General features: G+C 46.2%; 8 protein-coding genes and 1 pseudogene across 11 annotated transcripts; 6 read left to right on the top strand and 3 right to left on the bottom strand.

The window, feature by feature from the left end:
* The first annotated feature begins 6,346 nt into the window (after positions 1 to 6,346).
* Positions 6,347 to 33,441, top strand: ankrd29 (ankyrin repeat domain 29). Of its 3 annotated transcripts, none has more exons than XM_055634266.1 (10): positions 6,348 to 6,504; positions 10,429 to 10,539; positions 11,421 to 11,519; positions 14,072 to 14,170; positions 15,670 to 15,768; positions 24,425 to 24,523; positions 26,861 to 26,959; positions 29,145 to 29,240; positions 31,784 to 31,882; positions 32,646 to 33,441. In XM_055634266.1, the coding sequence occupies exons 1-10, from the start codon at positions 6,493 to 6,495 to the stop codon at positions 32,724 to 32,726; spliced, it is 894 nt and encodes a 297-aa protein (XP_055490241.1). In that variant the 5' UTR covers positions 6,348 to 6,492; the 3' UTR covers positions 32,727 to 33,441. The 3 variants fall into 3 exon arrangements, with proteins under 3 accessions (XP_055490243.1, XP_055490241.1, XP_055490242.1); XM_055634267.1 differs by lacking the exon at positions 6,348 to 6,504 and adding an exon at positions 6,610 to 6,714; XM_055634268.1 differs by lacking the exon at positions 31,784 to 31,882 and having other exon boundaries at positions 6,347 to 6,504.
* A 30,200-nt stretch (positions 33,442 to 63,641) lies between these two features.
* Positions 63,642 to 105,358, top strand: npc1 (Niemann-Pick disease, type C1). The gene is made up of 25 exons (XM_055634256.1): positions 63,642 to 63,840; positions 68,604 to 68,735; positions 70,534 to 70,640; positions 72,179 to 72,339; positions 73,307 to 73,474; positions 79,708 to 79,957; positions 81,349 to 81,428; positions 82,311 to 82,681; positions 83,462 to 83,688; positions 84,889 to 84,989; positions 87,341 to 87,443; positions 87,548 to 87,737; positions 88,470 to 88,652; positions 89,745 to 89,859; positions 91,209 to 91,336; positions 91,893 to 92,027; positions 93,116 to 93,205; positions 93,291 to 93,481; positions 96,269 to 96,384; positions 97,227 to 97,356; positions 98,751 to 98,951; positions 101,030 to 101,261; positions 101,691 to 101,804; positions 102,533 to 102,695; positions 104,932 to 105,358. The coding sequence occupies exons 1-25, from the start codon at positions 63,775 to 63,777 to the stop codon at positions 105,009 to 105,011; spliced, it is 3,834 nt and encodes a 1,277-aa protein (XP_055490231.1). The 5' UTR covers positions 63,642 to 63,774; the 3' UTR covers positions 105,012 to 105,358.
* On the bottom strand, positions 105,310 to 147,103 carry rmc1 (regulator of MON1-CCZ1). Its single transcript, XM_055633456.1, has 20 exons — positions 146,951 to 147,103; positions 138,432 to 138,508; positions 133,233 to 133,317; positions 133,083 to 133,139; positions 131,895 to 131,981; positions 130,116 to 130,256; positions 128,662 to 128,765; positions 127,245 to 127,334; positions 126,595 to 126,700; positions 125,540 to 125,651; positions 124,127 to 124,171; positions 122,584 to 122,637; positions 120,752 to 120,880; positions 119,618 to 119,757; positions 115,465 to 115,662; positions 114,967 to 115,047; positions 114,778 to 114,882; positions 112,301 to 112,369; positions 109,086 to 109,311; positions 105,310 to 105,454 (listed from the first exon to the last, which is right to left on the bottom strand). The coding sequence occupies exons 1-20, from the start codon at positions 147,047 to 147,049 to the stop codon at positions 105,375 to 105,377; spliced, it is 2,085 nt and encodes a 694-aa protein (XP_055489431.1). The 5' UTR covers positions 147,050 to 147,103; the 3' UTR covers positions 105,310 to 105,374.
* A 4,393-nt stretch (positions 147,104 to 151,496) lies between these two features.
* riok3 (RIO kinase 3 (yeast)) lies at positions 151,497 to 175,236 on the bottom strand. 2 transcript variants are annotated; one of them, XM_055634257.1, is made up of 13 exons: positions 174,978 to 175,236; positions 172,029 to 172,150; positions 170,213 to 170,355; positions 169,479 to 169,586; positions 167,556 to 167,665; positions 164,179 to 164,322; positions 162,704 to 162,831; positions 162,284 to 162,466; positions 160,895 to 161,054; positions 159,184 to 159,264; positions 154,693 to 154,782; positions 153,002 to 153,109; positions 151,497 to 151,725 (listed from the first exon to the last, which is right to left on the bottom strand). In XM_055634257.1, exons 1-13 carry the CDS (start codon positions 175,020 to 175,022, stop codon positions 151,633 to 151,635), a joined length of 1,515 nt encoding a protein of 504 aa, XP_055490232.1. In that variant the 5' UTR covers positions 175,023 to 175,236; the 3' UTR covers positions 151,497 to 151,632. The 2 variants fall into 2 exon arrangements, with proteins under 2 accessions (XP_055490232.1, XP_055490233.1); XM_055634258.1 differs by lacking the exon at positions 154,693 to 154,782.
* Positions 175,237 to 180,554: 5,318 nt separating this feature from the next.
* On the top strand, positions 180,555 to 184,057 carry LOC129696397 (insulin-like growth factor-binding protein complex acid labile subunit). Its single transcript, XM_055634259.1, has 2 exons — positions 180,555 to 180,679; positions 182,203 to 184,057. The coding sequence occupies exon 2, from the start codon at positions 182,203 to 182,205 to the stop codon at positions 183,451 to 183,453; it is 1,251 nt and encodes a 416-aa protein (XP_055490234.1). The 5' UTR covers positions 180,555 to 180,679; the 3' UTR covers positions 183,454 to 184,057.
* Positions 184,058 to 186,819: 2,762 nt separating this feature from the next.
* Positions 186,820 to 204,072, bottom strand: ttc19 (tetratricopeptide repeat domain 19). The gene is made up of 10 exons (XM_055634263.1): positions 203,857 to 204,072; positions 201,705 to 201,793; positions 199,323 to 199,433; positions 198,471 to 198,509; positions 197,588 to 197,644; positions 196,308 to 196,369; positions 194,440 to 194,534; positions 193,321 to 193,475; positions 189,687 to 189,849; positions 186,820 to 187,146 (listed from the first exon to the last, which is right to left on the bottom strand). The coding sequence occupies exons 1-10, from the start codon at positions 204,050 to 204,052 to the stop codon at positions 186,992 to 186,994; spliced, it is 1,122 nt and encodes a 373-aa protein (XP_055490238.1). The 5' UTR covers positions 204,053 to 204,072; the 3' UTR covers positions 186,820 to 186,991.
* Positions 203,804 to 221,386, top strand: LOC129696404 (actin, cytoskeletal 3-like). The gene is given in 4 exon segments (XM_055634264.1): positions 203,804 to 203,915; positions 220,233 to 220,487; positions 220,489 to 220,897; positions 220,900 to 221,386. Coding segments are annotated over 3 exon segments (957 nt in total). The 5' UTR covers positions 203,804 to 203,915; positions 220,233 to 220,238; the 3' UTR covers positions 221,199 to 221,386.
* Positions 221,387 to 229,723: 8,337 nt separating this feature from the next.
* LOC129696399 (actin, non-muscle 6.2-like) lies at positions 229,724 to 238,853 on the top strand (annotated as a pseudogene).
* Positions 238,854 to 250,020: 11,167 nt separating this feature from the next.
* On the top strand, positions 250,021 to 260,284 carry LOC129696402 (actin, non-muscle 6.2-like). Its single transcript, XM_055634262.1, has 2 exons — positions 250,021 to 250,169; positions 258,989 to 260,284. The coding sequence occupies exons 1-2, from the start codon at positions 250,044 to 250,046 to the stop codon at positions 259,991 to 259,993; spliced, it is 1,131 nt and encodes a 376-aa protein (XP_055490237.1). The 5' UTR covers positions 250,021 to 250,043; the 3' UTR covers positions 259,994 to 260,284.
* The last annotated feature ends 28,074 nt before the right edge of the window (positions 260,285 to 288,358 follow it).

Raw genomic sequence — 288,358 nt, 5'->3', positions numbered from 1 at the left:
CTATTCTGCCATTCAATCACTCTCAACCCCATTCTCCTGTCTTCTCCCCATAATCCCTGACACCTTTACTAATCAAGAACCTGTTAATCTCTTTAAAATACTCAATAATTTGGCCTCTCATTTACCTTGGTTTAAATCTTGGTTTAAGCTTTCAAGAAATTGTGGCTCTCTTTTACTTAAGAGAGCCACAATTTGATTTTGATCTAGATTTCCTGCAGGTTCCCTTCCCTGAATTGAGACTCTCTGGGATGTGGTTAATAGGATTACCAGATGATTGGAAGATTGTGGTCTAATCACTTTCTACCCACTGGAACATGTGTTGCAATTATTTGCTCCCATACATCTCCCGGCTGCTAACCATTTTAGCTCCCCTTCCCATTCCCACATTGACCTTTCTGGGAGGGGGGGGTTAAATATGTACAGCATTGGAAAAACATCCAATAAACATACACTAAACAAGACATACAATAATCGGGAAAGGACGCAAGATGCATAATACTCTAAACATTGTACATAAATAAAATAAAGGTAATTTCAGTTACCTTTTGTAATGATAAATGAGCTTGTTGTTTGATCCAAACCGAGCTTGATTCAGATTCAGATTCAAACCGACGCCTCGTTTTACGACAGATTTTGCCCGCTATAACCAAAATCCATTATAATGGGATCTGTAATAATGAGGGTAGATTGTGCCTCATATTCCACTTGGGTAGCTTACAACCCAACTATGAACATTGAATTCTCCAATTTCAATTAATAGACCCCCATCTCCCCTCTCTCTCCCCTGCCACCCCATCCTGGTGCGCACACATTTCTTCCACCAGCTCCCACCAGTCACCCTGCTCCATATGGGCCCCTCACATCCCTCAGTCCGCCATTTCCTTCGCAGGCTTCAGGATTTAGAGATACAGCGTGGAAACAGGCCCTTAGGCTCACTGAGTCTGTGCCGACCAGCGATCACCACGCACACTAGCACTATCCTACACACTAGGGACAATTAAGCAACAAACCTGTACATCCGGGAGGAAACCGGAGCACCCTGAGAAAACCCACGCGGTCACAGGGAGAACGTGCAAACTCCGTACAGACAGCACCCATAGTCAGGAATGAACCCAGGTCTCTGGTGCTGTGAGGCAGCAACTCTACTGCTGAGCCGCCATGCTGCTTTTTTTATCCCCCCTCTTCCACCCCCCGGTCTCCTTCCACCCTTATTCCTTCCTCCAGCTTTACATTTCACTTCTCCTCATCTCTCCTTATCTGACACCCTTTTGTCTCTTTTTCAACACCAGCCTTTGTCACTTACTCCACCCATCGGTCAATTATCCCCACCCCCTCATCTGTATCCTCGTATCACTCGCCAGGGTTTGTCCCGCATCCACCTCTCCTTTCCACCTTTTATTCCCCCCTACTCCTGACCCAAAACATCATCTGTCCATTCCCTCCATAGACGCTGCCTGACCCACTGAGTTCCTCCAGCACTTTGTGTTTAGCTCCAGATTTCAGCGTTTGTAGTTTTTTGTTTCTCATTTCAAAGGCAAGCTTCCATTTCAAGCAAAAAGCAGATTACAATGCCCTTGAAGCAACAAAAAAATCCTGCTGGAGGAACTCAGTAGGTTGAGCACCATCTGTAGGGGGGAGGGAATTGTTGATGATTTGGGTCAGGAGTAAGGAGGGTGAAAGGTCAGGAGTGAGAGTGGAGAGGGGACAGAGCCACTATAAAGTGGAGGGGAGGGCTGAGACAGTGTTGGAAGATGTATGCTCTGACTGTTTATAAGGATGTTGCCAGGACTCGAGGGCCTGAGCTATAGGGATAGGTCGTACAGGCTATGAATTTATTCGCTGGAGTGCAGGAGGCTGAGAGGTGATCTCATGGAGGTGTATAACTTAATGAGGGGAAGAGATAGGGTAAATGCACAGGGTCTATTATCCAGCATTGGGGGTTTCAAGAATCAGTGTACATAGCTTTGCAGTGAGAGAGGAAAAGCCTAATATGAACCTGAGGGGCAACGTTTGCTCCCACTACAGAGTGGGTATGTAGAATGTGTTGCCAGAAGAAGTAGTTGAAGCAGGTATAACAATAACTTTTAAAATAAACTTGGACAGGTACATAGATAGGAAAGGTTTAGAGAGATATGGGCCAAACTCGGGCAGGTGGGACTAGGTTAGATGGGACATATTGGTCGGCATGGACGAGTTGGGCCGAAATTCCTGTTTCCGCGCTGTGTGACTTCCATGACCTTATGTTCACAATCGTATTCTGATCTCTGTGATTCCTGTTTCTCTCACGCTGTCTGACCATGTTCTGACCCAGGTTTGCTACCAGTCTGAAGAAGGGTCCCGACCAGAAATGTCATCAGTCCATTCTCTCACAAATGCTGCCTGCCCACCCCTTGCAGGAACTATACATCAGGAGGTGCAACTCCAGAGCCAACAATATCATGGGAGACCCCTTCCACCCTTGCAACGGACTGTTCCAGCTGCTACGGTCAGGCAAACGCCTCCGTTGCCATGCTGTGAGAACAGAGATGTTGAGAAGGAGTTTCTTCCCAGAGGCCATTTGGACTGTAAATGCCTATCTCACCAGGGACTAACTCTACTGAACGTTTTTCCTTCCATTATTTATTATGTAAAGGTATATGTGTGTTATGATTGTGTTTATAGTTTGTTTGGTTGTTTGTCTTTTTGCACAAAGGTCCGCGAGCATTGCCACTTTCATTTCACTGCACATCTCGTATGTATATGTGACAAATAAACTTGACTTGACTTGACTTGACTTGACCTGCTGAGTTCCTCCAATACTTTGTGTTTAGGAAGAGGTCTAACTTGGACTTGATGCTTGACACAAGTGTGCCGTAATTTGAGCCCTTAATATGTCATGCTCAAAAGAAAAGAAACAGCGTGGAAACAGACCCTTTAGCCCAACGAGCCGGTGCCAACCATCGATCACCTGTTCACATTAGTTCTATGTTATCCCACTATCTCATCCACTCCCTATACACTTGGGCCAATTTACAGAAGTCAATTAACCTGCAAACCCGCACATCTTTGAGATGTGGGAGGAAACCGAAGCACCCGGATAAAACCTATGTGGTCAGAGAGAAAATGTGCAAACTCCACACAGACAGCACTCGAGGTCAGGATCAAACCTGGGTCACTGGTGCTGTGAGGCAGCAGCTCTATCAGCTGTGCCACTGTGCCGCCCCTAAATTGGCAAATATAAAAGTGCAGTCACAAATTAAAATATGATGCAAAGCAGATAATCAAACATTTGAAATTAGACAGGAAAATTTCTAATTTTTACCACATTTTGCCTTTTCAATTAAAAATAACTTGGCTAGATCTTTGTTAAAAATATCAGCCAACCACAGCGGATAAACAATATTCATTGTAGATGTGTAGTAGCCACTGTTGATATTTATCACAGGATTTACAGGATACACAAAGGACAAAATATTTCCAGCTAATTAGCGCAGGGACAACATCAGGGGAAAGGCAACAGAGCGAATGCAGACAACTTGGACCAAACATTTCCGCTGGCTTTCTCGCATTGCAAGCAACCTGCATGCACTCAGCAAAAACATCCTTTTGTTTACTGTACTTAAAACAGTCTGTCAGCAGCAGTAATACACACCCATACCAAAAACCTTTCCCTACCGTACCTCCCTCTCTTTTCCCCTGACCTACGCACCTCAGTGTGCACTCATCTCCCCGCAACCCCAGTCACCCAGCTCATTTCACCTACTCTATAAACTCTTCTCCCATCCCTGTCCCATATTTCCCTTTTATCTCCCTCTGTCCCTTTCCACCCATATCCACACAGCCTTATATTTCTCTTCTTCCTTTAACTGTCTCCTTTTCACCTATCGTCTTTGTCACTTATTCCACCCATCTGCAAATCACCCCTGTCACCTGTATATACCTATCACTTGAGATAGACACAAAATGCTGGAGTAACTCAGCGGGTCAGGCAGCACCTCTGGAGAAAAAGAATAGGTGACATTTCTGAAATAATCCAAAAGGAATAGGTGACCTTTTCTCCAGAGACGCTGTCTGACCCGCTGTGTTACTCCAGCATTTTGTGTCTATCTTTGGTATAAACCAGCAGCTGCAGTAACTTCCTCCACCTCTCACACGCCAAGCATTGCCCAACACCTAGAAAAGACACAAAATGCTGGAGTAACTCAGCGGGTCAGGCAACATCCCTGGAGAACATGAATAGGCAACATTTCGAGTCAGGACCCTTGTTTGCCCCACCCCTATCTCACTCTTCCAGCTTTCTCCTCACTACAACAATCAGTCTGAAGAAGGGCCCGACCTGAAATATCACCTGTACATTTTCTCCCACAGATGCTGAGTTCCTCCAGCACTTTATTTCACAGAAATAATTGGTTAGGTCTGTGAGATGTACGTTGGTGGGGTAGTGGTCATAATTGACCTTTCTGCAGAGGGAGGGAGGCAAAGATTGTATCTGGGATGCTCTGCCTGAGGGAATGGTTGAGATGGGGTTGTGGACAGCATTTAAGCAGTATCTAGACAAGCACTTGAATTGCTTAGGGGTGGAGGGCTATGGGAGCAAGTGCTGGAGATGGCAATATGTAGAAGGGTGCTCTTTGGTTGGCATGGATGAGTTGGGCTGAATGGCCTGTTTCCATGCTGTGCGATTCTATGGTCCACCGGACTGATTTCTGACTGGTTGCATCGTAGCCTGGGCCGGCAACTCAAATGCCCACAATTGAAGGAAGCTGCAGAGAGTGGTGCCTCAAAAAGGTCACCAGTATCATCACACCACCCTGGCCAAGTTCTCATCTCGCTGCTACCATCCGGAAGAAGGTAGAGGAGCCTGAGAACCGTGGCCTCCAGGTTCAAGAACAGCTTCTTCCCTGCAACCACCATACTCTTGAACTACATTAAACTCAGCAAAAGGAACACAAAGTGCTGGAGTAACTTAGCGAGTCAGGCAGCATCTTGGGAGAACATGGATAGGTGATGTTTTGGGTCAGGATCCATCTTCTACTAACCTCCGCAGCTATGATTTTCACTGGACGTTGTATAGTTTGCACTACTGACTTCAATTTGCACTATTATGATCTGGTTACTTGGTATAACATAATCAAGGACGAGTCTCACACCGGATCCTACCTCTTCTCTCTCCCATCAGGCAAGAGGTACAGAAATGAGAAAACGCACACCTCCAGATTCAGAGACAGCTTATTCCCAGCTGTTATTAGGCAACTGAACCATCCTATCAACAACTAGAGAGCAGTCCTGAACTACGATCGACCTCATTGGAGACCCTCACACTATTTTTAATAGGATTTTACTGGAGTTTATATCAAAGATACTAGAGGAGCTAGGTCTTTGGTTTATATTGCAATAAACATTATTCTCATTATCCTATATCTGTACACGTGTGAACAGCTCGATTGTCATCATTCATAGTCTTTCTGCGGACTGGATAGCACTTAACAAATGAGCTTTTCACTGTACCAATAAACTAAATTAAACACAAGGGCCACAAAATGCTAGAGTAATTCAGTGAGTCAGGCAGCATCTCTGGAGAATATAGAGAGCAACTGCAGATGCTGGTATATGCAAAAGATAGGCACAAACTGCTGAAGCAACTCAGTGGGCAGGCAGGGTCAAAGGATGGGTGACGTTTTAGGTTGGGACCCTTCTTTAGACTCTTCAGACGGGTTCAAGAGTCTGAAGAAGGGTGTGAGAGAAGCGTCACCCATCCTTTTTCTCCAGAGATGCTGCCTGACCAGTTAAATTACTCCAGCACTTTGTATCTATCTTCAGCCTCTCTGGAATAGAGCTAAAAGGACTTGATGTTTCAATCCCTGTAGTAAATCGGCACTCTTGATATTGGCAGTGGGACTGGACCGGCGAAAGGTACGTCATCATGCATAGGAAACATTTCAGGTCAAGACTTCTTCTACTAACTTCAGCAACAGTTATCTTCTCTGAACTTTGTATAGTACACAATTTGCACAATTATGATCTTGTTTCTTGGTATAACTGATAATTATACAATGTATGAGTTGTATAATTGTTTATCAATGTATAATTGTAGAATTATACATTTTATTGCGTTAATCATTAATGGCCTTGTTAGGCCGAGGCAAGTAAGAATTTCATGACAATTACACACCCTGACTTAATCCCGACGTGTACGAGCTTCAGCAGTACAGGGGCGTGCAGACCAGTCCATCGCGAGTGATATTTGCGCGTAACCCGGTCCTGGGTGGGCATCGTGCACGCGCGGCTCCGTGGAGGACGCGCCCGCCCGCGAGCTGGAGCAATTGTCGGGAACGCGCCCCGGGCAGCAGTGCACGGGCACGCGCACTGCTGATCTCCAGTGGGTGCCTGAATCTGCTCGGTGTGGTCCAGGGGCGCGCACCACCGGGCGGCTGTAGGAGACTCAGCGGGAGCCGGGCCGCCCCGACCCTGCCCCGCCTGTGTCCCCGGCTCCACCCGCCGAACTGCGGCACCATGTCCTTCAAGGTAAGGCTGCGCCAGACCGGACTCGACCGACCGCTGTCTGCGGGGAATCTCCGCAGGCTCATCTCTAGCAGGATTTCCGCTTTCAGCATTATTCCCGACTGCGGGCCCCCCGGTGTATACAATGGGAACTGCGGGTCCGCGAGAGATGTTGCGGGTCACCGGGAGTCGTTGCGGCTTCCCTGCTGCCGACTGCGGGTCCCCGGGATGACGGTAGGTGATGCGGAACCGCAGAAGGCGCGTCGCTGGACTTGCGCGGTGCAGGGTAGGAGGAACGGAACAGCGGTGTGGGCAGAATGGCCGTGTTCGCTGCAGCTCTGGGATAGTATGGTGTCCCGTGGGTAGGAAAGGTTTAGAGGGATATGGGTCAAACACGGGACAGGTGGGACTAGTGTACATGGGGTATCTTGGTTGGCATGGGCAAATTGGGCTGAAAGACTTGTTTTCATGCTGTATGACTTGCAACGGCCAACATCAATCTGTTGGGCTAAAGGGCCTGTTTCCATACCATACAACTGACTATAGTCAAAGTAATGGTTATATAGCATGGAAACCGACCCTTCGGCTCAACTATACAAGGCTGTCCAACTTGCCTGCTTGCAGACAGAAGGATTTAGTTTAATTTGCATGATGGTATTGTCATGCAGGGTGGAAACAGGTCCTTTGGCCCAACTTTCCGTGTTTGGCACAGACATTTAACGGCGGCAGAGTGGCAGAGTTACTGCTTTACTGTGCCAGAGACCCGTTTCGATCCTGATTAAGGGTGCTGGCTGTACGGAGTTCGTACATTCTCCCTGTAACCGTGTGAGTTTTCTGTTAATATACAGGGTGGTTGCTGGTCGGCGCGAACTTAGTGGGCCAAAGGGCCTGTATCCGCGCTGTATCTCTAAACTAAACTCGGTGAGTTGAAGGACTTTTATCTTTGTGACTCAGGCAAGTTTCCATGTATAGCCTCCCCACAGCAATTAGACCCAATTCCCCTTCACAACACTGTCTGTGAGCTTCACTGCGGAAAAGCTGATGAAATTGACGAGTGATTGCTTCCATTGACCAAACACAGAGTGCTGGAATAACTCAGTGGGTCGGGCAACATCACTGGAGGGGATGGATCGAGACTCTTCATCAGACTGATTGTAATGGATAGGTGACATTTACATCCACAGATGCTGCTTGATTCACTGAGTTCCAGCAATTTGTGTTTTGCGCAAGATTCCAGCATTGGCAGTTCCTTATCTCCGGCTTCTATTGACATTTGTACATTCATATTCTATAAAAAACAATGTAACATACAGCCTTTCGTTTGGAGTCACAAAAGAAACTTAAAAATACATTTATTTTTGGTTCCTCTAAAACTCTCTAGCTCTTAATAATAATAATAATAATAAATTTTATTTATGGGCGTCTTTCAAGAGTCTCAAGGACACCTTACAAAAATTTAGCAGGTGGAGGAAAAACATGTAAGGGGAATGAAATAAATAGTAGAGACATGACTAGTACACAAAGTAAAGACAGAATACAATTCAAAACACAATATGAGGCAATTAATGCACATATGAAAAGGGAGGGGGACGTGGGGCTAAGGATAGGCAGAGGTGAAGAGATGGGTCTTGAGGCGGGACTGGAAGATGGTGAGGGACACAGAATTGCGGATCAGTTGAGGGAGGGAGTTCCAGAGCTTGGGAGCTGCCCTGGAGAAGGCTCTGTCCCCAAAATTGTGGAGGTTGGATTTGTGGATGGAGAGGAGACCGGCTGATGTGGATCTGAGGGACCGTGAGGGTTGGTAGGGGGAGAGGAGGTCAGTGAGATGGGGGGGGCCAGATGATGGAGGGCTTTGTAGGTGAGGATCAGGATTTTGTAGGTGATCCGGTGGGAGCTGGGAAGCCAGTGAAGTTGTTTGAGGACTGGAGTGATGTGATGCCAGGATTTGGTGTGGGTGATGAGTCGGGCTGCTGCGTTCTGGACCAGTTGGAGTCGGTTGATGTAGGTGGAGCTGTTGCCAAGGAGAAGTGAGTTGCAATAGTCCAGTCGGGAGGAGATGAAGGCATGGATGAGTCTTTCAGCAGCGGGAGGTGTGAGAGAGGGTCTGAGTTTGGCGATGTTGCGGAGATGAAAGAAGGAGGTTTTAATGACATGGCGGATGTGAGGCTCAAGGGACAGGGTGGAATCAAAGATCACGCCAAGGTTGCGGGCCTTGGGAGATGGGGAGACAGTGGTGTCGTCGATGGTGAGAGTGGGGTTATTGATTTTGCTGAGTGTGGCTTTGGAGCCTATGAGGAGGAATACCCTTTCCCCCTTGACACAATTTGGATGAGAATGTACAGTAAGTTTGGAGATGACATTAAAACAGGTGGTGTCATAGACCGTGAAGATGGTTATCAAGATTTTGATCAGTGGACTGAAGAATGGCAAGTGTAGTTTAATGCTGATAAGTGTGAGATGTTGCATTTTGGGAAGTTGAACCAAGGCAGGAAGTTCACTATGAATGGTAAGGCCCTGAGGAATGTTGTAGAGCAGAGGGGTCCAGGGGAACAAGTACACATTCCATGAAAGTGACGTCACATGTAGATAGAGTGGTGAAGAAGGCTTTTGGCATGCTAGCCTTCATCAGTCAGGGTGCCCAACCAAAGTCCTATAAAGCTGCAAGTGATTTCCTGACTCTTATACTTAATGTCCCGACTGATGAAGGCAAGCATACCTCCCCCCTCATCTGAGGGACATTATCTCACACCTTTTGTCTTTACATCTCTGGCCTTTGTCCAACCATTTGCCTATCAGATACCTCCTCCCCCCCCCTCCATCTGTATCCACCTATTGCTCACAAGGCTTTGACTTGCCACTTCTCCTTTCACCCCCCTCCCCCACGACAATCAGTCTGAAGAAGGGTACCAACTCAAAAGTCACCTATTCATGTTCTCCAGAGATGCGACCTGTTGAGTTTCTCCAGCACTTTGTGTCTTTCTTTGCAAACCATATCTGCAGTTCCTTGTCTATGGTGTTTGTTCTGTTGGGACGAATGTAAATTGAGGGTTGATTATTGCTACATTTACGTCCAAGTCATTTTCTATGTATCTCTAACAACAGAGGTCCCAGCACAGAAACCTGTGGAACTCCACTTGTCACAGACTTCCAGCTAAAATAACACCCTTCCACCATAACATTTCCTGGATAATCTTTACTTCCATTCTTAAACAAAGTAGCATTATCTACTCATTATCTACTTATGGAGGGAAGGCAGGTACAGGATGCTGAGTTGGATGATCAGCCATGATCATATTGAATGGTGGTGCAGGCTCGAAGGGCCGAATGGCCTACTACTGCACCTATTTTCTATGTTTACTCTCCAGTTCTCCAGGACCTTGCCTCTGGCTAGAGAAGAAACAAAGATCTTTATTGTGGCCCCTGCAATCTCCTCCTTTGCCTCCCTCAATAACCTGGGGTAGATCCCATCGGGCCCTGGGGATTTATCCACCATAATGATCTTCAAGATTCCCAACGTCTCCTCTTCCTCAATCTCAATCTATCCTTGCATATTAATATTCCCCACACTGATGTCACTGTCCTCCATGTCCTTCTGTGAATACAGATACAAAGTACTAATTTAGTACCTCACCTTCATCTTTATCCTCAACCAGTCCCACCTTCAAGTTCCTAAGATGTTCTGCCATGGACACTAACCTCAGCAACTATGGACCATGTCTTTGATTGCACTACATACTTCAGCTTTGCACTATAATGGTCTGGTTACCTTGTGTTACTGATTACTTAGAATATTCTGCATTGTAAATCAGCTGATGGTAGATCAGACAGCTGGAAATTTGATTTGCAGTGGCCTTGGTTCCAAGGTGATTCAAACCGTTTTAATTCACTATTACATTTCGATGATGATGTACTTTGGTGTTGACACAAACCTTGTGTTTATTCTGACAGAGGGAGATGCCACTTGCAAATGCTGTGTTCTGGACCGCACGCAGAGGAAACGCTACCCTCTTGAGGATACTTCTAAACAGTGGTCGGATGGATGTAGACTGCAGAGACAGTGTATGGGTCCATTAATGCATGCAAGGGCAAAGTCTATCCCAGCGACCATCGTGGTGGGGTTACAACAGAGCCCTAGAGTCATGCAGCATGGGAACAAGCCATGCAGCCCAACTTGTCCTTGCCGACCAAGATGCCCGTTCAAAGCAGCTCCTATCTGCCAGCACCTGGCCCATGTTCCTCTGAGCCTTTCCTATCCATTTATCTGTCGAAATGTCTTTTAAACGTTGTTATACTACCTGCCTCAACTATTTTCTCTGGCAGCTCAATTCATATAATTACTATCCTTTGAGTGAAAAGGTTGCCCCTCGGGTTTAGTTTCCTCTCTCACCTTAAACCTCTACCCTCTGGTTCTTGATTCCCCTACACTGAGTATATGATTATCAACCTATCTATTCTCATGATTTTATACGCCTCTATAAGATCACCCCTCGGCCTCCTGCACTCCAAGGAATAAAGTCCTAGCCTGACAAACTCTGTATATAACTCGGTCCCTCAAGTCCTAGCAACATCCTTATAAACCTTTTCTGCACTCTTTCCAGCTCAATGACATCCTTCCTGTAGCAAGGTGACTAACAATGAACACAGTCCTCCAGGTGTGCAACAGTAACATAACGTCCCAACATTTATACTCCATTCCCTAAATGATGAAGGCCAGGGCGGCCGAAAGCATTCTACACCACTCTATCCACCAGTGACGCTGCTCTCGGAGAACTATATATATGCAGCCCCAGATCCCTCTGTTCTACAATACAATCCAAACTAGGCCTTCAAACTAAAGACACCTTAATTGCCAGTGCTTTGTGCTGGCCCCATGGGTGGTTGTAGCCAGTATCTGGATTTGGTAGTGATCCTAATCATTGGAATTATTTCCCTGTTGACAGGTTGGGACAACTGCTCTCATGGTGGCTTCACACTGCAATCATATGGATTGTGTTCGGGAGCTGATCTTACAAGGAGCGGGCATTAACATCCAGAGAGAGGTAATGTGTAGTACGGCGGGGTGTATGTATCTCATCTGGGGAGCATGATGGGTAAAGTGGAGAGCATGTTTCCACAGCAACAGCCTTTTTACATTTTAGCATTGAAAGTTAGAACGATTGAGGTCTTCCAAATTTTTCAGGAGTTGTTTATTGGGTGGATGTAGAGAATATGTTTCCACATGTGGAAGTCGTAGATGTCAAAATAGTTACTGATAAATTCAGTGGGAGATTTAAGAGAAAGTTTTACTCAAAAATTATTGAGATGAAATTTGATCCAAGTGGCTGAGGTTTAGGAGAAAGTTGGATAAAAACAGGAAGGAAAAAAGAAAGAAAGAGACACAAGGAGCCACACACACTGGAGTCTTGAGCAACCAAAGTACTGGAGGAACTCGGTGGGTCAAGCAGCATCTGTGGCGGTAATGGACAGATGACATTTTCAATCGGGACTGTTCTTCAGATTTTTCTTCAGAATAAACAAACCCAGAAACAGCTCTTCTACCTTGTACTGGTCTGGCCACGGCACATGGGACAGGCCCTTCAGTGCACAATGTGAACAAGATGCCTTGTTAAACAAATCTACTTTCTCTGCACGTGATTCATATTCCTCCATTCCCTGCATATCCAAGTGCCTATCTAAACGCCACTTAAGCACCATTATCATATCTGTTTCCACCAGCGACCAGGCACCCACCACTCTCTCTGTAAAGAAACTTGCTTTGCACATCTCCTTTAAATTTCTCCCTTTCACCTTAAAGCTATGCCCTCTAGTCATGAACATTTCCATCCTGGGAAAAACATTTTTTATTGTCTGTCAGTCCTATCTGTGCCTCTATTAATGTTATATACATTTATCAGGTCTCTGCTCGGCCTCTCTCGTCCCAGAGAAACCAATCCAAGTCTGTCCAACCTCTCCTTGCCTCTAATCCAGGTAGCATGCTGGTAAACCTCTTCTGCATCCTCATCAAAGCCTCAACATCCTTCCATTAATGGGTTGATCAGAGTACACAATACTCAAAATATGGCCTAACTAAAGTCATAGAGATGTATCATGACTTTCTGGCACGTATACTAAATGCCTCAACTGATGAAGGCTAGCATACAATACACCTATCTGCTCGTCTGTTACATGCTTGAGGCTGAATATCACATTGGAGACATATTATGGGTTTTTTAGTATTGATATAATTTATGGAAACTTTACCACAGAAAACAGTTTATTGTGCCTGCATATATTTTGGGACCAATCAAGAGATGAATTTCCCAGGCATGCCGAAGCATGAGTGATGGTCCACACTGGAGAAGTCAGGAAAATGTAGGTTGTATTAAAATGCAGGAAGCTAGGGAAAGTTGATCTGGAACTCTGATGTAATCCTCGCTGAAGAGCTGAAACCTGATCTTCGTCCAAAATTCCTCTGATTGGCCTCCGGCAGAATCACTAACATTTAGTCATACAGATGGAAACAGGCCCTTCGGCCCATCTTGTCCATGTTGAGCAAGATGCACATCTACGCTGGTCACATTTGTCTGCATTTGGCCCGTATCCCATAGGCTGAAGGCCCTGTTTCCGCACTGTATCTCTAAAGTACAAAGCCACTACTCTCTGAGTGAAAATGTTGTCCTTTAGTTACTGTTAAATCTTTCCCCTCTCACTTTAAACCTATGCTTCTGGTACATGAAGGCCTGAAGAAAGGTCCCATCACAAACATCGTCAGTCCACGCCATCCACAGATGTTGCCTGACCCGCTGAGTTCCTCTAGCACTTTGTGTTTCGCTCAAGAATCCAGCATCTGAAGTTCCTTGTGCCTCCCTTTAGTTCTAATTCACCTACAATGGGGGGAAAAGGACACTGCATTCGCCCTATCTATAACCCCCACGGTTTTATGCACCTCTATATGATCAGCCCTCAGTTTCCTGCGCTCCAAGGAGTAAAGCCCTAGCCTGCTCAATCTCCCTATAGCTCAGACCCTTGAGTCCTGTCAACATCCTAATAAATCTTCTCTGTGTTGTTTCCAGCAAAATAGCATCCTTCCTCTAGCAGGGTGACATGATCCTTTGATAGAGTTCTGGCAATTGATAAAACGAACCTCAGGAAATTCCCAGGACATGGTTGGATGCGAGGAAATGATCTGTCAGCAAAGGAGTGAGTTAATGTTTGCAGCAGGAAGAGTGGTGATCCACCCAGTACTAATTGACAGTGACAGCTGTGAGCTTGCTGTTGAGTTGTAGGGGTGGCACAGTGGTAGAGCTGCTGCCTTACAATGCCAGAGGTTCTGGTTTGATCCTGACTACGGGTGCTGTCTGTACAGTGTTTGTACAATCGCCCTGTGACAGTGTAGGTTTTTTCCAGGTGCTCCAGTTTCCTCCCACACTCCAAAGACGTACAGGTTTATAGGTTAATTGGCTTCTGTAAAATTGTGGGTTGTCCCTAGTGTGTAGGATAGTGTTAATGTACGGTGTGATTGCTGATCGGCGCAAACGGTGGGCTGAAGGGCCTGTTTCCAATCTGTACTCTAAAGTCTAAAGAGTGAATTAATTCCACTTTATCTTCCCAGTCAGGTTCTACTGCTCTTTACTTTGCTGCTCAACAAGGGAACGATGAGATTGTGAAATTCCTGTTGGAGTATGGGGCCTCCACAGAGCTATCAACCAAAGTAAGAGAGCCAACGTCCGTCACCACTGATATATCTTCCCCCCCCCCCACCCCCGAGCCCCAAAATTGGCAATGATATCATTGTGGTTAAATCTGTGGTGCTGCTCACTTTACAACTTAACCAGAGGAAATATTCTGAAATACTTTCTGTACGCTGCAGAGTAACAGTGGCTCACCCACTAAAAATGTTGTCTCAGAGCTCCAGTGACCCAGGTTCAGTCCTGACCCCGGGCGTTGTCCGTATAGAGTTTACATGTTTTACCTGTGACTGTGTGGGTTTACCAAAGTTTTATAAAGCTGCAATGTGACTTCCTGATTCTTATACTTAATGCCCCGTCTGATGACGGCATGAGTTAAGTGTGTTTTATTGTCATATGTCCCAAAGAGAACAATTAAATTCTCACTTGCAGCAGTTCAACAGAATATGTATACACAACCACACCATACGCTTTCTTTACCACTCTATTTATTTATGTTGCCACTTTCAAGGAGTTATGGACTTGGACCCTGAGATCCCTCTGCACATCAGTGTTGTTCAGGGTTAGGATTATACAGTAGTTTTGTGATTAACTTCATACTTTCCCGTTCCATTCGATGTCCCAAAATGCAACACCTCTTTCTCACTCGGATCAAATTCCATCCGTCATATATATCCCAAACAACAGTGGTCCCAGCACAGATCTCCATAAAACCCAGTTGAACCCTCTCTGGCTCAATCATGTCTTACCTATAGTATGGTGACCAGAACTGCACTCAATACTCCAGGTGTTGTCTCACCAACATCTTGTACAACTGGTAACATGATTTTCTAACGACTAATTTGTCCATTTTTTTTTGTCATCTGCAAAATTAGGCGAGGAACAGGTACAATGAAAATCTTGCTTGCAGCAGCACCACAGGCACAGGAAATGCATAAATAATAATAAAGTATTCATAAATTATGTGTAAGTTACAACATCAATTCAACAAGATAGTGAAAAGAAAAAGAATGCAAACAAAAAGCCATTAATGCAAACATATACGATTAGAAAAACGGTTCATGGTAGTTCAAGTGGTCGTCTATACTCTATAGTGTTCCATTGCCGATGTAGGATTAGGATTGTGCGGGTCAGTTTAAGTACCTGATAGTTGTAGAAAAGTAGCTGTTCCTAAACCTAGTGGTGTGGGACTTCAGGTTCTGTACCTCCTGCCCCACGGTAGCAGTGAGAAGAGGGCTTGGCCCGGATAGTGATAGATGGCGCCTTCTCGAGGCTGTGCCTTTGATGGAAGGGAGGGGTGTGCCTGTAATGGACTGGGCTGAGTCCACCACTCTCTGCAGCCTCTTGCATTCCCGTGTGTTGGAATTGCCGTACCAGGCCACGATGCAACCAATGAGGATAATTTCTACGGTGCACCTGCAGAGGTTTGTAAGAGCATTCAGAGACCTGGTGAATCTCTTCAGGAGTTGAAGGGAAATTTGTGAAAAAAGTGAAATAAATCCTTTGCCTATTTCCTGTGCAGAATAGAGCCACTCCACTGTCGATCGCAAGTCAGTGCGGACACCTCAAAGTGGTGGAGACTTTGCTAAACAGGAGATGCAACGTTAATATCCAGCTGCAGGTAAGACCATCAGGGTAACAGGGGTGATCTTGTATGCTGCTTGGAGTCGGCACCTGAATCCTCAGCACACATAAACCTTGGTAGCACTTTGTTCAGTATAGACTCTGGATTATAGACGCTGATTCCATATGGGTTATAGAATTGTTATAGCACAGAAAGAGGGCACTCGGCCCATTGAGCCTGCAGTCCCATCAGTCCCATCTCCTGAAACTATACGTTATTCTCTTTCCAATGCCTCTGACTTCCCCTTTGAAATCCCTTTGTCAAGAGTATTTAATTACCCTATGTACTGGCAACAGACAACAAAATCATCGCTTGCTGCAACTAAACAGACCCATCAGCTCAATAACACAACAAATAATGATATAATAATCAATCATAAAATAAATTCATAACTAGGTAACCATAATAGTGCAAAATCGAAGTCTGCAGGGAATCCAAAGACAGTCCATAATAGGTCATAGTTGCTGAGGTCGTGGTTTGGCGTTGTGCAGTGTTCAAGAAGCTGATGGTTGTTGGGAAGAAGCTGTTCTTGGACCTGGAGGTCATGGTTCTCGGGCAGTAAGTTCTAGAGTATCACCACTCTGGGTTGGCAAGCATTCAGGAGCCCCAAACAGTAACAGAAAATACTGGACAACAATTCAGCAGTTCAAGTAGCATAGAAACATAGAAATTAGGTGCAGGAGTAGGCCATTCGGCCCTTCGAGCCTGCACCGCCATTCAATATGATCATGGCTGATCATCCAACTCAGTATCCCGTACCTGCCTTCTCTCCATACCCCCTGATCCCCTTAGCCACAAGGGCCACATCTAACTCCCTCTTAAATATAGCCAATGAACTGGCCTCAACTACCCTCTGTGGCAGAGAGTTCCAGAGATTCACCACTCTCTGTGTGAAAAAAGTTCTCATCTCGGTTTTAAAGGATTTCCCCCTTATCCTTAAGCTGTGACCCCTCGTAGCATTGGGGAGAGATAAACAGATTCAACGTTTCAACTCGTAGATCCTTCGTAGGGATCCTTATATCTTCGGCCTGAAACCCTCCCCACAGATGTTGTTTGGCCTGCTGAATATTTCCAGTGTTCCCAAATGTTTACCCAAATCTGTGCCCTTGCTCATTTATTCTCTCTACCCTGTCTAAACACATTCTGATTTTTTCCATCTCTTTTAAATCACTCTCAATATACATTGTTCCCAAGACAACAAACACTAGAGACACAAGGATCTACAGGTGTTGGTTTACAAAAAAGACCGCAAAGAGCAAGAGTAGATCAGTGGGTCAGCATCTCAGAAGGACATGGATAGGCGACATTTTGGGTCGGAACCCTTTTTCAGTCTGGTGATGTTTCGTGTGGGGACCATTCAGAACCATAGTAGCCTGTTGGTATCCCAGTATCAAATAGATTACAAAGATACTGGAGGTGGTAGAAAAGGGCTTTGCAAAGATTTTGTCAGAATTGAGAGTGTACAACTGGTTCAGAAGTCTCCACAGTGTGTGACTGTATCCTCCTGGAAGTGGAATTGAAATTGATTATTGCCAACCAAACGGTGGTCCTTTGAGTGAAGAAAATGTTAGAGAGGGGAGGGACAGAGAAGCTGATTCTTGCTGTGATAAGGACCAAGCATAAAACACTCACCAATAGATTCAGTAAATCCCTGGGAAAACTCTTTGCCCATGGAGTGGCGAGGAAATGGATGCCGCGGATAGAGCAGGAGGGCGAGGGGTGATCTTATAGATGTGTACAAGATCATGAGAGGAATAGATAGGGGTAAATACACAGAATCTTTTGCTCAGAGTAAGAGACTCGAGAACCAGAGGACATACAGTAGGTTTAAGGTGAGGAGGGTGGGGAAAGATTTAATAGGAAACTGAGAGGTAACTTTTTTACACAAAGGTGGCGGGTGTATGGAATGACCTGCCGGAGGAGGTAGTTGAGGTAGGTACTATCACAATGTTTTAAAAACATTTAGACAGGTACATGGATAGGATAGGTTTAGAGGAATCTCGGCAGGTGGGACTATTGTAGATGGGACATATTGGTCAGTGGGAAAGTTGGGCTGAAGGGTCTGTTTCCATGAGTCTATGACTCTGTAACTCTTATGACTCAGTCCATTAAACGTGCTGCATGATTCAGAAATCCATGGCCAACCTTTTTACCTCAACACAACTTTTCAGCTCTATTCTATATCTCTTTATTCCCTTAATCACTGAAATATTCTCCTCCACATGGGTCAACATCTGCGGGGGGTTTTCCTGCCAGTCTCCTGTGAGTACAACTGGAAAAGCCATCAAAAGCCCAGAGAAGCAAGTGTGAGGGATGTTTAAGAGGCCATTCTGAAGACTGTCACATTCACCAAACCTGCACAGGGGGTGTAGAATTTTCCCACTCTGTGCTTGATCTCGGAAGCACTTCTGAGTTTGCAGCAACCCTGAAAACTAACTGACCAGAAAATTGGACACCAGCAAATTCCCAGGACTAACAAAACTTGCATTTAAATAGCACCTGTCACAACTCCAAAATGCCTCATTAGACTGGGAGATCTTTAGAAGTACAATCAGAATCATAGTGCAGGAAATGTTATAGCCACCTACCCTCATCAGACGAGAATCTATTTTAGTTCGACCAATATTCACCAGGTTGCCGTGGAGAACTGTTCTGGGCTTCCTTGGCTCACTGAAGGAAGTTGGTGCTGCCTTCCAAATCTGTGAACTTCAAGCCCACATTGTAGCATCGGCCTGGATTACAGGAGTCAAGAATGTTTCTTTGTCATATGCACTGGTTATGAATGGGAACAGTGACATTTTTATTCAGACACATAATGAGCAACAGTGCCCTCCATAATGTTTGGGACAAAGACCCATCATTTATTTATTTGCCTCTGTACTCCACAATTTGAGATTTGTAATAGAAAAAAAATCACATGTGGTTAAAGTACACATTGTCAGATTTTAATAAAGGCCATTTTTATACATTTTGGTTTCACTATGTAGAAATTACAGCAGTGTTTATACATAGTTCCCCTATTTCAGGGCACCATAATGTTTGGGACACAGCAATGTCATGTAAATGAAAGTAGTCATGTTTAGTATTTTGTTGCATATCCTTTGCATGCAATGACTGCTTGAAGTCTACGATTCATGTTCATCACCAGTTGCTGGGTGTCTTCTCTGGTGATGCTCTGCCAGGCCTGTATTTCAGCATATTTAGCTTATGCTTGTTTTGGGGGGTAGTCCCCTTCAGTTTTCTCTTCAGCATATAAAAGGCATGCTCAGTTGGGTTCAGATTGAGTGATTGACTTGGCCACTCAAGAATTGACAATTTTTTGTCTTTGAAAAACTCCTTTGTTGCTTTAGCAGTTTGTTTGGGATCATTGTCTTGCTGTAGAATGAACCGCCAGCCAATGAGTTTTGAGGCATATGTTTGAACTTGGTAACTCGAATTTCACTGTACCTTTTGTCAAGTGACAATAAATGCAAACTTGAACTTGAGCAGATAGGATGTGTCTATACACTTAAGAATTCATTATGCTACTACCATCAGCAGTTGTTTCATCAATGAAGATAAGTGAGCCAGTACCTTCAGCAGCCATACATGGCCCAGGCCATAACATCCCCACCACCATTTTTCACAGATGAGCTGGTATACTTTGGATCTTCAGCAGTTCCTTCTCTCCTCCATACGTTGCTCTTCCCATCACTCTGATACAAGTTAATCTTGGTCTCATCTGTCCACAAGACTTTTTTTCAGAACTGTGGTTGCTCTTTTAAGTACTTCTTGGTAAACTGTAACCCGGCCATCCTATTTTTGCGGCTAACCAGTGGTTTGCATCTTGCAGTGCAGCCTCTGTATTTCTGTTCATGAAGTCTTCTGCGGACAGTGGTCATTGATAAATCCATATCTGACTCCTGAAGAGCGTTTCTATCTGTCAGACAGATGTTTGGGGATTGTTCTTTATTATAGAGAGAATCCCTCTGTCATCAGCTGTGGAGGTCTTTGTTGGCCTGCCGGTCCCTTTACGATTAGTAAGCTCACCGGTGCTCTCTTTCTTCTGAATGATGTTCCAAACAGTTGATTTTGTAAGCCTCAGGTTTCGCTGATGTCTCTAACAGTTTTATTCCTGTTTCTCTGTCTCATAATGGCTTTCATTGGCACAACTTTGGTTCTCATGTTGATAAACAGCAGTAAAAGTTTCCAAAGGTGATGGAATGACTGGATGAAAGACTAGGTGCTGAAAGCTCTCTTATACCTGCATTAAGGACGCATTTAAACACATCTGAGCAATGCCAAACACCTGTGAAGCCATGTGTCCCAAACAAGTTCAAGTTCAAATTTATTTGTCACATGCCCCATAAGGTGCAGTGAAATGAATTTACCATGCAGTGTTACAATTTAAAAAAAGTACATAATATACAACATAATTCAACAGACTTCACTGTGGTAGAAGGCAATACAGTTCAGACAGTCCTCCCTTGTTCACCCGTGGACGGCATCCTGACCCTCCGTAGTCACCGCTAAGGACGGCCCGATATTCAGGCCCTCTGGTTGGGCTGGTTGGAACGCCGACATCGGGACAAATCAAGCACATCCCGCGGCCCGGAGCTCCCATATCGGACACCTCCTTACCGGAAACCGCGGCTTCCGGGTGTTGCAGGTCGGCGGTCGGAGCTCTTCTCCAGCGACCCCCGGCATGGGATCAACCGCTCCACGATGGAAGATCTGCTCCACGCTTGCCGCCAGAAGCTCCACAGACCGAGGCTCCAAGTGGGTTGTAGGCTGCATGCCAGTGGGCGGAATGCTTCTCCAGCGACCCCCGGCAAGGAGGTCCACGATGTCAAAGTCCCCGCGGCAACGCCAATGAAGCTCTGGGCCCGACTCCGGGAAAGGCCACACCAAACCAGCGGTAAGGCCGCGCGGAGGGTGGGGACGAAGAAGTGACAAGGACGAAAGTCGCCTCTCCATCGAGGTAGGTGTCTGAAAACAGTTTCCCGTGGTGGTGGGAGGGAATAGGGGGAAACAGTTTTCATAATGGCTTTGACTTTGACAGGGGAAATGTTCTGCATAGGGGCCAGGACGCATGTCTGTGAGCGGATGGCGGGCCACATCTATCACGTGTACACATGGATCCTGCCCCCATCCCGCCCCGGGTGGCAGGCATCAAATCACGTGTTCACATAGATCCCGCCCCTTCGAGGATGCCACCCGGAGCACTGGCCCCTAGTTACGGGCTCTCACGATCATGGTGTACCTACGGACCATTGCCTTGGCTTTGTCCTGAAGGCGGTGGCTCAAATACTCACAATCCCGACAGAGAAGCCCAGACACAGAAGGTGCGCGGCCGTGCCGGCGGCTTTGCGCAGGATGCGGTATAGCCAGAACTCGCCGTTCATCGGCTCCGCCATTGCGGCCGCCAGCACAGGCCTCCTTGCGTCACTTCGCCTGGGTGCCGCGGCCTCCGTCCCAGGACGTACCGGAGATGAAGGAAGTCTGTGGGCCGGACGATTACCAAAAAGAAAATACACCTGCGGGCCAGATGATTTCGGGTTACGGGCTGCATTCGGCCCGGGGGCCGTAGGTTGCCGACCCCTGCACTAAAACATACTTTGGACATACTAAAAAAAACAAAAGAAGTAGAAACAATGAACCCACTGCAGGCGAGGGAGGCAGCCGACTCGCAGCGCCACAGGAACAATTCGGACTGTAAACGCCTTTCTCACCAGGGACTAACTGTACAGAACGTTTTTCCTTCTATTATTTATTATGTAAAATAATATGTGTGTTATGATTGTGTTTATAATTTGTTTGGTTGTTTTGTTGTTCCGCGAGCATTGCCACTTTCATTTCACTGCACATCTCGTATGTGTATGTGACAAATAAACTTGACTTGACTTGACTTGACTAAACAGTGTGGTAACCTGAAATGGGGGACTATGTATAAACACAGGTGTAATTTCTACATGGTGAAACCAAAATGTGTATAAATACCTTTTAATAAAATCTGACAATGTGCACTTTAACCACATGTGACTTTTTTTTTCTATTACAAATCTCAAATTGTGGAGTACAGAGGCAAATAAATAAATGGTGGGTCTTTGTTCCAAACATTATGGCAGACACTGTACTGTACATGTAAAATAGAGTATCAGTTATAAGTAAACCAGACCATGATAGTCCAAAAATAATAGTAGATCCAAAAACAAACCTAATAGTTCAAAGTTCGGTAGGGCTGAGGTGCTTAAAGCTGGGTTGTTGCCAGTGTTGTGCAAGGTTGTTCAAGAACCTGGTGGTTGCTAGGAAGAAGCTGTTCTTGAATCTGGTGGTCACAGTTCTTGGGCTCCTATACTTTCTTCCCAATGGTAGCAGAGGCATGATAGTGCCCAAGGTGGTGTGGGCCTTTGATGATATTGGTTGCCTTTTTGAGTAAGCATCACTTCCTGTAAATCTCAGATGGCGAGGAGGTCAGTACCTGCGATGGACTGAGCACTGTTCGTCACTTTGTGCATTCTCCTTCCAGTGAAGGATAAAGAAAGAGCAGGAGTTCAGAGTGGTACAGCTGGTAGAGCTGCTGCCTCACAGCTCAAGACTTGGGTTCAACCCTGACATAGGAACATAGAAAATAGGTGCAGGAGTAGACCATTCGGCCCTTCGAGCCTGCACCGCCATTCAATATGATCATGGCTGATCATCCAACTCGGTATCCTGTACCTGCCTTCTCTCCATACCCCCTGATCCCTTTAACCACAAGGGCCACATCTAACTCCCTCTTAAATATAGCCAAAGAACTGGCCTCAACTACTTTCTGTGGTAGGGAATTCCACAGATTCACCTCTCTATGTGTGACCTTGGGTGCTGTCTATTTGGAGTTTGCACATTCTCCCTGTGACCGCATGGGTTTCCCTTGGGTGCTCCGGTTTCCTCCCACATCCCAAAGGTGTGTGAGTTGGTAAGTTAACTTGCCTGCTGTAAATTGCCTCTGGTGTGCAGGTGAGTGGTATAATCTGGGGAGTTGACGGGAAAGTTGGGAGAATCAGCTATGTGCATTTCTGGGCATGTTACTGTACGCAAGACTTGATTAAGCTGGAGAGGGTACAGAAAAGATTGACAAGGATGTTGACAGGAATGGATTGCTTGAGGCTGGATAGGCTGGGACTGAAACAAAGGAGGCTGCGGGGTGACTTTATAGAGATTTACAAAATCACAAGGGGTAGAGATAAGATGAATGGACACCGTCTTTTCCCCAGGGTAGAATAGTCCAACACTAGAGAGCATAGGTTTATAGTAGAGAGGAAAGATTAAAGAGGATGTGTGGCAACTTCTTAACCCAGGGATTGGTGGGTATTTCAATGAGCTGCCAAAAGAAGTGAGAGGCATGTGCAATTACAATTTTTGAAAGATGGTTGGACAAGTACATGGATAGGAAAGATTTGGAGGGATATGCGCCAAATGCAAGCAAATAGGATTAGCTTAGGTAGACAACTTGGTTGGCATGGACATCACACATCGGCCAGAAGGCCTGATTCCATGTTGTATAAGTCTACGACTCAATCTACCAAAGACTCCTTTGCCACTCAACTCCTTGGGCCTGCCCTCCCATCCAGTGTAATGGTGGTGTTATTCAAAGCCACAATGTTCAGAGAATACACATGCACTGGTTATTAAAGAATCTTTCCTACATCTAAAAGACAATTCCAAGTACAGTTGACTCCGTTGCTCTCTCAGTAATCAATAGCAGGATTCTGCATTAGCCTCATTATAGCCAGGAGGAAACCAAACATTGCTAAGTACATGAAAATATTTAATGTTGCACTTAAATAAGAGGTTAGATCTACAGTATATTATTGATTGGTTAAAATGGGCAGAGAATCAGTAGTCATTATCTGAGAATAATGTTTTATGTTACAGATTACTAACGTCCCATATATAGAGAACTATTTTCTCATATTCATGATTAAAAACAGTAAAATGATGATAAGTCAAGAGTGTAATTGTCATATGTACCAGAAATGGAACAATGAAAATGGTGGAATAATAAAAATCGTAGGATCTTGGGGGGAAAAAAGAGCTGGAGGCTCCACACCCAGCGCAGGCCAGGTCATTTGATCGATTTAAAGGGGAGATTGAAAGGTCGAGGAATTGAAGGCAATGGGGAATTAGCCCAAACCAGGATTTGAAGCCGGCATAGTTCAATCATGATCATATTGAACGGTGAGACAGGCTTGAGGGGCCGAGTGGCCTGCTCCTATTTTCTTGGGTAATCAGAAATGTAATTTAACAGGTGAGATTCTACTTTTACTTAACACTGGTATATTTTGTTAAGGAATGGGGAGTCATGTTACATATTTTCTAACATCAGCTAATGGATCAGCTGACTTATTTATGTCAGTTTTTTTGTGGCACAGTGGCGCAGCAGTAGTTGCTGCCTTACAGCGCCGGAGACCCGGGTTCGATCATGACTACGGGTGCTGTCTGTATGGAGTTTTACGTTCTCCTTGTGTGCGTGGGTTTTCTCCAGGTGCTCCGGTTTCCTCCCACACTCCAAAGATGCAAAGGTTTGTAGGTTAATTGGTGGTCGTTGGTCGGTATGGACCTGGTAGCCTGAAGGGGCTGTTTCTGCGCTGTACCTCTAAAGTCTAAAAACTGACAGTGTTCTTTGTTTCAGGACGGAGCAACATCGCTCTTTCTGGCCGCACAAGGCGGGCACCTTAAAGTGGTTCAACAGCTCCTGTCAGCGGACGCAGAGATTGACCAACCAAGACAGGTATGGGTTTTGTGGGTCTCTCTGAGAAAGGTGCCCATTAAGTAGGTATGTTACAAAACGTACCTGAATCGTGGTTGAGCATCTGCCCCACCCCTTGTGTGTGATTTTGGTGCTGTTTAGAGGGGGCAGGTTTAAAACGCGATTTTTACTAGGCTGTTCCAATCGAAAATGTTCAGCCTAGTACACATCCGCTGAAAGATCGCAAAGGTTTATTAGTTTTTATGGCCTTGTATAATATGGTGTAGTTTAAAAATCACTCTGGCAACCTCGCAGCTCCAGGGTTTTATAAAGCAAACAATTAAAGGTATGTACCTTATTTTTTACATTAAATGGGGCTTGTATATAACCCTGAAGGGAAGTAGCTCATTTTGGGCGCTGTTTTTCTGGGCATATCTAAAGTCTGGGCATTTGAGGGCACAAATCCAGCGCAATGTGAACGTTCTAAACCAGCGCGTTCACAGGATCCCACTAGAAAGCCGATTTAAATTGACTTTAATTTACAGCAAATGAACACTAAATTCCTTCCATTTGGCCTATAAATTGATGTAAATGAGATTTAAAGATCATGTTTTATTGTGAATTATTTGTGAATATTATTTGGACATTTAGGCTATTTAAAAATGTTAATCATTTATTAAGAAATGGATAGATGTTTAGACTAGTAAGTGAAGTTTGAAATTAGCTACAATTGGGTAACTAACTAATTATATGCTTTAATTTCAGGTCGTCCAAGTAAGATTATTTTATATTTGTTTCAGAATGCTTCAATCTATGATAACTGAAAATTTCATTCAGTTCTCTTAATTTCTTAAGAAGGTTATGGGCTTTTGACTGTCCACGATCCCATACCAATAGGGAACAGACTAATTTCCGAGTATGAAAATGGCCATTTTTCTATTACTGGAGATATGAGAAAGGTGCCCAAATTAAACTTATTGTTATGCCATCAGCAGGCGACTTGACTCAAAATTTTGTAACTTCTACACTAAGTTTCCATCAGCAGGCGATGGTCTTCTGTTGGACTCTCTGTGAAAGACAAAGAGATTGACCGGAGTTCCACATGTCCAGAGGGTCCTTTGCTCTTCTTGCCCATGTACTGCCCAGGGTCCAGATACAAGCACACTTGAGCAGCTGCCAAATAACATTACAAGATTTGGACGATGGCAGGAAATCATTCAGGGCCGCAAGGAGGGTAGAGGCTGAGGGGTGACCTTACTGAGGTGCACATGATCATGAGGGGCATGGATAAAGTAAACGCTCATAGTCTTTTTGCCAGGATAGAGGATTCTACAAATGGAGGGCATAGGTTTACAATTAAATATTTAAGAAAATCAACTATTTCACTTTATCTGGAATGAGCAATTAGAGGAAGCTAAAGATACAGACACAATTACATCTTTTAAAAGACATTTGGACAGATTTATCGATAAGAAGGTTTTAGGGGGCTATGGCCCAAATGCTGGCAAATCTAACCAGCCCAGCATGCCAACTCAGGATGATAGCTCAGGACTGCTCTCTAGTTGTTGATAGGATAGTTCAGTTGCCTAATAACAGCTGGGAAGGAACTGTTCCCGAATCTGGAGGTATGTGCTTTCACACTTCTGTACCATTTGCCTGATGGGAGAGGCGAGAAGAAAGAGTGACCGGATGAGACTGGTCCTTGATAATGCTGGTGTCCTATCCCTCCTCTCTGCCGGCTTTCAACCCCCTCCCCCATCCTCCCACAATCAGTCTGAAAAGGGTCCCAACCTTAAATGTCATCTATCCATGATCTCTGGAGATGTTGCCTGCCCCACTGAGTTACTCCAGCAATTTGTCCTTTTTTTGGTAAACCAGCATCTGCCGTTCCTGGTTTCAATTCTCCCTTGTACCCTCTCGCTTTCCTTTCCCATTCCATTAGTGTCAAGCCAATGTTTAATTTAGCCCCACGATCTGGACCTCCTCCTTAGAGCACTCCAAGCATCTACTGCTTGCTTGGAAACCTCCTTTTGCTTGCCTTTACTTCAATTCATTTGTAGCATTTATTGACTGGCTTTGGGCTGGAGGTGGTGGTGGGCTGTGTTCTTGAAGCACTGCAGTCCTTCTAGTGAAGGTGGTCCAGCTGTGCTGTTGAGAAGGGAGTTCTAGGGTTTAGACCTGATGATGATGAAGGCCTGGTGATTTATTTCCATGTTGTCGTGGTGTGTGACTGAGAGGGGTAGGTGATCGTTCTCCCTTTTCCTCCGTCATGGGAGAGGTCACGTTTGGCTGGTGCTGTCAGAGTAACCTGGGCGAGAGTAATGGCCTCGGTCCTCCTTGAGGTTTGCTGTTCTAATACTTCCTTTTTGTTTTTCTCAGGATCTAACCACACCATTGTGGATAGCGGCACAAATGGGATACATTGATATCGTTAAGCTGCTGCTCCAACATGGAGCGAGTTCAGATACTTCTCGCAAGGTCAGACCTCACTTTGTAAAAGGAAATAGTATCAGCACTTGGTAAAGACACAATGATCGAGGAATACAGTAGTGCAGGCAAACATGTACTTGTGACGTGGTGTCACACTCAGTGCAATGCGAACGCCACATTACACCGTGATTAATCAGAATAATTGCACTCATTTTGAAGACAGACCTGCAGATGGTGGAATCTTGAGCAATACATAAAGTGCTGGAGAAACTCAGCGGGTCAGGCAGCATCTACAAAGGGAATGGACAGATGAGGTTTCAGGTCAGGACCCTTCTTCAGACTTCCCACCACAGGCAGTCTGAAGAAGGGTCACAACCCAAAACTTTGCCTGTCTATTCCCTCCACAGATGCTGCCTGACCCGCTGAATTCCTCCAACACTTTGTTTATTTTGCACTTGTTTTAGCTTTTGTGGGCAGTAACAGGAATTTCTCCTGGGAGTCTAAGCCGTCTGCCTTGGCTGTTAGTTGTGTTCGGACCATTAACAGACATGGCGACATTTTAACAAAAATTTCGCAAGCTTCTCAATAATGAAGAAGAATATTTAAAAATAAAAGAGAAAATGGAGGCCAGACAGTATGTGTGGGAGAGAGAAACAGAGTAAATGTTTCAGATTGAAGATCCTTCTTCAGAAGTCAAAGACCTTCTGATCAATAGACAATAGGTGCAGGAGTAGGCCATTCGGCCCTTCGAGCCAGCACCGCCATTCAATGTGATCATGGCTGATCATCCCCAATCAGTACTCCATTCCTGCCTTCTCCCCATATCCCCTAACTCCGCTATCTTTAAGAGCCCTATCTAGCTCTCTCTTGAAAGTATCCAGAGAACCGGCCTCCACCGCCCTCCGAGGCAGAGAATTCCACGGACTCACAGCTCTCTGTGTGAAAAAGTGTTTCCTCATCTCAGTTCTAAATGGTTTGCCTCTTATTCTTCCCCAGTTATGGGGGGGGGGGGGGGGGGGGGGGGGAGACACAGGGTCATACAGTGTATAATGGCTCTTCATCCCAACTTGGAACCCCAATTGGCCACCCAATGACCATGACCAACATGTTCCATCCACAATAATCCCACCTGCCTGTTTATGGCCTATATCTCTCTAAAGAGCCTGTCCCACTGCGGCGACCTAATTTGTGAGTTTAGAAGAGTTTGCTCTCGACTCAAACTCGCAGCATGGTCGACACGTGGTCCTAGGAGGTCACTGGAACTCTCCTTCATGCTCGAGGGAAGCTGAAAAAATTACCGCAAGTAAAAATTGGTCGGCATGGTTCTTTTGAACTCGTAGTGCAGTGGAGTGGGATCGCTAGGCAGTCGAGGCAGCTGTAGGCAATCTCCTTTGCTGACCGGGCATTTTAATTGGCTCATTGGAGTTTTCAGAACCAAGGAAAACCGACCGGTAATGTTAAATGCCCGCTAAACTTTATTAAAAGTTGTCTGGCATCTTAAAAGTGTACCCACCCCTTCTTCCCTCCCCCTCTCTCTCTCTCTAAAGGACTTACCGTACACTGTGCAGCCGTCTTTTACCTTCCTGTTCATTGCAGGTGTGAATTTCAGACAGCGCTCCCCCGCTTTCCCTGGCCCCCGCCTTTGCGATGTTAGTGTGTGTGTGTGTGTGTGACGGTCGATCCAGCTCGCGGTTTCATTGCTGGCGGTCGATCCAGCTCGAGGTTTTTCAGGCGAGTGCCCTCGAGCTTGAAGGTCGAAGACAGTTGCTGAAAAGTCACGTTAGTGGGACAGGCCCTTAACCCCGTCCTGGGATTTTTGGGATTTAAACCCAGGTGGCATTGAAGGATAAAGATTATATATACAGCCCGATGGTGTGATACTTGCAGGGGATCCTGCAAGTGGAAATGTCTTCGCTAATTTTGGAAGGTGCTGTCGGAGTAACTAGGACAACTAACTGCAGTACATTTGCAGTGCTGTGCAGCCACTGGAAGCTGGCAACCTCACAGTTAAAATGTTTCAGGCCAGCTGAGCCCAGATTCTTCAAATCAATCCTCAACAATCCAAAAAAACCCAGAACCGGATATCAACAGCGCTTAGTCTCAGGATATTTATTTTAAAGAAATGTAGCAACTTGGTGTATGTTCAATTACAATGCATGGAAGTTTCTGATAGAAAAATATATTTGTGTTATCAAATTAAAATTCCTTGCTAATAATTATTATTTTCCCCAAGGACGGCTCTACACCTTTATTCAAAGCTGCATACAAAGGGTTTACAGAAGTTGTCCGGGAGTTACTGATGTTTTCTCCCTCACTGGGAATTCTAAAGGTAAAACTCAATTGCTTTTTAATCAGTATGGATATAAGAAACAATCTGGTACTTAAAAATATACGCCTTTAGTTATCACTATCATTTAGCTTTTGTTAAATCCAAATGTTCTTTCAGTCCAACTCTTTTCTAAGACCAAGTCCTTTAAGTGGTTTAGTGTCACGTATGAAAAACTAGAAAGAGTGCAGAAAAGATTTCCAAGGATGTTGCCTAGACTCGAGGGCCTGCGCTATAGGAAGAGGTTGGCAGGCCAGGACTATGTTCCTTGGAGCACAGGAGGCAGAAGGGTGATATTATAGATGTGTATAAAATAACGAGGGGAATAAATGGGGTGAATATCCAGAGTCTTTTACCCAGGGTGGGATAAATCAGAAGGTATAGGTTTCAGGTGAGAGGAGAAATATTTAATAGGAACCTGAGGGACATGTTTTTAACACAAAGGGTGGTGGGTGTATGAAACAAGCAGCCAGAGGAGGTAGTTGAGGCATATTCTAGGGGGGGTAGAGGGGGAGGGGGGGGGTTAGAGAGGGGGGGTGGAGGGTAGAGAGGGAGGGGGGGGGGGGTAGAGAGGAAGGGGGTAGAGAGGGAGGGGGTAGAGAGTAGAGAGGGGAGAGGGGATAGAGAGAGAGGGAGGTAGAGAGAGGGAGGTGGGGTAGAGAGGGGGGGGGGTAGTTAGAGAGGGAGGGGGGTAGAGAGAGAGGGAGAGGGAAGGGGGAGATACCCTACCCCATCTCCCTCCTCCTCATTTCCCTCATCCTCCTCCTCTCCCATTCCCTGCCCCAGGGCCTACCGAGGTCGTAGAGCAGCGCCAGGGCCTGGACAGCTTGAGAGCCCATTGTGATTGGTGCACTGTGACAGGCAGCCAGCTTGAGAGGCCATTGTTACGTTTGACAACGGTCATTGTGGCAGTTGGAAGCCACAATGGAAATTGAAATGTTGAATAACTTCGGAACTATAAGTCGGAATGCGACGGAAAGATGTTTATCGGTTTGATGGGAAAAATGTGAGTAGAATATGTGAAAATGGGAAGGCTGTGGCGTAGCGTTTGGAAGAAGATAGGAAAAAGCAGAGCAGAGTGACACATTGCCGGCACAAACAAAGAGTTTTAATAATTTAGATGGACCTAACGGGACTAGCTTCGATAAGGCGTCTTGGTTGCCATGGACGATTTGGGCCAAATGGCCTGTTTCTGTGCTGTATGATTCTATTCCCTGTTCCAAATGGTGAACTGAACAGTTCTCTCTGGAGTACTTTACCAGAGTAACTGTCCATGCATTGCATTGATATCTCTGTACAGAGTAAATTCACTTTTTTTTTCCTTTCTTGTGATGTGGATGTTGTTGCTAGCCCATCATTTAGAAACATAGAAAATAGGTGCAGGAGGAGGCCATTCGGCCCTTCGAGCCAGCACCGCCATTCATTGTGGTCACGGCTGATCGTCCCCTATCAATAACCCGTGCCTGCCTTCTCCCCATATCCCTTGACTCCACTAACCCCTAGAGCTCTATCTAACTCTCTCTTAAATCCACCCAGTGACTTGGCCTCCACTGCGCTCTGTGACAGGGAATTCCATAAATTCACAACTCTCTGGGTGAAAAAGTTTTTTCTCACCTCAGTCTTAAATGACCTCCCCTTAATTCTAAGACTGTGGCCCCTGGTTCTGAACTCGCCCAACATTGGGAAAATATTTCCTGCATCTAGCTTGTCCAGTCCTTTTATAATTTTATATGTTTCTATAAGATCCCCTCTCTTGGTTTTGTACTTTGATGATACTATCATGGGTATACAGGAAGTAGAGCAAGGGACTGAGCACACAACCCTGAGGGGCATCAGTTATCAAGGTGGAGGAATTTTTAAGACCAATGCTAGCTGGCTGAGGTCTGCTGGTCAGGAAGTCCAGAAGCAGGTTGCAATGAAAGCCCCAAGGTAAAAATCCAGAGATTTATGGAATGGCTGATTCGATATTATGGTAATGACATCCCTCCTAGACCTATTGTTCCTATTGCCGAAAGGAACAATTATAAAATAATCGGTTTCGGATAGCGTGGCTGTAAAAGTGCTGAAATTCACCTTAAAAACATCTTCCCATTATTTCACTTTGTTATTTTGATTATTTGGTCACTGATAACTTTGGTAACTTTTAAATTATTTTTTATTTCATTTTATTCATTTTTCAAGGTAATTTTCTCCAATTTCTAGATTTGCTTCCCATGCGCCTCCGCAGAACGGAAAGTTTTTGATTGAACGCCTTCGCTTTGAACCAGTGGAAATAAATTTAACTTCATCTTCAAAGGGTGGACTATTAGAATGCACACAGAGAGGGTCTCTGAGATTGTGGAGGATTGACTGGTGCCCTGGGGATTTCCGTGGAGATTTCCTTTACATGGATAGGAAAGGTTTAGAGGGATATGGTCCAAACATGGGCAAATGGTAGTTGCTCAAATAGAACAGCTTGGTCGGCATGGACGAGTTGGGCTGAAGGGTCAGTTTCTGTGTTGTATGACTCTGAGAAACAATGAATTGTTTCTTGTTTGCACAAGCAGAATGGAATGACGGCTCTCCACGCTGCGGTGTTAGGAGGGAGTGCAAGAACAGTGACTCTTCTCATTGAATCTGGAGCAGATCCAAGTCTAAGGAACACGGTGAGAGACTATGCCCCTTGCCCTCTTTCTCGGCAGTTGCAAAGACCAGGGATGAGATAGACACAATGTGCTGGAGTAACTCAGTGGGTCAGGCAGCTTGTCTGGAGAAAACGGATAAGTTGTGGCGTCACCTGCTGGTCAGACCACTTACTGTCGAACCCTTGTCAGTAGTTATGAGGACTGTCATGTGACATCATGGGTTAAGGGGAGTGTCCTGCTACATGAGCAGATCTTACCTATAGATCAATAGTCAACATGTAGCTGAGCTCGAGTCAACACCCTCGCTCAGTAGCAGCAATGACTCTTATGTTAGAGAGTCCAAACGCACATTTATATTATCTTGCTAATAAAGTAACCTTTTGATCATGAAGTTTGGACTGGCTACAAGGTGATGTTTCAGTCTGAAGAAGGATCCTGTCCCAAAACGTCACCTATCCTTTCTCTTCAGGGATCCTGCCTGACCCCTTGAGTTACTCCAGCTCTTTTTTTCTATCTCTGGAGGACATGGATAGGTGATGTTTCAGGTTGGGAAGAAGTTCTCAACTCAAAACAGCACCTATCCATGTCCTCTGATGCCTGACCTGACAAGTTACTCCAACTTTTTTTATGTTTTTCTAAATCTATCTATGGTATAAACCAGCATCTCCAGTTTTTTGTTTCTCTATCTATTTGTGTTGCCACTTTAAGGGAACTATGGGCTTGGATCCCATCAGTGCTGTTAAGAGCCTTGCCATTAACTCTATGATTTTTCGTTATCATTCAGGAAAAAGAGTTACCGTCAGATCTCACGAGGAATGACCGGTTGGTCAAGTGTCTTCAGTCAAGACGAGGTGCAGAAAGTTGATGATGTGAAAAAGATGTCTGACAAACCTTTCAGAGCACAGTGAGAACTGCAATTCTTTGCTTTTGGCTGGGGAGAGATGTGACGAGTGATTATAAAGATGTCATTAAAAAAATGAACAAGCCATATTTGGGGTTATTATGCATCTGTTGTTTGTATTAATTTTAATTAAAAATAATTTAATGTCATTTTAATATCACTGGAGCGTTTTGATTCATTAAAAGATGAAGGCAAAGATATTCCATTTACGGGTGATGACAGAATCACCAGAACAGAGAATGTATTTATGCTTTGAAGTATTTCTGCTGTAAAGTTAATGAATAATTACAGTGCTAAAGAATAATTTTGGTGCTGGCTGGTTTAACGTTTTGGATAAAAGATATGAAGAGAAATGTTTTGAGCTGGTAGTCTGTAATTCACTGCCTGTAGGGGAGTGAAGGCAGCCAGTTAGGTCGTCAGCAGGGAATTGGATGACACTGTGGATGGAATAACTGCAGGTCGACAGGAAACGAGCAGGGCACTGAGACTGACGGGATTGCTGTACAGGGGGGTGGCATGGACTCAACAGACCTCGCCTGTGCAGTTACAAATCTAAGATCTACTTGTTGATCTAAGATATTCTCAGCACAATTCATCAAAATTATGTTGAGGTGGGAACAATGTACTGCACCAAACAATTATGTTGCACTGTTGTTTAATTAAACTTTAATTGAACTGTTACTGATTTTTGTGTTATTGATGAAAATTCCTTCGAAGTTGTAGACATTTTTAATTTCTTGGCATAAGAATGGCCATAATTAAATTACCATTCTCAGTAGGGGGCAGAATACAGTCTGGAAACTACCACAATATCAGAGTTCATAACTTAATAAGACATAGGAGCAGAATTAGGGTATTCAGCCCATCAGTCTGCTGTTTTTTTTACTGTGTCCAAATTAATGTTTTAGTGTCATCGGTATGTCTTATATGGTGGGGGTGAATAGGGGGAAACCATTTTTTCAGCCACCTTTTTCCTTGTCGCTTCTTCACCTCCCTCGCGGCCTAACAACTTGGATTGGTGCGGCCTTTCCCGAAGTCGGGCCCAGAGCTTCAGCAGCGGGGACTTTCCATCGCGGAGTGGGGTGATCCCTTGCCGGGGATCGCCAGCGAAAAGCCCAGATCGCTGGTCTGCTGCCAATAACATCCTGAAGCCTCAGTCTGCAGAGCTTCTAGCAGCAGGCGTGGAGCGGACTTTACCATCGCGGAGGGGGCCGATCCCTTGCCGGGGATAGCCGGAGAAGAGCTTCGACCGCTGGCCTGCGGCCTATAGCATCCTGAAGCTGCGGTCTCCGGTGAGAAAGTGGCCAATTCGGGAACTCGAGTGTGTCCGATCTGTCCCGACACCAGAACTTCGATCATCCCGACGAGAGAGCTTGCACATCGGGCTGTCCGTAGCGGCAACTACGCAGGGTCAAGGCCCCCGACCATGGGTGAACAAAGGAGGAAGACTGACTGAACTTTATTGCCTTCCATTACAGTGAAGAATGCTGTGGTGGATGTTTATGTTAAATTCTATTGTGTATTGGGTTCTTTTTTTAATTGTATGGCTGCATGGTAACTCATTTCAATGTACCTTAATTGGTGCATGTGACAAATAAATGTGAACCTTGATCTCCATTTTAAAGGTATGTCCTTTCATCCTGAGGCTGTGCCCTTTGCTCCTAGACTCTACCACTACTGGAAACATTCTCCACATCCACTCTTTCATTATTCTGTTCCTTCTAAACCCCAACGGTTACAGGCCCAGAGCCTTCAAACGCTCCTCTTGTGTTAAGTCAATCATCGCTGAGATTAGTTTAACACTAATGCATGGTTTCTGAGCAGGCCCTGTTCTCTTTCTAATTCCCTCTTTCCCTTAATGTACATAAAACCTCTGGATTCTTCTTAATATTATCTGCTGGGGCTATCATCTGCCTGATTTTTGCCCTTCTGATTTCCTTCTTAAGAATACTCCTCAGATCCCAACACTTCTCCATAGATACAGTTGATCCCAGCTGTCTTACTTGTCCCATGACTCCTTTTCCTCTTTCGCCTGCCTTGCCCTTCACTCTAATAGGGACATGCAAGTCTTGAACTCTTGTCATCACACTTTTAAAGGCATCCCACTTTCTGGATGTCCTTTTGCCTGCAAACATCCTACTCCAATCAACTTGAGGGAGTTCCTGTCTAATACTATCAACGTTAGCTTTGCTCAATCCACAATTTTAACTTGTGGGCCTGCCCTGTCTTTATTTATAACTAAGATAGGCACAAAATGCTGGAGTAACTCAGTGGGACAGGTAGCATCTCTGAAGAGAAGGAATGGGTGATGTTTCGGGTCGAGACCCTACTTCAGACCGAAATGTCACCCATTCCTTCTCTACAGAGATGCTGAATGTCCTGCTAAGTTACTCTCGCATTTTGTGTCTATCTGGTGTAAACAAGCATCTGCAGTTCCTTCCTACACATTTTATCTATAACTAGTTTGAAAAATCCTTTCCAGCCAATGGAATCACTGCTCACCTCCAGCACTGGTAAAAGATAGTACATGGATAATTGCAGTGAAGGAAGAGGGAGAAATTAATAGAACAAAGGGAATGTGTGATGTGACATAAAGCGTATGGTCCACCAATCCCCAGTGCAGCAGGTTGTTTTATGGTGCTATACGATGGTTCTTTATGAAGTTTGATTCCATGTATTGTGCCCAGTGGCATCCTTTCTGCAATTAGGACCAGGTCCACGGTTAAGCACGGAAACTCCTGGGCATGCAGCACAGGTTGCATAATGCAGTCGAGGTTCATGAATACTACAGACCTTACTATTTAACCAGGTCAATCATGCATTGTCATCCCGCAGACTGGATAACATGCAACAACAGCTCTTTGCTGTATCTCGGTACAAGTGACAATAAACTAAACTCAAACTCAACTCGACTGCTTGATACAAATATCACTTAACAGTTTTTTCCTGGTGCAACCATATCAATGCTGTGCCCAAGGAAGCACACCAACGTATCTACTTTGTCAGAAGACTAAGGATGTTCGGCATGTCTCCAACGACACCTACTAACTTCTATAGGATGCACCATAGAATGCATCCTATCAAGATGCATCACAGCTTGGTTTGGTAACTTTCTGTCCAAGACTGAAAGAAAATGCAGAGAGCTGTGAACAGTCCATCACACCGACTAGCTTTCACCCCAGCACCTCCCGCCGACCACCATCCATTTGCACCATGTTGCAACCAGGAAAGCAGCCAACATAATTAAGGGCCATTTACCAACCCGGCCATTCCCTCTTCTGCCCTCTCCCATCAGGTAGACGATACAAAGCTTGAAAAACACCTACCACTATATTCAGGGACAGCTTTCCCAACGTTAGCAAACTACTGAACAATTAACTCATATGATAAGAATGTATTCCCAATCGCCCTCATTGAAGTCCTTGCATTTGTTTTATCTGCGCTTACTTTGTGGCTGTAATATATTTTGCACTAAGTCTTCTCTCTGTTTTTGCACCCCCTGTTGTACTTGTGTATGATTTGATTTGATGGTATAATTTGTCTGGACAACAGACACAACAAAGTTTTTTTTTTTTGTTTTTTTTTAAAAGAGTGCTGGAGTCACTCAGTGGGTCAGGCAGCATCTTTAAAAAAACATGGATAGGTGTCATTTCAAGTTGGGACCCTTCTTCAGACTGATTGTGAGGGGGGAGAAAGCTGGAAGAGAGGCGGGGCAGGACCAAGCCTGGAGAGTGATAGGTGGATATAGGCGAGGGGGGGTTTAATGGGCAGATGTTTGGACAAAGGTCAGAGATGAAAAGACAAAGTGTGAGACTAAAGGATTGGAGAGATGCAAAATTATGAAGCTATAGAAAGGAATGTAGGTGGAAGGGGAGAAATACAATAACAAAGAAAGCCCGCCAGCGGCTCCTTTTCCTGGGAAGACTGAGGAAGTTTGGCATGAACGCCAGCATCCTCAAACTTTTACAGATGCACCATTGCGAGCCTGCTGACGGGCTGCATCACAGTCTGGTACGGGAACTGTTCTGCCCACAGCCGCAAATCACTACAGAGAGTGGTGAAGGCGGCACAGCACATCATTGGCAACTGTCTCCCGGCCATTCAGGACATTTTCCACCAGCAGTGCCTGCAGAAGGCACACAGCATCATCAAGGACCATAGCCACCCAACACACAGACTGTTTTCCTTGTTACCATCATACCAGACTTAAGAACAGTTTTTACCATCAGGCCATCAGGCTTCTGAACATAAACACATCATATATGTTGATTATTTTATTATTGTCTCTTTACCTACCAATGTCTTTTTAATCTTATTTTTATCCTTGTAATATTATTGCTGAGGTGACCCATTGTCTTGTCAAACACATTTCATTGTACCGTTCAGCCTGTGTTAACCTACATATGACAAATAAAAAAAAACTGAACTGAATGGGAAGGGCAGTTAATATGGTGAACAACCGGGAAATTCAGTAGGCCTTGGTAGGCCTAGGCCAGGTGTTTGGCAAAATGGTGGTGAGTCTAACTCGGCCACATCAAGAACACTGGATTAAATAGATGGAGTTAGAGGAGGTGCACATGAACTTCTGTTTCACCTGGAATGATGCTACGTTTTTGTCCTGCCCTTCCTCTCGGATTTCTCCCACACCACAATCAATCTGAAGAATGCTCGCAACCCAAAACGTCACCTATCCGCGTTCTCCAGTGATGCTGTCTAACCCGCCGAGTTACTCCAGCACGTTGTGTTTTTATCTGCAGTTCCATGTGTCTTAAGTTTTTCATTGTATCTCGGTACAGATGTCAATACTAGTACCAACAGGGTCAGCTGGAGTTGGCTGACAAGACCAGCAGATGGTGCTGTAAACCAATGTCTGAATGGCACAGGGCTGGAAAACATTAGCACATGATTCTGAGTAGAATAATTACCTAGATTAACAGAACTTCTGGACTTTTATTCCTGCATCTGATTCATGCACCGTTCCTCTGGCCCAAGATGTCAATTTACTACAGTATTAACATTTCTTATGACATCATTTAAAAGTGGTTTCATTTGCGTTATATCTACATACAGTATGTACAGGAACGCAAAGGGACTTTTCATGGAGACATACTTTTGAGCAGATGAACCCCGTTTATATTCCAGAGCAAGAATTCAGTGATTGGCATTGACATGGTGGGCTGAAGGTGGCCTGTTTCTGCACAGTACGACGCTATGACTCAGATCACATGACAAACTGGCTGTCAGGCCATAGTGTGACTACATCTCAGTGTCTATGTGTCACCACACTTCCTCCAGCCTGAATCCATATCCTGGTCAGGACATTCTGCCAGTTATCCTATTGCTTCCAGAGAAAACTATAGAAACAGATACAATTATGACCTTTAAAGGATATTAGGTCAGATATATGGATAGGAAGTGTTTGTAAGATACTAGACCAAGGGGGACCTGTTGGGTCACGTCCCCACAACGCGTGGTTGCGGGGGGGAGGCCTGTGGCGTCACGCACACACTAACCATCATCCCCCCCCCCCCCAGAAGGGTAGAGGGGGGGAGGGGGGAGTAGGGTGAGAGAGGAGGGGAAGGGGGGAGAGGAAGGGGAGGAGGGTGGGGAGAAGGGAAGGGAGAAGGGAAGGAGCGGGAGAGAGAGGGAGAGGAGGGGGGAGAGAGGGCGGACTTGAACTCAGTGGGCGGCGCGGACGGGGCTGACTGCGAGCGGGCGGCGGGCCTCAGCAGCTCTTGGGACCTCGCGGGACCTCTGAAGCCCTCTCGAGCCCAACCAAATTACTGCGTGTTCAGCAGCTTCAATCCAGAGCCCTGGGGGAGGGGGGCAGCTGTGCTGCGGGCGGGGTGGGACGGCCAGCCGAGTGAGAGTCGACGGCGAGTGGGAAGCGACAAAATGACTGCGAGTGGGGGTTTCACGTAACTTGCAGCTCGTGCAAAAACGGTGCCCAGCAGGCTGCGCGTTGAAAACTCTGCGCAGCTGGCTGCGAGGAGCAGATCCATTGTGACGTCATCAGCTCGTTAGCTTCAAAAAAGATCTTAGATTTGTGAACAATTTTAATAAAAAACTCAAGAAATAATGAATCAAATTTTCAGATGAGGCGATTTTCGAGATCATGAGGTAAATCTCTCGGAATATATAAAAATTTCACCGTTAGCGCGTCTTGTTTTCGAGGAGATGTGAATCACAGAAAAACACACAAATACATCCACATCCAAGATCAGAGTTTTATAATTATTCCAGACCAAGTGCAGACCCGTTGGGTCTGTTCCCCCAAAGCGTGGTTGCGAGGGAGGGGGGCGGCCTTAGGCGTCACATACACGCTAACCACCCCCACACACACTAACCCCCACTTGATATTATATTAATATTCATTCGCTCCTTTTACCCCATCCCCCGCCCTATCCACTCACGCATAACCCCCAACTGCACTAGAGAGGGGGAACGTTGGAGAGGGAAGTGTAGGGGGTAGAGATTGTGGAACATGGCATCAGAGGGGAAAGCTGGTTCCCAAATGCAATACTCCATCACTCACCCATAGGTCCCAATATTCACCACTCCCTAGAGAGGGAGGGAGCAGAGAGGGAGGGCCTCTCCTCCTTCTCTACCCTCTCTGGGAGGGGGTAGTGGGGGGGGAGGGGGTAGAGGCAGCACCTACCCAGGTCGTAGAGCCGGCCTTCCCACCAGGCGTTGGGCCTGAGCTAGGCTGCGGCAGGCGTGGACCAGAACGAGGCCCGGAGCGATCTGAGGACGGTGAAAAACAGCGGGGGGACCAGCTGATCGTGGCTTCCGCAAGGGAAAGCCCACCCGCAGCGTGACAGAGCCGGGGTGGGGGGGGTGGACAGACGATTGGGACGCCCCGGAGAGGATGTCGTCCTCAGTGATGGGTAGAGAGGAGGAGGAGGGGAGAGAGGAGGGAGGAGGTGAGAAGAGAGCGGGGGGGGGGGAGAGACAGAACCAGGACTCTCTGGAGGGCAGGAGGGGAGCGGGCGGGCGGTGGGGCTTCACAAGCTGCGCCGACAGTGAGGAGAAGCTTCTTCAGCGCGTGAGCACGGCTGAGCTCGCGATCTGCAGAACAAAGATCCTATAGCGGAGCAGAGCTGTAGGATCTTTGCTGCAGAACTTTCTCGGTCTTTCTGTGTCTTTTTAAGGACAGGGGGGTGGGTGGGCTAACGTACCTCGTGGGAAAACTGCGCATGTGTGTTGACAGCAGCTGCATTAATCCAGAGCGGTGGAGGGGAGCGGGACCACGAGGAAATGCATTGTGAGGTCAGCAGCTAGGCAGCCTTTATATTTTTTTTAAATGTCAGTTTGGTGATAAATTTTAGCAAATATCTTGGGAAATAATTGACCAAATTTATAGAGGATTGGATTTTTGAAATCATAAGAAAAATTTCTACCAGATAAAAAAAAATCACTTATTGTAACGTCAGCAGCTGGGCAGCAGTCAGATTTTTTTTTTAAAAAAGGTCAGATTGGTCAACAATTTTAATTAAAAAGTCGGGAAAATAAAGTACCAAATGTACAGTGAAGTGGATTTTTAGAATCACAAGGAAAATCTCTACTGAAATATGTAAAAATCTCCCCATTTCGGCGTCGGGTTTTCGAGGAGATACGTTTCAAAGACAAAATGACACACACACACAGAGTTTTAAATTATAGATTGATAGGAGCAGAATTAGAGCATTTGACCCATCGAGGCTGCTCCACCGTTTGATCATGGCTGATCCATTTTTCCCTATCAACCCTATTCTCCCGCTTTCTCCCTGTTATCTTTGATGCTTTTACTGATCAAGAACCTATAAATCAACATTTTAAAAATACCCAATGTCATGGACTCCACAGCTGTCTATGCCAATGAATTCCACAGATTCACCATCCTCTGGCTAGTTTTGAGGGTTATGGGCTAAATGCAGGCAAAAGAGTTGTCCCGTATGCCAATCCGGTGAGCATGGACAAGATGGGCCGAAGGGCCTGTTTTCTCTGTGATTCTTTCTCCCTCACTCGCTTGCTTCAATTCTCTTCGAGCATGGACATTTTTCTGCAAACCATTCATCGTCCTACCACTGAGCAGGGAACTTACTCAATTTTTGAGTAAGCTTTTCAGCCCATCTTATTCATGCTGACCGAGTTGGCATAAGAAACTGCAGGTGCTGGAATCTGTAGCAAAGAAAAACAACAAAATGCAAGAGTAAAAACACAAACGGGGAGTCAGGCAGCATCTTTGAAAGGAATGAACAGATAACGATTTGGTTCGGGATCCTTCTTCAGGCTGATCAAGACTGAGTTTGTTTCTCGATTCCCTGCTTTGTTCATCAGTCATGGCATGGCCATCCCTAGAGACAAATGTTTTTTTCAATATCTAGCCCATCTGATGTTCATAAATCCTCTTATAGATTGCTGTTCATATTAGAAACATGGAGACATGCGATAGGAGGGAAAAAGAGTAGGGTTTTTTTAGAAGAGCTACTAAGGTTTCTTTAGTCTTCTCTGATAGTTATAAACTCATTCTCATAAATCTCATTGGAGATGTTGCATTCAGATGAGACAGGGTTGATGCATAGGAAGAGCAGTGGACAGTCTCCATCTGGACCTTATTAAGGCCTTTGACAGGGTCCCTCATGGAAGGCTAGGCTGGAAGGTTAGATTGTATGGGATCCAGGGAGAGCCAGGTAACCGGACATATAATGGGTGATGGTGGACGGTTGCTTTTTGGACTGGAGACTTGTGACTAGTGGTGTGCCTCAGCGATCGGTGCCAGGCCCATCGTTATTCGTCATTTATATTATGATTTGGATGAGAATGTACAAGACATGGTTAGTAAATTTACAGATTTCCTTGAAAGTAGTGTCACAGGTAGATAGGGTGGCGAATAGATCGTTTGGTATGCTGGCCTTTATCAATCATGACGCTGAGCACAGGAGCTGAGATGGTACACTGCAGTTGTGCAAGACATTGGTGAGCCTCCTCTGAGTTTGGGCTTAGTTTTGGTTATCGTGCTATAGGAAAGGTGTCATTACACTGGAAAGATTAAAGAAGATTTACAAGGATGTTACCAAGCTTCAAGGGCATGAATTATAGAGGGAGACTAGGCAGGCTAGGACTTCATTCGTTGGAAGGTTCAAATGGATATGGGCCTAATGCAGATAAATGGAACTAGCTTAGATAGGGTATCTTGGTCGACATGGACAAATTTGGCCAAAGGGCCTGCTTATGTACTGTACAACTCCATGACTAATTGATTCTATGGTTTCCTCTGCCCTCATAGCCATTATTTGAAAGACCATGTAAAACTGGTGTCCAACTTGGGACAGGTAGATGGGAAAAATAGATAAAGATTGTCCAAGTGTTCTCCAATGTCCAGTTTCCTTTTCTTGGGATGGCTGAAATGGACCCAGGTCCCACGACTGGTACGAGTGTCATCAGAGCAGTTTGCATTGCATCCATATACGCAGGGCTTAGTCCACACTGCCCAAGTGATGCAGAGATTGTTTGGGGTAATGAATGGGGATCCAGTCAAGCTGGATATATTGCCCTAGACAAAAAGCATCATTTAGATGCAGGTAGAGGTGGCCTTAGACACGGGCGAAGACAAGAACCCAAGGATCCCTGCAAATGTTGGGGAAGGGACGCGTTTGCAAAAGAAGGAATCCACAAACTTGATTTTCCTGATAGGTTTAGTTTTATGATTATTATTGTCAGCCGTACAATAAAATGCTTTGTTTTGGATGTTATCCAATCAAATCAGATGATGCTATAAATACATATAATCAAGCCAAACTCAAGTACAAAAAGTAGAGCAATGGGAATGATACACAGTTATACAGTTCTCAGCATTGTAGTGCACCAGTTCCAAACACAAAGTCCAATGTTAGCAATGAAGCTAAGGTGAATCGGACAGTACCCTAGCTTATGGAAGAACCGTTCAGAAGTCTGATAACAGAGGGGAAGAAGCTATTTCTAATAAACAAGGAATGCAGGTGCTGGTTTGCAAAAAGAGACCCAAAGTGCTGGAGTAACTCAGCTAGTCAGGCAGAATCTCTGGAGAAAATTGATAGGAGACATTTTGGGTCACAACCCTTTTCAGTCTGCCCAATGGAAACAGGAGAACTACGAAATGACTGGGGTGGGGAAATATCTTTGATTATGTTGGCATTAATATTGGTATTATTATGATGCAGAGGGAACAAAAACTATTTGCTTTCCTAGATCTTCTCATTTTAATGACAATATAATAATTAACAATACTATTGGTATTGGGTTTTTTTTGTAACATGTATAGAGATATAGTAGGAACTTTAGTATTATATAGTAGGGGGGGAGGGGGGAAACTTCTTTTCAGGGACCCTACCTGGTCGGAGAGGTAGCTTTTTTCCGGGCAGCACCTTCGACCCGTCCTCGCGGCCTACCAGAGGGCCTGGAGCGCGTTTCCTGACGGAACCGGCCGGAACTACGGCTTCGGCGGCGACACAGTGCTGGAGCGCTATCGCGGAGTGGGCGATGCCTTGCCCGGGTCGCTGAGACCACAGATGAACATTGCGAAGCTGCGGGTCTGTGGAGCGGCCAGCCGCGGGCGGCGGTGTTGAACTTTACATCGGGAGCCTGGGTTCTCTCGCCGAGATCGCCAGAGGTGGAGCTCCATCCAGCGCAGCCTGTCGGCTTCGGAAGCCGCGGTCTCGGGTAAGGAAGAGGCCATTCCAGGTTTCCCATGACGCTGTGAGGACTCTCCCGACGCTGGAGCACCATCATCCGACGAGAAGGGCCTGGAACACCGGGCCTCCGTAAAGGCGACTGCGGAGGCCTAAATAGGCCTGACTATGGGTGGACATGGGGATGGGGACTGGACTTTGTGCCTTCCTTCATAATGGGAAACATTGTGGGGGGATGTTTTTTATGTTTAAATTTCTTTATTGTTGTTATGTTGTATTCTTTTTTAATGTGTTGCAATGGCAATCCGCATTTCACTACACCGATAGGTGTATGTGACTAATAAAGATGCTTTGAACCCTTTGAACTTTACTTGTGTGCTATCCAGTCAAATCAGACAAAACATGAGGACAATCAAGCCATAAATACAACTTCTTCTTGCGTATGGCGTGCACAGCCTAAAGTTGTAGGGCAACTTGTTCTATTTGATTGTGCACGCCAGGTTGATTGCATTCGTTGAAACAGGGCGGACCAATTGAAGGTTGAGGTTGTAATCTCCCACCCCATAAATTTAACATTGTGCAAAGAGAAAAATATTAGAGTGTAAAATACAGTGTACAGCATTATAGCGTTAAAGTTACAGAGAAGGTTTAAAATTTTAAAAAGTGCAATATAGTAGGTTGGAAGACCAGGACTATACCTTAGCTTATGAGAGGACTGTTCAGTAGTCTGATAGCAAAGGAAAGAAGTAATGTCTTATAAGATGCTCTGAATGTGAAAGAGTCTACAGAAACATATTAATCACACAATAACTTGCATATACAATAATGGCATTTAAGAGGCACGTGAATGAAGGGATATGGATTATGCGCAGGTAGATAAGAGATGGTCTTGGCATCATGTTCTGCACAGACATCGTGGGTCGAAGGACCTGTTCCTGTGGTGTACTGTTCTGTGTTTATAAAATGCCACTAATGAATTTCAAAATCCTTCAAAGCTTCATACGAGCATTATGAGAGAAATTAGAACAGGTGACCAAATAATTGGTCAAAGGGAAGGTTTTTATGGGGAAAGAAAGAGATAGCAAGATCTCATGATTGAACAGGGACTTAGATAGGACCTACCCAGTACAACTCCTTGGCTCTGTGCAGCTACAGATGGAACCGAAACAGACATAACACTCACAAATGGGGTGTTAAATTGTGCAGAGTTCACAACTTTCAACATGATGCACTTCTTGTTTGAGTTAGTTACAAAGGTTGTGGGTTTTGACGTTTGACCCAAATTCCATAATTCTGAGCATAAAACAAGCTGCAAATATTATTATGTATGGGAAGAAACAATGAGCCTGAGCTACAGAGATGTTGGCAAGCTAAAACTTTATTCCTAGGTATATAAGAAACTGTGAAGAGATCTTATAGAGGAGTTTAAAATCATTAGGAATCATTCCCAGGGAAGGGGAATTAAAAAAAAACTAGAGGCATAGATTTTAAAAAGATGTCAAAGGGGCCTGAGGAGCATATTATGCACACCAAGAGTGGTGCATATATGAAACCAGCTGCCAGAGGAACTAGAAGTGGCAGCTAAAATATCAACATTTAAAAGACATTTGGACAGGTACACGGATCGGAAAGGTTTGGAAGAGTTATAGGCCAAACGAGGGCAAATGGGACAAGCTTAGATGGGCAAATTGTGTCGTAAACAAGGCCGTGACCCAAAACGTTGTCTGTACATTTCCATCCACAAAAGCTGTCTTAAGTTCCACCAGTAGTTTGTTTTTTTACTCAAGACTCCAGCATCTGCAGTCTCCTGTGAATCTAGATGGGCATTTTAGTTGGCATGAACGAGTTGGACTGAGGGATCTATTTCCACGCTGTATTACTTTATGACTCTAAAATAAAATAAATGGAGGAAAACTACAGAATATTGTGGTACAGAGGATCTGGCTGTCATCATATGAAAAACACTGCAAGCTAGCAGGTAAAGTAAAGCAAGTAATTAGGGAAGGAAATGTAAAAATGGCCTTTACCACAAAGGGGAAGGAATATGAACATGGGGAATTTGCGCAACTTTGTACGGGATTTTGGTGAAACCGTCCTATGGAATGATCTGCACTGGATTCATCTAGTTATTTAAGAAGGGATATACTTGTGCTGGAGAAGTTCATTCAGTTTACTTGTGGGGTGATGTTATTTTATAAGGAAAGGATGGGCAGTTTGGCTGATACTCACTGGAAGGGATTGAAGTTGCACAGGATGCTGGTGAGACCACACCTGCACAATAGTGTTCAGGTTTGGTCACCCTGCTGTAGGAAAGATGCCATTAAGCTGGGAAGAGTGAAGAAAACATTTGCCAGGATTCAAAGACCATAATAATAGGGAGAGGTTGGGAAGGCTCGGAATTTATTCTGTGGAGCACAGAAGCTGAGGGGTGATCGTATAGAGGTGTACAAATGGGTGGATTATAAATATCTAAAGATTTTTCACGAATATGAGTTGATAGATCAGCCAAAATCTTATTGAACAGAACATGCTCAAAAGCTGAATTGTTGACTTCTACTTGTCATTAGATTTGACTCGTATAGTAACCATGAACCATGAATCAGAAGATTGTGGCCAAACTGTTTTTTTAAAGTCTGGTTCTCACTTTAATTAACTAGCCGCTCCACCTGTTCCATAACCTCTGAAGATGTCCCAAAGAATTCCTAATTGGATATTTTTAAGGCGGGGATTAACAGATACTTGATCGGTAAGGGTGTCAAGGGTTATGGGAAGAAGGCGGGAGAATGGGGTTGAGAGGAAAAGATAGATCAGCCATGATTCTATGGCAGAGTAGACTCGATGGGCCGATAGGCTTAATTCTGCTCCCGATTTAAAAACTTATGAACTAACACCTTCAAAATATGCCCGTTAATTGTGACATTAACTGAACATTGCCAGGCAACCTGATGTTGCCACGCATCAATGCTGTTATCTGCAAATCCACTTTCAAGGCTGCAATAAAAAAACAAACACAGTTTCAAGTGTCATTGCTCTGATAACAGGCGCGTGACGTGACGAATCAACTGGTTTCCTCATTTTTAACATTAGTCTGCACAAATGTTTCAACACCAAAAAAGGTCACAAAATTCAGACCAAGATCTGTATAAGCCATTCTAACTCCCCACACCTGACAAGAACTTGGCATGGTGGAATTCAAACTCCACCAAGATTGCCCCAGGCTTTCCAGTGAATGACACGCAATCCACCTTAAATAATGAAGGGCGGTTTGTTTGCAGTTTGTGCAACTCCTAACCTCAACTTGCAGTTCACTGCCACAGACTTTAATTTTACTAACGGATCAACCATAGGTCTCGACTGTTCAGTAAGACACATGACAAAAAGTGAAGTGGGTCCCTTGCCGTTTGTTATAAGCATGGACTGTTTGCATGCGGATATTCCATGTGTGATTAGATAGTTAGCAGGTGACACTTAAATTTTGGCCGTGTTTGTGATAATGAGGCAGAAAGTCTGAGGTTACAGAATGATACTGATCAATTGGTAAGTTAGACAGAAAATTAACACTGGTAACTGTGAGATTTTGCACTTTAGGAAGATTAATAAAGAAAAGCCATAGACATGGAAGGAAATATCAAAGACTGGAGGGCACAGATTTAATGTGAGAGGAACAATGTTCAAAGGATTTTAAAAGGACTCCACTGTTAGAGTGAGGCTCAAGGCAAATAAGCAAGTACGGTATTTCGACTGCGCATGCCCAGACCATAGGTCACTTGCTATAAATTGTCTCGACAACGGTGATGCTGCGTTGTGTGCAGGCTTGCGTTTCGTCCGTGGTCGGGGTCGGGCCTGGCTCTCCGGCGCTGTGGGTGCTGTTGAGTTGCTGCTGGGTCGTCCCCGTTCCTTCCCGGGTGTCCAGTCCCTGTCCAGAGTTGTTCGTAGTGGCCCTGAACTGGCGGGGCGGCCCCGACCTTGCAGCCTTGCTTCAGCTGCTGGCTCCAGCTCGGTTCTGCATGTCCCGGAAGTGCAAGTTGAGGTTGGCCGGCAGCCCTCCAACTCCAACCCCCTTCCCCTCAGTCCGACACCGAGATCCTGCTGAAGATGGGCAGCCGCCGGCCCTGCTCGAAGACATGCGACTCGGAACCACTGCTGCTGGAGTCATCCCGGTCGGAGAGAGAGTCTGCGGACGGGCTCCTGCCGGCCATGGGCAGGCCGGGCGACCGCTGCAGCTGCTGATGCTGTTGGTGATGGTGGTGTTGGGTGCAGCAGCAACCTCCTCCCCCTCCCTTGCCCAGCCCCAAGCCCAGAGTCGGGGCCAGCTTCAACTCCAGGTCAGGGCTGAAGGCCGCCCGCAGCGCGGCCCAGTCGAGCGCCGGGCCGCAGGAGGCCGAGTCCAGGCTGGCGCTCTGGCGCAGGCGAGGCCAGGCCCTCGCTCCTCCTCGGGGTTGTGCATGAAGTGGCAGCGGGTACCGTAGGGGCAGAAGCCGGCAGTGTGCAAGGTGCGGCACAGCTCCGTCTTGTACTTGGGGTGGCGGCTGAAGGAACGCTGCTCGGCCAGGCCGTGGGCGAACTGGCACTTGTCGCCGTAGCAGCCCATCTTCCTCTGTAGTTGGTGCGGGGTTGGACTGGAGTTGGCGCTTCTTCTCTGCGCTGGCTGTGGGCCTGGGGCCGCTGGTGTCGTCGGCCCAGCGGGAGAGGCAGAAGTGACAATGTCCATAGAACAACGGCTCCGTCTTGTACTTGGGGTTGGAGCTTCTCCGCGCTGGCTGTGGGCCTGGGGGCCGATGTCCCGTCGGTCCAGACGTCCAGCGACAGTTCGGCAGTGCTTGCGGCACCAGGGATCCGGGTTTGATCCTGGCTGCGGATGAGGCACAGGTCTGTGTGCGTGCGGCTACCGAGAATGTCTCTCTGCCGGTCCTGTCTCCGCGCCCCCCCCCCCCCCCCCCCCCCCACCGGTTTCCCACTCGCATCTACCCCCTATATCTGCTCCTTGACAAATACAAGCTTGAAAAAAGACAAAAAAAATCAGACCCAAACTATACCCACTGTATTTACAGCGCTTCGTTCGATTGTTCTTTATAGCATTTGACCTTTGTCAAATCCCATGGTGTAGATGCCATGTGCATGTACCTTTAATATAGTGACCTCACCACTACCAACCACTCCCCATATCAGAAGTATAATTGCAACCTCCCCACCCATTGATCCCTCTCTAGCTCCGGTGACAGACCACGTACAGCTAGGGCAACAACGGTTATGTGATATCAATAAAAGTAGTAAAGACACAGTGTGTTCATGACTCCACTTTACATGGTGTCACAATCGTGCCTCCGCGCCTCCTGTTTGTCGGTTTTTATTTACGTTTGACCCAGTTCCCTATCCCTTGTTCTATCTCCCGTGCCATGGCTACCTCTTGCCGCAAGCCCGATGTGCTTGTCTTCGACTCGGACATTGCCCATCGGTGGGGTGTCTTTCGCCGCGATTTCCAGCACTACGTGACGATCGCCCATCCTGCTGCCACCGCTGAAACGCGGGCTCCTCTGCTCCTCAACCTGGCTGGTCCCGATGCCCTGGAACGATCTGAGTCGTTTGTATATGCTGCTGGTGAAGATGCTCGAGACCCGGTATGTCTTATGGCTAAGTTTACAGCAATGTGTGACATCCCCACCAACTGCATTTTAGAGCGTTTTAAAATGTTCAGCCGGCGTCAGATCCCTGGAGAGTCAATCGACAACTATATCGCCGCGTTGCGACACATGGCCAGGCGTTGTCGCCTGGACGCTCTGACCCCCGATCAAGTGACCCGCGACATCCTAGTATATGGCCTTCTCGATGTGAAGCTACGGGATGAACTTCTGCGGAAGCCCGACCTGTCTCTGGACGAGGCTCTGCACGCCTCCCGCATGGCTGAGGCTGTCACCTCGGCACTGTCGCCTGCTGATCATGACATTAACTTTGCCACTGCTGCTGGCCGCCGGCGGAACGCTGGCCCGCCACGGCAACAGGGTTCCCCTGCACCCGGGGGCGGGAGCCCACGACGTTGCCCCAACTGCAATTTTGCCTCCCATCAGTTTAATGTGTGCCCTGCCTTGGGCAAGACATGCAATTTTTGCAAGAAGTTAAACCATTTCTCTGCAGCCTGCCGCTCTCGTGGGAAGCCGCCCCCCCCTCTTCGGAGAATGTTAATCAACCTTGCTCAGGCTGATAGCGAGCCTGGTTCCCAGTCTCAGCCTGACGAACTCCCTTTGTCTGATACCAGTTCATCCCAGGGGGAGACCAGCATTTTTTCACTCTTGGATGCACATGCCTTGATAACGGACCCTTCGGTTCGGGTCACTGTCAATGGTTCGACCTTCTCAGCAAAGCTCGACACGGGGGCCGTAACCAATGTAATGTCAACAAGCCTTTTCAAAAAGATAAGAACTAATGAGATAGTGACTGTTGCCAACTCCTGCCTGCATGCCTACGGGGGAGCCGTACTCATTCCCGTGGGAAAGGCAACCCTGCACTGCAAGGTCCTGAAGGCCTCTCGGCCCCTCACCTTCTACCTGCTAGACTCCAACAACGTTACCTTGCTGGGTGCCCAGGCGTGCCAAGACCTCGGTTTGGTCTCCTTTCACCGTGATATCCACCAGGTGCGGACCCTCATGGACCCCCTGCACGAATACCCCGACCGTTTCGACGAAAAGCTGGGCAAGCTGCCCAGCTGCTACAAGATTGCTGTCGACCCCAGCGTTGAACCGGTGATCCGCCCGCCGCACCGCATCTCCTTCGCCATGAAGGACAAGGTGGAATCGACGCTGCTCAACATGGTCACCATGGGCATACTGAAAGAGGTGAGCGATCCCACCCGGTGGGTCTCCAACATGGTTGTTGCCGCGAAAAAAGACAAAACTGAAATTTGCATTTGCATCAACCCCAAGGACCTGAACCTTGCCATCAGATGTCCACACTACCCCATGCGAACAGTGGAGGACGTCGCTGCACAGGTTGGCCCGGCCACTGTCTTTTCGGTCCTCGAAGCCAAGAGTTCTTTCTGGCAGATACCGCTGGACGAGCGATCCTCCTACCTGACGACCTTCAGCACGCCTTTCGGAAGGTTCCGATTCCTCCGCATGCCATTCGGGATTAACTCTGCCAGCGAGGTATTCCAGCGAACCATGGAGCAGCTGTTTGCCGGTCTGCCGTGTGCCATCATCGTTGACGACATCCTGGTCTACGGTAAGGACGTGGCTGAGCACGACCTCCACCTCCGTCAAGTCCTAGATCGGGCCCGGGAAATCAACCTGAAGCTCAACCCTAAGAAGTGCCGTTTCCGCGTCCCGGAGGTCACTTACGTGGGCCACGTTTTTACTGCCTCGGGGCTGAAGCCTGACCCGTAAAAAACGGCTGCTGTCTCCGGGATGTCCTCACCCACCGATGTGCCCAGCCTGCAGCATTTCCTGGGCATGGTCAACTACCTGGGAAAATTTATCCCCGACCTCAGCGAGTTGAGTGCACCCCTGAGGGAGCTCATCAAGAAGGACACTGCCTGGGCCTGGTTCCCGCATCACCAACATGCCTTCGACGTCCTGAAGTCTAGACTAGTCAGTACCCCCACTCTCAAATTCTTCGATCCACAGCGTCCCATCGTTCTCACCTGCAACGCTTCCAAATTTGGTCTGGGTGCCGCCTGCCTGCAGCTCCACGATGGCCGGCAGCTGCCCGTTTCCTATGCGTCCCGCACCATGACCTCTGCCGAGCAGCGCTACGCTCAAATTGAGAAGGAACTGCTTGCCGTGGTATTTGCTTGCTCCAAGTTCAAGGACTACATTCTGGGAAACAACTTCACGATCGAGACTGACTACCGGCTGGTCCCCATCCTAAACAAGCCGATCCACGTTGCCTCTTCCCTGCTGCAGCGCATGATGCTGCAGCTACAGCGCTTCACTTTTAAAATTGTGTATCGCAAGGGCAAGGACATGTTCGTGGCCGACACGCTGTCCAGCGCACCACTATCGTCCACTGATCGCCACCCATACGAATCGTGGTGCTTAACGTTAACATTGTGCCTTCACAGCAGATGCAGTCCCTGGTCAAGCACACTGCCAAGGATCCTGCCCTGCAGCAGCTTGCCGACGTCATTCGACAGGGCTGGCCAGACAGCCGTTCATCCTTGCCGGCCGGTGCCGTGCCCTACTTCCTGGTCCGTGACGAGCTTGTCCTGCACGACGGTGTGGTGGTGAAAGGACACAAAGTCGTTGTGCCCGCCGCGCTGCGGGACCACTATTTTCAAGTCGCCCACCGCGGTCATCCTGGGGCCGAGGCCACTCTGTCCCACGCCCAGAGTCAGTTCTACTGGCCCGGCATGGCCCAAGACATCCGGGAGAGGGTCTCCGCCTGCGCTACCTGCAATAGCCTCGCTCCCCATCAGCAACGTCAGCCGCTTCTGCAACAGCCTGCCCCTGAACTGCCATGGATGGCAGTCGCCACTGACATTTTCGAATGGCGTGGCAAGCACTTCCTGGTCCTCGTTGACTCTTATTCCAGCTGGTTCGAGGTCGACCAGCTGCACTCCCTCACCTCTTCGGCCGTCATCGGGAAGCTGCGCCGCCACTTCGCCACTTTCGGCTCCCCGGCGAGCCTCCAATCTGACAGCGGCAGCCAGTTCTCAAGTGCCGAGTTTCGAGGTTTTGCTGCCAGCTGGAACTTCCGACACTACACCAGCAGTCCAGAGTACCCGCAAAGCAACGGCCTGGCGGAGCGCGCTGTCCGCAGTGCTAAGGACTTGCTGGAGCATTGCAGACTGTCCAAATCCGATTTTTACCTGGCCCTCCTCAATCTTCGGAACATCTCCCGCGACACTGCCTTGGGCTCGCCAGCTCAGCGGCTGATGGCTCGCACAACGAGACCTCCACTCCCTGTGACCCAGCAGTACCTCGTGCCCTCTGTTCTCCAGCCTGCTGCTGTCCAGTAGCGCATTGCCCTCAAGCACGCATGGCAAAAGCGCTCCCACGACCAGTCCTGCCGTCCCCTGCCGCGTCTATTCCCCGGCCAAGTCGTCCGGATACAGTCCCCCTCCGGTCACTCCAAACTTGCCACCGTCGTCGATGATGCTGGTTCGCCGCGGTCCTACCTGGTCGACCACGACGGTACCATCTACCGCCGGTCCCGCCAACATCTGCGGCTTGTCAACGAGCCCCCACCACCGCCTGCCGATCCTTTCTCCCCTCCGTTGTCCGCTACACTGCCCGCCGCCCCACGCATGCCTCGATCCCTACCATCTCAGCTCGTCCAGCCCCGCTCTCCGCCTGACAGCCCTCGTTCCCCTGCCCGTCCAACCGCTGCTGCGCCTGCGTCCCCTCCTCTGCCTCCGCCGACTCCTTCTCCTCCAGGATCCCCGGTTCGGTCGCCCGCCCCAGTTCCGGCTCCTGCTCTTCCTGCAGAGGGGGAAGATGGCGAGCTGCGTACCCGGTCCGGCCGGCTGGTTAAGCCGCCTGTCCGCTATGGTGATTTTGCTTAGCTGGTTCATCTGTTTGTTCAACTGTTTGCTTACATGCTCGTAGCGTATGAGACGTGGTCGCCCCGTCACTACTGTATTGCTTTGTTTCCAAGGGGAAGGATGTAGATCATGTGCATGTACCTTTAATATAGTGACCTCACCACTACTAACCACTCCCCATATCAGAAGTATAATTGCAACCTCCCCACCCATTGATCCCTCTCTAGCTCCGGTGACAGACCACGTACAGCTAGGGCAGCAACGGTTATGTGATATCAATAAAAGTAGTAAAGACACAGTGTGTTCATGACTCCACTTTACACATGGTTCCTTGCATTTTTCGGAATACAGAACTCACTTATTGGAGGAACAGCACCTCATGTTTCACTTAGGCAGCTTAAAACGCAGCGGACGAATATTGATTTCTCTAACTTCATGTAATGCTTGCTTTCCCTCTCTCCGTCCCTCCCCTACCCTATTTCTCCAACAAGTTTCACTATCCTGATTCATTTTACTGGTTGTATGCCTCCTTGTCACCTTCCCCTCAGCTAACGCACCATCCTACATTTCCTTATCATCGTCTGCTTTGATCTGTTGTTTTCACACCTTATTCTTCCATATCTAGACTCCCTCTCCCCTAATTCTCAGCCTGATGAAGGGTCTCGAAACGTCACACATTCCTTCTCTCCAGAGATGCTGCCTGTCCCGCTGAGTTATTCCATTTTGTGTCTATCTAAAGTGTAAAGGAGATATGTGGGGTAGGTTTTTTACTCATATCATAACACTCCATTCCCTACATATCCATGTGCCTGTCCAAAAGCCTCTTAAACACCTCTATCGATTTGCTTCCATCACTGCCCCTAGGAACTCTTTCCAGTCACCCTCCTCTCTGTATAAAAAAACTTGCCCATAGATCGCCTTTAAACATTCCCCCTCTGTCCTTAAGGCTATGACCTCTGATATTCCCATCCCGAGAAAAAGGATGTCTAGCCTATCAATGCCTCTCATAATTTCATCAATTTCTACCAGGTTTCCTCTCAACATCTGACACTCAAGAGAAAACAATCCAAGTGTGTATGACTCTTTATACCTAATACCCTCTAATCCAGGTACCAATGCAGTGGTGGATTGGATATTGGATATCCTCTATACTATATTGTCAAGCTTGATTAAAAACTAGATCAAATCAGGAGCAGCTTATATTCAACAACCATCAGGCTACTGAACACTAAAAACGCCAACTAAACTACAAACTGCCTTGATTGCACGAGAGACATCGAAACATAGAAACATAGAAAGAGACTTGTGCATTGTTTTTGTAGACACAAGACACAGAACACAAGACACTACCCTCCCCTTCCATCTTGTTTGTTTTTTACATATTGAACTTTTTTATGTTGTTTATTGTGGTGTTTACTGAGTACCGCGTTTACACGTCTGTTGCAAAATAATTTCATTGTTCCGTTTCGGGATATATGACAATAAAATATTCTTGTCCCTTGATGCTCAGATCCTGAAATGGATTTAAACTTACAACTTTGTGACTTTTGGCCAAGAGATTTTCGGACCAGCTTGAAATCAAGGGATATGGGGATCAAGCAAGAAAGTGAAGTTGACACAAATGAGTTTGAGTTTAGTTTATTGTCACGTGTACCAAATTACAGTGAAACGCTTTTGTTGTGTGCGAACCAGTCAGCAGAAAGACAATACATGATTACAATCGAGCCATTCACATTGTACAGATACATGATAAAGGGACTGGCGTGAATAATGTTTAGTGCAAGATAAAGCCAGTAAAGTCCGATCAAAGATAGTCCGAGGGTATCCAATGAGGTTCAGGACTGCTCTCCATTTGTGGTAGGATGGTTCAGTAACAGCTGGGAAGAAACTGTCCCTGAATCTGGAAGTGTGCGTTTTCACACTTCTATATATTTTGCCTGGTGGCAGAGGGGAGAAGAGGGAATGGCCAGGTTGTGACTCATCCTTGATTATGCTGGTGGCCTTGCTGAGGCAGCATGAGATATAAATGGAGTCAATGGAAGGGAGGTTGGTTTGTGTGATGCTCTGGGCTGCATCCACAGTTCTCTGCAATTTCTTGCGGTCTTGGATGGAGCTGTTCCCAAACCATGCTGTGATGAATCCCGATAAAATACTTTTACGGCGCATCTGTCGAAGTTGATGAGAGTTGCTGGGGACATGGCAAACTTCCTAAGCCTTCCAAGGAAGTAGTCATTGGTGTGCTAATAGCTATAATCTTATTAAATAGGCATGATTATTAAATGGTGGTATGTGGTTGAGCGGCCAAATGTTCTGCTTCTGCTAACATTGTGTCTGACTCAAGTAAGAGTGGTAGAAACAGAGCAGCAATTCTGTTTCTCAATTCTGTTCATAGATCTTCAACAGGAAGACCACTCCGTTCTAAAGAAACTCGTTGCCACTTCTAATAACTGACTAATTATTACTAATTATTTATTTAGCATTATAATAATTTGTTTTTTTCCTTGCATTACATGGAATACACATGTTCAGATCTATTCGACAATCCCTAAACCAGATTGAAATCACAAATAACAACAGAAAAATGCTGGAAATAGTCAGTAGATCAGGCGTCAATTTGTGGCGAGAGAAATAGAGTTAACACTGCGAGGCAAAAACTCTTACTGGAAATACAGATGGCAACTGAGCATTTCCACTATTTCCTGGTTATATTTTTAGATTTATAAATCTTTACTGCTCAAATTAAGATGATGGATGACTAAAGGACAGTTTATGTGGAAAATTGTATTGAGGTTAAAACAAATAATTCCAGCACCGTGCTGGAATTATTAGCGGGACATTGGTTAACAAAATGTTAGAGCCCATGGGATCCGGGGCACTTAAGCAAATTGAATCCAAAACTGGCTTAGTATTCAAGGCAGAGAGTAATGGTTGAGGGTTGCTTTTGTGATCCTCAGGAAGCCTGTAAGCAACAGTGTATCGCAGGGATCAGTGTTAGGACACTTGCTGTTTGTAACAAATTGGACATGAATGTAGGAGTTACTGTTAGTGTATTTTGCAGATTGCTTGAAAAGGAGTGATGTTGTTGACACTGAGGATAGTTAGGATACAGAATAATATAGATTAGTTGCTAAAATGGGTAGAGCAAATCGTTTCAGCACATTAGTACAGCTGGTAGAGCTGCTGCCTCACAGCCCCAATGACCCGGGTTCAATTCTGACCTCAGATGCTATCTTTGTGAAGTTTGAACGTTCTCCCTGTGAACACGTGGGTTTCGTCCAGGTGCTCGGGTTTCTTCCCACATCCCAAAGATGTGCAGGTCTGTAGGTTACTTGGCCTCTGTAAATTGACCCTAGTGTGTAGGGAGTTGATGAGAAAGTGGGATAACATAGAACTAGTATGAACGGGTGTTCGATGGTCAGTGTGGATTTGGGGGGATTTATGCTGTTCATGCTGTATATTTCAAAAATCAATCAATGGCAGGTGTATCTTAATCCTGGTAAATACAAGATAGGACTAAGGTGGGACATACAGAATGAATAGTGGTTCCCTAGGGGGTACTGAGGAAACAGGGGGACTGTGGGTGTGCAAGTCCAAAGATCTCTAAAGCACTGGTAGACAAGACAGTGAAGAAGCCATACAGGATACTTGCCTTCAATTAATATAAGAGCAGGGAATTTACCATACAACAATCTGCTGGGGTATCTCAAGAGTTTAAGCAACCTGGAGGGAGGGTGGATTGTCGAACTTTTAGGTTGAAATCCTGCATCAGCATTAGGAGCAGAGAAGGCAGATAGCCAGTACAAAGAGGAGAGGGAGAGTGGTGAGGCAGACCAGTGGCCAAAGAAGAGAGCACTGATAGGACTCAGAGAACTCCTGTCAAAGAGAGGAGGAAATTTCTTCAAAGTCTGCATATCTTTAAGAGTAGAAAAAAGGAACTCCTACTGCTGTCGGTATCAGGTTTGCACAAAAGGACACAAAGTGCTGGTATCACTCAGCAGATCAGACAGGATCGTCCCCACGCCTCTCCTTTCTCAGGACAGGACATTCACAGTGAATGTTAGCGTCCTGAGGAGTGTTATAGAGCAGATAGATCTAGGAGTACATGTACATAGTTCCCTCAAAGGGTGGTCAAGAATGCTTTTGGTACGTTGGCCTTCATCAGGCTAGGTATTGAGTATAGAAGTTTGAATATTACGTTACAGTTGTATAAGATGTTGGTGAGGTCGCATTTGGAGTATTGTGTTTAGCTTTAGTCACCCTGTTATAGGAAGGATTTTGTTAAGCTGAAAAGAGTGCAAAGATTTACGAGGATGTTGTTTCTGACCCAGTGTAGGGGAATCGGAAACCAGAGGATATAGGTTTAAGGTGAGAGGGGAAAGATTTAATAGGAACTTGAGGGGCAACATTTTCACACAGTGGGTGGTGGGTGTGTGGAAGTAAGAGGAGGTAAATACTAATAACAACATTTAAGACATTTGGTCAGTACATGGATAGGAAAGATTTAGAGAAGATTGAGGAGGATTCAGTATGTCAACAAAAACTCTCTTGAACTTCCAGAGGTGCACAGTAGAGAGCATATTGACTGTTTGCATCACAGCCTGGTTTGGCAACTTGAATGACCAGAAACATAGAAGATTGCAAAAAGTGGTAAGCACTTCCCAGTCCATCGAAGGGATCTATAATAGCCACTGACTCAAAAAGGAAGCCAGCATCATCAGAGACCACACCACACACTCTCATTTCACTCCTGCCATCGGGAAGAAGGTTAGGGGCCTGAAATCTATGACTGCCAGGTTCAGGAGCAGCTTCTTCCCGACAACCAACAGGCTATTAAACACTACAAATAGGCTCCTATCTATAATTTTTGACAGCACTATTATTATCCATTTATTTATTTATATATATATATATACTGAACTTTTTGTTTATTATGGGTTTTACAGAATACAATGTTCACATGTCTGTTGTGCTGCTGCAAATAAAAATGTTATTGTTATGCAGATGATACCCAGCTTTATTTACCGCTGAGGGGGGAAGACGCCTTTTCTGTAAAATCGCTTCTGTCTTGTCTTGATGACATTAAGTCCTGGTTGGCCCTAAACTTTCTTGGATTTAATGAAAAGAAGACAGAGGTGATTTTATTTGATCCCAATGGCTGCCGTGAACCTCCATTTGTTGATTTAGGTCCATTGTCAAGGTACGTGAAGCCAACAGTTGTGAACCTGGGTTTTAGGATGGACAGTGACTTTAAATTAGATCGCCAAATATGCGCGGTGGTTAAATCCAGCTTCTTTCACCTAAGGAAGCTGGCGAAGGTGAAGCCCATTCTCGAGCGGCAGCATTTTGAGACAGTAATCCATGCCTTTATTACATCTAGGCTGGATTACTGTAACGCGCTCTATTTTGGTGTTGCTCGTTCTTCACTGGCTCGTCTCCAGTTGGTTCAGAATGCTGCTGCTCGCCTTTTAACAGGGACTCGAAAAAGGGAGCACATATCGCCAATTCTGGCCTCCCTACACTGGCTCCCGGTGCACTTTCGAGTTCATTTTAAGATACTGTTATTTGTTTTTAAATCTCTGAATGGGCTCGCCCCGCCTTACCTCTCTGAGCTGCTCCACCCATACGCTCCTGCCCGGTCCCTCAGGTCAGCTGGTCAGCTGCTCCTGGAGGTACCGAGGTCTAGTCGGAGGCTCAGAGGGGATAGAGCCTTCTCTGTTGCTGCTCCGGCACTCTGGAACACCCTGCCGTTGCACATCAGACAGGCCCCCTCACTGTCCATCTTCAAATCCAGTGTTAAAACACATTTGTACTCCCTGGCTTTTGACCATGCCTGAGACGTTGCTTCTGTTTGTGGTGTTTTTGATGTTTCTTTATTTTACATGTCTTTTCCTACAATTTCTTTTGATTGTTATTTTTGGTGTGTATTAACTTTTTTGTCAATGATTAGTGATGTACAGCACTTTGTTGCAGCTATGTTTGTTTTTAAAGTGCTCTATAAATAAAATTATTATTATTATTATTATTATTATTATTTTTTGATTCGGGACATGTGTCAATAAAACATTGTCTCTTGATAGACACAAAATGCAGGAGAAGCCCCTGTCCCACTTAGGCGATTTTTTTGGTGACTACAGGCAATTAGGCTGTCGACACATGGTCGCCGGGGTGTTGCCTGTATGGTCGTGAGCAGTCTCCTCAAGTCGCCTAAAGAGTCGTAATGTTTTTCTGGTCTCCGCAGGATTTTGAAATGTTCAAAACCTTTCGGCGACTGTGGGCTTGATGTAGCTTATCTTCTCCTGTCGTATGTGCTGTCACCAGTTGTAGCCAGGATGAGGCAGGTTGTGGCCCGGTGTTGTTGGTTGTCGCCGGGTGCTGACTTTGGTGAATTTCACTGGCAACTACCTACGTCATCCGGCGACTGAGTTGTCTTCAGTCCTCTAAGTTTTTTATTTTTGTCCTGTTAGGTGTATGTTTTTGGTTTTAGTTTTACTTTATTTTTAGCTGTGTATATGTGGGGGGGGGGGGGGGGGGGGAAACTTTTTAATCTCTTCCCTGAACAGGGACGCGACCGTTTCCGTCTAGTCTCCGTTGTCGTTGGGGCCTAACATCGTGGACCCGGTGGCCTCCAACCGGAATCGACCTGGGGCTCCATTTGCAGAGCCTATGGACTCACCATCCTACGCTGGCTGACTTCGGAGCGTGGATCGCTGTGGTGGCGCACGGCTGCACCCCGACTTCGGAGCTTCGGCTGCAGGCCCTGTGGACAGTAACATCGGGAGCTCGCGGGTCCCTGGTGGGAGACCGCTTTTCGGAGCTCCCACAACGGCAAGTTTGCCCGCCCGAATCGAGGGGTTTAAATCGACCCGGAGCAGGGCCTTACATCGCCCTGGGCCTGATGTTCTGCATCCCAGGGTACTTAAGGAAGTGGCTCTAGAAATCTTGAATGTATTGGTGATAATTTTCCAATGTTCTATAGACTCAGGATCAGTTCCAGTGGCTTGGAGGGTAGCTAATGTTATCCCACTTTTTACGAAAGGCAGGAGAGAGTAAACAGGGAATTATAGACCAGTTAGCCTGACATCGATGGTGGGGAAGATGCTGGAGTCAATTATAAAAGATGAAATAGCCGCACATTTGGATAGCAGTAACAGGATCAGTCCGAGTCAGCATGGATTTACGAAGGGGAAATCATGCTTGGCTAATCTTCTGGAATCTTTTGAGGATGTAACTAGGAGAATGGATAAGGAGAGCCTATGGATGTAGTGTACCTGGATTTTCAGGAAGCATTTGATAAGGTCCCACATAGGAGACTAGTGGGCAAAATTAGGGCACGTGGTATTGGGGGTAGAGTGCTGACATGGATAAAGAAGCGGTTGGCAGACAGGAAACAAAGAGTAGGGATTAACGGGTCCCTTTCAGAATGGCAGGCAGTGACTCGTGCGGTACCGCAAGGCTCAGTGCTGGGACCGCAGCTATTTACAATATACATCAATGATTTGGATGGTGGGATTCAAAGTAACATTAGCAAATTTACAGATCACACAAAGCTGGGTGGCAGTGTGAACTATGAGGAGGATGCTATAAGAATGCAGGGTGACGGACAGGGCAGATGCATGGTAGATGAAGTTTAATGTGGATAAATGTAAGGTTATCCACTTTGGTATAAAAAACAGAAAGGCAGATTACCATCTAAATGGCGTCAAGTTGGGAAAAGGGGGAAGTATAACGGCATCTGGGGGTCCTTGTTCATCAGTCTTTGAAAGTAAACATGCAGGTACAGAAGGCAGTGGAGTAAACGAATGGCATGTTGGCCTTTATAACAAGAGGAGTCGAGTATAGGAGCAAAGAGGTCCTTCTGCAGTTGTACAGGGCCCTAGTGAGACCACACCTGGTATTGTGTGCAGTTTTGGCCCCCTAATTTGAGCGAGGACATTTTTGCTATTGAGGGAGTGCAGCATAGGATTACAAGGTTAATTCCCGGGATGGCGGGACTGTCATATGCTGAGAGAATGGAGCGGCTGGGTTTGTACACTGGAGTTTAGAAGGATGAGAGGGTATCTTATTGAATATATAAGATTGTTAAGGGTTTGGACGCGTTATAGGCAGGAGACATGGTCCCGATGTTGGGAGAGTCAAGAACCAGGGGCCACAGTTTAAGGATAATGGGGACGAGGAAACACTTTTTCTCACAGAAAGTGGTGAGTCTGTGGAATTCTCAGAGGGCGGTGGAGGCGGGTTCTCTGGATACTTTCAAGAGAGAGCTAGATAGGGCTCTTAAAGATAGCGGAGTCAGGGGATATGGGGAGAAGGCAGGAACGGGGTCCAGATTGGGAATGATCAGCCATGATCACATTGAATGGCGGTGCTGTCTCGAAGGGCCTCAGTTGCTGAATAAAACCATCGTTAAGCTATACATCGTTTTTTAATCTAGCTCAAAACAAATTTTATTTTGTTAAACTTCATTTAGATAACCCCACCATTTCAGACAGATCTCATTTCACTCTCTGGCTATTGGGAAGACCAGGCCTATTTTATTGTTGAAAAACAATTCCATAGACACAAAAAAACATGAACATTAAGGAACATTCCAAGAACAGAGCAACTGGAATCTTCATATTGCTATTATTTTCCAAATACCGCAGTTGTGAACAGTATGATTAGATGAATTACAGAGTGCAAGAGTAATAAAAAAATCAACTCAAACTCAAACACAGCACATGAGCCATTTAAAAAAAAGCTTCTTTAAAAAACTTTTAAAAAGATAATTAACAGAATCATAATTTGTTAATATATTAATCTTATCAAAATGTAACAGAATTATGAATGAACAGAATTATGAATCTAACCCTATATCGCTCACACAAACTGTTCCCCCGCAACGCCGAGTCGGGTTGGGTTACTGAAATGGATGAAAAAAAAAGCCCCATGTTCCCCTCCGTTGCGTACTACTTCTTCTTCTTCTATGTAGTGTTTTTTGGCGGTTGGCAAACAACTGGCATGGAGTGTGGATCAAACAACACCATTACATATACTAATAAGCTATATCCTTCTGAACAAATTGGTTACCCTAAGAAAAAGCAACAGGATTTGATAGCACTTATATGAACTCCCTTGCAAAATATCTATCAAATCAAATTGTACTCTTTCTTTTCTGAACTGCTCACTCATCCGTCCTCTCTCCTCCTCATACCTCTCACAAGGTACAATGACATGCTCTATTGTCTCTTCTTGCCCACAGTATTCACATCTGCCTGTATTATGCTTGCCTATTATAAAAAGTGTACTGTTCAGACCAGTGTGTCAAATCTAATTCTTGAAATTACTGTCTCCTCTTTCCTGTTTTTTCCTGCACATCTCATTTCTCCCACTTTCCTATGGACTCTGTAGAACCACCATCCTTTCCGCTCTTCCTTCCATTGCTTTTGCCATCTTTCCTTCAGTCTTTGCTTAATAATGTCTTTGATTTCAGTTTTACCTATGTTAATACTTAAATCAATCTTACTTCTTTTTGTTACCTCTTTTGCTACCTTATCTGCCATTTCATTTCCTCTAATGCCAATGTGTGCTGGTACCCATACAAATATGACTGTAAGCCCCATCATTTGAATTTTGAATAGTGTTTGTTGTATTTCAATCAAAATGTCTGGTCTACTATCTGAATGGCTGTGCTGTAAACTCTTTATTGCTAAACTTGAATCTGAACAAATAACTGTCCTTAAAGGCCTAGTATCCTCGACCCACTGTAGCGCTAACAATATTGCAATCATTTCACCTGTGTATACTGAGACTTCATTATTGATCCTCTTCCCTACTTTGATGTGAAATTCTGGTACAATAAATGCTACTCCTACTTTATCCACTGAATCTTTTGATGCATCTGTATAAATTTGGACAAAACTGTAGTATCTGTCAATGTATTCCTGTATGATGACTGAATTATACATATGTTGTTTATCCCTGTTCTAATATTGTAAAGTCTACTGTTGCATCTGGAAGTATCCAAGGTGGAATTGAAGGTAATGGAACCGTTGGAACCACATTTAATTGTGCTATGCTGATTTGTAATGCTCTCTGGGTCACTGTCCATCCAAAACTTTTTGTTTCCCTTCTCTCCTTTTCCCAGCATGGTTTGACAGTAACTTGTGCTGGGTGTTCTTGACTGTGGCCCTGTAGGTTAATCCAGTAATTCAATGAAAGCTGTATCCTTCTCATCTCTAGAGGCATCTCCCCCATTTCAACCTGTAATGCCGCTGTTGGAGTTGTTTTTATTGCACCTGTACATATTCTCAATGCCTGATATTGAATGTTATCTATTTTCTTAAGAGAAGTACTTGATGCGGACTCATACACCACACAACCATAATCTAACACAGATCTAATTAACCCGGTGTATATAGCCTTCAAAGCCTTCTGCCCCCCAATCACATCCAACTAAACACCTCATTACATTAAGTATCTTCTTACATTTGTCCACTACTTTCTGAATATGAACCATCCATGTAATCCTCTCATCAAATCATAAACCTAAAAATTATAACTGTATTTTACTCTCTCCAATCCGTTGAGTACTACACGTCAGCCCATTGCATTTAGCCGGAGTGGTCTATCTTGCTCCGCTATGGGATCTTTGTATACAACGCCGAGATTGACAACGCTGGTGTTGATTGACAAGGAAATGCTTCAATGATACCGTTTCTCACTGGTGGTGTCACCAGACTCCGCCAATTACAGAGCTGATCGGCTATCCGGCAACGTGCCTACGCATGGCGGTGGAGGCGTGACGTACTGAGGAGCCGCTTCGCCCCGCCCTCTGGGCGGGAGCGGTTATAAAATCCTGTGTGAAGCCGCGCGTAGTTAGTCATACAAACCGGGTTTGACGGCGACGGCCATGAGTGTTATCGTCGCGCCCTTGCTTCTACTGCTGGCGACGACGCTGAATCTTCCCGAGCGCTTGGTGAGTGTTTAGAATCGAGCGCCCCCCCGCAACGGCCGTCAAGCCTCTGGAGCGTCGAGCCGGGCCGGGCAAAATGTTGGATGTAGAGGCTGAGGAGGAGAGTATTCCCCCTTCACTGACCGGGCGCCTTGTGGCGTCGGCGGGCGCCATGCAGCGGGCGAGAGACCGTTGGGACTCTCCATGGATGGGGAGGGAGGGTTTCAGGAACTCTTACTTCAGGTGCGTGGGGTCTTTAGGCAACATGACGTCAGCCACGCCCCCACCGGCGGTGGATTGGCCGGTGCCCCCACGTGACCAGTTCATCTGTCGCCGCGCCCGAGCAACTCTGCTTACTGCGCCTGCGCGGCCCCGGCCGAAATCTTGTGACCAAAGACTACTTTGCTTGTGACCATCTTGTTCTAAGTAGGAACATTGCGCAATGCAACAGCTAATGGAGGGAATGGGAGGGTTGCCCTCACTTCATAACATCTTTTTGCAATATAATTTGACTTTGTCTATGCAGCTGTTGTACAAAACGTTTCACTACATGCAAAACATTTCACTAAAGATAGACACAAAAGAACTGGATAACTCTGAGTCAGGCAGCATTTCTGAGGAAAATGAATAGGGTACAATTCAGTCTGGAGGTTCTTGACCTGAAATGTCACCTATTTTGCTGCCTGACCCACTGAGTTACTCAAGTTTTTTTTGTGTCTGCCTTTGGTGTAAACCAGCACCTGCAGTCCCTACACAAGGTATTTCACTATATTGCCACGTGTGCTGAATAATAAACCTAATGCAATTTGTTGTGTGCACAGCTGTCTACACTATTATTATTTTTGTTTTTTACATACTGAACTCTAACTATTGTGCACTGCAACTTGGTGCTTGTGACAATAAACTAAACTACGGTGCTGCTGTAAGAATTTATTTGTTCTGTTTTGGGACCTGACAATAAAACATTCTACATTCTTTCCCTTTTGCATATACTAATTGAATTTGGCTTTAATGTATAACATTATCTGGTCTGATTGGATAGCATGCAAAAAAAAAGCAATTCACTATCTTGGTATATGTGACAAATAATAAACCTTAATCTAATGCAATTTGTTGCATACAAAGCTGTCTGGAACGAGATTGTGTGTGCAAACAATACAAGTACAAGTCAGCAAAATGGCTTGTGCATTTGGCCTGAAATGGCTGGTGTGCTGTTCAACCTTTTTATGTTCTACATGAGTCACACAATCTTGTAAAATAGTTCTCATTTATCCCCAGATGCTTCTATTAAGAGCTATCCAATTAGTCACCACCCTTCTGAGACATGGCTTGAATGAATAGTGTTACTAATAATTTATTGCATTATGAATAATTGTATATTAATTTATGTTAATGTGCCTGTAATGCTGTAGCAAGTAAGGAATTAATTATTATGTTTCTGATGCATATGACAATTAAGTACTCATGCTTTGACTCTGTTGAATGGTGTCCTTTGTTGTGGTGTCCTTTGAATCTAGTCCTGCCGTGCTGCCAATTTATTAAAAGAAAGTTGGCTCTTGCCTTGTTGACTTGAATGTGGTTGTGGCCTGGACTCATACAGCACATAAACTGACCCCACGTCCCAAACTGCCCATGCTGATCAACATGCCCCATTTATGGTTGCCACATATCCCTCTAAACCTTTCCTATCGATGTACCTGTTCCAATATATTTTAATTGTTATTATAGCACCTGTTTCAACCACCTCCTCTGACAACCCATCCCATACCTCTGTGTGAGACAGTTGGGTTCTTGTGATTTTTTTACGATCTGTTTTTCAGCTTTCTGCTGCTATTTTTTTAACACTGAAAATATTTAATTCTAAGAATTGGTGTTTGATTTGCTTCTGTTGGGTATTTGTTAGGCAGCAGCTGTTTATCTACTGTGGTCCATTTATTGACTAAAAGATAAAAGGTTGGAGGAACTTGGTGGGTCAGGCAGCATCTGTGGAGGCAATGACACCTGACATTTTGGGTCAGGATCTTCAGATTGATAGGTCTGGACCTGAAACATCTGTCCATTCCCTCAGATGCTGCCTGACCTGCTGAGTTTATCCAGCACTGTTGTTTTGTTGCTCCAGATTCCAGTATTTGCATCTTTTTGCGTGGTCCATTAACTTGCCTGGCTGCATTGCTAATTCTGTTCTTGTCCAAGCAACAATAGGGCTCCTGTTTGCATTTCTTACTACATTTATGCCTTTTCCTTGGATTACAGCATACATTAAAGTCTATGGTTGGATCATGTTGGTGTAGGGCCTAAAAGGATGTATTACATGCTGTTACTTCAATTGCTAGCTGTTGACTGTCCACTGCCATACCTGTCCTTAATTCCAAATCTACCTTGTCCTGTAGTTTAAGGTGAGAGGGAGGAAGACTTGAAAGAGAACCGAGGGACAACATTTTCAAGGGTGATGGGTAAATTGAATGAGTTGCCAGTGGAAGCTGTAGAGGAGGATACAATGGTTTGGAAGTCATTTGGACAGGTACACAGAATGTTTGGAGGGATCTGGGACAAACACGAGCATTGGGTCTAGTTGGTTGGACATCTCGCTTGGCATAAACAAGATGGGCTGGATGTCTTGCTTCCATGCTGTATAACTAGTGCTTTATTCGAACTCCTTGGTTTAGATTAAATGGTAAGACTGCAGACACGGGAAATAAATTCACGTGATTTATTGATTTACGGAAATGAACTCTGAAGGATCTTGAACCTGAACCACGACTGTTCCTCTCTCAGGGATGTTGCCTTGCCTGAATATTTTTCAGCATTTACTATTTATTGTAAATGTAATGCCCTGTTTGCTGATTTGAAATGTACATCAAGTTTGGTACGTGTACATCTAGGATATGCAAAAGGATGCAAAGTGCCCGAGCAGGTAAAGTTGTGTCCTTTTATGCATTTCTGCAGTTCTTTGTTTCTACAACTTGTACATCTCCTTGTTCATACTAATAGGGTTTGGCCTGTCTGGATTGAAGTTCCCATGTATTACCTCCTTATTTTTACCATGACCAACATTGCTATTAATATTTGGAGACTGTATACAGCTTCAATAAATGTTGTCTGCACTCACTGATTTTTATTAGAATATAGAACAGCACAGGAATGTTGATTGTGCCAAGCATGATACCAAGTTCAATTGATCTTGTCTGCTTGAACATGATCCAAATCCCTCGAGGATCCCTCACCTTCAGGTGCCTATAAAAAAGCCTCTTAAACACCGCCACCACTGAAAATGGGTTGCAGGACACCACCACTTAAAAAATAATAAAAAATTGGCATGCACATCTCTAACGATACTGACTTGTCCTTTTTACCTTTGACTAAGCCAATTTCTACTGCAGGAAACTGGCTATTTGAGTTTGTTTGTCCACCCTGTTTCTCGGTGATTTATGCAATTGTTCAAATGATCTGCCATTTACAAAATGGTGCCTTTTGGTGAATAAAAGGGAGAGAACATTGGTGAAGAATCTGCTGATTTATTTTAGATGATCAGTAATCAGACATTTTACGGCCCACCCTTGCCTTCTGCTCACCAATCACAAGATAACATTTGTATTCCCATTACACTTATGGCTGATGATCCCTCCCAGTCCAGTTTTGATTGGCTTGCTGCTGTTTATAAAATGTCTAGAAAGAGGATAAGGACCTTTCAACAATTATCTAGATACTGCTTGTTATCATTTGTAGAATGAGTGATGCATTTGTAGGAAGATGATTATTAGCTCGATATTGTGGCTGTAAAAGTTTCAATTATTGCAGACCTGTAGGAGTTGATTGTATATTGGAGTGCTGGAGTAATTCAGCAGATCAGGCAGCATCTCTGAAGGACATGGTTAGGTGATGTTTAGGATTGCAAGGGTTCGATCCATAATGTCACCGTCCACGTTTTCCAGAGATGCTGCCTGACCCACTGAGTTACTCCAACACTTTGTCATCTTTCCTCCAGGCATTTTGTTTTGCTCAAGATGTCGGCATCTGCAGTTTATTTTGTTGTCCTCTCCATGCTTTCTCCTGCTCTTGATTTGCCAAGCGCTGGATCCTACCTATCACTTGCTGGCTCTCCCCTCTTCACCAGTCTTGAAGCAAGGGTCCACACCTGAAATGTCATCTGTTGTATTCCCTGCACAGATGTTGCCTAATCTGAGTTCTTCTATCAGTTATTTTTCATTGTAGTTTCAGTACATGCTATAATTGCATCCTACATTAGATTGGTTGATGTTTACATTTCTTCCCTGGCCTGGTACCTTTTAGGAGAACGCAGGGCTCTTTCACCAATGGGTAGTTGTAGGTGCCAGCTGTATATTAGCTGCCCTCTTTGCAGTGTCTATTCCTCTTGCCATCACTTCTCTCCTTGGGTCCCAACGCCCAACCCCCCCCCCCCCCCCCCCCCCCCCCCCTGCCTGCACCTGTTCACCTGAAACCCTCCGGTGGTGACAACTTCCACATTAACACATCTTCCCCACGAGAAGTGAATGCTTGTGGCCTGACCCCATGAAGGAAGTATACTGTGGAAAATTAAGATTTGCCATTGTCCTCGAAGGGCAGTTGTTTAATGCTGAGAAAACTGCACTTCAACTGGATTTAAAAATCACTAAACTCAGTTATGATTATCTGCAGTTGCAAACATGCCCCGTATGTTGCACTCTTGCTCAGCTGGTATAACTGTTATTAATTTATTGTATTATTACATATTTGTTGTGAGCTTGAGCAAGCAAGAACATGACAATTAAACACTCTTGACTCTCCAGGTATTTGCAGAAAATACAACATGCATTTGGTATGGAGAATGTGGGACAGATAAAGCTACACAGAAGAAATACAACTGCAAATATGATGGCCTGCCCAAACCATTGCCCAAAGAAGGATATGAACTCATTCAAGTAAGTGGTTGGCTTGCTGTTTAAACCCTGATATTAACACTGAATCTGCCCTGACGATATTTCCAGACCAAACACTGTGTCGTGCTCTGCAATATTTCAGCTAAAAGAACCATCCATTAATATCTAATAATTATTGAAATACTTTAGAGGTTGGTGTGAATGGCAGCTCTGTTTAATTTAGATGAAGCATGAAAAAAAAAGGCCCTTCATCCCACTAAATCCATGCCGACCATCAAACAACATTTCACAATAGCTGGTATCCTACTTTATCATCCACTTCCTACAAACTAGGGGTGATTTACAGTGGCCAGTTAAACTACAAATCCACATGTCTTTGGGATGTGGAAGGAAACTGGTCTCCTAATTTGAGAAAGGACATCCTTGTGATTGAGGCAATGCAGCGTAGGTTCACAAGATTGATCCCTGGGGTGGCGGGACTGTCATATGAGGAAAATTTGAAAATACTAGGCTTGTATTCACTGGAGTTTAGGAGGATGAGGGAGATCTTATAGAAACATATAAAATTATAAAAGGACCGGACAAGATAGATGCAGGAAAAATGTTGGGCGAGTCCAGAACCAGGGGCCAAAGTCTTCGAATAAAGGGGAGGCCATTTAAGACTGAGGTTAGAAAAAACCTTTCCACCCAGAGAGTTGTGAATTTGTGGCATTCCCTGCCACAGAGGGCAGTGGAGGCCAAATCACTGGATGGATTTAAGAGAGAGTTAGATAGAGCTCTAGGGGCTAGTGGAATCGAGGGATATGGGGAGAAGGCAGGCACGGGTTATTGATTGGGGACGATCAGCCATGATCATATTGAATGGCGGTGCTGGCTCGAAGGGCTGAATGGCCGCCTCCTGCACCTATTTTCTATGTTTCTATGAAACTCGGGCATCTGGAGGAAACCCACAGCGTCACGGAAAAGGTGCAAACTCCACCCAGCTAGCCCCCAGGTTCAGGATCGAACCCAGACCTCTCGAGCTGTGATAGGCGGCAACTCTATCGCTGCACCACTGTGCTTTGCCTCTAACCTGTTGATGCCTGTTTACACCATCCTATTTCTCTTATATTTCTCGCCACTCCTAGATTCTATGACTCTCTTAAATTCTATGGGCAACTATGGGGGATGGAATGAAACAAAGTGGTCACAGGGAGAACATACAAACTGCACATGGGCAACACTGGAGATCTGGACTGAACCCAGGTCACTGGCATTCTGATAGCAGCCCTGTCTCTGCTGCCCAAATATGCTTTTTCAAAATAAAGTCCCTGTATATGACTGTCCTGCATTTCATTTGTAATCCTATTTTGAAAGATGACCAGGCTTTTCACTGATCTCCATACATGTGGCAATAATAAACCAATACTAATAGCAGCAAAAATTTTAATTCAAGCAAATTTTATCTAAAATTTGATTGCCATTTTTCTAGATCTGGAAGAAAATATTTAATATGCAACTTCCTGGTACTTCAAAGCTAAAACTAGCTTGATTAGCCTTGCCTGTTGTCAGATTCTAGATATTTGTGTAAATATTGTGTATATATTGTAATTTGTACTGTAATTGCATATAGGAATCCTATTTATTCACTCTATTCATCCATTGTCTTTTTATAGATATGTATATAGCGCCGCAGAACTGTGTACCTTATTTCTCCCCTATTGTTTTTGTCTTTGTTTTTGATTAATTACATGTCTGCACTGAGTAGGAGCTGCGTTTAATCTCATTGTACATGTGTATAGTGACAATAAAATGGCATTATTATTATTATTATTCATTTGGATGTTTTTGTGCCTTGCAGGAATTGTGCCCAAATTTTCAGTATGGGGATGTCGATCTCTGCTGTGATGTTCAACAGCTACAAACACTTAAAGACAATATACAGCTGCCACTTCAGTTCCTGTCCAGGTACCCATGTTATGTTCTTTAAAGCTATAATCCAACCTAAGTTCTATATTCTCCGGAGGCTGTTCCTCCCTCCGGTGCACCAAAGCTTGCATTATCTCCGGTAAATATTCTGTAGCTTTGGTAATTCCAAATAAACTTTAACCAGACAATGGGCACGGTGGTGCAACGGTAGAGTTGCTGACTTGCAGCACTTGCCGTGCCAGAGACACGGGTTCCATCCCGACTACGGGTGCTGTCTGTACGGAGTTTGTACGTTTTCCCCTTGACCGCATGGGTTTTCTCCGTGATCTACCACCCACACTTAAGGACTTGCAGGTTTGTAGGTTCGTTGGCTTGGTATAATTGAAAATTGTCCCTAGTGTGTGTAGGATAGTGTTAATGTGTGGGGATCGCTGGTCGGTGAGGACTCGGTGGGACGAAGGGCCTGTTTCCGCTCTGTAGCTCTAAACTAAACTAAACTTATTTGTCTTTGCCTAGCGATAAGAGTAGTGGGAAATGTTGCATCTCCCTGCATTGTCCATCCTACCAGACAGTTAATGAGGATCTGTCTCGCCCAGATCCTTTCTTGTACCTGTCTACAGGTCACCTTGGATGCTGGTCTGCTTTATAAATAGTAATGTGTATGAAGACACTGTAGATGCTGGTTTAAACTGAAGATTGACACAAAGCTCATAACAGCGGGTTAGACAGCATGTCTGGAGAAAAGGAATAGGTGACGTTTTGGGTCGAGATCCTTCTTCAGATCGCTTGTCAGCATAATAATTTTTCAGTGCAGTCATGTACATACTGGATGAATGAAAATTACAGAAACCACAGTGCAAATGCATAATTAACCATTTGGTTTGATGGACATGTGGGGTCTGTATCCTGATCTTCATCAATCTGCACTTGAGAATGATGTGCAGCTATGTGCCTGCTTAGTCAAAGGATTGAAGAGCACAGGTTGCGTTGACTAATCCTTTGTTCCTCAAACGTGAAACATTGAGATGCTTTTAAAGTTTCTTTGGTAGTCCAAGAGATAAGTAATTCTTGATTAGTATGGGTGTCACGAGTTATGGGGAGAAGGAAGCAGAATGGGGTTGAGAGTGAAAGATAGATCAGCCATGATTGAATGGTGGATCGAATGGCCTAATTCTGTTCCTAGTGCTTTTGGAGTGTATTTCTTTTGGAGCCAGCTTTTGGGGGAAAAAAATAAAAATGTCAAAATGCATTTCTGCACATGCTCATAGTCCAAAACAAATTGCCTTAATAAAGATATAAAACTGGGGAGGGGTTCAGGCAGTATAAAAACAACCAGTTTTGTTAGGAAGGGTATTGAGGTTCTAAACTAAGGAAAGTGAATGGGGTTTAAGATATATTGGTTCATACAACTGCATACCAGACAGATTGGAAGGTGATAGCTTTTGTATTGTCTGACAAAATTGCTCAACAAATTGAGTATTGCTGTACTGAGTGTTTTGGGAAAAGAACTCTGGCATTCTGAGCACTTGTTTTCTTTAAAGCCTGACGCTCACCTGTCCTTGACACTTATCTTGCAGGTGCCCATCTTGTTTTCATAACTTCATGACCTTTTACTGTGAACTGACTTGCAGTCCCGTTCAGAGCTTGTTTGTCAATGCCACCAAGTTTGAACCGTACATTCAGAATCAAACCAGCATCACAGAAGTGGAATACTACATTGGATCAAGCTTTGCAAATGGTGAGACTTCTTTTAATGCAACATTTGGCATTTGCTGGCGAAGGAACGGCATCAGGATGGTCAGGAAGATGAGCTTTATCTTCAGTAACCTTCTTTGTCAGTAACTAGTTCCACATAGCACAAGAACAGGCCCTTCAGCCCACATTGTTTGTGCCAAACATGATGCCAAGTTAAATATACTCTTCTGCCTGCACGTTATCTGTTACCTGCATATCTATATGCCTCATCTAAAACCCTCTTAAACACTGCTATCATAGCTGCCACCACCACCATCTCTGGAAGTACATTCCAGGCATCCAACACTGTTTTAAAACTTGCCATTCACATCTCCTTTAAACTGCTCCTTTCACCTTAAAGCTATGCCCTTGAGTCTTGGACATTTCCACACTGTGTGGAAATTTGTTCTGACTATCCATTTATCTATGCCTTTCATAATTGTATACTTCTGTGCCAAGTTTTCTAAGTTCATGGCCTTTCCCAGAGGATTGCTCCATTACTCTCATACCACATCGCCAAGGTAGAATGACACCAGGATATTCATTTGATCATGTCTGCAATTTATACTAATGTGTTTAAACACATTTCTAAACTAAAAACTGTTACAAGCCTTGCAGTTGCAGCAATAGTGGGTCTGTAGCATCTTTGTCAGACCAGATCATTGCCATGTTGGGGATTTTGCGCTTTGGAGTTCTTGGCTGTGAAATCTATTGCCCAACTTCATCCCACCAAGAGTGTTTTATTGTCATATGTCCCAAACAGAACGATGAAATTCTTACTTGCAGCAGCGCAACAGAATATATAAATGTAGTGCTCTGTAAACCACACTCTGTGGGTGTAAAGCCAGCAACACAAATCCACTTGCCAAAGAATCTAAGTTGCTTTATGGATAATGAATAACTTGTCAACTCCCTATTTTATCTTGAGACTAGCTGGTACTGATGATGCTGATGGTTATTTTTTCATTCAGCCATGTACAATGCCTGTAAAGATGTTCAGTCTCCCTCAAGTAATGAAAAAGCTCTGGGGTTACTTTGTGGAAAAGATGCAAAGGACTGCAATGCTACCAACTGGATTCAGTACATGAGTACCACACAGAATGCCCAGACTCCCTTCAACATTATTCCTATTTTTGGCGGTAAGCTTAATTTATTCCACTATTTTGACTTTGTACAAAGATGTTATTTGAACACTGACTTTATTATAGCTTGTCAGTGTGGTATTTGTTCAATGCAACAGTGTCCTTCCTGGATGAAAAATTACAGAAACCACTCTGCAATTGAATAGTTCACCATTGCTTTGATGTTCAAGAATAAGGGGTAAGCCATTTCGGACTGAGATGAGGACAAACTTTTTTGCCCCGAGAGTTGTGAATCTGTGGAATTCTCTGCCACAAAGCAGTTGAGGTCAATTCACTGGATGTTTTCAAGAGGGAGTTAGATTTAGCTCTTTTAGGCTAATGGAATCGAGGGATATGGGGAGAAAGTGGGAATGGGGTACTGATTTTGGATGATCACCCATGATCATATTGAATGGCGGTGCTGGCTCGAATAGCCTACTAGTGCACCTATTTTCTATGTTTCTATGTTAAATTATAATGAGCAGGAGAAAAATGTCAAGTATTGATTGCTCTGAATGTCCCATTGAGGCTTTGAGTTTGAGTTAACATCGGGTGTGATGTTTGCTGAGCAAAATCCTTACACTTGATCATGAGTATCATTTAACCATATAACAATTACAGCACGGAAACAGGCCATCTCGGCCCTACAAGTCCGTGCCGAACAACATTTTTCCCTTAGTCCCACCTGCCTGCACTCATACCATAACCCTCCATTCCCTTCTCATCCATATGCCTATCCAATTTATTTTTAAATGATACCAACGAACCTGCCTCCACCACTTCCACTGTAAGCTCATTCCACACCGCTACCACTCTCTGAGTAAAGAAGTTCCCCCTCATGTTACCCCTAAACTTCTGTCCCTTCATTCTGAAGTCATGTCCACTTGTTTGAATCTTCCTTATTCTCAAAGTGAAAAGCTGATCCACATCAATTCTGTCTATCCCTCTCATCATTTAAAAGACCTCTATCAAGTCCCCCCTTAACCTTCTGCGCTCCAGAGAATAAAGACCTAACTTATTCAACCTTTCTCTGTAACTTGTTGAAACCCAGGCAACATTCTAGTAAATCTCCTCTGTACTCTCTCTATTGTGTTGACATCCTTCCTATAATTGGGCAACCAAAATTGTACACCATACTCCAGATTTGGTCTCACCAATGCCTTGTACAATTTTAACATTACACCCCAGCTTCTATACTCAATGCTCTGATTTATAAAGGCTAGCATACCAAAAGCTTTCTTTACCACCCTATCTATATGAGATTCCACCTTCAAGGGACTATGCCCGGTTATTCCCAGATCCCTCTGTTCAAATGTATTCTTCAATTCCCTACCATTTACCATGTACGTCCTATTTTGATTTGTCCTGCCAAGGTGTAGCACCTCGCATTTATCAGCATTAAACTCCATCTGCCATCTTTCAGCCCATTCTTCCAAATGGCCTAAATCACTCTGTAGACTTTGGAAATCCTCTTCATTATCCACAACACCCCCTATCTTGGTATCATCTCATTACTTACTAATCCAATTTACCACACCTTCATCCAGATCATTGATGTACATGACAAACAACAAAGGACCCAACACCGATCCCTGAGGCACCCCACTAGTCACCTGCCTCCAACCCGACAAACAACCATCCACCATTACCCTCTGGCTTCTCCCATTCAGCCACTGTTGAATCCATCTTGCTACTCCTGCATTTATATCCAACAGTTGAACCTTCTTAACCAACCTTCCATGAGGAACCTTGTCAAAGGCCTTACTAAAGTCCATATAGGCAACATCCACTGCTTTACCCTCGTCAATTTCCCTAGTAACCTCTTCAACAAATTCAAGAAGATTAGTCAAACATGACCTTCCAGGCACAAATCCATGCTGACTGTTCCTAATCAGACCCTGTTTATCCAGATGCTTATATATATTATCTTGAAGTATCTTTTCCATTAATTTGCCCACCACTGAAGTCAAACTAACAGGCCTATAATTGCTAGGTTTACTCTTAGAACCCTTTTTAAACAATGGAACAACATGCGCAGTACGCCAATCCTCGGGGACTATTCCCGTTTCTAATGACATTTGAAATATTTCTGTCATAGCCCCGGCTATTTCTACACTAACTTCCCTCAATGTCCTAGGGAATATCCTGTCAGGACCTGGAGACTTATCCACTTTTATATTTTTCAAAAGTGTCAGTACTTCTTTTACTTTGCAGCTCATAGTATCCATAGCTACTCTACCAGTTTCCCTTACCTCACATAATTCAATATCCTTCTCCTTAGTGAATACCGAAGAAAAGAAATTGTTCAATATCTCCCCCATCTCTTTTGGCTCTGCAGATAGCTGTCCACTCTGTCTCTCCAATGGACCAATTTTATCCCTCGTTATCCTTTTGCTATTAATATAGCTGTAGAAACCCTTTGGATTTACTTTCACCTTACTTGCCAAAGCAACCTCCTTTCTTTTAGCTTTTCTAATTTCTTTCTTAAGATTCTTTTTACATTCCTTATATTCCTCAAGCACCTCATTTACTTCATGCTGCCTATAATTATTATAGATCTCCCTCTTTTTCCAAACAAGATGTCCAATTTCCCTTGAAAACCAGGGCTCTTTCCAATTTTTACTTTCCTTTCAACCGAACAGGAACATAAAGATTCTGTACTCTTAAAATTTCCCCTTTAAATGTCCTCCATTTCTCTTCTACATCTCTTTAGGGTGGCCCAGTGGCGCAGCTTTAGAGTTGCTGCCTTACAACGCCAGAGACTATGGTACGGCCCTGACTACGAGTGTTACATGTACGGAGTTTATGCTTTCTCCTCGTGACTGCGTTGGTTTTCTCTGGGATCTCCAGTTTCTTCCCACACTCCAAAGACGTACACGTTTGTTTGTTAATTGGCTTGGTATAATTGTAAATTGTCCCTAGTGTGTGTAGGATAGTGTTGGTGTGTGGGGATCACTGGTCGGCGTGGACTCAGTGGGCCGAAGGGCGTATTTCAATGGTGTATCTCTAAACTAAAAAATTATTTAAATTTAAACTCGTGATCAAATTGAGTATCTTGATAGGTCATCTTTTGGTGCAACAAAAGAATAATAAGTTGTTAAATGATGTGGTGCTTGAGTATTGACTAAGTTAATATTTTATCTTTCACAAAACTGACTGCACGTTCTGCTTGAGATCAACATCTAAATTGGGAGTTATTTCAGTAGTTGGAAAGCTGCCATGAGGGAAAATAATATATTTCAGCAGACTCCCTTCTTCTTTTCGTGTCTTTGAAGCTGGTTGGTTATATGACAGTTTCCCATTCCTTTACACAGTCCTTTGCGTTTTTATTGAACACTGCAAGATCCTTTGGGCTGCACTGGTTGGGTAGTAGGGGGCAGACAAGGCAGTGCTGCATTGTATGGTCCTCCTCCACATTCACAGGTGGTTTGGCCAGTTTCATAGCCCCATCTGGCCATGGCAGCTTTTTGATCGCCCTGTTCCTGTTCTCAGGCGGTTGAGCATCTTCCACTGGACCCATGGTGCTTCTGAGCCCGGAGGGAGGGCTTCAGAAGGAGGGATACCCATGTCAGTAGGAGGGGGGGTCGTCCTCAAGCCTTTTTGTCCATAGTTGGAGTCTCGTTTCTTCCCGTGATGCTATTAGGGGCTGAACATGGCTGAGAAAGCTTCTCCTGGACTTCAGCCGTTGGGCCGGGGGTACACATCCGTAGAGGAGGTGGCGTCCATCACTTGTGGCCTTGGTCATTTCTACTCGGCTGGCGACTTCCCGTCTCACATCAGCAGGGGCAATGCCAGCGAGGAGGTGCAGGTTGTTTATGTTGGTGGGCTTCAAGCAGCCAGTGATTGAGGAGCAGGTGTTATTCAACGCTAGGTCTAGTTTCTTGGCATGGGATGATCTCTCCCAGACAGGACACGCATACTCCGCAGAGGAGTAGCACAGGGCCAGAGCAGTAGATCTTAATGTGTGTGCTGTGGCTCCCCATTTGAAGTTGGTCAGCTTCCGGAGGATGTTATTTCGGGAGTTAACTTTCAGTTTTTTTTTTTCCGACGTGTTCCTTATAGGAGAGAGTGCGATCCAGTGTTACACCAAGGTAGACAGGGTTGGTGCAGTGCTCAAGAGGTGTTCCAGACCTTGTGATGTTAAGGGGTCTGTTTGCTTCCCGGTTCCTGAGATGGAACGAGCAGGCTTGGGTCTTCGCAGGGTTTGCGTGTAGGTGGTTGCGCTCGTCAATGTAGAAGCGTTCACGTCGCGATCCCTGTCAAGTAATATCACCAAAATTACTTACGAATTCTACCAAACACTTTGAAGCCAAGCCGAAAGCAGACTCCCATGTGAGGAGGAGAAAGGTTTCAAGAACAAATCTTGAATAGATAAGATAGTGAAATGTATTGTCTAAGCAGAGGCCCAGGATTGTATTATTATTTGTCTGTTCTGTTTGAGGCTAGAGCAGAAGGTTGATATTTTTCTCAATTGTGTTGTAATTTAAAAGCTATGCAGCAATTCATCAACCTCTTTTATTGCAGACGATAGATTTTTTTTTCTGTAACTGTAATGCTTCAATGCTACATTCTGTTCTCTAGTATTTATTTCTCCTTGCGCTACCTGTTCATTTGTATGGCTTAATTGCACTTGTGCACAATACGATTTGACTAGATTGCTCTTCACTGTACACATGACAATAATATGCCTATACTTTGAGAGCAGCCCCTTGATTGAAGGTCAGGGTTGGAGCACAATCCCCTAAAGTTCCTCTTGAGAACTCCACCCTGACTTGGCAGTACAGCTGTTCCTTCATTTTGTCTAGTTCCTAAAACTCCTCCACCAACAGCATTGGGAACAACTTCACTAAATGGGCTGCACTGGTTCATCTACCAGTACCTTGACCTTCAATCGAGGAGCTGCTCTAAATGTTGTTACGTGCACTGAGATATAATGGAAAGCTTTACTATCCAGTCAAATCACATTATACGTGGGATATACCAGGTGCAGTCCCATAACGTGCAGAAGGGGTGAAACAGTGCAAGAAATGCAAGTATTTGATAGCAGCATCAATGGGAAGGGCCTCCACATTTTAGAAATACAGCACAACCTTTTATCCGAAAGCCTTGGGACCAGACACTTTTCGTAATTTGGAATTTTTCGGCTTTCGGAATGGAAGATTTTTAGCGTAGATTTTAACGGCTGGTTCAGTGGTAGAGTGCTCGGATCGTATCCGCAAGGTCGCGAGTTTGCGCCTCGATCACGGCAGTTACTCGATCGCGAGTTTGAGTCTTCAATGTAGTTTTTTCTTGCAGAATTGGAGAGAATAGGGAGGGTTAGGCTGGGATCATTCTCTGCAAGATGATCTTAGTGCGGGAGACGAGTGTAGGAGAGGTGTACTGACTGTGTGCGCAGAACTTTGGAAGTGATTGCCCACCATTCTCAAAAGCCGCTGTGTCTCCATGTCCCTGGGATAGCAGGGGGCGATCAAACAGCACAATACCCCCCTCCGCATCCAACTCCAGAGGAATCCGCTCCCCGATGGGCCGCTACAAGTGGCAGTTCGCCCACAGCCCGAGCTGCGCCACCCCAAGAACAAGACGTACCTTGCACACCATCAGCTTCTGTCCCTACAGGGAGTGTGTTCCTCTGGAGCTGGAACGGGGCTGGGCTGCTGCTGGCTGTGGGTCTCCGGGATCTCCGTGCTTGCAGTCGGTGTCCCGTTGGTCCTGACGTCTCCGGCCACCACCCTGGACAGGAGCTGAGACTGGGAACTGTACCACCCTTGCCTCCTCCCTCCTTTGAGTATTTTGACAGGACTCGAGGGCCTGAGGTATAGGGAGAGGTTGAGCCGTATAGGACTTCATTCCTCGGAGCGCAGGAGTTTGAGGGGTGATTTTAGTGGTGTACAAATCATGAGAGGAATAGATAGGGTAAATGCAGAGAAACATTTGTCCAGAGTAGGTGTATCACAAACCAGAGGATGTGGGTTTAAGGTGGGGAGGGAGGGGGGGGAGATTTAATAGGAGCCTGAGGGGTAACTTTTTCTATACTAAGGGTGGTGGGTATAAGGAACGAGCTGCCAGAGGAAGTAGTTGAGGCAGGTACAGTTGCAATGTTTAAGAATCATTTGGGCAGGTAAATGGATAGGACCATGTTTAGAGGGATACGAGCCAAATGCAGGCAAGTGTACTGTAGATGAGGCATGTTGGTCGGCATGGGCAAGTAGGGCCTGTTTCCACACTGTATGATTCTATGACTCTTTTCCTAGATCTTCCTGTTGGTGCAATGATCCCCATGAACAACAAAACCAAAGGCTGCAATGAGTCGTTAGAAGATGGCTCACCACCGTGCAGCTGTCAGGATTGCACCCTTGTTTGTGGCCCAAAGCCAGTGCTGCCACCACCACCTGTACCATGGACCATCTTTGGTTTGGACGCTATGGCAGTCATAATGTGGATTTTCTATCTGTTCTTTCTGCTCTCCTTTGGGGGAGCAGTCATTGGTGTATGGTTTTGCAGGTAATTATCTTCAAGCTGGAAAATGTATGTCTATTTTGCATCCGAGCTAAACAAGACATCTCTTTATAGACAAAAAGGTGCTTCCATTGTGGAAGCCATTAGAGAAATCATGGAAACTGTTTCAAACAGCTACATTCCAGAGATCTGCAACTCTGAGCTTGGGTGCTGTGTGGTGTTCTCGCTGACTGTGTGGGTTTCTTCTTGCATAATCCAATCCTGCTGGTTGGTTAACTGAGCACTAAATCTTTCCTTGTGTAGGTGGGTGGGGGGTGATGGTTGTGTGAAAGTGGGGAATGTTGCAGGGAAATGTGGGGGAATGGGAATGATTGAAGCCAGCATTGACACGATGGGTTGAATGGCAACTTAAGAAATATAGAAGTGAATCTTGGGGTCAATGTCAAGTCTTTACTGCCATCAGTGGTATCAATTACCCAGTTACTAACTAATTTAAAAAGACTAAGTGCTGTAACAACTCGGTGCATCTGGCAACATCTCTGGAGAAGTGACGTTTTGGGTTGAGACTGTTCCGACTTGAGTCTGAAATGCTGCCTAGTTGTGTATCTCTAACAATTTATCTCTTATCAACCAGCATCTTCAGTTCCTTATGTCTACTACCATATCTAACTTTCCATGTTACATAGATACATAGATAGACATAGAAACTAGGTGCAGGAGGAGGCTATTCAGCCCTTCGAGCCAGCACTGCCATTTATTGTGATCGTGGCTGATCGTCCCCTATCAATAACCCGTGCCTGCCTTCTCCCCATATCCCTTGACTCCACTAGCCCCTAGAGCTCTATCTAACTCTCTTAAATCCATCCAGTGATTTGGCCTCCACAGCCCTCTGTGGCAGGGAATTCCATACATTTTTACTATAAATGTTACTAATGCCCCTGTCCCAGGAAACCTGAACGGAAACCTCTGGAGATTTGGCCCCACCCAAGGTTTCCGTGTGGTTTCCGGAGGCTGCAGGTGGTTGCAGGTAGTGGAAGCAGATAGGGAGACTCACAAAAACCACCGGGAACCGAACGGAAACCTTGGGTGGGGCACAAAGTCTCCAGAGGTTTCCGTTCAGGTTTCCTAAGTGGGACAGGGGCATAACTGATCCCACCCTCGCCCCTCTTCCTGACCTCACTGTCTTCTGTCTGCACAGAGATTGAGGAAGGGCCTGTTCTATTGGCCTGCAATGGATGTTTGTGGGCTCCCATGTAATAGAGTGCACAGACATGGTAATGTATTGGTTGCTAATACAGACATCCTTGTTCTAACTGTTTGAATCTATGTGCAGCCATTTAAAGTTACACAAGCCGCAGGCCTGAGAGCTGGCTGCAAAGTATATAAAGTATCTCTTTCTGTGTCTGCTTGTTCTGAATCTCTTCATTCTGCTTCAGGAAGCAGCGTGTAGTTTCTGAATATGCACCGATTATGGATGCCAGCACGAGCCATTCTGTCAACGTCAATCACGATCTTGGTAGGTTCACTTTTTTCTTAGCAATCTGAATTGTGAAATAAGATCTGTGGCTAAAGTTACTTGAAGTAATAATTTTGATTATATTAATAGCTTTTTATTGAGGTGTTTGACTTTGGGAGGGCAAATGTAAAGGTGTTGGCTTTAACAGCATAGGTTTTCAGAGGGATCTTGGGCTCCAAGTCCATAGCTCCCTGCAAGTGGCAATGTCTGTGGATAAGGTGATGAATGGCACTTAGTGTGCTGCCTTCAGGGATTAGGGCTTGAGTAAGAAGTCCTATTGCAGCTCTAAGACTTTGGTTAGGCAGCATTTGGAATATTGTGCAGTTCTGGTCACCCCATTACAGGAAGAATGAGGAAGCTTTGACGAGGGTGTAGGAGGTCACTGGAATGCTGCCTGATCAGGGAGTGTTGGGTATAAGAGGATGTTGGCAACTTGGATGCCTGGAACACCTAAAGTTGAGGGAGACTTGAGAAGTGTATATGATTGAGGCATAGATAGTGTAGACAGTCAGAACCTCTTTCCCAGGATGGAAATGTCCAATACTGGAAGACGTGGCTTTAAGTTATAAGGTGCAAGGAGAAGTTTAAAGGAGTTGTCTGGGGAACGGTTTTTTATCCAGAGAGTAATAGGTTCCTGGAATGTGCTGCGAGGGGTGGTAGTGGAAGCAGATATCACTGTGGCCCTTGGAGTTTTAGATAGGCACATGGATATGGATATGCAGATTACATGCAGCCAGAGAAGATTAGTCTTTGATCATTGTGGCCAAAAGGCCTGTACTAGCAGGGTCTATGTCCACCACATTGTGGAGTGAGGTGGGGGATGGAATGCTGATTACATTGATCATTTCCCAGTCTGTTCACCTCGCCTGTTCTGCCCTCCAGATAAGATGTCCTGTTGTGAACAGCTTGGTGCAAAATCTGAAGCTCTCTTGCGCGACATATTCTCAAAGTGGGGGTCCTTCTGTGTGAGAAACCCTGCTCCAGTTATCATCTTCACCATCGTCGCCATCGCAGTCTGCTCTTCAGGCTTGGTGTTCATGAGGATAACCACTGATCCCGTGGAAATCTGGTCTGCCCCTTCCAGTCAAGCCCGCAAGGAAAAATATTATTTTGACACTCACTTTGGACCTTTCTTTCGCACTGAGCAGCTGATTATTACAGCCCCACACACCAACTGGTCAACGTTCTCCCCATATCCGTCAGGATCGGATGTGCCTTTTGGCCCACCATTGAGCAAAGATATATTACACCAGGTACGTCCTGTTTCTAAATTGCCTTGCTTTGGATGAACCTGGCATAGTGGCAAGAGTTGCAAGGACTAAACCAATTGGGGGTTGGGGTTTTGGTGGAGATGACGATTGGTAAAGGGAGTCTGCAGTGGGGTTCCACTAGGTGGCTGACAAAGCATCAAAGTTGGGTTGCAAGATTTAGCAAGCGGGTTCAACATCTAGAGGCGGCCCAGTGTAAGGTGGGGCTTGTCGAAGGTTGAGGACTTGGGCATACATCTGGGAATATTTTAAGAGCATTTTATCTTTCCCTTTGCTCTATCTATTCACCTCTCTCCTATTGAAGAGATTGGCCCGATGCACTACAATGCTGAAATTCTGTTCTATATTCTGCACTCTATCTTCCCCTTTGCTCTACCTGCTGTACTTGATTAGTACTTTTGTTATGCAGAAATATTATCTCATTTTGATAGCATTTCTTTGTAGCACAAAGCTTTTCTCTGTAGCACATGACAATAATAAATTTGATTAGTACAGATGTCGGGGGTTTTGAGGAGAATGGGGTTGAGAGGGAAAGATAGATCAGCCATGATTGAATGGTAGAGTAGATTTGTTTGGCTGAATGCCCTAATTCTGCTCCCAGAACTTATGAACTAAACCTAGCAGGCTGTGTAACAAATGTTATTTTCTATACCAACTATTGTAGAAATGTCTCACTGAATATTGTCCTTGGTTGCTTCTCCTCCAGTTGACAATCTGCTGGAGGCAAGATTCCATTAGCTCACGTGTTGAAACTTTTGACTTTAGGTGCTAGACCTGCAGGATGCAATCCAGGATTTAGAAGCTTCTTACAAGAATGAAAGTGTGCAGCTGCAGGACATTTGCCTGGCACCTCTGTCTCCATATAACAATAACTGCACCATCCTCAGTGTCCTCAACTACTTCCAGAACAGTCACGCCGTCCTTGATCATTCTGTGGGTGACTACTGGTTTGTGTATGCTGACTACCACAGCCACTTCCTCTATTGCTCCAGGTATGTAACCATTGAGATGGAAGCTAATTACAAAGTGATTTGGGTGTTTATTTTCCTGCTTCCAATGCAAATCCAAGGCATTAAACACAGTGCCACTTGTTAATTGTTCCCTGGATCTGCTTTGATACCTTGAAGTTTGGTTTGGTTAATTGCAAGCTGTCAGTATTTATTTAGTCGGGTCATACAGCACAGAAACAGACCATTTGTCCTAAGTTGTCTATGCCAACCAAATGTCTCATCTAAGCTAGTCTCATTTGCCTGCACTTGGTCCATATCCCTCTAAATCATACCCATCTATGTACAAAAGGACACAAAGTGCTGGAGTAACTCAGCAGATCAGGCAGCGTCTCTGGAGAACATGGATAGGTGGCATTTTGTATTGAGACCATTCTCCTATCCACCTGTCCAAGTGTCTTGAATGTTGCTGTACCTGCCCTGGCATCTCGTTCTATATACCCGCCACCATCTGCAGTGAAAGTTGCCCCTTGGGTTCCTATTAAAATGTCTCCCTCTCTTCCCCCTCACCTTAAACCAATATTCTCTGGTTCCCCTATCCTGGGTACATTTCTCCTCTTGAGATTCAAGTGGGGAAGAAGCTTTGTAGAATCGATAGCCTATACAACACAAAATGGGTCTTTGGCAACTTGTCCATGCCAACAAAGTTGCTTAACTAAACTAGTCTCGTCAAAGTTGCTTAAGTAAACTAGTCTCAATTCCCTCCAAACCTTTGCTATTCGTGTACTTGTTGAAGTGACTTGCAAATGTTGTATTTGTACCTGTCTCTACCACTTTCTTTGACTGCTGATTCGACGTACCCACCACCATCACCCCAAACTAATCCCATTTCCATTTGTGCATTTGACAATTAACATGCACTTTCAGGCAGCGAGTTCCAGGACATTATTTCTGAAGGGGGGGGGGTGTGCTGCGTGGTGTGCATGCAATGGATTCTGTGTGCTGGAGGAACTCAGTGGGTCAGGCAACATCTGTGGAAGGAATATGTATCTTGGAAGGAAAGTTCCTTGTATCTTGCTTAAGATTCCAACATCTACAGTCTCTTGTCTCCATAACTCTTGCTAAACCAGTTGGCAAAAGTTGCTTTTTTGTTTTGGTGCACTGTAATTTCAAAGTTTGGCTATTTTACTTGATAGTATTTGAATCGATATATTGCATCTGAGACGATCAAAATTGGCTTTACAGGGCTCCTGCTTCACTTAATGACACAACAATGCTTCATGACCCGTGTTTGGGAACATTTGGTGGACCTGTTTTCCCGTGGTTGGTTGTAGGGGGGTACAATGGTAAGTACTTTAAAAGCATATTTATGTTTGCAAGTAAAGGGTCTCATTGGATGAGTTGGAACATAGAACCGTTCAGAGTGAGAGCTTGCCCTTCAGCCCACAATGTCTGTATCTAACATGATGCCAAGATCATCACTTATCCACCTGCACATAACTCGTATCCCTCCATTTAAACATAAACTTGCCTCGTATCTCCTATCATAATCTAAATCTACAATCTAAAATAAAAAAACTGTGTAGACTCGGAATTGTTGAAATGGGTAAATGATCAGCAAGAGTGCTGGAGTAACTCTGCAGGTCAGGCAGCATCTGCGAGATTGGATAAGTAATGTTTTGGATCGGGACCCTTCATACCCAAATGGATAAATGGTCAGTAAGGTGGGTGGCGTCTATGGAGAGCAATGTTTTTTCTCCATTGCTTTCCTCAGTTTCACAAATTCAGATTCATTTCTGTGACCAAGGCTAGTGGTGGAGTATTTAAATGTCTAATTGAACCAGTAACTTCAGAAATGTCACTGAGGATTAAGCATTTCTCAAAGGTAACCAGAAAAATTTCTGCCCATTCGTCAATTCATTCTTTTTTCCTAATCTACTTAAATGTCAAAATTTCAACTTTGTGTAATAAAATTTGCTACAATTATATTATATACCAGACAGCTACACCATTTTTAGTTTAATGATACAGCACGGAAATGGGCTCTTCGACCCACTGAGACTGCCCCGTACACTAGCACTATCCTACACACACTAGGGACAATTTTACCGAGACAATTAACCAACAAAATGGTTCGTCTTGCGAGTGTGAGAGGAAACCAGAGCACCCGGAGAAAACCCCGCAGGTCACGGAGAGAGCGTACAAACTCCATACAGACAGCACCTGTAGTTGGTGTGGAACCCGGGTCTCTGGCGCTGTAAGACAGCAATTCTTCACTGTTTCCACAAATGCCATGAGTCTAATTCTGCCAAGCCTGTGATGTGTTGAATTGTGGATTGTCTATCTCGCCTGCAGTGCGAATGCTGTCACACTAGCTTTATTTTGTTTAAAGCAGTCTAAGTGTGGGAAACTTGAGCTGATCTCCACTGTAGCAACTTGAATGAAGTGCCACATTGAGTTGTCTCCATACCACTTGGATTGCTCCCTCTGGACTTTTAATGCACCATTTCATGTTCATTTAATGTGAGCTCGGTCAGATTAAATGGTGAGATGGTGGTGGCACAACAGATACTCTACTGGACAATCCAGAAAGTCAATGCTGGAGTAACTCAGTGGCTCAAGCACTATCTCTGCAGAACATTGTGACATTTTGGGCCCAACATTGATGAGCAACTTTTTGGGACTTATCCATGTTGGACTTTAATCCAGGACTAGGAATTGCAAGCTGGAGATGGCTGTGGAACTTGGATCCAGTTGATAACCAAGATTATCTGGGGTCACAAACTGAGGGAGGCTGTCAAGGTAAACAGCGGGATAGAGATCAGCTACAGAAATGGCAGATGGATTTTAATCCAAGCAAGTGTGAGGTGTTACACTTTGGGCGGTAAGGGGAGGGGGAAAATACAATTAATGGCATGACGGTTAATAGTAATTAGACCAAATGCAGACCCGTCGGGTCTGCTCCCTCAATGCAATATTCCAGCGCTCACTAGTTCCCGGTCAGGGCATTGAGTATAAGAGTCAGGAAGTTATGATACAGTGTTATTGGACTTTGGAGTATTACCTGCCTTTCTGGTCACCTCATTCCAGAAGGATGTGGAGGGTTGAGAAAGGTTGCAGAGGTGATTTACCAGAATGATGCCTGGGTCAGAGGCTATGAACTACAGGAGAGTTGGACAGACTTGGATTGTATTCTCTGGAATGCCAGAGGTTGTGGGGAGACCTATCGAAGAATGTAAAATTGAGGCATAGATTGAGTAGATGATCAGAACATTTTTTTTCTTCCCTCCTCCTCCCCGCAAGGTGGTAAAATAATCACTAAAGTGCATAACTTTAAGGTGAAAGGGGCGAAGTTTAACAGGATGTGCTGGGAAAGCTTTTTACACAGGATGGCGAGTCCTGGAACGCTACTGGTGGTTGAGGCAAATACAAATGGTGACATTTAAGAGACTTTTGGATTGAAGCATGGGTATGGGGACATATGGATAAGATGAGAGTTGGCATCATGTTTGGCACCGACATTATGGGCCAAAGAGCCTGTTCTTGTGCTGTACGCAGATTTGTATGCAGATGTGTGGGAGGAAGAGAAGGCATGGCAAAAGATAAACATTTTTCAGTGAATCCCAGACTACAGTCTAATCTAATCTAATACTCTGTCCTGCTCCTTGTATAATGCTGACATCTTTAAATCCCACAGATGAAGATTATAATAATGCAACAGCACTGGTGATCACATTCCCTGTAATTAATTATCACAATGACACTGAAAAACTAAACAAAGTCTTGGCTTGGGAGAAAGTGTAAGTAATGCCTAATGGAACCCATTTACTAGTTTAATTCTTGTATTGTTTTCTGTCATGCAGATTCCTTGGAACAATTTAACACTCTTCGCTTCTTCCTCCAGATTTGTGGATTTTCTGAAAAGTTATAATAATTCCAACTTGAGCATTTCATTCTCGTCTGAACGGAGTATTGAAGATGAAATAAATCGTGAAAGTAACAGTGACGTCAAAACTATTCTTATCAGCTACATTATCATGTTCTTGTACATCTCCATTGCGTTGGGACACATAAGGAGCTGTGCGAACTGCCTGGTAGGTAAAGCAGGTATACCCACCACTTTAACGAGAGGAAGGAAGAAAATTATGCCATTTCTCTGACAGTAGTGTCAGATGTAGATGGTGTGAAGAAAGTATTTGGCATGTTGGCCTTGAATCCAGGAACTAAATATAGAAGTTGGGACATTATTTTACAGTTGCACAAGATGTCGGTGATGGTGCACTTAGAACATTGTGTTCAGTTTTGGTCAGCCTGCTAAAGGAAAGATGCCATTAAGCTGGAAAGAGTGCGGAGAAGATTTACAAGGGTGTTGCCAGGACTTGTGGGCCTGAGTCTGAAGAAGGGTCTCGACCCAAAACATCACTCATTCCTTCTCTTCGGAGATGCTGCCGGTCCCGCTGTGTTACTCGGGTTTTTGTCGTAAACCAGCATCTGCAATTACTTCCTACAGGGAGAGGTTGTTCAGGCTAAGATGTCATTCTTTGGAGCGTAGGAGCCTAAGAGGTAATCTTATAGACGTGTAAAAAAAATCAGGAGAGAAAATGATGGGGTGCATCCAATCTTTCCTGGAGTGAGGAATGAAGAACTAGAGAACATGGGTTAAGGTGCGAGGAAATAGATTTAATGGGGACCTGAGGAACAATCTTTTCCGCACAGGGTGTAGGGTATGAGGGGGATCTTGTTCACATTTTCTAGATAATATATCAGCCGCCTTGATAAAATTTTAGCATTGTGCCCTGTGCCAATTTTTTTTGTGTCTTTTGCAGGTGGACTCCAAGATCTCTCTGGGAATAGCCGGCATTGTGATAGTCCTGAGCTCAGTGGCCTGTTCCCTCGGCATCTTCAGTTATGCTGGAATCCCCATCACTCTGATCGTCATTGAAGTCATTCCCTTCCTGGTGCTGGCAGTCGGTGTGGACAATATCTTCATCATTGTGCAGACCTTCAGGGTATGCACGTTATCACTCTGCTTTTCATGCAGTTAACTTGATTGTTCCTGATGACACTCATTTCCTTCCCATTCTGGCTCCATCCGCACAGTACTGACACAGCTCCATCTGCCGTTATCCTCTCCAATAATTGCTCCTGATATCCATAATTGTCAGATTCCAGCACTGGTCGCCTTAGTTCCTTGTTGTCATACTCCAGCCTGTGTCTCCGCCTTCACCTCTCTCTTCCCACCTTGCTCCATCTGCCTCTCTTCTTGCCTGCTTCCACCCAACACTCACTTTCCTTCTCCATCCGCCCATCATTCTTCACTCCTCCTTGGTCTATCAACCACCTACTGGCCCCTGATTCTTCTCTCCTCCTTTGCACCACTTTCCTCTCTCATTCAATCCTGATGCAGATCTTGATCTGAAATGTCAACAATCTCTATCCCCCAATGCTGCTCAACTTGCTGAGCTCCACTGCAAATTCTCAAATTCTGCCTACTTTGTATGGCGACACAAGGAACTGCGGATGCTGGAGTAGCTCAGCAGGTCGAGCAATATCTTTGGAGAACATGAGCTGACGTTTTGGGTTGGAACCCTTCTCCAGAGATGCTGCCTAACCTGCTGAGTTACTAGCACTTTGCATCCTACTTTGAAGTCTTCCTCCTCTGCTTCATCCTCAATCATGCACTGGGAGAGGAGGATAGTTGGACATGTTCAGCATTGACATTGTGGGCTAAAGGGCCTGTTCCTGTACCTTTCTTCCCCTGCTCTCTCCAGTAGTTCTAACACACTCTCACTGCCCCCCCCCCCCCCCCCCCCTCTGATTCCTGCTGTTCACCGATGTTCTGAGCCAGAATCTCTTATCTCCACCCATCTTGCCAATTGCCCCCTCGCCTGTATCCACCTATCATTTGCCAGGCTTTATCCCATCCCCAACATATCTTTTCCGGTTTTCTCACCACTACTCCAGTCTGAAGAAAGATTCTGATGTGAAACAACATCTGCCCATTTACTCCAGAGATGCTGGCTGACCCGCTGAGTTCCTCCAGCATTGTTTTGCTCTGGTCACTCTACAGTTTATTTTTTACACTTCTCTCCTCCCTGCAGAGAGACAAACGGCTGCTCAACGAGTCGATTGACCAACAGATTGGCAGGGTTCTGGGCGAGGTGGCACCAAGTATCTTCCTGTCGTCCTTCTCTGAGACTGTGGCATTCTTTCTGGGTATGTGCTGTGCTTTTGCATTTAATGTGGGCTGCCTGAGGGGGAGAATTGCATGAGATTTTGTTCTTTTGCATACTTTATACAAACTAAGTTAATGTGGGAACTTGATCAGCAACCAGAAACTAAATTTGCCACCCCCCCCCCCCCCCCCCCCTATAGCTAAACATTTTAGGGCAGCACAGTGGTGCAGTGGTAGAGTTGCTGCCTTAGCGCCAGATACTCTGGTTCGATCCTGACCTCGGGTGCTGTCTGTACAGAATTTGTACGTTCTCCCCGTGACGGCTTGGATTTTCTTTAGGAGCTCCAGTTTCCTCCTGCACTCAAGACTTCAAGAGAGTTCGATTTAGCTCTTGGGGCTAAAGGAATCAAGATATATGGGGGGAAACGCATAGAACGGGGTACTGATTTTAGATGATCAGCCATGATCATATTGAATGGCCTTGCTGGCTCGAAGTGCCGAATGGCCTACTCCTGCACCTATTTTTCTATGTTCTATGTTTTTATGTGCATGCTTGTAGATTAATTGGCTTTGGTTAAATTGTCCCTAGTGTGCAGGATAGTGCTAGTGTTTACGGGGTGATCTCTGGTTGGCACAGACTTGGTGGGCCTAACGGCCTGTTTTCGTGCTGTCTCAAGACTACATTTGGACTCCACAGTAGCAACAATCATTAAGGCACATATCTTAGTACATGGATGGGACAGGTTTATAGGGATGTGGACCAAATGCAGGCAAATGGGGCTAGTGTAAATGGGATATGATGGTCAGTGTGGGTAAGTTGGGCCAATGGCCTATTTCCGCACTATGACTAGGAGCACAAAAATCACAAGAGGTTGACAAAAAAAACTACAAACTTGTTTATGCAGTGAGTGGTTGGAATACACTCGAGTGGTGGAGGCAGATATTACAACTTGCATTAGACTGGCATGATTGCTGTAAAATGGAGATACAAGGAAGTGGTGATGCCAGTTTACTAAAGTACCAGAGTAATTCAGCAGGTCAGTCAACATTCTGTCACTTATTCCTTTCCTCCAGTGATGCTGTCTGACCCACTGAGTTGCTCCAGCATTTTTTTTTTTTGTCTATTACCTGAGGACATGGATAAGTGACGTTTCGGGTTGAGGAGAAGGTCCTAACCCAAAACACCACCTATCTATGCCTAACCCGACAAGTACGGACACCCTCCAGTACATTTAGAGATTTTCAAAACTTTATTGCAGCTGATACTGTTCCCCTGCGTGGCAAACTCCGTGTATAGCGGATTTAATCTGGTGCTGAGATGGGGCATGAACATCACTAGAAATGGGCAAAATCTTTAAATTTTTCAAATATTTTGACGTTCCCTTTCCAGGTTCCTTGTCCACAATGCCGGCAGTCCGAACCTTCTCCCTCTTTGCCGGAATGGCTGTGTTCATAGACTTCCTGCTCCAGATATCGTGCTTTGTAAGTCTCTTCGGGCTGGATATCAAGCGACAAGAGGTGAGCAGAGCCGTGGAACCTGGCAATGGAGCACTAACTCCAAGTTGCCCTCTACCACCAAGCTATTGGTGTCCTAACTGGTCTCTGATCAGCTATTGATCTCTAGCTTTGAATCTGTTGATCTATCTCTTTTCTATAACACCTCTGGCTGAGGGGAAACTGATAGAAGTTTATAACATTCTGAGAGGCATAAATCGGGGCATACGGTCAGAACTATTTTCCAAGGTGGGAATGCCAGAGGCTAGAGGGCATAGCTTTAAGGTGAGAGAGGCAAAGTTTAAAATATACGTGTATGGATTTTTTTATAGGGTGGTGGTGCCTGGCCATGTAGATACAATAGTAGTGGTTGAGGCTTTCTAATGGGTATATGGATATGCAGAGAATGGAGAGATGGATCTTGGGCACACAGATGAGATTGGTTTACCCAGGCATCATGATCAGCACAGACATTGTGGGCCGAAGGGCTTATCCCTGTACTGTACCATTATATTTGAACTACCTGAGCATCACTAGGTTTACAACTTGCTGAGGCACTAAACTTGTTTATCATTTGCAGAGTAATCGTATGGATATCGTGTGCTGTGTGAAACAAGAGAAGGTTGATGCAGATCATTCTGAAGAATTGCTGTTCAGATGCTTCAAATATATCTATGCTCCATTTTTATTAAATAACTGGATGCGCCCTATAGTGGTAAGTACAGAGTTCTGAGCTTTGACGGAATGCCGCTGAGCAAAAGTGCAAATGATCATTGTAGAGACACGAGACGCTACAAATCCTGGAGTCAAACAAAGGGCTGGAGGAACTCTGTGGGTCAGGCAGGATCTGTGGAGGGAATAGACAAAGATTCTGGTCACAACCAGGGGGAGGCAGAGTGGTGCAACAGTAGTTGCTGCCTTAAAGCACCAGGGACCTGGGTTGGATCCTGACTACGGGTGCTGTCTGTACATAGTTTGCACGGTCTCCCTGTGACCACGTGGGTTTTCTCTGGGTGCTCCGGTTTCCTTCCACACTCGAGGCGTATAGGTATGTAGGTTAATTGACTTTAGTCAAATTGTAAATTGTTCCTAGGATAGTGATGGTGTGCTGGTTGATCATTGGGCATCACAGACCCGGTGGGCTGATGGGCTTGTTTCTGCGCTGTATCTCTAAAGTCTAAACCCTTCAGACTGAATTGAGTATCTATCTATTTTCTCCATTGCTACCTGACTCGCTGAGTTCCTCGAGCATTTTCCTTTTGATCAAGATATTGATTGTGTATAATGTAATAAATATCAATTCTGGATGCTCATGACTTTCTAACAATAGAAATCTTAAACATTTGCTAATTGTCAGAACACTTTGACTATGAGCTGTTCAGTTGAGATGAAATCCCTTCCAGAATCGTCTTTCAATTAAAGATGAGGTGTTTTCATGTTTCTATGAGCAGGTTGAGGGGAAATTAATCTACCTTGGTGCAACCCTTGCACCGTATCGGCACTCTCCCTGTAGCTGTAACACTATTAGGCACCTTTTTGCACTACCTGTTGCATTTGTGCATGGTTTGATTTGCCTGGAAAGGGTGCAACGTTTTTCCAATATCTCCATGCACATGAAAATCGGTTTATATCGTCATTGCATTATTCCAGAGTGAAAATCACTGGCTCAGCTTGGTCATGTGGCTCCTGTTGTAACTGTCTGCAGGCTTCTAACATTGACTTTAAAGTTGCTGTTTATTCAGTTTATAGTTTAAGATGGTCATCGTTCTTGCCTGATGCCATGTGTACACTTTTTGCTCCTAGATATCAGTATTTGTTGCAGTCTTGTCATTCAGCATTGCAGTCGTAAACAAAGTTGAGATTGGGTTGAACCAGAGCTATTCAATGCCTGATGTAAGTACCAAGTGACTGAACAACACATGATAGCCTCTCGTTACACCGGTTCACACATCTAATGGAGTGAATTTCCCCTCCCCAGGACTCTTACCTCCTGGATTACTTTGCATCAATGAACAAGTACTTTCATGCCGGCCCTCCCGTTTACTTTGTGATAGAGGAAGGTCATAATTACACCTCTCCTGAAGGGCAGAACGCTGTGTGTGGTGGTGTTGGCTGCAACAATGACTCTCTCGTCCAAGAAGTTTACAATGCAGCTCTTCTGAGCAATTAGTAAGTCTAAACAACTACCATATCTGTGTCAGTTCAGCTCTGAGCTACATAGGCTTGAAGGCATTGATTTGGTCTTTTTGTTTGTTAGTGTGTGTGTGTAATATAGTATATATCTATTTCTCACTGCAGCACAAGAGAATATGTAAATATAGTACTCTGTAAACAATATAATAAATGTGAATTTTTTGTATATATAAATAATGTACAGACAAGCACCTGTAGTCAGGATCGAACCCGGGTCTCTGGCACTGGAAGATGGCAACTCTACTGCTGCACCACCATGCCATGTTTGCTGTCTTACAGTGTCAGAGTCCCAGGTTTGGTCCTGACTGCGGGTGTTGGCTGTACGATGTTTGTATGTTCCTCCAGTGACCTGCGTGGGTTTTTTCCGGAATCTCTGGTTTCCTTCCATACTCCAAAGACGCACAGGTTTGTAGGTTAATTGGCCTGGTATAATTGTAAATTGCCCCTGGTGTGTAAGGATAGTGTTAGTGTGTAAGATTTGCTGGTTGGCACGGATTTGGTGGGCCAAAGGGCCTGTTTCCATGTGGTATTGCTAAACTAAATACAACTTAATTCATTTGTTGTATTGTTTACTGAGTACTATGTTTACATTCTGTTGTGCTGCTTCAATAATTTCATTGTTCTGTCTGGGACATTGGACAATAAAACACTCTGGACTCTTGGCAAGATAATGACTTAACTTGTGCTCTGTAAACGACAGCAAATAAATTCCAGGTATTGGAATCTGGATTGGAGCAGAAAAGCTGAATGAACGGGGTCTGGCAGCTTCTGTGGATAGGGAAACCATTTAGTAATTGGCCAAGGCATTGAGTTCTACAGTTATAAAAAACTGTGGTTAGACCAGTTTTGGAGTATTGTCTGGTTCACTACTACAGGAAGGATGTGGTTAAGCTAGAGAGGATACAGAAAAGATTCACGGGAATGTTTCCAGGACCAAACGCAGGGGAATCGAGAACTAAAGGGCATGGGTTTAAATTAAAGGGCATGTGTGTAAATTGAAAGGAAAAGTTTAATGGGAACCTGAAAGGCAACTTTTTTCCAGAGGGTGGTGGGTTTTTAGAACAAGCTGCCAGAGGTAGTTGAGTTGGGGTATAACATTTAAAAGACACTTGGACAGTACATGGATTGTAAAGGTTTAGAGGAAAATAGGCCGAACACATTCAAATGGCACTAGTTTCAGTAGGCATCTTGGTCGGCATGGGTGAGTTTGGCCAAGAGACCAGTTCTGCTGTCAAATGACATTCTTAAATTGGAAGGCTTGAAATGCAAGGATACAAGGGACTGCTTTCCCCTAAACCAAAGGAGGCTGACTTAAAAGGTTTATAAAATTGAGAATCACTGCGTGTAAATTTGACCTTTCCCAGGATGGGAAGCCTAGAACTGGAGAGCATGGGTTGGGGGGGGGGGGAGAGAGGGGCAAGTTTTCAAGGGGGTGGTGGGCGGGTGAAACAAACTGCCAGAAATGGGTCAATGACATACTTTAAAGGCATTCGGACAGGTACTTGGGTGGGATGAAAGTTAAACCTGCCTTGGTTCGAGGTTCCATGTTCCATGAAGGGGAAGCCTTCAAAAGCCTGGATAGAGTGAATGTGGAGAGGATGTTTCCACTAATGGGAGAATGTAGAAATTAAAGTTCATAGCCTTGGAATAAAAGGACATGTGTTTAGAATGGAGATGAGGAGAAATTTCTTTAGCCAGGAGGAAGAGAATCTATGAAATTCAATGCCATTTTTAAAGCTGAGATAGATTCTTGATTAGTACGGATGTCAAAGGTTACGGGAAGAAGGCAGGAGAATGGGGTTGAGAGGGATAGATAGATCAGCCATAATCAAATCGAGGAGCCAAATGACCTAATTCTGCTCCTACCGATGTTTTGTGGTCTTGAAGCCCTCTTCAACAAAAATATAGAAAAGGGCAGGTCATGTTGCAGTTGGATGACATTGGTGAGGCTGGGTTTAGAGTATTGTGTTCACCTCTGGGCGCCATGTTACAAGAAAGATGTTGTCAAGCTGGAAAGGATACAGAGAAGATTTATGAGGATGTTGCCAGGACTTGAGGGTCTGTGACATAGGGAGAGGTTGAATAGGCTGGGACTCTATTCCTTGCAGTGCAGGGGGAAGAGGGGTTATCTTATAGAAATGTATAACATCATGAGAGGAATAGATCAGGTAGACATAACATTTCTTGCCTAGATAGAGTAGGGAAATCGAGAACCAGAGGACATAGCTTTAAGACAAAGGGGAAAAGTTTTAATATGATTCTGAGGGGTAACTTTTTCTCTCAAAGGGTGGGTGTAGGGAACGAGCTGCCAGACGAGGTAGCTGAGGCAGGAACTTTCCCAATGTTTGAGAAACTGATAGACGTACATGGATAGGACAGGTTGAGAGGGATATGGGCCCAACGCAGGCAGGTGTGATTAGTGTAGGTGGGACAGGTTGGTTGGTGTGGGTAAGTTAGGCCACTTGGTCTGTTTCCACACTGTATGACTATGGCGCTAACTAATTAATGGTGTTTGAGTTTGTATTGTAGAAGTCACCTTTGTGCAGACTGCTTTGACCTGCACCTTTTCCTTGGTCTGTTCTGCTGGTTAACTGCTCTTTATTTACTTGAACAATTTTTAAATGTAAAGTTTTCCATCTCATTTTCAAATGACGTTCCTCTAACCCTCCTGTCTACTTGCCGAGATTTCTGCCCCCCGTGGTTTTGTAAACATTGGTTTTGCCAACGATGTGACTGAAACATTTCCCTTTGCATCTCCCTCAGCACAAGAGTGGGCTTCCCGCCATCCTCCTGGATTGACGATTACTTTGACTGGGTGAAGCCCCAGTCAACCTGCTGCAGAGTCTACAACAACACGGAGACCTTCTGCAACGCAACAGGTAAAGCAGTGTGGGGATCCAGCACTCCACCAAGGTTAATGAAACCACGGGAGCGTTTAACTAGTGAAGTGGGATCATTCTTGCACTGACCACAGCAGGAAAATGTCCAGATGATTGCGACTTCCCAACATTGAGGAAAAACTAGTCCCACAATCTCAAGTGACATTCCCACCTTCTGAACGGTAGTGACTTGTCAAACCTTGGGCTGATTTGAGTGAGGGGAGGTGAATGCAAAGGGAGAAGGATAGGATTAGCGCAGAGGTAGAGTCACTGCCTTCCAGCACCAAGAAATTAAATTGGAGAGCCACGTGCCTGTAGCTACAAATCCAACCCTGCCAGCGTGTGGTTTGTGCCAATTTTTGTCAGTCCTGCCTTCCATCATGCATCATTTCCTGCTCTTGTGTGCCTTGCACACCAGCAGAATCCAGCCAGAATGATCCAGGGTGGCAGCAGAGTAGCTGATGGATCTGCTGGAGGGATATGGGGCATCTTGGTCAACATCGGTAAGTTGGGCTGAAGGGTCTTTTTCTGTGCTGTATGACTCGGGCTCTGTATGTGTCCCAGTACTTCCCTGTGCTGGGACAAAATGGAGCAGAAAAGATGTGTAAGAAGGAACTGCAGATGCTGGTCAGCGGGGTCAGGCAATATCTCTGGGGAAAAGAATAGGTGACGTTTTGGGTTGAGACCCTACATCAGCAAGTGCAGCAGTTTGGATAAAATCCAGTGCACTAGGGTTGTCTATGGACAATGTGCGTCCTGTGGGTGTTTGACTGAAGCCCAGGTGTGTGTTGTTGCCACCCAGCACTTGTTGAAGGATTGACTACCACTCCATTCCCTTCTAGTTCACAATCCAGCATGTGTCCGGTGCCGACCACTGACTCGAGAGGGGAAGCAGAGGCCCTACGGTGAAGACTTCATGACCTTCCTCCCCATGTTCCTGTCTGACAATCCCAACCCCAAGTGTGGCAAAGGGTAAGGAGTAACCTTCAGAAGAAAAACTTCTATTGTCCCAAGTCACTACGTAACATCCTTTAGACTTGAATTTCACGACTTGTTCCCCAGGTTAATGTTGAGCGAGTTTGTAAATATGCATAGAACAAAATGCTAGAGTAATGCAGCAGGTCAGGCAGCACCTCTAGAGAACACGAATAGGCCCCATTTTGGGTCAGCACCCTTCAGACATGGAGTTGGTAAACATCCTGGAGTTGCATGTGTGGTGCCATCTTAAAGTGACCTTGAGGTGCTTGTTGGTAAGTGCTTCTACACTGATGCTGATTCCAAATTTCTGCTCAACCAGTGGAAAAGGGGGGGGGGGGTGTGTGTTGTGCAGCAGGTAGTACTGCTGACTAACAGCACTAGAGACTTGGGTCCGATCCATTCCTCTGATTTCCTCCCACATCCCAAAGATGGAGGTTTGGTTAATTAGTCTCTGTAAAATGCCCTTAGTATGTAAGGAGTGGATGAGAAAGGGGATAACATGGAACCGGAGTGAACGATGAGATGAAAGGATTGATAGTCAGCGTGGACTCGGTGGGCCAAAGAGCTTGTTTCAATTTTGTATCTGGTAAACTGTTGCTACATTGATCACAATGCTCTATTCAACATAACAGAATAGGGCTGGGCTGAATGGCCTGTTTGACTTTGTCTGAGCTTGATTAAAGTCATTCCAGGAACACTAGGAGGAGAAGGCCTCTCATCTGCTTCCACATTTGACATCATACTGGCCTGATCTCCATCATCTCCTCTGTCTCCTTAACCAGGTGCAAACACTGCTCATCTCTGCACAGAAATAATTTCTGGCAAACCACGCAATTGTCCCAGGGTTGACCAGACATATGCTGGTGTTGATTCAACATGGTTAACACCAGAGCCGTAGAGTTGCTACCTTTACATCGCCAGATTTACCGGTTCGATCTTGACTACGGATGCTGTCTGTACAGAGTTTGGACTCTCTCCCTGTGACCGCCTGGCTTTTCTCCGGGTGCTCCAGTTCCCTCCCACACTCCAGACGTAAAGGTCTGTAGGTAAATTGTCCCTTGTGTGTAGGATAGTGTTAAGTGTCCGGGGTGATAGTTGGTCGGCACCTATTCGACTTTTGTTTCCACACTATCTCTAAATTTGCTGACCCCTTCCCTCTCTACCTTGTGTCGGGGGTAGTAGGCCTAGCTAGTAGGTCTAGCCCGAAGCACCTCGTAATTTTCCTCCTGATTTGTTCATCCCAGGAAGCATTACCAATACCCAGGGAAGGTTCCCTCCTGGGAGTTGTTGCAGAGTAGAATGTGCTGGGACTGGGAAGGGAAACCTGCCTAATGTTTGGAAGATGTGTCTGACCATTAAGCACCCTCTCTCTCTCTCTCTCTCTGCAGTGGCCATGCAGCGTACGGCTCTGCCGTGAACCTGATCGACAATAACACCGGTGTGGGAGCCACTTATTTCATGACTTACCACACGGTGCTGAAGACATCTGCAGACTTCATTGCTGCTGCAAAGGAGGCACGAATCATTGGCCAAAACATAACCCAGGCAATGGGGATCTCGGGGAAAGGCTATCGCGTCTTTCCGTACAGGTAACGGCACCCCCTTCTTCTACACATCAGCCTCCCATCCTGGGACTGAACCTGGAATCTGCTCATTTAGTATGTGTAGAAGGGGCTGCAGATGCTGGTTTACACTGAGGTTGGACACAAAATGCTGGAGTAACTCAATGGGACCACAGCATCCCTGGAGAAAAGGAATAGGTGTCATTTCTGGTTGAGACCCTTCTTCTGATTGTAGAAGGGCCCTGCCCTGAAATGTCACCTATTCCTTCTCTCCAGATATGCTGCCTGTCCAGCTGAGTTACTTCTGCATTTTGTGTCTTAATTTAGCTCCAATGAGCAGATGAATAATTTGGGTCATTCCGAGTCAAGTTTATTGTCACACGAGTATAGTGAGGTACAGGATCAACCAGAATCTTGCAACACCATCACGGACACAAACTTGGGATACTAATATTTTTAAAACCTGATGCATTCAACAAGACACTGGGGGAAAGGCTGCAAAAGGAAACGAGACATTAGGCCTAAACACAACTGGTCCACGGTTGTACAAGTGGTCGTCTATAGTGTTATGTTGCCATGGTCAGATTAGGGTTGTGCGGGTCGGTTCAAGAACCTGATGGTTGTGGGGAAAGTAGCTGTTCCTGAACCTAGTGGTGTGGGACGTCAGGCTGCTGTACCTCCTGCCTGACGGTAGCAGTGAAAAGAGTGGGGATTCTTGATGATAAATGCCACCTCCTTGAGGCAACGCCTGGTGTGGATAGTTTTGACGGTGGGGAGGGCTGTGCCCATGATTGACCGGGCTGAGGTCCATCACTCTGTGGCCTCTTGCATTCATTTGTTGGAATTGCTGTATCAGGCTGGCGCTGTAACCAGTCAGGATGCTTTCTACAGTACATCTATGGAATTTGATGTTTGTACACTAAAGTTATTGTGTACATTCATGCCAGGATCAAACTCTCGCAGCCTGTTGGTAAGTAACAAGTGTGCACCCTTTGTAACATTAATGTAGCAGAGCCAGGTCACCACGGCGTGGTTGTACAGTAGACCATTGACTAGTTGCATCACGGCCTGGTTTGGCAACACTAACGCCCAGGAGCGAAGAAGATTGCAAGAGGTGGGGGGGGGGGGGGGGGAGAAGCAGAGTCCACACTGGAGCCTGCACATTGTTCCAAGGCCAAGGTCTGGCTTGGGTGTGGTGTACGAACTCCTGGAGTTTGTTTCACTATTTGCTGCTATTTAAAGCTGCAGGTCAGTGTGAAGTTTGAATTAAACGTGCAGCACATCCAAACAATATGACATGACCATTCTATTACCATAAGTGCTGGAAATACTCTGGTCGGTCAGCAGCTGTGGGAAGATACAGTTGTGTTTCAGGTCGATCTTTTGTCAGATCTGGGAAGCAGTCAAAAGCTGCATGGAAGGTGGGGGAGCAGGTGCCCCAGGGTAAAACCTGGCTACCATGGCGGTAAGCTGTAAACAAGGTTGTGGCTCAATGAGTGGTGTGGGTGGGGGGGTGGGGGGGGGGGGGGGGGGGGGCATGAAGAGGGACTAAAGAAAGAATGGAGTCTTTCCAGCTGTTATCAGGCAACTGAACTGTCCTCTCATCAGCTAGAGAACAGTCCTGACCTCTCACCTACCTCATTGGAGACCTTCCAACTATCTTTAATCATGTTAATCATGCTTCAATGTCATATCTTGCACTAAATATTTTATCCTTTAACTTGTTGACGGCTTTACATTGTTGATGGCTTGATTGTAATCATCAAATTTAAACATAAATTGCAACTTTCCCTTTTGATTTGGTCTGTGGTGACTGAAGATCGGTGGGTGAGGCAGCATCTCTGGAGAAAAGGAATAGGTGACGTTTTAAGTTGATGCTTTTTCAGAACCAAAAGAGATGCTGCCTGTCCCGCTGAGTTACTCCTGTATTTAGTGTCTACTATCTTTGGTCTAAACCAGCATCTGCAGTTCCTTCCTACACATTGATTGTAATCATGTATAGTATTCTTGCTGATTGGATAGCATGCTACAAGGCTTTTAATTGTACCTCAATACATGTGACAATAATAAACTAAAGTAAACTGCCAACTATTTTTGTTCTGCAGTGTGTTCTACGTATTTTATGAGCAGTATTTCACAATTGTGAACGACACTATTTTCAACCTGTGCACGTCACTGGGAGCGGTGTTTATCGTGACGACGGTTCTGCTGGGCTACGAGGTCTGGTCTGCGGTGATGGTGTGCATCACCATAGCCATGATCATCACCAACATGTTTGGAGTGATGTGGCTCTGGAACATCAGCCTGAATGCTGTATCGCTCGTCAATCTGGTCATGGTGAGTTGGCTATCTCCTTAACGACAGTTGTCCTCCAATGACAGAATCTGGAGTGCAGCAGCATCTATGGAGTGAAGGACATGGGCAACGTTTCGGGCCGAAGAGGTGCAGGACTAAGCCTGGCAAGTGATAGGTGGATAGTGGTGAGGGGGGTGTTTGGACAGGTGAATGGTTCAACTAAAGCCAGAGATGAAGACAAATGATGAGAAGGATAGAGGAGTGAATTGTGAAGCTAGAGGAAAGAATGTAGGTGGAAGTATTTTCTGAAAGGAATACCTGAAATTAGAAAATTCGGTTGTGTCCAGCCTGTCGCTTGTAAGTTTCCCATTTGATTTGTGGTGTGACTGAAGATCGGTGCACAGTTGGATGGTATGGGTGGGGAGAATGTTCCTAGAAGAACAAACCGTAATTCATTTGATTCCCTTCCAGTGTTGTGGTATTTCGGTGGAGTTCTGTAGCCACATAGTGCGGGCATTCTCTGTCAGTACAAAGAAAACCAGAGTGGGCCGTGCAGAGGAAGCGCTGGCAAATATGGGCAGCTCGGTAAGTAATGGTAGCTTCAGACAGCTCACCTGGGCAAAGGCTTACTGACTACATCAGTTAAGTGTTCAGAGGTGTACGCAACAGAAACTAGACCATTGGCATACCTTGTCCAGGGCATATTGGGCTTGTTTAATTTGGTCCATAACTCTCAACGGTTCCTATTTTTATTTGTCCAAAAGTGTTTTAATCTTAATTGTATCTGCTTTTATAGCTTCCCCTGGCAGCTCATTCCGGAAATAGACTAACGAGAGTGGAAAAAAGTTGCTCCTTGGATCGCTCTTAAACCTTTCTCCCCTCACCTTAAGTCTGTGTCTTCTAGTTGTAGAATCCTCCACTTTAGGAATCAAAATATGAGCATTTGTCTTTAACTATATTTCTTATGATTTTGTACACCTCTAAAATTGCCCCTCTGCCTCTTACACTCCAGTGGGAAAATATCCCAGCCTCTCCCATAATTCGAGCCCAGGTAACATCCTGGTGAATCTCTTCTGCACCCTTTCCAACTTAAAAGACATGCTCCCTGTAGCTGGGTGATCGGAACTGTGCGCAATACTCAGTATGGTTTTGCCAATGACTTGTATAGCTGCATCATGTCCCAACTTTTTACTCCAAGGAGGAGTTAGAACTTGTACTGATGTTAGTCTGAAAAATAACTGCCTTGTTAGTAACTGCTTGTAGTGAGACTTGGGATTGCTATTGGAGTTCATTTCTCTCTCCTCTACATCCAGGTATTCAGTGGCATCACGCTGACCAAGTTTGGTGGGATTGTGGTCCTGGCATTTGCCAAGTCTCAGATTTTCCAGATCTTCTACTTCAGGATGTATGTGGCAATTGTCCTCTTGGGTGCAGCTCACGGCCTGATCTTCCTTCCAGTTATGCTGAGTTATATTGGTAAGATCCGCTCGTCGGGAAACTGGAGACTTGTTTACCAGGACTGGGGCATTAAATACACATTGGCTGAGTTACATTTCACCAGCCCTGGCCTGGCACTGCTTGGTGATGCACCTTGTGAATGAGACTGCACTTCACATGAGTAGCCTGAACCAACATTTGAAGCACAATACAAAATGCAATATTCCATTTGTCTTCTACCTCTCGTTTCCCTTTCCCGACTCTCCATCTGAAAGGGTCTCGACCCAAAACGTTATTTATTTTCTCTAGAGATGCTGCCTGTCCCACTGAGCTACTCCAGCTTTTTGTGTCTCCCTTTGGTTTCAACCAGCATCTGTAGTTCCTCCCTAGCCTTTTGAATCGCAATGTGTTGCAGCATCTGGATATTACTTGTCCATTGAATCGTACAGCAGGGACACAGGTTCTTCAGCCCATCGTGTCCATGCTTACCAAGATGCCCCTCTGAACATGTTCCCATTTGGCCCATATCCCTCTAAACCTTCTATCCATGTACCTGTCCAAGTCTTTAAAATGCTGACACAAGGAACTGCAGATGCTGGAGTAACTTGATTGATCAGGTAGCATCTCTGGAGAAGATGGATAGGTGAAATGCTACCGAAACATTATCTATGTTCTCCAGAGAAGCTGCCTGACACTTACTCCAGCACGTTGTGTCATTTAAACATTGTTATTATACCTGCCTCAACTATCTCCTCCAGCAGCTTGTTCCATATACCCATTACCCTGTCACCCACCACATTGTCTAATGTCAATAAATCACCTGTCAGTTCAATGAGGTCAGGACCAAACCTGGATCAGTGTGTGGAGTCTACACGTTTCCCATACGAGTTTCTGCCAAGTCTTTTGGTTATGTCCCACATCCCAAGACTTGCTGCTTGGCAGATTAATTACATTGTAAATTTGCTCCTAGTACAGGTGAGGGGTGAATGGTAGAAGCTGTAGGGAACGAGGGAGGGGGTAAATGTGTAGGGTGCAGATTCGTAGACAGTTCCACGTTCTTGGGATGGTATTTACAGGGCCTATTTCACTCTTCAGTCTGAAGAAGAGTCCTGATCTGAAATGTCACCTATGGATGTCCTCTAGAGATGCTGCCTGACCCACTGAGTTACTGAGGCCTTTTGGTGAAACCATCTGAAGTTCCACTGTCATGGTCTTGAACAAGAAGGCAGATAATTATCTGAATGGTGTCAGATTAGGAAAAGGAGTGGTGCAGTGAGACCTGGGTGTCCTTGTACATCAATCACTGAAAGTAAGCATGCAGGTACAGCAAGCAATGAAGAAAGCAAATAGCATGTTGGCCTTCGTAGCAAGAGGGTTTGAATATAGGAGCAAGGAGGTCCTACTGCAGTTGTACAGGGCCCTGGTGAGATCACACCTGGAGTATTGTGTGCAGTTTTGCATCTCTTAATTTGAAGGACATTCTTGCTATTGAGGGAGTGCAGCGTAGGTTCACCAGGTTAGTTCCAGGAATGGTAGGACTGACATATGACGAAGGAATGGGTCAACTGGGCTTATATTTACTGGAATTTAGAAGGATGAGAGGGTATCTTATAGAAACATATAACATTCTTAAGGGATTGGACAGGCTACAGGGATCACGGTTTAAGAATAACGGGTAGGCCATTTAGGACTGAGATGAGGAAAAACTTTTTCACCCAGAGTTCTAAATCTGTGGAATTCTCTGCCACAGAAGGAAGTAGAGGCCAATTCTCTGGATGTTTTCAAGAGATTTAGATTTAGCTCTTGGGACTAAAGGAATCAAGCGATATGGGGAACAGGATATTGATTTTGGATGATCATCTGTGATCATATTGAATGGCCTTCTGCACCTATTTTCTATGTAATTTTAGATTAGATATACAGCAAAGAAACTGTCCAAGTCTGTGCTCACCAGGATCACCTAATCACTAGCATAATCCTACACACTAGGGACAATTTGCAGAAGCCAATTAACCTACAAACCTGCACGTCTTTGGTATGTAGGCGGAAACTGGAGCACCTGGAGAAAACCCTCGTGATCGCAAGGAGAACCTGCAAACTCGTGTGTATACCTGTGTATTCAACACCGGTAATAAGCATTGAACCTAGGTCTCTGGTGCTGTGAGGCAGCAGCTCTACTGCTGTGCCACCCTGTCTTGTACAAGTGTTGATGCAATTGAATGTATAATTGGGAGAATTTGCCCAGCAACTGACTTTAATTTATTTTGTCGTTTAGGTCCATCCGTAAACAAAGGAAAGCTTTCTGTTCTGCACAATCACTACAAGGGTACAGAGCGGGAGAGATTATTGCAGTAAGGTCCAAGCGGATGCTATGAAACAAGGACTGCTAATGATAACTTGCAGATCCCCTTGGAATCTGAGCTCTTTGCAGTTTAATGCAGAATGTCTTCCAAACTCAGGAAATTAGTCTGTTTGCTATTTCACAAATGACTATTTATTAATTCAAGGTAACTGTTTTACTGGTTTGTAACCTGACAGTTTAGCTGAAGTGGATCTGGTAATTACAATGCAAGAGTTTCCAGTTGACAAGTTGTGCAAGGAATGATGCTGGAAAATGGCACTAATGAATTTTAATATATGCCAATTGTATAGCTAATTTTTATGGTCTTTTTATTTAATAAAGTCAAACATTCACAAGCTCATTGCCTGGTCCCAAGTTCACACAGCCAGTGCTGTCAAAAGTGCTTCTTCTCCAAAAAGACTTTTAAAGTGGACGACGTGTTCTTCACAGTGCTCTCCTGAAATGTAGAGAAATATCAGTGTTACAATGTTTATATATTAGTTTCAGGGTTACATTTCTATAGAACCATATAGCACACAATGTCTGTGGCAAATAGGATATCAAGATACACTAATCTACTTTGCCTGCATGTGATCTGTATTCCATTCCCTGCATGTGATCTGTATTCCATTCCCTGCATATCCACATGCCTGTCTAAAAGCCTTTCACATGCCCACTATTGTCTTGACCTTAAGGGCCTGTCCCACTTGCATGCGATTGTGTGCGTTTGGCACGACCAAACGGAAGCGGAGTTCATGCGTGACGTATTTGCGTCATGCTTACCAATCAGCTGGGCAGGAGGCGGGCCTACTAAATTTGGGAGTTGGGTGGTGATGTCATCACACAACGCCACACCGGGCGGTGACTTCATCGTGCATCGCCACGCGTACGCCGTCAAGAGGCTGCGTACGACCGCAATGCGCCTGTGTGCCGACAGGCCGTTGGCGCGCGAAGATTTCGGCACAACTCAGCGCTTCTAAGTGGGACTGGCCCCGCGCGGCCATACGGTGCCCGTACGCCTCAAGTAACCACGAGGTCGCGTAATTTGCAAGCCAAGGTCGCGTAAGTGGGACAAGCCCTTTAGACTTTACAGATAAAGCACAGAAACAGGCCCTTTGGACCGAGTCTGGGCTGACCAGCAATCGCCCTGTACACTAGCACTATCCCAACACACTAGGGACAATTTTTTAACCAAAGTGTTCAAGGCAATTAACCTACAAAGCTGTACATCTTTGTAATGTGGGAGGAAACCAGAGCACCTGGAGAAAAGCCACACTGTCACAGGGAGAACATATAAACTCTTGGACATACAGCACCCATAGTCAGAATTGAAACTGGGACTGGCGCTGTAAGGCAGCAACTTTACAACAGTACCAATGTGCTACCCCAAGTTGTGTTTTCAAAAAAATAAAATGCTTGCCATGCTCTAAAAAGACAAAATGCTAGAGCATCACTTGAGAAAATGGATGGGTGATGTTTCAGGGTGAGACACTTCTTCACACTTGCTCTGCACATCTTCATTAAGCTTACCCTGCTGACTAAAGCTATGTCCTCTAGTCCTTGACATTCCCACACTGGGAAAAAGATTCAGTCTACCCTATCCATGCCTCTCAGTTTATATATCATGTCTCCTTTCAACTTTCCAAAGATCAATTGTGAGGATTAACAGAATAGTGCCTGTTAAGCTCAGGGGAACAATTTTGAGGAAAAACATTTAGAATAGTGCCTCCTTTCATGTTCTGTTAGAGGCTTTTTTTTTAAAGAAATGCCGCCAAGGTTACAGGGGGAAATGCCACCAATGCTGTCTCTGCAAAATCTTCCACTTTACTAGAAGGATGAGCAAATTCCAAGTTAAAACAGTGCTGGAGGAACCTGTTCAGGCAGCATCTGGGGAAGGAATGGACAGATGACATTTTGGGTTGTGGCCCTTCAGAATGATTGGAATCTATACAACCCAAACTGTCCTTCCACTTTGATCAATGATTTATTGGCTTTTCTCTCTGAAATAGTTCAGTCAAATGTCTTCCTGCTCTGCAGTTCCCAATTCCTGAATTCTCCTACCATCCCATTCACCCACTGACCAGAACCTTGTACACCACTTATCCCTGTCGTCATCCCAGTTTTGCCATCAAATTCCCCTCTGCCTTTTTCCCCTTCAGTTTCTTCCTTCAGTCTTCAACCAAAACATTTTGTTTCTCTTCCCACATGACCTGAGAGCACTTCCAGTATTTGTGAGTTGTAGATTTCCAGCAGCTGCAGTTTTTATTCTCTCCTGAGATGAATGTTGTTTAGTAGATTGAATGTCCAGAGGCTGGAAAGATGTGTTCGGTTGCATTGAAATATAACGGCCCTATTCTCTTCTAGAGCTGCTGCCCTACAGCCACACAGTAGAGGAAATTTAGATGGTATTTAACCTCAAAATAGTGCAGCACAGGAACAGGCTCTATGTGCCAGACATCATGCTCTATCATTGGTTCAGTTCTGGGGCAGAGATGACTTGTATCAGGGGCAGGTGGCACAAGAGTCAAGAGTCAAGAGTCAATTTAATTGTCATTTGGACCCCTGGGGGTCCAAACGAAATGCCGTTTCTGCAGCCATACATTACACACAAATAGACCCCAGACACAACATAATTACATTTAACATAAACATCCATCACATAACTGTGATGGAAGGCCAAAAAAACTTATCTCTCCACTGCACTCCCCCCCCCCCGATGTCACAGTCACAGTCAAAGTCAAAGCCCCCGGCTGGCGATGGCGATTGTCCCGCGGCCATTGAAGCCACGCCGGGTGGTGCGAGATCGCACACCGGGTCTTGATGTTGGAGCCCCCGGTGTGCGCTCGCAAAGTCCCGCAGCCGTTCCAGCCGCGCGGGGCAATGGTGTTAGGCCCCGCTCCAGGAGCTCTTCGACCCCGCAACACGGGCGGGAGAATTCGCCGTTGCAGCAGCCCGAAAAGCGGTCTCCCTCCATGGAGCCGCGCGGGGTCGTCCGAGCCGTCCGCAGACCCGCAGTAGCAGCCTCCGACTCAGCAGCAGCAGCAGCAGCGGCAGCGCTCCTCCACCGCTCCACCCGCTCCGGTCTCGGCCAGCTCCGCGACGGCAACGGTGAGTCGGCACCAGAGTCCCCGGCTTCTTCCCGTTGGAGGCCGCTCCTCGTTGCGGCCTCAACGACACCTGAGACCCGACGAGAAAGGGTCGGGTCTCCAGTGCAGGGAGAGATTCAAAAGTTTCCCCCCCCCCCACCCCACCCCCACCCCCCCCCACACACACCCCAACATAAAATAACAAAAACTACACAGAAACACAGACAAAAAATAACAAAAACGCAGACAGGCTGCAGAGGCCGCTGCTGGCCAGAACCGCGCCGCCTACCGGAAGCGGCACCTAAACCAGAGGGGAACCAATATCCTAGGGACATATTTTCTAGTGCTACACAGGTAGGTTTAAACAAGGTTGGCAGAGGAACAGAATCCAAAGCATTAATGAGGCTGCAGGGTGAACATTGAGCATGTTGTCATTGACAAGAGGTGCAGCCTAACAAGAGGTGTGGCCGATGGTGTAGATTGAAGAGCCTGTTCATTAGACTAGATACAGCGTGGAAACAGGCCCACCGAATTCGCACCGACCAACAATCGCCCCGTACACTAGCGCTATCCTATACTCGAGGGACAATTCACATTTTTTTACCGGTCTATTAACCCACAACCCTGCACATCTTTGGAATGTGGGAGGAAACTGGAGCAACCGGAGAAAACCCACAGTCACACAGAACATATAACCGCCATACAGTGAGCACCTGTGGTCAGTATCACACCTGCTAAGGCAGCAGCTCTACCACTGTAGGAAGGAACTGCAGACGCTGGTTTACACTGAACTAAACGCATAATGTTGGAGTAACTCAGCAGGTCAGGTAGCATCTCAAGAAAAGGAATAGGTGAAGTTTCAGGTTGAGACCCTTCTTCCAACTCAGACACTTCTTCGGACTGCTCATCCACTATGCTGCCACTGTTCTGTTTTTGTATGAATCTACTAATACTCTGCAATGAGTTGCTGTGCTGGTCAGGCCACACGTGGTCAATGCTCACCTGGGGTGAAGTGCGAGCTTCCTCGTAGCCTTTGATTCCTCTGCTCAAAGAAGCGGAAGGTAGTGTAGAAGAGCAGCGTGTCTCCCGTCTGCTTCGCCGCATCCAAGAACTTGCGGGCGGAGATGTTGTCATGGCTACCGACACTGCGGATGAAGCGGAGAGCCCCCAGGACCTGGTGCTTGGACAGCAACACTTCCACGATCTCGTCATTGGCTGTAGACAGCCGCTGTAAGCACCAACAGAGCTTGTCAATGACCAGCCGGGTAGACAGGGCTGGGCTGTTCCCTCTGCTCCGCTGACTTCAACAGGAAAGTATCCTGACTGGTACGGCAATTCGAATTAGAGTAACGCAAGAGGCTGCAAAGAGTGGTGGACTCAGCCCGGTCCCACGGGCACAGCCCTCCCACCATTGAAAGCATCAACAAGAAAGCGGCATCTATCAATGATCCCCACCATCTGGGCCATGCCCTCTTTTCACTGCTACCATTGGGTAGAAGGCTGAAGTCCCACACCACTAGGTTCAGGAACAGCCACTTTCCTACAACTATCAGGTTCTTGAACTGACCTGCACAACCCTAATCCTACCCCGGCTAAGGAACACTACGGATCACCTCTCGTACTACCGTGGATCTGTTTATTCTTCTAATTATGTTTTTTTTTAACTAATTTCTTGGTTTTTTTGCAGTCTTTTCAAAATGTTATGTATAATTTATTTTTTGTGTGATGCTGTTGCAAGCAAGACTTTGTCAGAGAGTGATATAGTGTGGAAACAGGCCCTTCAGCCCAGCTTGCCCACACTGGCCAACATGTCCAGCTACACTAGCCCCACCTGCCTGCACTTAGTCCATATCCCTCCAAATCTGTGCTATCCATGCACCTGTCCAACTGTTTCTTAAACATTGGGATAGTCCCAGCCTCAACTACCTCTTCTGGCAGCTTTAAGGTCGACCACCATACTGAAAAAGTTGCGGATGAAGCGGAGATTCCCCACCATACTGAAAAAGTTACCCCTCAGATTCCTGTTAAATATTTTCCCCTTCACCTTGAATCTAAAATCACTGGTCCTCGATTCCCCGACTCTAGGCAAGTACCCGATCTAGTCCTCTCATGATCTTATACACCTCTATAAGATCACCCCTCATCCTTCTGCGCTCTAAGGAATAGAGACCCAGCCTACTCAACCTCTCCCTATAGCTCACACCCTCTAGTCCTGGCAACATCCTCGTAAATCTTCTCTGAACCCTTTCAAGCTTGACAATATCTTTCCTATAACATGGTGCCCTGAACCGAACACAATACTCTAAATGCGGTCTCACCAACATCTTAAACAACTGCACATGACCTCCCAACTTCTATACTCAATACTCTGATTGATGAATAAGGGGCAAGCCATTTAATAAGGAGATGAGGAAACACTTTTTCACACAAGAGTTGTGAGTGTGGAATTCTCTTCTTCAGAGGGCGGTGGAGGCCGGTTCTCTGGATACTTTCAAGAGAGTACTAGATAGGGCTCTTAAAGATAGCAGAGTCAGGGGTTATGGGGAGAAGACGGGAACGGGGTACTGATTGGGGATGATCAGCCATGATCACATTGAATGGTGGTGCTGGCTCAAAGGGCCGAATGCCTACTCTTGCACCTATTGTCTATTGAAGACACATGTGCCAAAAACCTTTTTTGACCACCTTATCTACCTGCAACTCGACCTTAAAGGAACCATGCAACTGTACTCCTAGATCCCTCTGCTCCACAACACTCCCTAGAGGCCCTTGTTAGATGTTCCAAAATGCAACACCTCACACTTCTCTGTATTAAATTCCATCAACCATTCCTCAGCGCACCTGGCCAATTGATCCAAATCCTGCTGCAATCTTTCACCACCATCTTCATTATCTGAATAACCACCCACTTTTGTATCATCCGCAAACTTACTAATCTTGCCCCGTATGTTCTAATCCAAATCATTGATGTAGATGACAAACGGTAACGGGCCCAGCACTGAACCCTAAGGCACACCACTAGTCACAGGCCTCCAGTCCCAGAAGCAACCTTCCAGCATCACCCTCTGCTTCCTTCCATGAAGCCAATTTACTATCCATTCAGCTATCTCTCCTTGGATCCCATGCGATGTAACCTTCCAGAGCAGCCTACGTTGCGGAACCTTGTCGAATGCCTTACTGAAATCCATGTATAAAACATCTACAGCTTTGCCCTCATCAACCTTTTTGATCACATCTTCAAAAAAATTAATCAGATTTGTGAGACATGACCTCCCACCTACAAAACCATGCTGACTATCCCTAATCAGCCCTTGCTCGTCCAACCTATCCCTCAGAATATTCTCTAGTAACTTTCCAACTACAGCTGTTAAGGTCACTGGCCTATAGTTCCAAGCATTTTCCCTGTAGCTCTTCTTGAAAAGAGGCACAACATTTGCCACTTTCCAGTCCTCCAAACACCTCTCCTGTATTCAAGGATGACTCGTAAATTTCAACCAGGGCTCCCGCAATTTCCTCTCTGATTTCCTAATGTCCTTGGATATATCTGATCAGGCCCTGGAGATTTGTCTACCTTCATACATGATAGTATCTTTAGTACTTCGACTGTAACACTGACAGCTCTCAAGATGCTTCCACTGTCTTACTCTCTCCTCGGTAAATACAGAGGAGAAATACTCATTGAGGACCTTGCCCATCTCCTGTGGCACCACACGGAGGTGACCGCTTTGATTCCTGAGAGTCCCACTCTCTCTGTAGTTACCCTTTTCCCCCTTATGTATTTATAAAATCTTTTGGGATTGTCCTTAATGCCAGAGTTATCTCCTTGCCCCTTTTTGCCTTTCTGATCTCCTTTTTCAGTTTACTCCTTAGTTCCCGAAACTCCTCCACGGACACACCCGATCCCAGCTGCCTATATATCTGTCCCATGCATCCTTCTTGTTTTTGACCAATGCCTCAATTTCCCTCGTCAGCCAAGTTTCCTTATGTTTGTCTGCTTTGCCCTTCACTCTAACGGGGACGTACATATCCTGAGCTTCCATTGTACCTGTAGCTCACTGCACTGTACTTGTACAGATGATAACATACTTCATAATATTGCCTGGAAAAGAGACCCCCCCCTCGGCAGTCCTCAGAAATGCTTTGTTGGAGGTAGAGGTTATTGTCCGAGTTTTGGGTAAGTAAGGCTTGAGGAGAATGCTGACGAACAATGGACTTACCTTCAGCATGTCGAGAGACAACTGATGAGCGGGTGGGTAGGTACTCTCCAGTGACAGTAGCAGGCAGGCCTGAAAGATAGATCATGAATGAGGTACAGAGAGAGTCATGGAGTCACCCAACATGGAAACATGATGTGTTAAGGATAGTCAGCATAGCTACAGAATATACAACAGTACAGTAGAATTACAGGTCCAATGTGTGAGGCCCACCTGATACCAAGACTAACTATTACCTGCCTGCACATAATCCATCTCCCTCCATTCCTTCTGAATTTTGTAGTCGGCAAGGCAGTACTCTGCATATTGCCAAATTTTACATTTCTATCAAGCCAATTAACCTGTACATCTTTGGAGTGTGGGAGGAAACCGAAGATCTCGGAGAAAACCCACGCCGATCACGGGGAGAACATACAAACTCCATACAGACAGCACCATTAGTCGGGATCGAACCCGGATCTCTGGCGCTGCATTTTGCTGTAAGGCAGCAACTCTACCGCTCAGCCACCGTGACTATCCAAGTCCATAGCCCAAAGTCTCTTAAATACCACTATCATATCTGCCTCAACCACCAACCCTGGCAGTGTATTCCAGTCACCCTCTGTTTGAAGAAAACCTCTCCTTTAAACTTGCTTCACACATTTCCTTTAAACACTGCCCCCTCACATTATAGCTATGCCTTCTCGTACTTGATTTTTTTTTTCATCCTGGGGGGAAACAAATCTGACTGCTCACCCTATCTATGCCACAGTTGTTTTTACTTCCCTCAGGCCTCCCCACAACCTCTGGTATTCCAGAGAAAATAATCCAAGTCTGTCCAACCCTGTCGCTAACACTCCATAATCCAGACATCATCCTAGTAAACCTCGGCACCCTTTCCAAAGCCTCCACATCCTTCCTGCAGTGAGGCTACCAGAACTGCATGTAATACTCAAAATAGAGACTGACCAAAGTTCTGGACTGTTATAATCAATGCCCCAACCTATGAAAGCAAGCATACCATGTCTTCTTTGCCACTATTTCTACTTGGAGTTGCCACTTTAAGGGAGTTATAGATTATCTGTCTGTGTGTGGGAAATCTTGTGCCACAAATCTGCTGATGATTTGAAGATGTCACCAAGATTTGAGGAGGCCAAGACAGTGGACATTACGTGGACTTTTAGCAAGGCTATTGACAAGGTATTGCATGTATTGCAAATATGCTAGCCCTGAAGGTTAGATCACATGGGATCGAGGATGAGCTTGCCAAGTGGATTCAAAATTAGCTTGGAGGAAGGTGAGAGTGAAGGATTGTTTAGTTTAGAGCCCAATGAGTCTGCACTGACCATTAATCAACTGTTCACACACTAGTTCTGTGTTATTCTAGTTTAGCATCCTACACCCTGGGGGGAATTTACAGCAGCCAACTAATCTACAAACCTGCACATCTTTGGGATATAGGAGGAAACTGGAGCACCCGTAGAAAACCCAGGTGGTCACAGGCAGAATGTACCAACTCCACACAGAGAGCACCTGAGATTAGGATTGAACCCAGATCGCTGGTGCTGTGAACCAGCAACTCTACCAACTGTGCCATTGTGTCTACTCTGTTTAGAGCCCTGTGAACAGTAGTGTGCCTTAGGGCTGGGCCCACTGTTTCTCATCAATATTTATAATTTTCGATGACAGTAGTTATTAGTGCTGTGTGACCCTGAGTCGGGGCCTGGGTCAGGAGTTAAGGAACACCTTGAAGAGGCAGAGATTTGGGGATTTGTTGGGCAAAGGATGGGGAAATGGAATTGGCTGTACGGCTCTTAAACTGAGCTAGTACGGGGACCTGGAAGCTGAAGTTATTGCAGGACACAAACAACTTGGAGATTCACAATAACAGGGACATGGCGATCTGACTGTTGGAGAGGAAAGAGGCCGGGAGGATTGACACACTTCCTCTTGTCATTCGGTGTGGTCCCACACATTGCTACTTATTCTTCTCAATTCTTTTGCTTTCATGACCTTCTTAGTAAATACTGATGAGCGTCTAAAAATACTTCAGAATCAATATGCTTATATATTTTTTTGATCAGAATTATTTTAAAGAATTCTCATACCTTCCTATAAAAATCTTGCAAGCAAACAGCTGATAGTGAATTTAATTTAGTTTAGCGATACAGCACGGAAACAGGCCCTTTGGCCCACTGAGTCCATGCCGCCCAGCAATCCCCATACAACTCGCACTACCCAACATACACCCATGACAAATTACAAATTATTAACGTACAAGCCTATTAACCTACAAACCTGCATGTCTTTGAAGTGTGGGAGGAAACCGGAGCACTCGGAGAAAACCCACGTGGTCACAGGGGGAATGTGCAAACTCCGTACAGACGGTACCTGTAGTCAGGATTGAATCTGGGTCTCTGGCGCTGTGAAGTAGCAACTCTACCGCTGTGCACCGATAACAATAATAAACCAATGATGAATTCTGCAGAGGGATAACTCACCAGTGGTTTGGAGTCACTGAGTACATGATACTGGAGGAACTGGTGCAGCATGTAGAACATGCTGTGCTGGACAAGGGTTTTGATGACCAACTCATACAGGTAATGCTGCAATGAAAACATAGTTTTTGAGACAAAATCACAACATCAACAACATCTCCGGATTTGCATTGAAGAAAAGGGAGTGGTTACCTGGACTGGGATCTGGAACTGATTGAGAGACCGGATGTATTCCATCAGAACGGCACTGATAAACTTGTGTGGGAGATCCTGCTGCAATTCACAAGGTTAAACAGTGTCAGAACACAAGTAACTGTGCACACCCTGGGAGGCATGGTGGTGCAGCGGGTAGAGCTGCTGCCTCAGTGCCGGAGGCCTGGGTTTAATCCTGACTATGGGTGCTGTCTGTACGGAGTTTGGACATTCTCCGCATGTGACCATGTGGGTTTTCTCCGGGTGCTCCGGTTTCTTTCCACATTCCAAAGACGTAGGTTAATTGGCTTCAGTATAATCTAAATTGCGTGCAGGATAGTGTTAGTGTACGGAGTGATCAATGGTCGGCGCGGACTCGGTGGACCGTAGGCCCTATTTCCGCGCTGCATCTTAACATGACACTAAACTAATGCAACAAAACCATGAATGCGTTGCTAATCTGCTGTACATAACCAGTAAGTCTGCCCGCATTCTCACCAGCAACAACCCCAGCATCACAATCTGAACACACTGACGCCTGGAGTGGGTTTTATGAAACTGAGCAAGGTAATCAAGGCAAGGAACTGCAGGTGCTGGAATTGAGCAAAACACAAAGTGCGAGAGGACCTCAGCAGACCAGGCAGCGTCTGTGGAGAGAATGGACAGACAATGTTTTGGGTCAGAACCCTTCTTCAGATTTCAGAGTAAAGAGAACAGTAGTTTTCCAAATCCACGATGTGTGTTCATAGGCATAATGCTAATATAACAAATTCATTCACCATAACAACATTTAACAGACGCTGGGACAGGTACATGGATAGGGAAGATTTAGAGGGATATATATGGGCCAAACCTGGGTAGGAGCCACAGGAGATGGGCAATGCCCTCAATTAGTATTTCTCTTCTGTATTTACCAAATCTTGAATGGCATAGACAAGTTGGGCCGAAGGGCCTGTTTCAGTGCTGAATGACTGCACACATTCAGGAGATGCTGCTCGCTCAAGCTGACCTGTGACTGTACTTACTAACAGACTCCTGTGAAGGAATCTGCTGTCCATGGTTAGAGATCCCGCATCACATGCAGGAACATACACATTTTTACTGGCATGATAATAATCAGTGCTCAACCACCTCCAGCTCTCAAATGTAACTTTACGTGTGAGTTATTTCCTGAGGCATTCTCCACATTGCAGAGAATCCCTGCATCACCAATCCAGTGCTGCCACCAGGACAACCGGCCTTTAAGAGTCATAGTCATACAGCGTGGAAACAGACCCTGCGACCCACCTTGCCGAAACGATATGTTCCATCTACACTTGTCCCACCTACCTGCGTTTGGCCTACATCCCTCCAAACTTGTCCTATCCATGTAGCTGTCTAATTGTTTCTTAAACGTCGCAATAGTACCTGACTCAATAACCTCCTCTGGCAGCTTGTTCCATTATCCCACCACCCTCGGTGTGAAATGGTCACCCCTCAGATTCCTATTAAATCTGTCCCCCCTCACCTATATCCTCTAGTTCTAATTTCCCCTACTCTGGGCAACAGCTTTTGTGCGTGTACCCGATATAGCAGGAACGGGAAACTGATTTTGGATGATCAGCCATGATCACATTGAATGGCGGTGCTGGCTCGCAGAGCCGTGGCCTACTCCTGCACCTATTGTCTATGTTTCCAAGGCTAAGAATATTTGAAAGTTACAAGATGGGGCTGGGAATATATGTCTCAGAAAACATTTACTCAATTGTTGCACTCTTTTACTTATGGGTGATTGTGCTTGTGAATAGCATGGTTTTGTTGGGTTGTATGCAAACAAAGCATCTCACTGTAAAAAGATACAAGTTGTAGGAATAACTCAGCGAGTCAGGTAGCATCTCTGGAGAACATGGATAGGTGATGTTTCAGATTGAGACCCTTATGCTTAGTTTAGAGATACAGCGCAGAAACAGGCCCTTAGGCCTAACGAGTCCACGCCAACCAGCGATCCCCATACACTAACGCAATCCTACACACTAAGGATAATTTAGGATTTTTACTGAAGCCAATTTGCCTACAAACCAGAGTGGGAGGAAACTGGAGCACCAGGGAAAAAAACATGCGGTCACGGGGAGAAGGTACAAACTCCGTACACACAGCATCTGTAGTCAGGATCAAGCCCAGGTCTCTGGCTCTGTAAGGGTGCAACTTTACCGCTGCGCCACCGTGCCGCCTCTTTGGACATGAAATGCCAGAAGCCCTCAACACATATAAACAGCCGGAATGTGGAGCTCCTTCCTAGGGCCGGAGGACGGATGGGGTTCAGGTGCAGAGCTGACGGGCCAAGTGGCCTTGTGTGCCATAAATCTCCGGTGAGTTTCTTTCCGTGAGCAGAGGTCGGCATTAGTTTAGGATTGACTCCTTCATAAAGCACCCACGGCGCAGAGGAAACAACCAGAGCAGAGCCTTTAGTTTTACTTTAGAGGTAGGTACAGCATGGACACTGGCCCTTCGGCCCACCAAGTCCATGCTCACCATCAATCATCCATTCACAGGAGTTAAGTCTAGGCCTGTGTCGTACTGGCTGTCATTTCCCCGCACTCCCCCGTGCCTGCACCATACCTGATATCCTCTCTTCCTCCTGCACGTCATCTCTTTCTATACCTGCCTTAAAATAGTCGGCTCCCCACACCCCGGAAGAAGAGAGTTCTGAAGCCCCAAGATCCTTAACAAAATTTTCTTCCCACAAGTCACCAAGTGCTGGAATAACTAAGCGGCTCAGGCACCATCTCTGGAAAACATGGATGGGACCATTCTTCAGACCTGAAGATCAGTGTGCCGAAAGCCTTCACCACCCCATCTAGCCGGGACCCCACTTTGTCAACTTGCTCAACATGGACAAGGTGGGCAGAAGGGCCTGTTTTTTGATGCTGCACTGCTATCTGACTGTCATCCTGCTTTTCCCTTTGCATTACACACGCCTTCTGCTCCCTCTGATTTTACCTGCTATTCCCTTTTCCATAATCAAGCCACTTTCATTAAGGGAGAGACAAGGAACTACAGATGCTTGAATCTTGAGCAAAACACAAGTGCTAGAGGAACTCAGTGGGTCAGGCAGCATCTGTGGAGGCAGCATCTGTGGAGTGGACGGGACACTCAGTGGGTCAGGCAGCATCTGTGGAGTGGATGGACACTCAGTGGGTCAGGCAGCATCTGTGGAGTGGATGGACACTCAGTGGGTCAGGCAGCATCTGTGGAGTGGATGGACACTCAGTGGGTCAGGCAGCATCTGTGGAGTGGATGGCCAATCAGTGGGTCAGGCAGCATCTGTGGAGTGGAGGGACACTCAGTGGGTCAGGCAGCATCTGTGGAGTGGATGGACACTCAGTGGGTCAGGCAGCATCTGTGTGGACGGACACTGGGGTCAGGCAGCATCTGTGGAGTGCACACGACATTTCGGGCCAAATGCTGCTTACGCGGCTTGCTCCAGTGAACACAGACTGCGTGTACATGTCTGATGATGACAGCCTGTGTACACTGGCCTGGAGACATACCCGGCTCGCTCCCGACTCCATACCTACACGTGGATAGCATGTTACTGCATCTCATCATCAGCACTTTAACATTCAACTCAAGTACACAGTTCCATGAACGTGACGTCGCATGTAGACAGGGCTGTGACGAAGGTTTTTGGCAACCTTCAGCAGTCAGGGTACTGAGTATAGAAGTTGGGACATTGTTCTACAAATTGTTTAGGAAGGAACTGCAGATGCTGGTTTATACCAATGATAGACACAAAATGCTGGATCACTCAGCGGGTCAGGTAGCATATCTGGAAAAAAGGAATAGGTGACGTTTCGGGTCGGAACCCTTCTTCAGTGTGAAAAGACTATACAAGTCGTTGCTGAGTGCACCAGGGCAGGGCCTTCACAGTGAATGGCAGGGTCCTGGGGAATGTTGTAGAGCAGAGAGATCTAGGAGTGCAGGTACATAGTTCCTTGAGAGTGACGTCACAAGTAGACTGTGTGGTCAAGTGGCTCTCAGTACATTGGCCTTCATCAGTTAGAGTAAAGGGGTGGGAGATTGCAACCTTCACATGGTCCACTCTGTTTTGACTAATACAACCAACCCGACATGCACAAACAAATAGATCAAATAGAACAAGTTGACTGACAACTTTAGGCTGTGCACACCATACGCAAGAAGAAGAGGTTAGAGTATTGAGTGGGAAGTTCAAGTTACGGTTGTACAAGGCATCGTTGAGGTTCCTTTGGAGTATTGTGTTCAGTTTTGGTTACCCTTAGTTTAGTTTAGTTGGAAACAGGCCCTTCGATCCACCAAGTCGGCACCGACCAACGATCCCCATACACTAGCACTATTCTACACACTAGGGACAATTTACAATTTCTACCCAAGCCTTCAAACCTGTATGTCTTTGGAGTGTGGGAGGAAATGTGGGACAAGCAAGAGAAGCGGATGCAGTAACGACTTTCAAAATACATTAGGACAGATAAATGGATAGGAAGGGTTTATAGGGATATGGGCCTAGTGCTCACAAATGGGACAAGGTGGGCTGAAAGGCCCGTTTCCATGCTGCCCACTTCTATGAATCTACGGAACAAATGGCAAGATATTTTTTCTTAAGAAAAGCCACAAAACAGCAAGTTCCTCAAACCCTGTCAAAAAGTGTTCCTGCAACATCACTCACCAAGATATAGTTCTGGTCAGCTTCCAGGTATTCCTTGTAGACTTGATTAAGTTTATCAAACACGGTGGCAATGACGGGCAGACTCGCCCGTTCTGTTGCACTCAGCACTGCAATAAAAGGTGCAGTCGTATTAGTGAGTGGATGCAGGTCTACACAGTGTGGATGTCGAGAGGAGGTTCCCAACAGTGGGAGAGTCCAGGACCAGCTCATTCAAAATCATGAGAGGAATACATCGGGTAAACGAACAGAGTGTTTTGCCTTGAGTAGGAGAATCAAGAGCTGGAGGACATAGGTTTAAGGTGAGGGGGGAAAGATTTAATAGGAAACTGAGCGGTAACTTTTTCACGCAAAGGGTGGTGGGTGTATAGAACGAGCTGCCGGGGAAGGAAGCTGAGGCAGGTACTATCACAACGTTTATGAAACATTTAGACAGGTACATGGATAGCACAGGTTTAGACATGGACACCTATCTGTGTTTGCAAACACAGGCAAGTGGGAATAGTGTTGATGGGGCATGTTGGTCTGTGTGGGCAATTTGGGCCGAAGGGCCTATTTCCACGCTATGACAATGACCAGGACAATACCCATCATCACACAATGTCTGTGCTGAGCATGGAACAGTACAGCACGGGAACCGGCCCTTCAGCAAACAATGTCTACACTGCATTTGGAACAGTCAAGAACAGGAACACAGTGATTGTGCTGAACATAGAGCAGTTCACCACAGGAAGAGGTCCTTTGGCCGAAAGTCAGTACTGAAAATATGGAGAGTAAGTGGAGCGGGCACAAGTAGCTCACTACTACAGGGTGGCACAGTAGCATAGCGGTAGAGTTGCTGCCTTACAGCGCCAGAGACCAGGGTTCGATTCTGATTATGGGTGCTTGTCTGTACGTTCTCCCCGTGACCAGCTTGGGTTTTCTCCAGGTGTTCCGTTTTCACTACAAAGATGTACGGGTTTGTAGGATAAGTGGATTGGTATTATCGTAAATTGTCCCTAGTGCGTGTAGGACAGTGTTAATGTGCGGAGATCACTGGTCGGCGCGGACTCGGTGGGCCGACGAGCCTGTTTCCGTGCTTTATCTCGAAACTAGACTACTCACTGTCGGAGCACACAGACAAGATGACCATTTTGCAATCCTTCCTCTGCAGTAAGAAGTCCATCAGCCGTCCCCGGTCATGAAGCATGTGGACTATCGGCTGCAGCGTTATCTGGAGGCACCACAAGTAACCTGTCAGAGACACAAAACCAATTCATCAAAAGCTTCCAGTGAGGGATTGGAAGGATTTGATGCAAACACATCTATATTCTAGAGATCCTATATCCTTCCTCCAGCTTTGGGAGAGGGTAAGGGTTTCCTGGTTCCAACTTCATACACATATTTCCCATTTTTCACACAGATGGTGGAGGTGGGTATGTGAAACTAGCTGCCAGAGGGGATAGCTGAGGCAAGTACTACGACAACATTTAAAAGACATTTGGACAGGTACATGGATAAGAATGGTTTAGAGGGATATGGGCCAAACATGGGCAGGTGGGACTAATGTGGACGGGGCATCTTGGCTGGCAAGGGCATTGGGGCAAAGGGAAAAGGTCCTGGTTCCATGCTGTATGACTATATGACTTTAGACATACGCCAAGAAAACGGGCCCTTCGGCCCACCAAGTCCACGCTGACCAGCAATCACCTCCACACACTAGCATTATCCTACACACTAGGGACAATTAACAATTTTTACCGAAGTCAATTAACCTACAAATTAGTACGTCTTTGGAGTGTGGGAGGAAACCAGAGCACCCAGAGAAAACCCATGTGGTCACAGGGAGAGCGTACAAAGTCCGTACAGACAACACCCGGGTCTCTGGGGTTGTAAGGCAGCAACTCTACTGCTGTACCAAGGTGCCGCTATCCCTATTTCACACATTTTGTCTTTTAATCTCTGGCCTTAATCCCCCTCTCCCCCCCCCCCCCCCAATTACAATCAGTCTGAATCAATTGATCAGTCTGAATCGGTCCCAACATGAGATGCTGCCTGAACTGCCGAGTTACCTCAGCACTTTGTGTCTTTTTTTGTAAACAAGCATCTGCAGTTCCTTGTTTATCCAACACTGGAGAAACTCAGCAGGTCAGGCAGCATATGTGGAGTGGATGGACAGATGATGTTTTGGGACAGGATCATCTTCAGATCTTCTGACAGATTTAATGCTGAGCTTTTGTATCTGGTTGGAGGTAGATGGAGCTTTTGACGGCTCTGAGCCTGTACTCGCTGGAGTATAGAAGGATGAGGGGGGCACCACGTTGAAACTTATCGATTAGTGAAAGGTCTGGATAGAATGGATGTAGAGAGGAAGTTTCCAGTAGTGGAGAATCTAGGATCAGAGAGCAGAGCCTCAAAATAAAAGGATGTTGCTTTTCTTTAGCCAGAGGGTGGTGAATCTGTGAAATTCATTGCCACAGATAGCTGTGGAGGCCACGCCATAGGGCATATTGAAAGTGGATATTGACAGGTTCTTGATTAGCATGGGTGTCGGGGGTTGTGGGGAGAAGGCAAAATGGGTTTGAGAGGTAGATAGATCAGCCATGAATGAATGGCGGAATAGACCCAATAGGCCAAATGGCCTAATTCTGCTCCTCTGACTTATGAACTTATGCCGTGTCCTTAAAACAATGGTATGTGATTACTGCAGGAAGGTTACATGGACAGTTTTTTTTCACTTAAATTGTTTTTTCCCCATGAGTTTTTTTTTGTAAATTTGCAAAGTGGTTCTCTAGTTCCCGATCAAAATCGTATTATAACCGATTCGTCCTGTATAATGGTACTCCCTAATTCACCAATCGCATTATATGCAATTCACGTTATGGAAATGCACAATATAGTATAACTGCCGGCAGTGATAAGTTAAACCAATAAAGGTCTCCAAGAGTTGCACTCACCTTCACTCGCATTAATTATAATATCAGGCTGAAACACACTCCAGGATGAAGAATCTCCAAATTAAGGAAAGCATGGAAGCCATCAAAAAGATAAAGTCAGAGAAGCATGGAAACAGGCCCTTCAACCCACCAAATCCATGTTTACCATCTAGCATTAATGCTGCCCTAACTGTTTTACTCTTCCACGTATACTTGTGCATCCAACACTCACTTTCACAACCCTTCCAATCCTCACTTTCCCAACAGGAGCGTCAATTGCCCTCCTAAGAATAGACCCACATCCCACCATGGCATCCATGTCTGACAGACCCACACTCGCTGAGAAATGGTAACGTTCAGTCTTCCTCAACACACCCACCACTGGCAGTACATTCACTCGCTTCCCCCTTCCCTCGGCCCAAGATTGAGGGCGAGTACAAGGAGGCTGGGTCGGAGGGCACTGCTGGAGGTCGGACGGGTGCATGGAGGGTGCTGGACACACTGCCGAAAACAAAACGGGACCCGGCGTGAGGGGGCCGCCGAGATCAAAGGGGGACCATTGGGGACTAAATTAAATACTTGTGTAACTTAGTCGGTGCCCTATACGGGGCGACTGTGCATACCTTGGGTATGCAAAACAAAGAATCTACACTGTGTCAGGTCACATGTGACAATAAAGTATCATTTATTCATTCCCTGCACTCTCAGAGTCCGCGACAACCCCTCCCCATCCTAACACCGCCCTCTGTGTAAAAACTTGCCCCTCACATCCTCTTTATCACCTTAAATCTATGTTCTTTCGTCTGTGATATTTCTACCCAGGGTAAACCTCACCATAGCCGCTGCATGACTTGCGAGTATTTCCACCATTTTAATTTTCCATAGATTACAACACTCGAAATACTGTGGAGACATAGGAACTGCAGACGCTGGTTTACAAAAAAAGTGTTGACAAACAAAGTGCTGGAGTAACTCAGTGCACCTTTCTGTGTCCCTGGAGAACATGTCTAGGTGACGTTTCAGGTCATGCATAGGTTAGTTTATAGTCACGTGTACTGAGGTGCAGTGAAAAGCTTTTTGCTGCGTGCTAACCAGTCAGCAGAAAGACTATACATGATTACAATCATGCAATCCAGTGTACGGAATCAGGGAATAATGTTTAGTGCAAGATAAAGCCCATTAAACTCCGATTGAAGATAGTCCGAAGATAGATGGGAGCTCAGGACCGTTCTCCAGTTGTTGGTAGGATAGTTCAGTTGCCTGTTAACAGCTGGGAAGAAACTGTTGCTGAATCTGGAGTTATGCATTTTCACACTTCTGTACCTCTTGCCTGATGGGAGAGGGGAGAAGAGAGAGAGACTGGGATGAGACTGGTCCTTGATTATGCTGGTGACCTTGGGTTAGGGTTAGCAAGGTTCCTGACCCAAAATCCATGTCACAAAATATGTTCTCCAGAGATGCTGCCTGATCCGAAGAGTTACCAATAATACTTAGCTTGTCTTTTAATCATGACATTTTAAAAAAAGAGCTTTTAATTGCTAAAGACTGTTGATGCGAAGGATACAAAGTTCACACGGGATGGGGCTTTGAGTTGTCACAGCTGCCGGACCTGGGGAAACAATTTCAAGACATTAGCACATGAGACGTTTTTAAAACTCTGGCTGAGATAGTTTCCACTGCAGGACTAAACAGAGGAAAAAATATATTCAAAGCTATTGATGAAAAAACAAAGATAAAATGACGACAGTAAACGTTGTACATTCTGAGAGGTTTAGATCTCGCACAAAGCGTTAGTGAGGCTGCACTTGGAGTATTGCATTCCGTTTTGATCACCCTGCCATGGGAAGGAAGTCATTAAACTGGAAAGAGTGCAGAGAACTTGAGCATCTGAACTATGGGGAGAAGTTGGGAAGACTAGAGGGCATAGTTTTAAGGTCAGAGCAGAAAAGCTTCGATGAGATGTGTGAAGCACATAACATAGAGGCTGGTGAGTGCCTGGAATGTGCTGCCAGGGGTGGTGGTGGAGGGAGATAGGATAGTAGTGCTTAATAGGCTTTTAGATAGATACATGGATATGCGGGAAATGGAGGGATATGGATCAGGTCCTGGCAGAGATTACCTTAATTTAGCATCATGGTGAGCACGAGCATTGTGGGCCAAAGGGCCTGTTCCTGAGCTGTACAGACAGCTGTGGAAGCCGTCATTGGGATTCTTAAAGCAGAGATTGACAGGTAAGGGTAGTAAGTACATTAGTAAGGGTGTCAAACATTATGGGAGAGATGGCAGGAAAATGGTGTTGAGAGGGAAAGGTAGATCAGCCATGATTGAATGATGGAGTAGTTGATGGGCTGAATGGCCTAAATCTGCTCCTCCATCCTATGGACTAAACTTATGTACAGTGGGCATGAGATCAGATGCCAAACATGCACACAATCTCCGCCAGCCTGAGCGTGGGGGTGTGAATGGGGAGAGTGGGTGAGCTATTACACTCCCCTACACCGTGCCTTACTCCCACACCTCCATCTCCCACACATCCCTCTCCTCCCAGACACAACACTCATGGACTGTCCTACATCTGCTCGTTGTTCAAGTCTGTTTAGCTCGGTGGTGGGGATGGGTGAGAGTGGGGGACAGTCTAAAGAGGAATCAATATTAGTAAAACTGGATGGCTTTCATAAGTTCATGTTCCAGGAGCAGAATTAGACCCGTACTAATCAAAAATCGGTCAATCTCCGCCTTAAAAAATACCCTTTGACAGCCTCCACAGCCGTCTTTGGCAATTAATTCCCACAGATTCACCACCCTCCAGCTAAAGAAATTCCTTCTCATCTCCTTTCTAAAGGAACGTCCTTTTATTCTGAGGCTGTGGCCTCTGGTCCTAGACTCTCCCACTAGTGGAAACATCCTCTCCACAATGACAGACGCTGTGCTCAGAGTCAGTGGGTTGACTGCAAATGACGGATCTGAAATCACCCACCTGCTCGGGGGATCTTACAGGGTTGAATGGACAGAGGTAACAGGACTTGCTGATGAATCGTGACCGCACCATCAAATTCTGCTCGCAGTTTGATATCGAATATCATGGAGGTCTGTAAACACAGGATCACACGTAGGGACTGATCAACCACCTGCAGATCCACATGCCCTAACACTCGTCTGGACAAGCACATGGCAGGATCACCCGTGGGTACTTAGGAACCCCCTTTACATCTACCTACAGAACACCTGAAGGAGAACATGCAGAAGACCCACACCACCCTGACCACGACCTCATCTCACCGCTACCATTGGCAACAAGGTACAGGATCCTGCGAACAGTGTCCTCCAGGTTCAAGAACATCTTCCCAGGAAACATCAAGCTCTTGAACACTGCACAACACTGACCTCAGCAACTGTGATCTTCTATGGATTGAATGCGGTAACAGGTGTACGGTAGAGACCATACTGACTGGTTCCATGACTATGTAACTCAGACGCCCAGAAACGAAGGAGAGAATGGTGAACACCGCCCGGTCCGTCACAGGTATTGAACTCCCCACCATCGAAGGGATCTGCAGGAGGCACAGCCCCAAAAAGGCAGCCAGCATTATTAGAGACCCACACCACCACCCTGGCCACCCTCTCATTTCACTGCTACCATAGGGAAGAAGGTACATGAGCCTGAGAACTGTGACTTCCAGATTCAAGAACAGCTTCTTCCCAGCAATCATCAGGCTCTTAAACATTGCACAACGCTAACAGTTTTACCTCAGCAACAATCTACTATTTGCTGTTTTTGGTTGCATTGAGGCCCTCTAATTCTTGATCTCCCTACACCGTGACTTTGTATATCCACCCTATCTATTCCACTCGTGATTTTATACATCTCTATAAGATCACTCTTCAGCCTCCTGCTCCAAGGATTCCACTACTCTGGGAAAATTCACCCTTTCAATTCCGACTATTGCTCCTGATTCTTGATCCTTTATAGCTGCGAGGTAAATCCTGGAACTATACCATGTGAGGTTAGTAATTGGGAAATACACATCTTACCTGAGAACTCTGATGATGCACCACCACTAAGTTATCAACCACATTCAAGGCAAATTTTCCGATGGTGTTTAGTTTCAATATATGCATTTTCTTACACTGTCCTTCTCTGCAAACAAAATACAACACATTCAGGGACCAGGGTGGCACAGTGGCACAACAGTAGAGTTGCTGCCTTCCAGCGCCAGAGACCCGAGTTCCATCGTTACGGGTGCTGTCTGTGTGGAGTTTGCACATTCTCCCTGTGACCATCTGGGTTTTTCTGCAGGTACTCTGGTTTCTTCCCACACTCCAAAGACATGCAGATTTGTACATTAATTGGCTGCTGTAAATAAGAGTTAGATGTGGCCCTTGTGGCTAAAGGGATCAGGGGGTATGGAGAGAAGGCAGGTACAGGATACGGAGTTGTTTGATCAGCCATGATCATATTGAATGGAGGTGCAGGCTCAAAGGGCCGAATGGCCTACTCCTGCACCTAATTTCTATGTCCCCTGTGTGTAGGATAGTGGTAGTGCACAGGGTGATCGCTGGTCGGCACGAACTCGGTGGACTGAAGAGCCTGTTTCCACACTGTTTTCCAAAGTCTGAAGTAAAGTTTAAATCTCCTCAAGGTACAGTGCTAACTGATTATGATTCCAACAACCATGTCTTACCTGGGTAAATAATACAAGATGACTTCTGCACCAGGATTGTTGGGAGCCCTTGGCTGATGTTTCAAGTAGAGGACGTACAGTTGGCCATACCTTGTGAGAAAAAGCAATGGTTAAAGGTTATTGACCTTCTTAATTAATCAATGCTTTAGGAAACATTGCAAAAAAAGGGCGAGCTTACAGAACAAGGAGCTGGGTATTACTATTTCATCAATAATTGCAGCAGGATCTTAATCGGTTGGGCAGGTGGGCAGAGAAATGGTTGATGGAATTTAACACAGTGAAATGTGAGGTGTTGAATTTTGGGATGTTTAACAAGGGCAGGATCTACACAGTGAATGGTGAAGGCTCCAGGAGGTGTTGTAGAGCACAGGGATCTAGGAGTGCAGATACGTAGTTCCTTGAAAGTGGCGTCGTAGGTAGATAGGATGGTCAAAAAAGGCTTTCGGCACATTGGCCTTCATCAGTCGGGGTATTGAGTATAGAAGTTGGGAAATCATGCTGCAGTTGTATAAGACATTGGTGAAGCCACAAGAAGAGTATTGTGTTCAGTTTTGGGCAACATGATGTTGCCAAGCTGGAAAGGGAGTAGAGAAGATTTACGAGGATGTTGCCAGGACTTCAAGGTCTGAGCAGTAGGGAGAGGTTGAGCAGGCCAGGACCTTACTCCCTGAAGCGCAGGAGGACGAGGAGTGTTCTTATCAAGGTGTATAAAATCATGAGAGGAATAGATCGAGTAAACGCGCAGTCTTTTGCCCAGAGTAGGGGAATAGAGAACCAAAGGACATAGGTTTAAGGTGAGGGGGGATAAATTTACTAGGAACTCGAGGGATAACCTTTTTTATACACAAAGGGTGATGGGTGTATGGAACAGGCTGCCGGAGGAGGTAGTTGAGACAGGTACTATGGCAACGTTTAGAAACATTTAGACAGGTACATGGACAGGATAGGGTTGGAGGGATATGGGCCAATGCAGGAAGGTGGGACTAGTGTAGATGTGACATGTTGGTTGGTGTGGGCAAGTTGGGCCAAAGTGCCTGTTTCCCTGCTGTATGACTATAATAAAGCTAGCTCCCTCACAGCTGAGACTGTTGTATATACCATCAGTGTGTTACGTTGACCATGTGTACTACACAAGACACACTGGTCAACCTGAGGAGCACCTTCAGCAAGACTGGTTCCACCAAGATGCAGTACAGAACGCCACAGGAGATCCTTCTTCCTTGTGGCTATCAAACTGTACAACCCCTCCCCCTGCTGTCGTGGGGTAGACGGAGACCGACCCCCCCCCAATCGTTACACATCCCCCAAATCCTTTCCACTCATCACTTTAATTTCATGTATCTTGTTGTGTTTTATGACTGTTGGCAGACCAAGTTCCCTCCTGGGATAAAATAAAGTTCTATCGTATCGTACTTACACGATGGCCATAATTGTATCTCTGTCGGAGAGAATGGGGTTTCCAGACTTGGGGCTGGTGGGCAATTCGATTTCAAACTTTGGCATTTTTGTCATTGTTCCGCTCTGGTAAGTAAAATTAAAGTCACTGGATCATGCTGCACAACTAAACACATTATACAATTTCTCACAACATAAGGGGAGCTTGTCCGTCTGAACGGAAGATCAATCTGTCGGGATCAATCTCTCTTGCAGTTATACAAGACACTAGTACGGCCGCACTTGGGAGTATTGTGTTTAGTTTTGGTCTCCCTGCTATAGGAAGGATGCCATTATTTTGGGAAGGGTGCAGAGAAGATTTTACGAGGATGTTGTCAGGAGCTATAGGGAGAGGAAGGGCAGGTTGGGACTATTCTGTGGAGCACAGGAGGATGAAGGTGATACGATACACAAACAGAATTTTTTTCCAGGTTCGAGGATTCTAAAACTAGAGGGCATAGGCTGAAGGAGAGAGGGGAGAGATTTAAGAGGGACCTCAGGAGTAACTTTGTCACTCATTGTCCGTATCTGGAATGAGCTGCCAGAGGAAGTGATAGAAGTGGATAACTTTAAAAGACACATATTCTTTTTCTCCAGAAAGGCTGTCTGACCTGCTGAGTTACCCCAGCTTTTTGTGTCTACCTGCAGTTCCTTGAATCTATATTTTGACTGCTCCAATGTAAAATCTCCACAAGGTATGCCTAATTTGAAGAAGTTCTCTTCTTCGTCCAACGGGAGTTCTGTGAGAACCTCTCTCACTGCTCTACCTCTGTGATTACTACTGGTATAACCTGCCACACTTTGTCCTGCCTCACCCCTTTTCTAGCTTTCTTCCCCAACCCCCTCGTCCCCCCCTTACAATCAGTCTGAGGGGTACCGACTTGAAACATCTATTCATGTTCTCCAGAGATAGACAAAAATAGCTGGACTAGCTTAGGACGTCAGGCAGCATCTGACCTGCTGAGTTACTCTAGCTTTTTGTGCCTATCTCCAGTTTAAACCAGCATCAGCAGTTCCTTCCTATACATGTTCTCCAGAGATGCTGCCTGACCTGCTGAGTTACTCCAGCACTTACGTCTTTCTACGACTCTATAGTATGTGTCGGAAGGAACTGCTTATACTGGTTTACACCAACACACAGACACAAAATGCTGGAGTAACTCAGCGGATCAGGCAGCATCTCTGGAGAACATGGATAGGTGACGTTTTGGGTCGAGACCCTTCTTCAGACTGAGAGATGGGGTGAGGAAAACTAGAGACATAAAAAGGTTCAGAACAAGTATGATTTAACTGTATAGCACATAACACAAATATGTTCACTGTATCTCAGTGCATATGACAATAAAAACCAATACCAGTGCCTGTGCATCCTTTTCTCATCTGTGAGCAGTGTGGAGAGATGATGGGGGCTTGATTGGAGCACAGCACCCAACTTACCCTGAATGTAAAGGGCTGTAAGACATTACCCTGCACGGTGGTGGACAGGAGGAGCACTGCCGTCTCGGGACAGTACATGTACCAGTTGACATTGATGCTGTGTGTCTTGAGTTGTTTTAAAGCACGTTTGTCAGGGAGTACCTGGGAACAACAGAAACGACAAGCACTGAATTTAACAGAACGTTGCCTGGATTAGGGGGTATTAGCTGCAGAGAAAGGCTGGACAAACTTAGATTATATTCGCTGGAATACCAGAGGTTGCGGGAGACAGGGTTAGGGCGAACAGCTGGTGGAGCCGCTGCCTCACAGCTTTAGAGACCTGGGTTCGATCCGGACCTCGGGTGCTGACTGTGGAGTTTGCACATTATCTTTGTGTCCACATGGATTTTCTCCAGGTGCTCCTTTGTCTCCCCACTTCCCAAAGACGTGTGGATTTGTAGATTAATTGGCTTCTGTGAATTGCCCTTAGTGTGCAGGATGACGTAGAACTAGTGTTTGGGTGATCAGTGGATTTGGCAGGACGAAGGGCCTGTTTCCACGTTGTATCTCTAAACTGAAAGAAGTGTATACAATTATGAGAGGCATAGATAGGGTAGACAGTCATAACATTTTTCCCCAGGATGGAAATATCAAAGACAATGAGGGGACAAAGTTTAAGGGAGATGTATGGGGCACATTTTGTTTTTACACTGAGAGTGATGGGTGCCCGGAACATGTTGCCGGGAGTGGTGATGGAGGCAGATACGATAGTGGCATGGAAGAGACTTTGTATAGGAACATGGTTATGCATGGAATGGAGGGATATGGATTATGTGCAGACAGATAAGAATTAGTCTTGACATCATGTTCAACATGGACATTGTGGGCCGAAGGGCCTATTCTTGAACTATGTTCTATAATGCCACAACCGAACAGGTATAACCAAGGCATGTAATGTTAGGCCACTTACTAATATGGTGTCGGGACAACAATCTCTCCCTCAATGTCAGCAAGATGAAGGAGATAGCTAGCGAAGTCAGGAAGCTTGGAGTACATGCTCCAATCAGCATCAATGGTACCTTAGCGCAAATAGTTGAGTGCTTCAAGTGCCTTTTAATTTTACCAATGATCTGTCGTGGACCAACCACATTGATACAACAGCCAAGAAGGCACACCAACGCCTCCACTTCCTTAGGAGACTGAGGAAATTTGGCATGTCTCCAATGACCTTTGCAAACTTCTACAGGTGCACAGTAGAAAGTATACTGTCGAGTTGCATCACAGTTTGGTTAGGGAACAGCTCTGCCCAAGAAATTGCAGAGTTGTGGATGTAGCCCAGTCCATCATACAGACCAGACTCTCCATCATTCTCATCTACATTTCACGCTGCCTCGGAAGAGCAGACAATACCATGGGTGGGACAGTGGCGCTGCCTTACAGCACCAGAGACCCGGGTTCAATCTTGACTAAGGGTGCAGTCTGTACAAAGTTTGTACATTCTCTCCATGTCTGTGTGGGTTTCCCCTGACACTCCCGTTTCCTCCCATAATCCAAAGATGTACAGGTTTGTAGGTTAATTGGCTTCAGTAAAAATTGTCCCTGGTGGGTAGCACAGTGCTAGTGTGCAGGGATCGTTGGTCGGCGCAGATTCATTGGGCATAAACATTGGGCATGTTTATGCGCTGTATCTCCAAACTAAACTAACATAATCAAAGACATGCCTAGTGGATCGGCGAGAGACGGTGGGGAAGGGATGAAATAGTATTTGGAAAACTGGTAGCTTGCAAAGATCTTACTTGCCTGGTAAAATTCAATTCCTTGGTCAGTGATAAACACTATTTCACTCGTACTAGTCCAACAGAAGCCCAGGATGTTGGCATTTTTGGTCTAAAGAAGGAATAGAATGAAAAGATGTATTTTAATCTGGGAACACGAAAAGTTGCATTTTAGACTGAAGAAGAAAATATTGATTAAGATAATAAGCCGCTGAGTTACTCTGGCGTTTTGTGATTATACCTTCGGTATAAACCAGCCTCTGCAGTTCCTTTCTACACAAGGTATTAATTAAAACCACTGATTGCCAGCACTTGGAATTACATCATTATTGGAATCACAGCGCATGACCATGGGAAGGCAGGTTGATTTTCCAGGGTACAGGATTCAGATGTGACAGAGAGGGATGCAGGCCAGGAGGGCGGGTGGGGGGGGGGTTATATAGGCACTAATTAGGCTATATAGGCATTATAATTAGGCATTATATTATACTGATTATACTGGCATGCTTGTCTTCAGGCCACAGAATACAAGGTTAAGGGCAATATGTTGCAACTTTACCAACCACTGGTTAGTCCGCACGGGAGTAGTGAGCGCAGTTCTGGTCGTCACGCTATAGGAAGGATGTGATTGTGCTGGAGAGAGTGCAGGGGAGATTCACCAGGATGTAGCTTGAATTGGAGGAGAGATTGGATAAGCTAGGTTTGTATTTCCTGGAGTGAAATAGGCTGAAGGTGATTAGATGGAGGTATATAAAATGAAAGTAGATGGGGTAGATCGTTAGAATATATTTCCCATGACAGGCGCATCAAAAAACAAGAGGGAATTGTGGGAGGAAGGAGTTCGCAACGGGATCTGGTGGGTAAGTTTTCCACAGAGAGAGTTTAATATCTGAAACTCACTGCCAGAGATGGTGGAATCAGATACAATCACCACGTTTAACAATCATTTAGGTGGGCACGTCAATGAGCAAAGAGTTGAAGGATGCAGATCTGATGATGGGCTACTTATAGATGGGCAAAAGGGTCACTATGGACATGATGGGCCGAAGGGCTTATTTCTGTGTTGTACAATTCCAACGATTGCTACTGAACACATCACATCCAAAAAAAGGACCAGCATCTTTAAATGGGACCAATTCTTGATTGTGGTCAGCATGGCCTTGATGGCCCAAAGGGCCTGATTCTGTTCTGTATCCCTCTGTACCTCCATTACCTTGCATTCTTGTGAGTATTCTGTTTGAGGCAGATCAGGAATGAAGTTGATAAAATCCTACAAAAAGATGAGAGATGTTAGTCTGCACCATGACAGGTCCACTCGTTCAAAACAGACCTTTAAAGAAACAGGTAGCGCATCCTTCCTTACCACGGCCTTTGGTGTTCGCTGCACGGCTAAAATCTTATTCCCAAATGAAAATTTGATGCACTTCACTTCTCCTTTGTCTTCCATTCTTTGAAATGAACAACAAAAAAAGTTTTTTGCTGGTATGAATTTATTATCATCACGTACCATTCTGTGGCGAGGCCTGGAATTCCCAGTAGAATTAGTGTACCCAAATTAGGGACTGTTTGTTGAGACCAACTTGGCAGAGCAGGCGCTATAGACAAGTTGCCTCATTCTGTTCCTATGTCTTATGGTCTATAAGACTGTGTTATGACTTCCTGACTCATAAACTCAATGCCCCGACATATAAAAGCAAGCATACCGTACACCTTTATCACTCTATCTACAGGTTGAATACCGATTTTCTGGCACCAGCGGTTCCAGAGCTTTTCTGGATTATCCGTTTTTCTGGACTAACAGCGGTCACATGATAATAAAACAACAATATCCCCCTGACCCGCTAATGACTCCCCTCCATGGCTCTAAAGAACCATGGAGTGCCAGAAACTTAAATAAAACAAATTTAAAATGTAAAGTGAATGTGACTGGCATTTTTAACCAGTGCTGAAACATGGCCTACGGCCCACCGACTCTTCACTGACCAGCGATCACCCTGTACACAAACACTATACTACACACTAGGAACAACTTTACCAACGTCAATTAACCTACAAACCGTGGAGTATAGGAGGAAACCGGAGCACCTGGAGAAAACCACGCGGTCACAGGGAGAACGTACAAACTTCGTACAGACATGGCTCTTAGTCAGGATCGAACCTGGTTCTCTGGCGCTTTAAGGCTGCTACTCTACACAACGCCACTGCGCCGCCCAACTTCCACACTAGCTGTTTCGAATTCCCTGTCAACTCAAGATCATTCAAATCTCCACCATTCCTGTCCTCTGTAACATAGCAATGGAGGCCATTCCAGCTCACTCTGGAGTAATCTCATCGCCCCGTTCCCCTCCAGCCTCGCCGCACAGCCCTGAAAACTATTGGTCCTCAAATGGCTTTGTGTCAAAACCCAGCAAGCTTCTGGACATTTTCCCTCACTGGCTTATTGTCAAACCCTAACCACTGATCACTCCATGAACCCAGTACATTGAAGGTGATACAAATACTATATGTGTCTACTTCGTAGTAAGAGCTTCGTTCCAAGACAACCCATATTGTCACAGATTAGTTAAGGGACTTTTTAAGAAGGTCAGAACAAGACCACTTCTCCATTTTATTCATAGCTTAAAGCAAAAAGTGAAATGAAGGTTCGAAAGAATGAAGCTGAACTATTTCTATCATTTTTCTGTCAACCAGCATGGAGTCCAGCTGCAACACACCACCACAACCAGGAACCGCTAGGTTTCTATCCCATTTCGCTAAGTATCTCTCTGCGGAGGATAAACTGCTGCCTTCAACTAACACAATCACAGCTGCGCCACCAGTCCGTCAGCTCCCTTTGCAACAGGATAATCAAAGACCTGTTCCACCCCTGTGAGTTGAGTTTAGTTTATTGTCACGTGTATCGAGGTACAGTGAAAAGCCCTTGCTGCGTGCTAACCAGGATGATACAAAAGCTTGAAAGCATGTACCACCAGATTCAGGAACAGCTTCTTCCCCGCTCCAGACATTTATTCACTTCTACCCTCTGACCCATCACTATCTTCCCTTGAGTACTCTACCGAACTATTACAGATATACGGTAGAGTGCACACTGACTGGTTACATCAAGCCTGGATTGGCAACTCAAATGCCCAGGAACCAAGGAGATCAGATAGTTATAGGCACTGCCCAGTCCATCACAGGTAATGACTTCCCCACACCTGAGGGAACCTAAAGGCAGCACTGCCTCAAAAAATCATCAAAGACCCACACCTGCACTCTTCTCCCCTCTCCTGTCAGGCAGAAAGTACAAAAGTTGAAAGCACGCTCTCATCTCACTGCTACCATCGGGAAGAAAGTACAGGAACCCTAGAACCGTGACCTCCAGGTTCAAAAACAGCTTCTTCCCAGCAACCATCAGTCTCTTGCACACTGCACAACACTAACCTCTGCAACTGTGATCATCTGTGGACTGTGTCTTTGATTGCAATATGGACTTCCATTTATGCACTATTATGGTTACCTATACAGTAATTATTTGTTGTATTTATTAATTATTGTATACTTATATTTTAGTTATTGCATTAATGGACCTGTAACTCTGAACGGTCCTTCCATAAGCTAGGATACTGTCTGATTCGCCTTAGCAGGGTGGCGCAGCAGTAGAGCTGCTGCCTTACAGCGCCAGAGACCCAGGTTAAAACCTGACTAAGGGGACTGTCTGTACGGAGTTTGTACGTACTCCCCGTGACCGCGTGGGTTTTCTCCGAGTGCTCTGGTTTCCTCCCGTTTTCCAAAGACGTACAGGTTTGTAGATTAATCTGGCTTCAGTAAAAATTGTACATTGTCCCTACTGTGTGGGATAGTGTTAGTGTATGGGATGATCACTGGTTGGTGCCGACTCAGTGGGCTGAAGGGCCTGTTTCCATGCTGTATCTCTGAACTAAACTAAACCTTTACCCCATTGCAGACGTTGCACTAATGTGCTACAATGCTGAGAACTATATTCTGCACTCTGTATCTTCCCCTTTCCTCTATTGTACTCGAGTTTAATTTGATTGTATCTATGCAAGGTGTTATCTGATCTGTTGGGATAGCATGTAAAACAAAGCTTTTCACTGTACCTCAGTACAAGTGACAATGATAAATCTAAACCTAAAAGCTGCTGCCACGTAATAATTTAATTGTTGTATGGTCGGTAAATATGGTAATTAGACACTCATGACTTGGCCTTGACCCTTTGTTCTTCCACCACCAGGTTCCCAAATTCTCTGGCAAATTATTCTAAAGTTTCCCTCCCTCTCCACAAATGTGGCCAACTGCTCGTGTGGGGAAAAAAAGTCATTTTAACACCAGTTTTATGATTCTGCGATTATGGGGGATTTCTGTCCTGCACTTTTACCCAAAATGCAGAATTTCCCCCAACTCCTCAAAAAAAAAAACTGACTAAAATAGAACACAGCTAATCTTCATGTTTAAAATAAGGAAGGTCATTAAATGCGAAACAGCATTCAGTTACGCTTAAGGATAACAATTTCAAGTGAATCTATGCAGTAATTGCTCAATTTACAGAAGTTCTGTTCCTGGAAAACTTTGCTAAAAGCAAAATTTCTCAAATCCACAATGCTGAGTGAAGTGCAGCATAGATACTTTGGTAGCCAGTAAATCATATGCCAAAGAGTGGCATGTGTAACAGGGTGTCACCATAGGTTCACAGTGTTGTACAGCACAAAAACAGGCCATTCAGCCCCATTTACTGAACCTGGCCCACATCCCTCTAAAACCTCTGAAGAAGGGTCTCGACCCAAAACATCAAGCATTCTCCAGAAATGCTGCCCGTCCCGCTGAGCTACTCCAGCATTTTGTGTCTACCCACATCCTTCAAAACCTTTCCTATCCATCCACCTGTCCAAATGTCTTTTAAATATTGTAATTGTACTTGCCTCGACTATCTTGTTCCATATACCCACCACCCTCTGGGTGAAAAAGTTGGACCTAAAGTTCCGATTAAATCTTTCCCCACTCACTTTAAATCTATGTCCTCTGGTTCTCGATTCCCCTCCCATAGACACATAGAAAATAGGTACAGGAGTAGGCCATTTGGCCCTTTGAGCCAGCCCCGCCATTCAATATGATCATGGCTGATCATCCAAAATCAGTACCCCGTTCCTGCGTTCCCCCCCCCCCCCGAGCTAAATCTAGGTTCTTAACCCGAAACATCACCCATTCCTTCTCTCCAAGATAAACACAAAAACCTGGAGTAACTCAGCGGGAAGGCAGCTAAATCTAACTCTCTCTTGAAAACATCCAATGAATTAGCCTCCACTGCCTTCTGTGGCAGAGAATTCCACAGATTCAAAACTCTCTGGGTAAAAACGTTTTTCTTCATCTCAGTCCTAAATAGCCTAGCCCTTATTCTTAAACTGTGACTCAAATCCTCTCGCAATGAAGGACAACTTGCGAATGAATGCGCAATTAGCTTTCTTCACTGCCTGCTGTACCTGCATACTTACTTTCAGTGACTGATGTACAAGCACACCCAAGTCTTGTTGCACCTCCCCTTTTCCTAATCTGACACCATTCAGATAATCTGCCTTCCAGTTCTTGCCACCAAAGTGGATAACCTCACATTTATCCACATTAAACTGCATCTGCCCACTCACCTTACCTATTCAAGTCACCCTGCAGCTCATAGCATCCTCCTCGCAGCTCACACTGCCAACGTCCTCCGCAAACTTGGAGATGTTATCTTTAATTCCAATGTCTAAATCGTTAATATATATTGTAAATAACTGGGGTCCCAACACTGAGCCTTGCGGCACCCCACATCACTACCTGCCATTCTAAAAAGGACCCGTTAATTCTTACTCTTTGCTTCCTGTCTGCCAACCAGTTCTCTATCCATGTCAATACCCTACCCCTAATACCATGTGCTCTACTTTTGCACACTCATCTCTTGTGTGGGACCTTGTCAAAGGCTTTTTGAAAGTCCAGATACACCACATCCACTGGCTCTCCCTTATCCATTCCACTTGTAACATCTTCAAAAAATTCCAGAACATTAGACAAGCATGATTTCCCCTTTATAAATCCATGCTGACTTTCACCGATCCTGTCATTGCTTTCCAAATGCACTGCTATTACATCTTTAATAATCGGCTCAAGCATCTTCCCCATAACCGATGTAAGGCTAACCGGTGTATAATTCTGTTTTCTCTACCTCCTTTCTTAAAAAATTGAGTTACATTACCTACCGTCCAGTCCACAGGAACTGATCCAGTCTATAGAACATTGGAAAATGATTACCAATGCATTTCTAGAGCCTCCTCCTTGAGTACTCTGACCATCAGGCCCTGTGGATTTATCTGCCTTCAGTCCCAACAGTTTACCTAACTCAATTTCCTGACTAATGTGAATTCCCTGCAGTTCCACTTCCTACTAGACCCTCGGTCCCCTAGTTTTTCTTGGAGATTGTTTGTGTCTTCCTTAGTGAAGACAGAACCAAAGTACCACATTATTATAACCATTGTTGTTCTACAAAGTACAATCGTTTTTCTGTCATGTAAGATCACACAGCACGTATTACCTGAAAGAGATGGAGGCCTTGTCATCCAGACCTTTGGCCACCACACCTGTTGCACCTCCGGAGCGAACAGCAAACACCTGTAAATGCAAAATGGAAGATCCTCTATTGTCCAACCAGCTTAAGTGCGAGAGTCTAGGGGGCAGCCTCAGAATATAGATCCTCCACCGAATACAGATCCACCACCGCCGCTCTGGAATCAAGGGTGCTGGAAAATCGGTGGTGTGCCTGTAAAAGGACATACCTTTAGAATAGGGATGAGGAGAAATTTCTTTAGCCAGAGGGTGGTGAATCTGTGCATTTTATTGTCACAGACGGCTGTAGAGGCCAAATCATTCGGTATTTTTAAAGAGGGGAATGACAAGTTCTTGACAGGTTACGGGGAGAAGGCACGAAAATGCGGTTGAGGGCAAAAAATAGATCTTCAGCTGTGATCGAATGGCAGAACACACTTGACGAGGCGAATGTCCTAATTCTGCACCTCTGTCTCCTGATCTTATGAAGTGACATAATGGAGACACAAGGAATAACAGATGCTGGAATCTTGAGTGAAGCACAAAGAGCTGGAGTAACTGTGGAGGGAATGGACAGATGTAAATTGGCGTGGGGGGGAAAGCTATAAAAGAATGGGAGCGGGAGGAGGCGAGACAAAGCCTGGCAAGTAATAGGTGGGGAAAGACACTAAATGCTGGAGTAACTCAGCGGGTCAGGCAGCATCTCTAGAGAAAAAGGATGGTGACCGGGTCAGGACCGTTTTTCAGCAGTCTGAAGAAGGGTTTTGACCAAAAACATCACCGAATCTTTTGCTCCAGATATGCTGCCTGACCTACTGTGTTACTCCAGCAGTTTGTGTCTATCTTCAACATAAAACAGCATCCACAGTTCCTTTCTACATGTAATAGATGGATATGGGTGAGCGGAGGGTGCGTTTTGAATGGCAGATGGGTGGGTGGACAAAGGTTAGAGGTGAAAAAGAGGCAAAAGACGAGGTAGGCTAATCTGTAGGACAAAATGCAAGATCCCAAGAGCGCTAGACAACAAATGTCACCTTTTGTCACGTGTACTAGCTACAGTGAAAAGCTTTGTTGACGTCTTTCCTAACTCTTTTACAACAGACCCTAGCATTTCCCCTGCAGGTCTGAGTTTTCCCTTCCCCCTCCATCAACTGTTCAATAGTGAGGGTACAAAGGTCACTCTCCAATCTGCTCGAACTAATCAATAATCCACTGGGTTTTGGATGACAACATGTTTCCACTATTTTCATGACTAAGTATTCAAGGGTGAATTTTCTTAAATGAATATCAATTCTCTTTAATTCCTCCTTCCCGTTAAACTCTTAGTTCCCTATCAATTCTAGCAAGTTCCCCGAAGTATATTCTGTGAAGACAGATACCAGGCTTTTTTTGTTTTGCCATTTCATTGTTCCCCTTTGCAAATTGTCACATTTCTGACTTGAATAAACCTACATTGTTTTTTAGTTTTATAAATACAGCATGGAAACAGGCCCTTCGGCCCATGCCGACCATCAATCACTTGTTCCATGTTATCCCACTTTCTCATCCACTCCCAACACACTGGGGCAATCAACCTACAAACCTGCACTGAGATCCTTCTTCCCTGTGGCTATCAAACTGTATAACTCCTCCCCCTTCTGTCATGAGGTAGACTGAGACCGACTCTTCCCTTCCCCCCCCCCCCCCCCAATTTTTGCACATCCCCAATCCTTTCCACTCGTCACTTTAATTTCATGTTTCATGTATTTTGTGTTTTATGACTGTTGGCAGATCAAGATGCAAGATATATTTATTTGTCACATGTACCAATTGGTCCAGTGAAATGTGAGGTCGCCACACAGCCATACGAATAATAGAGCACAGAACACGATAGTCTTAACACAGACATCCCCACACAGCGGGATCAAAGTTTCCCACCATGAGGGAAGGCTCCAAAATTCTGTCATCCTCCTCTGGTGTCCTCCAGTGGTCGGGGGCCCCAGAACCCCTCGCAATCGCCGCTACGGGAGGCCAGAGGTTCAGGCCAGCTCGCCGGGGTGATGGAAGTCCGACGTCGGGACTGGAGGACATCCTCAGCGGCTTGGACACCCGAATCGGCCACCTCCTACCGGAGTCCACAGGCCGCGCTGGGCGGAGATTCAACGCTGGCGGCTCTCAGCAAAGGGCCCCAGGACTTTGGATGTTGAAGTCAGTGCCAGCCACGCTGGAAGCTCTGCAAACCACAGTTCCGATGTTGAAGCAGCAGGCTCAGCACTCCGGAGCTTCAACGACGATCCAGGTAAGCAATCGCCCACTCCGCGATGTATCCAGCGCTGCGCTGCTGCTGCTGAAGCTCTGGTCCGGTCCCCGGCAGGAAAGGCTATTCTAATCCAGGTGGTAGGCCGCGAGGAGGTGGGCGAGGACGCGACTATTCTTCGAGTCGCGTCCTCGCCAGGAAGTGACTGGGAAACAGTGTCACCCTTACCCTACCCCCCTCCCCTACATAGAAAAGCTAAAGAAATCTCCAAAACAAACTTCAAAACTGGCTAAAAATTAAAAAAAATGAAAACAGACTGTAGGCAGAGGTGGCGCCCCCCCTAGTGGATCAATTTCCCTCCTGCATTAATAATAAAGTTCTATCGTATTGTAACTTGTTGGAGGAAAACAGAGCCCAAGAGGAAACCTACGTGGTCACAGGGAGAACATGCAAACTCCATACATAGACAGCACCACGAGGTCAGGATCGAGCCCAGGTCTCTGGCGCTTTGAGGCAGCGGCTCTACCAGCTGCACCACTGTTCCGTCTGAATTGTCACTGTTTTTTTTACACACACACGAATGTCACTGTGCCTGTTGATCCCTCTGCTGATCACTGAGAGCGGAACAGACTGTGTTCTGTTGTTCTTTTGTTCAATTATATTTAAGTATTTTCAGCTCTGTGTCATTAACATTTGTGTCACTTATTAAGTTCCCTATTTAAATGCAGATGTTTGTCTCTGTCTTTGTTCAGTTTTGGATGTTCTCATGGTGTGTCTTACTCCTGTTTATCAGGATTCTAGACAAACCCTTTTTGAGTTTATCTTACTCCTTCTCTTACTCCCCATCTCTTCTCTGCGCTTGGGTCTACTTATCTCTTGATGCTGTTACAACAGAGGATTTATTAGTGGCACATGTACCGAGGTGTAAAGTTTTGTTTTGCAGACAGGTTTTGTTTTACATGCACTGCACACAGATCAGGTACAATCAGTTCAAACACAGGTGCAATAGGCAGGTATATGGAGCAACTTTTGGCATAACCAGTTAAGACTGAACTGTAGACTGTTTTTGGTTGCACTAAGGACTTTGGCACCCGTGTTCACAAGTTATAGGAGTAGAATTAGACAATAGACAATAGGTGCAGGAGTAGGCCATTCGGCCCTTCGAGTCAGCTAATGGCTGATCTCTGCCTCCTAATCCCAGTTTCCTGCCTTGTCCCCCTAACCCTTGACACACGTTCTAATCAAGAATTTGTCTATCTCTGCCTTAAAAATATCCACTGACTTGGCCTCCACAGCCCTCTATGGCAATGTTCACTGATTAGCTACCCTCTGACTGAAGAAGTTCCTCCTCACTTCCTTTCTAAAAGATAACCTTTTAATTCTGCGGCTATGACCTCTGGTCCTAGACTCCTAGCTGTGGAAACATCCATTCCACATCCACTCTATCTATGCTTTTCATTATTCTGTAAATTTCAATGAGGTCCCCCCTAAGCATTCTAAACTCCAGCGAGTAGAGGCCCAGTGCTGTCAAACGCTCATCATTTGCTAACCCACTCATTCCTGGAATCATTCGTATTGGGGCCATCAATTTTTTGAACTGTTGATTATAGACAATGGGTGCAGTAGTCCATTCGGCCCTTTGAGCTAGCCAATAATTATTATATATTATTGGTGTGAAAGGCCAATTAAGCTGCTGCAAGCAAGAATTTAATTGTTCTGTTCATATGACAATTAAACACTCTTGACTAGTTTAGATGGGGCATCTTGGTTGGTATGGATGAGTTGGGCCGAAGGGTCTGTTTCTGCGCTGTATTCCAAGTGGTGACCGCTGAGCACTGATGATGGGAGATTCAGCCATCGTGAGGCTATTAAATCTCCGATGCCTGGTGTCACTGCTACACCAACGTTACAGGCCACAGGAGGGTGGGGGAAGAGAACACAGGGAACTGCCGGAGCTAACATCTTGAGCAAAAAAAAGTGCTGAAGTAACTCAGTGGATCAGGCAGGGATGGGAGGAGGTGAGGGTGAGGATAAGGTGAAGGAGCAATGAGTGAAAACCCAGGTGGGCCACATACCTCGGATGGTCACGTCGCACAGACACATCTGCATTTTAGTCTGTATGAACTGTTTTGACTATTTTACTGGTCTCTTTACAATCCATGTTCTGGGGATATCTAAATTTAAATGTTATTAGTTTTTTATGTTATGACATCGGATGGAAGCTGCATACCAAATCTCATTGCGCTTATGTGCAATGACAATAAAATATATTATTATTATTATTACCCAAATTCTCCTTCGCTAACCCAAGACTTCAAAGGTTCAAAGGTTATTTATTAGTCACATACACCATAGGTGTAGTGAAATGCTTATTGCCAATGCAGCACATAAAAAAGAATACAGACACAACAATAATAAAAAGATTTAAACATAAAAAACATCCCCTCACAATGGTTCCCATTATGAGGGAAGGCACAATGTCCCATGTCCACCCATAGTCGGGCCTATTATGACCTCCACAGTCGCCTTTACGGAGGACCGGTGTTCCAGGCCCTTCTCGCCGGATGATGGTGCTCCGGCGTCGGGAGAATCCTCACAGCGGCATGGGAAACCTGGAACGGCCGCTTCCTTACCGGAGACCACGGCTTCTGAAGTCGACAGACCATGCTGGATGGAGCTCCACCACTGGCGGTCTCGGCGAGAGATCCCTGGCTTCCGATGTAAAGTTCAGCGCCGCCGCCCGCAGCTGGCCACTCCACAGACCCGCAGCTCCGCGATGTTTCATCGGCAGTCCCAGCAAACCGGAGTCCGAGCGAGGCGACCCGGGCAAGACATCGCCCGCTCTGCGATAGCGCACCAGTGCTGTGCCACCGCCAAAGCTGTGGTTTGGCCAGTCCCCTCAGGAAACGCCGCTCCAGGCTCGCTGGTAGGCTGCGAGGATGGGTCGAAGGTGCTGCCCGGAGAAAAGCTGCCTCTCCGACCAGGTAGGGACCCTGAAAGCAGATTCCTCCTCCCCTGCTCCCCCCACATAAAAATGACTAGAGCTCCAGAAACAAAACACTAAAACTCACTAAAAGGAAAGAAGAGTTGAAAAAACGGACAGCTGCAGGCTGGGCAGCCATACCATACAGGACGACGCCCCCCATGAAGGGGATGGAGGAGTACTTCACCTTCTGGCGACTTTGCCCCAACCCATCTAAGAGAACTGTCATTGCCTTTCACCTCTGCAATCGGCTGGTCAATGCCAAGCTCCGAGTGTCCTTTAGTGATAAGCCAGTGAAGAATGAAAAATTCCCCAACCTCGGAGTCATCCTGGATCACACCCTCGCCTATCGTGAACACCTGATGAGGGTGGTAGCTTGGTCTAATAGCTGCCACACCAAACGAGTTGACCCTGTCCTTAACTATGTAATGCGGGTAATCACAGGGACGCTCAAGTCAACACCTTTGCAGTGGCTCCCTGTCCTCTCTCATATCGCCCCTCCCAGCATATACAGAAGGGAGAGGACGTTGAAAGATTGATGCACCATATTAAGGCTAACCCTGACCTTCCCATCCATGCTGACTTGAACCATCTGCCCAACATGCGCCTGAAGTCCCGCAAACCCTTCTGGTCTTCAGTCAAATTCCTGGAAGACTTTGACTCCAAGACTGAGTAGCGCAGAGCCTGGAAATATACCAACACCAACAACGGAGAGGTTATCACAGACCCCACAGTGAAACCTCCGGGATTTGACCTCTATCGCAAGCAATGGCTAACACTGAACATAATTCTCACCCGCCATGCAAGAACAGCCCATCACCTGCATGTGGGGGATGACAGACTGCCCTGCTTGCGACTGCGGACATCCAGACCAGACCATCCCACACATTGTGAATGACTGCTCACTGATGCTTTTCCCTGGTGGCATCAAAGCCATCCACCCAGAAACTGATACTGACCTGGCCTGGATGTCTACCCTTGACCTACAACTTTAGGCTGTGCATGCCATATGCAAGAAGAAGGCTTACTAGGCTAACCACCTCTCTTACCAACTTATCCCCCTCTTCTATATTCAGTCTGACGAAGGGTTCCGGCCCTAGAACAGGATATATCAATGATTTGGATTAGGGGATTGAAGGCTTTGTGGCTAAATTGGCAGATGATACTAAGATAGGTGGAGGGGCATATAGTGCAGAGAAAGCAAGGACTCTGCAGAAGGACTTGGACAGATTGGGAGATTGGGCATAGATATGTCAGATGGAATACAGTGTGGCCAAGTGTGGAGTCATGCATTTTGGTCGTAGGAATAAAGGCGTAGACTATTTTCTAAATGGGTAGAGAATTTAGAGGTGCAAGGAGAATTGGGATAGGGGTGGGTGTGGGGGGGGTGGGTGTGGGGATTTGAGGGTGGGTGTGAGGGAGTGAGAGGTGGGTGTGGGGGGTGAACACAAGCTGAACCAGGGTGTAAGGGGAGTGAGGGGTGGGAGTGTCAGGGGTGGGTGTGGGGGAGTGAGGGGTGGGTGTGGGGAGTGAGGGGGGGGTCCGGGGGGTGGGTGTGGGGGAGTGAGGGGTGGGTGTGGGGAGTGAGGGGTGGGTGTTGGGAGTGAGGGGTGGGGTGTGGGGGGGTGGGTGGGGAGTGAGGGGTGGTGTGGGGGGGTGGGTGTTGGGAGTGAGGGGTGGTGGTGGGGGTGAGGGGTGGGTGTGGGGAGGGAGGGGTGGGAGTGTGGGGGGTGTGGGGAGTGGGAGGGGTGGGGGTGGGGAGTGTGGGGTGTGGGGGGGGGTGGGGGTGAGGGGTGGGTGTGGGGGAGGGGTGGGTGGGGGGGTGTGGGTGGAGGTGGGGTGGATGTGAGGGTGGGTGTGGGGGGGGTGGGGGGGGAGGGTGGGTGGGGAGTGAGGGGTGGGTGTGGGGGAGTGGGGGGGGTGGGTGTGGGGGGAGTGGGGGGGGGTGTGAGGGAGTGAGGGGTGGGTGTGAGGGTGGGTGTGGGGAGTGAGGGGGGTGGGTGTGGGGAGTGAGGGGTGGGGTGTGTGTGTGTGAGGGTGGGTGGGGGGTGAGGGGTGTGTGTTGGGAGTGGGGGTGGGTGTGAGGGTGGGTGTGAGGGTGGGTGGGTGTGGGGTGGGTGGGGTGGGGGTGTGAGGGGTGGGTGTTGGGGAGTGAGGGGTGGGTGTGGGGGGGGGGGGGTGGGGAGGGTGAGGGGTGGGTGTGGGGGGTGGGTGTGGGAGAGGTGGTGTGTGGGTGTGGTGGGGGGTGGGTGTGGGGAGTGAGGGGTGGGTGTGGGAGTGAGGGGGGTGTGAGGGGTGGGGGTGGGTGTGGGAGGAGGGTGGGTGTTGGGAGTGAGAGGTGGGTGTGAGGGGTGGGTGTGGGGAGTGAGGGGTGGGTGTGGGGGGTGGGTGTGGGGAGTGAGGGGTGGGTGTGGGGAGTGAGGGGTGGGTGTGGGGAGTGAGTGGGGGGGGTGTGGGGGAGTGAGGGGTGGGTGTGGGGAGTGAGTGAGGGGTGGGGTGTGGGGAGTGAGGGGTGGGGGGGGTGTGGTGGGGGGTGGTGGGTGTGAGGGGTGGGAGGTGGGTGTGAGGGGTGGGTGTGGGGAGTGAGGGGTGGGGGGTGGGGAGTGTGGGTGGGTGTGGGGAGTGAGGGTGGGTGTGGGTGTGTGGGGTGAGTGGGGGTGGGGGGGTGATGGGTGGGTGTGAGGGGTGGGGTATGGGGGTGGGGTGGTGGGGGTGGGAGGGGGGTGTGATGGGTGGGTGTGGGGGTGGGGGGGGGGGGTGATGGGTGGGTGTGGGGGGAGTGAGGTGGGTGTGGGTGGGGGGGGGTGAGGGGTGGGAGTGAGGGGGTGGGTGTGGGGAGTGGGGGTGTGGGGGGGGTGATGGGTGGGTGTGGGGGTGGGTGTGGGTGGGTGAGTGAGGGGTGGGTGTGGGGGAGTGAGGGGTGGGTGTGAGTGTGGGGAGTGAGGGGTGTGAGGAGGGGTGGGTGTGGGGGAGTGGGGGGGGGTGGGTGTGGGGTGGGTGTGTGAGGGGTGGGTGTGGGGTGTGAGGGGTGGGGTGTGAGGGGGGTGTGGGGTGGGGTGTGGGGTGTGAGGAGGGTGTGGGGAGTGAGGTGTGGGGAGTGAGGGGTGGGTGTGTGGGGGGTGAGGGGTGGGTGTGGGGAGTGAGGGGTGGGTGTGGGGGGAGTGAGGGGTGGGTGTGGGGGGTGAGGGGTGTGTGTGTGGGAGTGAGGGGTGGGTGTGGGGAGGGGGGGTGGGGGTGGGGTGGGTGTGAGGGGGGAGTGACGGGTGGGTGTGAGGACGGGGCCCCTCACCTGTTTGTTGGTCTCATCGAAGAAGACGCTGTTGAGGGCGGACACCTTCTCGAAGGTGACGGGGCTGCGACACAGCGCGAGGTGATGTCCGTGCGCCATCTCTGACCGCCGGCTTCATACCCACCACGCAGGCGCTGCGGCCGGCATCGCGCAGGCGCATTCACACTGCCGGCTCTGCGCACTCGCTGTTACACCCGCCGGCATCGCGCAGGCGCACTCCACGCCACACCCAGCCCAACTCAATCAAGGAGTAAAAAAACAACAGGCCCTTCGGCCTAGCTCGCCAATGCTGACCTAGATGCCCCTTCTATGCCATTACCAATGGCCCGGGGCATCTTGGTAGGCATGGATGTGTTGGGCCCCGGGCATGTTTCTGTGGTGTATGGCTCTATGACATTTGCAGGGACATAGGCTGGGACCAAAGAGACAGCAGATTCACGATGGGCAGCGTGGCCTTCCTGCTTCATTCTAAGACCCTACGCTCTGTCATACAGAGAACCTACACAAGCCCGTGAAAGGATAGCCCAGCTCTATCATCAATTAATTGAAAGGTGCAGCCCGGAAACAGGCCCACATTCCCTTTGGCGCACAGCAATAGAGTTGCTGTCATTATCAGGAAGGCTGGCTCCATCGACTCACAGACTCCATCGACTTACAGACATGACCTCGAGTACATGTCTGTAAGATGCCGGCCTTTTTTTCTACCGAGAGAACTAACAGTCGTGATTGTCACGGCTGTGTATATTCCACCTGACGCCAATGTAAACAAGGCGCTCTCTCCTGCTGAACACCATTAACGAACGGCAGCGGGATCACCCCGAAGGTGTTCACATAATCGCAGGGGACTTTAATAAGGCCAACTTGAAGACTGTACTGCCGAAATTCTACCAACATGTCAAGTGTTCTACTAGAGGGGTGAACACGCTGGATCATGTCTACACCAATATCAAGCACGCGTATAGAGCCATCCCCCTCCCCCAACTCGGCCAGTCAGATCATCTCTCCCTCCTGCTCTCTCCAGCCTACACCCCCCTCAGACGCAGTGCCAGGCCCACCATAAGATCTGTTACAACCTGGCCTGAAAATGCACTCCCCAATCTACAGGACTGCTTTACACAGACAAACTGGGACATATTCGAACACCAGGATCTGGAAACTCTCACAGAATCGGTGCTGGACTATATCAAGTTCTGCATCGGAAATGTGACTGTAGACAAAAACATACGGGTTTTCCCAAACCAGAAACCCTGGATGTCCAGCCAGGTCCGCACACTCCTCAGAGCCCGCGATGCTGCCTTCAGGTCAGGTGACAGAGCTCTGTACAGGGCTGCTCGAGCCGATCTGAAAAGTGGTATTAAAAAAGCCAAGGCGGACCATAAGAGGAGCATAGAGTCCCACTTGTCCAGCAATAATACACGGGAGGTATGGCGGGGCATACAAGACATTACCAACTACAGAGGCTGTGCCACAAAGTCAGAAGACCTGAGTGCGCCGCTGGCAGAAAAGCTAAATTGCTTCTTCTCCCGCTTTGAAACATCACAACAGCAGCACTCACCTGCTACAGCCCTGTTTCGACCCTCACCTAGCTCCTGTACTACTCCACTCACTGTAACGGAGCACGATGTCAGACGGGTGCTCCTGGCAGTGAACCCCAAGAAGGCTACCGGCCCAGATGGAGTACCTGGTAAGGTGCTCAAAGCGTGCGCCCACCAGCTCACTGCCATCTTCACCAGAATTTTCAACCTCTCCCTGGCCCAGGCAGTTATTCCGTCCTGCCTAAAATCAGCCACAATCGTCCCTGTGCCGAAGAAGTCTACCATCACCAGCCTTAATGACTACCGTCCTGTGGCCCTCACTCCGGTAATCACGAAGTGCTTCGAGAGGTTGGTCCTCCAGCACATCAAGGACTATCTACCACCAGACCTCGACCCCCACCAATTCGCCTATCGCCAAAACAGATCCACAGAAGACGCCATCACCGTAGCTCTCCACTCTGTGCTGAGCCATCTGGAGCAGGGGCAGAGCTACGTCCGGATGCTCTTTGTGGATTTTAGTTCAGCCTTTAATACAATCATTCCGGACATTCTCATAGGTAAACTGGTCACTCTCGGCCTCCCCACTGTCACATGTGCCTGGATAAAGGATTTCCTCACCAACTGGCCCCAGACTGTGAGACTCGGCCCCCACCTCTCCTCCACTCGCAGGTTGAGTACCGGTTCCCCACAGGGCTGTGTGCTAAGCCCCCTCTTATACTGTCTCTACACCTACGACTGTAGTCCGGCCCACAACAACAACCGCATCGTCAAATTTGCTGACGACACTACTGTGGTCGGACTTATTTCGAAGGGAGACGAGGCAGCCTACAGAGAGGAAGTCCTGAAGTTGACAACCTGGTGCTCAGAAAACAATCTGGCTCTGAACACCAGGAAAACAAAAGAGCTCATTGTCGACTTCAGGAGGCACATCACCGACTTAGCCCCCCTACACATCAACGGCGAGTGTGTGGAGAGGGTCAACACCTTCCGGTTTCTCGGTGTCCATATCGCTGCTGACATCTCCTGGACGGACAACACGACAGCGGTCATCAAGAAGGCTCAGCAGCGGCTGCACTTCCTGTGGGTCCTCAGGAAGCACAACCTGGACTCTAACCTGCTGCTGACCTTCTACCGCTCGTCCATCGAGAGCCTGCTGACATACTGCATTACAGCATGGTATGGCAGCTGCACCATGGCAGACAGGGAGAGGCTTCAGAGGGTAACCAGGACAGCGCAGAGGATCATTGGCTGCCCTCTCCCCTCCCTGATGGACATCTACACCTCCCGCTGCCTTAGCAGGGCAAAGAAGATCATCAAAGACAGCTCCCATCCTGCGTTTGGACTGTTCGACCTGCTGCCCTCTGGAAGGCGCTATAGGTGCATCAAATCCAGGACAAACAGACTCAGGAATAGTTGCTTTCCGAGAATTATATCTACCATAAATTCAAATTCACACATGCACTGACTACACCGCCCAACACGGACTTCCATCTGTATATATGTATATATGATATATGTATATATGTCCCCCCCCCCCCCCCTCCCCTTTCCCTTCTTGTTTTTTTTTTTTTTTCTGTTTCTTGTTTTTTGTGCTAAATTGTATGTATGCACTGAGTACGAGCAGCTTTCAGTTTCACTGTACATGTATAGTGACAATAAATGGCATATCTATCTATCTATCTATATCTATCTATATCTATCTATATCTATCTATCCTGGGGGCGGAGATGGATTCACGTGAGATGGTCTTGGAGGGGAGGATGCTCCTCAAACTGCGGAACATCCTGGACAGCTTACTCCCTCCATGACCCACTTGTCAACCTGAGGAGTACCTTCAGCAATAGACTGGTTCCATCAAGATGCAGGACAGAACGCCACAGGAGATCCTTCTTCCCTATGGCTATCAAACTTTACAATTCTCTCCCCCCATCCTTGTGAGGTAGACCGAGACTGACAACCCCCCCCCCCCATCGCCATCGCCTCAACCTTTGCACATCCCCAAAGCCTTAAGGGCTTGTCTCACTAGCCGATTTTTTCAGCGACTGCCAGCATTATTGACTGACGTATCAGGCCACCGAAAAATTTGCGGCGTGATGACGTATGACGCGCGGTGTTTTTTCAAGTGTTGCAACATTTTTTTTGGCGCCGCTAGATTTTGAAATGTTCAAAATCTTTTGGCGACACTGATATGATGCCGGCGGTCACCGAAATAAGTCGGCAAGTGGGACACACAGGCCCTTTACCATTCATCACTTTATTTACATGTTTCATGTATTTTATGTTTTTATGCCTGCTGGCAAATTAATCGATCACCCGTTCACACTAGTTCTATGTTATCCCACTTTCTCATCCACACTCTACACACTACGGGCAACAGAGGCCAATTAACCTACAAACCCCCACATCTTTGGGATGTGGGAGGAAACTGGAGCACCTGGAGAAAACCCACACACACAGGGGAGAATGTACAAACTCCACCCAGGCAGCACCTGAGGTCAGGATCGAACCTGGGTTTCTGGTGCTGTGAGGCAGCAGCTCTACCTGCTGCACCGCTGTGCCAATCTCAAGTCCGTTGTTTTCAGCTGGTGTGGGTGGTCGATGGCAGATAAGCAAACAAGCTGAGTACACAACACTCTCCCTACCCGCTTGGTCAACCTGTGACCACGAGAGGGATGGACAGGAAAAGAGGTCCATAGGGGATTATTACTTGGAACTGGACAATTTAATGTTCATACCGTTGGGATGTAAGCTACTCAGTGGAATTCAAGGTAATGTTCACAGTGATCACAGGCTTCACTCCATTTCAATGCCACATTGGGCAGCAATCCGTACCTGATATAACATTAAGATGCATCAACACACAAATCACACATATTGTTGTTGTAGTTTACTTAGATTTTGTTTTTAACACCTCACAGCATTTAATTGTCACACAGGGATCACACCAGTGAAGGGTGTAGCGAACTGTAGCTTGTCTGTTTCTGATGGAATAAATATCAATCACACAAATCTACTGGCACTCATTTTAAATTTTAATTCAGATTAATCAGTGTTTCCAGCTCCGTTGAATCCCAGTTTTCCAGGTTACTGATCCCTCTCGCAAACAGCCAGCTACATCAAACCTTTACTTTAAAATCCTTTCCCCTTTTAATCATCCACTGGACTTTCGTCAGAATCATACTCAACACGTTTCCCATGCCGCTGCACGTGATCCTCATTTATCTTTTCCAGAGCTTCGATCTGCAGATAAATAAAAACACCAAAATTAAGCAAGTACTTCACTCTACCAGGGACCATGAGCTAAAATTATCACAGTAGTCTGGACGTTTAGCTTTGAAATCTGTACATACTAGATAAGTTACCAGGTGACTGGAGTACTGAAGGATTATCAAGAAATTATTACTCTTGACCCACCGGTAATAATTTATTCACTTCGGAGCTCTGAACACTTCCACGAAACCACTAAGGTATTGGTTTATTATTGTCACATGTACCGAGATACTATGAAAACCTGCCTTACTAGGTAGATTAGACCATAAACAAAGTGTGCAGAAAAGAGTATCACAGCTCACAGAGAAAGTGTAGATCATTTATAAAAAAACGTGCAAGAGATGCAATAAAGTAGATTGGGAGATGTTTAGCTTATGAAAGGTCCATTCAAGACTGATAATAGTAGGGAAGAAACCATTCCTGAATTTGGTGGTACTTGCTTTCAAGTTTTTGTATCTTCTGCCCAACGGGAACAGGGAGAGGAAGGAATGATTGGGGTGTGAATGTTCCTGATTATGTTGGCTGCTCTCCCGAGGCAGCGTGAAGTGCAGATTAATTTGAATGTGGGGAGTCTGGTCTGTGTGATGGACTGGGCTACATCCATAACTCTACAATTTCTTGCGGTTTTGGGCAGAGCGATTGCCAAACCAAACTTTGATGCATCCCGATAGAATGCTTTCAATGGCACTTCTGTAGAAACGGTCCCTTTCTCCAGTACAACAGAAGATAAAAAAAGCTTGGAATCCACTGTTATCAGGCTACAAAACAGTCCTCCCGTAAGCTAGGCTGTCGCCCTGATCTTCCAATCTACCTCAATGCAGACTTTATACTTTTTTAATCTGCAGTTTCTCTGTAACTGTAACGCTATATTCTGCACTCTGGTATATTTCTTATTGCACTACCTATGTATGGCTCAATTGTACTCATGTACAGTATGAATTGACCAGGAAGCAGGCAAACCGTTTTCCATTGTATCTCCGTAACGTGACAATAATAAGCCAACACCAATACCTTGTTTACAGCTTAACCTCACGATCACACCCACTTTACTCAGTGATACTCCATCCCCCAACCCTCCCTGCAGCATCTTTTTGTCTCCTTTCCTGTTCTGAAAAAGAATTTTGACCTGAAGCCTCAAGTTTGTTCCCACAGTGACTTTATGTAGCATTTAATAACGGGATGAAACATTTCACAGTTACATTGCTGAATTTAAGAACACCCTATATATGACAATAAATGGGCATACCTCAGCAAGGAAGTCCGCCTCATTGTCGGCAGTAATGTCCAAACTGGAGACGGCGTTAAAAAGCTCCCGTTCACTCATTGCATCCATAACACCTGCCTTCTGGAAGAACTGCAACAAGGAAAAGAGCATGTTACACGGTCAGGCCCAGAGAGGAGAACTACACACAATGTCTGATGGCGCCGTTTACTATCTCATTTAAAAAATAATTTGAACAGGTACATGGATAGGAAAGGTATAGAGGGATATGGGCCAAATGCAGGCACGTCGAACTGATGTAGATGGGGTATGTTTGTCGGTGTAGACAAGTTGAGCCAAAGGGTCTATAGCACGCTATGAAACAGTCTCGTCAATGTTTGGGTGGCCCAGTGGTAGAGTTGCTTCCCAAGGACCACTTTCCAACCCCCTTTAAACACACCAGAGGCCCGTTTAACATCACTAGGGCACACATCAAAGCTCCCTTTAAATCACCAGGGCCCCATCTCCCACCCTCTTCAAACTGGGAGTTCACTGGAAAATATATTATACTGTGCAAGATCTTATAAAGGTGACGGTGGGGTACTGGTAGGAATAATCCAATAGTCCAATAATCTGGCACAGCTGAATGTACCAGATCATTGGAGTTCACTGCAGTGGCATCTGATAGTAGAAGCAATGCTGATGAGCATAGTGGAAGGAATAGTTGCTGCACATAGTTGCTGCACATTGGTGCAGCGGTAGAATTGCTACCTCACAGCGCTAGAGACCCAGATTCCATCCTGACTACGGGTGCTCTCTCTATGAATTTGTACGTTCTCCCTGTGACCGTGTGGGGTTTTCCGGGTGCTACGATTTCCCCCCACACTCTAAAGACGTAAAGATTTGTAGGTTAATTGGCTTCCGTAAATTGTAAATTGTCCCTAATGCGTGTCAGATAGCGATGGTGTGCAGGGATCGCTGATCGGCGTGGCTGTATATCTAAACTAAACTAAATAAACTAAAGCTGAACTGTAGATATTGGAGATAGACACAAAGTACTGGAGTAACTCAACGGGTAAGGTAGCATCTCTGGAGAACATGGATGGGTGACATTTCGGGTCGAGACCCTTCTTCAGAGGGATTGTGGGGGGGAGGGGGGAAGGAGTCTGGAGGAGAGGCGAGGCAGGAGAAAGAGTGGCAGGTAATAGGTAGGCACTGGTGAGGGAGGCAGTTGATAGGCAGATATTCGGAACAGGGGCCAGAGATTAAAATCAAACGCATGATACAAGGTTTGAAGAGATGCGAATTGTTAAGCCTGAGGAAAGAATGTAGGAGGGGGGAAGGGGTGCGAGTTCAAGTGGGGAGAAAGGGAACTTGTTGGGGTTACCTAAAATTGCAGAATACAACATTCGTACCATTGGATTGTAAGCTACCCAAGCAGAATATGAGGTGGCATTCCTGTATTTGGAATTGATTAGTACGGGTGTTCGGGGTTAAAGGAAGAGGGCAAGAGAATGAGGTTGGGAGGGTAAGATAGATTGAATGGCGGAGTAGACTTGATTAGCAGAATGACCGATTGAATGACAGGTTATGCTGATAGGCTATGTAAACAGCTCATGGGGAAAGTGACTTTCATTGGGCCGTACGGCCCGTTCTGAGCAGCTAATTTCGAATTCAAGGTTATCGAAGCAAGTTATCATGGATGGATGACAATAAAAAGCAATTTATTGCATTACCTGAGAGACATTTCTACAGTCCCTGAAGAGAAACTCGAGGCCATGTGGATGAGTGGGCTCCACAGACTGACTAACATCAATCAACCAGATCTGGAAGAGAATATAGAGTATGGGCAGGTTCTTTCAGGTTACCCCCACATAAATACAACCCAAGATCTGTCACCGCAAGATGGGACGTCACGAGCAAGGTCAGCAGGACTGCCGGTCCCAAACTGACCTTTTCATTCAGGGAGTACAGGGAGTAGGTAGAGAACTTAGTGATATGGTGTCAGGGCAACAACCTCTCAGAGTCAACACGGTGGCGCAGCAGTAGAGTTGCTGCCTCACAGCTCCAGACACTTGCTTTCGATCCTGACTATGGGTGCTGCCTTTTCACACAGAGAGTGGTGAATCTCTGGAACTCTCTGCCACAGAGGGTAGTCGAGGCCAGCTGAAGCTTACAAAGCTATCCCCCTCCCCCACCTTGGTCAGTCTGATCACGTCTCATTGTTCCTGCTCCCTAAGTACTCCCCACTCATCAGACGGGTTAAACCAACTGTAAGGACAGTTAAAGTCTGGTCAGAGGAAGCGGACTTCACACTTCAGCAGTGTTTTGGAAACACTGACTGGAAGGCGTTTGCAGCCCAGGCCACCCTTGACTCTCACACGGACATTGATTCCTATACATCCTCTGTTCTGGACTTTATAAACTCCACCATCAATAGTGTCACCTCCCTCAAACAGGTGACCATATACCCGAATCAGAAGCCATGGATGAACAGCGAGGTCAGGCTACTGCTGAAAGCACGGGACACCGCTTTCAGGTCAGGCGATGCTCGAGCCTACAGTTCATCCAGGGCTAACCTGAAGAGGGGCATCAGGAAGGCCAAGCACTGCCATAAGCTCAGGATTGAGGAGCACTTCAACAACAACTCCGACCCCCGACGCATGTGGCAAGGCATCCAGGCCATCACGGACTACAGACCCTCCAACATCACCCCCACATCCAGCGACGCCTCCTTCCTTGAGGAGCTGAATCACTTCTATGGCCGCTTCGACAGGGACAATCTAGAGACAGCCATCAAGGCTGTGCTACCTGCCGATCACCAACCCCTCACACTCACCCCCTACGACGTGTACGTGGCACTGAGTAGGACTAATGCACGTAAGGCTGCTGGCCCTGACGGCATCCCCGGGCGCGTGCTCAGTGCCTGTGCTGCGCAGCTGACAGACGTCTGGACTGACATCTTCAACCTGTCACTTGCCCAAGCAGTTGTCCCCACTTGCCTTAAAGCCACCTCCATCGTGCCAGTGCCAAAACACTCCACTGCGGCAAGCCTCAACGACTTCCGCCCAGTTGCACTTACCCCCATCATCACCAAGTGCTTCGAGAGGCTGGTCCTGGCACACCTCAAAAGCTGCCTACCCCCCACACTGGACCCCTATCAGTTTGACTACCGCAAGAACAGGAGTACGGAGGATGCCATCTCAACGGCACTTCACTCCGCCCTCTCCCACCTTGACAACAGAGACACTTACGTAAGAATGCTGTTCATCGATTACAGCTCAGCATTCAACACCATTATTCCATCAAAACTGATCACCAAACTCGGTAACCTGGGCATCGACCCCTCCCTCTGCAACTGGATACTGGACTTTCTAACCAACAGACCCCAGTCTGTGAGGTTAGACAAGCACACCTCTTCAACCCTCACCCTGAACACCGGCGTTCCTCAGGGCTGTGTGCTGAGCCCCCTCCTCTACTCCCTCTTCACCTATGACTGCACACCTGTACATGGTACTAACACCATCATCAAGTATGCAGATGATACAACGGTGATTGGCTTCATCAGCAACAACGATGAGCTGGCCTACAGGGAGGAGGTCCAGCACTTAGCAGCATGGTGCGCTGACAACAACCTGGCCCTTAACTCCAAGAAGACCAAGGAGCTCATTGTAGACTTCAGGAAGTCCAGAGGCGGCACGCACACCCCCATCCACATTAACGGGACGGAGGTGGAACGTGTTTCTAGCTTCAGGTTCCTGGGAGTCAACATCTCCGATGACCTCTCTTGGACCCACAATACCTCTACTCTGATCAAGAAGGCTCATCAGCGTCTCTTCTTCCTGAGGAGACTGAAGAAGGTCCATCTGTCTCCTCAGATCCTGGTGAACTTCTACCGCTGCACCATCGAGAGCATCCTTACCAACTGCATCACAGTATGGTATGGCAACTGCTCTGTCTCCGACCGGAAGGCATTGCAGAGGGTGGTGAAAATTGCCCAACGCATCACCGGTTCCACGCTCTCCTCCATTGAGTCTGTCCAAAGCAAGCGCTGTCTGCGGAGGGCGCTCAGCATCGCCAAGGACTGCTCTCACCCCAACCATGGACTGTTTACCCTCCTACCATCCGGGAGGCGCTACAGGTCTCTCCGTTGCCGAACCAGCAGGTCGAGGAACAGCTTCTTCCCGGCCGCTGTCACTCTACTAAACAACGTACCTCGGTGACTGCCAATCACCCCCCCCCCCCCCCCCCCCCCCCCCCCCCCCCCCCGGACACTTATTATTTATTTATTTTTTATTCAAAATCGTTTGCTATGTCGCTCTTCAAAGGAGATGCTAAATGCATTTCGTTGTCTCTGTACTGTACACTGACAATGACAATTAAAATTGAATCTGAATCTGAATCTGATTGGCTATATTTAAGAGGGAGTTAGATGTGGCCCTTGTGGCTAAGGGGATCAGAGGGTATGGAGAGAAAGCAGGTACCGGATACTGAGTTGGATGATCAGCCATGATCATATTGAATGGCGGTGCAGGCTCGAGGGGCCGAATGGCCTACTCCTGCACCTAATTTCTATGTTTCTATGTATGGAGTTTGTACGTTATCCCTGTGACCTGCGTGGGTTTTGTAAATTGTTCCTAGTGTGTGTACGATAGTGTTAGTGCATGGGGATTGCTGGTCGGCATGGACTCGATGGGCCGAAGGGGCTGTATCTCTAAACTAAACTAGTCAGAGTGAAACAGCATGGAAACAGACCCATTATTACCACTGATCCATCTGTCATGGTCTGACCACATTGAAGCAACAGCCATGCCTCTACTTCCTGACGGGACTGAGGATATCCGGCAGGTCTTCAGTGACTCTTAAACGTCTACAGGTCACTATAGGAAGAAACCTGGTGGATGGCATCACAGCTTGGTTTGGGAACACTTCTGCCCAGGCCTGACAATAATACACCTCAACCTAGTGGAGACACAAGAGACTGCAGTAGCTGGAATCTGGAGCAAAACACAAAGTGCTGGAGTGGGATAGACAGCATCAGTATAGGGAATGGACAGGCAACGTTTCAGGTTGGGACCCTCCATCTGGACTGGTCACTCACTGCCTGAGCCACCAAGTTCCTCCAACACTGCGTGTTTTCCTCATGGGTAGTCGGCAATAGACAATAGATGCAGGAGTAGACCATTCGGTCCTTCGAGCCAGCACCGCCATTCACTGTGATCATGGCTGATCATCCACAATCAATACCCCGTTCCTGCCTTCTCCCCATATCCCTTGACTCCGCTATCTTTACGAGCTCTAACTGTCTTGAAAGCATCCAGAGAATTGGCCTCCACTGCCTTCTGAGGCAGAGAATCCACAGATTCACAACTCTCAGGTTGAAAACATTTTTCCTCATCTCCGTTCTAAATGGCCTACCCCTTATTCTTAAACTGTGGCCCCTGGTTCTGCACTTCCCCAACATCGGGAACATGTATCCTGCCTCTAGCGTGTCCAATCCCTTAATAATCTTATATGTTTCAATATGATCCGCTCTCTTCCTTCTAAATTACAGTGTATACAAGCCCAGTCGCTCAATTCTTTCAACATATGACAGTCCAGCCATCCCGGGAATTAACCTCGTGAACCTACGCTGCACTCCCTCAATAGCAGGAATGGCCTTCCTCAACTTTGGAGACCAAAACTGGACAGAATACTCCAGGTGTGATCTCACCAGGGCCATGTACAACTGCAGAAGGACCTCTTTGTTCCTATACACAATTCCTCTCGTTATGAAGGCCAATATGCCATTAGCTTTCTTTACTGCCTGCAGTACCTGCATGCTTACTTTCAGTGACTGATGTACAAGGGCGCCCAGGTCTCGCTGCACTTCCCCTTTTCCTAATCTGACACCATTCAGATAATAATCTGCCTTCCTGTTCTTGCCACCAAAGTGGATAACCTCACATTTATCCACATTAAACTGCACCTGCCATGCATCTGCCCACTCACCCAACGTGTTCAAGTCACCCTACATCCTCTTAGCATCCTCCTCACAGTTCACTCCACCACCCAGTTTTGTGTCATCTGCAAATTTGCAAATGTTACTTTTAATCCCTTCATCTAAATCATTAATGTACATTGTAAATAGCTGCGGTCCCAGCCCCGAGCCTTGCGGTACCCCACTAGTCACAGTTGGTGGCTGGCACTGACTCGATGGGCAGAAGAGCCAGGTTCTGCATCCTTACCTTCCCCATGTGCCACAGCATGTTGTAGGCACTCAGGTCAGCATGAACGAGGTTGCATTTAGTGTAGAGCTGCTGCATCATCTGTAAGGCAAAGTAGACAGTCAAACACAACACTGAGGATAATTGACAAGCAGGTCCACAGTAAACCATGTACTTAAAATCATCAAGACTTGCAAGTGTGGAGGCATTTATAGTCCAAGTTCATATGTTATAGAGCAGTATTAGGCCATTCGGCCCATTAGGTCTACTCTGCCGTTCAATCTTGGCTGATCCATCTTTCCCTCTAACCCCATTCTCGTGCCTTCTCCCCATAACCCAACACACTTACTAATCAAGAATTTGTCAAAATCCACCTTAGAAATATCCATTGACAGCCTCCACAGCCGTCAGTGGCAATGAATTCCACAGATTCAGCATCCTCTGACTAAAGAAATTCCTCCTCGTCTTTAATTCTGAGACTATGGTCTCTGGTCACAGACTCTGTGGAAACATTCTCTCCAAATCCACGTTATCCAAGCCTTTCACTATTCGGCAAGTTTCAATGACGTCCTCGCCTCATTCTTCGAAATTCCAGCCTTTACAGTGCCGTCAAATTATCCTCATATGTTAATCCAATCATTCCTGGGATCATTCTCGTAAACCTCATCTGGACACTCTCCAAAATCAGCACATCTTTCCTCAGATATGAGGCCCAAAGCTGCTCAGAGAGTGCAGTACAGCACAGAAACAGGCCCCTCAGCCCACCTTGTCCTTGCCAACCAAGTTAGTATACTGGGCGTCCCATTTTCCTGCATTCAGCTCATAGCCTTTCCTATTCATATATCTGTCCAAATGTTGTTAATGTACCCACTACCTCTGGCAGCTCAATCCAGACACAGACTAACCTCCGAGTGAAAAAGTTGCCACTGAGGTATCTCTTAAATTTCTCCCCTCTCACCTTAAGCCTATGCCTTCTAGTTTTAGAATCCTCTATCATTGGAGGGGCATTCACTTTATCCATGCCCCTCATAATCTTGTACACCGAAATAAAGGTCACCCCTCAGCCTTCGATGCTCCAAAATACAAAGACCCTCCTACCCAACCTCTCCTTATAACTCAAGCCCACAAGCCCAGGTAACATCCCGGTGAATCTCTTCTGCACCTTTTTCATCTTAATGACATATTTCCTGGTAGCTGGGCGATCAGAACTACACACGGTACTCCAAATGTGGTCTCACCAACGATCCCAACTTCTATACTCAATACCCTTACAAGGAAGAAAAGCGTGCCAAACACCTTCTTCACCAACAATTGAAGAATGTTCATTCCCTCCATTTATGCCACCTGATCCACTGAGTTATTCTAACACCCTGCGGTTTGCTTAAAATTCCTGTATCCACAGTTCCTTATATCACCTTAACCAGCCCGTCTATCCCTCGCCACTTTCAGGGAACCATGCACCTCTACTTCCAGATCTCTGTGTTTTGTAACACTGTTCAGGACCATGTACAACCTAATTCTTTTGGATCATGTCAGAGACAGATGATGGGCAGATGGTTGGACAAAGGTCAGAGATGAAAAGACACAAGGTGTGAGACAAAAGGATCGAAGAGTTGCAAATTGTGAAGCTAGAGGAAGGAATGAAAGTGGAAGTGGACGGTGAGGGGTGTGGGACACAGGGGAGAGGAGGGGGGTGGGGGGGGAAGGAGGGAGAGTTAGGGAGTGAGCTTACATGCAAAGCCTGGTGGTAGGCTTGCTTCATATCCTCGTTGCTTAGTTGAACATCCTTTAATTTGGGAGCAGCCACATGATCCTCGCCAATGAAGGACATCACCAGAATGTGCTTCTTGAGAAGAACCACCGATGGACAGGAAATTCCAACTTTCTGCATTCTGGGGAAGAAAATTGGACAACAAAATGTTCAATCATCTGCATTAATGCAATTTATGAATTTATGTAAGGAAAAAGAAGCATACCAAAAATGGTAGCAAAACAGAGTGCCAGAGTAACTCAGTGGATCAGGCAGTATCAGATGGACAAACAACAGGTCCGGACCCTTCTTCAGATGCTACCTGACCCGCTGAGTTCCTCCACTACTTTGTTTTGCCCATATTCCATCTCCAATTACTTGTGTTGCCAAAATTGGTGGAGTTGTGGACCGTGAGGAAGGCTGTCAAAGGATACAGGGGATACCGATGAGCTGCAATATGGACAGAGAAATGGCAGATGAAGTTTAATCCAAACACGCAAGATATGCTACACTTTGGGAATCAAATGTAAGGGGAAAGTATGCAGTTAATGGCAAGACACTTAACAGCACCAATATCATATCTGTAATATATCAGCTTCTGGAACATGGAGAGAAAAGGTTTCGTAGGAGAGAGATATAGACGGGATAGGGCAAATGGTTTGCTCTGCAAACCAGTACTCGATGGGCTGAATGGCCTCCCGCTTTCATAGGAGAGTGGAAACAACAGAGGCAACTATGTCAAGCAATAAAGTGAAATGATATCAGCCATTCTCGAGCAATATTGGTGATTATTGCATCACAAACTGTGGCAATAACGTCAATGGGACACCGGTCAATGGGAACAGCTATATGCATGACCCCAAGAAATTGCAGAGAATTGTGCACAGCCCAGACCATCACACAAAACAGCCTCCTTTCCATTGACTATCTACACTTCACGCTGCATCAAGGCCGCCAGCATAATCGAGAACTAGTCTCACTCCCTCTTCTCTCCTCTCCCATCAGGCAAGAAGTACAGAAGTGTGAAAACTCTCACCTCCAGATTCAGGGAGTTTCTTTCCAGCTGTCATCAGGCAACTGAACCATCCTATCACCAACTAGAAAGCGGTCCTGAGCTACCATCTACCTCATTGGAGACCCTCAGACTATCTTTAATCAGACTTTACCTTGCACTAAACGTTATTCCCTTTACCCTGTATCTCTACACTGTGGATGCTCGATTGTAATCATGTCTAGTCTTTCTGCTGACTAAACAGCACGCAACAAAAGCTTTTCACTGTACCCTGTACACATGACAATAAAATAAATTAAACAAAATCAAGTGAAGGAGCACGATTACAGAATATCAGGGCAAATCTGTTTCCCGCCCACCTGGTCAAGTTGTGCATTTCTTTCTCGGCCCACATGCGAATGATCTTGCGTGGGTTCAGCTTACTGAAGCGATCCTTGAACCTGTAATCGTCCTTGATGTACTTGTCTCGGTTCTTGAACTCGTTCAGAGTAGTCTTGAAAACCTTGATGGCACACTCTGCGGGAACCATTTTGTCACCCAAGCTGTTCAGGGAGCAGCAAACACAATATCAAATTTGGGAAAATTATTAACCTGCTTTAAATGATGGGGGGGGGGGTAAAAAAAAAAGGGAAAAAAAACTCGGTGAAAGAGTTCAAGTTGATACATTAACTCTTGTTCACTTCCCACCCACATCCCTCAGCCGCCTTTTCCAACAAAGAGGTGCATTCGTTCGGACTTTGTGGACAGGTACACGGTGGTTTGCTTCTGGACGCACGTACCTGCCCCCATTAGCGTGGAACACCACAGACTCCTTGCCCGTGCTGATGCAGCCATTGATGCTTTCCAGTAGCCCAGAGTTCACCATCTTGTATAGCAGCAGGCGGGTTTTCGAATCCACCGCTTGATCCTGGAGGAATGGAGACATTTATTTAGTCAGAAGGCGGCGAATCAGTGGAACAGATTGCCACAGATGGCAGGAGGCTAAATCTTTGGGTATTTTTAAAGCGGAGATTGACTGGTTCTTGATTAGTTTAGTTTATTGACATGTGTACCAAGGTAAAGTGAAAAGATTTTGTTGCATACTAACCAGTCAACAGAAAGTCTATACATGATTACAATAGAGCCGTCCACAATGTACAGATACAGGATAACGTTTAATATACAGATAACAGGATAACAGGATAAGGGGATAACGTTTAGTGCAAGATTAAGTTCAGTAGAGTCCGATTAAAGATAATCCAAACGTCTCCAATGAGATAGATACTAGCTCAGGACTGCTATCTAGTTGTTGATAGGATAGCTCAGTTGCCTGATTAGTAAGGTTGTCAGGGTTTATGGGGAGAAGGCAGGAGAATGGGGTTGAGAGGGAAAGATAGACCAGCCATGATTAAATGGCACAGTAAACTCAATGGGCTGAATGGCCTAATTCTGCTCCTATGACTAATGAACTTATCCTGGCAGGACAGGTTTGACTGGAAAAAGCCTGCACATTACAATTCAAGTCAACATTTCAGCGGCACAGCATAGAGCTGCTGCCTCACTGCGCCAGAGATCGGGGTTCAGTCCTGACGTAGGATGCTATCTCTGTAGAGTTTGCACGTTGAAGGGCCACGACCTGAAACATCATCTATTCATGTTCCTAAACGTGGCGACTCTTTGCGTACTGTCTCGGTGAAGTCCACTATTACACTACAATCATTGCGCTTTTGTACTTATCTATGATTGTGCTTATCTACAGCATGATTTTACTGGATTGTATGCAAAACAAAGATGTTCACTTGGTTCATAGGCACGTGACAATAAAGGATCATCATCATCATCTTTTTACACGGAGAGTCCACCACAAGTTTAGTTTAGTTCAGAGATACAGCGCGGAAACAGGCTCTTTGGCCCAGCGAGTGCGTGCTGACCAGCGATCACCCTGTGCACTAGCATTATCCTACACACTAGAGACAATTTACAATTTTATCAAAACCAATTAGCCTACAACCTGTACGTCTTTGAAATGTGGGAGGAAACTGGAGCACTTGGGAGAAAACCCACGCAGGTCACAGGGAGAACGTACAAACTCTGTGCAGACATCATCTGACAGCATCAGACAGACAGGATCTAACCTGGGTCTCTGGCGCTGTAGGGCAGCAACTCTGCCGCTGCACCACAATGCCAAACCATAAACCTATGCCCACGGTTGGGCCTGAGGTGAGGTGAGGACAAAGGTGAGATGTAGTTAGTAATCGCTGCCAGGGAGACATACGGAAGTGGAGTGTTCTTTCTTCTCGTGGATCCTGGCGCTGCGGCGCTGCTCCGAGTACGAATGCTGCTTCAGTTCATTGAAAACCCGGTTGGACAGCTTCAAATCCATTCCAATCCCATCGCCAACCTGGAACTCTGGAGCAAACTGAAATGGAAAAGGTGTATTGGATGATTATGCAGCACCACCAAGGGCAGTGCCATAGGACAGAGTCTGACTCCACGGTTTAGCAAACAGAAACTTCCTTCCTCATTAAACTTGGGCAACTGCAAATCTTCCGTTAGTTTTTACACTACACCTCCGTGGTTAGTTCAGTATCTGTTTTGTTTTTACATAATGCATTAGATTTATGTGCATTGACGACTATACTGACCAACATCCCTAACCCTAGGCACCCCACTCAGAAACGTCACATTTATCACAAGACACACAGCTTTGAAACAGGCCCAACATGTCCATGCATACCAACATGCCCCATCTAAGCTTATCCCATTTGCTCAAGCCAAGCCAATATCCATCTATACCTTTTACATAGAAAATAGGTGCAGGAGGAGGCCATTCGGCCCTTCGAGTCAGCACGCCATTCGTTGTGATCATGGCTGATCATCCCCAATCAATAACACGTGCCTGTCTTTTCCATCCATGAATCTCTCCAAATGTATTTTATATGTTTTACTCCACAACTACCTTCTCTGGCAGCTTCAGAAACCCATCACCCTGTGTGAATAAGATGCCCCCTGGCTACATCCTCATAAATCTTCTCTGCACTCTTTCCAGCTTAATTACATCTTTCCTATAGCATGGTGACCAAAACTAAACACAATATTCTAAATGCAGCCTCGCCAAAGTCCTGTGCAAATGAAACATAATGTCTAAACTCAATTTCCTGAGTTCCAAAAGCCTTCTTCGCCACCCTGCACACCTGCTACGTCACTTTCAGGGAGCTATATACCTGTACTCTTAGATCCCATCAGTTCTACAACACTCCCCAGGGCCCTATAGGCCACTGTGAAAGTCTTGCCTTGGTTTGACTTCACAAAATACAGCAAATTACACTTAGATAGACACAAAGTGCTGGAGTAACTCAGCGGGTCAGGCAGCATCTCTGGAGAAAAAGAATGGGTGACTCCATCTTCTTCAAATTGAAAATAGTTGGGGGTGGGAGGGGAGAAACTAGAGGTAGCAAAAGGCCAGAATAATAGACAATAGACAATAGGTGTACGAGTAGGCCATTCGGCCCTTCGGGCCAGCACCACAATTCAATGTGACCATGGCTGATCATCCCCAATCAGTACCCCGTTCCTGCCTTCTCCCCATATCCCCCGACTCCGCTATTTTTAAGCCCTATCTAGCTCTCTCTTGAAAGCATCCAGAGAACCTGCCTCCACTGCCCTGTGAGGCAGAGAATTCCACAAACTCACTACACTCTGTGAGAAAAAGTGTTTCCTCGTCTCCGTTCTAAATGGCTTACTCCTTATTCTTAAACTGTGGCCCCTGGTTCTGGACTCCCCCAACATCGGGAACATGTTTCCTGCCTCTAGCATGTCCAAACCCTTAACAATCTGATATGTTTCAATGAGATTCCCTCTCATCCTTCTAAACTCCAGAGTGTATAAGCCCAGCTGCCCAATTCTCTCGGCATATGACAGTCCCGTCATCCCGGGAATTAACCTTGTAAACCTACGCTGAAGTCCCTCAATAGCAAGAATGTCCTTCCTCAAATTGGGGGACCAAAACTGCACTCAATACTCCAGGTGTGGCCTCACCAGGGTCCCATACAACTGCAGAAAGACCTCTTTGCTCCTATATTCAATTCCTCTTGTTATAAAGGCCAACATTCGCTTTCCTCACTGCCTGCTGTACCTGTACTTACTTTCATAGACTGATGTACAAGGAGGCCCAGATCCCGTTATACTTCCCATTTTCCCAACTTTACGCCATTTAGATAGTAATCTGCCTTCCTGTTTTTGCTACCAAAGTGGATAACCTCACATTTATCCACATTAAACTTCATCTGCCATGCATCTGCCCACTCCCCCAACCTGTCCAAGTCGCCCTGCATTCTCTTAGCATTCCTCCTCACAGTTCACACTGCCACCCGGCTTTGTGTCATCTGCAAATTTGCTAATGTTACTTTGAATCCCTTTATCCAAATCATTGATGCATATTGTAAATAGCTGCAATCCCAGCATCGAGCCTTGCAGTACCCCACTAGTCACTGCCTGCCATTCTGAAAGGGACCCATTAATCCCTACTCTTTGTTTACTGTCTGCCAACCACTTCTCTATCCATGTCAGCACTCTACCCCCAATACCACGTGCCCTAATTTTGTCCACTAATCTCCTATGTGGGACCTTATCAAATGCTTTCTGAAAGTCCAGGTATACTACATCCATAGGCTCTCCCTTGTCCATTTTCATAGTTACATCTTCAAAAAATTCCAGAAGATTAGTCAAGCATGATTTCCCCTTCGTAAATCCATGCTGACTCGGACCGATCCTGTTACTGCTATCCAAATGTTCGGCTATCTCATCTTTTTAATTGATTCCAGCATCTTTCCCACCACCGATGTCAGGCTAACTGGTCTATAATTCCGTTTTCTCTCTCCCGCCTTTCTTAAAAAGTAGGACAACTTTAGCTACCCTCCAATCCGCTGGAACTGATCTTGAGTCTATAGAACATTGGAAAATTATCACCAATGCATCCACGATTTCTAGAGCCACTTCCTTAAGTACCCTGGGATGCAGACCATCAGGCCCTGGGGATTTATCAGCCTTAGTCCCATCAGTCTATCCATTTCCTGCCTAATGTGGATTTCTTTCAGTTCCTCTGTCACCCCAGATCCTGAGTTTCTCCAGTATTTTTGTCTATCCCAGGTTTTTTCAAGGTTGGTCTGATTATGGCAACTGATTATGAATAAGGGTCGGCAATAGATGACCAAGGAAAGGTGGAGCTCACAATGACCCATCGTTGACTGGGAAGTGGTGATAACCATTGATATAGGGATGCAAACAGTGCTCACATGCTCATCTCTTTGGTCATCTGCTGCTGGCCCTTATTTATTCTGGCCTTTTCCTACCTCTGGTTCCCCCCCCACCTACTTTCTGTCTGAAGAAGGATTCCGAACCGAAAAGCCACCCATCCCTTTTCTCCAGAGATGCTGCCTGACACGCTGAGTTACTCCCAACACTTTGTGTTTATCTACAGTATGAAGCAGCATCTACAGTTCCTTCCTACACACAGTACACTTATCTGCATTAAACTCAATTTGCCATTCCTCAGCCCCTTGCCCAGCTGATTAAAAGTTCCCAGCTGCAATTCTTGACAACACCTTCACTGCCTGAGATGTAGAACATTACCAATGGTCGGCCAATGCTTACATTTTCCATTCGCGCGGTGTTCCTCCTGCCACACGTCACCTCGTCGTGCTTGGTGGTAATCTCTTTCCCCTTTCCTGCAAATCCACGTTTTGGATTTGTTGACGGCTTATCTATCGGCAGAGCAAAGGCGTTTGAGGAATTTAGTTTTACAAATACTGAATAGAAAACCTTCAGGGCACATTGAAGGGAAATATAATGTTCTTACTCAGTTTAATAATAAAAAACAAGACTTCTTTGTGGGATCTGACATTTGGGTTGCGTTAGCCGAGGCTTATTCATGGTCCTGAACTCACTCATCCATCCTGTGCCAAACATTCTCACATGGGACCATCAAACATTATCATTCTAATTCTACTTTTCTTGCTCCTTCCTAATCACCATCACTTCCAGACATTTGATTCCTGAACATAGAACTGTTGTAAGTAGCACAGTTGTGTACATGATGTGTACAAAATCATACAAGGGATAAGTGGGGAAAACACACAGTCATTTGCCCAGAGTGGGTGAATCGAGAACCAGAGATAATAGGTTTAAGGTGAGCGAGAAAGATTTAATAGGAACCTGAGGGGGATAACCTTTCTTTTACACAAAAGGTGGTGGGTGATTGGAATGAGTTGCCGGAGGAGGAAGATACTATTGCAACGTTTAAGAAACATTTGGACAGGTAGATGGATAGGACAGGTTTAGAGGAATATGGGCCAAATGCAGGCAGGTGGAACTAGTGTCGATGGGGCATGTTGGTTAGCATGGGCAAGGTACGATTCACCTCTACCCCATTGTGGACTTTATCTCTGGAACTGAAGCACTACAATGCTGAGAACTATATTCTGCACTCTGTATCTTCTTCTTTGCACTATTATACTCATTCGACTCGATTGTATTTATGCCTGGTGTATCTGATCTGTTTGGATAGCATGCAAAACAAACCTTTTCACTGTACCTTGTTACATTTAGTGTAGTTTAGAGGTAAAGCGTCGAAACAGGCCCTTCGGTCGTACACATCCTAAGGACAATTTACAGAAGCCAATTAGCCTGCACATCTTTGGAGTGTGGGAGGAAACTGGAGCACCCGAAGAAAACCCATGCGGTCACATGAAGATCATACAAACTCCGTACAGACAGCACACATAGTCAGGATCGAACCAGGATCTCTGGTGCTGTAAGACAGCAACTCTACTGCAGTGCCATTTTGCACCCCAACATGTGACAATACTAAACGTAAACAAGCCTGACACTGGCATGTCAAGACACTGGCCATTATCAAGCAACTGAACCATCCAACCAACAACTATTGAGCAGTCCTGAAATACTATCTACATCATTGGATGGAGACCATCGGACTATCTATCATCAGACTTTACCATGCACTAAATATTATTCTCTTTATCATGCATCATGACTGGTTAGCACATAACAAAATCTTTTCACTGTATCTCAGTACATGCGATATTAAACTAAACTAAAGTGGGGACGTCTACTACAGTAGCTTTACGATAAAGTCAACTCACAGCAGAAAGCACAAACAGCCAGGAGTTCAGGGACGTGTGTGTGCAGACTCTGCGCGATGCGGGGCTGGGCCAGACGCGTCTGTGCGATGCGGGGCTGGGCCAGACGCGTCTGTGCGATGCGGGGCTGGGCCAGACGCGTCTGTGCGATGCGGGGCTGGGCCAGACGCGTCTGCGCGATGCGGGGCTGGGCCAGACGCGTCTGTGCGAAGCGGGGCTGGGCCAGACGCGTCTGCGCGATGCGGGGCTGGGCCAGACGCGTCTGTGCGATGCGGGGCTGGGCCAGACGTGTCTGCGCGATGCGGGGCTGGGCCAGACGCGTCTTTGCGAAGCGGGGCTGGGCCAGACGCGTCCGCGCGATGCGGGGCTGGGCCAGACGCGTCTGTGCGATGCGGGGCCAGGCGTGTCTGGGCATTACCGGGTTTGTAAGGATCGTGCCGCGTGTCCTGCCAATCCACTTCATCTTCTGAGCTCTCGCTGTCTTCATACGGATGCACCATTCGGTAATTCTCAAAAGAGATGGAAACTGAGTGGAAAAACAGAAGGAAAGAAATTATCTAAATAATTCACAATTAATCAGATTGGAAGAGAGGATTCATGTCAGAACCAACTTCTGTGTGTTGCGGAGCACAGTACTGCAGGTCCAACCTCAATTCCGTGTAATTTAATCCATCACCAGATAAGGATGAAAACACGAGGGTAATAGATAGGGTAAATGCACAGAAGATAGACACAAAATGTCTTAGTGGGTGAAGCAGCTTCTCTGGAAAAAAGGAATAGGTGACGTTTTGGGTCGAGACTCTTCTTCACATTGACTCCGACTTCAGACTCTGTGAAAGCACAGAGTATTTTCCCCAGAGCTGGGAAATAAAGAAGTAGCCATGGGATTAAGGTGAGAGGGGAAAGATTTAATGGGCACGTTTTCAAACAGAGGTTGGTATATGAAATGAGCTGCCAGAAGAGGTAATTACAGCAGGTACCATGATATTTAAGAGCACTTGGATAGGGCTATGGATGGGAAAGGTTAAGAGAGGTATGGGCCAGGATCGGGCATGTGGGACTAGTGTATAGGGAATGCTTTGGCTTTGGACGAGTTGGGCATACGCTGTCAGACTCAGATTGCAATAGATGTGATGGGGCCTTTACTCCTACCTTTGCTGTCACCGTTCAACTTGTTTTCTTCCCGGCGAAGTTGTGCGTCGTACTCCCGGTCAAACTCCATCTGCAACATCTGAGCCAAGAGCAGGTCGCTAGAGGTCTCCGTACCCTCCCCGATGAGAATGGCCGTGTCGATGCTGCACATCACAGGAGCTCATGAGCTTCCCCGTAGACAAACGACCGCACGCAATTGCTGCACCGTGAGCAGACAGTAATACCCCATGCGCCTCAGTGTTACCCGACAAAGATCGACAGTCAGGAAAAAGATTCTCAGGAACAGTTATCTGTTATCATACTGGGGAGATAAGGGGCTGGAGTGTTACATGAAATCAGAGGATTCAATTATCATACTGTTAGATTGTAAGGTACCCAAGCATAATATGAGGAGCTGTTACTTCACTTTGCGTGTGGTCTCACGCTGGCAATGGAGGAGGCCCACGACAGAAAGGTCAATGTGGGAATGGGAACAGGAAGGGGAGTTAAAATGGTTAGCAACCGGAGATTCAGCAGGCCTTTACGGACCGAGGGCTAGTTCGGTGATACGGTCGCCTGGTCCACCCCGCTAGGTCTTGCCGAGGCGTCCACATCAGAGCTGAATGAGAGCGGCTGTGTGAATGCTCCACATCACTGCAAGAGCGACTGAGTTTAGCTTAATTTCGTTTGGAGATACAACACGAAAACAGACCCTTTAGCCGACCGAGTCCATTCCGACCAGCGATCACCCCGTACACTAACACTATCCTATACAACAATTTTTAGCAAAGCCAATTAACCTACAAATCTGTGTCTTTAGAGGGTGGAAGGAAACCAGAGCACCTGGGTAAACCCACGTGGTCAGAGGGAGAACATGCAAATTCTGTACATACAGCAACCGTGGTCAGAATCGAACCCAGGTCCCTGAGGCTGAAAGGCAGCAGGTCTACCTCTGCGCCACTGTGCCACCCCCGAGTTTTCCCGCTGGCAAACAACGACATTTACTTAATGCACCTTAAATAAACAGTGATGTGTCTGTGGAGGATTCAGGGGCAATATCTGTGCTTTCTCTGTAGCATTAATGCTATATTTTTCTCATTTGCACTACCTGATGTACTCATGTATGGTATTTGCAGAAATAAGGAACTGCGGATGCTGGTTTACAAAAACAGACACAAAGTTTTGGAGTAACTCATCCTATCAATGGATTGGTGACATTTCAGATCAGGACTCTTCTTCAGTCTGAAACGTTGTCTATCCATGATCTCCAGAGATGTTGCCTGACCCATTCAGTTACTCTTGGGCGGTGAGCATTTTTTAATGGCATTATTTGATTAGCGACCACATAAAACAGAGCTATATCACTATATTTTACAACATGTGATAATAATAAGCTAATAACTGAAAGTTAACAAATGGGTGCAGCAAGGAGCTACAATGGCAAGTCGTACAATGGCCTTTATCATAAGGAGATTTTAGTAAAGGATGCAGATATCTTACTGCACTTGGAACCCAAGATCCCTCTGTAAGTCAATGCTTTAAGGGTCATACCATTGACCACCCAAAGTGCAACACCTCACACTTGCTCAGGTTAAACTCCATCTGCCATTAATCACAGCTCTTAACTGCAGATTGGCTCTCCCACCCTAGGTGGGAGGTGTGTATAGAACTGACCTGAAATTGGAGAATTCAACGTTCATGCCATTGGGTTGTAAGCTACCCAAGTGAAATACAAGGTGCTGTTCCTCCAGTTAGTGTGTGGTTTCACTCTGGCAATGGAAAGGCCAGGACAGAACGGTCATCTTTTACCGATGTTTCAAAATGCCCTGTGACTCACCCGCTAACATGAGGGAAAACTGCATTCTCTTCCTGTTGCTGCAACTCCTTGGCTAGCTCTTCACTCATCACCTCGGTGAGGGAGCAGGGCGTTTGCACCAGAGGAGATGCTCCCCACGGACACTACAAAAAAAGATCGGAAGTGTCAAAACGAATACCTTGGAAGTTTCAATCAAAAGGGCGGCACGGTGGCGCAGATGGTAGAGTTGCTGCCTTACAATGCCAGAGAACCAGGTTCGATCCTGGCTATGGGTGTTGTCTGTGTGGGGTTTGCACGTTTTTCCTGTAACCGAGTGAGTTTCCTCCAGGTGCTCCAGTTTCCTCTCACATTCCAAAGATGTACAGGTTTGTAGGTTAATTGGCCTCTGTAAACAGGTTTGTAGGTTAACTGGCCTGTGTGGAGGGAGTGGAAGCGAAAGTGGGATAATATACAACTAGTATGAATGGATGATCAATGGTTGGCTTGGACTCCGTGGGATGAAGGGCCTGTTTCTGTGCTGGATCTCTAAAATAAAGCAGGTGAAATAGTATGATTAACACCAGCTCCTTTTTCGGAGCCACACAATGGCCTTGCCTGAACATATCACCACCTTTGCCTTGTATTCCCTGCTGTCTGAACAATGAAAGGGCTCGCCGCAACACAAAGGTTGTTATGGAGACACGTTGTATTTTATTTTGTTTACTTGCATGCCTTTTGCGGAAGATACAAAGACTGCTTGAATCACCCTATGTGTCCAATTTCCAATGCTCGTAACTGGGTAGTATTCAAGGTTAAGACACAAATTGCTGGAGTAACTCAACGGGTCAAGCAACATCTCTGGAGAACATTGAAAGGTGACCCTTCTGCAGACGCAAGCCTGATCGGTCTGAAGGAGGGTCTCAACCTGAAACATCATCTATTCACATTCTCAAGAGATGACCCACTGGGTTACTCCAGTATTTTGTACCTATCCTTGATAAACCAGCACCTGCACAGTACCTGCAAGGTTCTGGGTCAGGACCTTCCTTTAGAATGCAATGACTGCTGTACTCACAAGCCCTTCATCAGAACTTTATCCAGAGCTCTCAAAAATCTTCAGGCAATTTAAAACACTCAGGCAAGAAATGCACAGAAACACAGGAAAGGTGCAGAGCGAGGATGAAATACAAGGAAATCAGTGGGAGGGAAGCAGTGTTCAGAGTTGTTATGCAGCCAAGCAACATTGCGTACAGTCAGAGGTTGGAGAAACACAAAAAAAAGGTTTAGTTTAGAGAAAGAACATGGAAATCAAGTTCATGCCGACCATCGCTCGCCCGTTCACACAAGTACTATGTTATCTCAGTTTCCCATCCACTCTCTACACACTAGGGGAAATTTACTGAGGCCAATTAACCGACAAACCCGCACATCTTTGAGATGTGTGAGTAAACTGGAACACCCGGAGGAAACCCACGCGGTCACAGGGAGAACATGCAAACTCCACAGACAGTACCTGAGGTCAGGATCGAACCTGGGTGTCTGGCGCTTTGAGGCAACAGCACTCACCGCTGCACCACTGAGAGAAATCTCAAACACTAGTTCAAGGGCCAGTCGAGTTCACAAATGGAACAAGGGAATCAGCAAATAGGAACAATGGTAATTATCAAATGAACTCTCAGGTTTTCATTGGGTTGTATAGGCCATGTGGACATGATTTTATACACAAACCCACACCAGCGTGATTAGTTTAGTGAGGCCACGGGCGCTCTGCTGGATTCCACGGCAACAGTTTCAGCACGAGAATCAAGACCAAAGTGGAATAATGAGGTTGAATGTTTTATGTTTTATGGACCCCTGTTGGACAATCCTCAGGGAGAGTAACAGGTGGAGAGTCATCAAGAGTGTTTTATTTAACCCTAATTCTTACTGACAAGCAGCACAACAGAAATGTGGTCATAGTACTCTTGTAAAATACATAATTCCAGGAATATTATACCATAATATCTTTAATAGTAAACCGGGGAAGAAAACATTTGCACTCAGAGGGTTGTGGGTACATGGAACGAGCAGCTGGAGGATGTAATTGATGCATGTACAATAACAACATTTAATAGATACTTGGACAAGTACATGGATAGCAAAAGTTTAGATGGATATGCAGGTGGGACTAGTGCAGATGGGGCATCTTAGTCGGTGTGGACGATTTGGGCCAAAGGGCCTGTTACCGTGCTGCGTGACTATGAATAACATGTTGGCAGATTCAGCAGATTACACTTGGGGCCGTGGCTACAGAGTGAGAGTTGGGGAAATCCCACGCTGCTCCAGGGAGAAATATTTCTCAGACTGTAATCAAATAGCTCGCTGTTGAGCACCACCATCTTTGGGAACATGGCTGATAATTTGCCACGACTGACAACTTTACAAAGGCATTTATTTCCATGGCTGTGCAGATATGCAAGACATCTTGTCACAACAAGTTTAACAATTTTCCTTCTCTGCTCATTCTTCCAGACCAATGCTAAACACTTAAGATACAGTATTACGCTGGAACTCATTAAAATCTGTTTAGGAACAGGAAAACAACTACTTTGTCTAACACTGAAAAACAGAAGATGATCAATTTAATCATTTTGTGGGGATCTGGGCACAATGGCAATGCTAGAATTTACTTAACATTCCTAATCAGCCTTGTACTACATAGAACAGTACAGCAGAGGAACAGGCCCTTCGGCCCACAATGTCTGTGCCGAACATGCTAACTTAAACTGATCATATCTACCTATACATTACCCATATCCCTCCCTATCCATGCACCTATTTAAAAGTCTCTTCAATACCACCATGGTATCTGCCTCCACAACCCCTGGCAGCGCTCTCCGGGCACCCAGTACCACCCCGCATCCAATACCACCCCGCACCCAGTACCACCCCGCTCTCAGTGCGGCGCTCCCTCAATATCGCCACTCCCACAGTGCGGCGCTCCCTCAGTACCTTCTCTATCCATGGCGGTGAAGGCGCCGCCACAGCGGGCTCCATCCTCCACGGCGGGACGGGTGAAACTTAATGCTGCGCTCGGGGCCGAGGAGATGGTCCTGGACCGCGGGCTGGGTCTGGAGTCGGGCCCGGGCTTTGCCGGGACTCGCCTGGGGTTGTGACTGGAGGGGGCGCGGCCTGGGCTCCCGGTCTGCGGCCGGTACTGGGCGGGGGCTGTGATGGGACAGGCCCGGTACTGGGACGGGGGCTGTGATGGGACAGGCCCGGTACTGGGCGGGGGGGTCTGATGGGACAGGCCCGGTACGGGGACGGGGACGGGGTCTGTGATGGGACAGGCCCGGTACGGGGACGGGACAGGCCCGGTACTGGGCGGGGGCTGTGATGGGACAGGCCCAGGACGGGGACGGGACAGGTCCGGGCAAAGCGCCGCGATGCGGTGACGACTAAACACGACCGGCTGCTGGTCCCCGCCCAGGTCACAGGTCACACTCCGCATCGCTCTGCATAGAGGGCTTTCCCGTGACGTCACAGGCGGCCCTGGGAGCCGCCATACACACACACACACACAAAGCTGGTGCAAGTCAGCGGGTCAGGCAGCATCTCTGGGGAAATAAAAATAATCGGTGACGTTTCGGGTCGAGATCCTTCTCTCCAGAGATGCTGCCTGACCCGCTGAGTTACTCCAGCTTTTTGTGTCTGTCTTCGTTTTAAACCAGCTCCTTCCTACACATAAGGAAAGGTAGAATGGTTCATTGTTAGAAACATAGAAAATAGGTGCAGGAGTAGGCCATTCGGCCCTTCGAGCCTGCACCACCATTCAATATGATCATGGCTGATCATCCAACTCAGTATTCTGCACCTGCCTTCTCTCCATACCCCCTGATCCCTTTAGCCACAAGGGCCACATCTAACTCCCTCTTAAATATAGCCAATGAACTGGCGTCAACTACCTTCTGTGGCAGAGAACTCCAGAGATTCACCACTCTCTGTGTGAAAAATGTTTTCCTCATCTCGGTCCTAAAAGATTTCCCCCTTATCCTTAAACTGTGACCCCTTGTTCTGGACTTCCCCAACATCGGAAACAATCTTCCTGCATCTAGCCTGTCCAACCCTTTAAGAATTTTGTAAGTTTCTATAAGATCCCCCCTCAATCTTCTAAATTCTAGCGAGTACAAACCGAGTCTATCCAGTCTTTCTTCATATGAAAGTCCTGACATCCCAGGAATCAGTCTGGTAAACCTTCTCTGTACTCCCTCTATGGCAAGAATGTCTTTCCTCAGATTAGGAGACCAAAACTGTACGCAATACTCCAGGTGTGGTCTCACTAAGACCCTGTACAACTGCAGTAGAACCTCCCTGCTCCTATACTCAAATCCTTTTGCTATGAATGCTAACATACCATTCGCCTTCTTCACTGCCTGCTGCACCTGCATGCCTACTTTTAATGACTGGTGTACCATGACACCCAGGTCTCGTTGCATCTCCCCCTTTCCTAATCGGCCACCATTCAGATAATAGTCTCCTGTTTTTGCCACCATTTATCCACATTATACTGCATCTGCCATGCATTTGCCCACTCACCCAGCCTATCCAAGTCACCTTGCAGCCTCCTAGCATCCTCCTCACAGCTAACACTGCCCCCCAGCTTCGTGTCATCCGCAAACTTGGAGATGTTGCATTCAATTCCCTCGTCCAAATCATTAATATATATCGTAAATAGCTGGGGTCCCATTCTGAAAAGGACTCATTTACTCCTACTCTTTGCTTCCTGTCTGCCAGCCAGTTCTCTATCCACATCAATACTGAACCCCCAATCCCTGTGCTTTAAGTTTGTATACTAATCTCTTATGTGGGACCTTGTCGAAAGCCTTCTGAAAGTCCAGATATAATACATCCACTGGTTCTCCCTTATCCACTCTACTAGTTACATCCTCGAAAAATTCTATAAGATTCGTTAGATATGATTTACCTTTCATAAATCCATGCTGACTTTGTCCAATAATTTCACCACTTTCCAAATGTGCTGCTATCCCATCTTTAATAACTGATTCTAGCAGTTTCCCCACTACCGACGTTAGACTAACTGGTCCGTAATTCCCCGTTTTCTCTCTCCCTCCCTTTTGTAAAAAGTGGGGTTACATTAGCTACCCTCCAATCCTCAGGAACTACTCCAGAATCTAAAGAGTTTTGAAAAATTATCACTAATGCATCCACTATTTCTGGGGCTACATCCTTAAGTACTCTGGGATGAAGCCTTTTTTTTTTTTTTTTTTTTTTTTTGATTGGTTTACTGTATTTTAACATTGTGTTTTTTTTACCTGATTTTAACTATTTATTCTGTTCCATCAGGGACTGGATTGTTTTTTTTTAGTGTTATTATGTGAGAAGTGTTTTAAATTTCATGTGCGAGGCTCCGCTATTCACTGGGAAACGTCTTTTCATTTTGCACTGTACTTGTTGCTTGCAAGATGACAATAAAGGTTGATTGATTGATATCTGGCCCTGGGGATTTATCGGCCTTTAATCCATTCAATTTACCTAACACCACTTCCTGGCTAACCTGGATTTCACTCAGTTCCTCCATCTCATTTGACCCCTGGTCCCCTGCTATTTCCGGCAGATTATTTATGTCTTCCTTGGTAAAGGCAGAACCAAAGTAGTTATTCAATTGGTCTGCCATGTCCTTGTTCCCCATGATCAATTAACCTGTTTCTGACTGCAAGGGACCTACATTTGTTTTAACTAATCTTTTTCTCATCACATATCTATAAAAGCTTTTGCAGTCAGTTTTTATGTTCCCTGCCAGTTTTCTTTCATAATCTATTTTCCCTATCCTAATTAAGCCCTTGGTCCTCCTCTGCTGGACTCTGAATTTCTCCCAGTCCTCTGGTAGGCTGCTCTTTAGCTGTGGGGAAGGTGACAACGAGGCATACAATCAGTAAAATGAATCAAGATGACAGTGAATCTAAGGTACACAAAAATGCTGGAGAAACTCAGCGGGAGCAGCAGCATCTATGGAGCGAAGGAAATAGGCAACGTTTCGGGCCGAAACCCTTCTTCAGACTCCGTAGATGCTGCTGCACCCGCTGAGTTTCTCCAGCATTTTTGTGTACCTTCGATTTTCCAGCATCTGCAGTTCCTTCTTAAACACTTTGACAGTGAATCTAGTTGTGAACTAGATGCTTGTAAGCTGCCAAAGCAAAATATGTGATGCTGTTCCTCCAATTTGTGTTGGGCCTCATTCTTACAATGGAGGAGGCCCAGGACAGAAAGGTCAGTGTAGAAATGGGAGGGAATATAAACCTTTTGCAACCAGGAGATCCCGTAGGCCAAGGCGGACTGAGCGGAGGTGTTCAGCGAAGCAATCACTGATTCTATTCATGGTCTTGCCAATACATAAAAGTCTACACTGGAACAGCGAATACAGTAGATGAGGTTGGAGGAGGTGCAAGTGAACCTCTGCCTCACCTGTAAGGGCTGTCGGGGTCCTTGGACGGAGTCGGGGGAGGAGCTATATGGACAGGTATTGCATCTCCTGCAGTTGCCGGGGAAAGTACCTTGGGATGGAGTGATTTGAATGGGAATGGATGAGTTAACCAGGGAGTTGCGGAGGAAACGGTCTCTGCGGAAAGCGGTGGAGATGGGAAGATGTGTCTAATGGTGGTATCCCGTCGGAGGTGATGAAAATGTTGGAGGATTATGTGCTGTATGCAGTGGCTGATGGGGTGTTGGCTACCATGTTGGGGGTCGACCGTCAGTGGGGACAGGTAGAAACAAACAACTGCAGATGCTGGTTAACAACAGACACAAAATGCTGGAGTAACACATCGGGTCAGGCAACATCTCTGGACCTGAACTCGCACCTACTTCTCACCTCCCCCTCTATTCCTTCCTTGAGCTTAATTTCCAATTCTTCAATCCTTTTGTCTCATACTTTCTGTCTTTTCATGTCTCCTTTATTCAACCATCTGCCTATCAAAATCATTCCTCATTTCTATCATCTATTACCTACCAGGCCTTATCCTGTCCCTCCTCTATTCCAACTTTCTTTGCTGCCCTGCAAATGGTCTGAAGAAGGGATTCGACCGGAAAAGTCATCTATCCATGTTCTCTAGAGATATTTTCTGCCCTGTTGCGTTGCGTTGCCCCTGCACTTTGTGTCTAAACAGCTTGTGGTTTGAGAAACATGGGTTATAAAATAAAGGGTACTTAAAACTAAAAAGGAGGCACTGGCAACCAGAGATGCTGGAATCTTGAGCAAAATAAAGTGCTGAGGAACTCAGCAGGTCAGGGAACATCTGTAAAGGGAATGGAGAGATTGCATTTTGGGTCCAGACTCTTCTTCAGACTGATGGTCGAGGGGGAGAGAACTGCAAAAGTGGGTCAAAATCTGGCAAGTGATGGTTCTATTGATAGGTGCATGGATTAAGCAACAAATACTAGACTTGAGAAAGGTCAATAGACAATAGGTGCAGCAGTAGGCCATGCGGCCCTTCGAGCCAGCACCTCCATTTGATGTGATCATGGCTGAAGGTCATAAGTGATAATAGTAGAATTAGGCCGTTCGGCCCATCAAGAAGGGCCGGTTTGGGGTCACTTGAAATTGGGCGGAGGGGAGGCACTTGAAAATCGTGAATTCAATTTTCATATAATTGGGTAGGAAGCTACACAAATACAGGCAACTGGGATCAGCCTAAAATGCTAACTTGGTCACTGTGGACAAGTTGTGGCAAAGGATCTGTTTCTGTGCTCTATAGCTCTATGAATTAAAAAGAATGATTAATTTTTGGCAAAAGGCCCAGATTTCTTTTGGAGCTTATTATAAGTGAGCCATACAAGACCACACAGAGGGCAAGTGTATTTGCTTCAAGATGTACATCACTAATTGGACGGGAAGAGAAAGTACTGCAGTTGTACAATGTACGTTATAGACAACATCAAGAGTAGCTGTGTCTGTTTTGTCTCACATCTTGGGAAAGGAAGATGGGCCTGTTCCTGTCATGTACTGTTCTTTGTCCTATTCCTATTGCATATTTTGCAGGAGTGATCGGGGATGGATTTTTCCTCTGAAAAAGTCAGCAGCCCCGGCTCCCTGTCTCTACATGATATGCACATAGAACATAGAGCAATACAGCGCAGGAACAGGCGCTTCAGCCCACAATTCCTATGCCGAACATGATGCAAGACCAACCTTTATCTGCCTGCACTTGATGCATATCCCTCCAATCTCTGCCTAACCAAGCCTGTTAAACATCACTATCAAATCTGCCCCCACCGCACCCCGGCAGCACATTCCAGTGGCATCCACCATCCTCTCTAAAAAAAACATCTCCTTTAAACACTGCCCCTTTCACCTTAAAGCTATGCCCTCCAGTATTTGACATTTTCACCCTGGGACTGTCTACTGTTCTGATCGTGTTCCCTTTCTATGCCTCTCATAATTTTACGTTGTTGACCTGCTGTGAAAATTGAGCCGTAAATCAGCAACCGATTGCAGCAATCCCAGCGTGAGGAAATAATACTTTGTGCCCTTTGCTTTGTGGGAAGAGACGACACTGGTGAGTGCTAGAGGATTTAATCTTTATTGTGCCAAGGAATTGTGCGCTGGTGGATATCTGCGACAAGTGAAGGCAGCTCGGAGAGTCACTCTGCATGGGACCCAGAGGTTGAATTTAGTTCAATTTTTGTCAGACAGCAAGGTACTGTGAAAAGCTGTTTTGTTGCGTGCTGTCCAGTCAGTGATTACTTTAACAGATATAATATTATCCATTCAATATCCTTCTATACAATTTTAAAATATATATTATTAATTTGAAAGAGCTTACAAGTAAGCTGTCCACAGCGTACTGATGCAGGATAAAAGGATCTGAGAGAAGATTAAGAACACCATAGTTACAGTAAGAAATGCTGCTGTTGGAGTAGAGTTTTAAAAGAGTGCAACAATTGAGTGATTGCAGATCCACTTCTGGGACCAGCACGCAGAGAATATCCTGGCTTGAGCCCCATTGATAGTTTATTTTCACACCTGCATGTTTTAGTTTAACTTGGACATTAGTTTAATTTGGCATCATGTTCAACACGGACATTGTGGGTTGATGGTCCTCTTCCTGTCTTCCTCCCTGTTATCAGGCTTCTGAACAGTCTTTCCATATGCTAGGGTACTGTCCGATTCACCTCTACCCCATTGCGGACATTGGACTTTGTCTCTGGAACTAATGTGCTATAATGCCAACAACTATTTTCTGCACTCTGTACCTTTCCCTTTGCTCTACCTATTTTACATGAGTTTGTATAATATTATCTGATTGATTGGGTAGCATGCAAAACAAAGTTTTTCACTGCACCTTGGTACAGATGACAATAATAATGCTTTTTTACACAGAGGGTGGTGGGTGCCTGGAACGTGCTGCCGGGGGTGGTGGTGGAGGCAAAGTCAATAGTGGTGTGTTTACGAGGCATTTTGATAGGCACATGGATATGAAGGGATAGAGATAGAGCAGGCAGAGGAGGTCAACAACATATTTGGCACAGACATTATGGGGTGAAGGGCCTGCTCTTGTGCTGTACTGTTCTAGACGACTGTAGATATGTTGAATGTGGATTCTGGTGTGTGGGGGCGGAAGGCGAGGACCAGAGGAACTCTGTTCCTGCTTTGGGAGGGTGGTCTGGGGAGAGTGGAAGCAGAGTTGTCGACAGCATTTGAGAAGCATCCAGACCAGCAACTAGAAGCAGTTAGATGTAGAAGGCTACAGGCCAGGTGCTGCACAAGGCCTAATGTGGACAGGTGCCCACTGGTTAGTGTGCATGAGTTGGGCCGAATGGCCTGTTTCCATACTGTGTAATTCTGTGACTAAAGTTTCTCGTGATGCTCAGGGACTGTAGAAACGTGCGTGTTGTGTGTGTTTGGATGTACTTGTAAGAGTGCGCTCATTAGTTTCACTTCTGCCATTGGGAAGAAGGTAGAGAAGCCCGAAAAGTAACATCCAGTTTCAGGAGCAGCTTAAACTACAAGAGGCATAATGATTTTGTCTTTACACTATTATTGTTTGTTTGATATTTTTTGGTGTTTATAGTGTTTCCAGTCTGCAAATAAGAATTTTATTGATGTGTTTTGGGATATGTTACAATTAAACACTCTTGATTTCAGCTGCAAACTGAGGTTTCATCTGAAACGAGTGTTTTTGAAGTCTGAATTTACTGAGGCCTTCTCTCTGCCATACAGATGACCATGGACATACTTGCCCCGCTCCTTCTCCTGCTCCTACAGCTCACACAGCTGCTCGCCGCTTGTCCCGAGCAGTGTTCTTGCTCCTCCACAATCGTTGACTGCCGCGCCACCTCCCTGCCGCACCTTCCAGCTAACATTGACCATTCTGTGGAAACCTTATACCTGGACGACAACCTGTTGATCAGGATCCCCCCACACGGCTTTGACAACTTGAGAAGCCTGAGCTACCTTGGTCTGTCGAAAAATCGCCTTCTCCTGCACAACTACACGTTCAGCCTGCTGCTCGGGCTCCAATCGTTGGACTTGTCCAATAACCATTTATCTGTGTTGCGGGAAGACCTATTGGGAAACCTCCCCAACCTGACCTGGTTAGTGCTGGCCAACAACCAGCTACGGACCCCACCTGTGCTGAGGGCTCACGACAAACTGACCTATCTGGATTTATCCGGCAACCAGCTCGCTGTACTCCAGGGGGCGTTTGACTCCTTACCTCAGTTGGACACGCTCTTCCTCAGCAATAACCGGCTGCAGACACTGCCCGTCACCCTATTTGACAAATTGCCTCACCTGGATACGCTCGACTTGTCCCATAACGAGCTGAGCTCCCTCCCTCGCCGACTCTTCAGGCACCATTGGGAGCTGAGTGATTTACAGCTGGACCACAACAGGTTGAAGCATCTCGCAAGGTCTTTGTTTGCCCACCAGGGGAACCTGCGATACCTGACGCTCTCTGGAAACCTCGTCGCAGCTCTCCCCCTTCGCATCTTCGCCAACTTGACTAAACTATCACTGCTCGATCTGTCCAACAACTCACTGGCCTGTCTGCCCAATGACCTCCTCTCCGGGCTGACGGAACTGCAAACCCTGAAACTCTCCCATAATCTCATCGACGAAATGACGAGGGAGGCCTTCATACTGAATGCAAAGCTGACGTTCCTGCATCTCGACAGCAACCGGCTGAGCGGCCTGCCCATGTTCCAAGGGCTCTCACTGCTGGAGGAGCTGACTTGCTCCTTTAACCGGCTCGTTGGCTTGCCCCGAGGTTTTGCCGACAATCTCCTAATGCTGAAGTGTCTTCAGCTCACCCATAACCTCATTGATCAATGGGACCCCACGCTGTTCCTAAACACCACCTCTGTCCTTCTGAGCAACAATCCAATCTGTTCTACCAAGGCAGGCACGGCAACAGTGCAGTCCACATACATAGACTGCAACAAACAGCAGTGCTCCCCAGTGTCACGTTAAAAGACATTTGGACAGGTATGGGGATAGGAAAAGTGCAGAAGGATATGGGCAAAGTACGGGCAGGCGAGACTAGTGTATAGGGAGCATGTTGGTCAGCATTGGCAAGTTGGACCTGTTTCCACGCTGTATGACCCTATGAAAGAACTTTCCTTTCTTTTGGAGGAGGGAACTGGATATTTTAAGCAAATATGTCATAGGGTAGGTAAAAGCTAGAATAGTACAGCACAGGAACGGTCTGTTCTGCCCACAATGTCTGTGAACATGAAGCCAAACTACATTAATCTCTCCTGCTAGCACATCCCTCCATTGTCATACTGTTTTATGTTATTTATAAAAATGTCACAAGTGCTGGAATAACTCAGCAAGAATCAGCATTTGTGGAGAACATGGATATCCGTGTTCTCCAGAGATGCTGCCTGACCCATCGAGTTACTCCAGTACATTGTGTCATTCTTTGTAAAATAAACAGCATCTGTGGTTCCTTGTATCTCCTGTTCTATGTTATATTGTGTGACTTCTTCACGCTTCCTTTGTGACAAAATCTTGTATTTTGCCGCGGCACATAATGTTGCAGAGAATTAATAAACATCTGTATTCCATCTTACTCTGCCTTGCTCGGTGACTGGGCCATCCCTCACTGATGAATGGTCCTGGCCTAAACCACCACTTGATTCATGTTGTTCACAGATGCTGCCTGACCCACTGATTTACTCCAGCACTTTGTGTTATTTTGTAAACCAGCAACTGCAGTTCCTTGTGTCTACAGGATATATATAAATTAGTTACATAAATTGTAACTGAGTTGGTTAGTAGATTTGTAGGCAACACTAAGATTGCTAGAGCTGTAGGTAGTGAGGAAGGCTGTCAAAGTATACAGTGGGATTTAGATCAACTACAGAATAGGCAGAGAAATGGCAGATGGATCTGAGCAACCGTGAGGTGCTGTGCCTCTGGGATCCTCGCTTATTGATGTTCGACAGACAATGAGTGATCAATGGTCGACATTGCCTCGGTGGGCCAAAGGGCGATTCCATGCTGTATGTCTAAACCAAACATTGTGGGCTGAAGGACTTGATCCTGTGTTGAACAGTTCTATGTTTTGTTTAGTTTGGAGATACAACATGCAAATAGGTCCTTTGGCCCACTGAGTCCACATCGACCATCATCACCCATTTGTAAGTAAGTTTTATTTATATAGCACGTTTTAAATCAACTCGCATTGAAAACAAAGTGCTTTACATAAAATAAATAATTAAGTTTCCATACATCGATAGGAAAAAAAAAATGTTTCCAAGAAAAATGACACAACAGAATCAAAATTTTCCACTGTGGGAAAAGACACCAGAAAGTTTAGTCCTCTTCCTCTGTGACCGACCCGAGGTCGGGGCTCATTTGTGACCTTGCAGTCAGTCCGATGATTTTCAAGCCCTCTTGCCGGGAAGATGGAACTCCGTAGTCGGGTGAACGCTAGTTCTATGTTATCCCACTTTCACATCCACTCCCTACATATTAGGGGCAATTTACAGCGGACAATTAGCCCAGAAAACCCGCATGTCTTTGGAGTGTGGGAGGAAACCTGAGCACCCGAACGAAACCCACGCGGTCACAGGGAGAATGCCTCATAGACAGCATCCGAGGTCAGGATTGAACCTGGGTGTCTGGCATGGTGAGGCAGTGGCTCTTGCCGCTGCACCACTATGGTCTAGTGGGCAGTAGGGAGTGAGCGCCTGGGCCCAGAGTCAGTGCGAGGGGATCATTGTCTCCCGTGGGCTTGGCTAAGGGTGGGCAGGGCAGAGGTGGGCAGGGCATGGTCATTGCCTGTCGGGTCAGGCCCAAACCCGAGCCGGGGGTGCATCCTCACACTGCCCCACTCAGGGAGCAGGAAAACCTCAGCCCACGGACTCGGGGAGGCTCCCCTCATCAATGGTGAGGGTGAATGCGCAGAGTGGCTTAAGATGAGAAGGGAAAGATTTCATAGGAACCCAGGGGCATAATTTTCACACAGAGGTTGGTGAGTGTATAGAACGAGCTGTCAGCATTGGGAGTTGAAGTGGGTAAAATAACTACATTTAAAAGACACTTAAGCCAGTTACATGGATAGGAAAGGTTTGCAGGGATATAGACCAGGCATGTGGAACCAGCTCAGTTAGGCAAGATAAACACAAAAATTTGGAGTAACTCAGTGCGTCAGACAGGATCTCTGAAGAACATAGTTACATGATGTTTCAGGTCGGAACCCTTCTTCAGACCAGCTAGGCAACGTGGTCAGCATGGACGAGTTGGGCTGAATGGCCTGATTGATAGATTAAAGGAGCAGAATTAGGTCATTCAGCCCATCATGTCTACTCCGCCATTCAATTATGGCTGATCTTTCTCTCCTTCACCCCATTCGCCTGCCCTCTCCATCACCCTTGACACCCGTACTAATTAAGAATCGATCTATCTCTGCCATCAAAATAACCATTGACGGTCTCCACAGTCTTCCGTGACAATGAATTCTACAGATTCACCACCCTCTGAAAGAAATTCCTCCTCATCTCCTTCCTAAAGGAACGTCCTTTAATTCAGAGGCTGTGATCCAGACTGAGTCCTAGACTCATCCTCGCCACATCCACTCTATCCAGGCCTTTCACCATTCGGTAGGTTTCAGTGAGGTCCCCCCTCATTCTTCTAAACACCAGCAAGTAGAGGTTGTCAAACGCTCATCATACGTTAACCCATTCTTCCTGGGATCATTCTCGAAAACCTCTTCTGGACCATCTCCAGAGCCAGCACATCCTTCCTCAGATATGGGGCCCAAAATTGCTCACAATACTCCAAATGCAGTCTAATCAGCACGATATAGAGCCTCAGCATTACATCCGTTTCTATGCTGCACAACACCACCGCTACTGGGGAATTGGGCTGAAGGGCTTGTTTCTGCGCCATATGACTTGCTGACACAGCATTGCTCGCAGGTTCAAACCTATCTCAAGGCCACAGCCACTAAACAAACAACATGTCACATGCGTGATTTGTTCCAGAACATTTAATGTAAAGAACAGCTACTTCCAGTTAAAGATTTATTTGCAGAACTCCTGGATAGCCCTTAATGCCCAATTTACGAGGAATACTCTGCAAATTTCCAGTTTTACTTGAATATAGTGCCCAGAACTGATTTAAGAGGCTTTGGTTCAACAACTCACCCAAATGTTGGTAGTGCAGCGCTCCTTCAGTTCTGCCCCTTACACAGTGCAGCGCTCCCTCACCCCCCCTCCCACAGTGCGGTGTTCCCTCACCCCCTCTCCCACAGTGCGGTGTTCCCTCACCCCCCCTCCCACAGTGCGGTGTTCCCTCCCTCCCCTCCCACAGTGCGGTGCTCCCTCACTGCCCCTCCCACAGTGCGGTGCTCCCTCACTGCCCCTCCCTCATTACTGCTGATCTCCCTCGTTACCATATCTGAGAGTTGTCGTGGACCTTGAGCCCAAACCTTTGTGACTGCAATCACAGTGCCATGGCCTCGGGAATGATTGCGAGCATGGAGCGGTGGAGAGCTCCCTCACTGCCTCTCCTCCCCTTTATCACGGGAGCTGCGGGTCCTGGCGTCCAGCTCCTCCATTGCCTCCCGGATGCGCTCAATCAGCCGCTCGTTGCCCTGCGTGTTCGCCTCTTCCAAAGCCTCCTTGTACAGCTGCCTGGCCTCAGTGTAGTTCCCTGTCGGAGGAGCACAGGTGTCGGGTGAAGGGACAGATCCAGCCTTTGGCAGCCCTGAACCCCCTCAAGCACCCCTCCCAACAAACCCATGCCAGGAAGGATGTGAAGGTCTTGGAGTAGGTGCAGGAAGTTTACCAGAATTATGTCTAGATTAGTTGGTATAAGTTACAAGCACAGGTTGGACAAACCCAAAGGATAGTTTAGTTTAGTTATTGCCATGTGTACCGAGGTACAGAGAAAAGCTTTTGTTGCATGCTAACCAGTTAGTGGAAAGACTATACATGATTACAATCAAGTCATCCACACTGTATGGATACAGGATAAAGAGAATAACGTTTAGTGCAAGATAAATCCAGTAATGTTCAAGGGTGAAAATGCGAGGGTCTCCAATGAGGTAGATGGGAGGTCAGGACCGCAGTCTAGTTGGTGATAGGATGGTTAATTTGCCTGATAACTACTGGGAAGAAACTGTCCCTGAATCTGGAGGTGTGCGTTTTCACACTTCTATACCTCTTGCCTGATGGGCGTAGGGAGAAGAGGGAGTGACCGGGGTGAGACTGGTCCTTGGGACACTAAAGTCTTACTAAAGTGACACTAAAGTGGGTGGTTTTGTAGATAGTGAAGATGGTTAGTAAACATTGCAGCAGCTGGGCGCAGGTGGGCTGAGGAATGGTTAATAGAAAAGTGCAAAGTATTGCATTTTGATAAGTATAACCAGGGCAGAACCTTCACAGTGAATGGTAGGGCCCTGGGGAGTGTTGTAGAGAAGAGGGGTCTAGGAGTGCAGGTACATAGTTTCTTGAAAGTGGCATCACAGGTATAGGGTGGTCAAGAAGGCTTTCGATACATTGACCTTCATCAGTCAGGGTATCGAGTTACAGTTAGTTGTACAAGACATTAGTGAGGCTGTTTTTGGAGCACTGTGTTTGGTTTTGGTCACCTTGCTATCAGAAGGAGATTGTTAACCTGGAAAGAGTGTAGAAGAGATTTACGAGGATGTTGCCAGGATTCAAGGGCCTGAGCTACAGGGACAGGTTGAGCGGGCTCCGACTTTAGTGCAGGAGGCCGAGGGAGATAGAGGGGTATCAGATCATTGGGGGGGGTCAAGGAAAGAGTGTTCACATCGCGGCCATGTTTCCACCAATCTTTCCACCACCACGCACAAGAAGCGACAAGACAGACACCATTGTATGCAGATGCCGAGAAGTGTGTTAATTTCTTGTGTGTGGACTTGATAAGAAAAAGATCATCAGGAAATAGATAGTGTGAATGTAGAGTCTACATTATAGGGAGGTTTCACGGCAGTCGGGTCATGACCCATGACCCATGACCCGTACTGTTGCTACGCTACGCCAAGTGGAGCACACGCGATGAACTGCAGGTAGGCACTTACCATAATTTCCAGCGTAGCGGGCCCGTTAAAACACGCCGAAATTGTCAATTTTTGCACTGTAAATAATTATGGAAATCGGGATAAGCGTGAGAGACATTTAGCCTACTTCAGAATTCCAAAAGTGAGGAGAAATGACGGTAGATAGAAGCGAGAGCTGAAGGGACAACAGCCAGAGTGCTTGGCGAACATTGGCCGTTTGCTCACTGCATTTCATCAACTAAGGCATTATTTGTATTTTTTCTTGATTCCTTTGGCATCTAAAAAGTTTCAGAAGTGATAAATCTGGCTGTAAAATTTAAAAATTGCCCATGGTTCTCAAGTGGGTTTTTACATACAAAAAGAAAACGCCTCTGAAGCTAAATTTACAGCCAGATTTATGACTTCTGAGACTTTTTAGATACCAAAGGAATCAAGAAAACCCACAAATAATGCCTTACTGTTGATGAAATGCAGTGAGCAAACGCGATAATTCCCAATATTTTCAATTCCGATATGTTCGCCAAGCACTTTAGCTGCTGTTGTCCCTTCAGTTCTCGCTTCTCTTTACCTTCATTTCGCTTCACTTTTGGAATTCTAAAGTTGGGTACATGTCTCTCACACTTACCCCGACTCACACAATTTTTTACAGCGCAAAAATTCAAAATTTTGGCGTTTTTTAACAGGTAGGAAAGTACGCGTTTCTTACATTAATAACATATACCAGAAGTTACGATGTCCTCCAGATGGATTGAGCGGCTCCGTGCGTCAAGCCCTATGACCAAGTGACCTTATGTGCAACCCCCCTATAACCCCGATCCAACTCTTCCTGGCTGGTTACACCCACCCACCTCTCCCCTCCCATCCCTCCCCACCCCCCCACCCACCTCTCCCCACTGCCCAACCCACCGCACCCCGCTGCCCCAAACACAACTCTCCCCACCCTTGCCGCTGATCTAACCCCACCCCTGCCCCCCTACGCCCCGACCCACTCTCCCTGCCCGATACTCTCTCTGACCCGGACTCAAACCTCCCCATACCCTGACCCAGCTCTCTGTACCCACTACCCTTGATCCAACTCTCCACACCCTCTGCATCTGCTCCTTCTGCCCCAACTCTGCTCCCCCTGCCCTGAACCCCCCCCCCCCCCCCCCCCCGATGCCCGGGTTACCTGTATGGGCGTGGATGGCCGCCTCATTACTGAGGATGGCGGGCAGGTCCGGGTGTGCAATCTCTCTCGCCAGGCTCGATGCCCTCTTGGCGAGCTTGTGGGCTTGCTGGTGATTGTCCCTCCGCTCCAACACCGTGGCCAGGTCATTCATCAGCACTACCGTCTGTGGATGGGGCAAGACAGGGCACAGTGTGGGACGAGACGGGGCTGAAGGTGGTAGTGAGATGGGGCAGAGGGTGGGGGAGGGGGCAGAGGGTAGGGACAAGGGCAGAGGGTGGGGGCAAGACAGGGGGAGAGGGTGGGGCAAGACCAGTGGGCAGAGGGTGAGGACAGGAGCGGCACGGAGAGCCTTCCTGCGTATCAACAGGTAACCACGCTGATGCAGCTCAGGCACCAACACAGCTGCATCTTGTCTGTGCTCACAATCCTAGAACACTGCAGCACATGAACAGGCCCTTCAACCCACAATGTCTGTGCTGAACATGATGCCAATGAAATTAATCTCTGCCTGTACATAATCCATATTCCTGCATTCCCTGACTATCCATGTTCCTATCCAAAAGCCTCTGGTGCGGCACATTGGTGGAGCAGTAGAGTTGCTGCCTTACAGTGACAAGAGACCAGATCCTGACTACAGGTGCCAGCTGTGAAGTTTGTATGTTCTCCCTGTGACTGCATGGGTTTTCTACGGGTGCTCCGGTTTTCTGACACATTCCAAAGGCGTGCAGGTTTGTAGGTTAATTGGCGTCAGTAAAATTGACAATAGTGTGTAGAATAGAACTAGTGTACTGGATGGTCGACATGAAATGGGTGGGCCAACGGGCCTGCTTCTGTGACCAAGAGTGACCATAATATGGTTGAGTTCTTCATTAGGATGGAGAGTGACATAGTTAATTCAGAAACAAGGGTCCTGAACTTAAAGAAAGGTGACTTTGAGGCTATGAGACGTGAATTGGTCAAGATAGACTGGCAATTGATTCTTAAAGGGTTGACGGTGGATATGCAATGGAAGGCATTTAAAGACTGCATGGATGAACTACAACAATTGTTCATCACAGTTTGGCAAAAGAATAAATCAGGGAAGGTAGTGCATCCGTGGATAAGAAGGGAAATCAAGGAAAGTATCAAAACAAAAGATGAAGCATACAAAGCAGCCAGAGAAAGCAGCCTACCGGGGGACTGGGAGAAATTCCAGCAGAGGAGGACAAAGGGCTTAATTAGGAAAGGGAAAATAGATTATGAAAGAAAAATGGCAGGGAACATAAAAACTGACTGCAAAAGCTTTTATAGATATGTGAAGAGAAAAAGATTAGTTAAAACAAAAACAAAACAAAAAAACAAACAAATGTAGGTCCCTTGCAGTCAGAAACAGGCGAATTGTTCATGGGGAACAAGGACATGGCAGACCAATTGAATAACTACTTTGGTTCTGTCTTCACTAAGGAAGACATAAATAATCTGCTGGAAATAGCATGGGACCGGGGGTTAAATGAGATGGAGGAACTGAGAGAAATCCAAGTTAGCTGGGAAGTGGTGTTAGGTAAATTGAATGGATTAAAGGCCAATAAATCCCCAGGGTCAGATAAGTTGCATCCCAGAGTACTTAAGAAGTAGCCGCAGAAATAATGGATGCATTAGTGATAATTTTTCAAAACTCTTTAGATTCTGGAGTAGTTCCTGAGAATTGGAGGGTAGCTAATGTAACCCCACTGTTTAAAAAGGGAGGGAGAGAGAAAACCGGGAATTACAGACCAGTTAGTCTAACATCGGTAGTGGGGCAAATGCTGGAGTCAGTTATTAAAGATGGGATAGCAGCACATTTGGAAAGTGGTGAAATCATTGGACAAAGTCAGCATGGATTTATTAAAGGTAAATCATGTCTGACGAATCCTATAGAATTTTTCGAGGATGTAACTAGTAGAGTGGATAAGAGAGAATCAGTGGATGTGTTATATCTGGACTTTTAGAAGGCTTTCGACAAGGTCCCACATAAGAGATTAGTATGCAAACTTAAAGCACACGGTATTGGGGGTTCAGTATTGATGTGGATAGAGAACTGGCTGGCAGACAGGAAGCAAAGAGTAGGAGTAAACGAGTCCTTTTCAGAATGGCAGGAAGTGACTAGTGGGGTACCGCAAGGTTCAGTGCTGGGACCACAGCTATTTACAATATATATTAATGATCTGGATGAGGGAATTGAATGCAACATCTCCAAGTTAGCGGATGACATGAGGCTGGGGGGCAGTGTTAGCTGTGAGGAGGATGCTAGGAGGCAGCAAGGTGACTTGGATAGGCTGGGTGAGTGGGCAAAGGCATGGCAGATGCAGTATACTGTGGATAAATGTGAGGTTATCCACTTTCGTGGCAAAAACAGGAAAGTAGACTATTATCTGAATGGTGGCCGATTAGGAAAAGGGGAGATGCAATGAGACCTGGGTGTCATGGTACACCAGTCATTGAAAGTAGGCACGCAGGTGCAGCAGGCAGTGAAGAAAGCGAATGGTATGTTAACATTCATAGCAAAAGGATTTGATTATAAGAGCAGGGAGGGTCTACTGCAGTTGTACAGGGTCTTGGTGAGACCACACCTGGAGTATTGCATACAGTTTTGGCCTCATAATCTGAGGAAAGACATTCTTGCCATAGAGGGAGTACAGAGAAGGTTCACCAGACTGATTCCTGGGATGGCAGGACTTTCATGTGAAGAAAGACTGGATAGACTTGGCTTGTACTCGCTAGAATTTAGAAGATTGAGGGGGGATCTTATAGAAACTTACAAAATTCTTAAGGGGTTGGACAGGCTAGATGCAGGAAGATTATTCCCGATGTTGGGTAAGTCCAGAACAAGGGGTCACAGTTTAAGCATAAGAGGGAAGTCTTTTAGGACCGAGATGAGAAAATCATTTTTTACAGAGAGTGTGGATCTGTGGAATTCTCTGCCACAGAAGGTAGTTGAGGCCAGTTAATTGACTATATTTAAGAGGGAGTTAGATGTGGCCCTTGTGGCTAAAGGGATCAGGGGGTATGGAGAGAAGGCAGGTACGGGATACTGAGTTGGATGACCAGCCATGATCATATTGAATGGCGGTGCAGGCTCGAAGGGCCGAATGGCCTACTCCTGCACCTATTTTCTATGTTTCTATGTTTCAAAGTCAGTGGATATATTTAAAGCAGAGATAGATAGATTCTTGATTAGTACAGGTGTCATAGGTTATGGGGAGAAGCAAGGAGAATGGGGTTAGGAGGTAGTGATAGATCAGCCATGATTGAATGGCGGGGTAGACTTGATGGGCCGAATGGTCTAATTCTACTCCTGTCACTTATGATCTTATGACCACATCTGGTTCCAGGCACCGCCATCTGCTGTAAAAAAACTTGCCCTGCACATCTCCATTAAACTGTTCCCACTTCACTTAAAGCTGTGTCCTCTAGAATTTGGCATTTCCAGCATTGGAAGAACAGTCTGACTGTCTACCATATCTATGTCTCTCATTATTTTATATACTTCTATTGGGTCTCCTCTCCTCTGGGAGGTACGGGGAGAGAGGAAGGGGAGCAAGAGCGAGAGAGAATGCTGGGGGGGGGGGGGGGGGGGGGGGGGGGGGGGGGGGGGGGGAAAGAGTGTGGCCCTCACCTGTGGGTGCGTCTCCCCATGTACGTCTTGGGCGATGGCCAGCGCTTTCTCGTACATCCCTGTGGCCAGCAGTAGCTGCCCCCGGATCAGCATGTAACGAGCGCAGGAATCCAGGCTCATCCCCAGCAGCAGCTGCATGTTCTCCATCTCTTCAGCTGGGACACAGAGGAAACACCACCGTCAACGTCGCAAGGTCCGCTACTTGCCCCACCAGCTTCTATAGCTTCCTCTGGCAGCGTTCCAGATACGGACTACCCTCTGTGTGAAAAAGTTTCCCCCGAGGTCCCTCTTAAATCTCTCTCCTCTCACCTTAAGCCCTCTGTTTTAGAATCGCCTACGCTGAGAAAAAGACTGAAGGGCCTCTCCCACGGGCTATTTTTTTTGGCGACTAAAGGCGTCTAGGCTGTCGCCACATGGTCGCCGGGGTGTCGCCTGTATGGTCGTGAGTAGTCACCCAAAGAGTCATAGCGTCTTTCTGTTCGCCACTGGATTTTCAGCGTTCAAAAATTTTTGGCAACAGTGGGTTGACGCCAATGAGCGTAGCTTGATTTCTCCTGACTTAGCTGCTGTCATAGGTTGTCGCCAGGTGACTTAGATTGGCGCCGGTGCTGACTTTGGTGAATTCCTTTGGCGACAACCTACGTCAACAGGTACCGACCGGCGAACAGGGTCGTAGTTTGTCACGGGTGGATGTGGATCGACTTCGGTTATCGTATGTTGTCGCCTGTGTGGTCGTAGGTTGTTTTAGGTGTGGTCGTAGGTGGGCGTCCTAATGGGTCGCCGTTTGTCGGTAGCTTGCCGCAGCTTGCGTCGACTCAGTGGTAGTTTGTTGTAGCTTGTCGTAGACATTGTAGGAGGGTCCAGTCGCCGTTTTTTCGGCAACCTGCTATGACTATGACAGTCGCCGGCAGTCGCCTAAAATATCGCCCAAGTGGGACAGGCCCTTGAGTGTTCACTTTATCTGCGCCCTTCATGATCTTGTTGTACACCTCAATAAGGTCACCCCTCAGCCTCTTACACTCCAAAGGAAAAAAGTTCCAGCTTATCGAGGAGCCTCTCGATAACACTAGCCCAAAAGCCCAGGTAACATCCAGGTGACTGACAGATGAACAGTCCTACCTGACAAACCTTCCTCAGGCGTAGCCTTTTCACGCCGAATTTTCTCCTCCAGTGTCTCAATGCACCACTTGTATCCTTCCACTGCTAAATTGTCCCTGTATCAGGGAGTGAAAGAGTCACAAGGTCAGGCACCATATCAACCACAGAAGACAGAAGGGTTGTCGAATATGCTGAAGGCAGTTGGTGGGCAAGAGAGGTGGGGGTGGGGTAAAGAGCGCTGGACGAAGTGGTCCAATGTAGGAAACTGGGATTAGGACCCTGGTGAGTGTTGGCGAGCAGAGAGATCTAGGAGTACAAGTACATAATTCCCTGAACGTGCCCTCACAATACATAGGGTGATGAAGAAGACTTTTGGCTTGCTGTCCTTCACCTGTCAGGGCACTGAGTATAGAAGACGGGATGTTATGTTACAGTTGTAGAAGATGTTGATGTAGAAGACACAGTACTTGCAGTATTGTGTAGTAAGGAACTGCAGATGCTAGTTTAAACTGAAAATGAACACATAAAGCTGGAGTAACTCAGCAGTTCAGACAACATCTCTGGAGAAAAGGAATTGTTGATGTTTTGGATCGAGACCTTTCTTCAGCCTGAAAGTCAGGGGAAAAATAAACCTGGTGCGACTTAGGTGGGAGAGGGATGGAGAGAGAGGGGGGGTACAAGTTAGAGAAGTTGACGAAGTTAGATAAATCAAAAATCACCACTGGGTTGTAAGCTGCCCAAGCGAAATATGAGATGCTGTTCCTCCAATTTGCGCGTGGGCCTCACTCTGACAATGGAAGAGGCCCAGGACAGAAGGGTCAGTGTGGGAATGGGAAGAGGAATTAAAGTGTTTAAGAAGGAACTGCAGATGCTGGAGAATCGAAGGTACACAAAAAAGCTGGAGAAACTCAGCGGGTGCAGCAGCATCTATGGAGCGAAGGAAATAGGCAACGTTTCGGGCCGAAACCCTTCTTCAGAGGAATTAAAGTGTTTGGCAACCAGGAGATCAGGTAGGTCCAGACGGACTGAACAAAGGTGTTCAGCGATCACTACATACATTCTGTCTTACACGCTAGCGACAACCTGCACTTAACCTGCACGTCTTTGGAATGTGGGAGGAAACCGGAGCATCCGGAAAAAACCCATGCCGTCACAGGGTGAACGTACAAACTCAGCACAGACAGCACCCATAATCGGGATCGAACCCGGGTCGATAGAGCTGCAAGGCAAAAACTCCACCTCTGCGCCACGCTAATAGTATAGCTTTAAGGTGAGTGGTAGAAAGTTTGGTAGAGATGTGCGGGGCGAGTATTTTTGACACAGTGGGTGGTGGGGGCCTGGAACACGCTGCTGGGGGTGGTGGAGGAGGCAGATACGATAATGGTGTTTAAGAGACTCTTGAATCGACACATGGATATGCAGAGATATGGGTCATGCACAGGCAGAGGATATCAGTTTAACTAGGCATCTTTCAGCACATAGTGGGCCAAAGGGCCTGTTCCCGTACTGTGCTGTTCTACGTGAAGTAGACATGCCACTTATTGGTTGATAGGCGAAGGGCTGAAGGGCCATTTACTGAGTCTGCACGAGCAAGTGGCTGCTCCTTGCCCTCCCAAGTCCCCGGACAGCTGCTGAGGCTGTGGGAATGTAGCAGACACGCAGCGCCCTGGCTAGAGGGAGGTGAGTGGGGCACCTCCCCCCCCCCCCCCCCCCCTCAGCCCCCCCAAACTCTCCTCGAATGGACCAAGTGCCCAGGGCTTCATACCACAGGAAGAGTGCCTCTGGGTCACATACCTGGCTGCTGGAGTGGGTGGGGAGGGAGACGGGAGGGGCAATTAATTTTACAAACACACCCAGGGGCCCCTTTTGCTGCTGCCATGGTTACTCACCGCTCAGTGGAGGCATAGATGCTGCATAACTTCAGAGACATCTCGATGAGGGCATTGTCATCCTGAGGAGGCGGGAGAGGGAGAGAGAAGGGAGTGGGATGGAGTGAGAGAGAGAGAGAAAGGGGGAGGGAGGGAGTGATTGAAGGAGGGAAAGAGAGAGGAGGAATAGAGAACGGCAGAGGGATGGAGAGGGGAAAGGAAGATCAAGAGTGTTTAATTGTCATATGAACCGAAAACAGGGCAATGAAAATCAACAATCAAAAAAAAGGGCGATCGTTTCGCCGAACACCTCCGCAGTCCGCAATAACCTACCTGAACTCCTGGTGGCTCAGCACTTCAACTCCCCCTCCCGTTCCCAATCCGACCTCTCTGTCCTGGGTCTCCTCCATTGCCAGAGTGAGCAACACCGGAAATTGGAGGAACAGCACCTCATATTCCGCCTGGGTTGCTTGCGTTCGGTTGGCATGAACATTGAATTCTCCCAATTTTGCTAGCCCTTGCTGTCTCCTCCCCTTCCTTAACCCTCGAGCTGTCTCCTCCCATCCCCCCGCCCTCGGGCTCCTCCCCCTCCATTTTTCCTTCCTTCTCCCCCCCACCCCCCATCAGTCTGAAGAAGGGTTTCGGCCCGAAACGTCACCTATTTCCTTCGCTCCATAGATGCTGCTGCACCAGCTGAGTTTCTCCAGCATTTTTGTATACCAATGAAATTCTTACTTGCTTTAGCCTTAGAAGTCTGTAAACACTCGGAGAACAATAATCCAAAAATAATTCAATAAATTTAAAAAAAGACAATAGAGAGGGGGAGAGGAAGAGAGGGGGGAGGGGACAAGAAAGGGAGATGTCGAGAGACTGGGAGATAGAGGGAAAGAATCAGTACAGGCCACAGGGTGTGAGCAAAGCCCATCATGCACAGAGAGTAGAGTCTAAGCTCCATTCGTGACATACTGTCTACATCAGCCCCTTCTTCCGCTCACAAACTTCGCTCCCTCCACCACTGGCACCACAGTTACCTGCCAGGACACCCAACACCTGCCATCCCCCAACAAGAACAGGGGCACTGGGCACATGGCTACACCATCGCCTGCAGGATCCCCTTCTGCTGGGACCCTCCCCAGCAGCACCGGGGTGGGGTGGGGGTGCGGGGAGTGTACATTCAGCAAGGGTTTACTGTGCAGCTTGTCCCCGCCTCTCGAGGGCTTCGAGGGATATGCAATAAATGTTGGCACCTTCAGTGACACCCCTCCCCCAGCTGTGATCACTGCCTGTCCTCTGGCATTTACCTGCTGCGCTCCTGATCCGAGAAGCTGGCTCATGCTTGCTTTGAAGAGCTTCTCTGCCTGCGAGGGAGACAGAGAGTCACAGTCATACAGCACAGAAACGTATTCATGCCGAGCATGCCCCATCTCAGCTAGTCCCATTTACTTACAACAGTAGAGCACAGGAACAGGGCGTTTGGCCCTAAACACCTGTGCCATGTGTGATGCCGAGCAACTGTATGCACATGATCCACATCCCTCCATTTCCTGCAATTCATGTCCCTGTCTTAAAGTCTCTTAAAATACCACTATTGTATTTGTCTCCACCACCACCCCTGGCAGCACATTTCAGGTCCCCACCACTCTTTGTGTAAACAACTTGTCGCACACATTTCCTTTAAAATGTATCCCTCTCACCTTTAAGCTGTACCCACTAAGGGGTTTGATATTTCCATTTTGGGGGGGAAAAATCTTGACTGTCGACCTTGTATATGCCCCATTTGCCCTCGTTTAGCCCATATCTAATCCATGTACCTATCCAAGTGCCTTTTACATGTTTATTTTCTACCTGCTTCAACTACGTCTGGCAACACGTTCCAAAAAAACCACCACCCTCTGTTGCGCTCAGGTTCTGATTCGATATTTTTTCTCTCATCTTAAACCCATACACACGGCATTTTGATTCCCTTACCCTGGGTAAAAGACTACATTCAGCCAATGTATTTCCCTTCGATGAGTCCTCAAATATGCTGGGTACAGCTATACTTTATGGGAATTAAACTGAGGTCAGGAGGGTCAGAGTTCAACAGCGATAGGTTGTGTGGGGTGGGGAGCATGCTTGGGTATGGGGGTCGGGCCTTGAGGTCAAAGGGCGGGAGGTCAAGCTATTACTGTTGATCTCACTTACACTGAGCAGGTCCCCACGAAGGAAGGCGAGGTTCGCCATCTACAGAGAGATCGGAGGAAGCAGCATCAGGAGGCGCACACACTCAACAGCGGCCGGTCTCCAGGGTCATGGAGAGCAACATCCCCACCTCATCCCCACTCCCCCACCCCCACTCCCCCTCCTCATCCTCACTCCCCCTCCCCCACCTCATCCTCACTCCCCCCCCCCTCATCCCCCCACCCCCACCTCATCCCCACTCCCCCGCCCCCCCCACCTCATCCTCACTCCCCAGCCCCCCACCTCATCCGCACTCCCCCACCTCATCCCCACTCCCCCACCCCCACCCCATCCTCACTCCCCCACCTCATCCCCACTCCCCCGCCCCAACCTCATCCCCACTCCCCCACCCCCACCTCATCCGCACTCCCCCACCTCATCCTCACTCCCCCACCCCCACCTCATCCCCACTTCCCCCCCCCCACCTCATCCCCACTCCCCCACCTCATCCCCACTCCCCACTCCCACCTCATCCCCACTCCCCCGCCCTCACCTCATCCTCACTCCCCCCCCCCCCACCTCATCCTCACTCCCCCACCCCCACCTCATCCCCACTCCCTCACCTCATCCCCACTTCCCCACCCCCACCTCATCCCCACTCCCCCACCCCCACATCATCCCCACTCCCTCACCTCATCCCCACTCCCCCACCCCCACCTCATCCCCACTACCCCAGCCTCTGTCGCTCCTTCCTCCATACTGAGTGACCAAAAAAAACAAGTGTGGGGCTGAGATGCAGCCACGGCTCAACTAAGGTTTTAGACACTTTATGAAACATAATCTTATTGCTGTTGCTGCTGTAAATCAGTGCTTTACCTGACAGTAGATGTAGGTGATGGCCTGGTTGTGCTGTGACTGCTGGGCCAGGTGAAGGGCCTGGTGTAAAAAACGCTCAGCATCCTCGAGTTCCCCCTTGATAGCACTCAGCTGCAGAGTTTAGTTTAGAGTTTAGAGATACAGTGCAAAACAGGCCCTTCGGCCCACCAAGTTCATGCCAACCGGTGATCCAAGCATAATAACACTATGCTACACACCAGGAACAATTTACAATTACAGTGCCATCCATAATGTTTGGGACAAAGAACCATGATTTATTTATTTGCCTCTGTACTCCGCAATTTAACATTTGTAATAGAAAAAAGTCACAAGTGCACATTGTCAGATTTTATTATAGGGGATTTTTATACCTTTTGGTTTCACCATGAAGAAATTACAGCTGTGTTTATACATACGCCCCCCATTTCAGGGCACCATAATGCTCGAGACACATGGCTTCACAGGTGTTTGTAATTGCTCAGGTGTGTTTAAATGCCTCCTTAATGCAGATATAAGAGAGCTCTCAGCACCTAGTCTTGCCTCCAGTCTTTCCATCACCTTTGGAAACTTTTATTGCTGTTTATCAACATGAGGACCAAAGATGTGCCAATGAAAGTCAAAGAAGCCATTATGAGACTGAGAAACAGGAATAAAACTGTTAGAGACATCAGCCAAACATTAGGCTCACCAAAATCCACATAATTAAGAAGAAAGAGAGCACTGGTGAGTTTACTAATTGCAAACAGACTGGGAGGCCAAGACCTCCACAGATAATGACAGAAGAATTCTCTCTATAATAAAGAAAAATCCCCAAACACCTGTCCGACAGATCAGAAACACTCTTCAGGAGTCAGGCACGGATTTGTAAATGACCACTGTCCGCAGAAGACTTCATGAACAGAAATACAGAGGCTACACTGCAAGATGCAAACCACTGGTTAGCCACAAAAGTAGGATAGCTGGATTACAGTTTGCCAAGAAGTACTTAAAAGAGCAACCACAGTTCTGGAAAAAAGGTCTTTTGGACAGACGAGACAAAGATTAACATATCAGAGTGATGGCAAGAGCAACGTATGGAGGAGAGAAGGAACTGCCAAAGATCCAAAGCATACCACCTCATCTGTGAAACACGGTGGTGAGGGTGTTATGGCCTGGGCATGTATGGCTGTTGAACGTACTAGCTCACATCTTCATTGATGATACAACTGCTGATGGTAGTTGCATAATTAATTCTGAAGTGTATAGACACATTATATCTGCTCAAGTTCAAACAAATGCCTTAAAACCCATTGGCCGGCGGTTCATTCTACAGCAAGACAATGATCCCAAACAAACTGCTAAAGCAACAAAGGAGTTTTTCAAAGCTAAAAAATGGTCAATTCTGTAGTGGCCAAGTCAATCACCCAATCTGAACCTAATTGAGCATGCCTTTTATATGCTGAAGAGAAAACTGAAGGGAACTAGCCCCCAAAACAAGCATAAGATAAAGATGGCTGCAATTAAGGCCTGGAAGAGCATCACCAGAGAAGACACCCAGCAACTGGTGATGTCCATGAATCGCAGACTTCAAGCAGTCATTGCATGCAAAGGATATGGAACAAAATACTAAATATGACTACTTTCATTTACATGACAATGCTGTGTCCCAAACATTATGGTGCCCTGAAATGGGAGAACTATGTATAAACACTGCTGTAATTTCTACATGGTGAAGCCAAAATGTATTAAAATGGCCTTTATTAAAATCTGACAATGTGCGCTTTAACCACATGAGATTTTTTTCTATTACAAATCTCAAATTGTGGAGTACAGGGTCAAATAAATAAATGATGGGTCTTTGTCCCAAACATTATGGACGGTACTGTAGACCAAGCCAATTAACCTACAAACCTGTACGTATTTGGAGTGTGTGTGAAAACCCACATAGGTCACAGGGTAAACATACAAACTCCATACAGACAAGCACCCGGAATCAGGATCAAACCCGGTCTATGGCGCTGTAAGGCAGCAATTCAACCGCTGTGCCAACGTGTAAGGTAAGGAGTTAAGAGTGCAGCAAATACCTCCAGGAAACCCACCACACTCCCGCCAGGATCAATGGGCTCCCGGCTTGAACTCAATCGATCCAAGAGTTACCATTTCCACTGGGAATGTCCCACAGTGCGGCGCTCCCTCACCGCCCCTCCCACAGTGCACACTTCAATAACGCCCCTCCCACAGTGCGGCGCCCCTTCAGTACTGCCCCTCCCACAGTGCACACTTCCTCAATAACGCCCCTCCCACAGTGCCACGCTGGTGGAAGGGTGAGGGGGGGGGGATGGATGGGTTGTGTGGGGGTACGGGTGGGGAGGGGTGATTGTGCCCGCGTTCACTGAGCCAGACCTTGGCGTGCTTGATGAGGAGGATGATCTGGTCCTCGGCCTCCGTCGGTTTCTCACCGCGCTGAAAGATGCCAAGGGCAGCAAGCAGAGCTGGAGAGGGGGGCAGAAAGCTGACCATCAGTGGGGAAGGGGCAACACACCAGGAAACAATAGATGGGGCAAATGGGGGAATGGGAGGTGCACAGTCACACAGCACAGATACAGGTCCTTCTGCCCATTGTCCATGCTGACCAAGATGTCCCATCAATACCAGTTTCATTTGTCCATATTTGTCCCATATCCTAAACTTTTCTTAGCCATATACCCATCTAAATGCATTTTAAATGTTGCTATAGTATCTGCCTCAACTAACTCCACTGGCAACTTGTTCAACACACCCACCTGTGTGGAAAATGTTGCCCCTCGGGTTCCTAAAAAATATTTCCCCTCACATCTTAAACCTTTCCCCTCTGGTTCTTGATTCGCCTGCTCTGGGTAAAAACAACTCTGTGCATTCATAGTAATTTAGATTAGTTTATTGTCACGTGTACCGAGGTACAGCGAGGGTATGGTCTGTAGACGGGGATGGGGTCTAGGGGAGGGGAGGGCATGGTCTGTAGACAGGGAGTGGTCTAGGGGAGGGGAGGGCATGGTCTGTAGACGAGGCGGGATCTAGAGGAGGGCATGGTCTGTAGACGAGGAGGGTCTGTAGACGGGGAGTGGTCTAGGGGAGGGGAGGGTCTGTAGACGGGGAGGGTCTGTAGACGGGGAGGGTCTGTAGACGGGGAGGGGTCTAGGGGAGGGGAGGGTCTGTAGACGGGGAGGGTCTGTAGACGGGGAGGGTCTGTAGACGGGGAGGGGTCTAGGGGAGGGGAGGGTCTGTAGACGGGGAGGGTCTGTAGACGGGGAGGGTCTGTAGACGGGGAGGGGTCTAGGGGAGGGGAGGGTCTGTAGACGGGGAGGGTCTGTAGACGGGGAGGGGTCGAGTGGAGGGGAGTACATGGTCTGTAGACGGGGAGGGGTCTAGGGGAGGGGAGGGCATGGTCTGTAGACGGGGAGGGGGTCTAGGGGAGGGGCGGGGAGGGTCTGTAGACGGGGATGGGGTCTAGGGGAGGGGAGTGGAGGGTCTGTAGACGGGGAGGGGGTCTATAGACGGGGAGGGGTCTAGGGGAGGGGAGGGTCTGTAGACGGGGACGGGTCTAGGGGAGGGGAGGGGAGGGTCTGTAGACGGGGAAGGGTCTAGGGGAGGGGAGGGTCTCTGTAGACGGGGAGGGGTCTAGGGGAGGGGAGTGGAGGGTCTGTAGACGGGGGGGGGTCTATAGACGGGGGAGGGGTCTAGGGGAGCGGAGGGTCTGTAGACGGGGCGGGGTCTAGAGGAGGGCATGGTCTGTATACGGGGAGTGGTCTAGGGGAGGGGGAGGGTCTGTAGACGGGGAGGGGTCTAGGGGAGGGTCTGTAGACGGGGAGGGGTCTAGGGGAGGGTCTGTAGACGGGGAGGGGTCTAAGGGAGGGGAGGGTCTGTAGACGGGGAGGGGAGGGGAGGGGAGGGGGGGGGAGTGCAGGGTCTGTAGACGGGGAGGGGTCTAGGGGAGGGGAGGGTCTGTAGACGGGGAGGGGTCTAAGGGAGGGGAGGGTCTGTAGACGGGGAGGGGTGTGAGGGGAGGGGAGGGTCTGTAGACGGGGAGGGGTCTAGGGGAGGGGAGGGTCTGTAGACGGGGAGGGGGTCTAGGGGAGGGGAGGGTCTGTAGACGGGGAGGGGGTCTAGGGGAGGGGAGGGTCTGTAGACAGGGAGGGGTCTAGGGGAGGGGGAGGGTCTGTAGACGGGGGAGGGGTCTAGGGGAGGGGAGGGGAGGACGGGGGAGGGGTTCTAGGGGAGGGGTCTGTAGACGGGGAGGGGTCTAGGGGAGGGGAGTGCATGGTCTGTAGACGGGGGGGGGGGGGGGGGGTGTGAGGGGAGGGGAGGGTCTGTAGACGGGGAGGGGTCTAGGGGAGGGGAGGGTCTGTAGACGGGGAGGGGTCTAGGGGAGGGGAGGGGTCTAGGGGGAGGGGAGGGGTCTAGGGGAGGGTCTAGGGGAGGGGAGGGCATGGTCTGTAGACGGGGAGGGTGTGAGGGGCAGTCTGTCAGCCTGGGGGCGTGTAATGAGGGACGGGATATTCCAGGCCCCTCCTCTCACCGGCAGCGGCCGCTCTCTGGGCCTCAGCGGCTCCGCTCCTCGGACGGACGGTGGGCCGGGTCAGTGCACCGCGCCAGGCGGGGCTGGGTGGCGGGGGGCGGCTGTGCCCGGGGCCGGGGTCGGGGCCGGGACGGCGGAGGGCGGCGCTGATCCATCGGCCGGGGCCCAGGCCGCGGATTCCCGCAACTCGCAGCATCGCGGCACCGCCCGCCTGCTCCACGTGACCCGCCGATTAAAGGGGCGGGAGGGGCCGAATGGCCTCTCATGGAGGCAAACAACACGTTTGAAGAGGGGTCCACACCCGAAACGTTGCCTATCCGTGTTCTCCACTGATGCTGAGTTACTCCAGCAGTTTGTTTTGTTGTAAACTAGCATCTGCAATTGTTTCTACATTTGTATAATAAGAGTCTCGACCAGAAACGCCATCTATCTATTTGCTCCAGAATTGCTGTCTGGCCCGTTGAGTTACTCCAGTTTTTGTGTCTACGGTGTAAACCAACATCTCCCAGTTCCTTCGTACACATTGTGTATAATTGATGTTTATTTATGTTTGTCTAAGTCTATGTGCTTGTGATGCTGCTGCAAGCAACATTCTCATTGTGCCTGTACCTGGCAGCGGTAGAACCACTGCCTCACGTCGCCAGGGAGGGAGGGGGGTGTTCATTGCATTTTGCATTTTTCAACTTGAAATTGTGCAATATGGTGCATACTGTAGCGAGTCTTTTAACTTACACTTGAATGCAATATATATGCTTTAAATTGGATTAGCTGTGAATAAGGTTAGACTAAATTGCATTCCGCGGTAGAGCCCAGGCTCTGATCAACACCTGCAGCACACGAATGATCCTAGTATATTCATGTCTGGATATCAGATTATAATCAAACACTTGGCCCATGTTGACCAACCTGGGCCTCACTGCACACCTGGTACCACTCCTGACCCTGACTCCAGTTGCATACCTTCTCTCATTCCTGACCCTGAGTCCAGCCTTACACCTGGTCCCCTATTCTACCCTGATCATAGCTGCTTACCTGCTTAGGTTCCCAGTGCTGAACACTCCCATTGTCCAGCTTTGGCTGCACACTTCGTGCTATTCCAGGCTGGACTCTGGATGCACACTTGTCCTTGCTCTGCACTGACAATATATCTGTCCCACACATAAAGCCCCATATCTGACCCCCTGGACTTAACCTATTACGTTCAAGTCCACAGGTGCTTATCTAATGCGGTAATCCTTTATGGGACACTTCATGTATAACAAAATTTGCTACACCCATTGGCTTCCTTGTTATCTAACATGCTAGTTACTTTGTCAAAGAAGTCATCAATTGGTTGAACACAATTTGTCATCCATAAAATTATACTCACTCAGCTGTATTAATATTCTGATACCATTTCTTTCATTTTCCTAACAAACTGTCCTGAAGTCATTTCACCCCCAATATTTTCAGTATTTTGCTGTCTTCCTCTCAACTGGGGCTTTTCCGAAATGCAAAGTCCAATAACTATATGTTTAAGCAATAATATTCTATTTAATGTGATCTTGAGTATATAATTTTCTCTGTGGTATTCATAACACAACAATGATAAAAAGATCTTTGTTTTGATTGCCCCTATCAACATGCATACATCATTATATTAAAGTTAATATGTACCAAGGGCAAATTTTTGTCCAATGCTCCCCTTTCCCAATTACTTTTACATTGAAGTGATTCAAATCCAAGTGAAGTTTAAATGGCATCAGAAAAATAAAACCTCCGGAATGGATGATGTTCATTACGTGGTTGGTTAGAGTCAGTATCAGCACAAGTACTGTATTAAACTTAGAATCTTCAGATATCCTGGTTCAAGCTAAAACTAAAGACAAATAATAACCTCCTCACACATTTCCCTGCAGGTATATCTGTCAGTCCTTTAAAATATGCCCCTTCTTTGAACAAGCTCTTAAACATCGCATCTGAATCAGTTTCCATCTGATTACACTCCTTGAGGATGTTCATCTACGTGTTGAATTAATAAAACAATGAGATTGGGGACATTTCTATTCAACCTGTCAAAGGAATTGAGGGGGGGGGGGGGGTTAGAAATTGTCAGTGAGGTAAACAAACAATAGTTGAGTGGCAAATGACAATAGTGCTACCTTCCCAGTGTTCTCCATCTGAACCAGGGGCCACGGAGCGTTTTTGAAAGTGGTGGGCGGCGGATCACTGATCACTGGCCTTGGGGGTACCCAGTGAGGGAGTGGGGAGAGGGTGTGGAAGGGGGGTGTCCCCCTTCCCAGGGTAGGGACTTTTTGAAATTTGATGTATTAAAATCATGTTTTAATGCATTGTAGAAGTATAATTTCAATGTTTTTTGTATGAAGTATTTTTAAGAGCTAACTTTTTAAGGGGTAACTTTTTCCACACAAAGGGTGGTGGCTGTATGGAACAAGCTGCCAGAGGAGGTAATTGAGGCAGGGATTATCCCGCCATTTACGAAACAGTTAGACTGATACATGGATAGGACAGGTTTGGAGGTATCGACCAAAAGCAGGTAGCGTAGCTGGAACATGTTGGCGGGTTTGAGCAATTTCGCTGAAGGGCCTGTTTACACACTGTATCACTATATGAAAACATTACACCTCCACCATGCATGAATGTTTCAAAGCAAGTGATTGCATTTTATTGCCACATACTCAAGCATAGAAACATAGAAAATAGGTGCAGGAATAGGCCATTCGGCCATTTGAGCCAGCATTTCCTTCAATATGATCATGGCTGTTCATTTAAAATCAGTACCTCTTTCCTGGTTTTTTCCCCATATCCCTTGATTTCATTAGCCCCAAGAAGTAAATGTAACTCTCTCTTGAATACATCCAGTGGATTGGCCTGTACTGCCTTCTGTGGCAGAGAATTCCACAGGTTCATAACTCTGCGTGAAGAAGGTTTATCCTCATCTCAATCCTAACTGGCCTACCCTTTATTCTTAAACTGTGACCCCGGTTCTGAACTTCCCCAACATCGGGAACATTTTCTTTCAGTTACAGTAAGTGAAAATCTAGCAGACAAGCAGGATGCTTCATCTAACCACTCCCATTGAAGTCCACTATCGTCCACCGTTTCTACCCAGTGCTTGGTACTTACTTCCAGCAGCCACTGGTTGTCCTCCAGGATGCACCGAGCTGCAGCCTGATCCATGCCGGTCACCTCGGCGAATTTGTCACAGAGACTCACGGCAGCGGCGCAACGCTTCCAACGCCTCCGACAGCCCGGGACTCTTGCACTGAGGCTGCTCCATGGCCGGAGCTGCAGTGAGCGACTTGCCCGCCCGGCAAACACTCGCCAGCCCTGCTCCCCATCTGCATCTGACCCCGTGTGTGACATTTCGGACTTTGGACTCAATTCGAAATGTCATCTATCCATAAGATAAATACAGAATGCTGGAGCAACTCAACGGATCGGGTAGCATCTCTGGAGAAAAAGAACAGGTAACATTTCAGGCGGCCGGTATTCTTCTTTGGGCTCACCTATCCACGTTATCCAGAGATGCTGCCTGACCTGCTGAGTTACCCCAGCACTTTGTGTCCTTTGGTGTGATAACCAAAATCTGCAGTTCTTTGTTTCAAAACAAAGAAATAGGAGTGGTGACTGGGCCACAAATTGTCCTATCATTCAATATGATCATGTTGTCTGATCTTTGGTGAACTCAATTCCTCTTATGTGCCACTCATAGAGTCATATAGCACAGAAACAGACCATTTGGGCTAAATCATCCCCAATCAAGATATCCCATTCCTTCTCTACAAAGATGCTGCCTGTTCTGCTGAGTTACTATAGGAATTTGTATCTATCTTTGGTTTAAACCAGCATCTGCAGTTCCTTCCTGCACATGCCCCTTCCACACTAGTTCAATTTGCCCACGTTTGGCCCATATCCCACTAAATAGAAATAGAAACATAGAAAATAGGTGCAGGAGGAGGCCATTTGGCCCTTCGAGCCAGCACCGCCATTCATTGCGATCATGGCTGATCGTCCCCAATCAACCCGTGCCTGCCTTCTCCCCATATCCCTTCTCCCATCAGCCCCTAGAGCTCTATCTAACTCTCTTAAATCCATCCAGTGATTTGGCCTCCACTGCCCTCTGTGGCAGGGAATTCCACAAATTCACAACTCTCTGGGTGAAAAAGTTTTTTCTCACCTCAGTCTTAAATGGCCTCCCCTTTATTCTAAGACTGTGGCCCCTGGTTCTGGACTCGCTTCTAGCTTGTTCAGTCCTTTTATAATTTTATATGTTTCTATAAGAATCCCCCTCATCCTTCTAAACTACGGTGAATACAAGCCTAGTCTTTTCAATCTTTCCTCATATGACAGTCCGGCCATCCCAGGGATCAATCTCGTGAACATACGCTGCACTGCCTCAATTACAAGGATGTCCTTCCTCAAATTAGGAGACCAAAACTGTACGCAATATTCCAGATGTGGTCTGACCAGAGCCCTATACAACTGCAGAAGAACCTATACTGAAATCCTCTTGTTATGAAGGCCAACATTCTATTAGCTTTCCTCACTGCCTGCTGTACCTGCACGCCAACTTTCAGTGTACAAGGACACCCAGGTCTCGCTGTACCTCCCCCTTACCTAACCTAACCCCATTGAGATAATAATCTGCCTCCTTGTTTTTGCCGCCAAAGTGGATAACCTCACATTTATCTATAGTATACTGCATCTGCCACGCATCTGCCCACTCACTCAACCTGTCCAGGTCACTCTGCAACCTTCTAACATCCTCTTCACAGTTCACACTGCCACCCAGCTTTGTGTCATCCGCAAACTTGCTAGTGTTGCTCCGACTATATAAAATTCTGTACCGATAATGTCACTACCCACAAGGAGATAAAGACCTTCCCTAACCAGAAGCCGTGGATGAGCAGGGAGGTCAGACTCCTACTGAAGGCTCGCGATGCCGCTTTCAGATCTGGCGACGCCGAGGGATACAGCTCATCCAGGACCAATCTGAAAATGGGAATTAGGATTGCTAAACTCAATCATAAACGGCGGATTGAGGAGCATTTCCATAACAACTCTGACCCCAGGCGCATGTGGCAAGGAATCAAATCCCTTGCCGATTACCAGAAAGTTAACACCCCTCCCCCAGACAACGCCACCCTCCCCGACGAGCTAAACCACTTCTATGCTCGCTTTGACCGGAACAACAAAACCCCAGCCATTAAAGTTGCTCCACCCCCGAATGAACACCCTCTCAGCCTCCACCTCTGCTGTACAAGATGCACTGAGCAAGGTGAATGAGTGCAAAGCTGCCGGCCCCGATGGCATCCCTGGTCAGGTGCTTAGGGCATGTGCTGGACAACTATCCCCAGTCTTCGCCGACATTTTCAATCTCTCACTGGCCCAGGGTGTTGTCCCAACTTGCCTCAAGACATCAACCATCGTGCCAGTGCCCAAACAGTCAGCTACAGGGAGTCTCAATAATTTCCGCCCAGTGGCACTCACCCCTGTCATTGCTAAGTGCTTTGAGCGGCTGATCTTGGCTCACCTCAAAGCCTGCCTCCCCCCCACACTGGACCCCCATCAGGTTGCCTACCGGACCAACAGGTCTACAGAGGACGCCATATGTCACTACACAGAGGACGCCATAGGGCCCTACACTCTGCCCTGACCCACGTGGACTACAACAACTCCTACAACAGGCTGCTGTTCATTGTCTTCAGCTCTGCCTTTAACACCGTCATCCCCGCCAGCTTGATCACCAAACTCAGTGGACTTGGCATCTCCACCTCCCTCTGCAACTGGACACTGGACTTCCTCACTAACAGACCACAGTCTGTTAGGGTCAATAATCTCACCTCCTCCACTATAACACTGAACACCGGAGTGCCACAGAGCTGTGTGCTCAGCCCGCTCCTCTACTCCCTCTTCACCCACGACTGCATCCCAAAGTACAGATCCAACGCCATTATTAAGTTTGCTGACGATACTACGGTAGTAGGACTGATCAGCGACAACGATGAGTCAGCCTACAGGGAGGAGATCCAGCACCTGACAACCTGGTGTGCCAACAATAACCTCGTCCCCAACTCCAAGAAGACGAAGGAGATTATTGTTGACTTCAGGCAGATCAGAGGAGGCAGTCATACCCCCATCCATATAAACGGGACTGAGGTGGAGCGCGTCTCCAGCTATAAATTCCTCGGAGTACATATCTCGGAGGACTTGTCCTGGTCCCTCAACACCTCCAAGCTAATCAAAAAGGCACAGCAGTGCCTTTACTTCCTGAGGAGGCTCAAGAAAGCCCACCTGTCCCCCCGGATCCTGACCAACTTTTACCGCTGTACCATAGAGAGTATCCTGACCACCTGCTTCACGGTATGGTACAGCAGCTGCACTGCTGCGGACAGGAAGGCACTACAACGGATGGTGAAAACCGCGCAGCACATCATCGGTGCCCCGCTCCCTGCCATGGATGCCCTCCACCGAAAACGGTGTCTGAGACGGGCTGGGAAGATCATCAAAGACCCCTCACCCCCCAACCATGGACTGTTTGCCCTCCTCCCATCAGGGAGGCGGTACAGGAGCCTCAGGTCACGTACTAGTAGGATGAGGAACAGCTTCTACAACAATACAATCACATTGCTGAACTCGGAGTCCCGCCGATAGATTTCTCTGGTCCCTCCGTCCCCATTGTTTAATTATTCTGTATTTTTTGATTATTCTGTATCTTCTCTCTTTCTATTTTTTTATTTCTTTATGCACAACTACTACGGACTGACGCAAAACTGAATTTCGTTGTACTCACTCACATAAAATAAATACAAAAGGTTTATTTCCCTGTGTGTGAAAGGGGGATTAGCCAATAAATTTATTTATTTATTTATTTGTTTATTTGTTCCGAACAAGTAAAGACATAAATAGGAATAAATAACAACAACAAAATCGAAGTAGTCAAACAATTGGACATTCCAGGCAATATTTGCAAAGCAATGAAAAGCATAAAGCAAAATTTAAATGTCCAACACTTTTTCTTTACAAGCTCGAAAAGGAGTGAGAAGAAGAATAACTTATTTAATCTCACCCCTTCTCCCTAAACCCTTCTTCCATATTTAATAATTAATTAATTAATAATAATAATACCCTAGACAATTTTTAGAGATGCATACAGACATATATATACATACAACTGATATACACATACAAGTAATATGTATGAAGTAACCAAAAAACATAAATAAATAATAAATAAAATAATAAATAAACATTAACCCCTGTTTGTCAACCATCCCCTTCATCCCTGTACCTTGTGAAAAAAAGTTTTTTGTATGTCATTTTGAACTGGTTCATATTTGGACATTGCTTTAACTCCACATTCAAACTGTTCCACAATCCTACTCCACAGACCGAAATACAAAAAGTTAAATATTCTTCTTAAATTATAACCCCCCACTCGCTCATTGAATAATTTTTGTATATTTCCAGGTGAGTAACATTAGATAGAAACAAAAAGCTGGAGTAACTCAGCAGGACAGGTAGCATCTCTGGAGAGAAGGAATGGGTGACGTTTCGGGTCGAAATGCTTCTTCAGACCCAAAACATCACCTATCCATTTTCTCCAGAGATGCTTCCTGACCCGCTGAATTACTCCAGCACATTTAGTCTTTTTTTTAAACCATGATCTGCTGTTCCTTGTCTCCTGTTTCTGTGCTTGATCTCACTGGCTCTAACCTGGACAGGTATGTGTTCAATGGAACTCTGAGTTGTATAGGCATCTTCTGAATAGGCAGACAGAACAACCCTTCTATGTGACTTGACATACCAGGTATTACGCCCTCTCCAGACCAAGCAAAGGGTTCTGCTTGGCTCTTGATGATAAGCAGTTGACATCTTTGTACCATTAGAAACATTCTGTATTGATCCTGTTGCCCTAATCTTTAGGCTGATTACAGGTATATCTTTACTCCCATTGGGTCCAGTCCTACTGCGAACACATTGGATAAATCCCCAGGGCCTGATGAGGTGTATCCCAGGATAGTATGAGAGGCAAGCAGGAGATTGCTGGGACGTTAACATTAAAAAAAAAAATCAAGTAACAGATGAAACCAAAGGTCTTACTTTTTTTCACCCAAACCAAATTATACTTTATAGATGCAGCATGGAAACAGGTCCTTCGGTCCACCGAGTTTGTGCCGATTAACGATCCCTGTACACTCACACACTACACACTAGGGACAATTTTACAATGTTAAAGAAGCCAATTAACCTGCAAACCTGTATGTCTTTGGAATGTGGGAGGAAACTAGAGCACCCAGTTTAACTCTACCGGGAGAACGTCCAGACTACAGATAGCACCTGTAGTAAGAATCGAATCTGGTCTCCAGCACTGTAAGGCAACAGCTCTACTGCTGCGCCACTGTGCCACCTTTACAGAATAATACATCTAACATCAGTGGTGAAGTTATTGAGCAAAATGAATGAAAAATCTGTGCTTGCAAAGGCAGGGGATTACCAGGGATAGTCAACATGACTTTGTTAGAAAAAGCTCAAAAGGGTAATAAGGTACATTCAGTGTAAGGTGATTGATATAGCCTATATGGACTTCAAGGCCTATCCCACATGAGAAATGGGTCCAAGAGCTTGTTGCCCTTGGGATCCAAGGTAAATTTGATTCAAAACTGGCTTGGTAATAGGTTAATGTTCACTGAACATTTTATGCTTTATTTCTCAACTTAATATTGATTAAAAGTAAGTAAGAAGTTTAAAAACATCAAAAGACTTTGAATTTAAAATAACCAGCTTTCACCGATGATGTCACAATGGCTCGGCTAGCAGTGATCAGCTTCACTGAAGATTTCATCCTATCTTTGATATTATTCGCGATTAAAGCTTTAAAAATGCCAACATTCACAAGATTTTTACATATTCCGTTTCACATTTTTCCCCACAGGCAGAGAGCATCTTCACTGAAGATTTTATGCTTTATTTCTCGACATATTACTGATTAAAGTTTTAAAAAATATAAAAATACTTTAAATTTAAAACGTCCAGCTTCAACTGATGACGTCACAATAGCTCGGCTTGCGGTGATCAGCTTAACTGAAGACTTCATCCTGTATTTCACATTATTCACAATTAAAGGTTTACAAAATGCAACTTTCACAATATTTTTATTGTTAAAATCATTCCTGCCAGCTTCCAACACACTTCGATCCAATGTTGCGACACAGGAACACTCTGAACTTTTCACCTCACAGGAGGGGTAGGGCAAATTGCTATTGCAACATGCAGGGCAAGAGCAATTGGTGGCTACGGGTAGGGAATGGGTGCGTTGGAGGAACAGACCCGACAGGTCTGCACTTGGTCTAGTACTTATTAAAACTGATCTTGTTCGTGTGTATATGTGTGTGTATATGTGGTTGTCTTTACATCTTTGCAAAAACACTACGCGGTAAAGATTGCATTTTGACATATTCCAATTGACATTTTTCCCGTCTAACCTGAGACCACCTTATCTGAACGTTTTATGCTTTATTTCTCGACTTATTACTGATTAAAAGTAAGAAGTATAAAAATATCAAAAGACTTTAAATTTAAAACGACCAGCTTTCACTGATGACGTCACAATGCCTCGGCTAGCAGTGATCAGCTTCACTGAAGATTTCATCCTATATTTGACATTATTCGCAATTAAAGGTTTTAAAAATGCCAACTAACAAGATTTTTACATATTCTGATTCCCATTTCCCCCTCTAGGCAGAGATCACTTTCACTGAACATCTTATGCTTTATTTCACGACTTATTACTGATTAAATTAAAAAAAAATCAAAAGCCTTTGAATTTAAAACGACCAGCTTCAACTGATGACGTCACAAGGGGTCGGCTAACCGATGACACAGGAACACTGAACTTTTCACTTCACAGGAGGGGGAGGGCGAATTGCTATTGCAACACGCAGGGGAAGTGCAATTGCAATTTTTTAAAAAGCCCACTGCTCAGGGAGGCAAGGGAGTGCCGGAATCTTATGTTCGGGAATGGCTTGAGTTGGAGAACCACGCCTCCCGTGGGGGCTGCGGGTAGGGAACGGATGTGTTGGCGGACCAGTCCCAATGGGTCTGCGCTTGGTCTAGTAACCATTACAAATCAAAAAACTATAGATGCTAAATACCTGACATACAATCTGATAATGCTCAGCAGGTGGGGAAGCCTCTGTGGGAAACAAAATAGTTCATGTATCAGGTCCAGGACCCTTCATCAGAGAGAAAACAAGGTGCTGAGAAGGTGGGTGGGTGGAACAAAGGGATTTAATTTTATTCATTTTCATCATACTGTACCTGTACCTCGTTGTACTTGCACTGGACAATAAACTCAACCTGATTTGAAAGGGAAGATCCCAGGGTAAGACCAGGTGACCTAATGTGGTGTAGATGTGGTCAGACTAAGCTGGCATCTGTGTACTGGTGAGGCTGTGGGAAATCCCTAAAGGGCCCCACCGGACAGAAAAGAAACTCAATGATGTTGGGTAGAAATCCTTACATTAACACAGATTGTGAGCTATTACCTCAAGTCAGAGAACCTGATCTTATAGTTCCACACACTGCCACGTGCCCGAACAAAAGTGTTATTCCATCAGCTTGCATAGTACCAGTGCAGGGGCAATTGATCAAAGCGAGTTAGAAGATAGAAACATACACAGAGAAACGGGCGCATCGGCCCCCAATGTCCGTTCAGAACATGATGCCAAGTTAAACTGATCTCCTCTACCTGCAGGTGATCCATGTCCCTCCATTCCCCGCATATCCAAATGACCACCTAAAAGCCTCTTAAAAGGGATTAAAGAGTATGTTCCAGGCACCTACCACCCTGTGTGTCATTTTAAAAAGGAACATGTCTGGCACATCTTTACACACTGCCCCTTTCACCTTAAAGCCATACCCTCTAGTCTTTGATATTTCCATGCTGGGTAAAAGGTTCTGACTGTCAACACTATCTAGTCCAGTTGGTGAATGAAATGGGGATGGTCACTGAGTTTGGCTTCTCACGTCTAGAGGTCATATTGTGAACATTGAATGGACTGTGCCTGACTGCAGGAAGTGTTTCACTGTTTCACCTTGAGAGAATGTTTAGGTAAAAGCATGTGGAGGCTTTGGAAAGAGCAGAGGAGGTTTACCAGAATTATGCCTGGATTACAGGATCTTAGCTACAAGGAGGGATTGGGCATGCAGGACAGACTTGGATCGTTTTCTCTGAGATTGAGGGGAGACCTGATGGAAGTAAATAAAATTATGAGAGGCATAATTAGGATAGACTGTCAGAAGGATATGGATCATGTGCAGGCAGCTAAGGGTTTGCCTTGGCAACATGTTCGTCACAGACATGTTGGGCCGAAAAGCCTGTTGCTTGCTGTACTGAATCGCATCTAGAGCCCTGACCTCATCAAAACACTATTGTAATGGCAATTTCTTAACTTTCCAATGTCCAACATTTGATTGCCATTACTACTCGGGGATGTAGAAGAGACATAGTTTACACACTAGCCCATAGTAAGAACTAATCTTCCAGTCGTTGTTTCTTGATTAATTGGTCTTTTATTGAAGTAGTACAAACAAAGAAGTGATTCATATCAAGTATTTCTTATTCCAATACAAATTGTAACTTTTCATTCTTACTAACTGTTTCATCCGTATTGTGTGAGAGGGAGAGTGGTAAAAATTGTGGTCTCAAACATCCCTCGAGTCTAAAATGACTCCCAATCTCTGTGGTTACGCTAGCTTCCTCAGATATAGACACAATCATCTATGTATTTAATCCCACCCACAAACATACCAAAAAAGACAAAACTAGAAATATCTAGACATGGCTATAATATACTGACAAGCTTAAATGGCTCTTACAACTACCTTTTCAAAGAATTCAATCAGATTGGTCAGACAGGATTTGACCTTGACAAAGCCTTGCTAACTGTCTTTGATTCGTCTGTGTCTTTCTAAGTGATCATTAATCCTCTCCCTCGAAATCATTCCTGCATCCTCACTGCCACTGATTGTTGGGCTCAAAGGACTACAGTTACCAGGCTTTTCCCTGCTGCTTTCATTTTGTGAGGGGTAGACCACATCTGCTGTCCTCCAATCATCGTATACTTCACTTGTATCGAACAAAGATTTAAAAGTCCCAGCCAAAGTCCCAGCAATTACTTCCCTTGCCTTCCACAAAAGCCTGGCATAAATTCCATCCAGTCCTGGGGATTATCTAATTTTAAACCCGCCACGGCATCAAATATCACTGTTTTGTTTAAGGAGAGTGCCTATATCTTTTTGAATTCTCCAACTACAAAATCTATTTCCATTTTGAATACTGGTGCAAAGTGGTCATTCAGGACTTCTCGTAAGTCTGACGAAGAGCCCCGACCTAAAAGGTCACCTATCCATGTGCTCCAGAGAAGCTGCCTGATCCAGGAAAAAGGTAAAAGGACACAAAGCGCTGTGTAACTCAGCGGGTCAGGCAGCATCTCTGGACAACATGGATACGTGACGTTTCAGGTCATCGGCAGGCCCTGTTTAAATCCCAACCCGAAATGTCCACTACCCATGTTGAGTCTGAAGAAGGGAAATGTCACCTATTCATGTTCTGCAGAGATGCTGTCTGACCCGCTGTGTTACTTCAACACTTTGTGTTCTTTTGTGTTAAACCAGCATCTCTTGTTCCTTGATTCTACGAGAATGTTTGGGTCTCTGGATGGTGGGAGGTGTCGCTTGAAGCTGTAGGAAAAGATGTCATAGGATGGGGAATGGACAGGGGAGTGTTGTAAAGGTAGTGGTGGGCTGGAGGGTGGATGGAGAGGACTGGAGGGTGGATGCAAAGGACTGGGGAACTGTTCATCCTCTGTCCAGGAGATGGGGTGAGAGCAGACGTAGAGGAAACAGATGAACTGTGAACTGTCGGCCGCTGCACAGAGGGGCTGCACATTTTTCATAAAAAGCAGGACAATTCACCATGCACAATGTCTCATATAAATGTGTACAGCATACAAATGGGTGGTTCTGGTCCATCTTGTTCATGCCAACCATGATATCCATCTGTCTGTATTCCCTCAACCTTCCAAAAGCAACCAAAAGCATCCTAGCGGCGTGCATCACAGCTTGGGACATCAACAGCTCTGGTCAAGATAAAGGAAATTGCAGAGAGTTGTCGATGTAGCCTGGCCTATCACACAGACCACATTCCTCACCATTGACTCATTTCCCACTTCACACTGCCTCAGCATAGCAGCCAACATAATCAAGGGCCATTCTCTCTTCTCTCTCCCGTCAGGCCGAAGTTACAAAAGCTTGATACCGTATATCTGCAGATTCAGGAACAGCTTCCTCCCCACTGTTATCAGACTATTGAATGGAACTCACACAAACCATTGAATGATTCTCAATCTACCTTGTTGTAGCCCTTGCACTTTTAAAATCTGCACTTTCTCTGAAGCTGTAATACTATATCGGACATCATGTTTCCTTTCTCTTTATGCATTATTTGGTGTACTTGTGTATCGCATGGTTCCCCTGGATAGCATGCAAAACATTTTTCCCCTGTATCTCACTCAGTACATGCAACAATAAACCGGAAATACCAATAAATGTTAGAAATGTTGATGAACAGAGACACCTTGAGGTTCAAGTGCAGGGTGCATTGAAAGTAGCAGCTTCTGATAGACCGGACATAGAATACAAGAAGTGGGACATTATGTTGCCGTTTTACAGAACACTAGTAATGGGCCTGTCCCACTTAGGCGATTTTTCAGGTGACTGTTAAGTCGCCGCAGTCGCCTGAAAAAACAGCGGCTGGAACGGCGACTGTCAGAGTGGAACACACATACACGCACACACATATTGCTTCCTTCACCAGCCCATTATGCAGGCAGGAGATCAGATTCAGATTCAGATTCAGATTCAATTTTAATTGTCATTGTCAGTGTACAGTACAGAGACAACGAAATGCATTTAGCATCTCCCTGGAAGAGCGACATAGCAAACGATTTGAATAAATAATAATAAGTGTCCGGGGGGGGGGGGGGGTGGGGGGATTGGCTGTCACCGAGGTACGTTGTTGAGTAGAGTGACAGCCGCCGGAAAGAAGCTGTTCCTCGACCTGCTGGTTCAGCAACGGAGAGACCTGTAGTGCCTCCCGGATGGTAGGAGGGTAAACAGTCCATGGTTGGGGTGAGAGCAGTCCTTGGCGATGCTGAGCGCCCTCCGCAGACAGCGCTTGCTTTAGACAGACTCAATGGAGGGGAGCGAGGAACCGGTGATGCATTGGGCAATTTTCACCACCCTCTGCAATGCCTTCCGGTCGGAGACAGAGCAGTTGCCATACCATACTGTGATGCAGTTGGTAAGGATGCTCTCGATAGTGCAGCGGTCTGAGGAGACAGATGGACCTTCTTCAGTCTCCTCAGGAAGAAGAGACGCTGATGAGCCTTCTTGATCAGAGTAGAGGTATTGTGGGTCCAAGAGAGGTCATCGGAGATGTTGACTCCCAGGAACCTGAAGCTAGAAACACGTTCCACCTCCGTTCCGTTAATGTGGATGGGGGTGTGCGTGCCGCCTCTGGACTTCCTGAAGTCTACAATGAGCTCCTTGGTCTTCTTGGAGTTAAGGGCCAGGTTGTTGTCAGCGCACCATGCTGCTAAGTGCTGGACCTCCTCCCTGTAGGCCAGCTCATCGTTGTTGCTGATGAGGCCAATCACCGTTGTATCATCTGCATACTTGATGATGGTGTTAGTACCATGTACAGGTGTGCAGTCATAGGTGAAGAGGGAGTAGAGGAGGGGGCTCAGCACACAGCCCTGTGGAATGCCGGTGTTCAGGGTGAGGGTTGAAGAGGTGTGCTTGTCTAACCTCACAGACTGGGGTCTGTTGGTTAGAAAGTCCAGTATCCAGTTGCAGAGGGAGGGGTCGATGCCCAGGTTACCGAGTTTGGTGATCAGTTTTGATGGTATAATGGTGTTGAATGCTGAGCTGTAATCGATGAACAGCATTCTTATGTAAGTGTCTCTGTTGTCGAGGTGGGAGAGGGCGGAGTGAAGTGCCGTTGAGATGGCATCCTCCGTACTCCTGTTCTTGCGGTAGGCAAACTGATAGGGATCCAGTGTGGGGGGTAGGCAGCTTTTGAGGTGTGCCAGGACCAGCCTCTCGAAGCACTTGGTGATGATGGGGGTAAGTGCAACTGGGCGGAAGTCGTTGAGGCTTGCCGCAGTGGAGTGTTTTGGCACTGGCACAATAGAGGTGGTTTTAAGGCAAGTGGGGACAACTGCTTGGGCAAGTGACAGGTTGAAGATGTCAGTCCAGACGTCTGTCAGCTGCGCAGCACAGGCCCTGAGCACGCGCCCGGGGATGCCGTCAGGGCCTGCAGCCTTACGTGCATTAGTCCTACTCAGTGCCACGTACACGTCGTAGGGGGTGAGTGTGAGGGGTTGGTGATCGGCAGGTAGCACAGCCTTGATGGCTGTCTCTAGACAGGGATCTAGACAGGGCACGCAGGGGGAGCGCTGTCTGAGTGAAATTCATAGTGCAAAGCCAATGTGATACAGACACACACCGCGATGAACAGGAAGGTTGGCGCTGTAATTAAGACAGTGAAAGCACAGTGTACGGGAAGGGTCACATAAGTCCTTTAATGGAGTGGGGGAGAGGGGAGGGAGAAGGAGTGGAGACAACTTTTAAGAAGCCAGAGATACACGGCTGTGAAGCTCGGCAGACATTAACATTACTGGTAGGCCTTGGTTCTGAAAACTACGTTTTTTTTCCCAATGTGCCAATAAAATTCACCGGTCAGCACCGGCTACAACCTACGAGAACCTACGACAACCTTCGACCTCCTGGCAACCCACTACCACTGCACCTACAGCACGGGAATTGTCGCTACTCTCCATGGCGGCTTCATTCTGGTTGCCGCTAATTTTTCAACATGTTGCTTCAAAATTCTGTTCTGGGTCAGCAGTATGGTTTGGAGGGGAACTTTCAGCTAGAGAGCAATTGGAGTTGGGAATACACTGAAGCTCCAAAGGAGGAAGAGACTGAACATGTTAGAATCCTGAGAAGTACAGAATAATCAGTGCATAGAAGACTATAGATGGGATGAACTGGGTTGTATAGATGTGGACTAGATGTTTGGCATGGACACGGTTCCCTGGCAGGCCTGATTCTGTGTTGTACACCTCTAATTCTATGGCCCGTTGACAGCAAGGTGTGGTTGTTGACTTGGCAAGGTTGGTGTGAAAATATCCCCAGGAGATGCTGCATCAGTAATAAGTGAATTTCTATTGTTCCAAACGTCCAGAGTTTTAAGTGATCATTTTAACCTAATCTAATTCATCTTTTGTCCAATTTCTCAATTCCAGGGTGTGATGGTGGGAATGGGTCAGAAAGACAGCTACGCTGGGGATGAAGCCCAGAGCAAGAGGGGCATCCTGACCCTGAAATACCCAATTGAACACGGGATTGTGACCAACTGGGATGACATGGAGAAGATCTGGCATCACACCTTCTCTTTTAATATTTTTTATTATTTTATACAATTTTTTAACAAAACAGAACAAAACAAACTAAAAATAAAAATAAAAACTGAAAAAGACAACAGGAAAAAAAAGGAAGGAAAAAAAAATAATTAAAAAAAAAAAATATGCCTCTGGCCGCACCACTGGCATTGTGATGGACTCTGGGGATGGTGTGAGTCACACTGTACCCATCTACGAAGGCTACGCCTTGCCACATGCCATCCTGCGTCTGGACCTGGCTGGCCGGGATCTCACTGACTACCTGATGAAGATCCTGACCGAGCGTGGGTACTCCTTCACAACCACGGCCGAGAGGGAGATTGTCCGTGACATCAAGGAGAAGCTCTCCTATGTGGCCCTAGATTTTGAATCTGAGATGCAGATGGCCAGCTCCTCCTCATCCTTGGAGAAAAGCTACGAGCTCCATGATGGTCAAGTCATCACCATCGGCAATGAGTGTTTCAGGTGTCCAGAAACCCTCTTCCAACCCTCCTTCATTGGGATGGAATCTGATGTTATAACAGCATCATGAAGTGTGATGTGGACATCAGGAAGGATCTGTACGCCAACACTGTCCTGTCTGGTGTAACCACCATGTTCCCATGGATCGGTGAATGGATGCAGAAGGAAATCACAGCCTTGGCTCCAAGCACCATGAAGATTAAGGTCATTGCTCCACCAGAGAGGAAGTATTCAGTGTGGACCGGAGGTTCCATCCTGGCTTCTCTCTCCACCTTCCAGCAGATGTGGATCAGTAAGCAGGAGTATGATGAGTCTGGTCCCTCCATTGTCCATCGCAAGTGCTTCTAATGGCCCTGCGTCATGTGCAGTCTTCACTCACCTGTCACTTCTTCCAACCCTGCCTTTGATCTATTGCACATTCCATAACTTCCCCAACCTCTGATGCCACTGGAAATTGTGACACCATGTTGAAACAATTGTCTATGAGTGTGTTTAAAGTATTATTCCTGTAATGGGTAAATATGCCTTCTTGGTTGAATTATCAATGTCTTGGAGGGGAGGTGGGGCAACAGATCCTAAAGCTTCAATTGAGCAGTATGTTTATACTTTGTGGTTCTCAGATTATATAAATTTTGAATAAAAGTTCTCTGCTAATAATTCTCCCCTGTGCCATATTTGAGTTTCTATATTGAAGCTGGAAGTCTGATCCTATATATAGGATCTTCACCATGGATGCAATTGCCAACTCCGGCTGTGAAACAATGGGAGTGGATAGTTCCCACGTGTCCAACATTCCAGTTGCTGTGCCCACGGTATAGCCATTGAGCCTGGCTTCTATCTACACTTTTAGCTGCACATGGGTGAGCCTTGGGGTATTTCTGCTGTTGCTCCATGGATAGGAAGGTTTAACTGCTGCTGCTGCGGCCACACGGGGACTTAGAGGGAAATACATCAAGGGATGTCAACAGACGTGAGAGTAATTTTAGTTTAGAGATACAGCGCAGAAACAGGCCCTTCGGCCCATCGTGTCTGCCCCGACCAGCAATTCCCGCACATCCCCTGATCTTTATTTATCTAAGTCTAATCTCCTACTTCCGCTAGTGACAATTTTTACATTTACCTAGCCAATTAATCTACAAACATGTACATCTTTAGAGTGTGGGAGGAAACCAAAGATCTCGGAGAAAATCCACACGGGTCACGGGGAGAGCGTACAAACTCCGTACGGACAACAACCGTAGTTGAGATCGAACCCGGGTCTCCGTCGCTGCCTTCGCTGTAAGGCAGCAACTCTACCGCTGCGCCACCATGAGTGCCCTATTGGGCCAATTGGTCTCTGAATGTTACGGCATGCAGGTTACCTCTGTACAAGATTGATTTGGTTTATCCATCCAGTCCTGTGCATGCATCAGTATTAATATTAGAAAGGAAACATTGGTCACAATTCACTATTCACGAGGAACCCAGTGAATTGGCAAATGGTTAGGAGATGCTAGTTCTGAATGCACTCAAAGGTCCTGAGTGATGGCTTGTTCAACTGGGGCATCTCACCAAAGCACTCCTCCAAACTTTTTAACATCTTCCACCACCACACCCGGCAACGTTTTCCAGGCACCCGTCGCTCTCACTGCATTAAAAAAAAACTTGCCACACACATCTCCTTTAAACTTTCCCTCTCTCACCTTAAAGCTCTCTAGTCTGACTTTTCTACCCTGCGGAGAAGGTTCTGAATGTCTACCAGATCTATGCCTTTCATTATTTATCTACTTCTAAACGGGTCTCCTCTCAACCTCTGAGCTGAGAGAGGAAACAATCCAAGTTTGTCCAACCTCCTTATAGCTAATATTCTCTAATCCAAATATCCTTTCAGTATTTAGTATTTACTTTAATGTCATTTTAACTGAGTACTTACATACAAAGATGAAATGAAAACATTGTTTCTCAATCAGTTCCCATCAGTGCGGTTAATAAAAACAGAATAAATACATATAGCTTTAAAAATTAAAATTACCATATCTAAAATAGGCCTAAAAATTGAAATAAAAACCGACATTCAGACCGAACAGTGGCTTTGCTTTGACAGGTGCCTAGCTGTCAAAGTATGGGCGAGGTTCAATGTGTTGGTGTATGATGTATGGGGAGGGGACACAGTCCATTAACCAGTCTTATTGCCTGTGGAAAAAATCCTGCTCTGCACCTTCCAGTCTCCACTTCCTTCCTCTAATGGGGTGACCAGAATTGCACATAACACTCCAAATAGGGCCTAACCAAAGCTCTGCAAAGCTGCAACATTATTTCCTGACCCTTATATTCAAGGCCCCGAACTATGAAAGCAAGCATACCACCTGCCTTCTTTAGCACTCCATTCACTTGTTTTGCTGCAAGGAGCTGTGGACTTTAATCATGATCCCCCTCTGTACTTCAATGCTGTAAAGGCTCCTGCCATTAATTATATACTTTTCCCTTACTTTTGACCTCCCAAAGTGCAACACCACACAATTACCTGGATTAAATGTCACCGGCCATTTCCCACCCATTTCTGTAACTGATCTGTATCCTTTAACAGCCTCCTTCATTGTCCACAACTTTTTTGCCTTTTTTTGTGTCATCTGCAAGCTTACTAACCAACCCATCTACATTTTCATCCAAGTTATTTAAATATAACCCAAAACAAGAGATCCCAGCGCTGATCCTATGAAACTCTGGTCCTCCAGACAGAATAACATCCTTCCAACACAAGCTTGTGCCTTCTATGGGTAAGCCAGTTCTGATTCCAAATGACACATGACCGTGGATCTCCTGTTTCCGATCTGATGAATCAGCATTTCATCAGGGACCTTGTCGAACGCCTTAAATTCCCAGTAGGCTACATCCACTGTCCTAACCTTAATCACCTCCTCAAAACAGCTCTCATAGAAACATAGAAAATAGGTGCAGGAGTAGGCCATTCGGCCCCTCGAGCCTGCACGGCCATACAATATGATCATGGCTGATCATCCAACTCAGTATCCTGTACCTGCCTTCTCTCCATACCCCCTGATCCCTTTAGCCACAAGGGCCACATCTAACTCCCTCTTAAATATAGCCAATGAACTGGCTTCAACTACCTTCTGTGGCAGAGAATTCCAGAGATTCACTACTCTCTGTGTGAAAAATGTTTTCCTCATCTCGGTCCTAAAAGATTTCCCCCTTATCCTTAAACTGTGACCCCTTGTTCTGGACTTCCCCAACATCGGGAACAATCTTCCTGCATCTAGCCTATCCAACCCTTTAAGAATTTTGTAAGTTTCTATAAAATCCCCCTCAATCTTCTAAATTCGAGCGAGTACTTTCTTCATATGAAAGTCCTGACATCCCAGGAATCAGTCTGGTGAACTTTCTCTGTACTCCCTCTATGGCAAGAATGTCTTTCCTCAGATTAGGAGACCAAAACTGTACACAATACTCCAGGTGTGGTCTCACCAAGACCCTGTACAACTGCAGTAGAACCTCCCTGCTCCTATACTCAAATCCTTTTGCTACGACATGGTCAGGTTTGCATGACATGATCTACCACAGAAAAAGCCATGCTGATTGTCCCTAATTAGCTCATTCATTTCTGAATGTAAATCCTATTCCCAAAAATCCTCTCCAAGAGCTTCAACACTTCTTATCACTTGCCAGGCTTTATCCTGCCCTCCTCCTCCTCCAGCTTTCCCCCCCCCCCCCCCCCCCCCCACTACCTCAATCAGTCTGAAGAAGGGTCCCTATCAGAAATGTTGCCTATCCATGATCACCAGAGATGTTACCTGATCCACTGAGTTACTCTAGCACTTTATATGTTTTTGTAAACTAGCATCTGCAGTTCCTTGTTTCTACATTTCCCTACCATTGATGTGAGGCTTACCATCTTCATCCAGGCCCCTGCAATCTCCTCCCTTGCCCCTCTAAATGATCCGGGATGGATCCTATTGGGCTCTATGGGTTTATCCACCTTAATGCTCTTCAGTAAATCCGACACCCAGATCCCATACTGCCCTCGTAAATGAGTATACCCCACACTAATCTCATCATGCTCAATGTCCTCCTCCTTGATGCACATCAATGCAAAGTAATCATTAAGAACATTGCCTGCATCCTCTGAATCTAAGCTTAAATTTCCTCTCTTATTCTTGAATGGTTCTATCTTTTCCCTAGTTACTGTATTCATTTCAATGGACATTTCAAAAGCCTTGGGATTCCCTATAATCTAACATTTCATGGCACCTTCTGGTCCTACTAACTCCCTGCTTGAGTTCTTTCCTGTTTTTTTTCCATATGTATTCCTCAAATGCCCTGTCTGATTTCACCTTCCCAAACCTTATATATGCTTCCTTATGTCTTTTTTTTAACAAACCTCTCTCTGCATTCAAGTGTTATGTGTAACGCAGTACAGAGAAAGACTTTCTACCAAATTTGTCCAGTTTCTCCTCCCTCTTCCCCAAAGTTCTGCAGATTACTCTTTTAACTAGGGGGAAATGGAATAAATGTTTAATGAACCCACTTCCGCTGTGCTTCAGTTTGCAGTGAGGTGCTGAAAAATGAAACCTACTGATTGGTTGCTTTTAGTCTCCTGTCAGTCTGCTGAAACCGTAGCCTGCAAAGCTTAACGTCACAGAGCCTAAACTTACAGAAACCACAGTAACCAAAGGCAGCTCTGGCCTGCGGAAATAATAATTTACACTTCCTGAGGGGGAGGTGAGAGCAAGCACTCCCACATCAGTGGATGAGCATTTGAAACCCCCCAGTATAGGAAGAATATAGACTGAGCATTGGTAAATGGGATTAATGTGGATGGCTTCACGATGACCAGCATGGATGAGATGGGCTGAACGACCTGCTTTTCAGCTGCACGATTCTAGTGTATAGTTATTTCTCAAAGAATCATTGATGATGAAGATTTTAAGTCTAGCGTCAGGACAGCATCTAACAGAGAATCCAAGTGGTACCTCCATCCCACATCCCACAGTGCAGTTTTTGTGTAAAACATTGCCATTAATATTTGATCTAGATATTGTGGGCCTTAGCGCCTGTTCCTGTGCTGTACTGTTCTATATTAATTGTAGGATGTAGATTAAGATCAAGAGTGTCTATGCACCGGATATTAACCAGAACAATGAAATTCTTACTTGCTGCAGCTTTACAGGCACATGTAGGATGCTAAGTGGGGAGTTTAACACATTTTCTCATCCTTTAAACCAATATTATGGATCAAGGAACAACAGGGACAACTAAGAGCTGCAGCAAGTAGAACTGCTGTCTCATAGCTCTGGCAATCCTGGATCATCCTGATCCCTGATGCTGACTGTGAGGACTTTGCAGGTTCCCAAAGGCAGGTCACAAAACCTTTCTAAACCTTCCCAATCCATCTACCTGTCTTGTTAATAAATAAAACACAAAAAGCACACCCTCCATCAGTTGTGCGGCCCTACAACTGTACTAAATGGGATAGTGTCAAGACAGATCAGGCAGTCAAACCTGGGCACCCAAGAGGAAGTGCGGGCCATCGGCAGTAGCAGATATGTTCACCCTTACAGTCTGTAACCTCATGGCTCAGTATATCCTCACTCCACCATTACTATTGGATCATAGACTGAGCCTGGTTTAATGAGGAGTGCGGACGGGCATGCTGGGAGTGTCAACCTGATGGAGCAGAAATGAAGGACAGTGTGCATGAGAAACAACAAATGACAGAAGGTAACAAAGATAATCTGAGTCTATGGTATTATGTTTGACTTGAATGTATTTATGTGCAATATTATCTGACCTGATTGGATAGCATGCAAAACAAAGCTTTTCACTGTACCTCGGTACATGTGACAATAATAATCTAAAACCAAGCGATTTAAGTGGTGGATGAGATCAGCCACTGTGAGTGGAGACAAACAATGAAAGAGCTAGAAGGGAGAGGTGGCTCCAGGAGCAATCCTGTCCTCAGTGGATTTGCGGTCTCGATATGAAACGTCATCCAATCCTTCTATCCAGAGATCCAGGGATGCTGCCTGTCTCACTGAGTTCCTCCAGTATTTTGTGTTTATCTATGAATTTGCAGCCAAGTTTGGCCAGTATTGTTGGGAACATCTCCACTTCCTCCCACCATTCCCAATCTCCAGCTGATTCACCATCATCATCATCGTTGAAAACATCAACGGGCCTTACAATGCTACGTCCGACAGTGATCGCAACTTCTACTGAAGTGTGGATGGTCGTTGGCTCGCTAGGAGCTCATCTGCCCTTTGACAGGTCTTGTTTTTGGTCCTGCTGGGAGTCCACAGCCCCCATCTCACCTGGCACACCATCAAACCGCCGACTATCAGACCATGGAGCAGGTAGCACGGGATTACACGGTACCTGTGGCGGGGGGAACCATGTAGACCGATTCACGTTGCAGGCCAATACCTTCTTTTTTGTCATTCATATCTGATCTAAGACATCACACCTCCCATGCCTCAATTCTTCAACTTCCATAACCTTCTCCTCAGTAAAATAAAGGGGGCTGTCCCACTGTACGAGCTAATTCAAGAGCTCTCCCGAGTTTAAAAAAAAATCAAACTCGTGGAAGCACGTAGAATGTACATAACGGGTACATCAGAGCTCGGGACGTCTCTTAGCGGCTTGTAACACTAACGGCAGGTACTCGGGAAACGCGGTAAGCTCGGGAAGACTCGTGGAGATTTTTCAACATGTTGAAAAATGTCCACGAGAGCCCCGAGGACCTACGAGCGGCTATTACCGTAATTCTCCGAGTTTGAATCAGGGAAAACTCTGGAGAAACTCTTGAATTAGCTCGTACAGTGGGACAGCCCCATTAGATGAGAGGTATTTATTTAATATCTCCCCCGTCTCTTGTTTTAAATAAAGACAGCAATGCTGATCTTTAAAGGGACCTATTCTTTCCCAAGCCACCCAATTGCTCATAATGTATCTATCAAATATCGCAGGATTTTCCTTTACATTGCCTGCCAGCTCCATTTCATTCATATTTTGACCCTCCTGATTGCTTTTTTAACCCATCGGCTGAAGATTGGCAAAAGTGAGAGGAAATTTAGAAGATGTGGATTGCATTATAGACCATGGTTTAATGAGGTTAGGCACAAAAATCTGGAGTAACTCAGCGGGACAGGCCAGCATCTCTGGAGAGAATGAATGGGCGACGTTTTGCTTCGAGACCCTTCTTCCTGAGTCTGAAGAAGGGTCTCGACCCGAAACGTCACCCATTCCTTCTCTTCAGAGATGCTGGCCTGTTCCGCTGAGTGACTCCAGCATTTTGTGTCTCCCTTCGATTTAAACCAGCGTCCGCAGTTCTTTCCTACACATGGATTTATGAGGAATGTGGACAGGCATGCCCAACCTGATGGAGCTGAAATGAAGGACAGTGTGCATGAGAAACAGAAGGTAACAAAGATAATCAGAGGCGCAAGCGGTGAATGAGATGGGGTTGGGAGGGGGAAAAGGGGGCATTACTATTTAGTGGTAGGAGAGGAGAAAGCAGGAAAAAAGGAGGAGGCAACCCCCCTCCCCCCCTTCCTCTTCCACCTATATTCCTCCCTCTGGCTTCACATTTCAAGGGTCTCGACCCAAAACATCACCCATCCTTTCTATCCAGAGATGCTGCCTGTCCTGCTGAGTTACTCCATCATTTTGTGCCTATCTTTGGTGTAAACCAGCATCTGCAGTTCCCTCCTTTACATTTCACTACTACTTTTTTCCTTCCTTGACACCCTGTGGTGTGAGTAGTGTCAGATAAAAACTAGGAGCATTTCATTTACAAACGTCGCTGAAAGCAGAGTGTGCGTGCTATCAGTGTGTGCCGGCAGTGAGGAGGAAGCATTACGAATCTGCAATGAGCAGTGTGTGTGTGTGTGTGTGTGTGTGTGTGTGTGTGTGTGTGTGTGTGTGTGTGTGTGTGTGTGTGTGTGTGTGTGTGTGTGTGTGTGTGTGTGTGTGTGTGTGTGTGTGTGTGTGTGTGTGTGTGTGTGTGTGTGTGATGGAATGTAAATGCTGTGTTCAGACTGGTGGCTTTGTCAAATCCCACCTGGAGAGTGGGCAGAAGTTGAAGTCTGAGGAATGGCAGCAATGCCTAGGACAGGGGCCTGAGGTGGAGAGAAACACAGTTGGAGGGAAGAAAACCTGAAAACTGCAATCTGCAGGTTTAACGGCTTCTTCCCAGCAACCAACAGGCTCTTGAACACCGCACAACACTAACCACAGCAACGTTCTATGAACTTATATGGGCAGGTCCTAGTTGCCTTACAGACTTCTGTTTTTTTTTTTTGCAACAGTACTATTTTTACTAATTTATTGAATTTTCTTTGATTATTCTACTTAACTGTGTTAGTATGTTGTCTGCTAAGCTGCTGCAAATTAAAAAATAATTGTTCCGTTGTCAGTAGATATGACAATTAAATACTCTTGATTCTCGTCTCTTGGTGTGTGAAGGAGAGGGAGGTTAATAATGAGAGACATGCATTTTCATTGTGAAATTGGTCATTGAAAACTGAAAAGTGGAAAAAGCATTTGTCAGAAAGTCACTTCTTCCTGCATATGGCGTGCACAGCCTCAAGTTGAAGGTCAACTTGTTCTATTTGATCTATATGTTTGTGCATGTCGGGGTGATTGTATTAGTTGAAACAGGGTTGACCATGTGAAGGTTGCAATCTCCCACCCCTGAAAGTCATCGGTGGAGAAATGAATCAATAAATGATCAACATTATCAGCTCTAACCCTGAAAGATAATTGGTTGTTCTTTCACCCCCGCCCCCCCCATCTTCTTTTGATTCTCATTGGCTGTCAATCCTATGGTGGGTTAGAGAAGGGTTGGGCACTATATAAAGAAAGTCGGAATAGGCAGTTGTGCTGCAGAGTTCCTCTTTTGCAGAAGGAGTGAGATTAAGTCAGCTCTCTGTGACAGGCAGGCAGTGAGTGTGGGCTACTTAATGGTTCTGGGTTAACTCTGGGGAAGCAGCTTTAGTGGGATTCTGTAACTGGCAGTTTACGCCAGGAAATTAGACTGGCTTTAGTTTTCTGTGCGATGATGTGGTTTGGGTTTGTGCTCTGAGTTTGTGTCTTGGTGTTAACGGGTTTTCTTTCCGTTTCAGTCACTCCCCACTCACTATAAACCATGGCAGAAGATGATGTTGCAGCGCTGGTGGTGGACAATGGCTCCGGGATGTGCAAGGCTGGCTTTGCAGGGGATGATGCCCCAAGAGCAGTGTTCCCCTCCATCGTGGGACGGCCTCGACACCAGGTGAGTCCTCCAGCTGTTGTCTGCTTGACATCCTTCACTGTACTTGTGTCCCGAGTATGAATTTAGCTCGCTCTCCTGACTGAACTGCTCTTTTGATCAATTTGAGCTGCATCCTGTCTCTGTGGGGTTTGTGCGGCATGGGTGTTCAACAGTGTGTGCTATCATCTGATTCAACCTCCTTGTTGGTTCCTCTCCCTGGTTTGTAAGCATGCCTTTGGATGTCTGGGACACTTGGGCTAATGGAGGGATCCAGTGAAACTTAGTATGTCCTTCTCTATTCTTGCCTTTCTTAAGTGGAGCTTTGGGCTTAGTGTTAAGGTTTTTGCTTCTGATGGGGTCTCTAACTTGTGCTCAAATGTGTTCCCTTGTCCAGTCTGCTCTTGGCTGATTGATGTGTTGATCCTCTTGCTTTTAAGATGTCAATTGATGTTGAGCGCAAACACATTTTTGAGCTGGGCTTGGTTCTTTCTGAAGACCAAGTTGCACTAAAGTTACTTAAAGTATTAAGGAGTGTGTAGGAAGGTACTGCAGTTGCTGGTTTAAACCAAAGATAGACACAAAATGCTGGTCTCCAGTCTGAAGAAGGGTCTCGATCCGAAACATCACCCATTCATCCACAGACACCCATTCCTTCTATCCAGAGATGCTGCCTGTTCCGCTGAGTTTCCAACACTTTATGCTTATCTAAAGTATTAAGGAGATTAATTGATGACTTTTTAACTTGCTCTTCTTGCTTGATGCTCTTTGCAAGAAATCCTGCCACTTGTGGCTCAATTCTGGGTGCTGAGCGGGAGGTGTACTGGCTGTGCCTGTAATCTGGTGCTGAACTAGGCACTCCTGCAATGGTGGGTCCTGCCTTGTGGTTGCCCATGTGCTCAGTTTCCTCTTTGGGCTTTCTCTTGCTCATTTCGAACGTACAGGCCCCTTGCATCTCGAGCAAGCCAATCAGAGGGCGAAGACACAGTTACTTCCATATATGGAATAGTTCTGCCGACTTGCCAGGCGGTTTTCTTGCATTTCCCTTATCTCGTGCTGACTTGCAGAGTCACTATCTCGCTATGACTGCCTTCCTCTCTCTCAAGCTGTGGATGCACAAAGTGGCCCTCATCAATGGCTGGAGACCCAGTACATTCAGAATCTTTTGAGATTTATTTAAGAGTAATTTTCACAACATTTCTCAAAGTAGGAATTTTCATTCTTCTGTTCCCTGTACATTTGACAATTAGACTTTCTTGACCAATGGAGACATACTCCATTGTCTCATTTGAGCTTAATTTAATCCCAATTTTTGTGACCACAACTTGCACGGCACTTAAACATTCAACGCAAACTAGAGGAACAGAACCTCGTATTTTGCTTGGGTAACTTACAACTCAACATTATCTACATTGAATTCTCCAATTTTAGTTAACTAACCTACAAACACACCCTGCCCCTTTATCCACTGCCTCTTTTCCCTGTACCTTATCTGGATGCGCACCCATTTCTCCCCATCCCCTTCCTCCTATATTCCTTCCTTTACCTTCACATTTCACGTGTCTTCTCCCCACATCTAACCACTCTTTTGTCTTTTCATCTCTGGCCTTTGTTCAACCATCAATACCCTGCTCATATGCACCCACATATATAACTTGCCAGACTTAGTCTCATCCCCACCTCTCTTCCAGCTTTCTCCCCCTACTATAATCAGTCTGAAGAAGGATCCCAACCGGAAACGTTACCTTTCCATGTTCTCCAGAGCAGAGATACTACTTGACCCACTGAGTTAGTCTAGCAATTTGACTTCTTTGTGTCTACACAACACTGGCATTCTTCTGTTAAATCAATCATCCAATTGCACTTAATTTTCACTGTAAAATATTCCCATTTTGCTTCGTGGACATTTAACGACAGCCACATGGCTCGCGTTTTTATCCCATTCACTTTCCTTGGTTGTGTAACCCATCAACAACACGTTACCTGATTAAAACTGATTGCAGCCTCTCAGCTTTTTACAGAACATCCGAATTTGTACCCAAGAGATTTTCTAATCTTTTCCCTACACAGCCTGGCCCCAGGTTTTGTGGTGGTGCCTCTTATTTTCCGGATTTCATCCCCTTCTCCATTTCTCATCACTTTTGAAAATCTGGTGGAGTCCAAAAGTTCACAAATTCCAAGAACCTGAAACGCTCTCTAAATTTTGAGAGTTTCAAGAATGAATCCTTTTGTTAAAAAAAAACAAAGTGGTGGAGGAACTAAGCAAGTCAGGCAGTATCTATGGAGGAAATGGAGAGACAACGTTTCATGCCAGGACCCTTGTTCAGACTGATGGAGTCAACAGCCTGTCCCACTTACGCGACTTTTTCGGCGACTACCGAAAATTTTCGGCGACCTATGATGGGGTATCATAGGTCGCCGAATATTTTCAACATGTTGATAATTTAGTGACAACCAGAAAGACGCTACGACTCTTTGGGTGACTAGACTACTCAATACCATACAGGCGACACCTGGCGACATGTCGCGGGGTGAAGCCTGTATGGTCATGAGTAGTCGCCCAAAGAGTCGTATCTTGTTCTGGTCTCTGCTGGTTTTTCAACATTTTTGGCGACCTGTAATGACCTATGACGGGTGCCGGCAGTCGCATAAGAGGGACAGGCCCTTCAGGAAGAGACGTCTGCAAAAAAAGAGGGGGTGCAGCAAAGCCAGGCAAGTGATAGGTGGATACTTGTGAGGGAGGGAGGAGGGTGACTGGCAGATGGATGGAGTAAGTGACCAAGACTATAGGGGAAAGGGTGGGTGATATGAAGAGGAGTGAAATGTAAAATCAGAAGAGATATGGGTGAAAGGGATCAGGGTGGAGGGGAAAGAAGGAGGATAAATGGGAAATGTGGGATGCAGGATGGGAGATGAGCGTACAGAGGAGGGAAAAGGAACAAGGTGAGCAGAGTGTTGGGAGAAATGCACCGGTGTGAGGGGGGCAGGGGAAAGGGAGGAGGATTGGGAATATTTCTTGAAATTGGTGAATTCAGTGTTCATACCATTAGGTTGTATGCAACCAAAGCAGAATCTGAGGTGCTCTCCCTGCAGTGTGCATGTGGTTGTACTTGTGTTATCATCTTCTGCTGTGCAGGTGGTGCTGCTGCCCTGATGCCTACAGGGAGCCAGGTGTAAGTCTAACTTGGGTGTGAACATTCTTCCCATGAATTACTGGGCTCCCTCGGCTCCTTTGCTTTCCTCCACCATACCAGTGGATCTGGATACCCCTTGGTGTGGAAACAATTAACTGCAAGGTACACAAAAATGCTGGAGAAACTCAGCGGGTGCAGCAGCATCTATGGAGCGAAGGAGATAGGCAAAGTTTTGGGCCAAAACCCTTCTATAAAGGAAAGTGTTGGAGTAATTCAGCAGGTCAGGCAGCATTGTTGATTTCTCTAATGTCAAGTAACTACTGCATTCCTTTCATCCCCTCTATACTCCCCACACCCCACCCCAGTTCCACTGTTCGCATCCTTGTATCCCTGACGTCAGCACATCGTCCTCAGCCAACAATGGGCTCCACCCTTCCTGAGCGTATTTTGTTCTGACCTGCTCCATTGTTTAGTCTGAAGAAGGATTCCATCCCCAATTGTCACCTACTCCCTTTCTCCAGAGATGCTGGCTGAACCGCTGAGTTACTCCGGAATTTTGTATCTATTTTTGGTACAAACCAGGGTCTGCAGTTCATTTCCCCTGAAATGTAGGGATGGGGGGTGTATAATGGAAATGTATAAAATCATGAGTGCCATGGATAAGGTAAGCAGTAATAGTCTTTTCCCTGGGACAGGAGTGTCTACAATTAAAGGTAATAGGTTTAAGATGAGAGGCGATTCATAGGGACATGAAGGGCAATTTTGTTTCACACTGAATAAGCTGCCGGAGGAAGTGGTTGTAGTAGTAATAACAAGTTCTACTTTTCAACTATTTTCCCCCTCTGACTCACTTCTAACTCTCCTCCCACTCGGGCAAGAGCCAATCAGAGCCAATATTACCCACAATTAAACGTATGTTACATGGATAGGAAAGGTTTGGAGGTCTGTGGACCAGGACAGTGTACTAGCTTGGCTGGGCACTCGGTCAGCAAGGATGAGTTGGGCAAAGGAGCCTGTTTCCATGCAGTATGTTACATGGATAGGAAAGGTTTGGAGGTCTGTGGACCAGGACAGTGTACTAGCTTGGCTGGGCACTCGGTCAGCAAGGATGAGTTGGGCAAAGGAGCCTGTTTCCATGCAGTATAATCTACAGCTATTGAGGAGCAATCCCAACGGTCTCATTTCTGTTTTTACTTCACTCTACCACTACAACCCGTTCTCTCTCGCATGTCTATCAACTCCCTTTTGATTCCTTCCCCATTAATCTACACTGAGGAAATTTAACAATTATTGGTATTGGTTTATTCTTATTATGTGCACCGAGATGCGGTGAAATGTTTTTATTCGAGTACTAACCAGTCAAATTATACTGCACACGAGTACAAACAAGCTGTACACAAATACACCAGGTAGTGCAGTTAGAACAATACCAGAGTGCAGAATTTAGTGTTATACAGTTAGAGTTACGGAGAAAAGGACCAAGCTCCACATGAGGTGGATTTGAAGATCGAGACTACACCCATTAACTGATGGGATGACTGTTATTATCTGCCTCACAGGAGAGGGGGGAAGAGGGAATTACCAGGGTGTGAGTGGTCCCTTATTATGTTGGCTGCTCTCCCGAGGCAGCGTAAAGTGTAGATGGAGTCGATGGTGGGGAGTTTGGCTTGTGTGATAGACTGGGGTACATCTGCAACTTCTTACAAATAAACCAGCAGCACAGCTCCAGGATATAAGGGGTCAGAAATTCTACCTAGCACTCATTGAGGGGGAGGGGGGGGGGGGGTGTGGACAGTGGGGCAACATGCTAACACACTACAGACAGCACTGCAAGTCAGGATTGAACTGGTATCCTGGAGTTGTGAAACAGAAACATACAAACAAGGAAAATAGGTGCAGGAGTAGGCCATTCGGCCCTTCGAGCCGGTGAAGCAACAGTACCATCTACTACACCAGGGAACCAACCGCCTGTGCCTCATATGGAATCAGAGGTAATGATGTGGGTTCAGTTGGAGAATGGGTACGAATAAACAAAATAGAACATGCCGGGAACTCAGCAGGTCTGATGACAAATGTAGCAAGAGAGGCAGAGTTAATGATTCAGAAACTGACCATTTGTCAGAAGTGAGAGAAAACCCTTCCTTCTTCCATCCCCCCCCCCCCCCCCCCACCATTCTGGTGAAGGTTCGTGAATCTGAAACATCAGCTCCAGTCTCTCCCCCCACAGACGCTGAACACTTGCAGCATTCTATTCGACAAAACACAAAGTGGGCAGGCTGCATCCGTGGAGGGAACGAACAGGCTCGAGTCGGGACCCTGCTTCAGAGGAGGAGTAAGGGGGATCCCTCCCTTCATCTCCCTCTGACTTTAACTTTTCATTTCTCTTCTTTCCTTATCTGACATTGTGTTGTCTCTTTTTCACCTCGAGCCTTTATCATTCAACGGCCAATCAACCTATTCCCACCCCTCCCTTTGCCTGTATCTACACCAACACTAGCCAGGCTTTGCCCCACCTCTATCTCTTTTCCAACATTCTCTCCCACTCTATCAGACTGAAGAAGGGTCTCAACCTGAAATATCATCTATCTATTCCCTCCACAGATTCTGCTTGATCCGCTGAGTTCCTCCAGCACTTTGTGTTTTCATCAAGATTCCAGTATCTGCAGTTCCTTGTGTCTCCTTTTTTTTAAATTTTGGATTTCCATTAGCTGCAGTTTTTAGCTTTCATTGTTGGGGAAGAAACAGTTCTGCCTTTAGATAGAAAGCTGTGACTTCTTTAATGCTGCAGGGATTGGTGCTTATTTATGTTATTCACTAACAACTTGGTGGGAAAAACAAATGTACCACTTCTGGGCCGAAGGACCAGAGGTGCTGCCTGACCCGCTGAGTTCCTCCAGCACTTTGTGTTTTGCTCACGATTCCAGTATATGCAGTTACTTGTGCATTCCCTTCATTACTCGCCACAGATTGCCTCTGTTGCTGTGCCATTGTGACTGGCCTTCACAGAAAATCAACTCTGATAGCCATTGTGGTACAGCACAGATATGGGCAATTCAGCCCAACTCATCCATGCCAACCAAGAAGCTTCCTGAACTTATCCCATTTGCCCCATATCACTGAACCTTTCCCAGCCAAGAATTGGTCCAAATGTCTTTTAAATATTGTAAGTGTACCTGCCTCCACAACACCCTTTGGCAGATTGAGGCATGTACCTTCTATCCTCCGTGGCAGAAAAAAAACTGTCCCTCACACCCCTCTCAAAGATTCTTCCACTTGAATCTATGCCCTCTAGATTTTAGACCCCCCCCCCCCCCCCCCACCTACTCTGGAAGAGAGGCCATCAACATCCAACTTTATCTATGTCCCTCATTGTATTATAAACCTCTCAAAGCACTCCTGAGCTCTCTTTCCTTCAGCCTCTCCTCATGACTCAAGTTTTCCAGTCCAAGTAACATTCATGTTAATCTTTTCTGCATCCTCTAGCTTGATCACATCTTATAACATGGTGACCGGAACTAAACACAATTCTCCGGGTGTGGTGTTGCCAATGTTTTATACACAGTAATGTGACATCCCAACTCCTACACTCCTGACCCCGAGTCTCGAAGACAAGCGTACCAAATGCCACCTTTACTAACTTTTATACCTGTATCTTCAATTTTAGGGTTCTGTGCACTTGCACTCCAAGGTCTCTCTGTTCATTTGGTAATTACATTAGTTTAATATTATCCCATGTACCAGTGAAAAACGTTTTGAGTGCTACCCTATCAAATCCTACTATACACGAGTACTGCATAACCGTACACAAGTAAAAGTGCAAAGAGAAAAATACCAGAGTACAGAATAAAGCATTACAAAATTATAGCATTACAGATGCAGTAAAAAAATCCAAGGTTTGCAATGAGGGAGGTTGGAAGATCGTTACTACGCCCTAACTTGTTGGAGGACTGTTCAGTAGTCTGGTAACAGCAGGGAAGAATCTGTTCGTGTATCTGATGGTTCCACAACACTCCCCTGGGCATTTTCAATTACTAAGTCCTGTGCAGGTTTAACTTTCCAAAATGCAACTCCTCACACTTGTCTGAATTTTTGATAGTGAATATTTTTGGAATGTGTATTTTGGAATGATACAGGGGCTTCGTATACAATATCAAACACTCCAACACATCATTGATGCAAACTTAAGGGAAATGGACATCCTGTTTGTTCTTGGTTCTATGTTCAAAGGTCTGTTGGAGATGACATACAAAGTTATCTCAAGATGAGATACAAACATCTTTACTATGTTTTAAATTTTTACTTTATCTACTGTCCAATTTCTCCACTCCAGGGTGTGATGGTGGGAATGGGTCAGAAAGACAGCTACGTTGGGGATGAAGCCCAGAGCAAGAGGGGCATCCTGACCCTGAAATACCCAATTGAACACGGGATTGTGACCAACTGGGATGACATGGAGAAGATCTGGCATCACACCTTCTACAACGAGCTGCGAGTGGCCCCAGAGGAGCACCCTGTCCTCCTCACAGAGGCTCCACTCAATCCCAAAGCCAACCGGGAGAAGATGACCCAGATCATGTTTGAGACCTTCAACACCCCAGCCATGTACGTTGCCATTCAAGCTGTGCTGTCCTTGTATGCCTCTGGTCGCACCACTGGCATTGTGATGGACTCTGGGGATGGTGTGAGTCACACTGTGCCCATCTACGAAGGCTACGCCTTGCCACACGCGCCATCCTGCGTCTGGACCTGGCTGGCCGGGATCTCACTGACTACCTGATGAAGATCCTGACCGAGCGTGGGTACTCCTTCACAACCACGGCCGAGAGGGAGATTGTCCGTGACATCAAGGAGAAGCTCTCCTATGTGGCCCTAGATTTTGAATCTGAGATGCAGACGGCCAACTCCTCCTCATCCTTGGAGAAAAGCTACGAGCTCCCTGATGGTCAAGTCATCACCATTGGCAATGAGCGTTTCAGGTGTCCAGAAACCCTCTTCCAACCATCCTTCATTGGGATGGAATCTTCTGGGATCCATGAGACCTGTTATAACAGCATCATGAAGTGTGATGTGGACATCAGGAAGGATCTGTACGCCAACGTAGTCCTGTCTGGTGGAACCACCATGTTCCCAGGGATCGCTGACCGGATGCAGAAGGAAATCACAGCCTTGGCTCCAAGCACCATGAAGATTAAGATCATTGCTCCACCAGAGAGGAAGTATTCAGTGTGGATCGGAGGTTCCATCCTGGCTTCTCTCTCCACCTTCCAGCAAATGTGGATCAGTAAGCAGGAGTATGATGAGTCTGGTCCCTCCATTGTCCATCGCAAGTGCTTCTAATGGCCCTGGGTCATGTGCACTCGTTGTGACCATCAGTCTTCACCCATTTGCAGCTCCTGCCAAACCTGCCTTTTGATTTATTGCACATTCCGTAACTTCTCCAACCCCTGATGCCACAGGACACTGAACCACATTTAAGAAAAAATCCCTGGGAGTGTTTAGAGCATCACTCCTGAAATGAGTAAATGGGCATTGTTGTTTGAGCTGTCAATGTCTGTCAAAATCTAGCTGCATCTTACCTTGCAATTGTCAAATTGACTAACATTTTGAATAAAAGTGCTTTCCAATGTTTATCTGGTGTACTATTTGAGTTTCTATGCGTGGCACAAAATGCTTTCTCTCCCCCCCCCCCCCTCTCTCCCCCCCCCCCCCCCTCCCCCCCCCCCCCCCCCTCCCCTCCTCCCCCCCCCCTCCCCCTCCCCCCCCCCCCCCCCCCCCCCCCCCCCCCCTCTCCCTCCCCCCCCCCCTCTCTCTCCCCCCCTCTCTCTCTTTCTCTCCCTCCCCCCCACCCTCCCCCCCTCTCCTCCCCCCTCTCTCTCCACCCCCGCTCTCTCTCCCCCCCCCCACCCCCCCACCCCCTCAGTCCCTCTCTCTCCATTTCTTAGTTTAGTTTACAGATACAGTACGGAAACAGGTGCTTCAACCCACCGAGTCCGCACTGACCAGCAATCCCCGCACTTCATAATAATACTTTATTAGCCAAGTATGTTTTGCAACATGCGAGGAATTTGATTTGCCATATAGTCATATCAATAAAAAGCAACAGAACACACAAAATGCATTTTAATATGAACATCCACCACTGTGACTCCAGTGTATTCCTCACTGTGATGGAAGGCGATGATGACATGGGTTGGAAGCTGCATACTAAATCTCGTTGCGCTTATGTGCAATGACAATAAAATATATTATTATTATGATTATTATTATTTAAAAAGTTCAATCTCTCCCTTCTTTGTCCAGTGGTCGGGGGCCTCCAACGTTGACGGGACGATTATCACTTTCCGACACACACTATCCGACACACACTAGGACAATTTTTAATTTACACTAGCCAATTAACCTACAAACATGTACGTCTTTGGAGTGTGGGTGGTAACTGAAGATCTCGGAGAAAACCCACACAGGTCACGGGGAGAACGTACAAACTCCATACAGACATCATCCGTAGTCAGGATCGAACCCATTTCCCCGGCGTTGTAAGGCAGTAACTACCGCTGTGCCACAGTGCCCCTTTCCCTCTGACATTTGACATGTAGGGTCTTCACCACAGATCCGATTTGCCAAATCCGCCTGTGAAGCGATGGGAACAGCCACTTCCCATGTGTCCAAACTTCCAGTTGCTGCGTTGGAAGCCAGCTATAGACCATCCTGTCTACAGGTACGGCCATTGAACCCGACTCCTGTCAGCACTTTCAGCTGGAGATGGATTTGCCGTGAGTATTTCTGGTATCGTAGCAGAATCTTTTTACTGAACACTAGACCTGGCAGCTCAGGGAGGACAGCACCTTGTATTCCACTGGGTAGCTTGCAACCCAACTGCATGTACATTGAATTCTCTGATTTTAAGGAACATCCCCTCTACATTTCCTTTGCCCCTCCCCCCCCCCCCCCCCCCCCCCCCTGCTGCTCACTCATTTCTCCCCTCTACCTTGCCACTCCTTACCCCCCTGCCCTCAGTTTTCTAGCGTTCTCTCTCCTCTCCCTTACTATAATCAATCTGAAGAAGAGTCTCAAACCAAAACTTTGCCTATCCATTCCCTCCGCAAATGCTACCTGACCCCTTAGTTACTCAACATTTTGTGTTTTGATCAAGATTCCAGCTTCTGGGTTCACTTGGGTCTCCAGTGTTTTAATCCATCTGACAATGACACAGCTCTGGTTTGGAATGAAGGATACAATATCTACCAGAGCACTGTGGCCTTGTGAGCAAAGGGGATATCTGATTAACCTTTCGGCACCGTTTTAACTTTCCTTTCCTTCTAAACCTCTCTTGGTGCTGAAGTAATGCCATTGCAGACTCTGACACCAAGTTAGAACAATTGCCTGAGAGTTTTCAAAGCATCACACTTGTGTGGAGTTATGATCGCTCAGCTATAGGACTAATAGGCACAGCTACCTAGATTTTCAGTCCAAAAAAAAGATAGAAACTAAGGTAAATTAAAGAGGGAGCTGAAGGTGCCAATCCAGCGGAAGTGAACAGCGGACATTTGCCGTGGAGATTTAAAGGTCCAAAATTTCGGGAATTATCGCGTTTGCTCGCTGCATTTCATCAATAAAGATAAAAAAGTCAATAATGCCTTACTTTTGATGAAATGCAGCGAGCAAACGCGATAATTCCCGATATTCTGGATCTTTAAATCTCCACGGCAAATGTACGATAAGCATTTCCGCTGGATTGGCACCTTCAGCTCCCTCTTGAATTTACCTTAGTTTCTATCTTTTTTTTGGACTGTAAATTTAGGTAGCTGTGCCTCACGGTCACCCCGACTGGCACAGTAAATTGCAGCTCAAAAACTGTCCGTTTTCGATGTTTTTAACGGGTGTGAAAGTGCGTGTTTTCCCATTCACTAACATGTACCGGATGTATAGCATGTCCTCCACTTGAGATTTTCGGTCACGTGGGTGCGGACCTACGCTCCAGTGACCTTTCGTGAAATCACCCTATAACTTGGTACTCTGACATCTTCTTATATTCTACTCTGACTAATGAAGGTAAGTAGAATATTCTTCATCACGATATCTACATGAACTGTCACCAGAATCTTAGATTTGTAATGAGGTCCCTCCATTTTTCCTACTGTTCATTATTTATGTTCTACCCTTGTTAGTCTTTCCAAACTGAAATACCTTGCACTTATCAGGATACATTTTTATAACCATATAACCATATAACCATATAACAATTACAGCACGGAAACAGGCCATCTCGACCCTTCTAGTCCGTGCCGAACACATAATCTCCCCTAGTCCCATATACCTGCGCTCAGACCATAACCCTCCATTCCCTTCCCATCCATATAACTATCCAATTTATTTTTAAATGATAAAAACGAACCTGCCTCCACCACCTTCACCGGAAGCTCATTCCACACAGCTACCACTCTCTGAGTAAAGAAGTTCCCCCTCATGTTACCCCTAAACTTCAGTCCCTTAATTCTCATGTAATGTCCCCTTGTTTGAATCTTCCCTACTCTCAGTGGGAAAAGCTTTTCCACGTCAACTCTGTCTATCCCTCTCATCATTTTAAAAACCTCTATCAAGTCCCCACTTAACCTTCTGCGCTCCAAAGAATAAAGCCCTAACTTGTTCAACCTTTCTCTGTAACTTAGTTGCTGAAACCCAGGCAACATTCTAGTAAATCTCCTCTGTACCCTCTCTATTTTGTTGACATCCTTCCTATAATTAGGCGACCAAAATTGTACACCATACTCCAGAATTGGCCTCACCAATGCCTTGTACAATTTTAACATTACATCCCAACTTCTATACTCAATGCTCTGATTTATAAAGGCCAGCACACCAAAAGCTTTCTTTACCACCCTATCTACATGAGATTCCACTTTCAGGGAACTGTGCACAGTTATTCCCAGATCCCTCTGTTCACCTACATTCTTCAATTCCCTACCATTTACCATGTACGTCCTATTTTGATTTGTCCTGCCAAGATGTAGCACCTCACACTTATCAGCATTAAACTCCATCTGCCATCTTTCAGCCCACTCTTCCAACTGGCATAAATCTCTCTGTAGACTTTGAAACTCTACTTCATTACCCGCAACCCCACCTATCTTAGTATCATCTGCATACTTACTAATCCAATTTACCACACCATCATCCAGATCATTGATGTACATGACAAACAACAGTGGACCCAACACAGATCCCTGTGGCACCCCACTCGTCACTGGCCTCCAACCTGACAAACAACCATCCACCATTACTCTCTGGCATCTCCCATTCAGCCACTGTTGAATCCATCTTGCTACTCCACCATTAATACCCAACCATTGAACCTTCTTAACCAACCTTCCATGAGGAACCTTGTCAAAGGCCTTACTGAAGTCCATATACACAACATCCACTGCATTACCCTCATCAATTTCCCGTGTAACATCTTCAAAAAATTCAAGAAGATTAGTTAAACAAGACCTTCCAGGCACAAATCCATGTTGACTGTTCCTAATCAGACCCTGTTTATCCAGGTGCTTATATATATTATCTCTAAGTATTCTTTCCATTAATTTGCCCACCACTGACGTCAAACTAACAGGTCTATAATTGCTAGGTTTACTCTTAGACCCCTTTTTAAACAATGGAACAACATGCGCAGTACGCCAATCCTCCGGCACTATTCCCGTTTCTAATGACATTTGAAATATTTCTGCCATAGCCCCTGCTATTTCTACACTAACTTCCCTCAATGTCCTAGGGAATATCCTGTCCGGACCTGGAGACTTATCCACTTTTATATTTCTCAAAAGTGTCAGTACTTCCTCTTCTTTGATCCTCATGGTTTCCATAGCTACTCTACGTGTTTCCCTTACCTCACATAATTCAATATCCTTCTCCTTGGTGAATACCGAAGAAAATAAACTGTTCAATATCTCCCCCATCTCTTTTGGCTCTGCAGATAGTTGTCCACTCTGACTCTCTAATGGACCAATTTTATCCCTCGTTATCCTTTTGCTATTAATATAGCGGTAGAAACCCTTCGGATTTACTTTTACCTTACTTGCCAAAGCAACCTCATATCTTCTTTTAGCTTTTCTAATTTCTTTCTTAAGATTCTTTTTGCATTCTTTATACTCTTCAAGCACCTCATTTACTCCATTCTGCCTATAATTATTGTAGATCTCCCTCTTTTTCCGAACCAAGTGTCCAATTTCCCTTGAAAACCATGGCTCTTTACAATTTTTACGATTTCCTTTCAACCGAACAGGGACATAAAGATTCTGTACTCTTAAAATTTCACCTTTAAATGTACTCCATTTCTCTTCCACATCTTTCCCATAAAACAAACTGTCCCAATTTACTCCTTTTAAATCCTTTCGCATCTCCTCAAAGTTAGCCTTTCTCCAATCAAAAATCTCAACCCTAGGTCCAGTTTCGTCCCTCTCCATAATTATATTGAAACTAATGGTATTGTGATCACTGGACCCGAACTGTTCCCCAACGCATACCTCTGCCACCTGACCCATCTCATTTCCTAACAGGAGGTCCAGTACCGCCCCTTCTCTAGTAGGTACTTCTATGTATTGTTGCAAAAAACTATCCTGCACACATTTTACAAACTCCAAACCATCCAGCCCATTTACAGAATGTGTTTCCCAGTCTATGTGTGGAAAATTGAAATCTCCCACCATCACTACCTTGTGCTTACTACTAATATCTGCAATCTCCTTACATATTTGTTCTTCCAATTCTCGCTCCCCATTTGGCGGTCTATAATACACCCCTATAAGTGTTGCTACCCCTTTCCCATTTCTCAGTTCCACCCAAATAGCCTCCCTAGACGAGCCCTCTAATCTATCCTGCCAAAGCACTGCTGTAATATCTTCCCTGATAAGCAATGCAACACCTCCACCTCTTGCCCCTCCAATTCTATCACACGTAAAGCAACAAAATCCTGGAATATTTAATTTCCAATCGCAGCCCTCCTGCAACCATGTTTCACTGATCGCCACAACATCATACTTCCAGGTGTCAATCCAGGCTCTAAGTTCATCCACTTTTCTTACAATGCTCCTAGCATTAAAATATACACATTTAAGAAACCCCCCCTCTCTTATTCTCTGATTATTTTCTTTTTCTTCTCTCTCCCCTACATTTTGGGTCAGAGTGCTACCATTCTCTGCCCCCTGCTTCACACACTGACTGCTAGCTTTCCCAATTTGAGTCCCTCCCCCCAACCATACTAGTTTAAAGTCTCCCCAGTAGCCTTTGCAAATCTCCCCGCCAGGATATTGGTCCCCCTTGAGTTCAAGTGCAACCCGTCCTTTCTGTACAGGTCGCACCTTCCCCAAAAGAGGTCCCAATGATCCAGAAACTAGAATCCATACCCACTGCACCAGTCCCTCATCCACGCATTTATCCTCCACCTCACTCCATTCCTACTCTCACTGTCGCGTGGCACAGGCAGTAATCCTGAGATTGTTACCTTTCCAGTCCTTCTCCTTAACTCTCTACCTAACTCCCTAAATTCTTCTTTCAGGACCTCTTCTCTTTTTTTACCTATGTCGTTGGTACCTATATGTACCACAACCTCAGGCACCTCTCCCTCCCATTTCAGGATTTCTTGGACACATTCAGACACATCCCTGACCCTGGCACCAGGGAGGCAAACTACCATCCGGGACTCCTGTCTGCGTCCACAGAATCGCCTATCCGACCCCCTGACTATAGAGTCCCCTATTACAATTGCCCTCCCCTTCTTTTCCTTACCCTTCTGAGCAACCGGACCGGTCTTTGTGCCAGAGACCCGGTCGCTGTCGCTGCCCCCAGGTAGGCTGTTATCTGCCATTGCAGTGCTCATCTTAGCAACTGACTAATATCATCCATGGCTATTGTCCACACTGTAAAGTACACCCACATGTTAACGATTTAGTCTGAAAATGGGTCTCGACCTGAAACGTCACCTATTCCTTAGCTCCATAGATGCTGCCTCACCCGCTAAGTTTCTCCAGCATTTTTGTTTACCTAGCATTTGCATCCAAATCATTAAATCCCAGCAACAGTACTGATCACAAGTTTCCAATCCCCAAAACCGTCTGAAGAAGGATCTCGACCCGGTGACATTGAAACAGGAGATGTGGTCAGTATGGATAGAACTAAGGAATTGTAAGGGTAAAAATACCCTAATGGGACTAATCTACAGGCCCCCAAACAGTAGCCTGGACATAGGGCGCAAGTTGAATCGGGAGTTAGAAATTGGCATGTAGCAAAAGTAATGCTGTGGTTGTTATAGGAGATTTCAGCATGCAGATAGACTGGGAAAATCAGGTTGGTACTGGACCACAAGAAAGGGACTTTGTAGAGTGCCTTTGTGATGGATTCTTTGAACAGCTTGTATTGGAGCCTACCAGGGAGAAGGCAATTCTGGATTTAGTGTTGTGTAATGAACCGGATTTGATAACGGACCTCGAGGTTAATGAGCCATTAGGAGGCAGTGACCATAACATGGTCAGGTTTAATCTACAATTGGAGAGGGAGAAGAGTAGATGTTGCAGTTGAATAAAGGGGACTATGGGACCATGAGGGAGGAGCTGGCCAAAGTTGACTGGAAAGATACACTAGCAGGGATGACAGTAGAACAAAAATGGCAGGTGTTTCTAGGAATAATACAGAAGGTGCTGGATCAGTTCATTCCTAGCAGGAAGAAAGATTCCAAGGGGAGAAAGGGACGACCATGGCTGTCAAGGGACGTCAAGGACAGTATAAAAATTAAAGCGAAGAAGTACAACGTAGCAAAGATGAGCGGGAAGCACGAGGATTGGGTAATGTTTAAAGAAAAACAGAAGATAACCAAAAAGGCAATACGGGGAGAGAAGATGAGGTACGAAGGTAAGCTAGCCAAGAATATAAAGCAGGATAGTAAAAGCTTCTTTGGGTATGTGAAGAGGAAAAAATTAGTTGGACCCTTGAAGACCGAAAAAGGTGAATTTATTATGGGGAACAAGGAAATGGCAGATGAGCTGAACAGGTACTTTGGATCTGTCTTCACTAAGGAGGACACAAACAATCTTCCTGATATAGTAGTGGCCAGAGGATCTGGGGTGACAGAGGAACTGAAGGAAATCCACATTAGGCAGGAAATGGTGTTGGATAGACTGATGGGACTGAAAGCTGATAAATCCCCAGAGCCTGATGGTCTGTATCCCAGGGTACTTAAGGAAGTGGCTCTAGAAATCGTGGATGCATTGGTGATAATTTTCCAATGTTCTATAGATTCAGGATCAGTTCCTGTGGATTGGAGGGTAGCTAATGTTATCCCACTTTTTAAGAAAGGCGGGAGAGAGAAAACAGGGAATTATAGACCAGTTAGCCTGACATCGGTGGTGTGGAAGATGCTGGAGTTAATTACAAAAGATGAGATAACAAACATTTGGATAGCAGTAACAGGATCAGTCCGAGTCAGCATAGATTTACGAAGGGGAAATCATGCTTGACTAATCTTCTGGAATATTTTGAAGATATAACTAGGAAAATAGACAAGGGAGAGCCAGTGGATGTAGTGTACCTGGACTTTCAGAAAGCATTTGATAAGGTCCCACATAGGAGATTAGTGAGCAAAGTTAGGGCCCATGGTATTGGGGGTAGAGTGCTGACATGGATAGAGACATGGTTGGCAGACAGGAAACAAAGAGTAGGGATTAACGGGTTCCTTTTAGAATGGCAAGTAGTGACTAGTGGGGTACCGCAAGGCTCGGTGCTGGGAACACAGCTATTTACAATATACATTAATGATTTAGATGAAGGGATTAAAAGTAACATTAGCAAATTTGCAGATTACACAAAGCTGGGTGGCAATGTGAGGAGGATGCTATGAGAATGCTGGGTGACTTGGACAGGTTGACTGAGTGGGCAGATGCATGGCAGATGCAGTTTAATGTGGATAAATGTGAGGTTATCCACTTCGGAGGCAAGAATCGGAAGGCAGAATGATGAATGGTGTCAAGTTCGGAAAAGGGGAAGTACAACGAGATCTGTGAGATAGTGTCCCGTTGTTTTGTGTTTTTTATGTTGTTTATTTTGTTTTGGTTAGTCTAGTTTTTTGGTTTTAGTTTGTGTTTTTAGGGGGGGGGGTTGAAACGGGGTTTGCAGTCTCTCCCTGCGGGGGAATATGACCTTTTTGTCGTATTCCCCATCTCTGCCTGCCTCTTTCTGCGCTGAGGCCTAATGGAGCTGACGACCTCGAGGCTCCGGAGGCAGAGCACCGTCAGGACTCGCCCTGAGCTCGCTCCCGCGAGGGTGGTCCGGCCCAGGGCTGGAACAGGTTGGGACGCTCCCGTGAGGGCGTGAGGGCGACCAGCCGGAGGGTGGAACGAGGCTCCCGTCGGAGCGGCCGAGCTCGGGGAGGTGCGGCGCTGGCAGCCCGAGGGAGGTTCGGCGCCCAAGTCGGGGCAGCCCAGCCCGGGGGAGAAGCGACGCCCATGTCGGGGCGGCCCGGTCCGGAGGAGAAGCAACGCCCAAGTCGGGGCGGCCCGGTCCGGGGGAGAAGTGACGCCCAAGTCGGGGCGGCCCGGTCCGGGGGAGAAGTGACGCCCAAGTCGGGGCGGCCCGGTCCAGGGGAGGTTCGGAACCCAAGTCGGGCGGCCCAGCCCGAGGCTGAAGACGGCGCAGTACTCACGTGAGGGTGGCTGGGACGGTGTTCTGGCGGTGGTGGCCTGAGCCCGGGGTTCGGCCGTGGGCCAGCGGCCGTGTCTGCAGAACTGGTGGGCGGCAGCTTCAACCACTCCGGACCGCGGTGTTTGAGCCGCGGGACTGTTTTTAACATCGCCCAGGGGGGTATCGCCCCAGCGCAGAGGGAGAAGAGGAGGGAAGAGACTGCAGACTAAAGACTTTTGCCTCCATCACTGTGAGGAGATGCTGGGTGGACTCAGTGGTGGATGTTAATATGTGTTTATTGTTGTTTTATTGTATTGTATTATATGTATGACTGCTGCAATTTCGTTCAGACTTCGGTCTGAATGACAATAAAAGGCTATCTATTTATCTATCTATCTATCCATCAGTCACTGAGAGTAAACACGCAGTTACAGCAGGCAGTGAAGAAAGCTAATGGTATGTTGACCTTCATAACAAGAGGAGTTGTGTATAGGAGCAAAGAAGTCCTTCTGCAGTTGTTCAGGGCCCTAGTGCGACCACACCTGGAGTATTGTGTGCAGTTTTGGTCTCCAAAGTTGTGGAAGGAGAATCTTGTTATTGAGGAAGTGCAGCGTAGGTTCACAAAGTTAATTCTCGGGATGATCAAAGATGGACCAATGGGGCTTGTATACACTGGAATTAAAAGGATGAGAGGGAATCGTATTGAAAAATATAAGATTATTAAGGGATTGGACACACTAGAGGCAGGAAACATGTTCCTGATGTTGGGGAGTCCAGAACCAGGGGCCACAATTTAAGAATAAGGGGCATTCCATTTAGAATGGAGATGAGGAAAAACGTTTTCACCCAGAGTTGTGAATCTGTGGAATTCTCTGCCTCAGCAGGCAGTGGAGGCCAATTCTCTGGATGCTTTCAAGAGAGAGTTAGATAGAGCTCTTAAAGATAGCGGAGTCAAGGGATATGATGAGAAGGCAGGAACGGGGTACTGATTGTGGATTCTGAAAACCCCCTTTTCCTCATGTCATGCCATGATCACAGTGAATGGCGGTGCTGGCTCAAAGGGTTGAATGGCCTACTCCTGCACCTATTGTCTATTGATCACAAGTAATTGTTATCACACATAGCAGCCTTACCCGTGAAGAGCATTTTCATGCTGTTTCTTATCCTCTTCTCCCCCTCTCCGGTTGAGCAGAAGATTCAAAAACTTGAAAGCACGTACCACCATATTCGAGTATAGTTTTTCCTTGCTGTTGTCAGACTACTGAATGGTCCTCCCATAAACTTGAGTGTAGTGCCGATCTCCCAATCTACCTCATTGTGGACATTAGACTTTTTCTCTGTAACTATAATGGTGTAACTTTGTAACTCTACATTGTGTACTCAGATATTTTTCTCAGTGTGTGTGTGCTGTCAGTGTGTGTAGCATGTGGGAAGTGAGGAGGCAGCAGTCAGTATCTGCAATAAGCAGTGTGTGTGTGTCTGGCTGTGCCTACAGTGGAATGTGAACCGTACTTTGTCAAATTGCACCTGGGTAACAGGAAGAAATTGGAGTCAGAGGAATGGTGGCGACGCCTGGGACAGGGGTTTCAAGTGGAGGCAATTAGAGGGAGAGAGATAAAACGAGAGGGATAATGAGATGCACATACTTCCATTGTTAAATTGAATAATAATTTTGAATCATGCATTATCATTAAAATACACTATAGAGTGGAAAATTGTCAGAAAGTTATCTTTGGAAAAAGGAACTTATAAATGACCGACTTCTCAGATGCAGCCCCGGATGTTCGCAGTCCCGCCTGCTGATCCTCAATGACTGGCAATCCTAAAACGGTACAGAGCAAAGATCATAGAGCGGAGCTGATCTTTGGTACAGGGAAGGGTTGGGCACCATATAAAGGAAGTCGGAGGTTGAGCTGCTGAGTTTCTCTTTTGAAGAAGGAGTGAGACAGACTTCATCGGCAGTGAGTGGGGCATAATGGGCAAGGAATGGTTCTGGATTAATTTGTGAGCAGCAGCTTTAGTGGGATTCTGTAACTAGGAAATGAGAATTTAGTTTTCTGTGCACTGGTGTGGTTCGGGTTTGTGCTCTGAGTTTGTGTCTTGGTGTTGACGGATTTTCTTTCCATTTCAGTCACTCCCCACTCGCTGTAAACCATGGCTGATGATGAGATTGCCGCGCTGGTGGTGGACAATGGTTCCGGGATGTGCAAGGCTGGCTTTGCAGGGGATGATGCCCCGAGAGCTGTGTTCCCCTCCATCGTGGGACGGCCTCGACACCAGGTGAGTCCTCCAGCTGTTGTCTGTTGCAAACCCCCCTTTCCTCATGTCCTGGTTTATTCTGTTGAGTTGCAGCCGATCTCTTGATGTTCGTGTCGTGTAGGTGTCAATCAGTGTATGTTGTCATCTGAGTCGGATTCCCCTTTCTCTCCCCCTTGTAGAAGTGGGAGATCAGCTCAGAGCCGCTGCAGAGCTGAGCTAGACATGTTCTGGGAGGCTGGAGGGAAGCCTGGCTTTCCTGCTTTCTCTTGCCGTGACCTTTGTGTTAACTCATCTCTGCTTCCATAGATTACCATGCTCACCCGCCCCTCCCTTAAAATCAGTTCTGAACTGATTGATATCTTAATCCCATTCACCCTGCTGTATATAAATCTTGCTTGGCCTGGTTGCGTAATTTGCGGCAGGCAATTCTCCTTTCTAGCTAATTGGCAAAAACAATTAAATTGTACTTGATGTGCATGGAAGAGAATCAATTGCTGGGATTTGGGGAATAAAAGGGCGAATGGGACTAATAGGATTACTTCCTGGGAGCTAACATTGCCTGGATGCAGGGTTGCCCGATTGAGATTTAAAGGCAAGCAATACTAGAAAAACACCAGAAAAAAAGCCAAACACGTTTTAATATGATTTTCATACATCATCACATGAAAAGCTCCCGATCCAGGTCATTACTATCCTCCCCACTGGAATGAATGGTACATACGGCATAATAAACCTTGTCTGATGTGAAGTTTTTCAGCATTACTGGAGATGCAGTGAATTCTTTGCAACATTTGTTTGAAAGCAATATTCCTGCCCTGGTTCTCAGAATAGCATCAAAAAGATGCAGCTGCATTCTGTTTCTTGACTTCGTTTTAACGGAGGATACAAGAGAAAATATCCTCTCAACTCCAGCATTGCTGACAGGGTTTATTAGGCAAGTAAGGGCAAAGGTGGACACACCCAAGGAATTACATACGCTTTTATACCCCTTAACGGAGGCGGGACACTTATGTCACAAGAGGCCACTCCCTGTATGCCAATCACTTACATAATTTACTTACAGATAAGATTCACATTAAGAGTCACAAGAAATTATATTAAGAGGCACTTACTTTGCTTACTTACAAACAATGTACACAAAACCCTTTTAACAGCCATATATTAAGTATAAACACAAAATCCTCTATCCAATCACAGGCTTAGGCTCTGCAGCTGTTTCGACTTGATGTCTTCAGAGTCGCTACAAACATAGAATTCTTGCAGAAACCTAGTCTCCATGCCACCAAGGTGTCACAAAAAGCAGAAGTTACTTCGAGCTTCTCTCGAAATCCAAACTCTAAGGCACCAGCTAGGAAACTTGGGTCTCTTCAACCTGGTGTGATCTCATATTGTCACCTCAGCAAAGCAGCTTGACCTCCACACAGACACTGTCATCTTTTTTTAAAGCACCACCAGATATTTCCCAAAGCACTAGGCTCTTAAAGGTTTAAGAGGGAACTGCAGATGCTGGAAAATCAAAGGTAGACAAAAAAGCTGGAGAAACTCAGCAGGTGAGGCAGCATCTATGGAGCAAAGGAAATAGGCGACGTTTCGGGTCGAGACCCTTCTTCAGACTGATTTGGGAGTGGGGGGGGGGGGGGGGGGGGGGGGAAGAAGAAAGGAAGAGGCGGAGAGTGGGCTGTGGGAGAGCTGGGAAGGGGAGGAGAAAGCAGGGACTTCCTAAAATTGGAGAAGTCAATGTTCATACCGCTGGGGTGTAAACTACCTGTAGATTGGTTATTTCCTACTAACCAATTGTAGTGCTTGTTAGTAGTTGCTCCACCTATATGCAATTGGCCAGCGCACCTACCCTCGCCTATTTAGCTTTGGAGTTACCAGTAACACTCACATGGCATGCGTCCCAGTACGGACTTGGTGCTGCTTGCCTGCAGACCGCTGACGATGGCGACTGCAAGCCTGTTTCTTATGCCTCTCGCACACTAACTGATACTGAACAACGTTACACCCAGATTGGAAAATAATTACTTGCAGTGGTTTTCGCCTGCACAAAATTATTTTTGGAAAGTCTGTGATTATAGAAACCGACCACCATCTTGGTCACCATCTTGAATAAACTCATTCACACTGCCTGCAATGGATGATGATGCAGCTGCAGCGATTTGATTTCAACTTTGTCTATAAAAAAGGCAAGGACAAACACATAGCTGACACGCTATCAAGGGCCCCATGCAAAACCAGCGAACAACAACTCCCTGAACAGGACCAGTTCTCAGTAATGAAGGTATCGTATGTCCCCACTGCCTAAGAAGCCTGGCAGAACACATGGCTGCTGACGAGACTTTACAATTGCTGTCCAACGTGCCTGGCAGGATAAACAACACAACACCCCGCTCGCAATCCGCCCATACTTCCTGGTTCATGACGAACTGGTGTTACAGGATGGGATTATAGTCAAGGGCCACAAGGCTGTTGTCCCAGCTGTCCTCCGGGACAAGTACTTCGACGCTGTCCACAGGGGCTACCCCGGTGTGGAGGCAAACTTACAAGGGGCGCAGAGCATGTTTACTGGCCTGGTATGACCAAGTACATACGTTACAAAACGGAAGTCTGCGGCATCTGCAAAAGCCTGATGCCACACCAGCAGAATCAGCCCTTACTGCCGCTGTCTGGTTCCTCCTCTACCATGGTCCACGGTAGCCACTGACATATTCAAATGGCATGGGAAACACTATCTGGTTCTTGTCGACTCTTATTCGGGCTGGTTTGACATCGATCTACTCCAAACCATCACATCTGAAGCAGTTATCCAGAAGTTGCAATTTCTCCATGCACGGCTACCCTGCACGCCTTCTATCCGACAACGGCAGACAGTTCACCAGCCTGCTTTTCAAAAACTTTGCACAACGATGGGACTTTCGACATATCACTACAGCCCTGAGTTCTCGCAGTCCAACTGCGCAATTTAAGGAACATTGCTAGGGATCCCATACTGGGTTCCCCAGCCCTGCGACTGATGCCTCACCAAACCCGTGCTTCCCTGCCTGTGTCCCAGCAGCTTTTGCAGCCACAGGTTCGTTCTCCGCCTGTGGTCCAGAAACAACAACAATTCAAGTGCGACGCACAAAAACATTTCTTTGACAAGTCCAGTAAGCCACTTAAACCTCTCTCCAGTGAGCAGGTTGTTCGTCTCCAGAGCCCTGCCAAAGAACCACGCTCCTACCTGGTCAGCGTAGACGGGGCCATTTACAGACGCAATCGTCAACATCTCCTTCCAGTGAAGGAACCGCGTCCTGCGACTCCGCATACATCCTCCAAAAGCCAAATAAATTTTCTGACACCAATCAAATTGGGAAAAAGCCAGATTTCTGGAATTTGGCGTTCAAAAAGTAAATCTAGCAACCCTTTCTGGATGAATGAAATGGCCTTCCCATTTATAGGAGGGTTACATTTTGTGGAGGAAATTAGTAGAACTCAGTAGATAAACCTGAAATATTAACAGGTGGCGCTGAACATTTTTAAAAACAGCGTGAGGATTGCCACCAACAGAAACATAACATTCCAAGGCGACAACATTCGTATTTTCAGAGATTATCCTGCTGAGGTTGTTAAGAGAAGAGCACTTTTCAATGACACAAGAGCAATTCTCAGGAAGATCCCAAACCTAAGATTTGCACTGCTGTACCCAGCCAAGTTGCGAGTCACCTACAAGAACACAGAAACCTTCGTTACTGATCACAAAAAAGCACTCGAATTCGCTCGGAAGACTCAAGAATCCTTGGGGCGTGAATATCATCCTATGGCTTTAATAGCCGGCGGAGAATAGATTGGACTTTAACCTGTTATAACCTAAGATTTATCTTGGCTGAACTAGTCAATTTGCTATTAATTATTACTAATCATTACTAACTATTACTAGTAAAAAATTATCATAAATTACTATAAATAAGAAATTTAAGCATTAGATTTATGTTTATCTTTAACATTTAACTAACATTTTTTAGGGGAGATAAAAATGTCCTATTGTTGGATTAATTTCCCTTGGTCCTGTTTGCCTCCCTTTTATTAATATCATTTTATATTAGGAATTTTTTATGTTTTTTTAATCCGGAGCTAGTGCTATTTTTTTACAAAAGCTACGGAAGTCATTAGATTTTTTGTCACATTAGTGTGGCTCACACTAACTACACCAACGGTAGATGTAGCTTTACTTGTTTTTTTCTTTTCCTGCACCCTTTTAATTCTGTACTCGCTTTTCTTATTTCTAAACTCTACAATACTATTTAGAATTTATTTTTTTTAAGGATACACTCTCGGGAGAAAGATCAAATAGATCCAAAACCCATCCATCCTACAGTCAGGTGGAACACTGTGTTTAATGTGTTAAACCATTCACTTTCCTACAGACTATTTAATCCATTAGATGCAAGAAACTACTATGAAAATTGGGGGTAAAGGAATTATATTCTGTAGTTGGAATGTTAACGAACCAATTAAAAGAGGTAAAGTACTTACACATTTAAAACTACTTAAGGCTGATATAATGTTTCTTCAGGAAACCCATCTTAAAAACGAGGCACATAATAGATTGAAAGCCAAATGGATTGACAAATCATACCATTCATTATTCCCTTATAAGTCAAGAGGGGTAGCTATTTTAATTCGTAATGGTTTACCATTCAAACATATCTCATCTATCATGGATACCGAAGGTAGATATATATTAGTGGGTGAATTGCACTCAACAAGATTAATATTGGTTAATATCTATGCACCAAACTTTGATAACCCCTAATTTTTTAAGAAAATATTTAATACTATCCCAGAATTCGGACAGTATAATTTGATAATTGGCGGAGATTTAAACTGCACATTAGATCCCTATTTGGATAGATCGTCAAATCAAAATAAAATAAAATCCAAGACGTGTGAATTATTAAATTCATACATAAACACTGTCAATATTAAAGATGTTTGGAGAATTGAAAATCCCTCAGGGCGAGAGTATTTATTTTATTCTCCAGTGCACAAAACTTACTCAAGAATTGATTATTTCTTAGTGGATTCCAAACTTATTCCCTATTCATATAATTCAAGATATCACAACATTATTATTTCAGATCACTCTCCCTTAACTGTTATGGTAAAAGTACAAGGAATATCAGAGAAGCAGACACCCTGGAAATTCAATCCACAAATGTTAAATGACAGGGCATGTTATTACTACCTCAACACGCAGATTAAAATGTCTTTTCAGATGAACGACCTTCCAGAAACATCTGCTTCCCTTTTATGGGAAGCTTTTAAAGCATTTGTCAGAGGGTGTCTTTTTTCATTTCAAGCTTCTCAAAACAAGAAGAATCGCACTAAACAACATGAACTAGAAAGAGAGATAAGGCAGTTAGATGAGAAAATGCGATCACTCCTTCTATGATGAAACATAACAAAATTGCTGCGCTCAAATATAGGTTAAACCATGTACTTTCAGCTCAAATTCTAAGGCTATTCCAACATACGAAACAAATACACTTTGAATTTGGCGATAAACCACAGAAATTGTTAGCTCGTTAACTCCGTAAATTAGAGGACGAACGAACAATCTACAAAATCAGATCAATAAGGGAGATTTGCTCACACCACCCAAGGACATTAGTGATAGATTCCTGCAATATTACCAGACACTATACTCAGCAAAAACAACAGATAGCTCAGTGAACATGCAAATATTTTTGCAGAAATGCAACCTCTCAGGTTTAAATGAGAGAGAGACTTACTGGACGCAGAAATAACACTAACAGATATTGAAGGAACTATCATCATTTCTCTGAAAAATGGGAAGACCCCTGGCTCCGATGGTTTGAACAATGAATTTTAATAAAAAAATTAGTGACCTGGTCTCCCCACGTTTACAGACTCTATATAGTTACGCTTTTAAGCAACAGATATTGCCACAAACTTTGACTGAATCAACAATATCACTAATTCCAAAAAAAATAAGGATCGTGAAGACTCAGGCTCATATAGAGCCATAGCCCTTATAGACACTGATCAGAAGATACTAGCCAAAATTTTAGCTCACAAATTAAGTTTGGTGATCTACAAGTTAATACATCCCGATCAATCAGGTTTTATCCCAAAACGATATTCATTCTATAATCTAAGACTTTTGTTTAATATAATTTATTCAAATAGAATATTAAATGAAGATTTATCAATCATTTCGTTAGACGCTGAAAAAGCATTTGATCAGGTGGAACGGCCTTACCTCTTTTCTGTGATGGAAACATTTCATCTCGGTGAAAACTTCTGCTCATGCGTGAAACTCCTATATACAAACCCAACAGCTAGAATATTGACCAACCAAATGTTGTCACCTAAATTTAACTTATACAGAGGGTGTAGACAAAGATGTCCACTTTCCCCGCTTTTATTTGCCCTTGTTATAGAACCATTCACAGAGAATATTACATCCCACTCAGAAATACATGGGTATAATACTAAAGATACAGTTAATAAAATTTCTTTATATGCAGACGATGTATTATTATACATCACAAACCCAGAAATTAGCATTCCGAGTTTATTTAATCTCATAACTCAATTTGGTTCATTCTCAGGATATAGAATTGATTGGAATCAAAGCAAAATTATGCCAATAATGGAACAAAACCCGCTTGTACTTCAACAGTATCCTTTTAAAATTGCCTATGAAAAGTTAAAATACCTTGGAATCTATGTGACCAAGAAATATACTTCTTTATTCAATTCAAATTTTCCTATTCTTTATATTAGGATTTTCAGAGCATAGCACAAACTACGATAAGTCAGAGACAATTTCTTGATTACTGTCTAATAACTGCGAAAAATTTAATGCTAGTTTTGGAAAAAACCATCAGCCCCCACAATTAAAATGTGGATTATGGAAATGACTGAGACCTGGCATTTGGAAAAAATAAGATTTGTCTTAATTGACAAACCAGAATTTTTTGTTAGAATATGGTCTCAATTTATTGAATTTTTGAAAATGTGAATTGGTTTAACACAAAATCAGGGTTGAAACCGGAGTTTGGGATTGGATGAATAGTTATACTCAACATTTCCTGGATCTATCTCCATAATCTTGTTATTGGTAGTTTCCTTTTGCGTCTCCTTTTTTTCTCTATTACTTTCTCTCATCTTTTTCTCCCTTTATCTTTATTCTTTAAAACAAAACCTGAAGCTATGTCAGAAATCTGTAATTAAATTGTTGCTTACTATTATTTGTATACATGCTTCTAATAAAAATAATTATTTTTAAAAAAAACAGCGTGAGGATGAGCAATTTTGATGGACCTGAGAGTCCTTGTCTTATTCAGGGAAATCTCGTCTGCACGCGCAGCAGGTAAATGAGAAATGCCGCTGGCATGTTGCTGCTACTTCAAGAAGGTTTTTAGAGGTTTAATGCAAGGGGAATGGATATAGTTAATAACAAAACACTTAACAGCATTGATGTGCAAATGTATCTTGAGGTCCAATGGGTCCAATCCAGTTCCCTGAAAGTGGCAACACAAGTAGATTGTATGTTCAAGTAGGCATATGGTACGCTTGCCTTCATCAGTTGGAGCACCGAGTATAAGAGTCAGGAAATCATGATACAGCTTTGTGGGACTGATTAGGCTGTATCTGGAATATTGTGTGCAATTCTGGTTGCTCCATTACAGGAAAGCTGTGGGGACTCTGGAGAGCGTGCAGAAGAGGTTTAACATGTTACTGAACATGTCTGAAGAAGGGTTTCGGCCCGAAACGTTACCTATCTCCTTCGCTCCATAGATGCTGCTGCACCCGCTGAGTTTCTCCAGCATTTTTGTGTACCTTTAACATGTTACTGCCTGAATAAGGGTATTAGCTGTAAGGGGAAGTTGAAAAAACTTGGATAGTTTTCTCCGGAGCATTGGAGATTGAGGGGAGACCTGATAGAAGTATATAACATTCTGAGAGGCATAAATTGGGTAGATAGTCAGCACTTTTTTCCCCCAGGGTAGAAATGTCAAGAGGACCTAGCTTTAAAGTGAGAGTGGCCATGTTTGAAGATCTGGGACAAACGATTTACACAGACTGGATACCGGTAATACGCTGCCATGGGTGGTGCTGGAGGCATTGTATTCTTTGGATGAAATTAGTGCTGAACATTTTAAAAAATGGTGTGAGAGTGGGCAATGTTGATGTTCAAATGGACCTGGGAGTCCTGGTCTTGTTCACTCGAAGCTCGTCTGATCGTGATGTTTAAGAAGCTTTTGGATGGGCACATGGACATGTAAGGAATGGAAGAATATTGATCATGTTCTATATGCCTCTTCTCACAATCTCCAAAGCCTCCACATCATATTGAGTGATCCTGCAAGATGTGAGGAAAGTGTAACCCCTTCATCAAAGCCTTCATCATTGGTGGCTGGGTGATGCCAATCCACTTTGACAGAGAAGATCTTACACTATGATCCATATTACATTATTGATGTTAGTCACACTTGAAGGAGTTGAATATAACATCTAAGTTATTGCGACTGGTGTAAACTGGAGTGGTTTAGATGACAATTAGAATGTGATTCCTAATAATGGCAATTGGCAGAAATTTAACTGCGATTCAGCAATGGCTAAGTCATCTGGCACTTGGACTTTATGGGAAGGGAGTGGGAATAAAAGGGGTTGGATAGTGGTATCATGGATTGGCAATGATTGTATGTAATGTTGTAGGTTTAACCTCTTCACTGTTGTTGTCCAAGAGCATTAGTTGAACCATTGGTCATCTGGCTTTTAGAACATCTATGTCCTGTTTTAATAGTAACCATCCAATTTCTCCACTCCAGGGTGTGATGGTGGGAATGGGTCAGAAAGACAGCTACGTTGGGGATGAAGCCCAGAGCAAGAGGGGCATCCTGACCCTGAAATACCCAATTGAACACGGGATTGTGACCAACTGGGATGACATGGAGAAGATCTGGCATCACACCTTCTACAACGAGCTGCGAGTGGCCCCAGAGGAGCACCCTGTCCTCCTCACAGAGGCTCCACTCAATCCCAAAGCCAACCGGGAGAAGATGACCCAGATCATGTTTGAGACCTTCAACACCCCAGCCATGTACGTTGCCATTCAAGCTGTGCTGTCCTTGTATGCCTCTGGCCGCACCACTGGCATTGTGATGGACTCTGGGGACGGTGTGAGTCACACTGTGCCCATCTACGAAGGCTACGCCTTGCCACACGCCATCCAGCGTCTGGACCTGGCTGGCCGGGATCTCACTGACTACCTGATGAAGATCATGACCGAGCGTGGGTTCTCCTTCACAACCACGGCCGAGAGGGAGATTGTCCGTGACGTCAAGGAGAAGCTCTCCTATGTGGCCCTAGATTTTGAATCTGAGATGCAGATGGCCAGCTCCTCCTCATCCTTGGAGAAAAGCTACGAGCTCCCTGATGGTCAAGTCATCACCATCGGCAATGAGCGTTTCAGGTGTCCAGAAACCCTCTTCCAACCCTCCTTCATTGGGATGGAATCTGCTGGGATCCATGAGACCTGCTTCAACAGCATCATGAAGTGTGATGTGGACATCAGGAAGGATCTGTACGCCAACATAGTCCTGTCTGGTGGATCCACCATGTTCCCAGGTATCGCTGACCGGATGCAGAAGGAAATCACAGCCTTGGCACCGCCTACCATGAAGATTAAGATCATTGCTCCACCAGAGAGGAAGTATTCAGTGTGGATCGGTGGTTCCATCCTGGCTTCTCTCTCCACCTTCCAGCAAATGTGGATCAGTAAGCAGGAGTATGATGAGTCTGGTCCCTCCATTGTCCATCGCAAGTGCTTCTAATGGCCCTTCATCAGTGTGACCATCAGTCTTCACCCATTTGTCCTTCTTGCCAACTCTGCCTGTTTGATTTATTGCAAATCCATAACTTTCTTAGTCACTGATGCTCCTGAAGGCTGTGAACCATGTTATAACACATGCCTGAAGTTATTTCGAGCATTACTCCTCAAATGGGTAAATGGGCATTGTTGATTGAGCTGTCAATGTCTCTGGCCAAATCTCAGCTGTAGTTGACCAGTTACTTTGAACCTTGCCATTGTCAAGTTGATTAACATTTTAAATAAAAGTGCTTTCCAATCATTACCTCTCTGTGCTATTTGTTTCTATGCTATGACAGAAGTTGGTTACCTCTCCTTTTCTCTTTCTCTCAAAAAAGGTTTATCTTGCAGGGTCAGGACCACAGGTCCCATTGCTAAACCTGGTTGTGAAGTAATGGGAGCAGACACTTCCCGTGTGTCAAACCTTCCAGTTGCTGCAATGGAACAGCTTGACCAAAGCTAACTTTAAGGTCCAAGAAAGAAAGTTTATAAAAGTTTATGTGCAGGGCACGTTTTTTACACAGAGTGTGGTGGGTGCCTGGAACATATTCCTGGGGTGGTGGTGGAAGTAGATACGATAATGACATTTAAGAGCATTTTGGATAGGCATGTGAATATGCAGGGTATGGCCGAATATGATCCCGTGCATGCAGACGAGATTAGTTTAACTTGGTATTAACTGGAATGAATTGAATGAATTAATTAAAATGTTTATTGGCCCAGTATTCACATACAAGGAATTTGCCCTGGTGCTCCGCCCGCAAGTGACAACATGACATGCAGTGACAGTTAGGAATGATACATAAAACATTAAACATTAATAATAAAACATTATTGGTTAAACATGTGCATTAAATAAAATACCAGAGCAAAAGGAGGCTATAGATTTTTGGTTATTGAATAGAGCTATTACTCGTGGAAAAAAATGTTTTTATGTCTGGCTGTGGCAGCTTTGACAGTCCAGAGACGCCTTCCAGAGAGAAGTGATTCAAAGAGTTTGTGGCCAGGGTGAGAGGGGTCAGAGATGATCTTACCCGCTCGCTTCCTGGCACTTGCAGTGTACAGTTCATCAATGGAGGGAGAATTGCAGCCAATAACCTTCTCAGCTGATCGGACGATTCGCTGCAGCCTCCGGATGTCGTGCTTGGTGGCTGAGCCAAACCAGACCATGATGGAGAAGGTGAGGACAGACTCTACGATGGCCGTATAGAATTGGACCATCATTGCCTGTGGTAGATTGTGCTTCCTGAGCTGCCGCAAGAAGTACATGCTCTAATATGCCTTTTTGACTGTGGAGTCTATGGTAGCCCCCCACTTAAGGACCTTGGAGATGATGGGTCCCAGGAACTTAGAAGACTCCACAGGTGTGACTGTGGTGTTGTTGGTGGTGGGTGGGGTCAGGGGAGGGGGAGCTCTCCTAAAGTCTACTATCAATTCCACCGTCTTAAGAGCATTGAGCTTCAGATTGTTGCAAGGCAAGGCAAGGCAAGTTTATTTGTATAGCACCATTCGTGCAAACAGCAATTTAAGGTGCTTTACAGGAAAGAAAGAATAAAATAGTCAATAATTAAAAATTGCAAAATAAGCAATACGACAAATGTATGAATAATAAAACAACGTCAATGAAACAATAAAATGATTTTAAAAAGCACATAAAAGGGTTATGGACAAGCTATAGTAAACAACAGTGTTTTTAGACCTATTTAAATGCGCTTACAGTCTGTGCACACCTCAGGTGTTCAGGGAGCTTGTTCCACAGGTGTGGAGCATAAAAACCGAATGCTGCTTCAGCCTTTTTAGTTCTGACCCTGGGAACACAGAGCAAACCTGTCCCTGAAGACCTGAGGAGTCTAGGCGCCTCATATACAACAAGTAGGTCAGAGATGTATTTTGGACCTAGATCATTCAGTACCTTGTAGGTCATTAACAGAATTTTAAAATCTATCCTCTTACACACAGGGAGCCAGTGCAAAGATTTAAGGGCAGGTGTAATGTGGTCCATTTTCTTGGTGTTGGTCAAGACTCTGGCAGCGGCATTTTGGATAAGCTGCAGTTGTTTAATTGATTTTTTATTGAGACCTGTAAAGATGCCATTACAATAATCTAACCTACTAAAAATATATGCATGAACAAGTTTTTCAGTGTCTTCTTTGGACAGAAATCCCTTGATTCTTGCAATATTTTTTAGATGGTAATAGGCAGATCTGGTAATGGTCTTTATATGGCTGTTAAAATTCAAATCCGAGTCCATAACTACACCAAGGTTTCTGGCTTTGTGGCTTTCAGTGCAATTGAGTCAAGTTGAGCACTCACCTCTAGCCTTGTTTTTTTGGGACCATAATTTCTGTCTTATTTGCATTGAGCTGGAGGAAGTTCTGGTTCATCCACTCATTGATATGTTTGACACACTGGCTCAGTGAGTGTAGGGGACTATGGTCATGTGGTGACACTGCGATATATAGTTGTGTGTCATCGGCATAAGTGTGGTAGGATATGTTAAAATGCTCTATGATCTGAGCTAGGGGGAGCATATAAATGTTGAACAAAATGGGTCCAAGAATGGAGCCCTGAGGAACCCCGCATGTGAGTTTTGTACGTTCTGATTCAAAATTACCAAGGGAAACAAAATAATCCCGATCTTTCAAGTAAGATTTGAACCAGTCCAGCACAGAACCAGAGAGTCCCACCCACTTCTCCAGTCTGTCAAGCAGTATGTTGTGGTCCACCGTATCAAAAGCAGCACTGAGATCTAGAAGTACCAAAACTGAAGCTTTTGATGCATCACTGTTTAGATGTATGTCGTTTAGGACCTTAGTGAGTGCAGTCTCGGCGCTGTGATGTGGCCGAAATCCCGACTGGAAAACATTAAAAATATTGTTTTGGGTCATGAAGCAGTAAATTTGTTGGTAAACTACCCTTTCAATAATCTTTGCCAAAAATGCTAAATTAGATATGGGCCTGTAGTTGCTCATAGCTGAGGCATCCAATTTAGGCTTCTTCAATAGGGGCTTGATCACTGCTGTTTTTAAGGTTTCGGGAAAATGCCCCGATTGATGGGAAGTGTATACTATGTTCAGTACTTCTGGTGCAACACTGTTAAAAATATTTTTAAAGAAGCTTGTGGGCAGCAGATCCCGCAGGCTATAAGACTGATAAACGGACTTAGCCCCCTGCCAAAGTATCGCGCACCAACCACCAACCTGGACACACTGCAGCAGCTGTCGATCGGAACGCCTGTTGATGTTTAGTAGAGAGCAGAGTGTTTAATTTAATTTGTTCATGATATATGTATTTTTATTTCTATTTACTTGTTGTTATTTGTACTGCACACTGAATGGACACTGGTTGAGCAATGTTTTTTTGTTTCCTCTGGGTATGTGAGTACTCAGGAAATAGCAATAAAGATATACTGATACTGATACTGATACTGAGACAGCAGGTAGTGGACTTTAGCTGTTGAACAGTTTCAGTCGGAGTTGCACAATCTAAAAGTTTAAAATGTTGTAGATTCATTAGTGAATCTGGAGGCATAGGTGACAAAGCCATGTTCCCTGAGGTGGAGCTAGACATTGTTTGTCTTATCTTCAGAATTTTATCAGTGAAGAAATCTGCAAAGTCATTGCACGACTTGCTGGACAGGAGCTCAGGAGGGACTGATGATGAGTGGTTTGTCAGTCTATCGACAACAGCAAACAGGGTGTGGGAATTATTATTTTTGTTAATAACCTCTGAGAAAAAGGACCGCCTTGCCCCTTTCAATTCCTGATTATAGATACGGAGGTTGTCTTTGTAGATGTCGTAGTGGACCTGTAGTTTGGTTATTCCCTACCTACGTTCGGCCTGTCTACACTTTGTTCTTTGGGATCTCACTGCTGTGGCATTTCTCCATGGTGACTTTTTCCTTCCAGATAAAACCTTGGTCTTTAGTGGTGCAATAGCATCCATAAGAGTCATAACATTGGAACTAAAACCATCCACAAGGTCATCGACAGAGGCCGAGGGCAGAGTTGGTGGTGGTGTATAGGCCTGAGTAAACAATGCGCCGGTGTTTTCATTGATACAGCGCCTTTCGATCACCTCTGGTTCTTTTCTGATACTGCTAGCAGAGATGGTCGTTTTAAAAAATACACAGTGGTGATCGGAAAGAGCAACATCAGTCACCATAACATCAGAAATGTCGAGACCCTTGGAAATAATCAGATCCAATATATGCCCCCTATTGTGAGTTGGCTCTGTTACGTGCTGATTAAGTCCAAAGTTGTCCAAAATGTTCAGGAGCTCTTTTGTACCTCCATCCTCTGCATTATCTGTGTGAATATTAAAATCACCCACTAAGACAACACAATCGAAATCAATGCATACAATGGACAGTAATTTGGCAATCTCATCAAAAAACGGCATCATATTTTGGTGGCCTGTAAATAGTTAAAAGTATTGTTCGCTGGGGAGTACTCAGCTGAGCAGCGACATATTCGAAGGAGTTGAAATTTCCACAGGACATTTTCTTGCATTATAAAGTCTCTTTATATAAAATGTCGACTCCACCTCCTTTTCTGTGTATTCTGGCTTCATTTATAAAAATAAAACCGGGAGGTGCTGATTCAATCAAAACTGTGTCACTATTATTTACACTTAACCATGTTTCTGTTAAAAAGATAAAGTCAAGATTGTGCTTAATAATAAAATCATTGATTAAAAATGACTTGCCTACTAGTGATCTAATGTTCAATAATGCCATACTTGTATTAAAAGCATGATTTGCAACAGTTGGTAGAGTTGGTAGAGGTGTGTAGTCCACCGACGGCAGATTGTCCACACATACTCTAACGCCCCTGTTCCTCCTCTCTCGGGCATAGTGCAGCTGGAACGCCGGGCAAACTCGGTCAGGGACGGCTAGTTGACGCGACAGGTCTGGGAAGAGTAGGTGTGAGGTGCCCCGGGGAGCCAGCCGGAGGAATGACAGCCCCACATCGGGAGTAGCCGGCAGCCAGAGTGGAGGTGAAGGGTCTGGGTAAACCAACCGGAGGCACGACGGTCTCGCAGCGGGACCAGGAAGCGCTAACAGCCATGGTGCAGGAGATGTGCATGCCGAGATCGAGCCGGAGTGAGAGCGGGCGAGTCTTCTCGTCCTCACCGAGCCACCTCCCCGTTTTCCCCGTCTCCTGGTTCGCCTGCGCCTGTGGGGACAGCCGCAGCACGCATTCATGGCTCCCTCAGGAAATCTCCGATGCACGGCACGATGGAAAGTCCTCGCCCCGGGGCCTCGAGAGCACGCCACCGAGGCACCAATGTCCAGAAGTGCCTGGCTTCTTCCACCAATGTCCAGCATTGTCTGACAGTCGTAGGAAATAAATGACTGTGCACTATGCACACACAGCGACACGAACAGAGACAGAGACAGAACAAACACAAGTGGCAGTGAGCAGAGACGGCGAGCAGCCGGGAACAGGTGAGGCGCGGCCATAACGCCTGGGTGATCTTGTTGGGATGGCAGCAGGACGCCAGCTGTGACACTTTCTATCCATAGGCAGATTCCTCCCAATCCTGGATCAGTCCAATCAGCGTTGTGATAATCCGCAAACTTGAGAAGCTTCACAGTGGAGTCACTGGAGGTGCAGTCATTGGTGTAGAGAGGGGAGAGTACACAGCCTTGCGGTGCTCATATGCTAAGGGTTTGCGGGTCCGAGATGTACTTTCCCAGCCTCACATGCTGCTTTCTGTCTGTCAGGTAGCTGGTGATCCACCGACAGAGGGGTTCAGGCACAGTCAACTCAGAAAGTTTGGAGTGTAATAGCTCTGGCAAAATGGTATTGAATGCAGAACTAAAATCAACAAACAAAATCCTCGCATAGGTCCCCTGGCGGACTAGGTGCTGGGGGTTGAAGTGAAGGCCCAGGTTGAATGCGTCATCTATTGGCCCACTATGCAAACTGCAGAAGTTTGTGATATTTTTCAGCTTGGCCAGCAAGTCTTTCAAGGGTCTTCATGACTACAGAGGTCAGTGCGACAGGCCTGTAGTCATTAAGACCATTAATCCTTCCCTTTTTGGGTAAAGGGACAATAGTGGAGACTTTGAAACAGGCAGAGACAGTACAGGTTTGCAGGGACTGGTTGAAAATGTGTGTAGTTATTCAGCACAGTGTAGTGCCAGTTATTCGGCACAGAGCATGAGTGTAGAGGGGGAAACAATGTCCAGTCCTGGAGATTTCTGGCTTTTCTGTCTTCTGAACAGCCTCTCTGATGGAGAAGTGATGTTGTGCAGCACGGTGGGGATGGGTAATTGGGTGTAAAGTGGTAATTGGAGAGGGGTGGTGTAAAATGACTTACTGCACACACAAGTCTTTTACTGTAACTGTTTATTAAACTAACTCTTTTGCACTATGCTGTAGCTGTCCGTGGTCATCACTGGAGCTAGAGAGCGAGCTAGAGGTGGGGACACTACAGTTATACTGGAGACAATGGGGAGTGGTTAGTAATACGGGAGGTCACTATGGTTAAAGGAACATGCACTGATCTACATCCTTCCTCTTAGAAACAAAAGCATGGCAGGTACTATACAGAGTGACCACGGCTCATACGCTACGAACACCAACCGCACCGGCAACAGTACAACACTATGCGAGCTCCCCGTAGCGGACAGGCGGCTTGACCAGCCGGCCAGAGCGGGTGCGTAAGCCGCCCTCCTCCTCATCGGCGGGAACAGAAGGGACAGCAGCTGGGGGATCGGCAGGAGAGGCGGGCGGAGGAGAACGCGGGGCTCCGGATGGAGAAACAGGCTTGGCAGGCGAGGTAGGTTTGACGGGCGATGCCGGCTTGACAGGCGAGGCAGGGGAGCGGGCGGACAGTTGTGAGGGTAGGGTGCGCGGCATGCGAGGTGTTGTCGGGGCGTGAGGGGCAACGGGAGTTCGAGAAGAAATGGGGGGGTGGGAAGGATCCGCAGGAGGCGGAGCGGGCTCATTCACAAGCAGAAGGTGCTGGCGGGAGCGACGGTAGATAGCCCCCTCATAGTCGACGAAGTAGGAGCGCGGAGAACCGGCGTCGCCGACTACGACGGCCAGGCGGTAGTGGCCAGAGGGGGACTGCATTCGGACAACCTGCCCCGGGAACAGACGTGGAAGGGGCCGGGCGGATCTGTCGAAGGAGCGCTTCTGGATCACCTGTTTTTTGACAATGCGCTCAGTGACAGTGGCAGGATTTTGTACAGGGGGCTTGAGGGACTGCTGGGAGACTGGCAGGGGAGGTCTGGTGGTGCGTGACATAAGGCGCTGGGCAGGGGAACCGAGCGCGGGGTCGCGGGAAATGTTGCGGAGGTTAAGCAGGGCAAGGTGGAAATCAGCACGGAACAGGCGGCAGTGTTCCAGCAGCTCCTTGGCGCTACGTACGGCCCGCTCAGCAAGTCCGTTGCTTTGAGGATACTCGGGGCTGCTGGTAATGTGGTGAAAGTTCCAACGGGCAGCAAAGGTTTTAAACTCGTCGCTGGAGAATTGGCTGCCGTTGTCGGACCGGAGGGTCACCGGGGAGCCGAAGGTGGAGAAGTGGCGGCGAAGCTTCCCGATGACAGCGGCAGAGGTGATGGAGGTCAGCTGGTCGACTTCGAACCAGCTGGAATAGAAGTCCACCAGGACCAGGAAGTGCTTTCCGCGCCACTCAAAGAGGTCGGTGGCAACGGCCATCCATGGGAGCTCGGGAGCCGGCGGCTGCAGGAGAGGCTGGCGCTGCTGATGGGGGTGCAGGGTGTTGCAGGCAGCGCAGGCGGAGACCCTGTCACGGATGTCCTGAGCCATACCTGGCCAGTAGAATTGGCTCTGTGCATGGGATAAAGTAGCTTCCACCCCAGGGTGGCCGCTGTGAGCAGTCTGGAAGTAATGATCCCGCAGTACGGCAGGCACCACGACTTTGTGACCCTTTACCACCACGCCGGCATGCAGCACCAGTTCATCTCGAACCAGGAAATAAGGTGCAGCGCCAGCAGGCAGTTCGGAGCGACGGTCAGGCCAACCATGGCGGATAACGTCCGCAAGTTGTTGCAGGGCAGGATCATCAGCAGTGTGTTGCACCAGGGACTGCATCTGCTGTGAAGGAACAATGTTGACGTTTAGTACCAGAAGGTCGGAGGATTCGTACGGGTGGCGGACAACGGAAGGCAGCGGAGCACGAGACAGGGTGTCAGCTACAAACATGTCTTTGCCCTTACGGTAGACGATCTGGAACGTGAAACGCTGGAGCTGCAGCATCATGCGCTGCAACCGGGAAGAAGCAACATGGATAGGTTTATTCAGGATTGTCACCAACGGCTGGTGGTCAGTCTCGATGGTGAAAGAGTTGCCGAGGATGTAGTCTTTAAACTTGGAGCAAGCGAAGACCACGGCAAGCAGTTCTTTTTCAATCTGGGCGTAGCGCTGCTCGGCAGGGGTCATGGTGCGAGAAGCGTAGGAGACGGGCAGCTGAAGGCCGTCGTAGAGCTGCAGACAAGCGGCACCGAGACCAAACTTGGAGGCATCGCAAGTGAGGATAATGGGTCGGTGCAGGTCGAAAAATTTCAAAGTCGGGGTAGCGGCAAGCTTCAACTTCAGAGTCACGAAAGCCGACTGATGGTGCGGGAGCCAGACCCACGCGGAGTCCTTTTTGATTAGTTCCCGCAGGGGGGCACTCAGTTCACTGAGGTCGGGTATGAACTTACCCAGGTAATTGACCATGCCCAGGAAGCGCTGCAGGCCAGGGACGTCGGTAGGAGCGGGCATATCTGTGACCGCTGACGTTTTCTGGGGGTCGGGCTTGAGACCCCCTGCCGTGAAGACATGGCCAACGTAAGTGACTTCCGGGACCCGGAATCGACATTTCTTCGGGTTAAGCTTGAGGTTTATCACCCGCGCCCTGTCCAGGACTTTGCGGAGGTTCAGGTCGTGCTCAGCAACGTCCCTCCCGTACACCAGAATGTCATCCACGATGATGGCGCACGGTAAACCGGCAAACAGCTGCTCCATGGTGCGCTGGAAAACCTCGCTGGCAGAGTTGATCCCAAACGGCATGCGGAGGAAACGGAACCGGCTGAAGGGAGTGCTGAAGGTAGTGAGGAATGAGGAGCGTTCGTCCAGAGGAATCGGCCAGAAGGAGCTCTTGGCATCTAGGACTGAAAAGACAGTTGCAGGGCCGACCTGTGCAGCAACGTCCTCCACCGTCCGCATGGGGTAGTGGGGGCGCTTGATGGCAAGGTTGAGGTCCTTGGGGTTGATGCAGATCCGGATCTCGCTTTTGTCCTTCTTGGCGGCGACGACCATGGTGGAGACCCACCTGGTGGGAGCGCTCACCTCCTTGAGGATGCCCATGGTCACCATATCGCGCAAAGTAGACTCCACGCGGCCCTTCATGGCAAAGGAGACGCGGTGTGCCGGCCGAATCACCGGGTCGACGTTCGGGTCGACAACAATGTTATAGTCGCAGGGCAGCTTGCCCAGAACGTCATCAAAGCGGTCGGGGTACTCGGTCAGTGGGTCCATGGGGGCCTGCACCAGGTGAATGCTGTGGTGGAATGAGACTAGCCCCAGGTCCTGACACGCACGGGCGCCCAGCAGGGTGACGTTGTCAGAGTCCAGCAGGTGGAAAGTGAGGGGCCGAGAGGCCTCTAGAACTGTACAGATAAGAGTTGCCTTTCCCACGGGAACCAGGACTCCCCCCCCCCGTAGGCATGGAGGCAGGTGTCGCCAGGAAGAACTTTCTCACCAGATCTGATCTGCTTGAAAAGGCTTATTGACATAACATTGGCGAAAGCGCCAGTATCGACCTTGGCTGAAAAGGAATGGCCATTCACAGTAACATGCACAGAGGGATCCATAATCAGAGCAGGTGCACCCAAGAGTGAAAAAATTGTTGGATCTTCATGTGAGGGGAGTGCATCAGAGTCTGGGAGCTCCTCCAGCTCGTACTGAGGAAGCAGAGCGCTATCAGGGAGTGCAAGGTTGTTTAGATCGGCGAGGTTGTTTAGACTCCTTCTCGGAGCAGGGACGGGCTTCCCACGGGAACGGCAGGCGGCAGAAAAGTGGTTGAGTTTGCCACAGGAAAGACAGGTCTTGCCCTGTGCGGGGCAAACGTTGGAGGGATGTGCTGTAAAATAACAGTTAGGGCAGCATCGCGGGACAGTCGAGGTGGCGACCTTTATGGGGAGAGCCGCGGGGTTTCGTCGTGTAGTCAGGCGACCGGCTTGACCGGTGAAGTTAATGTCCTGGGGAGCCTGTCTGGACACGGAACCAACGACTTCGGACATGCGGGCAGCATACATAGCATCCCGCAGAGTCAGATCGGGTTTCACTAGGAGCTGCTCACGCAGTCTATCGTTGCGGAGACCATTAACCAGGACGTCCCTAATTAATTCGTCAGGGGTGATTGTGTCAAGGCGGCAGTGCTGAGCCAGGTGATGCAAGGCGGCAATATAAGTGCCGACAGGCTCGCCTGGCTCAGCGCTGCCGCCTTGACAGCAGGAGTGGCATCAGGATGGGCAATGGCAATGTAGTGTTCGAAATCGCGCTGGTACACGGTCCAGCGATGGACAATGTCCGTGTCGAAAACCAACGTGTCTGGTCGACGACAGGAGTGGGACATGATAAAACGAACGGAGGGAAGGACTAGGAGAAAGAAATGATAAAACAAAAACCGATAAACAGGAGACGCAGGTCTCCCACTTCTGACACCATGTAAAATGACTTACTGCACACACAAGTCTTTTACTGTAACTGTTTATTAAACTAACTCTTTTGCACTATGCTGTAGCTGTCCGTGGTCATCACTGGAGCTAGGGAGCGAGCTAGAGGTGGGGACACTACAATTATACTGGAGACAATGGGGAGTGGTTAGTAATACGGGAGGTCACTATGGTTAAAGAAACATGCACTGATCTTTTCAGACTGGAGTTTTGCTTTAAATATGTGTGAAGTGGTGAATTGGGAGGAGTGGATGTAGAAGGGTCCAGTCTTTGCAGACTGAGGTCCGGCTGTGAGTGGGTGTGAAGTGTTGGTTGGGGTGTTAAGGTGTCCAGTCTTTTCAGACTGGAGTCTTGCTTTTAGGTGTGAAGTGGTGATTGGGGAGGAGTGGGTGTAGAAGGGTCCAGTCTTTGCAGACTGGGATCAGGCTGTGTTTGTTGGGGAGGGGGGGAGGGGCTACCAGGGTTACGTTTCTAATTGTCAAACCTGCAGTAGAACTCATTCAGACAGCCAGTAGGATCATTGGTGCTCCACTCCCTTTCCTGTTGGAGATCTATCAGAAGCGGAGCATCCGCAGAGCCATCTCCATTATTAAGGACCCCATATGACCCATCACACCACATCTTCTCCATTCTGCCATCTGGGAAGAGGTACAGGAGCATCAGCGGCAGAACCAGCAGGATGCTACACAGCTTCTTTCCACAGGCAATAAAACTGGTTAACGGACAGTGTCCCCTCCCCATACATCATACACCAACACATCTAACCTCGCCCCTACTTTGACAACAGGTATTCGCCCACACCTGTCAAAGCAAAGCCACTGTTCGGTCTGAATGTCTGTTTTTAGTTGTTCGGCACGGACTTGTAGGGCCGAGATGGCCTGTTTCCGTGCTGTAATTGTTATATGGTTATATGGTTGTAGTTCAATTTTTAGGCCTATTTTAGATATGTTAATTTAAATTTTAAAGCTGTATGTATTTATTCTGTTTTTATTAACTGCACTGACGGGAACTGATTGAGAAACAATTTTTCGTTTCTTCTGTGTATGTAAGTACTCAGTTAAAATGACATTAAAGTAAATACTGAATACTGAATTCAGGTCGTTGGTCAGCTGACGATTGTCCAACGAGCGGGGGGCTTTCCTCTTGTAGCTGGTGATTTCTTGCATGCCCTTCCAAACTGAAGAAGAGTCACTAGCTGAGAACCTGCTCCTCAATTGATTCCATCTACATTTCGTACTGCCTTGGAAAAACAGCCAACATACTCAAAGACTTGTCCCACCCTGGTCATTCCTTCTTCTCCCCGCTCCCATCCGGCATAAGTTTGAAAGCGTGTATCACCGGACGCAGGAACAGCTTATTCTGCGCCCCACCCCTCCTGTTATCAGGATCTCAACAGTTCTACCATAAGTGAGGGTACTGTCCGATTCACCTCTATCTCATTGAGGACATTGGACTTTAAGTCTGAAGAAAGGCCTCGACCCGAAATGTCACCCATTCCTTCTATCCAGAGATGCTGCCAGTCCTGCTGAGTTACTCCAGCATTTTGCGTCCATCTTCAGTGTAAATCAGGATAGACTCGGCTTGTACTCGCTACAATTTAGAAGATTGAGGGAGGATCTTATAGAAACTTACAAAATTCTTAAGGGGTTGGACAGGCTAGATGCAGAAAGATTGTTCCCGATGTTGAGGAAGTCCAGAACAAGGGGTCACAGTTTAAGGATAAGGGGGAAATCTTTTAGGACCGAGATGAGGAAAACATTTTTCACACAGAGAGTGGTGAATCTCTGGAATTTTACTTCGGAGTCACGTGAGTGACTACGTGAAGAACCCCGCCAGGATGCATGTGTGTCATATCGCTACACGCATTGCAACGAGTCACAGCAGGGAGAACAACGTTCCCCTTAGCGGCAGAATTTAAAAGCCGGGAACAGCAGGTAAGGAGACTCTGCGTTCTTTCCACTTACTATTATCACAGGTGGAGGCATGGACAGATCCAAGAGAAACAAGAAGGCTGCGAAAAAACTGGCGGTGGAGAACCGTGGAGTTGCGGGCAGCCAGCAGCGGCCAATGGCACACCAATCTCCCGTAATGGGAACAGCTGTGCCCGACTTCGCCCTCGCACCGGCCAAATCAACATCGCGGCCGGGCGGTAAAGCGAAGCAAAAAACTGACAGAGTCGTTGACTCCGATGAGTCCGACTTTGAACAGCAGCGAGCGGCCAGTGCCCGTGAGCATTGGGGCCGGTTGTAGCGGCTTGAGGAACAGGAGCAGCTGCGAGCGGCCAGTGCCCGAGAGCATTGGAGCCGGTTGGAGCGGCTGATGGAGCAAATGCTCCAAAATGACAGGCTCCGGGAGATGGAGACTAGTCACAGTGGGCAGCTAGTAAGTCCTACAGCAGTACCTCTTGTAGGGCTGCACAGTGCTTCTCCCTCATCAGAGGGGAGTATGGGGGGTCAATTCTGGGCTGACCCTGAAGAGGGGTGTGCAGAACATACTCCTAGTGTGCATGGGGTGCAAGAAAACAAAAACCTATTGGATATGGTGTCCCAGTTCATTCAACCTGACCAAACTGGCCAAAACCTGGATGATAACAATAAATGAAAAAGACATGACACAAGATCAGCAGGATGCACTGGCTTTATTTTGCAACTCCCAATACGGGTTAAATAGTATTAGGAACAGTGCCATCCAACCAGCTTTAGACCCCAAATTTGCAGGCCTGTGCAAACCCGGAACCTCCAAACCACCAATATTACTATGTGGAGGTGACTTATCCAAACTTGTAACTTGTAAATTGTAAAAGACTTGACGAAGAGGCTAAAACCCTGGGGCTCATTAAAGCAACGTCTAAAAACTACTTCGGCCAGAAACAACACCCCTACCCACCCACCAGTCGGACAAGACAAACTGGTGAAAGCTCGAAGGACAGGTACAATCAACATCGGTCTTTTTTAGGCCATGGCCCAGACCGGCCTTCCTGGAAAATGCGCAAACCCTCAACATTGACCCAACTACAGGTCCAGACACTGGCGCCTCAACGTCCACGGAGGATACCGAAAAAGTAATAAACCTACCACTGGTAACCATGGAGGTAGGTGGGTCTGGTTCCTTACGAATTAAAGGGAGCATGGAGGTTGGTGGGAGATTACACTTCTATCTGGATGCATGGAATAAGTTAACTACCGACACTTATATGTTAAGCAGTATCCAGGAATACACCATAGAATTTATACAAAAACATAACCCTCCAGTTCAGCATGTACCGAACCGAATGTTCGTGCTTACAGGCAAAGAAAAATCAAAAGCACACGCTGAACTACAGCGGCTTTATAAAAAAGGAGTAATTGAGAAAACCCAACACGAATCACAGGAATTTGTGTCCAATATCTTTATCAAAAACAAGAAAGATGGTGGTTGCCGCATCATCATAGATTTGACTAATTTGAACACTTTCGTACAATATATTCATTTCAAGATGGAAACCTTTGTTACTGCTAAGCAATTGATTTCTAAAGGTTACTACATGGCAAGCATCGATTTAAAAGATGCTTACTATACAGTACCCATAAGAGGTGACCGCAGATGTTATTTAAAATTCAACTGGATGGGTCAGCGTTGGCAACACAGGGCACTACCTAATCGGCTAACATCAACCCCCAGGCTGTTCACTAAAATTTTGAAACCAGCCCTAGCGTTTCTGCAGAAACAAAAACACATGGTAATGGCATATCTAGATGACATACATATTTTGGGCAAAACTTTGGAATTGGCTAAACAAACAGTAACAGCCACAAAACAATTATTAGTTAAATCTAAATTAACGCCTTCAACAAAAATGGATTATCTGGGGTTCGCCACTAACTCAGTTCTCATGTCAGTGACTTTGCAGAAAGAAAAGGTTACAGCCTTAATAGAGGCTTACATCAAAATCATTCAATCAGTAAACCATCCATCAGACTGATAGCAAGAATAATTGGCATAATAGTGGCTGCGTTTCCAGCCACACAATTCAGACCTATACATTATCAAAATTTACAGAAGGTTAAAATACGAGCACTCAAAATTAATGGTGGTCATTTTGACAGACCAATGAAGCTAACAACAGAGGCCATAATGGAACTAAAATGGTGGAAAGATAACATTGGGCATTGTTCCAATCCAATCATTATCAGCAACCCGTCTATGGTACTACAAACTGATGCCAGTGCACTTGGTTGGAGTGCTACCAATTCCATCTCCAGCTGTGGAGGGAGATGGAATGCACAGGAGGCATCATTATTACAAACACTGGGCATAAACTACCTGGAAATGTTTGGTGCATTCCATGGCCTTAAGTCATATTGTTCTGGGTTATATCACCAGCATGTTAGACTACAATTTGACAACACCACCGTGGTAGCATTTATCAACCATATGGGTGGAAACAAATCGACATCATGTGACAATCTGGCCAACACAATTTGGCAATGGTGTATCCAGAGAGAGATATTTGGATATCAGCTACCTACTTACCAGGTAAACTAAATTTAGTGGCAGACACCAGGTCACGCAAATTCAATGAAAACACCGAATGGATGTTGGATAAAAAAGTATTTGCTGAAATTACAGCATGGTATGGAACACCAGATATCGATCTATTCGCATCCAGGCTCATTCACGTTATCGAACTATGTTTTATGGGAACCAGACCCTGGGGCAGCGGCAACAGATGCATTTTTGCTGCATTTGGGGAAATTGTTTATTTATGCATTCCCTCCTTTCTGCCTCATCAGTTGGATATTAAGGAAAATACAGCAAGACTCTGCGTCTGGTATTTTGATAGTACCCGATTGGCCTACTCAACCATGGTTCCCGGTGATACTCGACATGGTATTAGAACCATGCATCACCATCCATCATAGACCTAATTTACTGGTTCATCCCGTAACAAGGGAAAGTCACCCATAATTATATAAACCTATTAATTTGTAGAGTTTGAAAGCACCTCTACTACACCTGGGACTGACGGACCGAACAGTGGATATTATTTCAGCGGCCCACAGACAGTCCACCAAAAAATGGGAAATGTACTCACAACAATAACATCACCCACAGATCTATGAACATCCCGTCTGTTCTGGAATTCCTGGCAAGCCTCCATTACGATGAGGGGCTCAGTTATAGTGTCATCAACTGCGCCAGAAGTGCTCTGTCAACATACTTGTGGCAAGGAACAGAGCGGCATTCTGTTGGGACACACCCCCTGGTAACTAAACTCATGAGGGGCATTTTTAATGTAAATCCCCCAAGAACCAGGTACTCCCAAATATGGGATGTGAGCATTGTACTGACCATGTTAAGAAAACAGTCATGCTGATGGCCTTGGTCACGGCACAAAGGGTCCAGTCGCTACAGAAACTAAGGCTGGACAACATGACTACTTCATCTGGAAATTTAACTTTTCACATCAATGAATTAGTCAAACAGAACAGACAGGGGTCAGCAGGCCTGAAAATAGAATTCAGGGCCTACCCGACAGATGATCGTCTCTGTATTGTAACACACTTATTACACTTATATATGGAGTATACTAAGATCATCAGAGACAAAGAAATGGCACTTTTAATTAGCTACAAACAGCCACACAAAAAAGTGACAGTCCAGACCATCTCGAGATGGCTAAAACAGGTCCTAATAAAGGCTGGAGTAGACACTAACATTTTAAAATCTCACTCCACCAGGGCTGCAGCTACATCGGCAGCTATGAAGTTGGATGTTCCTATGGACCAAATCCTCAAGACAGCAGGATGGTCAACGGAGAAAACTTTCCAACGATTTTATAACAAACCAGTAATTGAACCTGGAACATTTGCAGAAACAATTTTAAGTTCTGTAATATAATTTTACCCCATAAATAGGGGCTATAATTTGGTGTTAATAAATTTATCATTGTTTTTCAATATCGTATTGATGTCTAATAATGTTAACACTATTCTTCCCATAATCAAGGCAGATGTGATGCATGGACTCGTTTCCACGGCATGGAATCACAGAGCTTTAAAATCTTCACGTAGTCACTCACGTGACTCCGAAGTAAAATAGTAAGATTAAATGAGAACTTACCAGTTCGAAGTTTGATCATTATTTTATGAGGAGTATGTTGAGGGAATACGGCCCTCCGCTCCCACCCTTGATCATATACTCAACTGGTATCGTCTTCTCTAATCTTACTATGTTTAGTCATTACAGTTATCTGTGATTTCACACTGCTGCTTTGAAGAATGACACGCATGCGTCCTGCTGGGGTTCTTCACGTATTCCCTCAACGTACTCCTCATAAAATAATGATCAAACTTCGAACTGGTAAGTTCTTGTTTAATCTTACTATTTTACTTCGGAGTCACGTGAGTGATTCCGTGAAGAACCCAGCTCTACTGCGCATGCGGCATTACGCACAGCTGTGCAGAACGCGGCCAGCGGGAGTCGGGCAGCTCCCGCATCCAAGGACGAGAGGTAAGTACTTACCTTAATCGGGCCTTGTGGTTTTTGCTCCAGGGGGAGCAAAGTAGAGAGGCATGGTGAGCGGCCCCGTTTCGACTCCAGCGTGGAGCCGACAGTGGACGGGGAAAAGGCGCTACCCGGACCGCAAACGCTGCGGACCGCTGCAAGGAGCTGCGCTAATGCCGGTCCGCTGAACAGCTGTTTGGTAACAGCAGCGGACCGGCGGGAAGTTTTAAAAACCCGACCGGCAGCCCTGCAGACTCCTGACAAGGAGAATCGCTGCCCGGGAACCGCTACAATGCCGCCTGGAAAACGGCAGGCAGCCTCTACATACAGGTAAGAGAAAAATCTTCCCAATTCAACAGGTTCTACAGGAGCCAACTTCCTCCAAAACTGGAACAGGTTGGAGAAGGCAAAAATAAGTATGTCTGTCTCCCCAAGCCAGAGGAGGTCATGGAGTTCACCTCCAGGAATAAAGGGGCACTGGCTGAATGCCAAGGGAGCTGACTCCTACCCCAGTGCTATTGCACTAGCCATCTCCCTTGTCGAGGGATTGATGCAACAGCGGAGTTTGAGCTATGCCTCCTCCAATTTATAGCACACCCTTTTGCTCCCTCTTTTGAGGCTAGCTAAGGAGGCCAGGGCTGGGCTGGCTTAAACGCTGGGCAGGCGGACGAGAACAGCAGTATGCCAGGGGAGCAGGATCAGGAAGAGCTACTGGGTGTCGTGGGCCACTACATGGCTCCTCCACGCGACCATCTTCCCAACAAAGCCCTGCAGGAGCAGGCCTTTCTAGAAGCAAATCCGCAGGCAGTTGGGTCAGCGGACTCGCAGACAAGCAGTGAATTCTACAGAAAGGTCAAGATGTTACCGCCTTTGCTCGTTTTTTCCACGGATTATACTCTCCCAGGATGAGACTATCCCATTGCACTACCAGGGTGCTGACGCCTAAGATGTTCCCAAATTTGGGATACTCGACTGAACAATGGTGCATATAGACCTGCCCGCAACCCCAAATATATGGGGCTATGCAAACCGCTGCTGCGGGAAGAGAGGCAGCTAAACCTGTGCGCCTCATGAAGGCAGGCCATGGAACGAGCAGGACATCGCATCCAACACCCAGCTGGCAGCACCCCTCGGCATCCACCAGCGATATCAAACAAGGACTGGTGAAAGCCTGGCGACCGCTTCACATTACCCCCAAAGTTCTTTTTAGACGGGGCCCAGAGCGGAGCCGTGGGAAGATGCGCCGCCCCACCGACAGCACCAGCATACCAGCAAACTACGCCTTCATGAAAAAACAACAAACATGGAGGTAGGTAGTCTGGTTCCTCCCAGTTTACACTAAACAAGGGTGTTCTACTAACTGCGGGGGGGGGGGGGGGGGGGGGGGCATTTACACTTGTTAATAAAGCATGGGATGCTGTCACAAATAACTAAAATATACTCAACAGTATTAGAGGATAAAAACGAATTCAAATTGGGCATATTACCGCCAGTTCAGCAATGCGCCCAAAGGGCACTTTCTCCCTCTAAGCAAAGAGAAGTGAGAAGGTCAAGCTGAACTAGAAAGGCTCATTACTAAACGGATCATGGGAGTAAACATGAACCATTGGAAACTACAAAAGATGGTGAATGTAGCATCATCATTGATCTAATATCACTAAATAAATCTGTTGAGTATATATACACTTTAAGATGGAGATGCGTTTTTGTCACTGCCAGGCATCTGATCTCCCAAGGATACCTAAGGGGAGCATTGATATGGAAGATGCTAACTATCTTATACCCATACACTAGGATCATTATAGATACCTAAAAATTTTACCTGGATAATGGATATCCCGGTTAGGGCAACCATGGGAGCATAGAGCAGTCCCTATGGTCTAACTTCTGCCCTAAATCTATTATAAATATCAAACGGCCATGAAAATATTAAGAAAACAAGCATAATCATGGCATATATTGGATGATATCCTCATATTAGGGGAAACAAAGGAATTAGCTGTGGCAGCAGTTCTAGCTACGAAACAGCTCCCTAAGCTCTGAGGTTTATCCCACGCCCAGATAAACCAGTATTGAAGCGTTAACTACCAAGGATTATCTGGGCTTCAATAATAATTCCGTCCATATGACTGTTACTTTGCCTAGGTACTTGGGTCACTATAATCAAATCATGAATGAACCCACTGAAGCTATATCACAACTAAGGTGGTGGGTAGACATCTATTTGGCATAGTTTTCAGCCCTATTATCATCACCAATCCCAATTTGGTTATTAAAAACCGATGCCAATACTTTAGGCTGGGGAGCAACTAAACTCCATATCCAGCACAGGTAACAGATGGACCAATTCACAAACATCGTTACTACACATACCAGGCATCAACTACTTGGGATTGGTGAGCGCCTATTGGGCTAAAAAACATATGCATTTCAAATGCAGCACGTACATATGTGGTTACGGATTGATAATACTATGGTGGTGGCTTATATCAACCATATGGGGAGCATAATAATCATTGTTGTGCATCAAATTGGTCAAACAAATCTGGCAATGGTGTGTCAAAAGACATTTTAACTATCAGCTGCCTATGTCCTAGGAAGCTAGAACACAGTGGGAGACACCAGGTCACGGGGTAAATTTATGATTACATTGAATAGATGTTAAACCCAAAATATCTGCTAAAGGTATTAAGCAGTTTGAAAGCCAGATATCAATTTGGTTGCACAAGAAGGAATCACCAGTAACCTATGTATGTGACTTGGGAACCAGATTAGAGGCAGCAGCGATAGATGCCTACACGCTGGAAGGGGGAATTTCTGCTTTGCCTTCCTCCCTTCTGCCTCATCAGACGGGCACTTCGGAATACAGATGGGAGTCTCCGAGATATTGAACGTGCCCGACCGGCCTACACAGCCATGGTTCCCAGTTCATCACGACACGGTGGGCGAGTCACCTATGGATTTCGTAGTGGACCATGGTTGCTGACTCAACCCAGTATCAGGCACAAGCCACCCATGCCAGGGAAACAACAAACTCCTGGGTGCAGGGTTTGAATAGACCTTACCAGGGACTGGGATTATCCAAGGGACCACCATGTCGGCATCCCTGCGAACAGTCACTAAAAGCTAACATGGGTAAAATACTGCCACGACGCAGGGACAACATACCGAATTATTCAACCACTGACGTATTGGAGTTCCTGGAACATCTACACCATGACCAAAAGGTGAGTTACAATGCCGTAAATACAGCATGAAGCGCCTTATCTGCTTATCTAAAACAGCATGACAGCGGAGCATGGGATCCCATCCACTGAAGGTAAACTTATGAAGGGCAACTATAATATAAGCCCCAAACACCCAGGTATATACCCATGTATGGGATATTGATGTGATATTGACATATCTCAGAGAATGGCACCAGCCAGATCCCTCAGCTTGCTTAATCTATGTTTAAAAAACGCTCATGCTTATGGCTCTCGTACACGCTCACAGAGTCCGGTCACTCCATAAACTAGACTAGATACATGGTGATTACCCCGGACGCATCACGTTCATATTTAGGTCTGGTAAAATCTAACTCGCAGGTATTTGGGACTAGGCGAGATTATGAGTTCGGCACGAACTAGTAGGGTCGAGATCGTCTGTGTTTTCCGTGCTGTAGTCGTTATATGGCTATATGGACCAGGAACGCCCAATTCACTGGTGGGGTTCCGGGCCTACCCACCAGAGTCCAGGTTGAGTGTGGTGACCCATCTACTACTATATATAGACACAACACACAATCTTAGAGGGAGAGGAAAGCCTATGGGTCAACCACAGTAACCCAAGACGGGGTACGAGCCAAACCACTCCAAGGTGGCTCAAACAGGTACTGAAAGCTGCCGGAATAGATAATAATACATTTAATCCCATTCCACTAGGGCAGCATTGGTATCAGCGGCTGAACGAATGGACATCCCGGTTGACCACATTTTCAATACAGCAGGATGGTCAAGGGAACGACATTCTGAACATTTTTTATTATAAACCGTTGATAAACCTGATTTAATTGCAGGAGAATATTACAAACTGCAATATTAATTTAAGCTCAGAGGAGCTCTTTATGTTGTTATTGTTAACAAATACCTTTCTGTTTCTTTTGAAAGCAGATCCACTGGTTGATTACGATAACACTTCCTCCCTCATAAACTTCGGCAGTGAGTGAAATAAAAACTGTTACACGGTTTGAAATCACAGACCTTTGAAGTCTTCACGGAATCACTCACGTGACTCCGAAGTAAAATAGTAGGATTAAACGAGTACTTACCAGTATGAAGTTTGATCTGTATTTTATGAGGAGTTACGGTGAGGTATTACGTGCCCGCCGCTCCCACCCTCATTATATAGATCAAACTAATAAACTGATGTCTCGTGATCTTTACTATCTTACTTCAAATATTGTGTCTATCCTGTGATTTCACACCGCTGCTTCGAAGTATGCCGCATGCGCAGTAGAGCCGGGGTCTTCACGTAATACCTCACCGTAACTCCTCATAAAATACAGATCAAACTTCATACTGGTAAGTACTCGTTTAATCCTACTATTCTCTGCCACAGAAGGTAGTTGAGGCCAATTCATTGGCTATTTTTAAGAGGGAGTTAGATGTGGCCCTTGTGGCTAAAGTGATCAGGGGGTATGGAGAGAAGGCAGGCACAGGATACTGAGTTGGATGATCAGCCATGATCATATTGAATGGCGGTCGAAGGGCCGAATAGCCCATTCCTGCACCTATTTTCTATGTTTCTGTGTTTCTATCTGCAGTTCTTTCCTGCACATTTCATCTGCTACAATGCACGACAATGCTGGGACTATAATTTTCACTCTGTACCTTTCCCTTTGTTTTATTGTACTTGAGTTTGAACGGATTGTATCTATGTGTGGTATATCTGATCTGTTTGGATAGCATGCAAAACACAGCTTTTCACAGTATATCAGTACACATGGCAATAATAAACCTATAGCTATATGGTAGAGCTTCTGCCATACAGCGCCAGAGACCCGGGTTCGATCCTAACTATGGGTGCCTGTCTGTACAAAGTTTGTAGGTTTTCCCTGTGACCTGCTTGGGTTTTCTGCAAGATCTTCGGTTTCCTCCCACACTCCAAAGATGTACAGGTTTGTAGGTTAATTGGCTTGGTATACATGTAAATTGTCTCTAGTGTGTGTAGGATATTGTTAGTATGTGGAGATCGCTGGTCGGTGCGGACTCAGTGGGCTGAATGGTCTGTATTTCTAAACTAAACTAAACTAAATCTAGCATAGAACAGTACAGCACAGGAACAGGCCCTGCGGTCCACAATGTTTATGCCGAAAATGATGCAAAGTTACTATCTGCCTGTGAATGATGCATATCCCTCTATTCCCTGCACTTCCATGTGCCTATCTAAAAGCTTCTTAAACACAGCCGTCATATCTGCCTCCACCATCACCTCTGGAACTGCATTCCAGACTCCCACCACTTTCTGTGTAAAAAAACCTTACATCTCCACTAAACTTTATCCCTCTCAACTTATAGCTATGTCTTCTAATGTTGGGCATTTCCATCCTGGAGAAAAGGTTCTGACTGTCTACCCTATCTATGCCTCTCATAAATGTATATACTATTATCAAGTCTGCCCTCAACCTCCGATGTTCCAGAGAAAAAACTCAAGTTTATCCAACCTCTCCCTGCAGCTGAAATCCTCTAATCCAGGCAGCTTCTATTGCACTCTCTCCAAATCCTCCACATCTTTCCTGTAATGGGGCAACAAGGACTGCATACAATATTCTAAACGTGGGCTAACCTAAGTCCCCTGGAGCTGCATCATGACTTCCTGATTCTTATATTCAATGGCCCTAGGAATGAAGGCAAGCACACCATATGTCTAAGATAGGCAAGGCAAGGCAACTTTATTTATATACACAATTCATACATGAGGCAGACTCAAAGTGCTTCACATAAAAACATGTCATACAATAAAATGAAATAAAATAGAATTAAAAGAAAATAAAAGCAAAATTAAAAATGCATTATAAAAAGTGCAAAAGTTAAAAGTGTAATGTAGTTAAGATTTAGCTGAAAGCTAAAGTAAACAACATTTTTCAGTCTTATTTTAAAAGTGGTCAAAGTTGAGGCAAGTCTTAAATCTTCAGGAAGTTTATTCCAGCTATTTGTTGCTTAGTAACTAAATCCTGCTTTCCCATGTTTTGTATTTAATCTGGGAATTGGTTTCAGAAGGCTTATATAGTGGAAGCATGTCAGTGATATACTTTGGCCCTAAACCATGTAGTGATTTATAGGTGAGCAGCAGGATTTTGAAATCAATTCTCTGACATACAGGGAGCCAATGCAAGGATTTAAGAATTGGTGTAATGTGTTCAAATTTTTTGATCTTAGTTAGAACTCTAGCAACAGCGTTCCGAACAAGCTGTAGCTGCCTGACAGTTTTTTTTCGGAAGACCTGCAAGGAGACCGTCACAATAATCTAGCCTACTAGTAATAAAGGCATGTACAGGTTTTTCTAAGTCTTGAGCTGACATGAGTCCTCTTAATCTTGCTACGTTTTTGAGGTGATAGTAGGCCGATTTTGTTACTGATTTGATGTGACTGTTGAAATGGAAATCTGAATCCATAATAACCCCAAGATTTCTGGCTTTGTTTGAAGTTTTCAGGGACAGAGAGTGAAGGTGTTGGGTTACTTTAAGCCTTTCTTTTTTAGCACCAAAAACAATTATCTCCGTTTTGTCCATATTTAGTTGGAGGAAATTTTGGTGCATCCAGTATTTGACTTGCTCAATGCACTGGCACAGCAGATCTATGGGGCGATAGTCATTTGGTGATAGCGCTACATAGATTTGAGTGTCATCGGCATAGCAGTGGTGGTCAATATTATTATTTGACCAATATTATTATTAAGATAGACACAAAAAGCTGGAGTAACTCAGCAGAGCAGGCAGCATCTCTGGAGAGAATGAATGGGTGATGTTTTGGGTCGAGACCCATCTTCAGACTGAAAGTTATGGGAAAAGGAAACGAGAGATGTAGAGAGATAAAGAACAATGAATGAAAGATATGCAATAAAGTAACAATGATAAACGAAAAAGGCCACTGTCAGCTGTTTGTTGGGTGAAAATGAGAAGCCGGTGCAACTTGGGTGGGGGAGGGATAGAGAGAGAGGGAATGCCGGGGCTACCGAAAGTGAGAGAAATCAATATTCATACCACTGGGCTGTAAGCTGCCCAAGTGAAATATGAGATGCTGTTTCTCCAATTTGCATTTACCCTCAATCTGACAATGGAGGAGGCCTAATTCAGAAAGGTCAGTGTGGGAATGGGAAGACAAATTAAAATGTTTAGCAACTGGGAGATCAGGTTGGTTCAAAGGTTCAAAGTTTCATTTATTGTCACATACACCAGTTGATGTAGTGAAATTCGAGTTGCCATTGCAGCACATTAATAAGAATACAACATAATATTATAAAGAAATTTAACATAAAACATAAAAGCATCCCCCCACAATGGTTCCCACTGTGAGGGAAGGCACAATGTCCAGTCCCCATCCCCTTGTCCACTCATAGTCGGGCCTATTGAGACCTCCGCAGTCGCCGCTACGGGGCCCGTTGTTTCAGGCCCTTCTTGCCGGGTGATGTTGGTCTGGCGTCGGGAGAACCCTCTCGGCGACTTGGGATACATAGAACGGCCACTTCCTTACTGGAGACCGCAGCTTCTGAAGCTGGATGGAGCTCCACCACTGGCGATCTCGGCGAAAGATCCCAGGCTACGCGATGTTTAAGGTCAGCGCCGCCGCCTGCGGCTGTCCACTCCACAGTCTCGCAGCTCTGTGATGTTCCATCAGCGGACCCATCACATGCTCCAGCGAGGCGACCCGGTCAAGGCATCACCCACTCCGCTCCGCGATAGCGCTCCAGCGCTGTGCCACCGCCGAAGCCGTGGTTCTGGCCGGTCCCCTCAGGAACCGCCGCTCCAGACCCGATGGTAGGCCGCGAGGACGGGTCGAAGATGCTGCTCGGAGGAAAGCCGCCTCTCCGCCCAGGTAGGGACTGGGAAAAGCAGTTTCCCTCTTCCCCCCCACCTAAAAAGTCTAGTCCTTCAAAACAAAACACTATTTAACATACTAAAAATTTAAAAAAAAGCAAAAAGATGGACAGCAGCAGGCAGGGCAGCCATACCCAACTGGACGGTGCCCCCTACAGAGCCTCTACTTCCTGAGAAGATTACGGAGAGTCAGTTTGTCAAGGAGGACTACCTCTAACTTCTATGGGTGCACAGTAGAGAGCATGCTGACTGGTTGCATCGTGGCTTGGTTCGGCAACTTGAGCGCCCTGGAGCAAAAAAGACTACAAAAAGTAGTAAACACTGCCCAGTCCATCCTCGGCTCTGGCCTCCCTTCCATCGAGGGGATCTATCGCAGTCGCTACCTCAAAAAGGCTGGCAGTATCATCAAGGACCCACACCATCCTGGCCACACACTCATCTCCCCGCTACCTTCAGGTAGAAGGTACAGAAGCCTGAAGACTGCAACGACCAGGTTCAGGAATAGCTACTTCTCCGCAGCCATCAGGCTATTAAACTTGGCTCGGACAAAACTCTAAACATTAATAGCCCATTATCTGTTAATTTGCACTTTTTCAGTTTATTTATTCATGTGTGTATATATTTCTATAATGGTATATGGACACACTGATTTGTTCTGTGGTCATACCTACTATGTTCTGTTGTGCTGAAGCAAAGCAAGAATTTCATTGTCCTATCAGGAACACATGACAATAAACTCTCCTGAATCTTGAATCTTGAGGTTCAGATGGACTGAGCAAAGGTGTTCAGCGACACGATCGCCCAGTCTATATTTGGTCTCACCGATGTATTAGAGTCCAACGGATACAGTAGATGAGGTTGCAGGAGGTGCAAGTTAACCTCTGCCTAACCTCAACGGACTGTTGAGGTCCCTGGACAGAGTCGAGGGAGGAGGTATAGGAACAGGTGTTGCATTTTCTGTGGTTGCTGGGGAAGGTACTTGGAGAGGGGGTAATTTGGGTGTGAAGGGATGAGTTAACCAAGGAGTTGTGGAGAAATTGTCTCTGTGGAAGGCGGCAAGGGGTGGAGATGGGAAGATGTGATTAGTGTTGGGATTCTGTTGGAGGTGGCAAAGATTTTGGAGGATTATGGGTTGTATGCGACGGTTGATGGGGTGAAATATAAGGACTAGGCGGACTCTGTCTCTGTTGCGACCAGGGGGTAGGGGAACAAGGGCGGAAAGGCGGGTACCGAGGAGACACGAGTCAGGGCCTCATCTATGATGGGAGAGGGGAACCCCCATTCCATAAAGAATGAGGACATCTCGGATGTCCTGGTATGGAACACCTCATCTCAGGTGCAGATGCGGCGTAGACGGAGGAACTGGGACTAGGGGATAGAGTCTTTGCAGAAAGCAAGGTGGGAAGAAGTGTAGTCAAGATAAAGGAAACAGATCTATCCCTGCCCCATCCACGTCACACTAACCTCGTTTGCACCCTACAAATGGATAACAATGGCGTGTTACCTTCATCATTGTTACTTTTTTGCATATCTTTTATTCGTTGTTCTTTATCTCTCCACATCATCGTCTAAATCTCTCATTTCCCTTATCCCTAACCAGTCTGAAGAAGGGTCTCGACCCGAACCGTCACCCATTCCTTCTCTCCAGACATGCTGCCTGTCCCGCTGAGTTACTCCAGCTTTTTGTGTCTATCTTTGGTTTAAACCAGCATCTTTAGTTCCTTCCTACACATGTAGTCAAGATAGTTGTGGGAGTCAGTGGGTTTGTAATAGACGTCAGTCGATACCATATGCCTTCTTAACCACTCTATCTACTTGTGCTGCTACCTTCATGTGCATTATAACCAACCTCTCAAAGCACTTCATTGTAATCAAATGCCTCTACTTCTTTATGTAACTGAGGAAATTCAGTAGGTCTCCAATGACTCTTACACATTTCTACAAATGCACCACAGAAAGCAAACTGTTTGGTTGCATCACAGCTCGGTTTGGGAACAGTTCAGCCCAAGACCTTAAGAAATTGCAGAGTTGTAGATGTAACCCAGTCCATCACATAGAGCAAGCTTCCCACCATTGACTACATCGACATTTCTCCCAGTCTTGGAAAAACAGCCAACATAATCAAAGACTTTGTCCCACCCTGGTTATTTCTCCCTCTCCCTGCTGCCGTCCAGCAGAAGGTTCTGAAGCTTGAAAGTACGTGCCACCAAACTCAGGAACAGCCTCTTCCCCTCTGTCATTAGGCTTCTGAAAGACCCTTCCATTTGCTATATTTAAGAGGGAGTTAGATGTGGCCCTTGTGGCTAAGGGGATCAGGGGGTATGGACAGAAGGCAGGTACGGGATTCTAAGTTGGATGATCAGCCACGATCACATTGATTGGCGGTTCAGGCTCGAAGGGCCGAATGGCCCACTCCTGCACCTAATTTCTATAAGCTAGGATACAGTTCAATACTCCTCTACACCACTGCGGACATTGGACTTTATCTCTGGAACTGATGTACTACATTGCTGAGAACTATATTCTGCACTCTGTTTCTTCCCCTTTGCTCTACCTGATGTACTTGAGATTGAATTGATTGTATTTATGTACAGTATTATCTGATCTGTTTGGTTAGCATGCAAAACAATGCTTTAACTGTACCTCTGTATACGTGACAATAATAAACCTAAATCTAGACCCTGGTTCAATGTGTAGTGTGGACAGACATGCTGGGAGTGCCAATCTGATGGAGCTGACAGTGTGCATCAAAGGTCCCACAGCGGAGCAAGATAGATCACTCCTGCTAAATGCAATGGGCTGATGTGTAGTACGCAACGGAACGGAACGTGGGCCTTTTTTTCATCCACTTCAGTAACCAGACCCAACCCGACCCAACTAGCAGTGTAATCAACATTGCGGGTAACACTTTGTGTTAATATACTAAATTTCTGAAAATGAGGAGAAGATTTTTACCAATTAACTTTTATTTTCATGAGGATGTTTCCGTAACTGGCTTCTGTCTCCGCACTAGTTATCTTTGCTCCGCTATGGGATCTTTGGTGCGGAGACGGAAGCCGGTTACGGATATG

The sequence above is a fragment of the Leucoraja erinacea genome, chromosome 4, assembly GCF_028641065.1.
Source record: "Leucoraja erinacea ecotype New England chromosome 4, Leri_hhj_1, whole genome shotgun sequence".
Taxonomy (NCBI): Eukaryota; Metazoa; Chordata; class Chondrichthyes; order Rajiformes; family Rajidae; genus Leucoraja; species Leucoraja erinaceus.
This window is presented reverse-complemented; position numbering and strand designations above follow the sequence as displayed.

Excerpts from the sequence above, each read along its gene's own strand:
- ankrd29 (XM_055634266.1), top strand. Across the intron at positions 14,171-15,669 it reads CCACAGAGCTATCAACCAAA|AATAGAGCCACTCCACTGTC; the intron begins GTAAGAGAGCCA and ends TTTCCTGTGCAG. Across the intron at positions 31,883-32,645 it reads ATCCAAGTCTAAGGAACACG|GAAAAAGAGTTACCGTCAGA; the intron begins GTGAGAGACTAT and ends GTTATCATTCAG.
- rmc1 (XM_055633456.1), bottom strand. The coding sequence starts at position 147,049 with ATGGCGCACGGACATCACCTCGCGCTGTGTCGCAGCCCCGTCACCTTC. Across the intron at positions 133,318-138,431 it reads AAGGCCTCCATCTCTTTCAG|AATGGAAGACAAAGGAGAAG; the intron begins GTAATACGTGCT and ends TTCATTTCAAAG. Across the intron at positions 122,638-124,126 it reads CCCCATCCCGTGTGAACTTT|ATTCTTCATCCTGGAGTGTG; the intron begins GTATCCTTCGCA and ends CTTAATTTGGAG.
- npc1 (XM_055634256.1), top strand. The coding sequence starts at position 63,775 with ATGAGTGTTATCGTCGCGCCCTTGCTTCTACTGCTGGCGACGACGCTG. Across the intron at positions 97,357-98,750 it reads AACCCCAAGTGTGGCAAAGG|TGGCCATGCAGCGTACGGCT; the intron begins GTAAGGAGTAAC and ends CTCTCTCTGCAG. Across the intron at positions 101,805-102,532 it reads TGGCAAATATGGGCAGCTCG|GTATTCAGTGGCATCACGCT; the intron begins GTAAGTAATGGT and ends CTCTACATCCAG.
- riok3 (XM_055634257.1), bottom strand. The coding sequence starts at position 175,022 with ATGGAGCCCGCTGTGGCGGCGCCTTCACCGCCATGGATAGAGAAG. Across the intron at positions 162,832-164,178 it reads AGAAAGAACACTCCACTTCC|GATCAAGCGGTGGATTCGAA; the intron begins GTATGTCTCCCT and ends CCATTCCTCCAG. Across the intron at positions 162,467-162,703 it reads TTCCACGCTAATGGGGGCAG|CTTGGGTGACAAAATGGTTC; the intron begins GTACGTGCGTCC and ends CTCCCTGAACAG.
- LOC129696397 (XM_055634259.1), top strand. The coding sequence starts at position 182,203 with ATGACCATGGACATACTTGCCCCGCTCCTTCTCCTGCTCCTACAGCTC.
- ttc19 (XM_055634263.1), bottom strand. The coding sequence starts at position 204,052 with ATGCTGCGAGTTGCGGGAATCCGCGGCCTGGGCCCCGGCCGATGGATC. Across the intron at positions 196,370-197,587 it reads TCGGATCAGGAGCGCAGCAG|GATGACAATGCCCTCATCGA; the intron begins GTAAATGCCAGA and ends CCGCCTCCTCAG. Across the intron at positions 193,476-194,439 it reads GCCTGAGGAAGGTTTGTCAG|CTGAAGAGATGGAGAACATG; the intron begins GTAGGACTGTTC and ends TCTGTGTCCCAG.
- LOC129696402 (XM_055634262.1), top strand. The coding sequence starts at position 250,044 with ATGGCTGATGATGAGATTGCCGCGCTGGTGGTGGACAATGGTTCCGGG. Across the intron at positions 250,170-258,988 it reads TGGGACGGCCTCGACACCAG|GGTGTGATGGTGGGAATGGG; the intron begins GTGAGTCCTCCA and ends TCTCCACTCCAG.